The 288,358-nt window shown below is 39.7% G+C and overlaps 8 protein-coding genes and 2 long non-coding RNA genes across 21 annotated transcripts; 3 read left to right on the forward strand and 7 right to left on the reverse strand.

The window, feature by feature from the left end:
* Positions 1 to 10,699: 10,699 nt before the first annotated feature.
* raver1 (ribonucleoprotein, PTB-binding 1) lies at positions 10,700 to 64,415 on the reverse strand. 3 transcript variants are annotated; one of them, XM_022667182.2, is made up of 15 exons: positions 64,053 to 64,415; positions 60,979 to 61,045; positions 57,925 to 58,394; positions 48,173 to 48,364; positions 47,579 to 47,699; positions 24,622 to 24,716; positions 24,450 to 24,521; positions 21,700 to 21,823; positions 20,599 to 20,786; positions 19,987 to 20,071; positions 18,947 to 19,089; positions 17,075 to 17,146; positions 15,627 to 15,749; positions 15,268 to 15,333; positions 10,700 to 14,218 (listed from the first exon to the last, which is right to left on the reverse strand). In XM_022667182.2, the coding sequence occupies exons 1-15, from the start codon at positions 64,323 to 64,325 to the stop codon at positions 14,072 to 14,074; spliced, it is 2,238 nt and encodes a 745-aa protein (XP_022522903.2). In that variant the 5' UTR covers positions 64,326 to 64,415; the 3' UTR covers positions 10,700 to 14,071. The 3 variants fall into 3 exon arrangements, with proteins under 3 accessions (XP_022522903.2, XP_022522902.2, XP_022522901.2); XM_022667181.2 differs by lacking the exon at positions 24,450 to 24,521 and having other exon boundaries at positions 64,053 to 64,414; XM_022667180.2 differs by lacking the exon at positions 24,450 to 24,521 and having other exon boundaries at positions 18,947 to 19,092; positions 64,053 to 64,413.
* Positions 64,416 to 65,891: 1,476 nt separating this feature from the next.
* On the reverse strand, positions 65,892 to 113,780 carry tyk2 (tyrosine kinase 2). 2 transcript variants are annotated; one of them, XM_049475633.1, is made up of 24 exons: positions 113,633 to 113,780; positions 108,396 to 108,631; positions 107,032 to 107,155; positions 104,505 to 104,634; positions 103,744 to 103,907; positions 102,197 to 102,575; positions 98,947 to 99,120; positions 94,065 to 94,222; positions 92,994 to 93,111; positions 92,387 to 92,570; positions 91,248 to 91,366; positions 90,330 to 90,494; positions 87,035 to 87,122; positions 84,579 to 84,706; positions 84,340 to 84,475; positions 79,314 to 79,465; positions 76,571 to 76,721; positions 76,263 to 76,357; positions 74,193 to 74,385; positions 72,754 to 72,872; positions 71,720 to 71,892; positions 70,391 to 70,508; positions 68,652 to 68,762; positions 65,892 to 67,696 (listed from the first exon to the last, which is right to left on the reverse strand). In XM_049475633.1, the coding sequence occupies exons 2-24, from the start codon at positions 108,628 to 108,630 to the stop codon at positions 67,553 to 67,555; spliced, it is 3,558 nt and encodes a 1,185-aa protein (XP_049331590.1). In that variant the 5' UTR covers position 108,631; positions 113,633 to 113,780; the 3' UTR covers positions 65,892 to 67,552. The 2 variants fall into 2 exon arrangements, with proteins under 2 accessions (XP_049331590.1, XP_049331591.1); XM_049475634.1 differs by having other exon boundaries at positions 108,396 to 108,604; positions 113,633 to 113,767.
* Positions 67,703 to 68,645, reverse strand: LOC125799287 (uncharacterized). 8 transcript variants are annotated; one of them, XR_007438143.1, is made up of 4 exons: positions 68,286 to 68,645; positions 68,193 to 68,223; positions 67,976 to 68,099; positions 67,703 to 67,851 (listed from the first exon to the last, which is right to left on the reverse strand). It is a non-coding gene; the product is annotated as an uncharacterized LOC125799287 (long non-coding RNA). The 8 variants fall into 8 exon arrangements; XR_007438142.1 differs by having other exon boundaries at positions 67,703 to 67,913; XR_007438145.1 differs by lacking the exon at positions 67,976 to 68,099 and having other exon boundaries at positions 67,717 to 67,789; positions 67,821 to 67,882; positions 68,162 to 68,223.
* Positions 113,781 to 119,544: 5,764 nt separating the features above from the next.
* On the forward strand, positions 119,545 to 119,957 carry LOC125799290 (uncharacterized). The gene is made up of 3 exons (XR_007438154.1): positions 119,545 to 119,588; positions 119,765 to 119,796; positions 119,853 to 119,957. It is a non-coding gene; the product is annotated as an uncharacterized LOC125799290 (long non-coding RNA).
* Positions 119,958 to 122,121: 2,164 nt separating this feature from the next.
* On the reverse strand, positions 122,122 to 166,790 carry si:ch211-66e2.5 (hemicentin-2). The gene is made up of 11 exons (XM_049475931.1): positions 166,586 to 166,790; positions 161,966 to 162,226; positions 148,261 to 148,596; positions 143,172 to 143,411; positions 140,992 to 141,104; positions 131,945 to 132,074; positions 129,278 to 129,556; positions 127,275 to 127,607; positions 125,541 to 125,789; positions 122,458 to 122,507; positions 122,122 to 122,356 (listed from the first exon to the last, which is right to left on the reverse strand). Exons 1-10 carry the CDS (start codon positions 166,638 to 166,640, stop codon positions 122,500 to 122,502), a joined length of 2,004 nt encoding a protein of 667 aa, XP_049331888.1. The 5' UTR covers positions 166,641 to 166,790; the 3' UTR covers positions 122,122 to 122,356; positions 122,458 to 122,499.
* Positions 166,791 to 185,629: 18,839 nt separating this feature from the next.
* limd1b (LIM domains containing 1b) lies at positions 185,630 to 195,569 on the reverse strand. Its single transcript, XM_049475672.1, has 6 exons — positions 195,452 to 195,569; positions 195,210 to 195,277; positions 194,220 to 194,279; positions 187,761 to 187,891; positions 186,765 to 186,816; positions 185,630 to 186,649 (listed from the first exon to the last, which is right to left on the reverse strand). The coding sequence occupies exons 1-6, from the start codon at positions 195,495 to 195,497 to the stop codon at positions 186,551 to 186,553; spliced, it is 456 nt and encodes a 151-aa protein (XP_049331629.1). The 5' UTR covers positions 195,498 to 195,569; the 3' UTR covers positions 185,630 to 186,550.
* A 6,512-nt stretch (positions 195,570 to 202,081) lies between these two features.
* cdcp1b (CUB domain containing protein 1b) lies at positions 202,082 to 228,853 on the forward strand. The gene is made up of 11 exons (XM_022662216.2): positions 202,082 to 202,372; positions 214,116 to 214,337; positions 215,309 to 215,665; positions 215,929 to 216,138; positions 216,574 to 216,915; positions 218,841 to 219,200; positions 220,304 to 220,501; positions 222,586 to 222,972; positions 224,656 to 225,006; positions 225,656 to 225,743; positions 226,535 to 228,853. Exons 1-11 carry the CDS (start codon positions 202,291 to 202,293, stop codon positions 227,103 to 227,105), a joined length of 3,168 nt encoding a protein of 1,055 aa, XP_022517937.2. The 5' UTR covers positions 202,082 to 202,290; the 3' UTR covers positions 227,106 to 228,853.
* A 969-nt stretch (positions 228,854 to 229,822) lies between these two features.
* Positions 229,823 to 236,364, reverse strand: clec3bb (C-type lectin domain family 3, member Bb). Its single transcript, XM_022662212.2, has 3 exons — positions 236,128 to 236,364; positions 231,819 to 231,923; positions 229,823 to 231,102 (listed from the first exon to the last, which is right to left on the reverse strand). The coding sequence occupies exons 1-3, from the start codon at positions 236,231 to 236,233 to the stop codon at positions 230,699 to 230,701; spliced, it is 615 nt and encodes a 204-aa protein (XP_022517933.1). The 5' UTR covers positions 236,234 to 236,364; the 3' UTR covers positions 229,823 to 230,698.
* A 6,798-nt stretch (positions 236,365 to 243,162) lies between these two features.
* Positions 243,163 to 251,248, reverse strand: exosc7 (exosome component 7). 2 transcript variants are annotated; one of them, XM_049475670.1, is made up of 8 exons: positions 251,042 to 251,248; positions 249,612 to 249,743; positions 249,187 to 249,281; positions 248,669 to 248,834; positions 247,532 to 247,602; positions 246,487 to 246,610; positions 244,773 to 244,928; positions 243,163 to 243,343 (listed from the first exon to the last, which is right to left on the reverse strand). In XM_049475670.1, the coding sequence occupies exons 1-8, from the start codon at positions 251,096 to 251,098 to the stop codon at positions 243,239 to 243,241; spliced, it is 906 nt and encodes a 301-aa protein (XP_049331627.1). In that variant the 5' UTR covers positions 251,099 to 251,248; the 3' UTR covers positions 243,163 to 243,238. The 2 variants fall into 2 exon arrangements, with proteins under 2 accessions (XP_049331627.1, XP_049331628.1); XM_049475671.1 differs by having other exon boundaries at positions 249,612 to 249,713; positions 251,042 to 251,246.
* A 101-nt stretch (positions 251,249 to 251,349) lies between these two features.
* hgh1 (HGH1 homolog (S. cerevisiae)) lies at positions 251,350 to 262,699 on the forward strand. Its single transcript, XM_022662214.2, has 7 exons — positions 251,350 to 251,440; positions 252,005 to 253,031; positions 253,466 to 253,566; positions 255,420 to 255,518; positions 257,898 to 257,989; positions 259,963 to 260,085; positions 262,318 to 262,699. Exons 2-7 carry the CDS (start codon positions 252,490 to 252,492, stop codon positions 262,507 to 262,509), a joined length of 1,149 nt encoding a protein of 382 aa, XP_022517935.1. The 5' UTR covers positions 251,350 to 251,440; positions 252,005 to 252,489; the 3' UTR covers positions 262,510 to 262,699.
* Positions 262,700 to 288,358: the final 25,659 nt, after the last annotated feature.

The following is a 288,358-nucleotide window of genomic DNA, read 5'->3' on the forward strand; positions in this document are numbered from 1 at the left end:
GCGGGTAAGAGGGGTAAAATACGGTAGTTTTTTCAGCCAAAACGGGAGACTTGAGAGGTATGTGGTTTTTAGACATTAATGGCTGTATATTTACAGTTATTTATATATGAGGGAAGAATAAATTTACACTGTTACATAATAAGCTATTTACATTGTGTTAAAGTGTGTTAAAGTGTCATATTGTCAGTGTTTCCCATGAAAAGATAAAAAGATAAACTTACATATCTGCAGGAATGTGAGAGGTGTACTCACTATTGTGATACACTGTATATATATATATATATATATATATTCGTACAAACTCCAGCGTTTGTATGAAGGTGACGCAGCGCGGCGTTCGGGGACTGTTTTTCCGTTCTCATTACTGCTCTGTATTATTGAGTGCTCTCCAGATCCCAGCCCTCCCCAAAACACAACCACCAACATGAAAGCTAATCTGCCAAGAAAAGCCCTGAGAGCGTGCACTCATCCATCCCAAACTGTAGCTCAGCGGCAGGGAATGCTGGGAACTGGATCCTGGAACTGGAGGAGGAGGGGAAGAGGAAGAGGAAGGGGGGATGAAATATTAATCTTTACCTCTCTGCTGACGGTGAAGAATGGTCGCTGTGTGAGAGGGCAAGTGTCGGTGCGTGGCTCACGTCGGGGTCACGCACCCGCGTGTCTACCCAGCAGGAACTGGCAATCATATCAGATTTTCTACATCAGAAAGATGTTAGACTCTAACGTTGAACAGACGCTGAATTCCATCAAACCTTACACTGTTTTTACACTAAATTTAAATATTAAATCAATTAAAGTCACATCAACACTAATTTGACATTACCGCATGTCTACCCAACAGGAACCCACAGTCATACTGACATCAGATAGACATTAAACTCTAACGCTAAACAGACGATAGAATCAATCGAACCTTACACTGTGTTTACACTGTGTTTACCCAGCAAGAACCCACCATCAAACCAACATCAGACAGACATTAAACTCTAACGTTGGACAGATATTGAATTATATCAAATTAGTTAAAACTAAGTTCAAACATTAGACAGATGTTTGAAATAAAAGCCACACCAACACTGATTTGACATCAAGGTTCTACATTAGATAGATGTTAAATTTTATGTTGGAAATCAAGGTTACATATCTGTCAAAAACAAACGTTCAACAGATACATTTATTCAGTTATTTATCTAAATGTAACACTGGGTTTACATTATGCTCGAATGCTGGATAGACTTTGAATCACTGAGTTCACATAAGTTCCAACTTTAGACAGATGTTGGAGCTAAAAGTCCCATTCATAAAAAAACGATGGATTTGACATCAAGCAACAAGTTAGATAGACGTTGAATTTTTGGTTGGAAATCAAGATTGCATATTTGTCAAAAACAAATGTTGGGTTGACAGAGCTTTAATGTTGAACAGACGTTGAATATTGGTTGGAAATCAACATCAGTTATTTATCTAAAAGTAACATTGGATTGACCTTATACTCAATTGTACCACGGTTAGTTCTGACCCTGCGATGTGATTGGCTGAGAGGCGTTCTATGAGTTCTACCGTTATCAGCCGGTAATGCACTGTAACTAACCAAAGCTCTTCTTGTATTACTCCGCCCACATACAGGTAACGTAGCAACGATGCAGCGCTTACAAACCAAACAGTGCAGCTACAAACAGAGCAGCAATGGAACTATTTTAACTGGTGGAGTTTTTATAACCAAACAGATCCTATTTTCTCCTCCTGTTTAACTCTTTAAAATCTTTCAGTGAACAGTGATAATGGAACTGTGGTATAATAATCTCAATAATACACTCAAGGTTCGTGCTATAACCTGTAATATTGACACTATTACATGTCATAGCACTCCCTCTTGTGTATCATTGCTTAAATGTTGAAAAGATTTTGTAATTGCAATTTTGGTTGCAATCAAAGTTACAGACCCCTCAGAAACCAACACCGGGTTGACATCAAGCTCCAACGTTGGATATAAATTGAATTAAATGTAAATACCATTAGAATTGTACAGATATTTAAAATCTGCTGATGTTTGTGTGCGGCTGGATGAGTCTGTAAGCGATAACAGCGTCAGTGTAACGTGTTCTCGGCTCTGAGAGCAACGCATTAACGGATCTCAGGCAGGTTCTGCTCTGTAGTTACTGAGCTTCCAGAAAAAAAGGAGACCAAAAATAGCGTGAGATGGAGTGAGTCTGCATTTAGCAGATCTGCTTTAGCTCCAAGGCTGCATCAGAGACTGGAACACTTAGTTCATCTTGGTTGCCAGTCCATTAACTACTCCCCCTCCCTCCCTCCTCCTGTTCCCGGACGGGTGGTGTACCGGCGGTGCTGGTGTGAAGCGTGGTGCTGATGGATGGGTCCGGCGGGCCGGCTGCGGTCTCCAGCGGTGGCCAGAGGAGCACTCTGAGCTCTCGCGGCCGGCCTGATCGCTCTTTAATTGGATTGGAGAAGTTGTGAGAGCCTGAGTGTCAGATGTTGAGGAGACGGTATCCGGTGGAGACGGTATCTGATGGAGACGGTATCTGATGGACATGGAGACGGGGTCGAGTGTCGGTGCGACCGCAGGCCCGGCCCAATTCCCCACAGCTGCTCGTTCACCCAAACCCATTAACATCCACTCAGAGTGCTAATAGTCCGTCATCAGGCTCTCAGCACCGCGACCTCACTCTGCATTAACCACGTATTCACCATCAGCCCCCCACGGGTACCACAGGAACCAGCCTCTAAAACAAACATTTATCGATTTTAACATAAGGCTCCAGTTTTACACAGTAGACATTCTTTGAAGTTTGGTTGGAGATGATAGTCAAATGTCCAAATGAACATAAGACTCCTCCGATACATGTGAAGTCAGACTCCGCCTCTTTTTGAACCTTTTTGCCAAGTAGCATCACAGCGCTAACGCTCGGAGGAAAGCGCAGCAGCTCTGTTCTGATACATCAGCTCACAGATGCAGCCTTGTGCTGATCCACATCACCCTAGGAGTGATGAGGGGAAAGAGAGAGCGCCATCTACTGTACTGTACCCACCCAGAGAGAGCAAGACCAACTGTGCTCTCTCAGACAGACATCCAACAAAAACAACATAGGGATCACATGGACTCATATCATACAGATATCATACAGATGCTTAATGTTGATTAGACATGGTTAACGTCAAGCTCTATCAAACGAACTCTGATATCATATATACTCCTTTTATTTGAGTTAAACTGCTGATAAGGCACAGTTTAATCTGATATATATTAGCCAGATAACACTTAATAATTACCACAGCTATGAACAAGCACTGTCTCTGCTGCTCCACGCTGTTTACACACTGAGCACAGCCTGTGCAACGTTCACTGCTCACAGCCGTGCAACTCTTTTAATTGAAACTCTTTTCAATTAAAACATTGTGAACTGTGAAAAACTTACTAAACAGAGTCGTGCGGCTGTGAGCAGTGAATGTAGCACATACCGCGCTCAGTGTGTAAACAGCATGGAGCAGCAGCAGAGACAGCATTGGTTAAAACTGTGATAATCAGCTATTTAGTATTAAAGCAGCTTCACACTGCACAGATATACAGATATACAGATATAAACGCTGGAACACAGAATCTTCTTACTTTATTTACTTTCTTGCCAATCAGAGGAGACTCTGATGTGCTGGCGTGGTTTATTGGTGCACGTTTGTGTGTGTTTAGGTTTTTATACCTGTGTGAAACCAAACCAAACAGAGGGAGAAACGCTGCAAATAAACAAACTCATCAACTGATCCGGATCATAAAAACTAACTACAGAGGTGAAAACGCCCGAAAAGTCAGATGTCCAAATGAACATCAGACTGAGCATTAGACAGACATCCTTCAAAAACAATATTGGGTTAACATCAGGCTCCGACATCATACAGACATTGAACTTTTGTTTAGATGGGGTTAATATCAAGCACCGTGAATATTTCCAATGGTTTTTACTATGGATTTAGTAATGTAGGAATTGTGGGCTGGTGTTGTTTAGAAGATGCTGGTGTTGGTTATGATTAGATAACATCAGATGTTGAACTTTGTTTGGATATCATACTCAAATGTCCATTAATAAACAACACTGGGTTCAGGTCAAGCTCCACCGATATTTCAACAGTATTTATGTAGAAAAGCAGCGATGTGGGAATTCTACGCTTGAGTTGTTTGGAAGACGCTGGTGTTGATTATGATTAGATAATCTCAGATGTTGAACTTTGGTTGGACATTAAAGAAAATTATCCATCAACACTGGGATTACATTGAGCTTTAACATTATTTCCAGTGTTATTTATGTCAGTATAATGTTGGCTTGACATCCGATGTTGAGTTCTGGTTGGAGATCATCCTCAAATTCCCATCAATAAAAAACACCGGGTTCATGTCAAGCTCCATTGATATTTCCAGCGTTACTCTGGATGCAGCGATGTGGGAATTCTGTTGATTATGTTGATTATGATTAGAAAACATCAGATGTTGAACTTTGGTTGAAGATCATCCTCAAATGTTCATCAATAAAGCGACCCGGCCCGATTCCCCACAGCTGCCCGTTCACCCAAACCCATTAACATCCACTCAGAGAGCTAATAGTCCGTCATCAGGCTCTCAGCACCGCGACCTCACTCTGCATTAACCACGTATTCACCATCAGACCCCCGCGGCCTCGGCTGCACATGATTCACACAAAGCAGCGCCGTTTCTATAAGTATAGTGATGCAGATGATGGTGATGATGGTGAGAGAGTAGCGTGGTTTCTATAAGTATAGTGATGGTGATGATGGTGCAGATGATGGTGCGAGGCTCGGTGACGCTCTCTCTCCGGTGGGTTTGTGTAGAATCACAGGTTCTGCAGGTTAGTGAGTGAACAGCGGCGGTGCGGTGGTGGGGGGGGGGGGTCTGAGTGGGCCGAGAGAGAAAGCAGGGGATCTGAAAGGCAGGAATCTAAATCTGTCTGAGGAATGGGTCGACCGCGCCGCTCCGGTTCCCCTGCGGGAGCCCCGGGGTTACACCACACCGCGCCGCGCCGCTCCGGCAACAACCAGACACTTATAGCGCCGGCATCCTCCACACCTAATAACCCCCACTTTACACAGAGCAGCATCTAAACCTGATTCTCCTCCATTTAACCATCTCCATCTGCTCTCTACACTATTAACCCCCCCAACCATAACTCATCTATTCCACTGCTTTACCCATATAAACCACCCTTTACTCATTAACCCTTTATTTACATCAGTCTAAAAGAACACGCACTCGTATACAATCTAAACCGGTTTAAGTTTTGTTGCTTTGTTAAAAGATAAGTCAAAAGATCTTACTCAGTCTTTTTATTGTGATCGTTTTTGGTGCAGTTTGGCACCATTGGCTTTAAATGGGGTTTAGAGGTGGGACTGTGGGACTGAATTTGGTGGGGCTGGGTTTAATTGGGTAGAATTTAGAAGGGGTTGAGTTTGGAAGTGGGATTAAGTTTGGAGGGGCTGAGTTAGTTGGTGTTAAAATTAGTAGGTTTGAGTTTTGTGGGATTGAGTTTGGTGGGGCTGAGTTCGGAGGGGTTAAATTTGTGGGATTAAGTTTGGAGGGGCAGAGTTTGGTGGTGTTAAATTAAGTAGGGTTGAGTTTGGTGGTGTAAATTTAGAAGAGTTGAGTTTCTAAGGGCTAAGTATGGTGGGATTGAGTTTGGAGGGGATGACTTTGGTGGTAAATTTAGAAGGATTAAGTCTGGAAGGGTTGAGTTTGAAGAGGCAGAGTTTGGTGGTGTAAATTTAGTAGGATTGAGTCTAGAGGGGCTGAGTCTGAAGGGACTGAGTCTGAAGGGGCTGAGTTTGGTGGTGTTAAATTTAGTAAATTTGAGTTGGGTGGTGTTAAATTTAGAAGGATTGAGTTTGGAGGGGCTACGTATGGTGGGGTTGAGTTTGGTGGGGATTGAGTTTGGTGGGAATTGAGTTTGTTGGGGATTGAGTTTGGTGATGAGTTTAATGAATATGGTGGGGTTGAATTTTATTAAATTTTATTATAATTACTGATAGTTTACAGTCACAGGGTGGACTAAAGGTTAAACTTTACCTCTTTAAGCTCAGTGTGGAGACTATATGAGATTAACAATTAATAATCTAGTAATAATTAAACTAATATTTAAACTTGCAGCAGCAGGTCTCTTCACTTTGATGTTTTATTTCTTAAAAATTCGATTGCTACAAAGATCCTGTATGAAATCTGAACAGCTCTGCTGCTGCACAAAATACCCGTTATATTAATACTGAGCAGCCGTTTCCTCAGCTAGTGTGATTAGCATTAGCGTTTAGCTAGTGTGATTAGCGTTTAGCCTGTTCTTAGCCTGATTTCTATAAGCTGCAGGTGGCTCTTTGCCCTTTGCGATGTCCTTTAATTTCTATACGTATTAATCTGTTTATTTTTCTCCAGAAACGTGACTCTTCTCCATCAGCAGCTTCATCAACAACCGGCCTGGCCCTGCTCCACCAATCACTGCAGCTAATTAACCTCATTAGCTGAAGCTCCGTAAGTGGTCCTCGTCCCCCGCGGTGGGGTGGACGGATGAGAGCCTCGGGGGACGAGGGGGGAAGGTCACGGCAGAAGTCACGGCACGGTAAACACGGGTCCAGCAGCTCCGTCCTCGACCCCCAGCGTCCAAAACTCTTATCGTCCGTTTATGAACAGCGGAGGTGAAGACACCAGAGACACCAGCTCACCTCACCACAGAACAGAGGTGTGAGGTATTTCTGAGAGGAGACCTTCAGGGGATCTCTATATAAATATATATTTATATTTCAGTGCCTACAGTCAAATATAGTGGAGGTTGAACAATCTTTTGCTGCCTCTGGTAATGGGTGGATTTACTGTGTGTAAGCAATCATGAAATCTGAAGATTATTAAAGGATTCTGGTTCGTGATGTAGATCCTAGAGTGAGAAAGATGGGTTTAAGTCATAGCTAATGGGTCTTGCAGCAGGACAATGACCCCAAATATAGTTCAGAAAGCACCCAGAGGTGGATGGAAACAAAACGCTGAAGAGAATCCTGAAACAGAAACGGTCACGCCAAATTAAATAAAAAAAAATAATAATGTGTACCTTGGTATAACAAATCTCAGCTGAAATTCTATTATAAATGTATAGAATAAAAAGGTATATGGTATTAAATGGTATGCCGGTCATACCTTACAGAAAAACTTGGATAAGAAAAATAGATTTTCCACCTTTTCTCAAGCAAAACCATGATATTGAACTATGATATTATCCCATCAGTGTTTCGTGATTACATGGGTGCAAGCAGCTAACAGACAAGCTTCAAGCAGCGCATATATTTGAGTCCGTTGGAGTTGAGTTTGGTGGGGTTGAGTTTAGTTGGGTTTGATGTGGTTTTGTTGGGTGGGGTTTAGTTGGTTTGACTAGGATTGGATTTATTTTGTTGGGCTAAGTTTGGGGGGGTTGAATTTGGTAGAGTTGAGTTTTGTTGGATTTAGAATGGTGGGGTTTAGTTTGGCAGGATTGGATTTTACAAAATGTGTCGTGCAGTTCAGCCACTGACCTAGAGTCTTAGAGTCTCTGTAAAACACCAAATCCACCGGAGATCCTATTTAAACCTATAGTTACCTACACACAGAGGTGGGTAGAGTCCAGGTCCAGAAGTAAAAATCCACCCTGGGCTGAGTTTTCTTGGCTGAGCTGCAGCAGAGCCGCCCAGGCACTTGGAACAAACAAAACTCCGGGGTGGATTTTAACTTTTAACTAGTGTAAACAGAACTGTTCTAAACATCTAAACACCTACCTATCTAAATAGTACTTGGCTGCTGGTGTTTTTCCTCCATAGACTAATTCTAACCATTTGTTTCTTAGCTCTGAATTACTGGGTAAAGTATATAAACACTGATGTGTTATTCACACAAATAACACAGGAATGAACTGCATGCTGTTTCTAGCGCTGTTAGTTATCTCCTATCTGATGAGACGGCGTCGCCGCCCGGCTTCAGCTCTGCCTGTGGGCGGTCCGGAGCCGAGGTGGGAGGGGTCATGAATACTAATTGACGGGTTGATGTAGACACGGTGGTTTTCCTGATCGACTCGTTTCAAAATATTTTTTTTACTAGATGCTGCAGAGAATGAGGAAGAGGTTGAGGAAGAGTTTCATCATGTGCAGCAACTCAGAGACCTGCTGTATTTTACTAATAACAAGAACAAGAGGATTTTAGAGGAAGGAGAACTTTAAAAGCCTTTTCGAGAGAGATTTAGATTCAATCGTGAACAAAATTTGAAAGAAAGGGGACTTTTGTGAACATAAGGGAGCAAAACTAAAAGTGTATTTTTTATATTTTTGTTCAGTGCACTATTAGAGTTAGTGATGGGAATCACAGGGCACCTCACAGCAAGCCTCCGATAAATTAGGGCTACTTCCTGTCCCCCGGCGGCTGTGGACGCCTCCGTCTCCCAAGAGTCCAATCTGTTGGGAAATGTAGTGATGAACATCTCTGAGAACAGGATGACATTTCTCCTCGTCGTCGTCTCTGAAAGCGTGAAGTGGTCCGTCTCCTCTCCACCGAGTCCGGACTCCGCTAAAGGCCTCGGCGCGCTTCGGTTTAACGAGCCGCCGCTGGCATTTCGCCGCCGTGCTCCGCGGAGGAGACGGGAATCTGCTTTATCGATGAGGAACATCAGTCTGCGGATCGGGAGCTTGGGTGATGACAGCATGGGAGAGCCCTGACTTTTCCGAGCCGCCAGGTCTCGCTGAGATGGCCTTTTCTCAGCAGCCAAACCCGGCACCCGCCCGCCTCGTCCTCCCGGCACCCGGCGCTCACTGCTGTCTGTTCCACACAATAAACCCCCTCACTTACTCTCCACAGAGACACTTTAACATCCCTCACATCATAAAAACACACTAAAACCACCTTAAACTAAAGGTCACTCCCATCATCAACCACCACCTACTCACTTACCTCAACTCAACTACATTAACCCCTTACCTACCAATCACCACACACCACTCTCTGCTTATTTTATACATTTAAACCAAATTAAATCTAAAGCAGATCTTATATCTAAAGCAGATTGGGTGGTAGGGGTATAGGAGTGTTAATAGAGCGTCCAATAGAAACACATCCCACACATTTTCTATAATCAGGGATTATATATCTGGAGATACAGCAGCTGGATACATTTACAGCTAAAATAGCACACTGTGGTGATCAGTAAGAAGATTAGAAAGCACTATCTTAGAAAAGCACTACTGAGGTAAGTTTACGATTAGAAGTATCAAGGTTAATATATTGTAAATATATTGTGCTTTGTTGATTCGTCTGCTGGAATATTAAAAAAAAGTTTGCTTGTTCAAGAAATATTTTCAAAATTAAACTGGTTTTATTAATGCTTTAAATAATGTTTTAATGGTGAAAAAACCTTATAAAAACCTATTCTGTTTCATTTAGGCTACATTCACATTGAGCAAACAAATCTGATGGGAGTCACTTCAGCCTGGCAGTGTGGCTCAGATCTGATTTTTTCATGTCTGTGTGTAAACATGCTAAATCTGTTTCAAATCAGATTTGAGTCACTTTCATACGTGGTTCTAAATCGGATACGTATCCAATCCACGGACATGTGACATGAATGTGAACGGTCAAATCTGAATTTATGAGATTTTTTTTTTTATTTAACGCATTAGCATTAGCGTTACGTGCTTCTCTCTCGTACCCACACTGTATCTCTTGGTGCAGCTGTGCAGCTATAGCTGCTAAAAAAAACAGCAAAAGCAAACCCCCTGTCCTTTTTTCACCTCCTGGATCTGAGCATGAACTTCAGAGCAGCTGTTTACTCTCCACTCCAGCAAAAGATGCTCCACATATGAGCTGCTAACTCATCCATTTCCCTTTATAAAGCTACGAGTCTCTCCTCTCTCTAATATGAGGGTTTTTGTTGGTGGTGAAGAAGGAGGCGTTTATACAGGTATCAATGTGCAGCATGTGAGACGATTCAGGAACAGATTCTGTGTTCACATTACACACAGATACAGATCACTTACATTTACACTGAATGTGAACCGTCAAGATACACTAATCTGATCTGAGCAACGTGGTTTCTTGTGAAGTATTGCTCTCCGACATGACGATAAATACCCTATCGTTTCTAAACTAATTTCATCAATTATTCATGTAAATATATAAAGTAGGCTAAGATGAAATGTATTGGCGTGGTCACTTTGCATAAACTCAGTTTATATAAGTGATAATAAAGTAATCTTCACAAAAAAGCTTCATAATGTGGTTGCTTTACGTGAAGCTGCTTTACGGTATTTGAGGGTCACGCGCGGTCACGCTGGTTTGAGACGTGCTTTACGTTATTAAACTCATAAGAGCTGAACAATGGAGACGCATTGTTCTTTAGAAAAAATGAGCTACTGCATCTACCTCATCTGTTTTTATTTGATATATAGCTGCACTAAAAGGTAGTAATTCTGATTTATGAAAGTTGGGTTTAAATGTCAAAAAGTAAGTAATGATGGTTTATCATGATATATTTTGAAAAAAATTCCATATCGTGATGTATGATTTTCCCCATATCGCCCACCACTAATGTGAACGTAGCCACAGAAGTTTGGTTTTGGACTAAAACCTTAAATTTAAAGCATCTCTATGAAGTTCAGTATGAGAGAAAAGAGCAGACGGAGACGTGAATCAACTTAAATAACATTTACTTGCTGAAACACAGATGACAGGAAGGAGCAGATTAATAACAGAAGAGAGAAATGATGAATAACCTCACTGTACACCTCCCATACATAACTCATTACCACCAGATCAGATACTGCACTGCGTTATAGATCACTCAAACACACACACATACACTCACACACTCAACAACACACACTCAACACACAGAGCAGTGATTTTAAATCTCTGTACAGAATCAGAGAGAAAAAGAGACGAGATCAGAAGAGTAAATCACCACGCAGAGTATTTACACAGCAATTACACACACATTAAATACAGCTCCACCTTCATCATCACCATCATCACGAGCTGCAGCACCAGCCAGAGGTATCGTGTTCACAATCAAAATGTCAAATCAAATTATATTAGAATCATAAAAATAAAAAAAGGAAAATCAAAAAACAGATCTGGTACTCAAACTATACACCAATCACAGTATATTCCAGTCAGTGACGGCTCCGCCTCCACCGAGCTCCAACAGGAAGAGGAGGAGGATTTACATTACAGCTATAAGAAAAAGAAATTAAATAAAAATAAAATTATAATAAAATAAACATCAGGTTAAAGCCAGAGTTCAGTCCTGCTCCGGAACTGAGCTGCAGATAAACTGCTCCCTCTGCTGACCTGCAGGGAAACAGCACCAACTCCACTGAGGGGTGTACTGTGTTAGGTGGCAGCACAGGTGGCAGGCACCCGGCACAGCCGCCCAGGCACCTTAAAAAAAAAACAAAAAAACCCAGATACCACCATCATTACTACTACTACTACTGGACATATTAATATGATAGAAGTGAGTGACTGGTTGGATGGCAGGTTTGAAACAATGGTTTGACCAGGCACAACCAGAAATGACCAGGCAACCCGGCACCATGAGGCGCCCAGGCAACCCGGCACGACCGGCACAACCAGACGATCAGGCGTGACCGGGGGACCACCAGGCACAGCTCTCTGAACGGAAGTGAGTGAGTGGTTGAACGGCACCCGGCACAACCAGACCACCAGGCAACCTGGCACAGTACAACTTGACCAGGCACCTGGAGTGGCACTTCCAGGCACAGCTCTCTGAACATCAGCATCGTCACTACTGTTAGCCAGTTAATAGTTAGGATTAATCTGGGCTCCCGGCACCACTGTTGGATATATTAACTATAATAGAAGTGAGTGACTGGTTGGGTGGCAGGTTTGAAACAAAACAGGGCTTGTCCAATACCCGGCACACCTAAACAGGCACACGGCACACACGCCCAGCCACCCTCATTACTACTGCTGGGGATATAGATCTATATATAATAAGTGAGTGAGTGATTGAAGGATGACCAGGCAATCCAGCACAGAAGGGAGTGACTGGTTGGATGGCACCCGGCACAACCCGGCGCGGCCAGGAGACCCGGCACAGCTCCCAGAGCATTAGCATAAGCGCTACTGCTGAATAGAATACATATACAAAAAAGAGAAAGTTAGCCAGTGACTAGTTTAGATTATCTGGGCACCCGGCACTACTGCTGGGTACATTTTATATAATAGAAGTAAGTGACTGGTTGGATGGCAGGTTTGAAATTGACAGGGCTTTTCCAATACCCGGCTCACCTAAACAGGCACCAGGCACACATGCTCAGGCACCCACATTACTACTGGATATATTGAGTGAGCGGGTGGATGGCACCCGGCACGGCATTACCAGAAATTACCCGGCACGAACCGCCGCAACAAGGCGGGCTGAGCAAATCCAGGCACGAGCCGGCACGACCCAGCATCACTACTACTGCTGCACAGAATATGTATACAAAAAGGAAGCCACTAAATAGTTAGGATTAAACTGGGCACCCGGCACTACTGCTGGATATATTATTTATAACAGAAGTAAGTGACTCATTAGGTGGCAGGTTAGAAATGGACAGGGCTTGTCCAATACCTGGCTCACCTAAACAGGCACCAGGCACACATGCTCAGGCACCCTCAATACTGCTGGATATATTGAGTGAGCGGGTGGATGGCACCCGGCACGGCATGATCAGGCACCTGGCTTGACCAGAAATGACCCGGCACAAGCCACGGTGACAACCAGGCACGACCCAGCATCACTACTGCTGCTGGATAGAATATATACACCAAAAAGGACGTTAGCCAGTGAATAGTTTGGATTACCTGGGTGCTACTGCAAGATAGGTTATATATAACAGAAGTGAGTGACTGGTTAGATGGCAGGTTTGAAATGGACAGGGCTCATCCACCACCCGGCACAACTTCCTAAATATCAGCACCCTCACTACTGCTAAATAAAATATGTATAAGAAGGAAATTATCCAGTGAATATTTGTATGGCACTCGGGGCTCGATCATTAAACAGCATCATCCCTCCACATAAACAAACGCAAAGAGGCCAAGCATTTTGCAACAGCAAAAAACTGCAGACTGAACAAACAGGGAATAAACAGAGCATGAGGAAGAAGAGGAGGAGGAGGAGGAAGAGACAGATCTGACAGGTGAGGAAAGAGGAAGAGGCTGAGGAAGCTCATTTTAAACTGAATCACATCCCTCAAGTGCAACACAAACAAAAACTAAACCAGTGCAGAAAAACCCGGGACGCGGGGGGGTGGGAGGGGCACGGGACGAGTGGAGGGATGCGGGACACTGGATGGAGGGATGCGGGACCCGTTGCCATGGTGACAGGGGGGCAGGGAGGCGGAGCAGGACGTCTGATGTAAAAAAACAAACAAAAAAAACACTGATATATAAATGCAGATATGCAAACCAAAACACTGCGACAACATGAATCACCTTTACTCTGTTCCTGCAGGTCTGAGATCAGCTTTAAACCACTTTAAACAGGCTGAGCTGAGACTGCCTCGCTTTCCTAAACCCATATAAACACAATATATATATATAGAGGAAAGCAGAGCAGGGAGGAGTCTGATCAAGAAAAAAAGTTACGCAACTATTTACACAAAAAACGAGCCAACAGAGTAAGAGAAAAGAGAGAAAAGAGGAAAAAATAATAAATAATAATAAAAAACAAATCTGTAAAACAAAAACTGAGACCAACAGAGAAAAGGGATCATCTTTCCTGTGTGAGGTACCTGCTGTCATCGCAAATAACGGAAAAAAAATTCAACTTAAAAATGCAAATTAAAACGAAAAGCTAATTTAAAAAAAAAGGAAAAAAGGAATAATTTACAGACACACTGAAAATCATCATATTCACAAACAGAACTCCCATTGACTGGCATGCAAAAAACACAGGCTGGCTGAGCTCCAGGACTCCTCCCAGCCCAGGGCAGGCTCCGCCCCTCCGGGGGTGCTGTGGCGGGTCCTGAGGGGGGCGCCGCTGAGCCGGGGTTAAAAGATGCGCTTGCGTTTCAGGTAGGAGTCGGCGTAGTGACCCCCCAGACCCTGAGAGTGCTGCCCCACGTACCCTCCCTCTGGACTGGGCTCTGGAGACGGGATCAACCGCGAAAACAGCCGCTTCTGCCCCCCCACCGGAGTCTGAAACACAACCGGGAGAGAGGGAGGAGTCAGAGAGGGGCAAAGTAGCATTCGAACAGTGAAACTAATACATCAGCTCACAGACGCAGCCTTGTGCTGATCCACATCACCCTAGGAGTGATCAGGGGAAAGAGAGAGCGCCATCTACTGTACTGTACCCACCCAGAGAGAGCAAGACCAACTGTTAACAAGCTGCATGACCAGGATTCTAACTAGCAATCTCCTGATCATAGTGGCAGCACTTTAGCTGAACTGCTTGAATTATTTTTGCACCAGGAGTAAAGCAGCATAAAGTTATCCAAAAGCAGTGTGTAAGACTGGTGGAGGAGGAGAACATGATGCCAAGATGCATGAAAAAAAAACTGTGATTAAAAACCAGGATTATTCCACCAAATATTGATTATTTCTGAACTCTTAAAACTTTATGAATATGAACTTGTTTTCTTTGCATTATTTGAGGTCTGAAAGCTCTGCATCTTTTTTGTTATTTCAGTCATTTCTCATTTTCTGTAAATAAATGCTCTAAATGAGAATATTTTTATTTGTAATTTGGGAGAAATGTTGTCTGTAGTTTATAGAATAAAACAACAATGTTCATTTTATCTGATTTTACCAATTAAAGGTAAACGTTTTTTTTTCTGGAACTGTATGTTACAGCACTATAAGCAAGAAGACGTCAATTTAATAAATACTTAGTCGTCTTAAAATTTAAAATAAGTATATGCATCTGAGCACTTTATATTCAATCACAGCTGGGAATCTGAAGTGGTTCATTTACTGTTCTGTATTGATTACATATAAACTGGTCATTAAATAAAGCGGAAATGTTTAATTTACTGCTCAAGTAAAAGTGCAATGGCCAACCACACTTATGCGCATATATTTTAATGGATTAAGAAATAAAATAATAAATACATTAACTGTTATTCTTTTAGGTATAGGGATATTACTGGTATTTTAAAAGCAGTTTAAGAATTAGACACTACTGAAACTTAGTGTGTTAATTTTACTATAACACCACTCCTAATAATGAGAAATATATATCTTACCTTCAGCCCGGTGCCGGGAGCAGCGGAGAACAGACTGGAGTGGGTCACTGGAGGCATTCCCACAGCCTGACCGAACAAAACCAAAAAACACCAAACCTGCTCATCAGATTAACCGCACACATCCTTTACTACATTTATTTTAATTACTGTACCTAACCCCTGTAATAAAAAAAAACAAAACACAGGTAATTTTTTTTCTTCAGCAGATATGGCAAAATTACAGCGAGGTAAATGTACAAGTGAAATAGCACTGCTGAGGTAAATGCACGATTCGAATAGCACTGCTGAGGTTAAGGTATGAGTAAAATAGTACTGCTGAGTTAATCTATTTTTTGATGTTGGATGTTGGGGTTCAGTACCTTGTTCAGGTGGGCGGAGGGAACGCTGCCGGGAGCGCCGAAGCTGAAGTAGGAGGAGCCTGGGGGACTGGGCGGGTAGCTGAAGGGCGACGCCCTCTCGCTGAAGCTGGAGAGTCCAGAGTGCTGGAGACAAATAAAACAGAACTTTAGATATAATTATAGTGATTCAGGATTAGTTTCTCAGGGGGTTCTGGGTAATTTTCTCTTTTATGTTTTTTTTATCCTCTGTGATTTTATTCCCGTCCAGAACGATCATGTAGGTGTTTTTCTCAGACGTCCTCTGAGAAAATTACAGGCTGAATTATCTACTGTTTTTCTCTGAACTCCGTGCTCCTCCGGTAATTTTAGTCCCGTCCGGACGCACACCTCTGAGTTTCGTCTCCTCGCCTTTAATAAAATAGATATTTGTCCACTGCCGCGCACTGTAATTACATTTTGGACGCGCCACGGTTTCCACAGAGATCCAATTAAAAGAAACAGAGTGGAAATGGAGGAGCTACTGAACGCCGTGATGTCATGTGACCGAGAAAAAAAGTCTAAAAACTCACTGATCCTTCTGTTTTTACAATTGCAGTCCGGATACCAAGTTTTATCACTAAAGAGTAGAAGTGTGAAATATTTTATTTTTATTAAAACATAAGTGCGATAATTAATAATTAATAACATCTAAATTTATGAAAAAATAAAATAAAAATATCATTCTACAATATATCGTCCCACCCCCTAATTATAAGTGGCTGACGCAGGCCCCACACTTAACTAAATGAATTGGAGCAGCACTGCTGAGGTAAATGTACTGGGCTTTATTGGCACGTCTGCTGGGGTATTAAAATGGATAAACTATTTTTTTTATTATGGATAAACTATTTTTTTATTTAAAAGGGAAAAAAGGGAAAATTAAAACAGAAAAATATTTCTTAATACAAATATTACAATTATTAAAACCAAAAAAAAAAAAAGGCCATTTAATTTTTCATTATTCAAAAAATAAAGGGTTAAATTTAAACTAATTTTTTAGAAATTAATATGTATCTTATGTTTACATTATTGCTGAAAATAGTCTACAATAAAAAAAAAAAATAAATAAAAACCACACATTCAGGCAATTTTATTTTTCATTATTCAAGAGATAAAAAAGGGAAACATTTCATGAAACTAATCGACTTGCTAATCAGCTCTGATAATTACGGGTAAATTCAGAGACTGTTAGCAGATCCAGATAAGTTCTAAACCAAATGCACAAAAATAATAATAATAATAATAATAAATAAAAACAATAATAATAATAATAACAATAACAATAATTATAATAATAATAATAATAATAAATAATAATAATAATAATAATAAATAAAAACAATAATTATAATAATAACAATAATAATAAAAACAATAACAACAACAACAACAACAATAATTATTATTATTATTCTGTATTTTTGCAGTACCTGAACTCCATAGACTGAGAGTCCTGCGCTGTCCAGACTGTCCTGCTGCTCATACAGCTGAGAGAGAGGGTCCTGCAGAAATATAGGATAAATCAGTATTAAAATACCTGTACAGGTGTGTGATAAACAATATAGCATACAGGAGATCATGTACCCAAACCTTTGCACTCCACTGGATCATATTAAACCACATTATATATGATTAGTGATTCTTTAAAAAAAACAAACTTAAATTTTATAGAGTTTACTTGCCTTTTTCTCTTTTGCAAAAGGTTTAGTTTTAGTGAAGCAGGAGTGAATTCTGTATATGATTTTTTTTTTCTCAGAGGGAAGCAAAGAAATAAAAAATAAAATAGATAGATAAATAAATAAATAAAGGTTTGTGAGTGTAAAAGTAAAGCTGGTTTCTACAGTTCTGAGTTTCTGGAAGCAGCAGGAGAGAGTTCTCTACACTGTTCAGTATAAATCCCAGCAGCCCTTTCTTCCTGCAGTATAAACACTATAAAACCGTCTGCATCCATATAAAACACATCAAAAATCAGCAGATAAAAACCCTCACATCCTGAACATTACCTACAGAACCCTCACACACACACACACACACACTCAATAACACTGCTGTTCTGAGACTGAAGAGAAATACTGAGCAGATAAAGGGTTATAAATCTGTCTGGCAATTTAATACAAGAAAAATTAACTTAAAATATTTACGTTTTAATAAAAGTGGATTAAATTCTGCTTGACTATAAAAATTAGTTTAAATTTGAACACCCATTTTCTTTATCTTTTCTATTTATATTATTTTTAGCACTTGCTAATTTAGCACTCCTGTTAGAAGAGTGTAATGTGTAAAACCCTGTACACACTGCTGCTGTAGCTCAATAAATACCAATCAATTAACTTTGATTTAAACTCTGTGGTAAATAAGAGCAACCCTCAGTGTACTCACTGTCGATCAAATATGGAGAATTTACATAGATAAGAAAAAGAAAGTAAGAAAAGAACGACAAAAAAGAAAAGAGAAATAATTTTAATATAAAAGCTAAGAATGATTTATACCTAATTATAAAAGACAACAGTAGGAACCCAACTTAAGCAATCAAACAATACAAAAATATAAAATCGAACAGATAAATAGTGAAACTTAAAACATTTAAGTTAGATACCTAAAAATAATAATAAAGGACAGTCATATGAATAAATACATGAAAGGGTTCATTGAAATTGAATTACAATTTCAAAACTGGACAGTCAAACAGAAATGAGTCACAATAGTGGTTGGTGTAGTGCAGTGGATAACACCACCGCCTGCCAGTGAGCTACAATGTGGGAGACTGGGGTTCAATTCTAGTTCTGAGTGACTGAATGCTGCTCTACACTAATAAAAGTCCTTGGGTAAGACTCCTAACACTACACTGACCTCCTCTGTAACGGTAATGACCTTGTAAAATCACTCTGAATAAGAACCTCAGCTCATTTCTGGGGTTCTGAGTGGTCCAGCAGCCTAAAGCGCCATCACTATGAGAAACTCGAGTTTCATGCAGCTTGCCATCAGCTGCCAGAGTCCTGAGAGAGCACAGTAGGTCTTGCTCTCTCTGGGTGGGTACAGTACAGTAGATCTGATGAGCAGTACAGTAGCGTCTGTGAGCTGATGTATCAGAACCACCAGAGTCGCTGCGCTTTCCTCCGAGTGTTAGCGCTGTGATGCTACTCGGCAATGCTACAGCATCAGCAGAAGCTTAAAAAGAGGCGGAGTCTGACTTCACACGCATCGGAGGTGGTGACTGGTCGTGTAAATTGGAGAAAATGGGATAAAATCACCACACCTCAGCTATAAAAAGGTATAACAAGGGTCTTTAATTCATGCTGTACCTGGTGCAGGGCGGGGAACTCAGGTGTGTAGGAGTCCTGGCAGCGCAGGCTGTAACTGGAGTGGATGCTCTGGATTGGCCGCTGGTTTGAAGCTCCGCCCATCGTCTGTCTCTTCCTGTAGGGGTGTGGCCTGGAGCTGGCAGCTGCTACAGCACAGAGGCATTTATTCAGATTAGAGCGGAACAGTGGGGATTAAATGCAGCAGATAATGATAAAATTATTCAGTAATCTGGTTTACATTAACATTTTATTATTAAATTGGTGAAAATTGTTCTTCTTAATTTGTGTGTCCGGTTGGTCAGTGCACTTAATTCTGCAGCACATTTTTAATAGTTTGACGTATCAATACTATCGTGTTTCACACTATAAAGGTGCATCTAAATCCCTTATAATCCTCATCCTTAAAGGCTTTATAATCCGGAGCTCCTTATGTATGAATTCTACCAGTCAGGTATTAAGGAGCAGTAAAGACAGTCCACTGAAGTACAGAGTTATACAGGAGTTTTAGTAAAGTTTCTCCAGCAGTAAGGCTGGAGCAGCATTAGCATTAGCCGCTAGCCACAGTGCTAGCTCTTTCTCCATTCAGAGGTGAGTATATCAGACTACTAGGTTCCTGTAAATAATCTGAAGCGCTTTATTCACCTAAATAAACAGTTTTTAGGAGAGAAATCTGTGTAGATTAACATCCAGCACTCGAATAACTTAAATATATCTATATATTTTTAGGAACTGCAGTTTTATTTACCTAGGCCCTTAAACCAGCTTCCCCTTCAGAAGGGAAATACAGAGACACCTCTGTTCCTTACTAGTGTTGCCTAAAATGCACCTTTTAATCCAGTGCACCTTATTTATAAAAATAATACACCAGAAAATAAACGATAATTAATAGTGCACTTTAATACTCCGCAAAATTCCTAAATAACATTACAAAGTATACATTATTAACACATCTTATTACTTATCAGTTTTTTTCGTATTTTAGTTTTATGTTTTTTCTACATATTGTTTTTGAATCAGTGTGGAAATTGCAGGTGAGTTACCTGAGGAGGGGAATATACTGGGCGCGCTCAGAAACGGGTTTGAGGACACTCCCATCTCTTTGGGTGGATCTCCCAGTAAAGACGCCTTTAAAAAAGAATGAGAGAGAGACAGAGCATTAAAATCACAAACAGGGTTACAGGGTTAGCAAAAAGGATTTAAAGGAGAACTCCTGTATTTACATAAATGTTTAAACCATGGAAAATAAACTGATTACTTTTACTAAATTAAAAAAAAAAAAAAAAAAAAAATTATATATATATATGCTTTTAGATCCCCTGCTAGACACTGCACTGATAGAAAATCTTACAGCACTTTTATAGAGATGTGGATTTCATTTTCCAGCAGGACTTGGCACACTGCCCACACTGCTTACCAAAAGTACCAATTGGTCTTATTATATAATATTCTAATTTTCTGAGACACTGATTTTTGGGTTTTTATTGGCTGTAAGCTTCATAAATCAATAATAAAAGAAAAATGAACACTTAAAATAGATAACTCTGGGTTTAATACATCTATATAATATAGGAGTTTCACATTTTTACCTGAATTACTGAAATAAAATAACGTTTCTATGATATTCAAATTTTTTGAGATGCACTAATACTCACCACGTCTCCTCCCAGCAGGTTCCCCAGTAGAGGCATGCTGAGACCCTGCAGAGCAGGGGACTGGTTTGGGGGGAAGGGGACCGGGGTGGTCGGGGACTCTGGGTCCCTCCCCAGCGTCCGGCTCAGAGACGAGGACTTTATGGGTCCCAGAGCTTCAGCCTGCAGGTTCAGACCTGGAGCCAGACCACCTGCAGGACATACACAGCAAAAATCAGCGTCCAAGCAAGACAAATTACCCAGTTTAAAAGCAATTAATCGTATTTTTTCCTCTGATAAGAATAATTGCCTTACTAAGCATTGTGTAAATGTACCAGTGTTTTGCTTATTGTTTTAATTAATTGATCTTAAAATCAGTCTTACTTTCCTTTTTTTTTTTTAATTGGAATCAAAATAAGCACAAATAAGTAACTGAATTAAGTCAGTCTTGTGCTCAAACATATATATATATATAAATAAAATTATTAAAAAATATATATATATATATAACTTATCAACTTATTTAAGAAATTTTGTTTAACAGCTCTGTAAAAATAAAGAGATCACTTCAGTTTCTGAATCAGTTTCTCTGATTCTGCTATTTATAGGTTTATGTTTGAGTAAAATGAACATTGTTGTTTTATTCTATAAACTACAGACAACATTTCTCCCAAATTCCAAATAAAAATATTCTCATTTAGAGCATTTATTTACAGAAAATGAGAAATGACTGAAATAACAAAAAAGATGCAGAGCTTTCAGACCTCAAATAATGCAAAGAAAACAAGTTCATATTCATAAAGTTTTAAGAGTTCAGAAATAATCAATATTTGGTGGAATAATCCTGGTTGGTTTTTAATCACAGTTTAATTTCATGCATCTTGGCATCATGTTCTCCTCCACCAGTCTTACACACTGCTTTTGGATAACTTTATGCTGCTTTACTCCTGGTGTAAAAATTCAAGCAGTTCAGTTTGGTGGTTTGATGGTTTGTGATCATCCATCTTCCTCTTGATTATATTCCAGAGGTTTTTAATTTGCTAAAGTGAAATGTTATTTTTTCAGAGCTGTATTTTGTGTAGTTTTTGCTAATAGATGTTTAGAGTGCAGTGGTGAATCCTGTACCCTGCTGTAGAAGGTTCTGCACGGTGTGAGGTAGATCTCCCAGTACGTTCAGGCTCTGCTGCTGCTGCTGTTGTTGTTGTTGTAATGGTAGAGCAGTCAGTGGATTCTCCCCCAGCAGTCCAGCCTGCAGAACACAACACACACTGTTCACAAACACAGCTTTAATATACAAACATCACAAAACCAGAGGAGAATCAGATTCACACAAACACAAGCCGCTCTTTCACACGTACAGATTCAGATTAGGGGTGGGCAATATTATATGGTATACAATATATCGTGACACAGAAATATCATGATATTAAAAATCCATATCGTGATAATAGGGCTGTTCTGTCTTTAAAGTAGTCTATTATTTACTGTGAAGCTTTAGGTGTATTTATTGTATAATTGTTTTAGTTTGCAGTTTATATGCATGCACTAAATATTCTGCAATATTATTTGCTGCATTATATTATTTTATGCTATATTATTTATTTTGCCACATTATGATTATACTGTTATACTATTATACTATATTCCTGAAATGAATTAATCATTTCAGTTTTCCTTTATCGCCAAGTATATCGTTATCACAAAAATACCCTGAAATATCGTGATATTAGTTTAGAGCCATATCGCCCATCCCTAATTCAGATTTGTTCTCCCTACAGGAGCCACATGGTTCAGATTTCAAATTATCAAACAATACATAAATAAATGATTAAATTACTACTCTTTTTAATAGGGAAGCAATGAGAATTTGGCAGTGGGTGTGTACCAGATCGTATTGTACACTATATTACAAACATAATATTCTTTAAGGAAACCTTTAGTTTTTGTTTTGCTATTTATTGTTTTTACTTTAAATTACTTGTTTGCCGTTTATATGCTAAATATGCTGCGATTTAGCTTTTGGTTGTTCCACTACTTTACTTCTTTCATTTGTTATACAATTATATTATACACTATTGCTTTGGTTTATGCAAAAGAAACATTTATAGATTGTGTATGAAGTCACATCTATATTAAATAAAACTAATTTGTTTGAATGTCGCATTTTCTTGAAATTAACAAAAAAAATCATATTAAGAATATTAATATGAAATATTATGCATTCAATTATTTGAAAACCTAAATAATGTGTGAAACAGTGACTAATTACTTATAAATCATATTGTAGTGTTACCTCTATGAAACGTAGCACAGCACATCAGTATTTATTTATCAAAAATACTTATATTGTCCTAAAAATGAAGATAAAATACATTCAGACCATTTAATTTACGCAATAATACAAACTTATAATAATAATAATAATTATTATTATTATTATTCAAAACATTCTGTATTGAGGCAACTTTTTCCAGTTGAGACATTTCAGTCCATCTCTTTTAATCACAAATAGACAAATAGGCTAACCCCGACCTCACTCAGACTCTGATAAAGTCTGAGTAAAGTCCAGATCAGTACTGAACACTGGCATGCACTCACAGCTCCTCCACGTAGAGTTCAGAAAGTTCAGGGTTATTTAAAATATGTTAAATAGACTTTAGCAAAATAATAAGAACAGCAACACTTCAGCAGCACAGCACAAACAAAAACACCACTTTAATAGGTATTAATGGGTATTCAGCGTTCTGCAGAACCACACACACACACACACACACGGAAAAACTACCAGAACCCAAATAAAACACCCAAAGAGTTAAAAAAAAAACAGATGAGTTAAAACTTATACAGATTGTTTACCTTCTTTAAACCTCCAACATACCATAAAGCACGGCAGTCCCCATGAGGACGTATATTCACTCAGTGACTAGATTATACAGTATTAAGTAGGTATTTTTTTAAAAAGAGAAGAAACGGCAACTAATGATTTAACCTGTCCAATTCTGCACACCTGTGAATGAGACTCTGTTCTCCAGACTCTACCTTAACATAACATTTATCATGTAATACTTGATCCAGCTAATCAAACATAACATGTAACCATAATACAAATAAAATAAAACGATTTATTAATACAAATTAAGAGCAAGTAATCCTTGAAATGAAGATAACAAACTAATATAACTCGTACAATACAAACTAGACTCTGGCTGCTGAAGGAGAAAAAGCATGGCCTACTGTACTCCCTCTCTCTGACTCCGGCTGCTGATGCAGAAGCAGCATAACCCTGGATTTACACTGCCAATCCTTAGGCCAAATATTTGGCTTTTTAGACTAAACTGCACAGCTGTGTATCAGATATATCCACTTAATAATGCCCAATTTATAAAAAGGGTGATCAGGATTTTGCAGATCATGCTCCCAGACTGTAGAATAAATCCCTACCGACAGACTAGGCATCAGTTTTATGTTTTTAAGAGACGATAAGACTTACTTTTATTCTTTTGCTTTTAGTAGAGTCTAAAGCACGTCTCTTTCATTCTTACAACTGAAAGGATCAGACACTCAGCACAGCAAACCACACCAAACCCTCACACTACCGCACTCACACCAAACCCTCACACTACCGCACTCACACCAAACCCTCACACTACCGCACTCACACCAAACCCTCACACTACCGCACTCACACCAAACCCTCACACTACCGCACTCACACCAAACCCTCACACTACCGCACTCACACCAAACCCTCACACTACCGCACTCACACCAAACCCTCACACTACCGCACTCACACCAAACCCTCACACTACCGCACTCACACCAAACCCTCACACTACCGCACTCACACCAAACCCTCACACTACCGCACTCACACAGGGCAGCAGCCGACTTTCTTTACTGTGCAGAACCTGAGCCCAGAGCAGAGGGTTTCCTAGAAGAGCGTGCTGAAGAGGCAGAACAGGAGGTGAAGGTGAGAGAATACTGAAGAGAGAACACTGTTTACAGGAGGAGGAAATAAAGAGATAAGAGGACGCCGGTCCGTACCTGCTGAACCTGATTCTGAACCAGCATCTGAACCAGAGCCGCCGAGAGAGCCGGGTTAGCCAGGAGCGGCATCGTCGGAGCCACACCCAGCAGACCTGCACACATAAAAACATCTCCATTTATTACTCTGTAGGTAGAAGTACAGATACTCTGGTTTAAAATACCTCTACAGAACTCTAAGTAAAACTAGATTGCAGTTCCTGCAGAAACTGCGAGTGTGATTGCAGTGCTGGCTGGTATCTGCTAAGGTGTTGCTAGGTGGTTGCTAAGGTGTTGCTAGGTGGTTGCTAAGGTGTTGCTATGGTATCCGGGGTGGTTGCTAAGATGTTGCTAGGTGGTTGCTAAGGTATTGCTAGGCGGTTGCTAAGGTGTTGCTATGGTATCCGGGGTGGTTGCTAAGGTGTTGCTAGGTGGTTGCTAGGTGGTTGCTAGGCGGTTGCTAAGGTGTTGCTATGGTATCCGGGGTGGTTGCTAAGGTGTTGCTAGGTGGTTGCTAGGTGGTTGCTAGGCGGTTGCTAAGGTGTTGCTATGGTATCCAGGGTGGTTGCTAAGTTGTTGCTAAGTGGTTGCTAGGTGGTTGCTAAGGTGTTGCTACGGTATCCAGGGTGGTTGCTAAGGTGTTGCTAGGTGGTTGCTAGGGTGTTGCTAGGCGGTTGCTAAGGTGTTGCTATGGTATCCGGGGTGGTTGCTAAGGTGTTGCTAGGTGGTTGCTAGGTGGTTGCTAGAGTGTTGCTAGGCGGTTGCTAAGGTGTTGCTATGGTATCCAGGGTGGTTGCTAAGGTGTTGCTAGGTGGTTGCTAGGTGGTTGCTAGGGTGTTGCTAGGCGGTTGCTAAGGTGTTGCTATGGTATCCGGGGTGGTTGCTAAGGTGTTGCTAAGTGGTTGCTAGGTGGTTGCTAAGGTGTTGCTAGGCAGTTGCTAAGGTGTTGCTATGGTATCCGGGGTGGTTGCTAAGGTGTTGCTAGGTGGTTGCTACGTGGTTGCTAGAGTGTTGCTAGGCGGTTGCTAAGGTGTTGCTATGGTATCCGGGGTGGTTGCTAAGGTGTTGCTAGGTGGTTGCTAGGTGGTTGCTAAGGTGTTGCTAGGCGGTTGCTAAGGTGTTGCTATGGTATCCGGGGTGGTTGCTAAGGTGTTGCTAGGTGGTTGCTAGGTGGTTGCTAGGGTGTTGCTAGGCGGTTGCTAAGGTGTTGCTATGGTATCCGGGGTGGTTGCTAAGGTGTTGCTATGGTATCCGGGGTGGTTGCTAAGGTGTTGCTAGGTGGTTGCTATGTGGTTGCTAAGGTGTTGCTAGGCGGTTGCTAAGGTGTTGCTATGGTATCCGGGGTGGTTGCTAAGGTGTTGCTATGGTATCCGGGGTGGTTGCTAAGGTGTTGCTAGGTGGTTGCTAGGTGGTTGCTAAGGTGTTGCTAGGCGGTTGCTAAGGTGTTGCTATGGTATCCGGGGTGGTTGCTAAGGTGTTGCTAGGTGGTTGCTAGGTGGTTGCTAAGGTGTTGCTAGGCGGTTGCTAAGGTGTTGCTATGGTATCCGCGGTGGTTGCTAAGGTGTTGCTAGGTGGTTGCTAGGTGGTTGCCAGGGTGTTGCTAGGCGGTTGCTAAGGTGTTGCTATGGTATCCGGGGTGGTTGCTAAGGTGTTGCTAGGTGGTTGCTAAGGTGTTGCTAGGCGGTTGATAAGGTGTTGCTATGGTACCCGGGGTGGTTGCTAAGGTGTTGCTAGGTGGTTGCTAGGCAGTTGCTAAGGTGTTGCTATGGTATCCGGGGTGGTTGCTAAGGTGTTGCTAGGTGGTTGCTAGGTGGTTGCTAGGGTGTTGCTAGGCGGTTGCTAAGGTGTTGCTATGGTATCCGGGGAGGTTGCTAAGGTGTTGCTAGGTGGTTGCTAAGGTGTTGCTAGGCGGTTGCTAAGGTGTTGCTATGGTATCCGGGGTGGTTGCTAAGGTGTTGCTAGGTGGTTGCTAGGGTGTTGCTAGGCGGTTGCTAAGGTGTTGCTATGGTATCCAGGGTGGTTGCTAAGGTGTTGCTAGGTGGTTGCTAGGTGGTTGCTAGGGTGTTGCTAGGCGGTTGCTAAGGTGTTGCTATGGTATCCGGGGTGGTTGCTAAGGTGTTGCTAGGTGGTTGCTAGGTGGTTGCTAAGGTGTTGCTAGGCGGTTGCTAAGGTGTTGCTATGGTATCCACGGTGGTTGCTAGGGTGTTGCTAGGTGGTTGCTAGGTGGTTTCTAGGGTGTTGCTAGGCGGTTGCTAAGGTGTTGCTATGGTATCCGGGGTGGTTGCTAAGGTGTTGCTAGGTGGTTGCTAAGGTGTTGCTAGGCGGTTGCTAAGGTGTTGCTATGGTATCCGGGGTGGTTGCTAAGGTGTTGCTAGGTGGTTGCTAGGTGGTTGCTAGGGTGTTGCTAGGCGGTTGCTAAGGTGTTGCTATGGTATCCGGGGTGGTTGCTAAGGTGTTGCTAGGTGGTTGCTAGGTGGTTGCTAGGGTGTTGCTAGGCGGTTGCTAAGGTGTTGCTATGGTATCCGGGGTGGTTGCTAAGGTGTTGCTAGGTGGTTGCTAGGGTGTTGCTAGGCGGTTGCTAAGGTGTTGCTATGGTATCCGGGGTGGTTGCTAAGGTGTTGCTAGGTGGTTGCTAGGTGGTTGCTAGGGTGTTGCTAGGCGGTTGCTAAGGTGTTGCTATGGTATCCGGGGTGGTTGCTAAGGTGTTGCTAGGTGGTTGCTAGGTGGTTGCTAAGGTGTTGCTATGGTATCTGGGGTGGTTGCTAAGGTGTTGCTAGATGGTTGCTAGGTGGTTGCTATGGTGTTGCTAGGCGGTTGCTAAGGTGTTGCTATGGTATCCAGGGTGGTTGCTATGGTGTTTCTAGGTGGTTGCTAGGTGATGTATATGCATAAATTTGATTAAATGGTGTTTGCACGTTGCTACGCAACGTGCAAATACATCAATCAGCTATGCACGCTAGGTTGCTCTGGCCGTTCGGGGGTGTCCAAACTTTTGACCCGTGGCTCCATTACACACAGTACTGGGGGGCCGGGGTGTCCAAACTTTTGACCCGTGGCTCCATTACACACAGTACTGGGGGGCCGGGGTGTCCAAACTTTTGACCTAATGCTGTTTTATCCCATAGCTGCTCCATACACTCACAGTACTGGAGTTCTAGCTACCTGTCCTTCGATCTAGCTGCCGTCCTCCGATTGACCCCATTCATTCCAATGGGGCCACTTCGTACGACAATCGTACGAAATCCGTACGTCGTAACTTTTCGTAACGCATATTTTCGGAAAGAGCTCAATAAGTTCTACAGGTCCTCAATTGGTTTCATCTTAGTATTTCAAAAATTGCGACGTCCACGGACGTGCAAAGTTCTGCCCATTCATTTTCTATGGGCAAAAAAACGCGTACTTACGAAGTTTTTACGAAAAACGTAAGTCCGATCGGAAAGCTGTATACAAGCCCACCATTCCCGATATGGACGCACGTTTTCTCTTTTGAACGAAGTCGATATTTCGAAAACTGCGGCACTAGTTAACCGGACAAAAAACAGGTGGAATAATAATAATAACTAGATTGCAGTTCCTGCAGAAACTGCGAGTGTGATTGCAGTGCTGGCTGGTATCTGCTAAGGTGTTGCTAGGTGGTTGCTAAGGTGTTGCTAGGTGGTTGCTAAGGTGTTGCTATGGTATCCGGGGTGGTTGCTAAGATGTTGCTAGGTGGTTGCTAGGTGGTTGCTAAGGTATTGCTAGGCGGTTGCTAAGGTGTTGCTATGGTATCCGGGGTGGTTGCTAAGGTGTTGCTAGGTGGTTGCTAGGTGGTTGCTAGGCGGTTGCTAAGGTGTTGCTATGGTATCCGGGGTGGTTGCTAAGGTGTTGCTAGGTGGTTGCTAGGTGGTTGCTAAGGTGTTGCTATGGTATCCGGGGTGGTTGCTAAGGTGTTGCTAAGTGGTTGCTAGGTGGTTGCTAAGGTGTTGCTAGGCGGTTGCTAAGGTGTTGCTATGGTATCCAGGGTGGTTGCTAAGGTGTTGCTAGGTGGTTGCTAGGGTGTTGCTAGGCGGTTGCTAAGGTGTTGCTATGGTATCCGGGGTGGTTGCTAAGGTGTTGCTAGGTGGTTGCTAGGGTGTTGCTCGGCGGTTGCTAAGGTGTTGCTATGGTATCCGGGGTGGTTGCTAAGGTGTTGCTAAGTGGTTGCTAGGTGGTTGCTAAGGTGTTGCTAGGCGGTTGCTAAGGTGTTGCTATGGTATCCGGGGTGGTTGCTAAGGTGTTGCTAGGTGGTTGCTAAGGTGTTGCTAGGCGGTTGATAAGGTGTTGCTATGGTATCCGGGGTGGTTGCTAAGGTGTTGCTAGGTGGTTGCTAAGGTGTTGCTAGGCGGTTGCTAAGGTGTTGCTATGGTATCCGGGGTGGTTGCTAAGGTGTTGCTAGGTGGTTGCTAGGGTGTTGCTAGGCGGTTGCTAAAGTGTTGATATGGTATCTGGGGTGGTTGCTAAGGTGTTGCTAGGTGGTTGCTAGGTGGTTGCTAGGGTGTTGCTAGGCGGTTGCTAAGATGTTGCTATGGTATCCGGGGTGGTTGCTAAGGTGTTGCTAGGTGGTTGCTAAGGTGTTGCTAGGCGGTTGCTAAGGTGTTGCTATGGTATCCGGGGTGGTTGCTAAGGTGTTGCTAGGTGGTTGCTAGGTGGTTGCTAAGGTGTTGCTAGGCGGTTGCTAAGGTGTTGCTATGGTATCCGGGGTGGTTGCTAAGGTGTTCCTAGGTGGTTGCTAGGTGGTTGCTAGGGTGTTGCTAGGCGGTTGCTAAGGTGTTGCTATGGTATCCGGGGTGGTTGCTAAGGTGTTGCTAGGTGGTTGCTAGGGTGTTTCTAGGCGGTTGCTAAGGTGTTGCTATGGTATCCGGGGTGGTTGCTAAGGTGTTGCTAGGTGGTTGCTAGGTGGTTGCTAGGGTGTTGCTAGGCGGTTGCTAAGGTGTTGCTATGGTATCCGGGGTGGTTGCTAAGGTGTTGCTAGGTGGTTGCTAGGTGGTTGCAAAGGTGTTTCTAGGCGGTTGCTAAGGTGTTGCTATGGTATCCGGGGTGGTTGCTAAGGTGTTGCTAGGTGGTTGCTAGGGTGTTGCTAGGCGGTTGCTAAGGTGTTGCTATGGTATCCGGGGTGGTTGCTAAGGTGTTGTTAGGTGGTTGCTAGGTGGTTGCTAGGGTGTTGCTAGGCGGTTGCTAAGGTGTTGCTATGGTATCCGGGGTGGTTGCTAAGGTGTTGCTAGGTGGTTGCTAGGGTGTTGCTAGGCGGTTGCTAAGGTGTTGCTATGGTATCCGGGGTGGTTGCTAAGGTGTTGCTAGGTGGTTGCTAGGTGGTTGCTAGGGTGTTGCTAGGCGGTTGCTAAGGTGTTGCTATGGTATCCGGGGTGGTTGCTAAGGTGTTGCTAGATGGTTGCTAGGTGGTTGCTATGGTGTTGCTAGGCAGTTGCTAAGGTGTTGCTATGGTATCCAGGGTGGTTGCTTTGGTGTTGCTAAGTGGTTGGTAGGTCACTACTAAGCAGTTGCTAGGTGGTTGCTAAGGTGTTGCTATGGTATCCAGGGTGGTTGCTATGGTGTTTCTAAGTGGTTGCTAGGTGATGTATATGCATAAATTTGATTAAATGGTGTTTGCACGTTGCTACGCAACGTGCAAATACATCAATCAGCTATGCACGCTAGGTTGCTCTGGCCGTTCGGGGGTGTCCAAACTTTTGACCCGTGGCTCCATTACACACAGTACTGGGGGGCCGGGGTGTCCAAACTTTTGACCCGTGGCTCCATTACACACAGTACTGGGGGGCCGGGGTGTCCAAACTTTTGACCTAATGCTGTTTTATCCCATAGCTGCTCCATTACACAGAGTACTGGAGTTCTAGCTACCTGTCCTTCGATCTAGCTGCCGTCCTCCGATTGGCCCCATTCATGCCAATGGGGCCACTTCGTACGACAATCGTACGAAATCCGTACGACGTAACTTTTCGTAACGCATATTTTCGGAAAGAGCTCAATAAGTTCTACAGGTCCTCAATTGGTTTCATCTTCGTATTTCAAAAATTGCGACGTCCACGGGCGTGCAAAGTTCTGCCCATTCATTTTCAATGGTCAAAAAAACGCGTACTTACGAAGTTTTTACGAAAAACGTAAGTCCGATCGGAAAGCTGTATACAAGCCCACCATTCCCGATATGGACGCACGTTTTCTCTTTTGAACGAAGTCGATATTTCGAAAACTGCGGCACTAGTTAACCGGACAAAAAACAGGTGGAATAATAATAATAATAATAATAATAATAATAATAATAATAATAACTAGATTGCAGTTCCTGCAGAAACTGCGAGTGTGATTGCAGTGCTGGCTGGTATCTGCTAAGGTGTTGCTAGGTGGTTGCTAAGGTGTTGCTAGGTGGTTGCTAAGGTGTTGCTGTGGTATCCGGGGTGGTTGCTAAGATGTTGCTAGGTGGTTGCTAAGGTATTGCTAGGCGGTTGCTAAGGTGTTGCTATGGTATCCAGGATGGTTGCTAAGGTGTTGCTAGGTGGTTGCTAGGGTGTTGCTAGGCGGTTGCTAAGGTGTTGCTATGGTATCCGGGGTGGTTGCTAAGGTGTTGCTAGGTGGTTGCTAGGGTGTTGCTAGACGGTTGCTAAGGTGTTGCTATGGTATCCGGGGTGGTTGCTAAGGTGTTGCTAGGTGGTTGCTAGGGTGTTGCTAGGCGGTTGCTAAGGTGTTGCTATGGTATCCGGGGTGGTTGCTAAGGTGTTGCTATGGTATCCGGGGTGGTTGCTAAGGTGTTGCTAGGTGGTTGCTAAGGTGTTGCTAGGCGGTTGCTAAGGTGTTGCTATGGTATCTGGGGTGGTTGCTAAGGTGTTGCTAGGTGGTTGCTAGGTGGTTGCTAGGGTGTTGCTAGGCGGTTGCTAAGGTGTTGCTATGGTATCCGGGGTGGTTGCTAAGGTGTTGCTAGGTGGTTGCTAGGTGGTTGCTAGGGTGTTGCTAGGCGGTTACTAAGGTGTTGCTATGGTATCCGGGGTGGTTGCTAAGGTGTTGCTAGGTGGTTGCTAGGTGGTTGCTAGGGTGTTGCTAGGCGGTTGCTAGGTGGTTGCTAAGGTGTTGCTATGGTATCCGGGGTGGTTGCTAAGGTGTTGCTAGGTGGTTGCTAGGTGGTTGCTAGGGTGTTGCTAGGCGGTTGCTAAGGTGTTGCTATGGTATCCGGGGTGGTTGCTAAGGTGTTGCTAAGTGGTTGGTAGGTGGTTGCTAAGGTGTTGCTAGGCGGTTGCTAAGGTGTTGCTATGGTATCCGGGGTGGTTGCTAAGGTGTTGCTAGGTGGTTGCTAGGGTGTTGCTAGGCGGTTGCTAAGGTGTTGCTATGGTATCCGGGGTGGTTGCTAAGGTGTTGCTATGGTATCCGGGGTGGTTGCTAAGGTGTTGCTAGGTGGTTGCTAAGGTGTTGCTAGGCGGTTGCTAAGGTGTTGCTATGGTATCTGGGGTGGTTGCTAAGGTGTTGCTAGGTGGTTGCTAGGTGGTTGCTAGGGTGTTGCTAGGCGGTTGCTAAGGTGTTGCTATGGTATCCGGGGTGGTTGCTAAGGTGTTGCTAGGTGGTTGCTAGGTGGTTGCTAGGGTGTTGCTAGGCGGTTGCTAAGGTGTTGCTATGGTATCCGGGGTGGTTGCTAAGGTGTTGCTAGGCGGTTGCTAAGGTGTTGCTAGGCGGTTGCTAAGGTGTTGCTATGGTATTTGGGGTGGTTGCTAAGGTGTTGCTAGGTGGTTGCTAGGTGGTTGCTAAGGTGTTGCTAGGCGGTTGCTAAGGTGTTGCTATGGTATCCGGGGTGGTTGCTAAGGTGTTGCTAGGTGGTTGCTAGGGTGTTGCTAGGCGGCTGCTAAGGTGTTGCTATTGTATCTTGGGTGGTTGCTAAGGTGTTGCTAGGTGGTTGCTAGGGTGTTGCTAGGCGGTTGCTAAGGTGTTGCTATGGTATCCGGGGTGGTTGCTAAGGTGTTGCTAGGTGGTTGCTAGGTGGTTGCTAAGGTGTTGCTAGGTGGTTGCTAGGTGGTTGCTAAGGCGTTGCTAGGCGGTTGCTAAGGTGTTGCTATGGTATCCGGGGTGGTTGCTAAGGTGTTGCTAGGTGGTTGCTAGGGTGTTGCTAGGCGGCTGCTAAGGTGTTGCTATTGTATCTTGGGTGGTTGCTAAGGTGTTGCTAGGTGGTTGCTAGGGTGTTGCTAGGCGGTTGCTAAGGTGTTGCTATGGTATCCGGGGTGGTTGCTAAGGTGTTGCTAGGTGGTTGCTAGGTGGTTGCTAAGGTGTTGCTAGGTGGTTGCTAGGTGGTTGCTAAGGCGTTGCTAGGCGGTTGCTAAGGTGTTGCTATGGTATCCGGGGTGGTTGCTAAGGTGTTGCTAGGTGGTTGCTAGGCGGTTGCTAAGGTGTTGCTATGGTATCCGGGGTGGTTGCTAAGGTGTTGCTAGGTGGTTGCTAGGTGGTTGCTAGGGTGTTGCTAGGCGGTTGCTAAGGTGTTGCTATGGTATCCGGGGTGGTTGCTAAGGTGTTGCCAGGTGGTTGCTAGGTGGTTGCTAGGGTGTTGCTAGGCGGTTGCTAAGGTGTTGCTATGGTATCCGGGGTGGTTGCTAAGGTGTTGCTAGGTGGTTGCTAGGGTGTTGCTAGGCGGTTGCTATGGTATCCGGGGTGGTTGCTAAGGTGTTGCTAAGTGGTTGGTAGGTGGTTGCTAAGGTGTTGCTAGGCGGTTGCTAAGGTGTTGCTATGGTATCTGTGGTGGTTGCTATGGTGTTTCTAGGTGGTTGCTAGGTGATTTACATGCATAAATTAGATTAAATGGTGTTTGCACGTTGCTACGCAACGTGCAAATACATCAATCAGCTATGCACGCTAGGTTGCTCTGGCCGTTCGGGGGTGTCCAAACTTTTGACCCGTGGCTCCATTACACACAGTACTGGGGGGCCGGGGTGTCCAAACTTTTGACCCATGGCTCCATTACACACAGTACTGGGGGGGGCCGGGGTGTCCAAACTTTTGACCCGTGGCTCCATTACACACAGTACTGGGGGGGGCCGGGGTGTCCAAACTTTTGACCTAACGCTGATTTATCCCATAGCTGCTCCATACACTCACAGTACTGGAGTTCTAGCTACCTGTCCTTCGATCTAGCTGCCGTCCTCCGATTGGCCCCATTCATTCCAATGGGGCCACTTCGTACGACATTCGTACGAAATCCGTACGTCGTAACTTTTCGTAACGCATATTTTCGGAAAGAGCTCAATAAGTTCTACAGGTCCTCAATTGGTTTCATCTTCGTATTTCAAAAATTGCGACGTCCACGGACGTGCAAAGTTCTGCCCATTCATTTTCAATGGGCAAAAAAACGCGTACTTACGAAGTTTTTACGAAAAACGTAAGTCCGATCGGAAAGCTGTATACAAGCCCACCATTCCCGATATGGACGCACGTTTTCTCTTTTGAACGAAGTCGATATTTCGAAAACTGCGGCACTAGTTAACCGGACAAAAAACAGGTGGAATAATAATAATAATAATAATAATAATAATAATAACTAGATTGCAGTTCCTGCAGAAACTGCGAGTGTGATTGCAGTGCTGGCTGGTATCTGCTAAGGTGTTGCTAGGTGGTTGCTAAGGTGTTGCTAGGTGGTTGCTAAGGTGTTGCTATGGTATCCGGGGTGGTTGCTAAGATGTTGCTAGGTGGTTGCTAGGTGGTTGCTAAGGTATTGCTAGGCGGTTGCTAAGGTGTTGCTATGGTATCCGGGGTGGTTGCTAAGGTGTTGCTAGGTGGTTGCTAGGTGGTTGCTAGGCGGTTGCTAAGGTGTTGCTATGGTATCCGGGGTGGTTGCTAAGGTGTTGCTAGGTGGTTGCTAGGTGGTTGCTAAGGTGTTGCTAGGCGGTTGCTAAGGTGTTGCTATGGTATCCGGGGTGGTTGCTAAGGTGTTGCTAGGTGGTTGCTAGGGCGTTGCTAGGGCGTTGCTAGGCGGTTGCTAAGGTGTTGCTATGGTATCCGGGGTGGTTGCTAAGGTGTTGCTAGGTGGTTGCTAGGTGGTTGCTAGGCGGTTGCTAAGGTGTTGCTATGGTATCCGGGGTGGTTGCTAAGGTGTTGCTAAGTGGTTGCTAGGTGGTTGCTAAGGTGTTGCTAGGCAGTTGCTAAGGTGTTGCTATGGTATCCAGGGTGGTTGCTAAGGTGTTGCTAGGTGGTTGCTAGGTGGTTGCTAGGGTGTTGCTAGGCGGTTGCTAAGGTGTTGCTATGGTATCCGGGGTGGTTGCTAAGGTGTTGCTAGGTGGTTGCTAGGGTGTTGCTAGGCGGTTGCTAAGGTGTTGCTATGGTATCCGGGGTGGTTGCTAAGGTGTTGCTAGGTGGTTGCTAGGTGGTTGCTAGGGTGTTGCTAGGCGGTTGCTAAGGTGTTGCTATGGTATCCAGGGTGGTTGCTAAGGTGTTGCTAGGTGGTTGCTAGGTGGTTGCTAGGGTGTTGCTAGGCGGTTGCTAAGGTGTTGCTATGGTATCCGGGGTGGTTGCTAAGGTGTTGCTAGGTGGTTGCTAGGGTGTTGCTAGGCGGTTGCTAAGGTGTTGCTATGGTATCCGGGGTGGTTGCTAAGGTGTTGCTAGGTGGTTGCTAGGTGGTTGCTAGGGTGTTGCTAGGCGGTTGCTAAGGTGTTGCTATGGTATCCGGGGTGGTTGCTAAGGTGTTGCTAGGTGGTTGCTAGGTGGTTGCTAGGGTGTTGCTAGGCGGTTGCTAAGGTGTTGCTATGGTATCCGGGGTGGTTGCTAAGGTGTTGCTAGGTGGTTGCTAGGTGGTTGCTAGCGTGTTGCTAGGCGGTTGCTAAGGTGTTGCTATGTATCCGGGGTGGTTGCTAAGGTGTTGCTAGGTGGTTGCTAGGTGGTTGCTAAGGTGTTGCTAGGCGGTTGCTAAGGTGTTGCTATGGTATCCGGGGTGGTTGCTAAGGTGTTGCTAGGTGGTTGCTAGGTGGTTGCTAAGGTGTTGCTAGGCGGTTGCTAAGGTGTTGCTATGGTATCCGGGGTGGTTGCTAAGGTGTTGCTAGGTGGTTGCTAGGTGGTTGCTAGGGTGTTGCTAGGCGGTTGCTAAGGTGTTGCTATGGTATCCGGGGTGGTTGCTAAGGTGTTGCTAGGTGGTTGCTAAGGTGTTGCTAGGCGGTTGCTAAGGTGTTGCTATGGTATCCGGGGTGGTTGCTAAGGTGTTGCTAGGTGGTTGCTAGGTGGTTGCTAAGGTGTTGCTAGGCGGTTGCTAAGGTGTTGCTATGGTATCCGGGGTGGTTGCTAAGGTGTTGCTAGGTGGTTGCTAGGTGGTTGCTAAGGTGTTGCTAGGCGGTTGCTAAGGTGTTGCTATGGTATCCGGGGTGGTTGCTAAGGTGTTGCTAGGTGGTTGCTAGGTGGTTGCTAGGGTGTTGCTAGGCGGTTGCTAAGGTGTTGCTATGGTATCCGGGGTGGTTGCTAAGGTGTTGCTAGGTGGTTGCTAGGTGGTTGCTAAGGTGTTGCTAGGCGGTTGCTAAGGTGTTGCTAGGCGGTTGCTAAGGTGTTGCTATGGTATTTGGGGTGGTTGCTAAGGTGTTGCTAGGTGGTTGCTAGGTGGTTGCTAGGGTGTTGCTAGGCGGTTGCTAAGGTGTTGCTATGGTATCCGGGGTGGTTGCTAAGGTGTTGCTAGGTGGTTGCTAGGTGGTTGCTAGGGTGTTGCTAGGCGGTTGCTAAGGTGTTGCTATGGTATCCGGGGTGGTTGCTAAGGTGTTGCTAAGTGGTTGGTAGGTGGTTGCTAAGGTGTTGCTAGGCGGTTGCTAAGGTGTTGCTATGGTATCCGGGGTGGTTGCTAAGGTGTTGCTAGGTTGTTGCTAGGTGGTTGCTAAGGTGTTGCCAGGCGGTTGCTAAGGTGTTGCTATGGTATCCGGGGTGGTTGCTAAGGTGTTGCTAGGTGGTTGCTAGGGTGTTGCTAGGCGGTTGCTAAGGTGTTGCTATGGTATCCGGGATGGTTGCTAAGGTGTTGCTAGGTGGTTGCTAGGTGGTTGCTAGGGTGTTGCTAGGCGGTTGCTAAGGTGTTGCTATGGTATCCGGGGTGGTTGCTATGGTGTTTCTAGGTGGTTGCTAGGTGATTTATATGCATAAATTAGATTAAATGGTGTTTGCACGTTGCTACGCAACGTGCAAATACATCAATCAGCTATGCACGCTAGGTTGCTCTGGCCGTTCGGGGGTGTCCAAACTTTTGACCCGTGGCTCCATTACACACAGTACTGGGGGGCCGGGGTGTCCAAACTTTTGACCCGTGGCTCCATTACACACAGTACTGGGGGGCCGGGGTGTCCAAACTTTTGACCTAATGCTGTTTTATCCCATAGCTGCTCCATACACTCACAGTACTGGAGTTCTAGCTACCTGTCCTTCGATCTAGCTGCCGTCCTCCGATTGGCCCCATTCATTCCAATGGGGCCACTTCGTACGACATTCGTACGAAATTCGTACGTCGTAACGTTTCGTAACGCATATTTTCGGAAAGAGCTCAATAAGTTCTACAGGTCCTCAATTGGTTTCATCTTCGTATTTCAAAAATTGCGACGTCCACGGGCGTGCAAAGTTCTGCCAATTCATTTTCAATGGTCAAAAAAACGCGTACTTACGAAGTTTTTACGAAAAACGTAAGTCCGATCGGAAAGCTGTATACAAGCCCACCATTCCCGATATGGACGCACGTTTTCTCTTTTGAACGAAGTCGATATTTCGAAAACTGCGGCACTAGTTAACCGGACAAAAAACAGGTGGAATAATAATAATAATAATAATAATAATAATAATAATAACTAGATTGCAGTTCCTACAGAAACTGCGAGTGTGATTGCAGAGCTGGCTGGTATCTGCTATGGTGTTGCTAAGGTGTTGCTAAGTGGTTGCTAAGGTGTTGCTATCGTATCCAGGGTGGTTGCTAAGGTGTTGCTAAGTGGTTGCTAGGTGGTTGCTAAGGTGTTGCTAGGTGGTTGCTAAGGTGTTGCAATGGTATCCGGGGTGGTTGCTAAGGTGTTGCTAGATGGTTGCTAGGCGGTTGCTAAGGTGTTGCTATGGTATCCGGGGTGGTTGCTAAGGTGTTGCTAGGTGGTTGCTAAGGTGTTGCTATGGTATCCGGGGTGGTTGCTAAGGTGTTGCTAGGTGGTTGCTAGGGTGTTGCTAGGCGGTTGCTAAGGTGTTGCTATGGTATCCGGGGTGGTTGCTAAGGTGTTGCTAGGTGGTTGCTAAGGTGTTGCTATGGTATCCGGGGTGGTTGCTAAGGTGTTGCTAGGTGGTTGCTAGGGTGTTGCTAGGCGGTTGCTAAGGTGTTGCTATGGTATCCGGGGTGGTTGCTAAGGTGTCGCTAGGTGGTTGCTAGGGTGTTGCTAGGCGGTTGCTAAGGTGTTGCTATGGTATCCGGGGTGGTTGCTAAGGTGTTGCTAAGTGGTTGCTAGGTGGTTGCTAAGGTGTTGCTAGGCGGTTGCTAAGGTGTTGCTATGGTATCCGGGGTGGTTGCTAAGGTGTTGCTAGGTGGTTGCTAGGTGGTTGCTAGAGTGTTGCTAGGCGGTTGCTAAGGTGTTGCTATGGTATCCGGGGTGGTTGCTAAGGTGTTGCTAGGTGGTTGCTAGGTGGTTGCTAGGGTGTTGCTAGGCGGTTGCTAAGGTGTTGCTATGGTATCCGGGGTGGTTGCTAAGGTGTTGCTAGGTGGTTGCTAGGTGGTTGCTAGGGTGTTGCTAGGTGGTTGCTAAGGTGTTGCTATGGTATCCAGGGTGGTTGCTAAGGTGTTGCTAGGTGGTTGCTAGGTGGTTGCTAAGGTGTTGCTAGGCGGTTGCTAAGGTGTTGCTATGGTATCCGGGGTGGTTGCTAAGGTGTTGCTAGGTGGTTGCTAGGTGGTTGCTAGGGTGTTGCTAGGCGGTTGCTAAGGTGTTGCTATGGTATCCGGGGTGGTTGCTAAGGTGTTGCTAGGTGGTTGCTAAGGTGTTGCTAGGCGGTTGCTAAGGTGTTGCTATGGTATCCGGGGTGGTTGCTAAGGTGTTGCTAGGTGGTTGCTAGGCGGTTGCTAAGGTGTTGCTATGGTATCCGGGGTGGTTGCTAAGGTGTTGCTAAGTGGTTGCTATGCGGTTGCTAAGGTGTTGCTAGGCGGTTGCTAAGGTGTTGCTATGGTATCCGGGGAGGTTGCTAAGGTGTTGCTAGGTGGTTGCTAGGTGGTTGCTAAGGTGTTGTTAGGCGGTTGCTAAGGTGTTGCTATGGTATCTGTGGTGGTTGCTATGGTGTTTCTAGGTGGTTGCTAGGTGATTTATATGCATAAATTAGATTAAATGGTGTTTGCACGTTGCTACGCAACGTGCAAATACATCAATCAGCTATGCACGCTAGGTTGCTCTGGCCGTTCGGGGGTGTCCAAACTTTTGACCCGTGGCTCCAGTACACACAGTACTGGGGGGCCGGGGTGTCCAAACTTTTGACCCATGGCTCCATTACACACAGTACTGGGGGGCCGGGGTGTCCAAACTTTTGACCTAACGCTGATTTATCCCATAGCTGCTCCATTACACACAGTACTGGAGTTCTAGCTACCTGTCCTTCGATCTAGCTGCCGTCCTCCGATTGGCCCCATTCATTCCAATGGGGCCACTTCGTACGACATTCGTACGAAATCCGTACGTCGTAACTTTTCGTAACGCATATTTTCGGAAAGAGCTCAATAAGTTCTACAGGTCCTCAATTGGTTTCATCTTAGTATTTCAAAAATTGCGACGTCCACGGGCGTGCAAAGTTCTGCCCATTCATTTTCAATGGGCAAAAAAACGCGTACTTACGAAGTTTTTACGAAAAACGTAAGTCCGATCGGAAAGCTGTATACAAGCCCACCATTCCCGATAAGGACGCACGTTTTCTCTTTTGAACGAAGTCGATATTTCGAAAACTGCGGCACTAGTTAACCGGACAAAAAACAGGTGGAATAATAATAATAATAATAACTAGATTGCAGTTCCTACAGAAACTGCGAGTGTGATTGCAGAGCTGGCTGGTATCTGCTATGGTGTTGCTAAGGTGTTGCTAAGTGGTTGCTAAGGTGTTGCTATCGTATCCAGGGTGGTTGCTAAGGTGTTGCTAAGTGGTTGCTAGGTGGTTGCTAAGGTGTTGCTAGGTGGTTGCTAAGGTGTTGCAATGGTATCCGGGGTGGTTGCTAAGGTGTTGCTAGATGGTTGCTAGGCGGTTGCTAAGGTGTTGCTATGGTATCCGGGGTGGTTGCTAAGGTGTTGCTAGGTGGTTGCTAAGGTGTTGCTATGGTATCCGGGGTGGTTGCTAAGGTGTTGCTAGGTGGTTGCTAGGGTGTTGCTAGGCGGTTGCTAAGGTGTTGCTATGGTATCCGGGGTGGTTGCTAAGGTGTTGCTAGGTGGTTGCTAGGGTGTTGCTAGGCGGTTGCTAAGGTGTTGCTATGGTATCCGGGGTGGTTGCTAAGGTGTTGCTAAGTGGTTGCTACGTGGTTGCTAAGGTGTTGCTAGGCTGTTGCTAAGGTGTTGCTATGGTATCCGGGGTGGTTGCTAAGGTGTTGCTAGGTGGTTGCTAGGTGGTTGCTAGAGTGTTGCTAGGCGGTTGCTAAGGTGTTGCTATGGTATCCGGGGTGGTTGCTAAGGTGTTGCTAGGTGGTTGCTAGGTGGTTGCTAGGGTGTTGCTAGGCGGTTGCTAAGGTGTTGCTATGGTATCCGGGGTGGTTGCTAAGGTGTTGCTAGGTGGTTGCTAGGTGGTTGCTAGGGTGTTGCTAGGCGGTTGCTAAGGTGTTGCTATGGTATCCAGGGTGGTTGCTAAGGTGTTGCTAGGTGGTTGCTAGGTGGTTGCTAAGGTGTTGCTAGGCGGTTGCTAAGGTGTTGCTATGGTATCCGGGGTGGTTGCTAAGGTGTTGCTAGGTGGTTGCTAGGTGGTTGCTAGGGTGTTGCTAGGCGGTTGCTAAGGTGTTGCTATGGTATCCGGGGTGGTTGCTAAGGTGTTGCTAGGTGGTTGCTAAGGTGTTGCTAGGCGGTTGCTAAGGTGTTGCTATGGTATCCGGGGTGGTTGCTAAGGTGTTGCTAGGTGGTTGCTAGGCGGTTGCTAAGGTGTTGCTATGGTATCCGGGGTGGTTGCTAAGGTGTTGCTAAGTGGTTGCTATGCGGTTGCTAAGGTGTTGCTAGGCGGTTGCTAAGGTGTTGCTATGGTATCCGGGGAGGTTGCTAAGGTGTTGCTAGGTGGTTGCTAGGTGGTTGCTAAGGTGTTGTTAGGCGGTTGCTAAGGTGTTGCTATGGTATCTGTGGTGGTTGCTATGGTGTTTCTAGGTGGTTGCTAGGTGATTTATATGCATAAATTAGATTAAATGGTGTTTGCACGTTGCTACGCAACGTGCAAATACATCAATCAGCTATGCACGCTAGGTTGCTCTGGCCGTTCGGGGGTGTCCAAACTTTTGACCCGTGGCTCCAGTACACACAGTACTGGGGGGCCGGGGTGTCCAAACTTTTGACCCATGGCTCCATTACACACAGTACTGGGGGGCCGGGGTGTCCAAACTTTTGACCTAACGCTGATTTATCCCATAGCTGCTCCATTACACACAGTACTGGAGTTCTAGCTACCTGTCCTTCGATCTAGCTGCCGTCCTCCGATTGGCCCCATTCATTCCAATGGGGCCACTTCGTACGACATTCGTACGAAATCCGTACGTCGTAACTTTTCGTAACGCATATTTTCGGAAAGAGCTCAATAAGTTCTACAGGTCTTCAATTGGTTTCATCTTAGTATTTCAAAAATTGCGACGTCCACGGGCGTGCAAAGTTCTGCCCATTCATTTTCAATGGTCAAAAAAACGCGTACTTACGAAGTTTTTACGAAAAACGTAAGTCCGATCGGAAAGCTGTATACAAGCCCACCATTCCCGATAAGGACGCACGTTTTCTCTTTTGAACGAAGTCGATATTTCGAAAACTGCGGCACTAGTTAACCGGACAAAAAACAGGTGGAATAATAATAATAACTAGATTGCAGTTCCTGCAGAAACTGCGAGTGTGATTGCAGTGCTGGCTGGTATCTGCTAAGGTGTTGCTAAGGTGTTGCTATGGTATCCGGGGTGGTTGCTAAGATGTTGCTAGGTGGTTGCTAAGCTGTTGCTAGGCGGTTGCTAAGGTGTTGCTATGGTATCTGGGGTGGTTGCTAAGGTGTTGCTAGGTGGTTACTAGGTGGTTGCGAAGATGTTGCTAGGTGGTTGCTAAGGTGTTGCTAGGCGGTTGCTAAGGTGTTGCTATGGTATCCGGGGTGGTTGCTAAGGTATTGCTAGTTGGTTGCTAGGCGGTTGCTAGGGTGTTGCTAGGCGGTTGCTAAGGTGTTGCTATGGTATCCGGGGTGGTTGCTAAGGTGTTGCTAGGTGGTTGCTAGGTGGTTGCTAGGGTGTTGCTAGGCGGTTGCTAAGGTGTTGCTATGGTATCCGGGGTGGTTGCTAAGGTGTTGCTAGGTGGTTGCTAGGTGGTTGCTAAGGTGTTGCTAGGCGGTTGCTAAGGTGTTGCTATGGTATCCGGGGTGGTTGCTAAGGTGTTGCTAGGTGGTTGCTAGGTGGTTGCTAGGGTGTTGCTAGGCGGTTGCTAAGGTGTTGCTATGGTATTTTGGGTGGTTGCTAAGGTGTTGCTAGGTGGTTGCTAGGTGGTTGCTAGGGTGTTGCTAGGCAGTTGCTAAGGTGTTGCTATGGTATCCGGGGTGGTTGCTAAGGTGTTGCTAGGTGGTTGCTAGGGTGTTGCTAGGGTGTTGCTATGGTATCCGGGGTGGTTGCTAAGGTGTTGCTAGGTGGTTGCTAGGTGGTTGCTAGGGTGTTGCTAGGCGGTTGCTAAGGTGTTGCTATGGTATCCGGGGTGGTTGCTAAGGTGTTGCTAGTTGGTTGCTAGGCGGTTGCTAGGGTGTTGCTAGGCGGTTGCTAAGGTGTTGCTATGGTATCCGGGGTGGTTGCTAAGGTGTTGCTAGGTGGTTGCTAGGTGGTTGCTAGGGTGTTGCTAGGCGGTTGCTAAGGTGTTGCTATGGTATCCGGGGTGGTTGCTAAGGTGTTGCTAGGTGGTTGCTAGGTGGTTGCTAAGGTGTTGCTAGGCGGTTGCTAAGGTGTTGCTATGGTATCCGGGGTGGTTGCTAAGGTGTTGCTAGGTGGTTGCTAGGGTGTTGCTAGGCGGTTGCTAAGGTGTTGCTATGGTATCCGGGGTGGTTGCTAAGGTGTTGCTAGGTGGTTGCTAGGTGGTTGCTAGGGTGTTGCTAGGCGGTTGCTAAGGTGTTGCTATGGTATCCGGGGTGGTTGCTAAGGTGTTGCTAGGTGGTTGCTAGGTGGTTGCTAGGGTGTTGCTAGGTGGTTGCTAAGGTGTTGCTATGGTATCCGGGGTGGTTGCTAAGGTGTTGCTAGGTGGTTGCTAGGTGGTTGCTAGGGTGTTGCTAGGCGGTTGCTAAGGTGTTGCTATGGTATCCGGGGTGGTTGCTAAGGTGTTGCTAGGTGGTTGCTAGGTGGTTGCTAGGGTGTTGCTAGGCGGTTGCTAAGGTGTTGCTATGGTATCCGGGGTGTTTGCTAAGGTGTTGCTAGGTGGTTGCTAGGTGGTTGCTAGGGTGTTGCTAGGCGGTTGCTAAGGTGTTGCTATGGTATCCAGGGTGGTTGCTAAGGTGTTGCTAGGTGGTTGCTAGGTGGTTGCTAGGGTGTTGCTAGGGGGTTGCTAAGGTGTTGCTATGGTATCTGGGGTGGTTGCTAAGGTGTTGCTAGATGGTTGCTAGGTGGTTGCTATGGTGTTGCTAGGCGGTTGCTAAGGTGTTGCTATGGTATCCGGGGTGGTTGCTATGGTGTTTCTAGGTGGTTGCTAGGTGATGTATATGCATAAATTTGATTAAATGGTGTTTGCACGTTGCTACGCAACGTGCAAATACATCAATCAGCTATGCACGCTAGGTTGCTCTGGCCGTTCGGGGGTGTCCAAACTTTTGACCCGTGGCTCCATTACACACAGTACTGGGGGGCCGGGGTGTCCAAACTTTTGACCCGTGGCTCCATTACACACAGTACTGGGGGGCCGGGGTGTCCAAACTTTTGACCTAACGCTGATTTATCCCATAGCTGCTCCATTACACACAGTACTGGAGTTCTAGCTACCTGTCCTTCGATCTAGCTGCCGTCCTCCGATTGGCCCCATTCATTCCAATGGGGCCACTTCGTACGACATTCGTACGAAATCCGTACGTCGTAACTTTTCGTAACGCATATTTTCGGAAAGAGCTCAATAAGTTCTACAGGTCCTCAATTGGTTTCATCTTAGTATTTCAAAAATTGCGACGTCCACGGGCGTGCAAAGTTCTGCCCATTCATTTTCAATGGGCAAAAAAACGCGTACTTACGAAGTTTTTACGAAAAACGTAAGTCCGATCGGAAAGCTGTATACAAGCCCACCATTCCCGATATGGACGCACGTTTTCTCTTTTGAACGAAGTCGATATTTCGAAAACTGCGGCACTAGTTAACCGGACAAAAAACAGGTGGAATAATAATAATAATAATAATAATAATAACTAGATTGCAGTTCCTGCAGAAACTGCGAGTGTGATTGCAGTGCTGGCTGGTATCTGCTAAGGTGTTGCTAGGTGGTTGCTAAGGTGTTGCTAGGCGGTTGCTAAGGTGTTGCTATGGTATCCGGGGTGGTTGCTAAGGTGTTGCTAGGTGGTTGCTAGGTGGTTGCTAGGGTGTTGCTAGGCGGTTGCTAAGGTGTTGCTATGGTATCCGGGGTGGTTGCTAAGGTGTTGCTAGGTGGTTGCTAGGCGGTTGCTAAGGTATTGCTATGGTATCCGGGGTGGTTGCTAAGGTGTTGCTAAGTGGTTGCTATACGGTTGCTAAGGTGTTGCTAGGCGGTTGCTAAGGTGTTGCTATGGTATCCGGGGAGGTTGCTAAGGTGTTGCTAGGTGGTTGCTAGGTGGTTGCTAAGGTGTTGCTAGGCGGTTGCTAAGGTGTTGCTATGGTATCTGTGGTGGTTGCTATGGTGTTGCTAGGTGGTTGCTAGGTGGTTGCTAAGGTGTTGCTATGCGGTTGCTAAGGTGTTGCTATGGTATCCGGGGTGGTTGCTAAGGTGTTGCTAGGTGGTTGCGAGGTGGTTGCTAGGTGGTTGCTAGGGTGTTGCTAGGCGGTTGCTAAGGTGTTGCTATGGTATCTTGGGTGGTTGCTAAGGTGTTGCTAGGTGGTTGCTAGGTGGTTGCTAGGGTGTTGCTAGGCGGTTGCTAAGGTGTTGCTATGGTATCCGGGGTGGTTGCTAAGGTGTTGCTAGGTGGTTGCTAGGTGGTTGCTAGGGTGTTGCTAGGCAGTTGCTAAGGTGTTGCTATGGTATCCGGGGTGGTTGCTAAGGTGTTGCTAGGTGGTTGCTAGGCGGTTGCTAAGGTGTTGCTATGGTATCCGGGGTGGTTGCTAAGGTGTTGCTAAGTGGTTGCTATGCGGTTGCTAAGGTGTTGCTAGGCGGTTGCTAAGGTGTTGCTATGGTATCCGGGGAGGTTGCTAAGGTGTTGCTAGGTGGTTGCTAGGCGGTTGCTAAGGTGTTGCTATGGTATCCGGGGTGGTTGCTAAGGTGGTTGCTAAGTGGTTGCTATGCGGTTGCTAAGGTGTTGCTAGGCGGTTGCTAAGGTGTTGCTACGGTATCCGGGGAGGTTGCTAAGGTGTTGCTAGGTGGTTGCTAGGTGGTTGCTAAGGTGTTGCTAGGCGGTTGCTAAGGTGTTGCTATGGTATCTGTGGTGGTTGCTAAGGTGTTGCTAGGTGGTTGCTAGGTGGTTGCTAAGTTGTTGCTAGGCGGTTGCTAAGGTGTTGCTATGGTATCCGGGGTGGTTGCTAGGTGGTTGCTAAGGTGTTGCTAGGCGGTTGCTAAGGTGTTGCTATGGTATCTGTGGTGGTTGCTAAGGTGTTGCTAGGTGGTTGCTAGGTGGTTGCTAAGGTGTTGCTAGGCGGTTGCTAAGGTGTTGCTATGGTATCTGTGGTGGTTGCTAAGGTGTTGCTAGGTGGTTGCTAGGCGGTTGCTAAGGTGTTGCTAGGCGGTTGCTAAGGTGTTGCTATGGTATCCGGGGAGGTTGCTAAGGTGTTGCTAGGTGGTTGCTAGGTGGTTGCTAAGGTGTTGCTAGGTGGTTGCTAAGGTGTTGCTATGGTATCTGTGGTGGTTGCTATGGTGTTTCTAGGTGGTTGCTAGGTGATTTATATGCATAAATTAGATTAAATGGTGTTTGCACGTTGCTACGCAACGTGCAAATACATCAATCAGCTATGCACGCTAGGTTGCTCTGGCCGTTCGGGGGTGTCCAAACTTTTGACCCGTGGCTCCATTACACACAGTACTGGGGGGCCGGGGTGTCCAAACTTTTGACCCATGGCTCCATTACACACAGTACTGGGGGGGGCCGGGGTGTCCAAACTTTTGACCTAACGCTGATTTATCCCATAGCTGCTCCATTACACACAGTACTGGAGTTCTAGCTACCTGTCCTTCGATCTAGCTGCCGTCCTCCGATTGGCCCCATTCATTCCAATGGGGCCATTTCGTACGACATTCGTACGAAATCCGTACGACGTAACTTTTCGTAACGCATATTTTCGGAAAGAGCTCAATAAGTTCTACAGGTCCTCAATTGGTTTCATCTTCGTATTTCAAAAATTGCGACGTCCACGGGCGTGCAAAGTTCTGCCCATTCATTTTCAATGGTCAAAAAAACGCGTACTTACGAAGTTTTTACGAAAAACGTAAGTCCGATCGGAAAGCTGTATACAAGCCCACCATTCCCGATATGGACGCACGTTTTCTCTTTTGAACGAAGTCGATATTTCGAAAACTGCGGCACTAGTTAACCGGACAAAAAACAGGTGGAATAATAATAATAATAAGAAGAAGAAGAAGAAGAAGAATAAGACTTAAGAAGAACAATACTGTGATTGCATTACTGCAATCACACTAATAATAAGAAGAAGAAGAAGAATAAGACTTAAGAAGAACAATACTGTGATTGCATTACTGCAATCACACTAATAATAAGAAGAAGAAGAAGAAGAAGAAGAAGAAGAATAAGACTTAAGAAGATCAATACTGTGATTGCATTACTGCAATCACACTAATAATAATAAGAAGAAGAAGAAGAAGAATAAGACTTAAGAAGATCAATACTGTGATTGCATTACTGCAATCACACTAATAAGACTTAAGAAGAACAATACTGTGATTGCATTACTGCAATCACACTAATAATAAGAATAAGACTTAAGAAGAACAATACTGTGATTGCATTACTGCAATCACACTAATAATAATAAGAATAAGACTTAAGAAGAACAATACTGTGATTGCATTACTGCAATCACACTAATAATAATAATAAGAAGAAGAAGAAGAAGAAGAAGAATAAGACTTAAGAAGAACAATACTGTGATTGCATTACTGCAATCACACTAATAAGACTTAAGAAGATCAATACTGTGATTGCATTACTGCAATCACACTAATAATAATAATAATAAGAATAAGACTTAAGAAGAACAATACTGTGATTGCATTACTGCAATCACACTAATTAAAAGTACTGGTTTCAAAACTACTTAAAAACATAAAAGTAAATGTAAGGAGAAAAAATTAAGCAATTAAGAACAAAAGCTTAGGCCACGCCCACAGAGTCCTATAGTGCACTAATAAAGCAGCAGCAATCTGTCACTCACACAGACACAGAGACAGCACTGTGTATCTATTTGTGTCAAGAATCTAAACATTACATGACATGTTTAATTTAATGGCCTTAAGTGACACATTGCAATGACTATGCATAAACAATATATTGTGCAGCCCTAATCTGGATGGAGACATTTATTTGGATAGGGATTTTTATTGAAAGATGAGAAGCTGGAAATAAATAAAAAATAATTACTCCAGGAAATAGAGAACCTATTAACTTCACTCCGAACAACCCTAATGTTTCCAATGCCGCAGGAGGCAGGGGGAGGTGGTACCTTGTTTGTGTCCCTGGTTGAGAGATGCCAGCAGCATCTTCAGGGTGGCCGGATTATTCAGACCAGAGAGGATCTGCATCGCACTCGGCTCAGGCAGGAGACCCTTCCCCCTGTTCAACGCCTGAGAGAGGAGAGAAGAGAGAGAGAGAGTAATAAGACAGAAATAAAGACAGTGAGAGAGAGAAAGAAGTAGACAATTAGGGAGAGTGAATAAAAGATAGCAAGAGAGAAAGAGAGAATGACCGTGAGAGAAAGGAGGAAAAAGACAGCAAGAGATAGTGAGACAGCAAAAGAGACCGTGAGAGACATTTAGAGAAAGAGAAACAGAGTGAAGAGTTATTATTAATTATTCGAATTACTCTATTATTATTCATTATTATTGCTTGTTTAATTGATGTTCCTGTTAATATTTTCATTAATGTCAGTTTTGATATTTGTGCGTTTTGGCAACTTTATTAACAGTCATGCTAATAAAGCCAACTTGAATTGAATTGACAGCAAAAGAGAGAAACAGGGACAGAAAGAAAGAGTAGAAATCTGCCGGATAGACTATATGACTGTAGAGTCTCGGTGTAGGGGACTGGTTTGGTGTACCATGGTCTGGGCGGCGATGAGAGCTGCCAGCATGCTCCGTCCCGGTGGTCCTGGTGCGCAGAAGGAGACACGGATGTGAGCGCCACCTAGAGGCCTTCCATCAGTTAACCGCTGCACCTCCTCAGCCATCTCCGGCGTGGAGTACTCCAGAACAGCAAAACGCCTGAAGCTGCCGTCCTGTCCCTGAGCCAGCTGAGGAAACACCACAGTAAGCAGAGACAAGAAAATAACATTAGTGTTAATGAGTCAAGTTAAACAGTTAAAGTTAGTCTTGATTATTTCTGCCATGTCCTCCATCCCTAAAAACAATAGAAACAGCTTACAAATTAACGATTAGTCGACAAATTTAAATAGACAATAGACATTGTCGATTATATCTACTTGTTGTTGCAGCCCTAACTTGGACGAGTCCATCGTCCTCTAAAGCCTCTTTAGGAGAACAGCAGCAGTTCTGAAAGCTCAGGAGATGAATGTGGAACATCTGTTCCATTGTTAAACAAAACCCCAGCAGAACCGGCGTACCTGAGAACAGGTGTGTTCAGTGTTTTAACAGGGTGTAAATAGGGAGCTGCTCTTCCCGGTTCCAGAAAGACCCGCGGGTCAGAGGCCCGCTGACCGACAGCACCTGGCCGGGTCAGGTGATCCACCATACAAACCATCAGAGCCCCGTCTATAGAACTCAGAACCGCCTGAGGGAAAGCAGGGCAAAGGTCAGGGGCCTAAAACCCACCACTGACCTGCAGCCAGAGCATAAACGTGAGGAACGGTTCACCGGGTCGAGCGCTAAAGCAGCACAATCCAGATCACGCCCAGAACTTTTATTATAGAGGGGGAAAGGTTAAGAGATAGTTTAGAGGTCTATTTAAGTATCAGAAACACAAACATTTACCACAAAATCAATACTAACAATTTATATAACAAAAAAAAAGAAGAAAAAAAAAAAAAGCAGCAAATCCATTAAGACGGCATTGAGTTGTATAAAAGCTCCAACTGAACATATCCGCAATTAACAACTAACCAAACATTAACTTCAGATATTTACAATTGAATCCTTACAAGTGTGAACTAATTGCAAATTATCTTTACCACTAGTAATATTTACAATTCCACATCATTAATACACTCATTATTTAGAGCAGTTCTTAAGATTTTTATTTTAAACTGAAAGCAGTAATGAGAGCAAAATATTATAATAAACAGCATTAATGTGCTTTTGCTACCTTTCTTACAAAGCCCCCTTCAATGACTCCTAAAAGCAGAGGTGTCTGGTAGGCCCCAGGACCTTTTTTCTGGCTGTAACAGCTTTTACCAACATGATAACTAAAGATAACAGAATCCTCACTAAAATCTAGGGCTGGACCCGAATATTCGGGTATTCGAATATTCTTTCGTTGAGTAGGTATTCGGTTTTTAATTTTGGTATTCGGATATTCGTTTTTTTTCTCCTTTCCAGAGTTCCACCTCACTCTAACCACTTCTGTTCTCGCGGGTCCCGTCAGAATATCTTGCGCGCGGACAGAACTGGGGTGGGTTTCCCGAAAGCTTCGTAACGCTAAGAACTTCGTTAACTCGTACTTAAGATTGATCGTTAATTAAAGAGTGTTTCCCAAACCCGTGCGTAACTAAAGTACAACGTAAACTCGCTCGCAGATTAACGAGTGCTCTCACCCAGTCGTTATTCTTAAAGAGCTTCTTTAGGGGATCTCGACTTGCAGTTCAGCACCTTAAACACCAGGGACCGCCAATTTTGAAGAAGAAAAAATATTATTTCCGTGGTTGAACAATTATATTATATTACTATTAATTATAATCAATTATATTATTATATAATTATCAATATTGTTATGTTATGTTATGTTATGTTATGTTATGTTATGTTATGTTATGTTATGTTATGTTATGTTATGTTATGTTATGTTATGTTATGTTATGTTATGTTATGTTATGTTATGTTATGTTATGATGCCAACTTTGTCTGTGGCTTGTAGTATAACTGGGCATATTGGAATTGACCAATGAAACCCACGAATAAATCATTAAAATCCAGATTAGCGATGCTGGAGTTCTTGACATTAATGCTGCAAGAAATGCAATCAGTGAATTCCTGCAGATGATGCTCACGGTTTAAGCAAAGCTGCAAAGTAGGTCCGGTGCAGGGGACGCCTGCGGTGTCTTTAATCCCACCTATAGGTATTGTAAAGGGTATCGGTGAATGTGCAGGTAATATTTAATAATATTCCTTATTCAGGTGCTTCTAACCAACATTGTGGCCGTTCATCTGGGCAAACTCTGGGGTGTGTCAACTCGCAAATATATAAGTACCAGTCAAAAGTTGGACACGTCTCATTTAATTATTTAATTTTTTATTTTTTTACATTGGCGATTAATATTAAAACCATGAAAACGATTAATTGACGCATATGGAATTGTCTAGTAAACAAAAAGGTGCATGGCCTTCACAATCCCCTGACCTAAACTCAACTGAGTGATTTAGGATGAGCAGGAGCCTCATAGAGTGAATATAAAACATATTTTGGTTGGTTTAAAAAAAACAGGTACATACGTATTATTATATTATATTATTTTTATATAATTTATTTTTTATATATTTTATATTATTTTTATATAATTATTCATAATAATAATAATAATAATAATAATAATAATAATAATACATTAATATTACTATCAATATTAATACTATTAGTATAATATCTATTAATATAATATATATTAACTATAATAATTTTAAAAAAGTAAGAAAAGTTTAATGTTTTAAAATAGATTAGATTTTTTATTATTTATTTAGTCATATGTATCTTTAGGAGTATTTTATTAATGCCAAAGTACATCCTTTTGTAATTTAAATTTCAGAATATGTATAATGTTGATGATTACAACACATTTCTACGTTTTTAGGGTGTAATAGTGAATAAATACTGCATATATGCAGTGTTGAATCGATATTTGTGGATCGATTGAGTGCGCTGTTTTTGGGAGGAGTCAACAAAGACGTTCTTTAACCTCCTTCGTTAATTTTCACGTTGCGAAGCTCTTTGGGAAACACTCGCAGAACTGGCTCGTTCTTTACTCACGTCATTCGTTAGTTCGTTCGTTATTCGCTAAGATTGATCGTTTTCGGGAAACCCACCCCTGAACTGTTATTGGCTGGAGCGGGAGTTTAATCCAGAGGATGCGGGAGCAAATTAATAAATAGTTAAGAAAACTAATAATTGTAAAAAAAAAAAAAAAAAAAAAAAAACCTAAAGAAAACTCTCAACGCGCAGGATGGACCGACACACACGCACACACCGATGGTGTTTGGACTGGGGTAAGGAACGGCGCTGCTGTTTTAATAAATATATAAGTAAATTTGAAGCATTAAATGTAGTTTATTTAATTTATATTAGGAACGTGGGGCGGGAGCGGCAGAAATGTGTATGTGGCGGGCGGGCGCGGGATTAAAAGAAGCTATTTTTTGCGGAGCGGTAACGAGACAGAAACGCGGGAGCGTGGAAGAGTGGGTTTAAAAATCAGTCTCGCGCAGACCTCTATTATACATGATAAAAAAAAATGCAGGCTCTTCGAAACTGATTTATATAATAAAACGTAAGGGGTAATGTGGCAACAGTAGGGGCTAAATCGGTTACAAAAGCCTGGCCTACAAAAATGATGTCTGAACGAATTTCCTCTTATCTAATATAATTTAAAATGGTTTAAAAACATAAAATAATTTCTAAGCAAACGAAATATTTAATATTGAGCTTATAGCCCAAGTGCAAAAATACAAAATCAGTAATACGGCTATGCCCTGCACAATCCTTTAACCGAAATAGACCAAGTACAATAACGTCATTAACAATGACTTTCCTCTACTCTAATATAATTTAACATGGTTTAAAAATATAAAATAATTTCTAAACAAACGAAATATTTAATATTGAGCTTATAGCCCAAGTGCAAAAATACAAAATCAGTAATATGCCCTGCACAATCCTTTAACCGAAATAGACCAAGTACAGTTTACAATGACTGTCCTCTAATATAATCAACAATGTTTAAGAATATAAAATACTTCCTGAACAAACGTTTTTTTTGTTTGTTTTTTTAAGCAAATAGCCTAAGTGTGAAAACACAAACAGCAATTTACTGGGCTGGCTTGCGCAGCGGAGAAACCGTGCAGCAGCAGCCTCCTAGCCTGCTTACGCAGCGGATAAGCCGCGGTGTAGGGCAGCAGAAATTCCGGGATGAAAACACAAAGAAATCTGGGCTAAAAACACAGAAAAAATATGGGGTGAAAACACAAAAATCCGGGATAAAAACACCAAAAATCCGGGGTGAATATGTCTCGTCGGTCAGAGCAAATTTTTCAGTGGATTAAAGGGGCCGTGATTTTTTATTTTTTTTTTGTACCTCTTTTTTTAAAAACGAATATTCGAATATTCGCTTCGAATCAGTGCCGAATATCCGGAGCTCAAAAAACGCTATTCGGGCCAGCCCTACTAGACAGATTGTAAACACATCCATCCTAAATGGTCATTATGAAAAGTAAATGTAATTTATTTAAAACTCAATTGTAGATCTCTTATTTATTTATAGACAGACGAAATTAAAAAGGTTACCCATACAAAGAATTTACTATTTCTACCTTCACAAACTCAAGGTAGCTCCACACTTCACTGGTAGGTTAGGGTTTAAATGAATTGTGTAAATGCATGAGATCCAGCTATTGCTAAAATATCTTTAAAATATTCATGCTTTCCACTGCATGAATACAGTTTATTTAGCAGTCTGTTGTGTGTGTATATAGAGTGTTCTACTTACACATCAACAGGTCTTCAGTGGCCAAAACATGCTTTTCTTTTATTATAAAAAACAAAAAACAGGGTGGTCGAAACTTAATGCAATAATATTAATCTGAATATTTTAACTATTCTTTTTTTAACACAAGTTAAATCAAGACGTTCCACATTTTGCTTCAGATTTCTCCTGTAATTCACTCTTTACAGAGTATGGCGACATTAGTGGATTTATATATTTTACACAGTGATGTAAACACAGTATAGCTACTGCAGCATTAAGAAGGTTTAAAAATATGTTCTATTTTTAAGACTGTGCAATACTTTTTAAACAGAGTGCAGTAATATGCAATACCTCTCCAGCTGGACTTTTCGGATTAGTGTATATTGCAATTTATTTTTTATTAATTTATTCCCCTCGGTTCTTTGTGTTTATTCCTTGTTTACAGTAATTATGTTGGTGGAATCTTAATTTCCCTGAGGGAACCCTCCCATAGGGATCAATAAAGACTTATCTAATGCTAAATATATCTATTAATCTGTCATTATTATTAACAAACTAGGCTCAGAAAAATACAGGGAAACAGCAGCATTTAAATGTTAATTGTTTAAGCAGCTACTAATAAAATACTTAAATAAACCATTATGTGCAAAAAGACAAAATCATGTCTTGCAGTATTAACTGTTATAAAACAGACAAATTAATATTATATCCTCCAGCCCCACACACAGATACTCAACATTTCCAGGATATCAGGCATTTATATAACATTTTCCACCGTTAAATGTAAGTATATGTTTACGTGTTCACATGCAGTGTATATATATATATGTTAAAGAACAGTAGTGAACTGCAGAGTGTTCTGAGGTTCTGCACTGTAAACATTTGTGTATTTATGCAGCAGCAGCAGCGTCATCGTCCCTCACCGGCTTCATGCACCACTGCTGCCTGTCAGCTCCGATTCCCTGATCCACCACCTCCCCCTTTCAGACCTTTCAGCCCAACAGCGAGCAACCCCCGCCATATACCCGCTGTACCGCCACGTACACCAACCCCAGAGAACACACAGCTACCGATACAGGAGCTCGTCCAAACAGGACAACCACCCCAGCAGAGCACCGCCCGGACCAGAGAAGAGGAGCGTAATTACCCCAGCTGGGGATAGGAGGGGAAATAAATAGAAATATAAATAAAATGTATAAAAACTGCAGACAGTAAGACTTCTTCTGGGATCTTCCAGATGGTGACTGAGATTTGACACGACCAAACCCAGCAACTCTTAAAAACAGCAGCAGCAAAGTGGAGTTTTATGGAAAAAACGAAATATTAAACACCAAGTTCTACGTGCATTTGCACATCTTGTAATGCATTCGTTACAAGGGGTCTCCACTAGGCGTCACAATAATTACATTATCAACTTATCATTCAATAAATTGACGTGATCTCAATCATTTTAATAAACGTGCTTTTGTTCATTGTGTTTGCACTAACAAAATGAGGCAGGGTCTTTATCCCAGTCCAATGCGGGCCAGCTGGGACAGACTGAGGCCGCACGTCATGGTGTGGGGCAGACCCACGATTCCCCCCGTTTTACTGTCTTTAAAAGGGTGTAATTCCTTTATGATATTAGGTTAGTGTTATATTAGTGATATTTAATGGTCTTAAAATGGCAACAATACCGTTTATCGCAATAATTTCTGGGACAACATGTTATGAATGTTAAAAACTTATCGTGACAGGCCTAGTCTCCACAAATATTTTAATAGCACAGTATCAGTAAAAGTTTGGACACCTCAAATTTAAAATAGTGGTTTATTTAAAAATATGTTTTATGTTGTAGATTAATACTAAACTCAACCAAACTATGAAGAAAAACAAATAATAAAAAAATAAAAAAAAAAGTGTTAAACCAGAATGTTTTATATTTTAGATTATTTCAGTTTTGAACATCTCTGCTGGATTTTCTCAGTCAGTTTTATGAGGTAGAGTCTCCTGGAATTCAGGCTTTCAGTTAACAGCTGTGCTGAACTCATCAAGAGTTAATTACTTGAATTTCTTGTCTCTTAATAAAGTGTTTGAGAGCATCAGTTAAAGTAAAGTAGTGAAGAGGTAGAGTTACAGGTATACAGTGAATAGTGAATATTTGATTAATTAATAATCGATTCGTTGTTAAGACTCGCTGAAAACCTGGATCTTTACACAACACTGTCAAAGATAGACAAACTAATAGGGGTGGGAATCGTTTACTATCTCACGATTCGATTCGATTCCGATTTTGGGGGCCACGATTTGATTCAAAATCGATTTTTGATTCAAAACGATTTGAATTATAAAAATTTCTGCTTCTGGCTTATGAATCTTATTGAAAAAAAACCCTCCATAATATACACTGGTCCTGGAGCAAGTAATGTGTTACAAAAACAATAAAATGTGCAGGAACGTGGGTCCTCAGTGACAGAGGAATCACTGGGATATCACAATGACGTTAATGAACAATAAATAAATAATAAATAACACTGATTTATTACCAGGCTACTAGCGGTGGTGTGTAGGTGACGCTGCTGGGCTGATGTGATGATAGCAGTGGAGCGCTAAAGTTCAGGAGCAGCTGCTGATTAACTAGTTAATTTAAGGTCGTTGTATTTCTTCAGAAAGGGGGCAGGAGGTGGAGAAATTAATTCATATGGTCCATTCCTTAATTCCTCTGTGATGAGGAGCTGAAATTAGCTCTGATTAGCTTATTGTATTTTTCCGTTCCGCCTTAAATGCTGCAGCCCGCTGCCACCTGTAGCGTTATTTAAGGTGGAACTGGAAAGTTAGCTAGTTAGCTAGCTAACAGTTACTGAAACTAACTACTAGCGATCTTTTTTATGCTTGTTATGAAGCATTCTGCCATAAAACATTGAAACTACACGTTAATCTAATGTAATATAGTGCTTGTTCTGCCATCTTACCGGTGATTCTCAAACACCTACGCTCTGTGTGTGTCTGGAAGATCTCCGTTTGAAAGGACAAGCGCTATCCCCAGGGTTGCCAGGTCCAACAAAAATACCCAGCCCAAAATCAGTCTAAAACCCGCCCCTCAGAATCGATTTTGGGACATTTTAAATCGATTCTGAATCGTAGTAAATGAGAATCAAGATTCTTATGTGAATCGATTTTTTGGCACACCTCTACAAACTAAGATTTTTAAAATTGAGATTTCGTTAATAATGCCTATTAATATTAATACTCATTCATTACGGCAACTGATTCCTGACAAATTAAACATTACATAAATAAATAAATAAATCTGCATTCACTGTCCATTTTACGTTTCTTTGATGTTTCTGAGCTTTTAAGAAAAGATGTCAGCTTCAATGTAGTCATAGTGAAGGAAGGAAAGGAGATGAGCAGTGTTTTAAGTGTTTTAAATTGGGTTTATGTGATGGCGAGCAACAACCTAGCATTCAAACTTTGAATCTCTCATTATAAAAACCTGCTTAACAGCGAGCTAACTTTCATTCTATTTCTAAAATACCTCGCAGGCCGCTCAAAAAAGGAAATGAGCTACAAATGGCCTAAAGGCCGTAGTTTGGACACCCCCCCGAGTTATGTCCTTACTAATTGGCTATTAAATTATGTCGCCAGCCATTTTATTAATTGATTAGTTGTTGACGCCCTAGCTATATCGAACAACTGCTTGCCAATAAAAAATCCTACCAGGTAGAACTGCAACGATTATATAACGATATAAAAAAATTGTCGACACGGAATTCCATTGTCGACGTGTCGTTAATGTGTGCTGGAGCGCAAGAGTGAAGAGAGAAAGCGCGAGAAAGCATCCTGATTGGCCTCAACTTATGCTTACTCAGCCAGTGAGGTTTCAGTGTGGGCGGGACTTGCAGCGGGAGAGATAAAAGGTGATTTAGTGAAAACAAACAAATTACATCTGACTCCGCAATTCTATAGTCTGAATCTGGTTAAATAAGGACGGTTCTGCTCACTGCAGAGTTTAAACACTGACTTCTATAAATTACCTGTGGTGGTTAAACTACTGCAGAAAGCTTGATCAGGTTCAGGTTTAAACAGGATTAACTCCTTCATTAACATTACTAACACTAGATAGAGTAGCTGGATAAGTGTGAAGGAAAAACTGTATTCTGCACACTATATTAAATGATATAGTAACTATATAAACACAGCTCTGGTAAAAAAAAACAACAACAATGAGACCATGATTCGTTTCTTTGATTTGTTCTTTGAAAAGCTCTGGAATATAATCAAGAGGAAGATGGATGATCACAAACCATCAAACCACCAAACTGAACTGTTGAACCAAACTGAAAGTTATCCAAAATGTACTGAACAGCAGGGGTGCGTCATATCGTATCGTACGCGATAATATCGCCAACATTTTAAAATATCGTAAACGATATTTTAACCTAAAATATCGTGACATTTCACCCACTTCTAATTATTATATCAAAGTACTATTTTTTTCTGTTTTTAGTCAAAAAAAACAAACAAACCCTGTTCTCCTTTCCTATTATATATCTACTAGAGACAGATTATATCTGTCCACTATCATTTATTTTACTTTAATCCTGGATATATGGAGATATTTAGATTCATTATAAGTATCTTGACATTCTGGATCACTGACTTCTGTTACAAATCTGATAAAATTCTTGTTTTGTTTAATATCTTAGTTAGGGGTGTGCCGTATCGTATCGTATGTAATAATACAACTGAATTTTCATTTTGTTGCAGTAGTGTATTCACGGAATATTGTGATGTTATTTTAGGGCCATATCACTCAGCCCTACTGCACAGTGAAAGTGCAGTAAAATCTGCATTGAATGTGTGAGGAGCAAAAAGAGGGAGTGGCAAAAAAAAAAATCAATACTAATCTAAAAAATTGTCAGATTAGTCGACTACAAAAATATTTGTGTACACTTGTGAAGACGTACCTGGCAGAAGGCGGGCGCGGGGGTGTGGCTGAGGGCAGTGCGGAGGTCCTGGGCGGTGAGCAGGTTCTGAGGCAGGCGGTCGATGCAGAGGCAGCGCGAGTGCAGCATGGGGAAAGTGAGAGAGCCGACCTCGGTCCAGTGAACGTACAGCATCCTGGAGCCCAGCTGCTTCCCCAGCAGCTCAGATTTAGCTCTGGCGGCAGAGTCTTTCTTCATGTACTCCACGAAGCCGTAGCCCTTGGAGTGTCCTGTGGCGGCGCTGTGCACCAGGAAGCAGCGCTCCAGGTTCCCGAAGGGCCGGACCAGCTCCTCGAACTGCTGCTGGGTGAAGGCCCGGGGCAAGTTGGCGATGCACAGCAGGGCGTCGGTGGGCTGGAGCTGAACGGAGATCTCCCGGTCCCGGAGGACGTACTGGTGGAACTCCTGGATGGCGGACTGGGCCTGCTCGCCGTTCAGGAGCGTCACAAAGGCTGAAAGATAGCAATAGCAGCAGGTGAACAACATTATATCAAACGGATACTGTATATAAAACTAACCCCAGTCAACCAACAAACAGGCAGGGCACATCAGCTGAAAAGCACTACAGGAACCCCTGATGCAGTAAGTATCAAAATCATGGTACATCAGACAAACGGCAGGTTTAAGTTCATTTTTACACTCTACTCACCAGGGGCCCTAGAATAATTATAATACTGGGCTATATATGTGGCAATATAAAAACATTTATAGACGTGTGTTTTTTGTAAACAGTAACTTAACCAAGACCCCAATTTTGCATAAAATAAAAAAAAAGTAAGAAGAATAAAGTAAAGTAACAATTAAAATATACCACGAAACTAAGGTGTACAATAGAGGTGTGCCAAAAAATCGATTCACATAAGAATCTTGATTCTCATTTACTACGATTCAGAATCGATTTAAAATGTCCCAAAATCGATTCTGAGGGGCGGGTTTTAGACTGATTTTGGGCTGGGTATTTTTGTTGGACCTGGCAACCCTGGGGATAGCGCTTGTCCTTTCAAACGGAGATCTTCCAGACACACACAGAGCGTAGGTGTTTGAGAATCACCGGTAAGATGGCAGAACAAGCACTATATTACCTTAGATTAACGTGTAGTTTCAATGTTTTATGGCAGAATGCTTCATAACAAGCATAAAAAAGATCGCTAGTAGTTAGTTTCAGTAACTGTTAGCTAGCTAACTAGCTAACTTTCCAGTTCCACCTTAAATAACGCTACAGGTGGCAGCGGGCTGCAGCATTTAAGGCGGAACGGAAAAATAACAATAAGCTAATCAGAGCTAATTTCAGCTCCTCATCACAGAGGAATTAAGGAATGGACAATATGAATTAATTTCTCCACCTCCTGCCCCCTTTCTGAAGAAATACAACGACCTTAAATTAACTAGTTAATCAGCAGCTGCTCCTGAACTTTAGCGCTTCACTGCTATCATCACATCAGCCCAGCAGCGTCACCTACACACCACCGCTAGTAGCCTGGTAATAAATCAGTGTTATTTATTATTTATTTATTGTTCATTAACGTCATTGTGATATCCCAGTGATTCCTCTGTCACTGAGGACCCACATTCCTGCACATTTTATTGTTTTTGTAACACATTACCTGCTCCAGGACCAGTGTATATTATGGAGGGTTTTTTTTCAATAAGATTCATAAGCCAGAAGCAGAAATTTTTATAATTCAAATCGTTTTGAATCAAAAATCGATTTTGAATCGAATCGTGGCCCCCAAAATCGGAATCGAATCGAATCGTGAGATAGTAAACGATTCCCACCCCTAGTGTACAATATGGAATGCCTGCAAATAAACTGCAAACGAAGAATTAAAAGTAAACACAGTAAACAGACATACAAAACGCTGCTATTTTTTTTTTTATCACGTCAGAAATGTTTGTGTACAATATAATATGCACACCACTACTACTTACATAAATTAAACTTATTAAATGTGCTCAGTTTTACTTGTTGTACATCCTCACACAGTGGCTGTTGTCCAGCTATGATAGCAGATTTAGCTAAGCCAACTTAGCCATACATAGTTTACAAAGACCTGCTGCTCTACTCCAAACGTAGCACTGCTGAGGTAAATTTATGATTCAATTAGAAATCTGTATTATTTTGTTTGTTTTCTGCCCAAAATTTTTATTTTGGTGCATTTCTAGTACTTGTATGTCCTCTTTAGGCCGACTGATCATGCAGAGTCAGAGTCAGTAATCAGGTACAAAAGAATTACCAATCACACAAGAAAAACGAGAGGAACAAATATTTTAAATACAGGTTGAGGAAAGTCAGAAGAAAGAGAAAAGAAATGAAAAGGAAAATGAGATCTGAACACCCAGCAAATATCGGGTGAGTCCGGTCATCTATAGACAATCCCAATCCATTTCTCTCATTTAAAAGTGGAAGATAAAAGAACTGGTAAAATCGTTTTTCACCCGATACAGATGCATCTGTAACAGTGGAGCTTCAAAGTTCAGCAACCTAACTGCTGCTGCTGGTTAACTAGTTAACTTTAGTGTTTATTTTATTGTACGTCTTCAGAAATATGGTTACTTAATTCCTGTGATGGGGAGCTAAAATTAGCCTTCATCTGCATTTTATTTTAATTTTTCCATTCCACCTTAAATGCTGCAGCCTCTGTTGTAGCATTTAAGGTGGAAAGGGAAAATTAAAATCGCTAGCTACTGAAACAGCTACTAGCATATTTTTATTTTATGTTTGTTAAAAAGAAAATGGCCATAAAACATTGAACCTACACATTAACCTACGCAGTATAATGGATATCGAAAATACTCAGTTTCTTTGGCTGCTTGTGCTGCTCTTGCCAGCAATTCTAATAGTCCTCTGTTTGGAGTTTTCCGCTGAAAAATCTCAGTTTAAAAGACCATGTATGGGACCATGAGGGAAAGAACAAATGGTAAAATGGGACTGGTTCTTTATTCCTGAAATAAAAAAAAAATGGAGATCCTGCAACATCTGTCTCACTCTGTATTCAGGCTGTTAAGGCATATGGTGTTTGTGAGTGATGGACGTACCTGTTCCTTTATATTTGTCCACAAAGCAGTACTTCAGATCATAGCTGCTCAACAGCTCGTGCACTTCCTGAAAACAAACACCACAAGAGAATATATTACATTAAAATTAATTATTTAAAGCAATATGACAAGATTAATAACATACCAAACCCTTTCAGCTCAGTGCTTAAATAACACTGACCAACCGCACACTTCATTACAGAGAGAGAGAGATTACAGCTGTGCAGCAGATTTACACTATAAATCACTGTACTGAGATCAGAGACAGAGAGAGTATCTGAACAGCAGCACTTTAATCCACCGCTACAGGTCCATTCAGGCTAGATGATAAAAATACCAGGTACTGTGAGCAATGCTGCATCGATAGGGAAAATAAAAAATAAAAAAAATAAATAAATACAATTCAATATATACTGGAATAGGGGAAAAAAGAGAACATTTTACCAGAAGTCAAAGAAACAACATTAAATGATGATAATGCGCTCTGTGTATCCAGTACTGAACTAAAACAAACAAACAGGTTGGACAGATAATCAGTTAATGACTGGATTGAAAACATGGATGTTATAGAAAATGTTTTCTAAAGTAACCACAAATCTAGAGATATTGGATGTTTCCAATAAAGTGTCCAATGACAAAAGGCTAATGAGTAAGCACAAATGTAGATGTCGTAATTTTTTTAATAAAGTGACAAAAGTGGAAACAAAACTGATTTTCTCTAGCCAGAAGCACAAGGAAGGTGTTTCCAATAAAGTGGCCAATGACCGAATTAAAATTATAAATAAATGTTAGAAAACGTTTTCTAAAGTAAGCACAAATGTAGATGTCTCAAATGTTTAATAAAGTGTCCAGTGAGGAAACTAAATTGAACTACTGTTCCCTGTCTAGTTTTAAAATGTACGTTTCCAATAAAGTGTCCAATGAGAGAAAAGAAATTCTAATGTTTTCCTAAAAATTAAAAAGGGCATCAAAGATTAATCACAAATATGAAGGTTTCTAATAAAATGGCCAGCGAGGTGTTTCCAATAAATTGGAAAGTGAATAAGCACAATTAGAATTAGAATATTTTTTTCCTAATAAAATTACCTGCCTAGAACCACATGGCAGGTGTTTCCAATAAAGTGGCCAATGTCTGTTTTGAAAATCTAGTTAGTTGTTTTAGAAAACCTTATATGAATAAAACAAACGATTGTTTATAAGTAAGCACAAATTTGTTTGTTTCCAATAAAGTGTCTAATGACTGAAAATCTAAATGTTTTCCTAAAAATAAAAAAGCCTCAATTATTAAGACCAATTCTGGAGGTTTCTAATAAAGTGTATAGCAAAGCATTTCCAATAAACTGGAAAGTGAACTAAAACCACAAGCTGGATGTTTCCAATAAAATGGCCAATGCCCGTTCTAAAAATCGTTAGTTGTTTTAGAAAAAACTTCCATGAATAATATAAAAAAAATTATAATAAGTTAGCACAAATGTGGACGCTGTCAACAAAAATCTCTTAAGTAAATGGAAAAAATAAGGCTGGACGTTTCCAATAAAGTGGCCAATGAGTAGTTAATAAGTTGCTCCTTAAACAAAGTGGCCACAAAGTATGGTGTTTTCAATAAATTGGCCAATAAACACTATGTATCTTTTGCTTATAATGTGGAATAGAACCACACTGTGTGCGTGTTTCCAATAAAGTGGCCAATGACTCTTAAACACTAGTTATTTGTTTTAAAAAAAAAAATAAAAACGATTGATAAGTAAGCACAAATATGGACGTTGCCAACACAAATACAAGTAAAATGGAAAAACAAAGTATGGTGCTTCCAATAAATTGGCCAATAAGTGGTTAATAAGTTGCTACTAAAAAAAAGTGGCCACTTAGCGGAAGCACAAGATATGGTGTTTCCAATAAAATGACCAATTAGATCAATGTATCTTTCCCTAATAATGTGGAATACAATCACAATGTGTGCGGGTTTCCAATAAAGTGGCCAATGCCTGTATTAGAAATCTAGTTCGTAGTTTTAGAAAAACATTCCTAGATAATATAAAAGGTTCATGAGTAAGCACAAATTTAAATTGAATGGAAAAACAAGGTAGGGTGTTTCCAATAAAGTGGTCACTTAGTGGAAACACAAGGTACACTGTTTTCAATGAACTGACCAATGAGAAGCACAATGTATTTTTTGCTTATAATGTGGAATATAACCACAAAGTGTGCGTTTCCAATAAAGTGGCCAGTGACTGTTTAGAAAGACTAGTTAGCGGTCACAGAAAAACTCATATGAATAATATAAAACAATTGATAATATAGTGGAAAAACAAGGTATGGTGTTTCCAATAAAGTGGCCAATGAGTTGCTACTAAAAAAAAGCATGAGGTATGGTGTTTCCAATAAAGTGGCCAATAACAATGCATCTTTTCCTGATAATGTGGAATATAACCACATATGTGTGTGTTTCCAATAAAGTGGCCAATTGGTGGATTAAAAATATAACTAGATTTTTATTTTAGAAAATTAAAAATACCAAATCTATAAAAGAGGCCAGTGAGTGGAGGAAGCACAAGGCAAGTTGTTTTAACTGGTTTATTAACAAATTAGGGTGTTTCTAATAAATTGGCCAGTGTTTATCTAGTTAATGTGTGTTTTTCACTGGTTGTATTGAGAGTTAAAATTATCTAGAATTTCTTTTAGAGTTAAAACTGTAAACTCTGCTGTGAAAGGGGCTGGATTATTCGAGTTTTAGCGAGCTGCAGGTTGAAATGGCTTACCCCAGCAACTTTACCCCCCCCCCCCCCCCCCATCCATCCATCCATCCATCCATCCATCCCTCTATCTATCCATCCATGCATCCCTCCATTCATTCATTCATCTGCTTGTTCTATTGTGGAAGGATCTGCTACAAACCACCGGAATGTAAAAATCCACCCCGGGATTTTGTTCCAACCGCCTGGGCAGCGACGCCGCAGCTGTGGCGGCGCTGCCCAGGCGGTTGGAACAAAATCCCGGGGTGGATTTTTTACATTCCCAGTGGTTTTTAACTATAAAACAAACATTTTAAAAATAAAAAACATTTAAAATCTCACCTGATTTGTCACATCAGCCGGTAAACTCTTAATAATGATCTTCCGCCGATTATAAAACTCTCTGCGAGTTCTTTCCAATCGATTATGGATCTCCTCCGGGCTCAGCGGGGCCAGCTCGTCGCTGCTGGCGGCGGGGGAGTCCTCCGCCCCGGCCTCCCTGCCCGCCTCCTCCGCCGGGTCGGGCTGCTGGGGCAGCGGGCGGCTGGTGAAGGCGGCCCCGGGAAAGGGCTCGGGGTCTCGGGCTGCTCTGCTAACGGACACGGCGGCCGCCATGGCTCTCTGTATGGAAGTCTGCTGGCGGAGTTGGTTCGGCAGCTTTGGGCAGTTTAAACAATACACACGCGGCCCCAACTCGCCCTCTGATTGGCTGAGAGCAGAATGCGCAGATACGAAAAGCGTTAGGGGGCGGGGCCAGCGTGTCACGTGGTCGGTTTAAATCGCTAACAAGCGAGAAAAGGGGCGGAGTCAGCGAGAAAACGCATGGATAAGGAAACGTTCAAAATACAAAATAAACATAAAAAAATGTATATATATCTAAATAAATAATTAGAAAAAGATATAAAAATAAAATATAAATGTACGTTTATTTTGAAGAATTAAATATAATTAAATATAATTAATTTACCTTTTTATTTATTTTGTTTTTATTTATCTAATTTTATGTTTTAGCTTTAAGCCCTTTCATTTTATTTATTTTATTACTTGTTATAATTTAGGCCTTTTACCTTTCTATTTCATTTATTTCGTCCTTTTATTTTTTTTTTACTTTTTAAATTATTATTATTATTATTATTATTATTATTATTATTATTATTATTATTATATATTTTAGTTCCATTTTAGTCTCACTTTTTTATAATTGTGGTGATATTTTTAGATATTTTAGAATATATTTTATTATTCTTATAATTTATCCTTTTACAGCTTGTCTGTATATCCTTTTATTCTCAATTATTTAATTTCTTCTTAATTAAATATGATATTGTTTGCTTGTTTTTATAATTTAAACTTAATTTTAAAGACCTCGGTTGCATTGAAAATGAGGGTTACCCTCAATGTTTTACCGAGTGGAAATAAAGGTTGATTGATTCACTGATATATATATATAACTAACATCTCGATGATCTCCAGAACTTTGGTAAATATGCTTTACAGGACTGACGAGACAAAAGTGGTGCGTTTACAGCTTTCTGAACGTAGTAAAACATGGTGGTGGTAGTGTGTGTGTGTTGGTCTGGAGCTGCTGGATAACCTGCTGTAACAGATGGAAGCAGGAATTCTGCTGTTTTTATCAGAAAATCCTGAAGGAGAATCAGAATCCATCCATCTGTTCCCTAGTGATCCTCAAGCTCAGGTGTACTTTACTTGGGTTCTGCAGCAGGACAATGACCCAAAACAACAAGTTCACTGTATCTGAATGGATTAATAAACTAAAACTAAAGTAAGGTTTTTTAGGGTCTAGTTAAAGACTGATTGAGATGCTGTGGATGATCTTAAACAGTTTTAGACGTTTATGCTGGAAAATCCTCCAGTGTGTCTGAATTAAAACTGTAATTCTGTAAAGAAGAATTAGGAACTAAATGAGAACAGAGATGAGAAAGACCCAGTTATCAGTTATCAGTAAAGATTGATTACAGAGTGGAACAACCAAGTTATTAGAATTAGGGGGTAAATACTTTTTCACACAGGGCTAGATTAGTTTTGATATATTATTTTTTGTCTTAATAAATGAAATTATTATTTAAAAACAGTATATATAAACTATTAGAAAGCTCTATATAAGGCCATACTTTTACTTCACACACTTTTCCCACATAAAATAATAAATTAATACAGCAATTACTGATTGAACATGTACGTTTATTTAAGGCATATTCGTATACTGAGCTTTGGATACAGAGTATTTCAGTAAACTCACAACAGGATATAAAGGCAATAGTAGGCAATGCCAGTACAGTAAGAGCATGCTCAATCATCCCAGACATGAGTAGAGAGAGTAAGGGTGTGATTACAGGATTCACAGAGCTCATATACAACATTTACCACTCTTTCACTATCGATACAAACATATCGTACATATAAAACAAACTAATAGGGATTAATTGTGTCATTTAAAGCAGCAGTCCTTAAGATTTTTTTCTTTTATATTGTAAAGAGTGGTTTTCCTGAGCGGGGAGGGGACAAAATATTCATATTAATTATATCAATGTTCCTCTTTCATCATTCCCCGGTCATGGCTTAAAGGTTTCTATTTCATACTGAACACAGAGTGGTCTGGTAGGTTTTATCGAGAGTTTTTCTGGCTACATCATGCGTCAATCCAACAGATTTCACTGGTTACCTGAGTCAGAAGGTACTGCAAACATGGAGATATCACAATAGCAATAGGTGAGGTGCAGTTACCCACCCTCACCAGAGAGGTCTCCAAATCCCCAAATCACCAAACCTCACAGACTGTCGCTTTAATATGAATTTCAGCATTCAACATTTTGACTGTTGAATTTAATGTATTTTAATCTATTCCTGCAAAATAACTAAATACACCCTTAACAAATCACATGTCTGAGCTGATTCTGTGGATACGCCACCGCAGCTAAATACGGGTTAATTCGTAAGAATTTTAGAACAGATTATATATATATATATATCTATGTTTTGTACAAAAGAGAGAAAAAAAGAAAATAAATACAGATTTAAAACACATAAGGCACAGCCAGACCAAACAGTCCCAACTATTATTACCATTCAGAAAAAAGCCTCTGATACTGTTTATCATTTAATAATCTTTCATTATCATCAATAATCAGATCTGATAATAAGTGCTAATAACACAATAAACAACAGAAAACATAGAAAAACATAAAATAAAGAAAAGAAAGAAAACTAATTCAGTGTGAGTTTTAAGGCAAATCCAGAGAATAAAGGATTACGCTTATTAACATAAAACACAAACTCTATTTACAGCATGTTTACTCACAGTGACAAACACATAAACAAACAAACAAACAAACAAAGTTCATATTCATAAAGTTTTAAAAAAGGTAAGAAATCAAAAAAATTGGTGGAATAACCCTGGTTGGTTTTAATCACAGTTTTTTGTTTTCATGCATCTTGGCATCATGTTCTCCTCCACCAGTCTTACACACTGCTTTTGGATAACTTTATGCTGCTTTACTCCTGGTGCAAAAATTCAAGCAGTTCAGTTTGGTGGTTTGATGGTTTGTGATCATCTATCTTCCTCTTGATTATATTCCAGAGGATTTTAATTTGATAAAATCAAAGAAACTCATCACTTTAAGTGGAATCTTATTTTTTTACACAGCTGTATAGTTCTGGCCCGGATGAAAAAGCTACTTCAGTTTTTACTTTAGTAAATAAAATTCTGGATATAAAAGCCGATTTAAAAGTGATTAAGTGTGAATTATGGTGAACTTCTCCTTTAAAAGCACTTTAGTTGCATAACCTGTGAAGTGTCCTCTGTTCGGTAGGTAATAAATTTATTAGCGATGGTTGATCTGGGCGAGCCGGACGGTCGGCTGCTGTTCGTACGACCGCCGGATTTCCTCCAGAGACTCGGCGAGACCGCGGAACTCCGGCCGCTGCGCCGGAGAGAAATCCCAGCACTGCTCCATCAACATATACACCTGTAATCACACAGTTTAATCACACATTTACCTCAGCAGTGCTATTCTAATCACACATTTACCTCAGCAGCGCTGTTCTAATCACACATTTACCTCAGCAGTGCTATTCTAATCACACATTTACCTCAGCAGTGCTGTTCTAATCACACATTTACCTCAGCAGTGCTATTCTAATCAAACATTTACCTCAGCAGCGCTGTTATAATCACATATTTACCTCAGCAATGCTGTTCTTATCACACATTTACCTCAGAGGTGCTGTTCTAATCATACATTTACCTCAGCAGTGCTGTTCTTATCACACATTTACCTCAGCAGCACTGTTATAATCACACATTTACCTCAGAGGTGCTGTTCTAATCATACATTTACCTCAGCAGTGCTATTCTAATCACACATTTACCTCAGCAGTTCTGTTCTAATCACACATTTGCCTCAGCAGTGCTGTTCTTATCACACATTTACCTCAGCAGCACTGTTATAATCACACATTTACCTCAGCAGTGCTGTTCTAATCACACATTTACCTCAGCAGTGCTGTTCTTATCACACATTTACCTCAGCAGCACTGTTCTAATCATACATTTACCTCAGCAGTGCTGTTCTAATCACACATTTACCTCAGCAGTGCTATTCTAATCACACATTTACCTCAGCAGTGCTGTTCTAATCACACATTTACCTCAGCTGTGCTGTTCTAATCATACATTTACCTCAGCAGTGCTATTCTAATCACACATTTACCTCAGCAGTGCTGTTCTAATCACACATTTACCTCAGCAGTGCTATTCTAATCATACATTTACCTCAGCAGTGCTGTTCTAATGATGAATCTACCTCAGCAGCACTACTGTCATAATTGTAATTAGAGTGTAAACAAACAGAGTGAGGGGTGGGGGAAGAGGTGAAGGTGGTACTGAGGGTGTTCTCGGTGGTTAATAAGGGTTTACAGTACCTCGTGTGGGCAGTCCCGTGGGCACGGCAGCCTCCTGTGTTTCTCCAGGAGGTTAATGAGCTTCATCACAGTCATCTGACCCTGAACCACGCCCATCATCTCCACATATTTCTGCACAACACAGACAGACATACACATTCATCACCATCACCATCATCATTACCATAATCATCATCATCATCACCATCACCATCATCATTACCATAATCATCATCATCATCACCATCACCATCACTATCATCATTACCATAATCATCATCATCATCACCATCACTATCATCATCACCATCATCATCATCATCATCACCACCATCATCAACACCATCACCATCATCACCACCATCATCACCATCATCACTATCATTACCATCATCATCACCATCATCATCACCATCATCATTACCATCATCATCATCATCATCATCATCATCATCATTACCATCATCATCATCATCATCACCATCATCAACACCATCACCATCATCATCACCATCATCGTAATCATCATCATCATCATCATTACCATCACCATCACCATCATCATTACCATCATCATCATCATCATCATCATCATCATCACCACAATCAACACCATAGTCATCATCATTACCATCACTATCACTATCAAATTCACCGTCATCACCATCATCATTACCATCATCATCATCATCATCAACACCATCACCATCATCATCATCATCATTCCCATCATCATTACCATCATCATCACCATCATCAACACCATAGTCACAATCACCATCATCATTACCATCATCATCACATCACTATCACTATCAAATTCACCGTCATCACCATCACAATCAGCATCATCATTCTAATCATTATCAACACAATCCCCATCATCACAATTATCCTTGTCAAAATCACCGTCACAATCACCATCACCACCATCATCATACATCATAATCACCATCACAATCCCCATCATCACCACACAATCACCACCGCCATTATTATCATCACAATCACCATCATAATCCTTACCATCAGCCTCACCATTATGAAAATCACCATTATAATTCCCCTTACCATTATCACAATCACCATCATCACAATTATCATCACAATCATCATTATCCTCACCATTATCAAAATACCATTATTATTACCCTCACCCTTATCACAGTCACCATCATCATCACAATTATCATTATCACAATCACCATCATCACTATCACCATCATTATCACAATCACCATCATCACTATCACTATCATCATCACAATCATCACTATCATCATCACAATCACCATAACAATCACCATCACCATCATCACCATCATCACTATCACTATCATCATCACAATCACCCTCATCACCATCACTATCATCATCACAATCACCATCACCATCATCACCATCATCACTATCACTATCATCATCACAATCACCATCACCATCATCACCATCATCACTATCATCATCACAATCACCATCATCACCATCATCTTCACTAATCTACTCAGTGCACTTGTTTTCTTTATAAATGGTTCAGCCAAAACATTAAACACATTTAAACAGAATTAACAGTGTTATTGTGATTTGTTGTTTATGTTTCTCATTATTATTATAATCCACCTATATTTAACATGATAACAGAGAAGAGTCAGGGCTCAGCTTTATTTATAATTCTTTAAATAAGTGAATAAATAAAGTAATAAATAATAAATATCACAGTGCTCAGTAGAGTAAAGGGGCGGAGCCTGGGCGGAGCTCACCGTAGGCGGACTCTGGCGATGATCACAGCGAGTCAGAATCTCGTACAGCGTCACACCGAACGACCAAACGTCCGAGGAGAAGGAGAACTTACTTTCCTTCAGACACTCTATAGCATACCTAAACACCAGCACACAAAATAACAATAATATTATTAATATTAAATAATTACAACATTTATATCTCTAACACAGCAAACAAAAAAATAACTACATTCAATTTAGTGCCTGTGTGAATTTTTAAGAATTTTGAGAGATAAATTTAAGACTTTTTAACACAAATTAAAGCTTTATTTTTCGATAAATAAATGTTAGGATCTGTGGACACCCTGATTTAAGGTATTATGATGATTCCCCTTTCAAAATCTCATTTGTTTGGAACACATAGGTCTGTCACGATAAGAATATTTTGTGGGCGATACACGATATTTTTGTCATTTTAAGACTATTAAACGCCACTGACATAATTATAACAGAATAGCATAAAAAAGTAATTATACACTTTTTTAAAGACAGCAAAAATTTAAATAATCATTTATTATAATTAGTTTGTGAATTATATACTTATTTCTTCACCTACTTTAGTCCACACTGTGTGTGTGTGTGTTATGGAGTCACAGTTATTGAAGCATGACTGGCTAAAATACTGTTCACTGTTAAAACAATAGACAAAAAATATCACGATTATCAAAAATTATTGAGGTCATGTTCATTTATTGTAGGATAAATCACTATTGCAATTATTGTGACAGACCTGGCAACACACCGATCAATTAGAGATTGCTAAGAGCAATATTAAGGGGAAAAACAAGCAAGATACGCCACGATACTTTACTTATTGCTACCTTACACCCCATTAACATTATATTTTCACACATGAACTCAACTTTTACATCAACAATAAACAGAATAGTAAATAAAATAACATTGCTGTTCCCGTAAATGAGCTGCTGGAGCTCCTTCACAGCGTCAACCAGCAGCTCAGTTTCCTCTGCTGAGAAGAGTTTGTTGAACACGTCCAGGTAGCTGCACCGTTACAATAGCAATCCACCAAAGACAGAGCTCACCTGATCTACTCTTAAAGAGAATGATGAGCTCTAAAAGAGACGCTCTGATTGGTTTATTTCACGTTACGCCCAAAATTAACCACACCCATCATTAATTAAGAGAATTAGTACAGGCCTTTTGCATGTCGAGCTGCACACAGTGTACTTTCCCCATCGTTACGATAGCAAAGACACACTGACAAACCCTAAATCAAGCTAGCTTTTAAAATCAATAAAATAGGGCCCTAGGTGTTTTAGTTAACTCAATGATATATCCAGAACTAACCAGAACACGGGGCTGTCTCCATCCTCCCGGACCCGGTAGTAGATCTCCCCCTCAGGAATGTACTTGGTCAGTCCGAAGTCGCCGATCTTCACCACGCCCTCATTCTCCACCAGAACGTTCCTCGCCGCCAGGTCCCGGTGAATATACCGCTTAGAGTGCAGGTAATCCATCCCCTACAGGAGGAAACACAGCCCAGTACACTTTCATTACAGTCATAATACACTCTTAAAGCCTAACATATATACATACAGCTCTGTACAAAAAATAAGATCCCATTTAAAAATGATGCGTTTCTTTGATTTTACCAAATTAAAAACCTCTGGAATATAATCAAGAGGAAGATGGATGATCACAAACCATCAAACCACCAAACTGAACTGCTTGAATTTTTACACCAGGAGTAAAGCAGCATAAAGTTATCCAAAAGCAGTGTGTAAGACTGGTGGAGGAGAACATGATGCCAAGATGCATGAAAAAAAACTGTGATTAAAAAAACAACCAGGTTTATTCCACCAAATATTGATTATTTCTGAACTCTTAAAACTTTATGAATATGAACTTGTTTTCTTTGTATTATTTGAGGTCTGAAAGCTCTGCATCTTTTTTGTTATTTCAGTCATTTCTCATTTTCTGTAAATAAATGCTCTAAATGAGAATATTTTTATTTGTAATTTGGGAGAAATGTTGTCTGTAGTTTATAGAATAAAACAACAATGTTCATTTTACTCAAACATAAACCTATAAATAGTAAAATCAGAGAAACTGATTCAGAAACTGAAGTTCTCTCTTCATTTTTACAGAGCTGTATACTCAACTGGAATGCTAAAAACTCAGTAGATCTAACATTTTTAATGTCTAAACAAATTTTTGTTGGTTCAGTTTGTGGAAAAAGTGTTGTTTAACTTTAATAGTTATTAGTTATTGTTTTATTGTTATTTAAGAAACTTTAAGAGACGTTTGATCCAGATGTTTGCATGCTCCTGTGTGTATTATAAACTGATGTTATTTTATGTTTGGAGATGAATAATAATGACCTGGCAGATCTGCTGGGCGAAGAGCAGGTTCTGGGCGATTCCCAGTCGGTGTTTAGGGAGATATTCTCTGAGACTCCCCAGAGGAAGATACTCCATGATCAGCTGAACCACCTGACCACCTGCGATACCACATAAACACATACCACATAAACACACACCACATAAACACACACCACATAAACACACACCACAATCTTTTATCATAACATTAACAGCGAGGATTAAACAAATCTGCAAAACCACCAGGTTAAAGAACAGGTTCTTCCCCACTGCTACCAGACTCTTGAACCTACCTCAGAAATAACCTGCACCTTACTCTCTACGTGTTTACATGTTAAGGACATTTTACAGAGGCACATGCTCACTTTACTGCAATTTTATCATTGCAATACTGAACTTTTTGCACTTTTTCATATTCCACTGCTAGATAACATGTACTTACTTGTAAATAATATCCATAACACACTACTGTTTTCATGTATATATTTCCATCCTGGATGTAAATTTAATATTTATATTTAGTTAGTTTATTTCTTTCTTTATCGTATATATATTTTTATTGTATATATCATTATGCGCTATACTCGGCGAGGAGCAAAGAAAGAATTTCATTGTACGAGGAAACTTGTTTCTTACTGTGCACATGACAATAAACTCTTTAAATCTTATACATGCTTTATTAACAAAAATATTAAACACACAATACACAGTACCAGTCAAATTTTGGACATTTTGGTATTTTCAGTGGGTCTTTTTTCTTTATTTTAAAAAGTTCTGCATTGCAGATTAATACTAAACTCACCCAAACTATGAAGAAAAACAAACAAAAATGTTTAATATTTAAGATTCCGTAAATTCTTGTTTAGATGATGAGTTTTGAACATCTCTGCTGGATTTTCTCAGTCAGTTTTATGAGGTAGAGTCTCCTGGAATTCAGGCTTTCAGTTAACAGCTGTGCTGAACTCATCAAGAGTTAATTACTTGAATTTCTTGTCTCTTAATAAAGTGTTTGAGAGCATCAGTTAAAGTAAAGTAGTGAAGAGGTAGAGTTACAGGTATACAGTGAATAGTGAAGATTTGAGTAATGTTCGAATCCAGATTATACCACAGTTGGTTCCGACCCTGCAATGTGATTGGCTGAGAGGTGTTCTATGAGTGCCGTTATCAGCTGGTAATGCACTGTAATCGAAGCTCTCCATGTATTACTCCACACAAATACAGGTAACCTAGCAACGATGCAGCGCTTACAAACCAAACAGCGCAGCTACAAACAGAGCAGTAATGGAACAATTTGAACTGGTGGAGTTTTTATAACAAAACTGATTAACAAGGTGTGTCTACACTTTTGATTGATGTTTGATTGGTCTGGTAAAGTGTATCTGATGGTATAAGATGAAGGTGATGAAGAATCAGTGGAGCTCCTCCTCCTCCTCACTCACCCAGTTCAGTGCAGCAGCCCTTGTATTTGACGATGTTAATGTGGTAAAGTGATTTCAGGATCTCGATCTCCTTCATCCAGGAGTCGTGCAGGTGATTCCCTCCCTCCTGCTTCAGCGTCTTCACCGCCACGCACTCCCCCGTCCCGTCATTCGCCGGGTCATACACGTACAGCATCACCTTCCCAAAGTGCCCCTGAACACCGGCACAACACAGAGTTAACACCATAAACACCACCGCCCCCAACACCATCAAACACCATCCAACACCATCAAACACCATCCACACCAGCACACACAGAGTTAATTCTATAAACACCACAAAACAACACCATCAAACACCAGCACACACAGAGTTAACACCATAAACACCCAAACACAACACCGTCCAACACCATCAAACACCATCCAACACCAGCACACACACAGAGTTAACACCATAAACACCACCATCCAACACCATCCAACACCATCCAACACCATCAAACACCATCAAACACCATCCAACACCAGCACACACAGAGTTAACACTATAAACACCACAAAACAACACCATCAAACACCAGCACACACAGAGTTAACACCATAAACACCCAAACACAACACCGTCCAACACCATCAAACACCATCCAACACCAGCACACACACAGAGTTAACACCATAAACACCACCATCCAACACCATCCAACACCATCCAACACCATCAAACACCATCCAACACCAGCACACACAGAGTTAACACTATAAACACCACAAAACAACACCATCAAACACCAGCACACACAGAGTTAACACCATAAACACCCAAACACAACACCGTCCAACACCATCAAACACCATCCAACACCAGCACACACACAGAGTTAACACCATAAACACCCAAACACAACACCATCCAACACCAGCACACACACAGAGTTAACACCATATACACCCAAACACAACACCATCCAACACCATCAAACACCATCCAACACCATCCAACACCAGCACACACAGAGTTAACACCATATACACCCAAACACAACACCATCCAACACCATCAAACACCATCCAACACCAGCACACACAGAGTTAACACCATATACACCCAAACACAACACCATCCAACACCATCAAACACCATCCAACACCAGCACACACAGAGTTAACACCATATACACCACAAAACAACACCATCCAACACCAGCACACACAGAGTAAACACCATATACACCACAAAACAACACCATCCAACACTAGCACACACAGAGTAAACACCATATACACCACAAAACAACACCATCCAACACCATCCAACACCAGCACACACAGAGTTAACACCATATACACCACAAAACAACACCGTCCAACACCATCCAACACCAGCACACGCAGAGTTAACACCATATACACCACAAAACAACACCATCCAACACTAGCACACACAGAGTAAACACCATATACACCACAAAACAACACCATCCAACACCAGCACACACAGAGTTAACACCATATACACCACAAAACAACACCATCAAACACCATCCAACACCAGCACACGCAGAGTTAACACCATATACACCCAAAAACAACACCATCCAACACCAGCACACACAGAGTTAACACTATATACACCACAAAACAACACCGTCCAACACCATCCAACACCAGCACACACAGAGTTAACACTATATACACCATAAAAAAAAACACCATCCAACACCAACACACACAGAGTTAACACTATATACACCCAAAAACAACACCATCCAACACCAGCACACACAGAGTTAACACTATATACACCACAAAACAACACCGTCCAACACCATCCAACACCAGCACACACAGAGTTAACACTATATACACCATAAAAAAAAACACCATCCAACACCAACACACACAGAGTTAACACTATATACACCCAAAAACAACACCATCCAACACCAGCACACACAGAGTTAACACTATATACACCCAAACACAACACCATCCAACACCATCAAACACCATCCAACACCAGCACACACAGAGTTAACACCATATACAATAAACACCAAAAAACAGCCCCATCTCTCAGCAGTAGCTCACCTCCCCCAGGTCTCGGATTTTCTTCAGGTGGCGTTTAAGGAAAATACTGGGATCTCGATCTGGAAGAGCCTCACAGTCTGAAGAAATATCCGGATCTGTTGTTGGAAGCAAAAATATAATTACAATATAATTACAATATAATTACAACATAATTACAAAATAATTACAACATAATTACAACATAATTACAATATAATTACAACATAATTACAACATACACCCTTAGTCCGGGTGTCCACAATCCTCAGGTTATATAGTGTATAGAGTATTATAATGAGGGTGAAGGTGATTGGCTGAGGGAGACTCACTCTTGATCTGGATCTCGGTCAGTTCTCTGAGGATGGTTCTGAAGGACGGGCGAGCCGCCGGGTCGTAGGTTAAACACATGCTGATAAAACTGCCCAAATCCTGAGAGGAGGGAACCGCCAGCCGACTCTGAGTCTCATAGAAACGCTCTTTCTGTAATAAACACCACAGATCCCAGATCAGACTTTATATTATATCATATATTATATATCAAAGAAACGCTCCTTCTGTAATAAACACCAGGTAGAAACAGATCAGCTACAGCCAATCAATCTTTATGTTATATAAGACCAATTACCAGTTACTTTTGGCAGTGTGGGCAGTGTGCCAAGTCCTGCTGGAAAATGAAATCCGCATCTCTATAAAAGTTGTCAGTAGCAGAGGGAAGCTGTAAGATATGAAGTGCTGTAAGATTTTGAGGGAAAACAAAACTGCACTGACTTTAGACCATACCTGTCAAGTCTCCCGTTTTGGCCGGGAAACTACCGTATTTTACTCCTCTTTCCCGCCGTCCTCCCGTATTAGTATTTTCCCGTAAATTTCCTGTATTATATTAAGATTAAAAAATATATATTATTGAGGAGACAGGGCACTGACCGCGCTGTGTCTCTTAACCAATCGTGGAGCCGGTTCAAGGAGAAAGTCCCGCCTTTCAGGAGAAACAGCCAATCAGCTTGCAAAGGAGGGTCAGTGTGGGGAAGCCCCGCCCTCCTCGCTGTGAGTTCAGGCAGCTAGTCGGAGCAGCTGATGTTAAAACAGATCTGGATATTCAGCGATTTTTCTAAAAGAAAGGTAACGGTAGGCTAATCATGGAAACTGTGATGAGATTTTTCTGATAGCTGCTTAAAAATACTCCGAAATAAAACACACAGATTAAACCTTTAAAAAAAAAAAATTACAGCTTGTGACTCAGTTTAACTAGAAATGTGGAGAGGACCGACATTAACTGAACTGATCAGGGGTGGAGTGATCAAAAGAAAGAAGTATTAATTAAAAATTATTGTGTAGGTCCCTTAGGACTAATTTTTACTGATGGAATATATCTGGTCCTTGTCCTTTTAGTAAAAGCTCATGATACTATTTTTAGGTCACCAACAGTCATTTTGCAGAATTTGTGCACCCTTTGTTCAATTTTAAATCTATTATATAAATAAAAAATATATCATATAAAAGAGTGCATTTATGGCAAAAAAGACATGAAATCTTAACTTTTTTTAATATCTAGAAAAGGATTTTTAATTTGGCTGTATTAAAAGAATGACATATGTAGGAATGTCCACAACATGTTCAGATTCTGGTAATCTAATTGTAGTGTGTAAGTGGTTCACATGTGGTTATTTTAGATTTTTTGTAAACTTGTCTTAAAATGTAAGAGATACTGAACCTTCGTTGGGCTGGTGGGACGGATTTAAGCGGACAGAGGAAAATATCCCTTATTTTTAAATCTAAAACTTGACAGGTATGCTTTAGACTTGATAATAAAACACAGTGGATCAACACCAGCAGATGACAGACATGTCTCTCCAAACCATCACTGATCATCAGTAAATTTTAAATTTCATTTAAAGTAAATCAAGGGATCAGAGTCTGGAGGAAGAGTGGAGAGACACAGTCCAAACTGCTCGAGGTCTAGTGTGAAGTTTCCACCAATCAGTGACGGTTTAGAGAGTCATGTGATCTGCTGGTGTTGATCCACTGTGTTTTATTATCAAGTCTAAAGTCAGTGCAGTTTTGTTTTCCCACAAAATCTTACAGCACTTCATATCTTACAGCTTCCCTCTGCTGAAAACAACTTTTATGGAGATGAGGATTTCATTTTCCAGCAGGACTTGGCACACTGCCCACACTGCTACAAAAGTACCAATTGGTCTTATTATATAATATTATAATTTTCTGACACACTGAGTTTTGAGTTATGATTGGCTGTAAGTCATAATCAATAATCAACAACAAAATAAATTAACGCTTAAAATAGATCACTCTGTGTTTAATATTACTGAAATAAAGTAAATAAAATAAAGTTTTTAAAATGCACATGTATACCATATATACCATGTTACAGGAGCCACTGGAACCAGATTAGTGTTATTCACTTCACCTGTGTGTGGTTTTAATGTTATGGCTGGGTGGGTACAGGTGGGTGGTTTTAATGCTATGGCTGGTTGTGTACAGGTGTGTGGTTTTAATGTTATGGCTGGTTGTGTACAGGTGTGTGGTTTTAATGTTATGGCTGGTTGTGTACAGGTGTGTGGTTTTAATGTTATGGCTGGTTGTGTACAGGTGTGTGGTTTTAATGTTATAGCTGGTTGTGTACAGGTGTGTGGTTTTAATGTTATGGCTGGTTGTGTACAGGTGTGTGGTTTTAATGTTATGGCTGGTTGTGTACAGGTGTGTGGTTTTAATGTTATGGCTGGTTGTGTACAGGTGTGTGGTTTTAATGTTATGGCTGGTTGTGTACAGGTGTGTCTTTTTAATGCTATGGCTGGGTGGGTACAGGTGGGTGGTTTTAATTTTATGGCTGGGTGGGTACAGGTGGGTGGTTTTAATGTTATGGCTGGTTGTGTACAGGTGTGTTGGTTTAATGTTATGGCTGGTTGTGTACAGGTGTGTGGTTTTAATGCTATGGCTGGTTGTGTACAGGTGTGTGGTTTTAATGTTATGGCTGGTTGTGTACAGGTGTGTGGTTTTAATGTTATGGCTGGTTGTGTACAGGTGTGTGGTTTTAATGTTATGGCTGGTTGGTACCTCAGGTAAGGTGCTGCCGCTCATGGCCAGATCTCCGTTGTTGCAGATCTCCAGCAGCGTGGCTCCAAAACTCCACTTATCTGCAGCGCTGCCAATCACTGCACCACCCAGCACACACTCCGGCGCTATCCACGGGATACGCTCCACCCGCTCTACAGCACAGACAGACAGGTATTACACACATTAAGGTACGTCATTCATCACTATCTTACCCCCCAGAGCTTCTGAATATATCTACACTGATGGGCGTGGTGTTCTGGAAATGAGGTGTGTTCAGGTACATTTCTGGAGTTTTATCTTGTTTATCTTGGTAACAGAAAACACAGGAGCTCCACTGATTGAATACAACCTAGACAGAAGCCAACAGTCAGACGTTCATCGCTATCTTGGCGATTTGGAGAGTTCTGAAGTGGCAGCAATGAGATCAGATCTAAATCCGATTGAATTGCTTTTAAGAGAAGAAACCCTCAGATATAAGAGAATTCCAGAATTTCAGTTTAAAGATTGTTGAAAAAGAAACTTGTTGATGTTTATAGGAAGATATTTAGTTTAGTTATTTTTCCTAAGGGCTTGCAAACAAATATTACTGTACAAGTATTTTACAAACTATAAGGTGCACCAGATGATAAGCCACATATCAAGCGACACCAGTAAGGAATAGGGTTGTCGCCATGTTTCTCTTCTAATTTCAGTAAAGTAAAGTACAGCTAAGTAAACAAAACTGAAATTTTTAATAAAAAAAACATTTTCTTTTAAAGTAAAATGAGTGCTGGATGTTAATCTACACAGATTTATATGCTGAGAACTGTAAAGCGTTTCTGTTTATTTACAGTAAGCTTAAATTCTCAGTATTTTCAACAGTGCAGTTAACAGCAGCACTAGCCGTGATTAGCAGAAGTGTTTAGCGCTAGTAAACGCCGCCTGATAGTGCTACACTGAGGAACCCTGAGTGTTCCAGTAACCCAGGGTGATATCAGCTAGCGGTTTCATATAGTTTGTTTTAACACAGTAAACACTCAGACTACAGTCTGATATACTCTCCTCTGAATGATGAAAGAACTAGCGCTTAGCGTGGTTAGCAGCTAATGCTCATACTGCTCCAGTCTGGGTGCTGGAGAACTAAACTGAATCTCCTGTATAACTCTGTACTTCAGTGGAGTGTCTTTACTGCTCCTTAATACCTGACTGATAGAATTCATACATAAGAAGCACCGGATTATAAGCAGCTCTGATTATTTTTGGGAAAATTAAAGGATTTTAAATGCAGCTTGTAGTGTAATAAGTTGTACGATAAGTTAAGGGAGCCTTAACTAATTTTAAATAAAGATTAAATAATATTAATTTTAGTTTTTTTTCCTCAGTTTCTTTGTGTTGTTTCAATACAAACTAAATAAATAAACATGTTTATAACAAAACCTATGTCTCTGCATTAATTTTCTGTGAGAAAAACTTAATTTTCTGGTTAGAGAGAGAGAGAAACACTCGCTTGACCCTTTAACACAACAGACCAGTCCTCTCCCACACTGCACCACTCTCACTCTCTCAGCACCTCACTGACAACTCAACACCACCAACAGGAAGTGGTTAGAGTCTGGCTTCCTGTTCCACCATTGACTATGAAAAATAAAAAGCAATCTGATGAAGTAAACACAGACTCAGCTCTAGAGAAGCTACAGAGAGGAGCAGTTTATGTAGGTGACGCTGAACCTGTTTTACACCAGTTCAAATAGGTCTGTGTTCTATAAAAAACATAATAAAGTTCTTTACACATAAAGATAAAGATCTCACAGCTCTACTCTCACCACTTTTAGTCCTTTTCAGAATAAGCCGTTTCAGAGCTCTGACACTTTTATGCAAATAAGCTGTTGCATTTAGCTTGTGTTTAAAGCTGATGTAAGTTTTGGGATTTGGGGGATTTAGCGCCTCTCTGGTGAGAATGGGTAATTGCACAGAGCATGTGGAAGAATCATTTTAAACTGGGCGGGTGTGATGCGGTCTCCTTTTAGAGTGGATGAATCCGATTCCAGGTTATGTTCAGTGAAAGAGAGAGAGAGAGAGAGAGAGAGAGGTTCTTTGGTTTTACTATGAGTGAATGATCTACTGATATCTGAGTTTCCTCTTCTGAAGTCTCCATTGCTCCACCAGCCGCTCACATTCAGTAAAACTGAGCCGGAACATCTTTTAGAGGCTGTTCGTGTGATGTAAGTACGTAAAGACGCGTGACACCCCAGTTTTTAGAATGAATATATTATTAGGATTAGCAGGGATGGTGGTTCAGCACAATGCTGTTCATCGACTTCAGTTCAGCATTCAACACCATCATCCCTCAGCATCTGATCGGAAAACTGAGCTTGCTGGGCCTGAACTCCTCCCTCTGCAACTGGGTTTTAGACTTCCTGACTGAGAGACCACAATCAGTCAGGATTGGAAACAACACCTCCAGCACCACCATACTGAGCACTGGCGCCCCCCAGGGCTGAGTGCTCAGCCCACTGCTGTTCACTCTGCTGACTCATGACTGTACTGCAAAGTACAGCTCAAACCACATCATCAAGTTCGCTGATGACACAACTGTAGTTGGCCTCATCAGCAAGAACGACGAGTCAGCATACAGAGAGGAGGTGCAGTGGCTGACGGACTGGTGCAGAACCAACAACCTATCTCTTAACGTGGATAAAACCAAGGAGATGGTTGTTGACTTCAGGAGAGCTCCAGGTGTCCACCACCCGCTGAACATCAACGGCTCTGCTGTGGAAATTGTGGATAACACCAAGTTCCTCGGTGTTCACATTGCAGAGAACCTCACCTGGTCCCTCAACACCAGCTCCATAACCAAGAAAGCCCAGCAGCGCCTCTACTTCCTGCGGAGACTGAGGAAAGCACATCTCCCACCCCCCATCCTCACCATGTTCTACAGAGGCACTGTAGAAAGCATCCTGAGCACCTGCATTACCGTCTGGTTTGGGAATTGCAACACCTCAGACCGCAAGACCCTACAGCGGATAGTGCGGACAGCTGAGAAAATCATCGGAGTCTCTCTTCCCTCCATCACTGAGATCTACACCACACGCTGCATCCGCAAAGCCACCAGCATTGTGGACGACCCCACCCATCCCTCACACGGACTCTTCGCTCTGATGCCGTCCGGCAGAAGATACAGGAGCATCCGAGCCTCCACTACTAGACTCTGCAACAGCTTCATCCACCAGGCAGTCAGACTTCTCAACGCACAGAGACAGAACTGAACCCCCACCCCACCCACCACTCACCCAACACACTCACACAAAACTAAACTGTACACCCCCCCCCCCTTTACACAAAACTAAACTGTACACCCCCCCCCCCTTTACACTCACAAGAACTGAACTTCACCCACACACACACACTCAGCACACAGAGGCTGACATGACTTTATTTGCTGCACTCTTAAAAACTATAAACTCTACCTCAGTAACTGCTGTGATTATATATGTTCTATATGTTACAGTATGTCACACATCTCTGCACCTTATCCCCACTATACACTTTATTATACCGTATCGGTACTGCACTGTCCTGTCTTTAAATTGACTCGTCCTTTGTATTTATTGTATTTATTGTTATTTAGTGTTATAATTTTATAATTTTATGTTGCACTGTCGTCACTCCTGCACTTTATGTTGTCTATTGCTTGTGGTTCTATGTTGCACCATGGTTCCGGAGGAACGTAATTTCATCACACTGTGTACCTGTACTCAGATGTAATGACAATAAAAGCCTCTTGACTTGACTTGACTTGGTACCATTAAACACAATATTTTATCCATATACTTCTCCACTCAGAAATGCTTCTGCTTTCAGTTTAGAAACTAAATAATACAGACTGATACTTTAATGGCACAAAACACAAAAAAGCTAGTTCATGCTAAACTGTGATAGAAGCACAAAACCTTATAATCATTATTTGAAAGTTCTTACATCTCCCTCATCTGCTGACTCGCATCGGACAGTAGGTACAGATCCCTCCCTCAGAAGAAGTCTGCTGCCTAATCCTAAAGCTATGTACTGTCTGACATTCTCAACTAGCAGAAAGAAATGGAAACATTTTTTAAGTAATCTAGTTTGTGGAGCTCTAGTGGGGGTGGAGCCAGCGTGGTTCTATGCATGGTTCCTTATTGTGACTCTTGAGAATTTTGCATAATATGTCCCCTTTAAAGGGTGTTGAATGGTGTTGGTTGGTAGGTCCACACACTGGGGAATCATGTTTTCTCTAATCTTAGTATTTTTTAAATCTATATTTTTTAATATTGTTATTTTGTATATTTTGTGTATATATATATATTATTTTCTGACACTTCTGTTCTGTCCTCTGCACTGCTGTAACATTGCAAATTTCTCCACTGTGGGATTAAAAAAGGCATATCGGTCTTGTCTTATCATTTTTAGCTTCTTTTTTTTTTTTTAGTCTGAATGCCCCATATCGTTCATATTTAATGACTGTGTGCTCCACTGCCTTTTACCTTCTGTAAAACGAGCCCTAACATTACGCAAACATTACATTATATTTCATTATATTAAACATTATATAACTGTAAAGGTTTTTCTGAAGTACAACCTTCCATCTGTTTGAATGGGAAAGAGACCAAAATACTGGAAACAAACGTACGATTACCATTTCAAAAACATATTTAAATATTTAAAATCACTGATAAAATCTGATTTAAAAAACTTTTTCAGTTTATAACGTTATAGCTACATAACCAGCAAGCTGATTGGCTGTTTCTCCTGAAAGGCGGAACTTTATCCTTGAACTGTGCAGCACTGTGATTAGCGTTAGGAGATTTACCATTCACACAGCGCTCAGTGGTCTGTCTCCTCATTAATAGTAGAGCTAAGCTGAGTGCAACGTTTCGGGGCTACTGGATAATCATTCGAGGCTTAAGCCCGGAAAGCCCAGGCCAGGCATCGTTTCTGGTGAATGATACAGATCCAGATATCTATGAAATCCTGTATTATTAAATCTAGAGTAGTGATGGTGAGCGTGTACCTCCTCGTGAGAGAGCGGTGAGGGATATCCCCGGGTCACTGAGCTTCACGAACGGAGACGTGCCCTCCTCCAGACCGGCCCGCGCCACCAGGATGTTCTTAGCACAGACGTTCCCATGAACCAGGCGCTTCATTTCCTACAGGAGAGAAAAGTTCAGAAACGAGCTTTATAATATATGGTACAGAATCAGGCCTGATCCAGAGTGATCCAGCGGCTCTGATCATCACTGCAGATCTTACCAGGTAACACAGAGCGCTGGCCAGCTGCTTCGCCACCGTGAACTTCCACTGCGGCGTCACTCGACCTTTCTCCCTGTGCAGAAACACGTCTAACGGCCCCAACTCCACAAACTCCTCCACCATGATATCTGAGATTCACCACAAACACAACACGCACTTTATTAACTCACTACATAATAACCTGTAGTTACACAACTATTACACTACTATTACAAACCTTTATAAACAGAGCACACACTTCATTAATGCACTATATAATAACCTGTAGTTACACAACTATTACACTACTATTACAAACCTTTATAAACAGAGCACACACTTCATTAATGCACTATATAATAACCTGTAGTTACACACCTTAATAAACACACCACAGACTTCATTAACTCACACTGTGCTGGTCTGCTGCTGAAAGCTTGCTTTAATCTTCAGCTTCTACACTTTTCTCAGTTTTCTTCTCTTTTACTCTCTTCACACTTACTAATCCACTTTTAGTCTGCTTCCTCTTTGCTCTACACACCTATTAATCCACTCTGTCTACTTTTATAGACTTTTTCCTCAGGTTTGCTGGATTAGCTGTTTGCTGCTGCAGTTTGTTTGTGTAAGTTTCTAATTTCAACTGAAACAAGGTGAGTGCTTTTTTCTCCATGGCTTCTGCTCAGGTTTACACCTGTTTAGAGTGTGGCATGTATAGCTTAGATCCCTTATCCACCGATACTGGTAACAATAGTGGTATTTGTACTAAGTGTGAGATAGTTAGCACCTTGGTGGATAAGGTGAATAAGTTAGAGCTGCACGTCCGGGGTTTAATAAGGGATAGACAGCAGGATTCACTGTTAGCAGCCCCGGGTGTCTCAGGGAGAGTTAGTACCCCCTCGACTCCGGCCTTAGAGCCCTCACAGCGGGGCGAATGGGTAACGTCTCGGCGGCATAGTCGAAAGGCTAAGGCTAATGCTACCGCAAAGGCCACAGCCAGCCCACCTGAACACCACGCTCCCCCAGTTCACGTGTCAAACAGGTTTGCCCCGCTCAGTGAAGCGCCAACTGAGGAGCCTGTTAAAGGTACTCTGGTGATAGGAGACTCTATCGTCCGACACGTGAAATTAGCTACTCCTTTAGGGGCACCAGCGGCAACAGTTACTTGTTTACCGGGAGCCAGAGCACCGGACATTAGTGGCAACCTCAGGTTAGGGAATAGGAGATATTCGAGGGTAGTAATTCATGTAGGGGCCAATGATATTCGTCTGCGGCAGTCTGAAATAACTAAGGCTAATATTAAAGAGGTGATTAAACAGGCCCAGACGCTGTCCGAGGAGGTAATCTGCTCTGGCCCCATCCCAATGAGGCGTGGTGATGAAGCTTACAGCAGGCTTTCTTTGCTGAACCGCTGGATGTCCAAGTGGTGTGCAGAAAATCATGTGGGCTTTATAGATAACTGGCTACACTTTGAGGGCAAGCCTGGTCTTTTAGGTAGGGATGGTGTCCACCCCACGCGGGAGGGTGCTGCCTTACTTTCATGCAGCATAGCTCATAGTCTTTTAGCTAGTCGGCAGAGTAGTATTAGAAGCTGCTGACAATCCAGAGCCGGGACCAGGCCGCAGACAGAGAGGCTTAACCGACCGTCTGCGAGCTGCAAAGAGACGTTACCTAGATACCAATGTATTCAGACTGTGTCTGTCCCCCGAGTCAAACAAAAACATCAAAAAACTAAAACAGTAAATCTAAATAACTTAACTTATATTAAACAATCATATCCAGACTGTACTACTAACATTTCAAGCCTAAAGATTAATAAACACACCACAGACGTTATTAACTCACTTTATAATAACCTATATTAACAGTACTATTATAAACCTTAATAAGCACAGCACACACTTCATTAACTCACTTTATAATGACCTGTATTTACACTACTATTACACACCTTATTAAACACAGCACAGACTTCATTAACTCACTATATAATAACCTGTAGTTACAGTACTATTACAAACCTAGTAAACACAACACACACTTTACTAACTCACTTTATATTAACCTGCATTTACAGTATAAACCAATAGGGAGTGGGAATGGTATTTATTGGTGTTTATACTTTTCTACATCCAATCACAATCAGATTCACTCTATCTGGATGGAGAGATTTATCTGGATAGGGGTTTTATTGAACGATGAGAAGCCGGAATTAAAAATCAGCTGAAATAAAACAGGAGTAACGAGACTGATTTTATTCAAACGTAAGGAGGAGAAAGTTCAGATAACTGTGTGAAAATGTAAAATAATTACTACAGTAAAGTACAGATAAAATACATTTATACTTAAGTAACATAATGAAGTATTTGTACTCCATTACTTCACACCTTCACTTTGACTGAGATTAAGGGGAATAAAAGCAGTGAGTTTTGGGTTTTGGTGGGAAAGTAAAGAGGAAGTGTGTAAAGAGGATCACTCACTCTCAGATCCTTTAACTGAAACTCCGTGAACGAAAACCAGGTGACTGTGAGACACCTGACTCATCAGACTCGCCGTCTCGAAGAACGCCTGCAGAAATAACACATAACATTATCATATATTAATCACAGTGATGTACAGGAGCGTCACGCAACAGTACGGGTACAATAGATTACAGTGCTGGTGATTCTGTATCTACTGTAACTGTAGATTAATTACAGAGCAGTACGGGTACAACAGATTACAGTGCTGGTGATTCTGTATCTACTGTAACTGTAGATTAATTACAGAGCAGTACGGGTACAACAGATTACGGTGATGGTGATTCTGTATCTACTGTAACTGTAGATTAATTACAGAGCAGTACGGGTACAACAGATTACGGTGATGGTGATTCTGTATCTACTGTAACTGTAGATTAATTACAGAGCAGTACGGGTACAACAGATTACGGTGCTGGTGATTCTGTATCTACTGTAACTGTAGATTAATTACAGAGCAGTACGGGTACAATAGATTACAGTGCTGGTGATTCTGTATCTACTGTAACTGTAGATTAATTACAGAGCAGTACGGGTACAACAGATTACAGTGCTGGTGATTCTGTATCTACTGTAACTGTAGATTAATTACAGAGCAGTACGGGTACAACAGATTACGGTGATGGTGATTCTGTATCTACTGTAACTGTAGATTAATTACAGAGCAGTACGGGTACAACAGATTACGGTGATGGTGATTCTGTATCTACTGTAACTGTAGATTAATTACAGAGCAGTACGGGTACAACAGATTACGGTGCTGGTGATTCTGTATCTACTGTAACTGTAGATTAATTACAGAGCAGTACGGGTACAACAGATTACAGTGCTGGTGATTCTGTATCTACTGTAACTGTAGATTAATTACAGAGCAGTACGGATACAACAGATTACGGTGCTGGTGATTCTGTATCTACTGTAACTGTAGATTAATTACAGAGCAGTACGGGTACAACAGATTACAGTGCTGGTGATTCTGTATCTACTGTAACTGTAGATTAATTACAGAGCAGTACGGGTGCAACAGATTACAGTGCTGGTGATTCTGTATCTACTGTAACTGTAGATTAATTACAGAGCAGTACGGGTACAACAGATTACAGTGCTGGTGATTCTGTATCTACTGTAACTGTAGATTAATTACAGAGCAGTACGGGTGCAACAGATTACAGTGCTGGTGATTCTGTATCTACTGTAACTGTAGATTAATTACAGAGCAGTACGGGTACAACAGATTACAGTGCTGGTGATTCTGTATCTACTGTAACTGTAGATTAATTACAGAGCAGTACGGGTGCAACAGATTACAGTGCTGGTGATTCTGTATCTACTGTAACTGTAGATTAATTACAGAGCAGTACGGGTACAATAGATTACAGTGCTGGTGATTCTGTATCTACTGTAACTGTAGATTAATTACAGAGCAGTACGGGTACAATAGATTACAGTGCTGGTGATTCTATATCTACTGTAACTGTAGATTAATTACAGAGCAGTACAGGTACAACAGATTACAGTGCTGGTGATTCTGTATCTACTGTAACTGTAGATTAATTACAGAGCAGTACGGGTACAACAGATTACAGTGCTGGTGATTCTGTATCTACTGTAACTGTAGATTAATTACAGAGCAGTACGGGTACAATAGATTACAGTGCTGGTGATTCTGTATCTACTATAACTGTAGATTAATTACAGAGCAGTACGGGTACAATAGATTACAGTGCTGGTGATTCTGTATCTACTGTAACTGTAGATTAATTACAGAGCAGTACGGGTACAACAGATTACGGTGCTGGTGATTCTGTATCTACTGTAACTGTAGATTAATTACAGAGCAGTATGGTACAACAGATTACAGTGCTGGTGATTCTGTATCTACTGTAACTGTAGATTAATTACAGAGCAGTACGGGTACAATAGATTACAGTGCTGGTGATTCTGTATCTACTGTAACTGTAGATTAATTACAGAGCAGTACGGGTACAATAGATTACAGTGCTGGTGATTCTATATCTACTGTAACTGTAGATTAATTACAGAGCAGTACAGGTACAATAGATTACAGTGCTGGTGATTCTATATCTACTGTAACTGTAGATTAATTACAGAGCAGTACGGGTACAACAGATTACAGTGCTGGTGATTCTGTATCTACTGTAACTGTAGATTAATTACAGAGCAGTACCGGTACAACAGATTACGGTGATGGTGATTCTGTATCTACTGTAACTGTAGATTAATTACAGAGCAGTACGGGTACAATAGATTACAGTGCTGGTGATTCTGTATCTACTGTAACTGTAGATTAATTACAGAGCAGTACGGGTACAACAGATTACAGTGCTGGTGATTCTGTATCTACTGTAACTGTAGATTAATTACAGAGCAGTACGGGTACAACAGATTACAGTGCTGGTGATTCTGTATCTACTGTAACTGTAGATTAATTACAGAGCAGTTCGGGTACAACAGATTACAGTGCTGGTGATTCTGTATCTACTGTAACTGTAGATTAATTACAGAGCAGTACGGGTGCAACAGATTACGGTGCTGGTGATTCTGTATCTACTGTAACTGTAGATTAATCAAAGAGCAGTACAGGTACAACAGATTACAGTGCTGGTGATTCTGTATCTACTGTAACAGTAGATTAATTACAGAGCAGTACGGGTACAACAGATTAGAGTGCTGGTGATTCTGTATCTACTGTAACTGTAGATTAATTACAGAGCAGTATGGGTACAACAGATTACAGTGCTGGTGATTCTGTATCTACTGTAACTGTAGATTAATTACAGAGCAGTATGGGTACAACAGATTACGATGCTGGTGATTCTGTATCTACTGTAACTGTAGATTAATTACAGAGCAGTATGGGTACAACAGATTACAGTGCTGGTTATTCTGTATCTACTGTAACTGTAGATTAATTACAGAGCAGTACGGGTACAACAGATTACAGTGCTGGTGATTCTGTATCTACTGTAACTGTAGATTAATTACAGAGCAGTACGGGTACAACAGATTACAGTGCTGGTGATTCTGTATCTACTGTAACTGTAGATTAATTACAGAGCAGTACGGGTACAACAGATTACGGTGCTGGTGATTCTGTATCTACTGTAACTGTAGATTAATTACAGAGCAGTACGGGTACAACAGATTACAGTGCTGGTGATTCTGTATCTACTGTAACTGTAGATTAATCAAAGAGCAGTACAGGTACAACAGATTACGGTTCTCAGGATCTCACCAGGGCTATGTCCTTGTGGCTCTGGTCCAGAATCTTCAGAACTACTCGGATGCCTTTGCCGTTTGTGTGGTTATTGTTGGATTCGTCCTCGTCTTCAGTTCCACCGCGTACCATCAAACATCCTGAGTAGATGTTGGTTCTGGTGCCGCGGCCCAAGTGCTGCTTCTGAACAGGAAAAAAGAAAAACAAAAGTTTAATAGATGATCAATAGCCTGAGCTACGATTATAATTGATTAAATCTATTAGTTGTTGCAGCCCTACTTTATTATTAGGTCAGTAAGTTAGCTTATTAGCTGATTGCTAACATGCACAGCTCTGTAAAAAATTATAGGTCACTTCAGTTTCTGAATCAGTTTCTCTGATTTTGCTATTTATAGGTTTATGTTTGAGTAAAATGAACATTGTTGTTTTATTCTATAAACTACAGACAACATTTCTCCCAAATTCCAAATAAAACTATTCTCATTTAGAGCATTTATTTACAGAAAATGAGAAATGACTGAAATAATAAAAAAGATGCAGAACTTTCAGACCTCAAATAATGCAAAGAAAACAAGTTCATATTCATAAAGCTTTAAGAGTTCAGAAATATTAGGTGGAATAATCCTGGTTTGCATCTTGGCATCATGTTCTCCTCCACCAGTCTTACACACTGCTTTTAGATAACTTTATGCCACTCAAGCAGCTTGTGATCATCCATCTCCCTCTTGATTATATTCTAGATGTTTTTATTTTGGTAAAATCAAAGAAACTCATCATTTTTCAGTTTTCTTATAATTTTTTTACAGAGCTGTGTTTTTTCTAATCATTAAAATAAATTAAAACCAAAAGCATACGACACAAATAAATCATACACTGATATACACTGATGTGTAAGAGTGTGATGAAGGTGTGTGATGCTCTGAGTGATGATCTAACCTGTGTTATCTCTTTGTCTTTGATCTGGTGGAATCTGAGCTGGGACAGGTTGAGGGTTTCAGACACGGGTTTAGTGCTGCTGTTCCTGCCCTGTCTCACCACCAGGAGGTTAGACAGCTCTGTAACACACAGACACATATACAGATACAGATACAGGAGGATTATCATCAGCAGGACCCTGATCACCATCATATACCAACACAACTCCCCTATAAACCCAGATAAACCAAGATAAACCCCAATAAACGCCAGATAAACCCCAAAAAAACAAATAAACCCCAATAAACCCCAGATAAACCCTGATAAACCCCCCCAATAAATAAACCCCAGATAAACCCCAGATAAACCAAGATAAACCCCAATAAACCCCAGATAAACCCCGAAAAAAAAAACAATAAACCCCAGATAAACCCCAGATAAACCTCCCAAAAAACAATAAACCCCAGATAAACCAAGATAAATCAAGATAAACCCCAATAAACCCCAGATAAACCCCAAAAAACCCCAATAAACCCCAAATAAACCCTGTTAAACCCCCCAAAAAACAATAAACCCAGATAAACCCCAGATAAACCTCCCAAAAAACAATAAACCCCAGATAAACCAAGATAAATCAAGATAAACCCCAATAAACCCCAGATAAACCCCGAAAAAAAACAATAAACCCCAGATAAACCCCAGATAAACCTCCCAAAAAACAATAAACCCCAGATAAACCAAGATAAATCAAGATAAACCCCAATAAACCCCAGATAAACCCCAAAAAAACCCAATAAACCCCAATAAACCCCAAATAAACCCTGTTAAACCCCCCAAAAAACAATAAGCCCAGATCAACCCAGATAAACCCCAATAAACCCCAGATAAACCCTGATAAACCACCCAAAAAACAATAAACCCCAGATAAACCCAGAAAAAAAAACAATAAACCCCAGATAAACCCTGATAAACCACCGAAAAAACAATAAACCCCAGATAAACCAAGATAAATCAAGATAAACCCCAATAAACCCCAGATAACCCCAGAAAAAACCCAATAAACCCCAATAAACCCCAGATAAACCCCCCAAAAAACAATAAACCCAGATAAACCAAGATAGACCCAGATAAATCCAGAACCGGCAGTGGCGGCGCTGTACCTGCAGGTCGGGGCAGGCAGCACTTTTTGATGGTGAAACAGTCCTGTCCTGATTTCAGGACGAAGGTCTTCAGGGCGTCGGTCAGATCCTTCACACTGCTGAACTCTCTCTCCCAGCCCTCCAGCATAAACCCAGAACCCCCCCGCAGGATCCGGAACTGCTTATGGGTCGGGTTCTGTCCGTTCTGCAGAAGAAGAAGCAGAAATACGGACATTAACCCTAAACACACAATATAAACATATATTTAAATATATATATTTACTTAAAATACTTGTAGAATCTTTACTTTCTCAACTTTTTTCAATTAACATCAATATAAATATATTAATTTAATATTATTTTGGAGCATTTCTTTTGATCCATCCAACATTAATTCCAGAAAAATAATGTAAAACTATATCATTTCTGTATGTATAAGGTCTGCTGATTTTTAAGTTTTAAGAGAAAAATGTTTCTAAGATTTTTCAAATAACCAAATAAAAATATAAAAAACATTAAAAACAGTTTTTTAATAATTATCATGGTGAACTTCCCCTATTTAATATATTTTTTTCATCTGCTGTACTTCATATATGAGCAGTAATATATTAAAGTGTAGAATCAGTACCTGGGCTCGGTTCAGGACGGCGAGGATGATCCGATGATAATCTAGAACACTCCAGCGTACGATATACGCCCCGTCCTCCACCGCCTCCTTCTTCAGCTTCCGCAGCACAAACTCATCCCTGAAAATATCACCAAACACACCCTTTACCCCGTTACCCTGTTACACCGTTACCCTGTTACCCCATCTACCACCTTAAACCGTTTACCCCGTTACCCTGTTACACCGTTACCCTGTTACCCCATCTACCACCTTAAACCGTTTACCCCGTTACCCTGTTACACCGTTACCCTGTTACCCCATCTACCACCTTAAACCGTTTACCCTGTTACCCTGTTACCCCGTTACCCTGTTACACCGTTACACCATCTACCACCTTAAACCGTTTACCCCGTTACCCTGTTACACCGTTACCCTGTTACATCTTTACCATGTTACCCCGTTACCCTGTTACATCTTTACCATGTTACCCCGTTACACCATTACCCTGTTACATCTTTACCATGTTACCCCGTTACACCGTTACCCTGTTACATCTTTACCATGTTACCCTGTTACACCGTTACCCTGTTACCCCGTTTACCACCTTAAACCGTTTACCCTGTTACACCGTTGCCCTGTTACACTGTTACACGTTTACCACCTTACAGTAGTGCCCTGTTACCCCGTTACATAGTTACCCCCATTACACAGTTACTCCTTACATCCTGTTAATTAACCACCCCGTTAATTAACCATCCTATTATTTAATCTCCCCATTAATTAATCATCCCGTTAATTAACAACCCCATTAATTTCCCATTCCATTATTTAATCACCCCATTATTTAATCACCCCATTAATTAACCACGCCTTTAATTAGCCATCCTGTTAATTATTCACCCTGTTAATTAACCATCCCATTATTTAATTAGCCTGTTATTTAATCACCCTGTTAATTAACCACCTCTTTAATTAATAACCCCTTAGTATATAAGTGGTTAATTAACAGGGTGGTTACTCACACACTTATTATTTACTATCTATTCTCTTTAAGAACTCAGATACTCAGTGTACGGTAGCGTGGATACGTACAGGATGGGGCCGTGGAGTCCGTTGGCTTCGCTGAGCACCACTCTCGGCGGCGCCACCTCATGGCAGAGATAGTGATGAGCGTCTGCTGTCAGCCTGAAATACCCGTCCAGCAGAGAGACCAGAGAACGAGCCTCCTGACTGGACCTCAGACGCAGGTCCTGCAATACACCACGCATTAATATCAAACTCTCATTAACATATCCTGTACAACAGTGGAAACTCTCACTCCTCTTTTACTGGAGCGGTCCTGATGAGTGCCAGTTTCATCATTATAATGTTTTTGATGGTCTTTGTGGTGACTGCACTTATAAAGATACTTTCAAAGTTCTTGAAATGTTTTGGATTGACTGATCTTAGTTGAGTAGTTCTTACAATAATTACTTACCGTATTTTTCACACTATAAATTTCACTTAAAATCCTTTAATTTTCCCAAAAATCATCAGAGCTGCTTATAATCCGGTGCTCCTTATGTATGAATTCTATCAGTCAGGTATTAAGGAGCAGTAAAGCCACTCTGCTGAAGTACAGAGTTATACAGGAGATTCAATTTAGTTCTCCAGCACCCAGACTGGAGCAGCATTAGCATTAGCTGCTAACTGTGCTAAGCGTTATTTCCATGTTCAGAGGTGAATATTATCGGCCTGTTTCTTGCTTCTAACCCTGGCTAGCTCTGCTGGAGCAGCATTAGCAAAGTGCCTTATAATGCGCCTAATGTATAAAAATAAACCAGAAAATAGACGTTTATTGATAGTGCACCTTATAGTGAGAAAAATATGATGTGTTCAGTGGTGCTCAGCAAGTGTACAGTGTGTGTACAGTGTGTATGGTGTGTATATGGTGTGAACAGTGTGCTCAGTGTGTTCGGTGAGTGCACAGTGTGTATGGTGAGAGTATGGTGAGTGTATGGTGTGTATATGGTGTGTATGGTGTGTATGCTTTGTGTATGGTGTGTATATGGTGTGTATGGTGTGTGTATGGTGTGTATGGTGAGAGTAAGGTGAGTGTATGGTGTGTGTATGGTGTGTATATGGTGTGTATGGTGAGTGTATGGTGTGTGTATGGTGTGTGTGTATGGTGTGTATAGTTTGTGTATGGTGTGTGTATGGTGTGTGTATGGTGTGTATGGTGTGTATGGTGAGTGTATGGTGTGTGTATATGGTGTGTATGGTGAGAGTATGGTGTGTGTATGGTGAGAGTATGGTGTGTATATGGTGTGTATGGTGTGTATGGTGAGTATATGGTGTGTGTATGGTGTGTATGGTGTGTATATGGTGTGTATGGTATGTATATGGTGTGTATGGTGTGTGTATGGTGTGTATGGTGTGTATATGGTGTGTATGGTGTGTATATGGTGTGTATGGTGTGTATATGGTGTGTATATGGTGTGTATATGGTGTGTATATGGTGTGTATGGTGTGTACGGTGTGTACGGTGTGTATATGGTGTGTATGGTGAGTGTATGGTGTGTATGGTGAGTGTATGGTGTGTACGGTGAGTGTATGGTGTGTGTATATGGTGTGTATGGTGTGTATATGGTGTGTATGGTGTGTATATGGTGTGTATGGTGTGTATATGGTGTGTATGGTGTGTATATGGTGAGTGTATGGTGTGTATGGTGAGTGTATGGTGTGTGTATGGTGTGTGTATGGTGTGTATATGGTGTGTGTATGGTGTGTATGGTGAGTGTATGGTGTGTGTATGGTGAGTGTATGGTGTGTATGGTGTGTATATGGTGTGTGTATGGTGTGTATGGTGAGTGTATGGTGTGTGTATGGTGTGTGTATGGTGTGTATGGTGAGTGTATGGTGTGTGTATGGTGAGTGTATGGTGTGTATGGTGTGTATATGGTGTGTGTATGGTGAGTGTATGGTGTGTATATGGTGTGTGTATGGTGTGTGTATGGTGTGTATGGTGTGTGTATGGTGTGTATGGTGAGTGTATGGTGTGTATATGGTGAGTGTATGGTGTGTGTATGGTGTGTATGGTGTGTATATGGTGAGTGTATGGTGTGTGTATGGTGTGTATATGGTGTGTGTATGGTGTGTGTATGGTGTGTATGGTGAGTGTATGGTGTGTATGGTGTGTGTATGGTGTGTATATGGTGTGTGTATGGTGTGTATGGTGAGTGTATGGTGTGTGTATGGTGTGTATGGTGTGTATATGGTGAGTGTATGGTGTGTGTATGGTGTGTATGGTGTGTATGGTGTGTGTATGGTGTGTATATGGTGTGTGTATGGTGTGTATGGTGAGTGTATGGTGTGTGTATGGTGTGTATGGTGTGTATGGTGTGTATATGGTGTGTATATGGTGAGTATGGTGTGTGTATGGTGTGTGTATGGTGTGTATATGGTGTGTATATGGTGTGTGTATGGTGTGTATATGGTGTGTATGGTGTGTGTATGGTGTGTGTATGGTGTGTATGGTGTGTATATGGTGTGTATATGGTGAGTATGGTGAGTGTATGGTGTGTGTATGGTGTGTATGGTGTGTATGGTGTGTGTATGGTGTGTATGGTGAGTGTATGGTGTGTATGGTGTGTATATGGTGTGTGTATGGTGTGTATGGTGAGTGTATGGTGTGTGTATGGTGTGTATGGTGAGTGTATGGTGTGTGTATGGTGTGTGTATGGTGTGTATATGGTGTGTATATGGTGTGTGTATGGTGAGTGTATGGTGTGTATGGTGAGTGTATGGTGTGTGTATGGTGTGTATGGTGAGTGTATGGTGTGTGTATGGTGTGTGTATGGTGAGTGTATGGTGTGTGTATGGTGTGTATGGTGAGTGTATGGTGAGTGTATGGTGTGTGTATGGTGTGTATGGTGTGTATATGGTGAGTGTATGGTGTGTGTATGGTGTGTATGGTGTGTATATGGTGTGTATATGGTGTGTGTATGGTGTGTATATGGTGTGTGTATGGTGTGTATGGTGAGTGTATGGTGTGTGTATGGTGTGTATGGTGAGTGTATGGTGTGTGTATGGTGTGTGTATGGTGAGTGTATGGTGTGTGTATGGTGTGTATATGGTGTGTGTATGGTGTGTGTATGGTGTGTATGGTGAGTGTATGGTGTGTGTATGGTGTGTGTATGGTGAGTGTATGGTGTGTGTATGGTGAGTGTATGGTGTGTATATGGTGAGTGTATGGTGTGTGTATGGTGTGTATGGTGTGTATATGGTGAGTGTATGGTGTGTGTATGGTGTGTATATGGTGTGTGTATGGTGTGTGTATGGTGTGTATGGTGAGTGTATGGTGTGTATGGTGTGTGTATGGTGTGTATATGGTGTGTGTATGGTGTGTATGGTGAGTGTATGGTGTGTGTATGGTGTGTATGGTGTGTATATGGTGAGTGTATGGTGTGTGTATGGTGTGTATGGTGTGTATGGTGTGTGTATGGTGTGTATATGGTGTGTGTATGGTGTGTGTATGGTGTGTATGGTGAGTGTATGGTGTGTATGGTGTGTGTATGGTGTGTATATGGTGTGTGTATGGTGTGTATGGTGAGTGTATGGTGTGTGTATGGTGTGTATGGTGTGTATATGGTGTGTATATGGTGAGTGTATGGTGTGTATGGTGTGTATATGGTGAGTGTATGGTGTGTGTATGGTGTGTATGGTGTGTATGGTGTGTATATGGTGAGTGTATGGTGTGTGTATGGTGTGTATGGTGTGTATGGTGTGTGTATGGTGTGTATATGGTGTGTGTATGGTGTGTGTATGGTGTGTATGGTGAGTGTATGGTGTGTATGGTGTGTGTATGGTGTGTATGGTGTGTATATGGTGAGTGTATGGTGTGTGTATGGTGTGTATGGTGTGTATGGTGTGTATATGGTGAGTGTATGGTGTGTGTATGGTGTGTATGGTGTGTATATGGTGTGTATATGGTGTGTGTATGGTGTGTATATGGTGTGTGTATGGTGTGTATGGTGAGTGTATGGTGTGTGTATGGTGTGTATAGTGAGTGTATGGTGTGTGTATGGTGTGTGTATGGTGAGTGTATGGTGTGTGTATGGTGTGTATATGGTGTGTGTATGGTGTGTATGGTGAGTGTATGGTGTGTGTATGGTGTGTGTATGGTGTGTATGGTGAGTGTATGGTGTGAGTATGGTGAGTGTATGGTGTGTATGGTGTGTATATGGTGTGTGTATGGTGAGTGTATGGTGTGTATATGGTGTGTGTATGGTGTGTGTATGGTGTGTATGGTGTGTGTATGGTGTGTGTATGGTGTGTATGGTGAGTGTATGGTGTGTATATGGTGAGTGTATGGTGTGTGTATGGTGTGTATGGTGTGTATATGGTGAGTGTATGGTGTGTGTATGGTGTGTATATGGTGTGTGTATGGTGTGTGTATGGTGTGTATGGTGAGTGTATGGTGTGTATGGTGTGTGTATGGTGTGTATATGGTGTGTGTATGGTGTGTATGGTGAGTGTATGGTGTGTGTATGGTGTGTGTATGGTGTGTGTATGGTGTGTATGGTGTGTGTATGGTGTGTATGGTGTGTGTATGGTGTGTATGGTGAGTGTATGGTGTGTATGGTGTGTGTATGGTGTGTATGGTGAGTGTATGGTGTGTATGGTGTGTATGGTGTGTATGGTGAGTGTATGGTGTGTGTGTGTGTATATGGTGTGTGTATGGTGTGTATATGGTGTGTGTATGGTGTGTATGGTGTGTATGGTGTGTGTATGGTGTGTGTATGGTGTGTATATGGTGTGTGTATGGTGTGTATGGTGAGTGTATGGTGTGTGTATGGTGTGTGTATGGTGTGTGTATGGTGTGTATGGTGTGTGTATGGTGTGTATGGTGTGTGTATGGTGTGTATGGTGAGTGTATGGTGTGTGTATGGTGTGTATGGTGAGTGTATGGTGTGTGTGTGTACGGTGATCTCACCATGGTGGAGTTGTCCTGGCGGCAGATGCAGACGTTCGCTCCCATGATGGCGATGTGAGAGATTTCAGGAAAATCACAAAACGACTCCAGAGTTTCTCCTTCCTGCCGAGACTGAGATCCCTCCTCCCTCCTCTCCGCCAGGTAATCATTCTCCATATAACTGTTCTCCTGAGCCTGAGACCCAAAACACCATCAGAACCAGAACCACAATCAGAACCAGAACCACAATCAGAACTAGAGGCCGACCGATCGATCGGCCAGCCGATTTAATCGGCCGATTTTTGTTATTTTTTTATTAATCGGCATCGGCCGATTTTCTTATTTGGCCGCGCCGATTTTAATCCGGCACATCTGCGGGCAGCTACTTGGAACGCAGCGCAAGGTTTCAAGAGTGAGCAAGACTTTCAACGGGTAAGGCATCCATTTTTACAATCCAGTGTCCCAAAGTCTATATTTTCTCTCATGATTAGTAATCTGTGATGTTGCTTCATTTACTGAAAAAGAATAGAATTTCAACTGCATCGGTGTTGTAGCATTTCTCTCCAAACGAAACTATGCTTAGCGTTGATGGCAGGAGTGCATTTGGAATGCGCCCTGACTATGCAAGGCAAGCCCTATCTATAAGCTCTAGTATAAAATAACTGACGTCTCTTCTTCAGAAACGAAAATCTAAGTAAATAAAATCAAATTAACACTTGATATTTTCAGTATTTAAATTATTTTTAGACGAAATGAAAAAGGGCAGGACTAAAACTGTTTAAGGATATTCGCAGCATCAGCTGCGCTTAAATAATAATTACTGGTTTGTCAGGATTATTAGAGGACTGTACTTCTCCTTATATATAAATAAGCTTTATTGTAAACGAATTAATAAAACAAATAGTTTCTAAAATAATGGAGTTAAAATAAAACATCTCTTTTTCCTTCACTACAAACAGACATTAAATCATGCCGCCTCCTGCTGTTCTGCTGTAAAACTCACCCGTTTAAAGCGGTTTGCGCTGTTAGATATTAAATGAAACGATGAGCAGAATTTTCTGTTTTGTCGGGTTCTACTTTAGAACCCCCTCCAGACTTTTCTGATAAAAGCTCATTTTATCCTGAACCTATAAAGTCCGCGCTCTTCAGCTTTCTCAACTCATTTTCCGCTCACGCACCGAACCTCCAGTACAGCTGATGAGACGCGTTTCTCTGGCTAAGGAGCTCATTTGAAGAAGAAAAAAAAAACAGATAAAGCTATATTTAAATTACAGCACCTGTCTGTTTTTGCATTATTTATAATTTTATTCTTAATTTAAACGTCACCCATTTTTGTAAAATAATAGCTGCAGCCCTAATGTGAACATTTTATAACATTGTCCTCCCATGTCCATTCGTTTTCAACTGCATGGAGTTGAAGAAGAAATGAGCTTTGCTGTTTTGGAGTATCTATCTAAAGTTGTCACATTATGGAAGTCTTCTTGCACTCTGTTAAACATATTAAAATGAATAATTAATAGACTAACAGACTGCAACAAGTCATACATTTGTTAATTAGTAGGCCCCTACAGTAAATTTTATATAATAGCCAACATAATATTTCTACTATAAACATGAATATATAGTGTATATAGAACATATGTTATATAATGAATAAAATAAAATGTTATGGATAATACAATCTAAATAAAATTAATATTTTTTTATTAACATATAGTGATATAGTAACATTAAAGTCACTATAAAATGCTAACCTTATTTTCAATAAATTGTGTGAAGTTTACAACTGTTGTTCCTCCTCTTACTAGTATGATTTTAAGCATGCCAAATAAATATAATACGATAGCATATCGGCCCTAAAAATCGGCAGGTCACATCGGCCATCGGCTGACTCTGACCACTAATGATCGGTATCGGCATCGGCCTTAGAAAAACCCATATCGGTCGGTCTCTAATCAGAACCAGAACCACCATCAGAACCAGAACCACCATCAGAACCAGAACCACCATCAGAACCAGAACCACCATCAGAACCAGAACCACAATCAGAACCAGAACCACCATCAGAACCAGAACCACAATCAGAACCAGAACCACCATCAGAACCAGAACCACCATCAGAACCAGAACCACCATCAGAACCACCATCAGAACCAGAACCACCATCAGAACCAGAACCACAATCAGAACCAGAACCACCATCAGAACCAGAACCACAATCAGAACCAGAACCACCATCAGAACCAGAACCACAATCAGAACCAGAACCACCATCAGAACCAGAACCACCATCAGAACCAGAACCACAATCAGAACCAGAACCACCATCAGAACCAGAACCACAATCAGAACCAGAACCACCATCAGAACCAGAACCACAATCAGAACCAGAACCACCATCAGAACCAGAACCACCATCAGAACCAGAACCAGGTAATCATTCTCCATATAACTGTTCTCCTGAGCCTGATACACACAAACACCATCAGAACCACCATCAGAACCAGAACCACAATCAGAACCAGAACCAGAACCACAATCAGAACCAGAACCACCCTCACCGAGATTATCAGCAGCAACAGCTGAACTGGATCTACATTGTATAGCAGCACTTTAAAACAGGCTCTTTCCAAAACTCCAAAACTGTCACAGTCTTGACTAGGGCCATAAGAAAATGTTAATGTATTAATAAGTTTTAATAAATTAATAAATGTGACACTATATAAAAAAAAAATATATATAGACTAGAAAAGGTATGTGAAACCTTTGGAATTTCATGATTTTCTGCAAAAATGTGTCATAAAACGGACATTAGGGTGAAGACTAGCACACGCCTCCTCCGATGCATGTGTAGTCAAACTCCGCCTCTTTTTGAACTGCTGCTGATGCTGTAGCATTACCGAGTAGCATCACAGCGCTAACGCTCGGAGGAAAGCGCAGCAACTCGGTTCTGATACATCAGCTCACAGACGCAGCCTTGTGCTGATCCACATCACCCTAGGAGTGATGAGGGGAAAGAGACAGCACCATCTACTGTACTGTACCCACCCAGAGAGAGCAAGGAAAACTGTGTGTGTGCTCTCTCAGGGCTCTGGCAGCTGATGGCAAGCTGCATGACCGGGATTGGAACCAGCGATCTCCTGATCATAGTGGCAGCCCCCGAAATATAGAAAGTTCTGAAGTTTTCACAAACTTTTAGCACAACTGTATAATCTCATTAGTTTTTATTAGATAAACAGATTTAAGATATTTTAAGACTGTTTAAACTCACCCTCCGGCACGAGATCTTTCTCCACTTGATGCCCGCGGTGCCCGATACCATGACCTCGTGGGTGGGCTGCCCACACAGCATCTCCTGCGAGGGGTCGTGAGCTCGGGAAGCGTTGAGGTAGGACCCGCTGCCGTCCCCGTCCGACCGGACCTCCAGGTGGAACAGGGGGAAGGTCTCCGTGCCGAAGCGCGGCGCCAGGCGCTCCAGCGTGGACAGGTACTTATACATCACTTCCTGTGCCCCCAGGTGACCCTGCCCCACCGTGTGCTGCTGGAAACTGCGGACGAACTCCGAGAAGACCCGGCGGATCCGGAACTTGGTGAGGAAGTTGTCCCGGGCGATGTGTCGAGCGAAGGAGCGAGGGATGCAGCGCAGGAAGCTGGAGGAGATTAATACACCACATTAACACAGGATAACTGCATTCATTACAGCTATCATCACCATAATCATCATCACCATCATCATCATCACCATCATCATCATCATTTGCTCATAATGCCCTTCCTTCTGACCCTCTTTAAACCAATTCAGGATTCAGGCTATGTTCAACAGCATGTAAATATAGCAGAAATAGGATTTCTCACCAAATCTGATGTTTATTTTACCCTGTTTACACTCTAATCTGTTTAATATGATCTATATGCAACATTAGTCTTAACTAAAGCGCAGAGCTTCACGTGAAGTTTCAGTTTCATCTTCTCCAAGATCACAGACAGCATCTATCAAGCAGATCCAGTGTCTGAAGCAGGACTTATCACAGAAAAATATACAAAAAATAACATGATTTAGCCACGCCCACTTCTTTAGTTTACGCCCTTAGTTTCTTGAAAGTTTCGATTTTCCCAGAATTCTACAGCAGAGTCCTCCTTTGTCTGCATTCAGATATTTATTTACTTAGAAACACTAGAAGCGGTTGCAACAAAAGCCTTCTAATATTTTTAAAACAGACACACGTGGGATGATATTTTAGTGATCTATAGGCAAGCTAAGCACCGTGCAGCTTGATTTAGGGCATGTCAGCATGTCTTTGCTTTCATAATGACAGGAAAAGTACACCTTGAGTGGATCCAAATGCACAAAAGGCACATACTAATTCTAATACTAGCTCAGAGAGTAGATCAGGTGAGCTCTGACTTTGGTGGATTGCTATTGTAACGGTGCAGCTACCTGGACGTGTTCAACAAACTCTTCTCAGCAGAGGAAACTGAGCTGCTGGTTGACGCTGTGAAGGAGCTCCAGCAGCTCATTTACGGGAACAGCAATGTTATTTTATTTACTATTCTGTTTATTGTTGATGTAAAAGTTGGGTTTGTGCTGCTGTGTGTTCATGTGTGTGTAATAAGTGGGGGTGTACGCTCGGCTCGGCACGGCGCCTGTGTTACCGAGATAGCGATGAACGTCTGACTGTTAGCGTCTGTCTAGGTTGTATTCAGTCAGTGGAGCTCCTGTGTTTTCTGTTACCAAGATAGCAAAATCACGTAGATCTCTCTCTCTCTCCCTCTCTCTATCTGTCACTTCCTCTCTGAACTACAGATCCCAAAATGCACCTGGTGTGCTTGGCGACGTCCTGTAGGGTGGACTGGTTCTGCAGGGCTCTGTGGGAGAGGTGCAGGACGGCCATGCCCAGACTCTCGTTCTTAAAGCAGGTTTGCTGCGCCTCGTCCACCAGCTCGTCCAGCGACACCACGTCATTCACGAAGTCACACTTCGCCTGTGAACAGCCAAACACAATCAATCAATCAATCAATCAATTAATTAATCAATTTATCAATTAAACTTTTATGAAAACTCTGAGAACATTCACAAAATCACACTTCACCTGGAAATGGCTAAACACAATCAATCAATCAACCAACAGCAGCCACTTAAGAACACCATAGCAACCACCTAAAAAAAACCCTAGCCACCCCAAAGCAACCATGTAGCAACAGCACAGCAACCACTTTGCATGCCATAGCGACCACATAGCAACACTAAAACTGCCACCTAGTAATCACTTGGCAACACCACTTTGGATACTAAAGTGAACACCTAGCCACATAAAAACAGGTAGTTTGTAATCACTTAGCAACACCACAGCAACAAAACTGAAACTAATATAGCACCGGGGATACCACAGCGACAGCATGCACAGCAACCGCCTGCATGAATATGAAATCCATATTAAATACAGACCCCATGTCCAGTGTTTAAACATGATAATTAACAGACTAAAGTTTAGAGCTGGATCTCTTACAGCCCCTAAAATCAATTTTAAATAAAAACGTAAGTAGATTTAGTAGATTTAGTAGATTTTTATTGAATGTACCTGAGCGAAGAGATACTCCAGAGAGGACATCTCCAGCAGAGGAGCGCCCGCCGGCTCGGTGCCCGTCCTGTGGGCATAGCGGCTCACTGTGGGCTCCTCAGTCAGCCCGTGCCAGTTCCTAAAATAAAACCTGAACAACAACAATTACATTATATTAAACCACATATTAATAATAACTCTTATTATTATTATTTCTAAAATATATAATATAATATGTAAATATGTATTATATAAGGAGAGGCAGTAGTGATGTATATATATATATATATATATATATATATATATATGTAATATATGAGGAGAGACAGTAGTGATGTATATTGAGAGAGAGAGAGACAGCAGTGATATATATATATATATGTAATATATGAGGAGGGACAGTAGTGATGTTTATATGTATATACAGTATATATATATATATATATATATATATATATATATATATATATATATATATATATATATATATATATATATATATATATATAATATATGAAGAGAGACAGTAGTGATGTATATTGAGAGAGAGAGAGACAGTAGTGATGTATATTGAGAGAGAGAGAGACAGTAGTGATATATATATATATATGTAATATATGAGGAGGGACAGTAGTGATGTTTATATGTATATATATATATATATATATATATATATATATATATATATATATATATAATATATGAAGAGAGACAGTAGTGATGTATATTGAGAGAGAGAGAGACAGTAGTGATATATATATATATATATATATATATGTTATATATGAGGAGAGAAAGTAGTGATGTATATTGAGAGAGAGATACAGTAGTGATATATATGTGTAATTTATGAGGAGAGAAAGTAGTGATGTATATATGTATTACATTGGCTACCAGTTGATTCTCGCATCAAATTCAAAGCTCTTACAATCGTCTACAAGGTGATACAGAACAGCTCCTTCCTACCTGCACTCACTCCTGAAGGCTTACGCTACCTCCCGGCCGCTGCGCTCCTCCAATGAACGTCGCCTCGCTTTACCAAACATTCACACAAAGCAATCCAGACTGTTCTCATACAGAGTTCCCCAATGGTGGAACTAACTACCTTCCACTACCAGATCAGGAGAATCTCTCACTATCTTTAATAAACTCCTGAAGACAGAGCTCTTCAAAGAGCACTTACTCTCCTAACACCTCTAACTAACTACCTTCTACTACCAGATCAGGAGAATCTCTCACTATCTTTAATAAACTCCTGAAGACAGAGCTCTTCAAAGAGCACTTACTCTCCTAACACCTCTAACTAACTACCTTCCACTACCAGATCAGGAGAATCTCTCACTATCTTTAATAAACTCCTGAAGACTGAGCTCTTCAAAGAGTACTTACTCTCCTAACACCTCTAACTAACTACCTTCCACTACCAGATCAGGAGAGTCTCTCACTATCTTTAATAAACTCCTGAAGACAGAGCTCTTCAAAGAGCACTTACTCTCCTAACACCTCTAACTAACTACCTTCTACTACCAGATCAGGAGAATCTCTCACTATCTTTAATAAACTCCTGAAGACAGAGCTCTTCAAAGAGCTCTTACTCTCCTAACACCTCTAACTAACTACCTTCCACTACCAGATCAGGAGAATCTCTCACTATATTTAATAAACTCCTGAAGACAGAGCTCTTCAAAGAGCACTTACTCTCCTAACACCTCTAACTAACTACCTTCTACTACCAGATCAGGAGAATCTCTCACTATCTTTAATAAACTCCTGAAGACTGAGCTCTTCAAAGAGCACTTACTCTCCTAACACCTCTAACACACTAACTACTTCTAACCTCATTTCCTCCTTCCCCTCCTTCACTTCTCTATCCCTTTATTTCCCTTCGACCTCCTTTAAGCCCTATCTAAAAATTGGTTATCTAAATTCCTATTACTTTTGTACTTCATTATTGTAAGTCGCTTTGGACAAAAGCGTCTGCCAAATGTAATGTAATGTAATGTAATGTAATGTAATGTATTATATGAGGAGAGACAGTAGTGATGTATTTTGAGAGAGAGACAGTAGTGATGTATATTGAGAGAGAGAGAGACAGTAGTGATATATATGTGTAATATATGAGGAGAGACAGTAGTTATATATATATATGTATTATATGAGGAGCGACAGTAGTGATGTATATTGAGAGAGAGAGACAGTAGTGATGTATATTGAGAGAGAGAGACAGTAGTGATGTATATTGAGAGAGAGAGACAGTAGTGATGTATATTGAGAGAGAGAGACAGTAGTGATGTATATTGAGAGAGAGAGACAGTAGTGATGTAAATTGAGAGAGAGAGAGACAGTAGTGATATATATATGTATTATATGAGGAGCGACAGTAGTGATGTATATTGAGAGAGAGAGACAGTAGTGATGTATATTGAGAGAGAGAGACAGTAGTGATGTATATTGAGAGAGAGAGACAGTAGTGATGTATATTGAGAGAGAGAGAGAGTAGTGATGTATATATATATATATGTAATATATGAGGAGAGACAGGACAGACCTCATGCGTAGGTGCAGGATCAGGCTGGACTGGTTCTGTGAGTTGAAGCTGTGGTTAGGGCTGTACCAGCAGCAGGACGACGGGTCGTACAGCGCAAACAGCGCATGACAGACAGGCGTGATCCCTGTGAACCACCCACAACACCATCACAACACTGATCATTCACTTTAGAATAGAACAACAATAGAGAATTGGAGAAAAACAACAAAAGCCATATTCCCCCATATTGGTTTATTTTTTAAATTATTTTTTTGGGGAAAATTGTTATCATGCTATTAGCAAAGTCGCCATTTAGCTATTTTTCATGTTTTTTTGCTAATTTTATGCTAAAAACTCATTGCTGTTACTCAAAACATAAAAAGTAACAGGAGTGTTTTTTTGTCATTAATGTCAATTATTTGAACATGCAGTCTAAAACCATTTCTTTAAAATAAAGACTTAATTGTCTTAATAGAAAATTAAAGGAATTAGTGGATTTGCTTTTTTAAACATGCTTTTTAAATGAGTTTTATAAACATCTTTAGATTAGAAACCTTGTAAAAAATGAAGTAAAGCTGCCTGAGATTGAGCAGCACATGTTTTGAATAGTTAAAGTCTTACACACTGCTTTTGGATAACTTTATGCTGCTTTACTCCTGGTGTAAAAATTCAAGCAGTTCAGTTTGGTGGTTTGATGGTTTGTGATCATCCATCTTCCTCTTGATTATATTCCAGAGGTTTTTAATTTGGTAAAATCAAAGAAACTCATAATTTTTAAATAAAATCTTATTTTTCTCCAGAGCTGTATATATGCAGTTATATTTCAGGCAGGTATGTGAATGGTTACAGGTGTGCTTCAGCTCTCCACTGCACTATAAAAAGGCTCATAGAGGAAGCTTCTTCTGGGTAGTGCACCTCCTGGTGAGAGATCACCGACTGCTAAACACGCCTCCACGATGCTCTCTACTAGAGTTGCAACTAATTATTCATTTGTTAGTCGACTAATCTGACGATTATTTTTTCTGATTAGTCGATTAGTCAATGATTATGCCATCTCTAAAAATGATAGAAACAGCAGAACATGAGATTTAAACTACTATATTATTATGTACTATACTGCTATATATACTTTACTGTATTATATACTATACTACTATATGCAATATAATTTGTAGTCGACAAATTTAAAGAATCGACCTTGTCGATTATATCGACTAATCGTTGCAGCCCTACTCTCTATGAGATATTTTCCTAGTTAACACTTTCAGACATTAAAAGAAGGAACATCGCTGGACTGCTGTTAGTTTAAATGATATTTTAAAATATATAAAATATTTTATCTCAGTGTGTAAAATATAAAATGTAAAAGCGTAAATCACTCTTACCCACGATCTGGGCGGCTCTGATGGACAGGTCCTCGGCAGTCACCTCCCCGTCCTCCAGGTGTGTGAAGTAGGTGTCTCCAGTTTTGGTCCAGAACAGGTAAACGTGGATGCCGGGACCCTGCGGCGGGGCGCACTGCTCGGGGGACGTCCCGTGCTTTGAGCTCTTGAAGCACCCGCGCCGAGACATCGTCCTGCGTCCACCCCGGTCACTGCGGAGAGACGGGACGTCCGGCATCCTGTAAACCGACACTGCAGTGATGCTACAGATAAAAGCTGCTGTTTGAGGTTTTGTTGTGTAAAGTGCTTTAATGGGAAGCAGAGCAGAATCACATTTCCCTCGATTATCTCTCAGCTACGCTAAAGTGAGGAAATTAACCTCGCCTGAGCCACACGGAGACACTCCCAGCCAATCAGAGCATTCCTCCTCACCAGATAATGGACCAAACACACACTGTACACACACACTGTACACACACACACACATCGTTATTCAATTACAGGAACTTGTATGACCCCAGCTAAGAAATAATTCAGCACTAAATAAACACATTACATTATATTATTATTATTATTATTATTAAAAAATATAATACTTAAATAATCCAATAATCCAAGCCAGGTTTCACATATTTGTCTGCTTTAATAAGATAATTAAAAATAAGCCTGCAATATAATATAAATATATTCCATATCAGCATCATCATTGCAAATATGTGTTGTTCCATATAATAAAACAATTAAAATCTCACAGTGTTATCATTTTTAATATAATTTATTATAGAGACAGATTATATCTGCTCATCAGTTTATTATGACTTGCTGCAACATTAATTTCTGAGAAATGTTGTTCTATTTTTTATAACTAGTCAATAGTTGTAGGTAAGTGTTTAGACTAGTGTTTAGTAGTCCAGTATCTGCAGTGCTGTACGATCCAGACAAGCTGTTAGCATCACAGCTAACCCACTCCAACAGCTGCTACGTCTGTTAGCATTTTAGCTCAAACCATGCTAAACCCTTATGTTAGCATTTTGGCTAATATACTCCAAACCTGTTGAGTCAGCTGTTAGAACTGCGTATATTACAGTTAGGAAAAACTGTTAGCATCACAGCTAACCCACTGTTGCTCTGCTGAGGCTGGTTGATATATCTGTTAGCATTGTGGCTAAACCACTCTTACTCTCCTGAGCTTAGTATAGCTGTTAGCACTGTGGCTATTCCTTCTGAGCAAAACAGTTAGCATCAAAGCTAACCCGCTGTAAAAAATCTTTGAAGCTGGCTGATATCTTTGTTAGCACTGTAGCTGTTAGAACTGTGGCGAATCCAGTCCAAACCCTGCAAGCCAGCTGTTAGCATTGCAGCTAATAATGTTAGGTAAAACAGTTAGCATCACAGCTAACCCACTGTAAACTTGCTGAGGGAGGCTGTTATGTTTGTTAGCATTGCGGCTTAAATCATGTTGAGCTTAGCTGTTAGCACTGTGGCTAATCCAGCTGAGGGAAAGAGTTAGCATCACAGCTAACCCACTGTAAACTGATATGTATATGTGAGGGAGGCTGCTATGTCTGTTAGCACTGCGGCTAAAACCCTGCTGAAGCTAAACCAGACTACTATTGTTTTATTTAGCCAGTTAATTTAATAAAAGAGGAATTAAACCAGTGAACATTTATACAAATAACGGTAAAATCCAAAAAAATATATATGTTTAAACTAATTTCTCAGGAGAAACTATACACCTAGTTTTTAAGCTAAAGTGTAAGGTTTCTAAATCACAGATTCTTGAGAATTTGGATAAAACAGGTTTTAATTTATTTTAAGTTAAAAAATAATAAGATTTCTTTACAAAAAAAATGATCCAGCAAATCACAATAAACTGATGATTATTTACACACAGTTTCTATCTAGTGTTGGAGTAAAATTAATGATTTTGAGCAGATATGGTCTGTTTCTATAATATATATTATATAAAAATATATAAAACTCTGATTTTATTTGTTTTATTATATCAAACAACAAATAATTGCGATAATGATGCTGATATGTTATATATATTTTTTGCAGCCCTGTTTTTAATTATCTTATTAACCCTCCTGTTATGTTCGTCAGAAAGAGCAATGTTGACCTGGTGCATGTTTAATTATCTAAAATATGTCTGAAACAAATAGAGGGATTAAACCAGTGAACATTTATACAAATAAATGTAAAAATCAAAAACATTTCTCAGGAGAAACATTACATTTTATTGACTGTATACACCTGGTTTTTAAGCTAAAGTGTAACTTTTATAAATCACAGATTCTTGAGAATTTGGATAAAACAGGTTTTAATTTTGAAAATAAAAAGTTCTTCTTATATTTTTTCATAAAATAGATGATTTTCCAGACAGAAATCCTGACAGTGAACAGAGAAATCTCCTCTTTCAAATGATCGACAGTGGTTCTTCATATTATCCATCTTGTTTTTCTTCTTTGTTTAAAAGCTACTTCAGATGTCTTCTTAAAAATTATACTATATTAAATAAAAAAATAATAAAAATAAAATCTAATATTTTTATATTAAACTGACGGTGGTGATATTTGTGGTTTAAGAGTAAATGGTAAAGGTACAGAGCGTAAATGAACTTAAACATGCAGTAGAGCTGAAGGTCCTCAGGAATGTAGCTAATAACTGCACTCTAAGAAAAGTAAGTACAGATTTGTACTTAAAAGGGTATAAAGCTTGTCTCTGGGGCTGTACCTTATATTGAGGCACAAAAAACTACCTTTCAGTGAAAGTCCTTTTTTGTACCCATGGTTTTGTGGCAGTAAAGATCATAAAGATTATAAACATTATCATCAACTAAATATGGCTCAAAAACTTGATGATCCAAAATTGTCTGGCTTTCAAATAAAAAATGTGCAATTAAAATATATATAGTTTATTAGTGCAGTGATGCAGAATACTGAATGTACCCTTTGGCTGGTTAAATGGTACAAATCTGTACTTATTGCTGTTAGAAATTACTTTGTACTTCAGAGGGAACAAATCTGACCCCGTAAAGACCAATATTGTACCTTTGAGGGTACAATTATAAAGAGTGTACCTTTGAGTACAAAAAAGTACTCATATCGTACCTCTGTTTTTTAGAGTGTGTAGTTTTACGATATTACTGATTATTATAAATATCTGTGAGCAATTATAAATATGTGGGACACAATTTGGAGACCAAAATAAAATAGTAATAAAATAATAATAAGCATTGTTCTAAACTCAATGTTTGTAGTTTTTAATCCATATATACATATTATAATACACTCTCTCATGTGGTCAATATACTATTCAATTCAGTTTATATATTCTATCTGAGGACTGATTTTGTGTAGTTAATAGACCCGGATATAATCATTAAATTAATATAAATTGAAATAAAGCTATAAAAGAACCTTACATGTTTGCAAATGACCCCCTGTTTATAACAGTGATTCTTTTTATTCATGAAAATGTTATTAATTTCCAATATAATTCTAACTTATCCATGTGGGACATGTTTTATCCAAATTCTAAAAAAATCTGTGAAATGTTATAAATATATAATATCATATATCAGCATCGGCACATAATTACCATTTATTGTACAATTTCTATTTAAACAACAACCCTCTAACCCAGCTCAGCCTGACCCGCACACACACAACTCACACTCAATAATATCACCTTTCAAACACAATCAAACACCAATTAAACTAATCTCAGCATCAGAAACTCAAGCATTAAATCCCCTAAAAACATTATTATTATCATTATTATTCCAGGTACAAAAAAACATATCCAGCATTAATATATTAATATAATAAGTTATAAGTTTTACTAAATATATCTTTACAAAAACAGAGCTCACAGAACATACAAACACATGTAATAAGTAAGGAGCTGTTTGGAATAAGATCTGTTTGAATTAATCCTTTGGATTAAAAGGATTAAAATAATGGTTTGTTGGGTTTATTTTATATTGTTGTGATATTTTAATCAGAACTTCCTACTATATTCACCAAACCTCCTCTGTCTCAATTTTTTAAATTAGGTCTAAAAACTCACTTATACAAACTGGTTTTGAACAGTGAATTACTGAAGTGTTTTAGTGGTCAATTTATTTTATACTGATTTTATCTTATTCGTGTTTTAGCATTTTAATTAATCTTATCTGTGTTTTATGTCTTGTTATTTGTTTTATTATGGTATTGAAGTGATTTCTTTCACCTGTGTTTTACCTCTGTTTTTGTTTGGTTTGGTATTTACAGGTAGTCCTTAGACTTTTTACGTACAGCACTTTTGGTCAGTGTAGGCTGTATAAAGACTGCTTTATAAATAAAGCTTATTTACGTACTTCCTATACATTAGGAAACACTAGAAATTGATGAGTTAAACTTTACATTTTCACATGGAGTAATGTGTGAATTATATATGCTTGTGTAGAATTCTGTAGAGTTCTGTAGGTTAGCCCATGCCCTTCTCAGCACTGTAAACAAGCCCATAATAAAGCTCACACTGACCCACAGAGATTAATATCAATATTATTATTATTAATGTTTTAATTCAACGGTGAAATTATGTGTTTATTCTATATTCTATACTATATTTTATTTCAACTTGTGTTTATTGTGTTTCTGTTGCTGTGAGAGAGATAGCACATCAGTTCTACACTCACCTGGACTCCTGTGATACTGTGATATTATAATACATTTATAAAAATATGAAATTATAAAATTATGATGTCATTTTGATGTGATTTGGGTCTATATTAGATATGATGGCCTGTATATCTGACCATGCTCTACTCAGCACTGTAAACACCCCCTAATACACTGCTCTACAGAGATACACACACACACTACTATTGTCTTACTGTTTTATTACAAAACAGTTATTAAAAACATAATATTATTAAATGATGTCATTTTAATGTGATTTGGGTCTATATTAGATAATTATGGCCTGTAGCTCATGCTGTAATCAGCACTGTAAACACCCTGTAATACAGCTCCCCCATAATAAACACAGCTCAGCCTGAATATAAAGATTATAATACAGATATAATTATAATAATAATAAACTGATCATTATTATAAGATTATTAATATCAAACACAGTAAACAGGTAAACAGACACTTCCGGATCCAGGATCAGATCAGCTACACTCTGGACCGGAAGTTGGTGTATAAGAGTGAATATAAGAGTATAACTCGGTCTAAAGCCGGACTCACCCTGTGATTATCCCGGGTCAGAGTGCGGTTAGTCCGGGTTCGGTTCTGCTGCTGCTGCAGGTTCTGATCCAGATCCCCGCGCTGCGCTGCGCTCAGAACCGCAGGAGGACCTGTACCGCCCCGCAGATCTCCACACAATCCCCCCGCACCGAAACCCGCACACGGGTTCTATAGATCAGCGCTGCTCTGTACCCGCCGCTTACTGCTTCACAATAAGAGTCCCCCCACACTAAAAAACACCGCCGTAAACAGGTAAAAAAACGAAACTTCAAAATTAATCTCTAAACAAAGAACATCTTCTTCATTAAAGAAAATGTTCCTATCATTTATTAAACCGTTCCTTTCATTTAATAAATTAGACCAAAAAAATAATCCTTTTATTTTTTAATTATCCACATAATTTAAAAATCCAATTTTCTCAATTGAATAAACTTTTCAATTTAATTTAATAAACTATATCCTTCATTTAATAAACTGTTCCTTCAATAAAAAAAATATTTTAATTTAATTAATTGTTCCTCTGATTAAAAAAAATATTTTTTCTTAATTTAATAAACTATCAACATAATTTAATCATCGGGTTTATTCATTTAAAAACCGGTTACCTTTATTTGATATATGAAGTTCTTTTAATTTATTTATTATTATTATTAATATAGTAAACTTTTCCCTTTATTTAATAAACCGTTTCCTTCGTTTAATAAACGGTTTCTTTCATTTAAAAACCCGTTCTTTTTTCAATTAAGTAAACTGTTCAGTTAAGTAACTTTATTTAATAAACGGTTCCCTTCATTTAATTATTAAAAAGCAGCTCCTTTTATTTAATAAACTGCTCCTTCGATTTAATAAATTAGAAAAATAATTTAATAAATATTCCTGTTACTTCTTAAATGATCCACATAATTTAATATATCATTTAATAAATAATTTAATAAAAAATTAATAAAATAAACTTTTCTTCTCAGTTAATAAACTGTTCCTTTAATTTATTAAATTGTTCACATAATTTAATAATCGGTGTTCTCCATTTAATAGAGTTCTCTTAATTAAAAAAAAAGTTTTATAAATTGATTGAATTATCGGCATAGTTTAAAAATCTATATTTTAATTTCAGTCAAATCTTCCCTGAGTTTAACAGCCTGTAAACAGTAAATAAACCCTCCTTCTCTTCAGGTGCAGCAGATAGGAGTTTACAGTATTACATATTATATATATATATATTATATATATTACAGTATTATATATTATTTATATGGAGTGAAGTGGATTTGTGTGACACCAGGAGGCGCTTCTGAGTGAGTCCAAAATCACTGGGTTCATACGCGCGAGATCAGCAGGGGGCGCCAAAAGAGCATAAACCAGTATACCTAAAAAGACTTTTATTTTGTAGTGTGGAAAAGAGAAAATCAGTAATTATACATAAAAGTGGCAGATATAAGAAAAACTGCAGTACTTTAAATTAAGTCTCTTTTATAAAGAGTTAATAGATAAGAATTAAAAAAAGGAGTTCATTAACAAATGTTAATCAGGTTGTAAAAACAGACATAAATAAAATAAGCAGTATAGAGCTGTAGTTTAGTAAACAGTGATTCCACATTCATTTCTATTCGATATTACTGGATTGATATATCTGTTAATAAGTTTTTAATTTAACTTCCTAAACTTTTCGATTAATGTGATTTAACTGCATGTTAGTTTTTCGCTAATTATTTAGAGCCTAATTAAAAAGTATTAAAATTCATTACTTTATACTTTAAATTCATGACTATTTATAAAGGACTCTTATTTTAAAGTGGTACACAAAATTAATAATCTTTATTTTTACTGTAAGAGTTTATTAATATTAAAAATCTTTTTTATCATTTAATAAAAATAATAAGAAGGAAACTGACGTGTTATAATGCAACAATGATTTATGCAAAAATGTATTTGAAATGTATAGTATAGTTTCTTAATACATTACTGGTCAAAAGTTTTAGAACACCCAATTTTTTTCCTTTATTTTTGCCATTTAAAATCTTCAGGTTCAGTTAATAACTGGAACTGGTACAAAATCCAAAATACAGTGTATTAAATTTAAAACAAACAAATGATCTAAAAACTGAAAAAAAAAGTCATTTACAGTTTTAAAAAAGGGGGAGGTTTTTAGATATTAAATAGTTAATTGGTTAATAGCTCACAGTTGGTCTGTATAAATGGAAATAAACTATACTTAGTTTTCAAATGGATTTTATTCTGTAGTAAAGCAGTGGTAAAACAGATGGGGTTATTCCACCAAATATTGATTATTTCTGAACTCTTAAAACTTTATGAATATGAACTTGTTTTCTTTGCATTATTTGAGGTCTGAAAGTTCTGCATCTTTTTTGTTATTTCAGTCATTTCTCATTTTCTGTAAATAAATGCTCTAAATGAGAATATTTTTTTTGGATTTTTATTTGGAATTTGGGAGAAATGTTGTCTGTAGTTTATAGAATAAATGTATTTACAGTGTTAGAGATTACTCTCTATAAAATATTAATAATGTGTCTCTCTATAAATATAATAACCCAAACGTTTGATTGGTCCTGAATGTGGTTTAGATAGAAACGCATAATTAATATTTGATAGAGAGTGACACTTTAAATACAGGAATAATATTTACACAGTCGCCTCCAAATCAAACACAAAGAAAAGAAACAAAGAAAGAACAGAGTTGTGTGGGCGTGATGAAATCGGTTACCTAGCAACACGTCAACAGTGTGATTTGTTGCGGATTAGTTTGTTCACATGAATTTGATCCAACATAATGAGATCAGCTTTACAGCCATAACATTATAACCACCTGTTTTTTTTGTTTAAGCACATTAGTTTGGAGGGTTTTTGTAACAATATAAAAAAAAATTTAATTAAATTAATTGTGTAATAGAAATAATTTAATTCTTAATTCTCACTGTAGCACTATGAAATAATCAAATCTGTCAACATCATCCATCAAAGTCGTCCGTGACTGGGTCTCTGGAGCTCTCTGGATTTCTCAAGAGCTTTTAGCAGTCTTTGGCGAGCAGTAAATAGTGTAACATGCAGTTTGATTTAGGGCGTGTCAGTGTGTCTTTGCTATCGTAACGACAGGAAAAGTAAACCTTGCGCATCTCAAAGCGTGTGGTTAATTTTAATTTTGGGTGTAACGTGAAATAAACCAATCAGAGTGTCTGTTGCTCATCATTCTCTTTAAGAGTAAAACCAGGTGAGCTCTGACGGATTTGGTGGATTGCTATTGTAACGGTGCAGCTACCTGGACGTGTTCAACAAACTCTTCTCAGCAGAGGAAACTGAGCTGCTGGTTGACGCTGTGAAGGAGCTCCAGCAGCTCATTTACGGGAACAGCAATGTTATTTTATTTACTATTCTGTTTATTGTTGATGTAAAAGTTGGGTTTGTGCTGCTGTGTGTTCATGTGTGTGTAATAAGTGGGGGTGTACGCTCGGCTCGGCACGGCGCCTGTGTTACCGAGATAGAGATGAACGTCTGACTGTTGGCGTCTGTCTAGGTTGTATTCAGTCAGTGGAGCTCCTGTGTTTTCTGTTACCAAGATAAACAAGATAAAACTCCAGAAATGTACCTGAACACACCTCATTTCCAGAACACCACGCCCATCAGTGTAGATATATTCAGAAGCTCTGCTGCTGTTTAAAGCAGACAGGAGGAAGGAGTGAATATAGAAGGTGTAAGATAGCGATGAGCATCATGACGCACCTTGTGCATTGTGTAAGATTTAGTTTTTTTAGTATCTTGTTTAGAGGGATTGGAGTTATCTGCAACTTTCTCACAGAACTGTCCCTCAAACCTACTAACCTCTAACTCTCACATTTCACTTCCTGTGAGGAGATTCTGAAGTTACAGTTTCAGTGTCGTTTTCTGTCTCTTCAGTCTGATTAACTCTAGATTTTTAGTCTGGAACTGATTAGTGCAGCTGACTGTGATCACACCGACTCACACCCTAATAAAACCAATCCTCTCCCTCATATATACACCCTGTATTCTGCCACGCATCCTGCATGTGTTAGAATATACTCTCAGTTCATAATAAAGTTCTCCAGTCGTATCAGATATTATAATAAATACAGTCTGAAGCAGCTGCTGCTCTGATCACCGATCATAAAGAGCGTATAGTGACCCAGCGTTCCCAGCGTTCCCAGCGTTCCCATTACAACAGCACATTAAACATAGTTTAAAGCTATTTACAGCATATATGTGGACACTACATACCTAACTAGCTAATTATATACACTGTCTTCCAGACAAGAAGAGCTGCGTCTGTGATTTAATATTTACTGTGTCTATGCACATATTTACTATATATATATATATATATATATAAATAAACAGTCTGTCTGTCTGCCTTTTTCTTTCTGTCTGTGTTTGATTTATCTATCTCTGTATGCCTGTCTGTCTGTTTATCTATCTATCTGCATGTCTGCGTGTCTGTGTGTCTGTGTGTCTGTCTGTCTATTTTGACTCTTTGATTTTAAAACTATTTCTAAAACCCATTTCTATTCTTTAGCTTTTGACCCTAAATGAGATTTGCTCTTGTTTTTGGAGTTTTTTTTACTTTTCTATTTGTTTTCTTAATTACTTGTTACTGTTTTATTTTTACTGTTTCTTATAGTTTTAGTGTTTGTTTGTTTGTTTGTTTGTTTTATGTTGTATAATTAACTATGTTCAGCACTTTGTTTTAGCTGTTGTTGTTTTGAAAGTGCTTTATAAATAAAGTTGAGTTGAGTTGGTTTCCCTTCCTTTAAATGGTGAGAGAGGGGATGTTTAGATGTTTAGATGTTTAGATGTTTAGATGTTTAGGTGTTAAGATGTTTAGATGTTTAGGTGTTTAGGTGTTAAGATGTTTAGATGTTTAGGTGTTTAGGTGTTTAGATGTTTAGATGTTTAGATGTTTAGGTGTTAAGATGTTTAGGTGTTTAGGTGTTTAGATGTTTAGATGTTTAGGTGTTTAGGTGTTTAGATGTTTAGATGTTTAGGTGTTTAGGTGTTTAGATGTTTAGATGTTTAGATGTTTAGGTGTTTAGATGTTTAGATGTTTAGGTGTTTAGGTGTTTAGATGTTTAGATGTTTAGGTGTTAAGATGTTTAGATGTTTAGGTGTTTAGGTGTTTAGATGTTTAGATGTTTAGATGTTTAGGTGTTAAGATGTTTAGGTGTTTAGGTGTTTAGATGTTTAGGTGTTTACATATTTAGGTGTTTAGGTGTTTAGGTGTTTAGATGTTTAGATGTTTAGGTGTTTAGGTGTTTAGATATTTAGATGTTTAGATGTTTAGGTGTTTAGATGTTTAGATGTTTAGATGTTTAGGTGTTAAGATGTTTAGGTGTTAAGATGTTTAGATGTTTAGGTGTTTAGGTGTTTAGATGTTTAGATGTTTAGGTGTTTAGGTGTTTAGATGTTTAGATGTTTAGATGTTTAGGTGTTAAGATGTTTAGATGTTTAGGTGTTTAGGTGTTTAGATGTTTAGATGTTTAGATGTTTAGGTGTTAAGATGTTTAGGTGTTTAGGTGTTTAGATGTTTAGGTGTTTACATATTTAGGTGTTTAGGTGTTTAGATGTTTAGGTGTTTAGGTGTTTAGATATTTAGATGTTTAGATGTTTAGGTGTTTAGATGTTTAGGTGTTTATGTGTTTAGGTGTTTATATATTTAGATATTTAGATGTTTAGATATTTAGATGTTTAGATGTTTAGGTGTTTAGGTGTTTAGGTGTTTATATATTTAGATATTTAGATGTTTAGATGTTTAGGTGTTTAGACATTTAAACATTTAGATGTTTAGTTGTTTAGATGTTTAGATGTTTAGGTGTTTAGATATTTAGATATTTAGATGTTTAGATCTTTAGATGTTTAGGTGTTTAGATGTTTAGGTGTTTATATATTTAGATATTTAGATGTTTAGATGTTTAGACCTTTAGATGTTTAGGTGTTAAGGTGTTTAGGTGTTTCAGTTTTTAGATGTTTAAGTGTTTAGATGTTTAGATGTTTAGGTGTTTAGATATTTAGATGCTTAGGTGTTTAGATGTTTAGGTGTTAAGGTGTTTAGACCTTTAGATGTTTAGACCTTTAGATGTTTAGGTGTTTAGATGTTTAGATGTTTAGGTGTTTAGATGTTTAGGTGTTAAGGTGTTTAGGTGTTTAGATGTTTAGGTGTTTAGGTGTTTAGATGTTAAGGTGTTTAGACCTTTAGATGTTTAGACCTTTAGATGTTTAGGTGTTTAGATGTTTAGATGTTTAGGTGTTTAGATGTTTAGGTGTTTAGATGTTTAGGTGTTTAGGTGTTTAGATGTTTAGATGTTTAGATGTTTAGGTGTTAAGATGTTTAGTTGTTTAGATGTTTAGGTGTTTAGGTGTTTAGGTGTTTAGATGTTTAGGTGTTTAGATGTTTAGATGTTTAGGTGTTTAGGTGTTTAGATGTTTAGGTGTTTAGGTGTTTAGATGTTTAGATGTTTAGATGTTTAGGTGGGTCTTTAAAATATATCTCTTGAACCACAGACGCAGCTCCTCTCTGTAGAAGGTGGTGGATGGAAGTTTAATGGAGCTCTGAGATCTTTCTGTGTTGTGTTTAAAACACCACTACTCAAACTAAATTCTCCTTTTCTTATTCCTGTAATTACTGACTCCGGAGGTTTATTATCATATCATTATCATATTATTATCATATCATTATCATATTATTATCATATCATTATCATATTATTATCACATCATTATCATATTATTATCATATTATTATCATATTATTATCATATTATTATCATATTATTAGCGTTATTATAAAGGGAAGTTTTTAAACCTGACTCTTACACAGACTTACTGACTTACTGGAAAACACAAGTTCTGCCAAATTTGCCCAAAAACAGAACTGAATCATGGGGTTTATTTTTATTTAAAGGATCTGTATCTGTATCTGTTGTAATCATGCTAACTCTTATTCAGAGTCGAGCTGCTGAAGCCTCGAGCCGAGGCCAGTAATCTGATCTGCTCCAACAACACTGAAACTCTGCTTCTATTCTATTCTATAGAAATAAACCCAGAAATGCCCAACATGAGCCAACCAGAGTCAAAAGAGCAGTAGAGCCCAGAGCTATTAAATAAATTTAAACATTATTTTATTACCAAACTACTCACATTTCCATCAAATTACATTACCAGAGCTCAACTGAAGCTAATTCACTCCGGTTTAATACCCAAAGCTGCTGCCTAAGAGTCAGCCCGCACACTCCCGTCATCATTAAAATGAGATAAATAATATTTTTTTATAGTTAGAAGCTCTCAGGTGTGAATGGCGAATCATGGCTGTTAAATATGGTGTTTTTGGTTTAATGCTCTTATACTGGCCACTGGATATTTAACATGCCACCTCATGTTAAAGAACTCTCTAAGAATGTGAGAAACAGAAATGTTTATTTATATAAAGAACTAGTCTATAAAGATCTAATAGTCTATATAGTATATATGACTAAGATCATACAGCAGTTGGGATGAAAATAGGATAAAAGTTAAAGGAAAAACATTAAATAAATCATGGAGGACTGGAAGACGATCGTTAAGGCAGTGTTAAATAAGGATAACCATTTAGAATATTGAAACTTTGGGCACAATTTGTGCAAGTTCACTGGTGTACGAGGTGTACGATTTTTTATTGTAAATAGATTATAGATAAGATAATAATGTCTGTATGTTGAGTTATAAAAGAGAACAGTTAATCTATACTGATATACAAGCTCTAAATTATAATCACATTTTCATTTCTATAGTGTTTCCTATGAAAAAGATATAATAAATTATACAGCTCTGGAAGAGATCCCACTTAAAAATGATGAGTTTCTTTGATTTTAGCAAATTAAAAATCTCTGGAATATAATCAAGAGGAAGATGGATGATCACAAACCATCAAACCACCAAACTGAACTGCTTGAATTTTTACACCAGGAGTAAAGCAGCATAAAGATATCCAAAAGCAGTGTGTAAGACTGGTGGAGGAGAACATGATGCCAAAACGAAACCAGGTTTATTCCACCAAATATTGATTTCTGATCTCTTAAAACTTGAATTATGAATATTACCTTTTTTTTTTTTTTTTTTTGCATTATTTGAGGTCTGAAAGTTCTGCATCTTTTTTTGTTATTTCAGTCATTTCTCATTTTCTGTAAATAAATGCTCTAAATGAGAATATTTTTATTAGGAATTTGGGAGAAATGTTGTCTGTAGTTTATAGAATAAAACAACAATGTTCATTTTACTCAAACATAAACCTATAAATAGCAAAATCTGAGAAACTGATTCAGAAACTGAAGTGATCTCTTCATTTTTTACAGAGACGTATCAGTATTGGATGGAAAGTCCCTGAAAAGGATAATGCCCACTTTATTCTTAATTCAGTTACGGGGAAGTGAATTCTCAGTGGTTTGACTCACTGCTCTATTCAACAGGAAACAAAACACTGTAACCATGAGGACAAGACACGCCTTTATTATATTATATTAATGTGATTTATTTATGAATATACTCGGTTAATATCAAAATATCTTAAAAATAAAATAAAAACAGCCAGTTAGACATCCAGATCTCAGCTAACACAGACCTCACACACAGTATATATACTGTTAGATTCACTCATACACACGACTGTTAGAACAGGTAACGTGAGCAGCGGTGTGATTGGGTGTCGTCATAGTGAAGATATCACACCTGAAACATCAAAGACAAGATTAATAACACACCTATAACACACTCAGAACATCAGAACAGCAGCAGATACTGATTTATTTTGTAAGAGAGGATCGCACTACCTGGAAGTATATCCCAGTCAAACGTAAGAAACGTCTCTGAATTTAAACACCTGCAAAAACAAGTACAATTATATTAAAATAAAATAATATATATTATAATAAAATAGTTTATCTCTACTTCGATACATGTGAATTCAGACTCCGCCCCTTTTCCAGCTGCAGCCAATCAGTGCAGCATTACTAGGCAGAATGACTCAGCTAGGCAGCTGCACTCAGAGGGAGGGAACATAAACTGTACTGTTCAAACTGAGATCTTTGAGTTGAACCAACTTATAATAACTGAGTTTAGTCTGTTTTGTCATTAACAGCTTCTTTTCTATTGGCTTCTGTCACAATCTATTTGCATACTGGGCGTGTCCAACAGTTTCTGACAGACACTCACTATTATTGTGTAGTGATTCTACACTTCATGTGATTTAGTGTAAAGAACTTAAGGAACATGTTTTTTAAAGCCTTATAAGCGTACAGTGGTTAGTGTAAAGTGCACAGTTGTGATGCAGCTGGTGAAACTTCTCACAGTTATGTGTAAAGTAGTGGCAGTTTATTAAACCTACAACCCTGTGAACAAGAACACAGTGCTCCAACCACTAAAACCACGACTTCCTTTACAAACAAACGTGTGAAGCAGCTGAGAGAGACTGAAACAACTGCAATCATTACAGAACCAGCTACAGCTACAGCTAAAGCTAAAAGTCATTTTCCTCTAAAATATCTAAAAAGTCTTAAAGTACGCAACTTCCTGCAGTGCCTCAGTATTTGCTGTGTGAATTTCAGTAAAACAACGCAAAGAGACAGAGCAAATGCATCACAGTGACATCAGCAATGACATCACTTCCTTTAAACCTCTCTGGTTAAGGTCTGTTTGTGGTTGGCTAGCATTAGTTAGCTCTGGATCTGCAGTGTTACTGTGTGGAAATCAGATTAGCGCTCTGTAAGTTCCTCTCTCAGAGCGACTTCCTCTCAGACAGAGCTCACACTGCGGCTCTCGCTTTACCCACCAGCAGATCTGATCTACACCTCTCTACAGCTGCACAACACACAACAACACACAACACTTACAGTTTCAGGAAAAAGTGTGTGAACTCTTTGGGATTATACTTGGATTTCTGCATAAATTGGTGATTAAATGTTCTGATCTTCATCTAAATCACAACAAAAGACAAACACAGTCTGCTTAAAGTAAAACCACACAAAATAAATATATTAAATTATGTGTTTGCATGATTTTATGAAACACAGCATGTTAATATTCACAGTGAGAGGAAATAAAAGTATGTGAATCTTTGGATTTAATAACTGGTTGATCCTCTTTTAGCAGCAAAAACCTCAACCAATGGTTTCCTGTAGCTGCAGATCAGACCTGCAGAACGGTCAGGAGGAATTCTGGATCATTCCTCTTCACTAAACTGTTTCAGTTCAGCTATAATATTATGGGATATCTGGTGTGAATCTCTCTCTTGAGCTCATGATGCCGCAGCATCTCAGTTGGGTTCAGGAGGTCAGGACTCTCCAGAAGGAGGATTTATTTATTTTCTTCTGTTGAAGTCGTTCGGATGTTGATTTATTTCTATGTTTTGGGTCGTTGTTCTGTTGCATCATCCGTCCTCTGTTGAGCTTCAGTTGGAGGACAGATGGTCTTCAGTTTTCCTGATATCTATAAAATGTCTTGGTAAACTTGGGAATTAATTTTTCCGCTGATGACGGCAAAATCCGTTCAGACCCTGAGACAGCAAAGCAAAGCAGCCCCAAACCATGATGACCCCTCCACCATGTTTCACAGTTGGGAAGAGGTTTTGATGATGGTGTGCTGTGCCTTTTTTTTCCACACATAGTGTTGTGTGTTTTCCTTCCAAACAACTCAATTTCAGTTTCATCTGTCCACAGTATATTTAGTCAGTACTGCTGTTGAACATCCAGGTGCTCTTTTGCAAACTTCAAACGTGCAGCAAAAAATGTTTTTTTGGACAGCAGTGTCTTCCTCCGTGGTGTCCTCCCATCAACTCCATTCATGTTTAATGTTTTTCTTATGTCCCAGAGATTTCTGTATTCAGTCTTCAGCTGACACTCTAGGATTCTTCCTCACCTCATTGATCATTCTGCGCTGTGCTCTTACAGTCATCTTTACAGGACTTTACCACGCCTAGAGAGTAGCAGCAACAGTGCTGAACTTTCTCCATTTGTGGAGATCGTCTGTCTTACTGTGGACACATGAACATCAAGGCTTTTAGAGACACTTTTGAGATTTGTAACCCTTTCCAGCTTCATGCTTTAAGTCAACAGTTCTTCAATGTAGGTCTTCTGAGAGCTTGATATTTTTTGCGAGGCATGATTCACATCAAGCAATGCTTCTTAAGAAGATGCTTCTTAAGTGTTGATGTTTTTTATAGAGCAGGGCAGCTTTTACCAACACATCCAATCACATCTCATCACATCCTGCTTCAGTTAGCTCTAAGAAAAGTAATTAGTCTAGAGTTCCAAATACTTTTCCTCCCCTCACTGTGAATGTTAACATTTTGTGTTTAATAAAAGCATGCAAACATATAATTATTTGTGTGGTTTTAGTTTAATCAGACTGTGTTTGTCTATTGTTGTGACTTACTGTAGATGAAGATCAGAACATACTTAATCACCAATTTATGCAGAAATCCAAGTATAATCCCAAAGAGTTCACATATTTTCTTGCAACTGTATCATAAAAACACTTAAAATATATTAGAATTTAAGGAAATTAACAGTCCATGGTATTACATCGATGCACTGGTTAAACAATGTGGAGTATGTTTACACAATCACGAGTACAGTCGTGCAGCAGCTGGAGTCTGAGAGAGAGAGAGTACAGTAGATCATGCTGCTTCTCCATCAGCAGCCGGAGTCTGAGAGAGAGTCTCTCTGGGTGGGTACAGTAGGTGATACTCTCCTAGTGATGCTGCCTAATGATACACTGATTGGTTGCAGTTGAAAAAGAGGCGGAGTCTAATTTCACATGTATGAGAGGAGGTGTACTTGTAGTAAGAACGTAGTATAAATGAGTTCTACTCTGATCAGAGCTGGATTATACCTGTCGCTCTGTCTCAGTGTCTCACCTTTGGATTTGGTCTTGATGGTGAAGGTCTTGCTTGCTTTTCCCAGCAGGTTGGAGGCGGTACAGGTGTATGTACCTGAGGATGGCGCTGTGAGGACGGGCTGGTTCTCATCACTAAACTCTTCCAGGTTTGGAGAACTCCAGCTGTATGAAGGAGGCGGATTTCCTCCTGCTGAACAATTCAGCACGACACCCTCCCCTCCAACCAGCTCCACCACCTCCTGCTCCGGACTGAACGGGTCGGGGGGGTCTGATATATAAATCAAACAAACAAACAAAATTATTACACACAAATTAAACATAATATTAGGACCACCTCCCTGTTTCATCTATTTTATCCATCTTATCAGCTCCACTTATCATATTTTTCACTCTGTAGTTCTATAATAATTCCAGACTGTAGTTCTGTATCTGTTTCTCTATATACTTTATAAACAATGGCCGTAGAAATAAAGATTTGTGCTTGATTGGTGTTTTTATGAGTATTTTTATAAGGTAAGGAGATTTTATTATAATTAAATAAACAAACAAAAAAACAAACCAAAACAAACGTGAGACTAGGAGAACAGATGGGCAGGATAAATAAGTAAAAAAAACAAGGAACTAAAACAAGACTAAATAAACAAAACAGGAAGAGGAAATAAGAACAAGAATTAAACAAGGAAATAAACAAGTGAAACAAGGAAAGCAAACTCGGGATACACAAACAACAGAGGTTAATGCAATGACTGACAAAGACACACTTAAACACAGGACTATATATACAGAGGGAAAACACACACGAAACTATGAACAACTGGGCAGGTAACGAGGGGGGCGGAGTAACAAATGAGACAAGAGGAGAGTGCACATGAATGGAAAAGTACAGGGAGAACACTGGGAGATAAGGAAATTACACCTTTATTAAAACAGGTTTTTATTTTTAAAAAAGAGTTAACACATACAGTCATGGTTGAAAGGATGTCTCCCAGATAATTACTGCAGTTACATGTGTTGTTAGACATATTTATTTATGTTTATACAGCTTAGTAAAAATGAAGAGAGCACTACAGTTTCTGAATCAGTTTCTCTGATTTTGCTATTTATAGGTTTATGTTTGAGTAAAATGAACATTGTTGTTTTATTCTATAAACTACAGACAACATTTCTCCCAAATTACAAATAAAAATATTCTCATTTAGAGCATTTATTTACAGAAAATGAGAAATGGCTGAAATAACAAAAAAGATGCAGAACTTTCAGACCTCAAATAATGCAAAGAAAACAAGTTCATATTCATAAAGTTTTAAGAGTTCAGAAATAATCAATATTTGGTGGAATAACCCTGATTTTTAATCACAGTTTTTTTCATGCATCTTGGCATCATGTCATCCTCCACCAGTCTTACACACTGCTTTTGGATAACTTTATGCTGCTTTACTCCTGGTGTAAAAATTCAAGCAATTCAGTTTGGTGGTTTGATGGTTTGTGATCATCCATCTTCCTCTTGATTATATTCCAGAGGTTTTTAATTTGGTAACATTTTTTCCTGAGCTGTATATGGTCTCTGGCACTGCATGACATAATTGTGGAAACACTCTGTAATGAACGTATCCAGCTACTTTAAATGAACAGAATGGTACTGATTGCTGAAACAGATGTGTAAATGCACACACACAGCTTGATCTAGTTCTATAAAACAGGACTAAAATATGGAGCAGATCGTGATCTCTAAACGTGATTGGCTGTTACTCACAGTGAACAGTGATGGTGATTGGTTGGGACTTCACTCTGGGTGGAGGTTGAGGTCCTTCAGGTCCCAGTTCTAGCGCCGCCTCGCACCGGTACGGCGCTCCGTCCTCCGCCCGGCCGGGGTTGATCAGCAGGGTGGAGGACACCTGGACGGGGGTGGTGGGAGACAGCTCAGAGAAGGTGTGGTTATACACCTCCACCTGTCCGCGGTACCAGCGCAGCGTCAGGTACTGCACCGGCGCCACGTTCTGCACCTCACACAGCAGCTGGTACTCCCGGCCCTCCACCACCGCACCGGTGTGATTCACCAGACTGATGGAGATGCTGTCCGGAGTCTCTGCAGGAGGAACAGATAACAGATACCAATCATCAAGGTTCCTAGGGTTCTAAACATGATTAAGCTCTATGTATCTCTTGATCCTAGTCTACAAACTAGCTTTGGATATCTTAAGTAACTTTGAAGCACTGCTGTAAGTCGCTCTGGATAAGGGCGTCTGCTACATACCATAAATGTAAAAATGTAAATGATACAGGGGTAAGAAAAAGTGGACAAATATAATCTATAATCTTAAATAACCTTAAATAACCTTAAATAATAACATAATAAAAGATATTAACGGCCATTCATGTCCTCAGTGAGAAGAACTGTAAAAATCTCAATAGTGCAAGGAAGTGAGAAAAAAAGTATGTAAACCCTTAAAAAGGTTAATGACCTCAAAAAAAGCTAACTACAGACAGGTGTTAGCATAGCTGGAGTCTTTCTAGTTCGGAGAAGTGGACTAGAGCTGATTAGACTGATTAAAAACACTAAACCACACTGTGAACCCGTACGATTTCTTTAATTCAAATTTGTTCTTCATAAAATCTGTTCTACATAAAATTGTATGTTTTTTTTTATTTTTCCTATTTTCTCCCCAATTTTACACGGCCAATTACCCAACCCACTAGCACACGCCTCCTCCGATACATGTGAAGTCAGACTCTGCCTCTTTTTGAGCTGCTGCTGTTGCAGTAGATGTAGCATTGCCGAGCAGCATCACAGCGCTAACGCTCAGAGGAAAGCGCAGCGACTCGGTTCTGATACATCAGCTCACAGACGCAGAACTGAGCTTCTGATCGTAGTGACAGTACTTTAGCCCTTAGCAAGACAATGCTAAACCACATGCTGCACACATTACAAGGGCATGGCTGTTGTGAGGGGTGTTGAGGGGTGAGAGGGTGGATGTACTGTAAGTGCAGGTATAACAATTTACACAGACAAAGACAAGACTAAATGTAAAAACTACACTGATTTAGCAATACTATAAAACAAGAAATAACATACAAAAAGAACGAGAACAAGCAAGGACACTGATAGGACAACAGAGCACACAATAAAACAAAGGGACACTGAAACTAAGGGGCACTATATACACAGGGAGATTGTGTCCCAACTTTTTTTAAAGTGTGTATCAGAGCTGAAATCAATATTATATTGAAGATATTGGTATCAGATCCGTGGTGTTGTAGGAATTGACTGTACTGTAGAGAACCAGGTTGAGCAATATGTGCAGCCCCTGTCTGTCCCAGCTGGTTCGCATTGGACTGATTGAGAATCCGGCTGGGACCAAAGACCTTGCCTCAGCTTTCCCTCAAGAGAGACACTTTCCTAAACTACTGGGTCACGGTTGTTTTTCGAACTACCAGGTCACGGTGGCCACGCCCCTATCCCCAGGGGCACCATCAATGCTTTACCATCCCAACTTTTTCTTAAGGGTTAGAAATCGATATCATATTGTTGATATTGTTATCAGATCAGTGGTGTTGTAAGTATTGAACATACTGTAGAGAACCAGGTTGAGCAGTACAAGCAGCCCCTGTCTGTCCCAGCTGGCTCACATTGGACTGATTGAGCAGTCATCAATGCTTTACTATCGCAACTTTAGTTAGAAATTTATATGTTACTGTAGATATTGGCATCAGATCTGTGGTGTTGAAGGTGTTGAAGTGTTGAAGTGTTGAACGTACTGTACAGAACCAGGTTGAGTTTCTCTTCACACTGTCTGGGTGCGGTGAAGAAAACTCCGTAACAGATCGGCTCCTCAATCCAGTCGATCAGACTGTCCACCTGCCACTGGACGCTGGTGTCCCGCTGAGTGTGGGACGCCCCGATGGCCGACTCCCATCCCAGCACTCGCACCGGCCTGGAGGCCACACAGCTGACCGTCACCGGCTCCCCAAACGCCACCACCACCCTCGCCGGCGTTATCTCCAGAGAACAGCTATCACTCCAGACTGAGGAGACATCTATTATCATTATTATCATAATTACTATTATTTACATCTATATACAGAACCAATCAAAAGCTTGGACAGAAAACCTACATAGTGAAGTGACCTATCAGATTATGAAGGAACACATAGTGAATCATGTAGTAACTTAAAAACAGTGTTAAACAAACTAAAATACTCTGTGAAGTATTTAGATGCTCCTAGGTTGGTCCTGATGAGAGCCAGTTCCATCATCATAATATTGTTGATGGTCTTTGCGGTGACTGCACTCAAGGATATTTTCAAAGTTCTTGAAATTCTTTTATTCTTGACTGGTTCTAATTTTTTTCTTATTTTTTTTCTTTATTTAGTTGAGTAGTTGTTTCTTCTCATAACCTGGATTCGAACATTAATCAAATATTCACTATTCACTGTATACCTGTAACTCTACCTCTTCACTACTTTACTTTAACTGATGCTCTCAAACACTTTATTAAGAGACAAGAAATTCAAGTAATTAACTCTTGATGAGTTCAGCACAGCTGTTAACTGAAAGAGATGTGCAAAACTGAAAGAATCTAAAATATAAAACATATTCTGGTTTGTTTAACACTTTTTTCTTAATTAAATCCTTCCACACATTTTTCTTCATAGTTTAGATGAGTTTAGTATTTATCTTCATTACAGAACATTTTATATAAAAAAATAATAAAATAAAATTTGTCCAAACTTTTGACTGGTACTGTGTGTACACATATTTATTCATTATTCATTTGTGAACAAGCATGACCCCTCCTTATCCTCACGCAGAATTAGGTGGATACTCCGTTAACAGAGGTGGTAAATCCGCTCCAGGATTGTGTTCCAGCTGTGTGTACTGAGGCCTATAGCTGAGCTGTAGCACATTAACCCAGCCAGTCACAACAAAACCCTGCAGCGGATTTTACACTTTCTGCACCTGGATTCGCCTGAATATTCTCTCTGAAGTTATTCTACAGTGTTTTTACACACTGTATTCTCTTCTGTATTTAATCCGTATTTAATTTCACACTGCAGTTACAACTTTACTACATCCTGTCATCATGTTATGTTATGTTAGTATTCATCCAGCTGGAAATGTTATGTGGGAACATTCTAATAACATTCTAGTAACATCCTTAGAACTGTCAATAAATCAAGTTTTTTTGGATGTTTTTAAAGTTTAGTGTTTATTTAATGTTTTTTTAAATGTTCTGCTATTGTCACTGCAACTTACACCAGCCTTTTTTTAATGTAATATTTAACGTTTCTGTAATGTTTGTATTAGTCTATCTGGGAACGTTTGTGAGAAACATTCTAATAACATTCTAATAATATTCTTAGAATTTTCAATCTGTCAAGTTTTTTGGATGTTTTTAGAGTTCAGTATTTAACGTTTTTAAACATTTTGGTAACGTCAATGCAACATTTTTGACAATGTTTTTATTTTATGTTAGTATTTGTCGAGTTAGAAATGTTAATAACGTTTCATTTTAATAACGTTTTAGTAACACTCTTAGAACTTTCAATCTGTCAAGGTTTTTGGATGTTTTTAGAGTTTAGTGTTTATTTAACATTTTTAAACATTTTGGTAACATTACTGAAACTTCACTTCTGTCAATGTTTTAATGTTACTAGTTTTTGTAATATTAGTATTCGTCTTGCTGAAAATGACATTTGAGAAACATTTTAGTAGCGTTTTAATAACATTCTTAGAACTTTTTAATCTGTAAATTCTTTGGATGTTATTAGAGTTTAACATTTTTAAATGTTTTGTAATGTCGATACATAACTTTTGACAATGTTTTTGTTTTATGTTAGTATTTGTCGAGTTTGGAATCTTATGAGAGAAACATTCTAATCCCATTCTTAAAACATTTAGTCTGACAGGTTTTGGGGATTTTTTTTTATTTAGAGTTTATTTACCACGTTTTCAAATGTTCTGGTAACATCACTGCAACGTGACTTTAGTTTTAGTAATCTTACTGATTTTAACATTTACATAATGTTAGTATTCATCTAGCTGGGAACATTGTTTTTACATATATTTAAGTAACCTTGTGATACAAACTATTATTACATCACATTTTCAGAATGTTACAGGCTGACTGCTGTGCACAGATTCTGGTATATTTTACAATACAGAGTTTCCACACAAAAATTCGTTACAGAAGTATACAGAATTTCAATTGGTGATTTTCCATTGAAGGCTAAACTAATTAAGTTAATCCAGCACCAGGCTTAATGCCTGAGCCTGCAGGCTCCACATGACTCTACACAGTCTATTATCTCAGAAATCACATCCAGACTGATGAACTCAGGCCTGTTGATCAGTTTTAAAGGATTTAAAGACAGAACTCCGCTAATCTTCTGCACTAAAAGCTTGTGGACGGTGGAGAGACGTACCTGTGTGCAGGGCGATCAGCAGCAGGACGTATCTCAGCGAGTTCTGCATCATTTTTAAGGTGGTGTTGATATGGAATAAAGTCCTGGCGGAGAGGCGAGAGGGATTCCGGCCGGGTTCTGCCTGGCAACCCTAAAACTGAGCCGAGGCTACGAACAAAAGCCCTGCTTTGCATCGCCGCTCTTGTCCTCGCCATAGTTGGACTGAAAGGGATGACGGGGGACCAGAAAGGACTTGGGGCCCCAGAACAGCGAAGCCTCTCTCCCCCGAGAACAATCCCGGCTGCCCCCCTCCTGCCCACCTCCCCTGACGTCACGCCGGATACACGGCCAGACCGGCAGGTCCTGAATCCTAATCAGGACAATTGTGAGTCCGGACCGAGGTTCTGCAGGGGTTCCTGAATTCCCACACAGGACAGGTCCACCCGGCTTCACTCTGCAATAACATCCAGTTTAAGATTATTAAAGAAAACACACATCTAATAAATCTACAGTTACAGTAGATACAGAATCACCAGCACTGTAATCTGTTGTACCCATACTGCTCTGTAATTAATCTACAGTTACAGTAGATACAGAATCACCAGCACTGTAATCTGTTGTACCCATACTGCTCTGTAATTAATCTACAGTTACAGTAGATACAGAATCACCAGCATCATAATCTGTTGCACCCGTACTGCTCTGTAATTAATCTACAGTTACAGTAGATACAGAATCACCAGCACTGTAATCTGTTGTACCCGTACTGCTCTGTAATTAATCTACAGTTACAGTAGATACAGAATCACCAGCACTGTAATCTGTTGTTCCCGTACTGCTCTGTAATTAATCTACAGTTACAGTAGATACAGAATCACCAGCACCGTAATCTGTTGCACCCGTACTGCTCTGTAATTAATCTACAGTTACAGTAGATACAGAATCACCAGCACCGTAATCTGTTGTACCCATACTGCTCTGTAATTAATCTACAGTTACAGTAGATACAGAATCACCAGCATCATAATCTGTTGCACCCGTACTGCTCTGTAATTAATCTACAGTTACAGTAGATACAGAATCACCAGCACCGTAATCTGTTGTACCCATACTGCTCTGTAATTAATCTACAGTTACAGTAGATACAGAATCACCAGCACTGTAATCTGTTGTACCCATACTGCTCTGTAATTAATCTACAGTTACAGTAGATACAGAATCACCAGCATCATAATCTGTTGCACCCGTACTGCTCTGTAATTAATCTACAGTTACAGTAGATACAGAATCACCAGCACCGTAATCTGTTGTACCCATACTGCTCTGTAATTAATCTACAGTTACAGTAGATACAGAATCACCAGCACCGTAATCTGTTGTACCCGTACTGCTCTGTAATTAATCTACAGTTACAGTAGATACAGAATCACCAGCACTGTAATCTGTTGTACCCGTACTGCTCTGTAATTAATCTACAGTTACAGTAGATACAGAATCACCAGCACTGTAATCTGTTGTACCCGTACTGCTCTGTAATTAATCTACAGTTACAGTAGATACAGAATCACCAGCACCGTAATCTGTTGTACCCGTACTGCTCTGTAATTAATCTACAGTTACAGTAGATACAGAATCACCAGCACCGTAATCTGTTGTACCCGTACTGCTCTGTAATTAATCTACAGTTACAGTAGATACAGAATCACCAGCACTGTAATCTGTTGTACCCATACTGCTCTGTAATTAATCTACAGTTACAGTAGATACAGAATCACCATCACTGTAATCTGTTGCACCCATACTGCTCTGTAATTAATCTACAGTTACAGTAGATACAGAATCACCAGCATCATAATCTGTTGCACCCGTACTGCTCTGTAATTAATCTACAGTTACAGTAGATACAGAATCACCAGCACCGTAATCTGTTGTACCCATACTGCTCTGTAATTAATCTACAGTTACAGTAGATACAGAATCACCAGCACCGTAATCTGTTGTACCCGTACTGCTCTGTAATTAATCTACAGTTACAGTAGATACAGAATCACCAGCACTGTAATCTGTTGTACCCGTACTGCTCTGTAATTAATCTACAGTTACAGTAGATACAGAATCACCAGCACTGTAATCTGTTGTACCCGTACTGCTCTGTAATTAATCTACAGTTACAGTAGATACAGAATCACCAGCACTGTAATCTGTTGTACCCGTACTGCTCTGTAATTAATCTACAGTTACAGTAGATACAGAATCACCAGCACCGTAATCTGTTGTACCCGTACTGCTCTGTAATTAATCTACAGTTACAGTAGATACAGAATCACCAGCACTGTAATCTGTTGTACCCATACTGCTCTGTAATTAATCTACAGTTACAGTAGATACAGAATCACCATCACTGTAATCTGTTGCACCCATACTGCTCTGTAATTAATCTACAGTTACAGTAGATACAGAATCACCAGCATCATAATCTGTTGCACCCGTACTGCTCTGTAATTAATCTACAGTTACAGTAGATACAGAATCACCAGCACCGTAATCTGTTGTACCCATACTGCTCTGTAATTAATCTACAGTTACAGTAGATACAGAATCACCAGCACCGTAATCTGTTGTACCCGTACTGCTCTGTAATTAATCTACAGTTACAGTAGATACAGAATCACCAGCACTGTAATCTGTTGTACCCGTACTGCTCTGTAATTAATCTACAGTTACAGTAGATACAGAATCACCAGCACTGTAATCTGTTGTACCCGTACTGCTCTGTAATTAATCTACAGTTACAGTAGATACAGAATCACCAGCACTGTAATCTGTTGTACCCGTACTGCTCTGTAATTAATCTACAGTTACAGTAGATACAGAATCACCAGCACCGTAATCTGTTGTACCCGTACTGCTCTGTAATTAATCTACAGTTACAGTAGATACAGAATCACCAGCACTGTAATCTGTTGTACCCGTACTGCTCTGTAATTAATCTACAGTTACAGTAGATACAGAATCACCAGCACTGTAATCTGTTGTACCCATACTGCTCTGTAATTAATCTACAGTTACAGTAGATACAGAATCACCAGCACCGTAATCTGTTGTACCCGTACTGCTCTGTAATTAATCTACAGTTACAGTAGATACAGAATCACCAGCACTGTAATCTGTTGTACCCATACTGCTCTGTAATTAATCTACAGTTACAGTAGATACAGAATCACCAGCACTGTAATCTGTTGTACCCGTACTGCTCTGTAATTAATCTACAGAACTTCTGTAGAACTTCAGACTGAACTTCACGAGATAAGAAGACGAGTCTTGCTGCTGATTCTGTATCAGTTACAGGGTTCTGATAACTCGCAGTGGAAGACCAGCCTAAGATGAAACCTTGTATCTCCCACCCCTCGGACGCACTGCATCAAGAACTGTCATCCAACAACAGCTGATAGAACCACATAAACAAGAGATTAAATTGTGATAAATATGATTCTGTACTGTTACGCTTAGTTTACTATTTTAGTACTTCATGCAAAACTTATATACTCCTCAGTATAGCTGTAATGCTTACTGTGTGCAATATTCATCTCACTACATGTACTGTGATCCACTCATCACCATTTGTGCAATATGTTTAATGTGCAATATTTTCTCACCTTTTTGTGTAGAATTTATTTGATATTTAGTCACTGTTACTCTTTGTGCAATAAAACTGGTCACACCCTACCATAATCATATCTATATGCACTAGATGTATATGTATATTTTCCTACACTATATATAATTTTTTAAGTTTCTTTATATATTTCCTGTTTTTGTATACATAGTTTTATTATTTTGTTTATATATTTTCCTGACCTGTTTCTCTGTCCTTTCCTCTGTGCTGCTGGAAAAGGAAAAGGGGATGTGGTTATATATTTTATATATTTACTTCATAACTGTCCAGCACAGCTGAGTGATGTTATTCTGAAATGTTCCTTAAATAATAATAGAAACATAGCAACCCGCCCACGTACTGGCCGGAGTTCCTGATTGGGTGGTTTGAACAGCAGTGATGTGCTGGATCAGTTACAGCAGATTTAATGCATCACAGCTGCTGCAGTACTGCGTGAACACAGTCGCATTACAGTCGCCACAGCAGGAAGTGCAGTAATACACTAATTTACACTAGAGTATACGCCTTTATACAGATTTATATGTCTGTAAACGTCTGTAACAGTGCTGATAGTGAATCGGTGTACAGTGGATTAATGGCGCTGGTTTATAGTTCAGGGACGCTGGGCAGTGGCGCTGGGTTTCAGGCCGGTGGTTCCTGTATGCAGGGGATTATGGGAGCTGGCAGGGCGCCGGGGAAAAGGCCTCAGAGGAGTGGAGGTTGCTATGCACCAAAACTCGCTGCTAAAACAGCCTGAGCTTCTTGTTTGGCAGGATCGCTTCAATCCACGTTCCTCATCAACGGTTAACAAAGAAGACATGGAAAAAAAAACACCACCGAAAACCTTCAAAAAACTCACAAAACACCCAAAAACTACTAAACTCCAAAAAACTCAGAACCCACAAAAACCTCAAAACACCACCAAAAATCTTTAAAAAATAAAAAAACACCAAAAACTACTAAACTTCAAAAAACTCTGAACCCACAAAAAAACACAAAACACCACAAAAAACTACAGAACACAAAAAAACTAAAAACACCAAAACCACCAATCACACCAAAAACACCAAACACCAACACCATTAAAAACCATAAAAAAACACCAAGCACAGCAAAAAACACCAAACACCACCAAAAACACCCAACCACTGAAACACCACTGAAGAAAACACCCAAAAACCAACACCACTAAATACCACCAAACACCACTGAAAACACCAAACAAACCAAAAGCCACCAAAAAAACATAAAAAACACCAGAAAACTCAAGACCCACCAAAAACCACCAATCACACAAAAAGCCACCAAAAAACACAAAAAAATCTCAAAAACCACCACTCAATCCAAAAGCCACTAAACACCACCAAGAGCTACTGAAGAAAAAACAAAAACCCAACACCACTAAAGACCATAAAAATGTACCAAAAGCCATGAAATACCACCAAACGCCAAACACCAATAAAAGCTATGTAACCACCAAACACCAAAGAAGTGCAAAAACACCCAAACTCCACTTCAGAATTAAGCTAAATTAAGTTAAAACAATCTCCATTTTACATAAAGAGAAAAACAGACTGTAAGATTCACACTGAGCTGCTGCAGAGCGATACAGGACGAGACGAGACGGGGGACGAGAAGGGGGCGGTGGAGACGAGACGCTGGAGCATGTCTATGAGAAATCCAGATGTTTTTTCCAGTTCAGGCAGATGTAAACAGAGCGAATGATCTGCTGTTTAAACCTCACAGTGTTGTCCTTCTGTTGTAGAGCTTATAACCATGGATACATAATAAACAATAAACCCGGGGATTATCTCCAACTGTACACGACTACTAACACATCTAATAACACCTCTAATAACAACGTATAACACCTCTAATAACAACTCTAATAACACGTCTAATAATTCCTCTAATAACAACTTATAACACCTCTAATATCACCTCTAATAACAACTTATAACACCTTTAATAACACCTCTAATAACACCTCTAAAAACACCTCTAATAACACGTCTAATAACACATCTAATAACAAATCTAATAACACCTCTAATAACAACGTATAACACCTCTAATAACAACTCTAATAACACGTCTAATAATTCCTCTAATAACAACTTATAACACCTCTAATATCACCTCTAATAACAACTTATAACACCTTTAATAACACCTCTAATAACACCTCTAAAAACACCTCTAATAACACGTCTAATAACACATCTAATAACAAATCTAATAACACCTCTAACAACACGTCTAATAACACATCTAATAACACCTCTAATAACACGTCTAACAACACGTCTAATAACACCTCTAACAACACCTCTAACAACACGTCTAATAACACGTCTAATAACACGTCTAACAACACATCTAATAACACATCTAATAACATGTCTAATAACACCTCTAATAACACCTCTAACAACACGTCTAACAACACGTCTAATAACACCTCTAACAACACCTCTAACAACACGTCTAATAACACGTCTAATAACACGTCTAACAACACATCTAATAACACATCTAATAACACCTCTAACAACACGTCTAATAACACGTCTAATAACACGTCTAACAACACATCTAATAACACATCTAAGAACACGTCTAATAACACCTCTAACAACACCTCTAACAACACCTCTAACAACACGTCTAATAACACGTCTAATAACACATCTAATAACATGTCTAATAACACCTCTAAAAACACGTCTAATAACACCTCTAAAAACACGTCTAATAACACCTCTAAAAACACGTCTAATAACACGTCTAATAACATGTCTAATAACACTCTAATAACATGTCTAATAACACCTCTAAAAACACGTCTAATAACACCTCTAATAACACCTCTAATAACACGTCTAATAACATGTCTAATAACACTCTAATAACACCTCTAACAACACCTCTAATAACACCTCTAATAACACATCTAATAACATGTCTAATAACACCTCTAAAAACACGTCTAATAACACCTCTAATAACACCTCTAATAACACGTCTAATAACACATCTAATAACATGTCTAATAACACTCTAATAACATGTCTAATAACACTCTAATAACACCTCTAATAACACCTCTAATAACACCTCTAATAACACATCTAATAACATGTCTAATAACATGTCTAATAACAACTTATAACACCTCTAACAACACGTCTAATAACACATCTAACAACACCTCTAATAACACCTCTAATAACACATCTAATAACATGTCTAATAACATGTCTAATAACAACTTATAACACCTCTAACAACACGTCTAATAACACCTCTAATAACACTCTAATAACACCTCTAATAACACATCAGTAACAGCACAGTACACTTAGCTCTTAGTCTGTTATTTCTCAGGCTGATGGTAAGAATTCACTCACACTCTGCAGGATTAATGTATTTAATATTTTATTAGAACTCAATCAAAACCAATTCTTAGGAACTCGGCAGCATTTAGCATCCAAAAAAAAACAGACAAACTTATCTCATCTTATTTTACAAAAGGCTGATGGTCAATAGCTTATTTTTATTTTTGGTTTTGTTCACAACACTCTTCTTGTTTCACTCAGTCCTGTTACTGTAACACATAACCCATTACAAAACACCTGGAACATTCTACGACAGGAAGTCACATGTACAACAGGAAGTGACATCAGCTGGAATGAGTTCCAGTAACAGGAGTGAATTTTTCATCATAAATATCAATTATTTGAAGATACAGTCAATCCTGTCGTTAAAATAAAGACTTTCTTGAGAGAAAATCGAAGGAATTCATGGACTTGCTTTTAAACATGCTTTTAAAAAAACAAAAAAGCATTAATTTAAGCTGTTTTCACTTAAAAAAAATAAGTAGAGCTGTCTAAGATTGAGCAGAACATTGCATTGTTGAATAGTTAAATATATGTGTGTTATTAGATTCAGAATTGAAAAAAGATCAAATAGAAGTGACACCCATTCGGTGGAATAACCCAGATACAGTAAGAGTTGAGTTCATGGGAAATCCAGTCATCAGTCTGATCACAGATCTTCTGAATAGAGGGAGATTAGTCCGAGTCTGGGCTTGAGCTCTGAATAAAAGCTTCATACCTGCAGAGAATCTGAACAAGCTGAGACAGGCTACAGGAATCCCCTCAGAAACGAGAGAATAGAGCTGCAGACAATCAGAATCAGAATCAGACGCTCTACTGAAGGAGTATTAAACTCAGACAGTGTGCAGAAAATAAGGCAGTTTGTGTTTTAAACAGAATATTTACCAATAAAAGCACAATAAAAATTAGAGCTGCACCAGATACCGTTATATATCTGTACCGTTATTACAATGTAAGCATGCACAATATCACATTTACAAACTAAATTAAATTATACACTAAACAAACCTTTATTATTTCCCTAATGACATTTATTTTCCTCCAATTGATTACTGAAATTATATATACTAAAAAATCAGTTCATAATCTGATTACTGCAGTTTTCTGATCGTTCAAGTAATCATGTAAACAGCATACTGAGATTTCTTAGATCAGAGTAAAGTGTATAAATCTGATTAATAATCTGATAAAGAGAGCTGCATTCAATTTGAGTTTAATAATCAGATTAATCAGTGCGTGTATACTCTTAACCGGAGTATTCTCCGACTTCTCAGAGTAAGATGTGTTTTTCAAATCTACAGACCTACCTACCTACCTAGCTACTAAGCAAACACATTAGTGCCCATTCCATCAGTACAACTCAGGCTTTTCATTAAAACCACTTGTTGTATGAGTATATGACTTATCTTAGCTGCCCAACTCACAAAAGTGTGCCCTTTACACCAGTAGAGAACACACAAACTGCTTATCAGTTAGCTGGGTAGCTAAGCTATATTAAGACAACAGTCTAGATGGGATTTTAGCAAACCAAGAACATAGAGCACCCTGCAAAACACACATAATACACATTACAGCTTTCGACTGGTGAAATGGGCACTAATCGGTTAGTTGAGTAGCTAAGCTATGGTAAGATAACAGTCTAGATGGGATTTTAGCGAACCAAGAAAAGAGAGAGCACCCTGCAAAAACATATAATACACATTATAGCGCAATAATATTGTATGTAAACTCATTTTTTAATATTGCAATGAGTACACAAACATACAAAGAAAACATATTGTAATGTCATTTTTTCCAGTATCGTGTAGATCTACTGAAAACCTTTGGTTGAGTTTCATTAAGTGCACATTCCCCCCTCGTTCCCTGAAGAACATTCCATGATAACAAGATAATAAAGTCCGTAAAGACGGTAAAGTTCCCCCCTGCTGAGGACGGGTCTCTGAATCCTGCTGGTCCTGATGTGTCCTGATGTGTCCTGACAGTTATGGTCAGAGTGTCTCTCTGCAGGATCTTCAGACGACTGGTAGTGAGCTCATCCTCTTTTTAACCAAATATCCTACAACCAGCGCCCCTGCCACGACCAGTCCCACCCCCAGAATAGCCCAGAACGTAGTGCGGTCCTGCAGTCCTGCAGAAAACAGCAGTGTTACAACATATTCTATAAACATAATCAATCAAACACAACATTATAACCACCTACACTCATCGCTATCTTACACCCCACCAACAGTGTATTTACTCCTGTTTTCCTCCTGCCTGGTTTAAACAGCAGCAGATCTTCTGAATACATCTACACTGATGGGCGTGGTGTTCTGGAAATGAGGTGTGTTCAGGTACATTTCTGGAGTTTTATCTTGTTTATCTTGGTAACAGAAAACACAGGAGCTCCACTGACTGAATACAACCTAGACAGACGCCAACAGTCAGACGTTCATCGCTATCTCGGTAACACAGGCGCTGTGCCGAGCCGAGCGTACACCCCCACTTATTACACACACATGAACACACAGCAGCACAAACCCAACTTTTACATCAACAATAAACAGAATAGTAAATAAAATAACATTGCTGTTCCCGTAAATGAGCTGCTGGAGCTCCTTCACAGCATCAACCAGCAGCTCAGTTTCCTCTGCTGAGAAGAGTTTGTTGGACACGTCCAGGTAGCTGCACCGTTACAATAGCAACTGATCTTAGTCTTTTCATTTATATTTTTCCCCTGGGGCTTTTATTATGAATCCTAAAATGGCAGATAAGTGAGAATGGCTAACAGCCGACTGCTGATGCTAACTGTTTTCTGAGCTAAAGTAATGGCTGGTGTTTGATAACTGAATGATATGATTATGTTTATAATATCTGTATATCACTGTTGCGCCGAGGTAAAGAGCACCACTAATCAGACAATCATAATATATATATATATATATATATATATATATATATATATATAGAGCTCTGTAAAAAGAGAGAGCACTTAAAAATAATGATTTTCTTTGATTTTACCAAATTAAAAACCTCTGGAATATAATCAAGAGGAAGATGGATGATCACAAACCATCAAACCACCAAACTGAACTGCTTGAATTTTTACACCAGGAGTAAAGCAGCATAAAGTTATCCAAAAGCAGTGTGTAAGACTGGTGGAGGAGAACATGATGCCAAGATTACGGTGGCCGAGAAAGCCCAACGCAGTGCAAATTGAAAAGCGCTGCAAAAGCACAAAACACATCCATCAAAATTACAACACAGGCGCAGCAAATAGAAAAACGCGCTGCAAATACAACCACAACACAACGGAAGTGAGTCACAACACAACGGAATTTTCCCGGGGGACCTTAAAAGATACTGTACCAGCTAAGCTGCGTCTTCAGTAACGTCTCGGACTTCACTATGTGTACAAAGGACAATAAGTGGCAAACAAGGCGTTTTGTGAAGCAGAACTTTTAATAATATGCACACAATCGTGGTAATCACAGGTAATAAACATAACTTACTTTTCAGAAGCTTGTTTGCCACTTATTGTCCTTTGTACACATAGTGAAGTCCGAGACGTTACTGAAGACGCAGCTTAGCTGGTACAGTATCTTTTAAGGTCCCCCGGGAAAATTCCGTTGTGTTGTGACTCACTTCCGTTGTGTTGTGGTTCTATTTGCAGCGCGTTTTTCTATTTGCTGCACCTGTGTTGTAATTTTGATGGATGTGTTTTGTGCTTTTGCAGCGCTTTTCAATTTGCACTGCGTTGGGCTTTCTCGGCCACCGTACAAGATGCATGAAAAAAAAACTGTGATTAAAAACCAGGATTATTCCACCAAATATTGATTATTTCTGAACTCTTAAAACTTTATTAATATGAACTTGTTTGTTTTCTTTGCATTATTTGAGGTCTGAAAGCTCTGCATCTTTTTTGTTATTTCAGACATTTCTCATTTTCTGTAAATAAATGCTCTAAATGAGAATATTTTTATTTGGAATTTGGGAGAAATGTTGTCTGTAGTTTATAGAATAAAACAACAATGTTCATTTTACTCAAACATAAACCTATAAATAGCAAAATCAGAGAAACTGATTCAGAAACTGTAGTGCTCTCTTTATTTTTTTTAGAGCTGTGTATATATATATTCTGTTATTGAGTGTGATTTGTGCTGATGATCAGGTATTGATGAACTGATTGAGGATCAGTAGAAGTTGAGGGACTCACTAATAGGTGCTGGTGAGATGATGAAGAGTTTCTGGTGAGATCCGTGGTCGTTGGATACTCTGCAGGTGTAGTTTCCCGCCGTCTTTACCGTCACCACTGGCCTGGTGTTCTGGCCCTCTATAGGGGGGGTCCAGGAGTACGAGGGGGGAGGGTTTCCCTCCACAGTGCAGTTCAGAACCATCCCTTCCTCCTCCTTCATCTGCTGAAACATCTCCACTTCTGTCAGGAACTTTGGAGCATCTGGAGGAAACAGACATACACCTCAATATATATCACTTACTGCTCTAGAATAGTCTCTTCCAATAACACACTACTCTAAAGTGTTCTCCTCCATTCACTCACAGTTCAAAAATGTTCTATAACTCACTGCTCTACAATCTTCTCCTCTATTCATACACTGCTCTACAATCTTCTCCTCTATTCATTCACTGCTCTACAATCTTCACCTCTATTCATTCACTGCTCTACAATCTTCTCCTCTATTCATTCACTGCTCTACAATCTTCTCCTCTATTCATACACTGCTCTACAATCTTCTCCTCTATTCATACACTGCTCTACAATCTTCTCCTCTATTCATACACTGCTCTACAATCTTCTCCTCTATTCATACACTGCTCTACAATCTTCTCCTCTATTCATTCACTGCTCTACAATCTTCTCCTCTATTCATACACTGCTCTACAATCTTCTCCTCTATTCATACACTGCTCTACAATCTTCTCCTCTATTCATACACTGCTCTACAATCTTCTCCTCTATTCATTCACTGCTCTACAATCTTCTCCTCTATTCATACACTGCTCTACAATCTTCTCCTCTATTCATTCACTGCTCTACAATCTTCTCCTCTATTCATACACTGCTCTACAATCTTCTCCTCTATTCATACACTGCTCTACAATCTTCTCCTCTATTCATACACTGCTCTACAATCTTCTCCTCTATTCATACACTGCTCTACAATCTTCTCCTCTATTCATACACTGCTCTACAATCTTCTCCTCTATTCATTCACTGCTCTACAATCTTCTCCTCTATTCATACACTGCTCTACAATCTTCTCCTCTATTCATACACTGCTCTACAATCTTCTCCTCTATTCATACACTGCTCTACAATCTTCTCCTCTATTCATACACTGCTCTACAATCTTCTCCTCTATTCATACACTGCTCTACAATCTTCTCCTCTATTCATACACTGCTCTACAATCTTCTCCTCTATTCATCCACTGCTCTACAATCTTCTCCTCTATTCATACACTGCTCTACAATCTTCTCCTCTATTCATTCACTGCTCTACAATCTTCACCTCTATTCATTCACTGCTCTACAATCTTCTCCTCTATTCATTCACTGCTCTACAATCTTCTCCTCTATTCATCCACTGCTCTACAATCTTCTCCTCTATTCATTCACTGCTCTACAATCTTCACCTCTATTCATTCACTGCTCTACAATCTTCTCCTCTATTCATTCACTGCTCTACAATCTTCTCCTCTATTCATTCACTGCTCTACAATCTTCTCCTCTATTCATTCACTGCTCTACAATCTTCTCCTCTATTCATTCACTGCTCTACAATCTTCTCCTCTATTCATTCACTGCTCTACAATCTTCTCCTCTATTCATACACTGCTCTACAATCTTCTCCTCTATTCATTCACTGCTCTACAATCTTCTCCTCTATTCATTCACTGCTCTACAATCTTCTTCTCTATTCATACACTGCTCTACAATCTTCTCCTCTATTCATACACTGCTCTACAATCTTCTCCTCTATTCATACACTGCTCTACAATCTTCTCCTCTATTCATTCACTGCTCTACAATCTTCACCTCTATTCATACACTGCTCTACAATCTTCTCCTCTATTCATACACTGCTCTACAATCTTCTCCTCTATTCATCCACTGCTCTACAATCTTCTCCTCTATTCATACACTGCTCTACAATCTTCTCCTCTATTCATTCACTGCTCTACAATCTTCACCTCTATTCATTCACTGCTCTACAATCTTCTCCTCTATTCATTCACTGCTCTACAATCTTCTCCTCTATTCATCAGTGTTGGGAGTAACGGCGTTAAAACTAACGGCGTTACTAACGCCGTTACTTTTTTCAGTAACGAGTAATCTAACTAATTACTATGACTGTAACTATAACGCCGTTACCATTTCCGACACCCCGTTACTGCACGTTACTTTAGCAGCTCTATGAACTTTTTTTTTTATTTCGCTTTGCCCTGGTTAACCCCTCCTCTGTCCGGTGAACTTGAGCTTCTGGCCGCTGTGCCTGTGGTTTGGCGTGGTGAAGTGAGGCACAATTGTGACGATTTGCGTGCTCTAATCAATTCAGTGATTGCCGTGGACAACCCAAGTTCCGAATTAAGGACGTTAAGCTCTTTTTAGCTGCTCCGGTTTTTGTGGTGCTGCTGCTTTCTATTTTAGAGCTTAGATTCTCTGCCCGAATCCCACCTGACCTGAGGACCGACCCGAAATCAGGCTCCTATTTTTATTTTATATAAAGCTCTGGTGTGATAATCACAATGTTGCTAAGTAACCAATTATTATTGTTCACTAAAGCGAACGAAATAGCGAAAACTGAAAGTGAAAAACATTTGTGTTAACTGAATCTAATAAAAACGGTAATTAAAAGGAAAAACATAACTATCTCGAACTGTATTTTGTGTTTATAAAACTAACTAAAACGAACTGAAATTACTGATAGAATACCCTCATTTTTGTGTTTAATTTATTTATAAGCGCTGTTGTACAGCGGAGTTGTACAGCGGGAGTTGTTGTGCCGAGCGCGCGGCACTCGTGGTCCGTTAGTTCTTGTGTAAAGCGCTCGCGCTAGCAAGCCCACCCTAAAATGAACAGAAAAAATAAAAACAAAATAAAATTAAACTATAATAAAAATGAAAAATGTAATCACGTAGCTCTGGGCGCACGTGAACGCCTCCGCGTTTGACTTGCAGCATTGTGTGTAGCTGTTCTTAAAAATCATTTAAATTAAATAATAGTTCTATGCTTCTATGTTACAGTGTTAATTAACATAATTCTGATTATATTTCGCTCATTCAATCAGCCCGAAAACAGACAGTTTATGGGGCGGATCGGGTCAGGCTCATAATGACAGTTTATGGTTCGGGCTTGGGCAGAATGTGCACGGGCTCCGGCTGGGTCGGATTTTTTGGGCACGATCTAAGCTCTATTCTCTTTTGGTGAAGCTGTTATATTAATACCATTTTAACGGGCATTAAATTGTTGTTTTTGTCCATTATTTTGTTTTATATATACATATTTCTTTTGAGTGTGGCTTGGTTTGTTAAATTTCATCCCCAGACGCGTTTTTCCGCTTTTTTCAGTATTACAAGTTTTAGTAATTTTCTTTGGTTGTGTGGAGAATTTCGTTTTATTTTTTTGAAATTCGTTAGATTATATTTTTGTCAACATTTTGGGTTTATTTTCGTTTGTTATTTTTTGTTATTTTTCTAATAATAATAGTAAGTGCATAATTGATTTCCTTTTTTTGACGGGCGAATAATAAAAAGTAACGCGATAGTTACTTCTACTGGTAACTAATTACTTTTATAGTGGAGTAACTCCGTTAGTAACTCAGTTACTTTTTTGGAGAAGTAACGAGTAACTATAACTAATTACTTTTTCAAAGTAACGTGCCCAACACTGCTATTCATACACTGCTCTACAATCTTCTCCTCTATTCATACACTGCTCTACAATCTTCTCCTCTATTCATTCACTGCTCTACAATCTTCTCCTCTATTCATTCACTGCTCTACAATCTTCACCTCTATTCATTCACTGCTCTACAATCTTCTTCTCTATTCATACACTGCTCTACAATCTTCTTTTTCATCTGTTCGGTTCACACACAGCTCTAGAAAGCTTTTCTCAATTTATAGAGCTCTAGAATGTTCTCCTCATTTCACTCACTGCTCTAGAACACTCTCCATTATCTCATTGCTTTAGAATATCCATTTCCATTCAAATACTCCTCCAGAATGTCATCGTTCTTTCACTCACTGCTCTAGAACATTTCCCTCCATTCACTTGCTGCTCTAGAAAGCTTTTCTCCATTTATAGAGCTCTAGAATGTTCTGCTCCATTCATACACAGTTTACAATGTCCTTCTCCATTCATACTCAGTTCTAGAATGTTCTCCTCATTTCACTTGCTGCTCTAGAATGTTCTCCTCCATTCATACACAGTTCTAGAATGTTCATTTCCATTCTAGAATGTCCATTCAATCACTACTCTAGAGCAATCTCCTTTGTTCACAAACAGTTCTAAAATCTTCTCTTCCATTCACTCACTGCTCTAGAATGTTCTGCATTCACTCACTGCTCTACAATGTTCTGCATTCACTCACTGCTCTAGAATGGTCTCCTTTATTTACACACAGCTCTAAAATATTTCTCTCCATTCAGACACAGCTCTAGAAAGCTTTCCTACATTTATAGAGCTCTAGAATGTTCTCCTCCATTCATACTCAGCTCTAAAATATTCCTCTCCATTCAGACACTGCTCTAGAATGTTCTCTTCTTTTCACACACAGCTCTAGATAGATTTTCTCCATTTATAGAGCTCTAGAATGTTCCTCTACATTCAGACACAGCTCTAGAATGTTCTCTTCTTTTCACACACAGCTCTAGATAGATTTTCTCCATTTATAGAGCTCTAGAATATTCCTCTCGTTTCAGACACAGCTATAGAAAGTGTTATCCCATTTATAGAGCTCTAGAATGTTCTCCATTCACTCACTGCTCTAGAATGTTCTCTTCTATTTACACACAGTTCTAGAAAGCTGTCCTACATTTATAGCGCTCTGGAATGTGTCCTCTATACAGAGGAGAACATTCCTCTGTATAACATGTATGCTCTCCTCCATTCATACACAGCTCTAGAAAGCTTTCCTCTATTTATAGAACTCTAGAATATTCCTCTTTATTAACACACTGCTCTACATAGATAGATTTTCTTATTTTCAGAGCTCTAGAATGTTTGCTCAGTACTGTAAGAGCCTGTAACGCTCTAGAAGAGATCTGGAAATAATAACTTACAGTAAATATTTAGCCTCAGAGTTTCTGAAGTCTTTGTAGGAGGAGGCTGGGGTCCTTCTGGTCCCAGATGCAGCAGAGCTTCACACCTGTACTCCAATCCGTTAAGTGATCTTTTGGCGATAATTGTCATGTTTCTGGACTCGTTTTTTGGAGTGATGGTAGTGTCGCGAAAGAACTGATCAGTTTTCACTTTATCCTTCCCTTTAAACCAGGCAATCATCATATCTTTGACCGGCGCTGCGTTCTCGACTCTGCAGTGGAGCTCAATAATATTCCCCTCCACCAGCGGACCCGAGGATTTCTGCACCAAACTGAGGGAAACCTTATCTGGAACCTCTGTTAAAGGAGAATTATTCTTATTAAAACACATTTACTTAACAAAACAATAGCAGTTATAACACAAACACAGTTTTACAGTCGCTGACATGCTTTTCTCCAATCTGTATTCACATTTTTTTAAACTCTAAATACGCTGTTCAGTATACTGTTCATACAAATCATGATGCTATCAAACAAAATACATTCAATTAACATGTTTTAAACATGCTTACATTTTATTAACAAACAGGATTCCCCACTCTCACAAACCTTAAATACAGTATATAACTACTGCTTCTGCAACAGGAGCAGGTATAAAGCTATCATAACTAATACACAATTTAGAATTTACAGATTATTAATAATAAATAAGAGGCTATGATGAGAAACCACAGCTGGTTCTGGATCTTAGCATTAAATGAACCAGGTTCTGTCAGTGATATAGACGTATAAAAAAGAGGAGTGTGTAGACTGAGTGTAGCACAGAGACAGAGAGAGAGAAAATAAATATATCTGGATGGGGGTAAAGTAATAGTTAATCCAGGAAAAGATGACGTTAAATCAGGACAAGAGAGAGGAAGAGTTGAGTCAGGATAAAGGAGAGGAAGAAAAGTATCTCTATTTATTACTCTGTCGGTAGAAGTTTTGATGTTAGGGTTTAAAATACTTCTATAAAAGTTAAAGTATCAACTTTTACTCAAGTAAAATTGTAAAAGTAAACCAATAGGGAGAGGGAATGTTATATGTCTATACTTCCCTACATCCAAGATTCACTCTATCTGGATGGAGAGATTTATCTGGATAGGGGTTTTATTGATCGATGAGAAGCTGGAATTAAAAACCAGCTGAAATGAAACAGGAGTAACGAGACTGTTTTTATTAAAGTATAAGGAGGAGAAAGTTCAGATAACTGTGTAAAAAATGTAAAAATAATTACTCCAGTAAAGTGAAGATAAACTACATTTATACATAAATAACGTATCAAAGTATTTGTTCTTCATTATTTGACACCTTTGGTAAGAAATAGTTGTTCCAGGATCAGAGAGAGGGAGAGGAGTAAGAATGTTTGATGATGTTCAAATAAAAATAAGGATTATTTTTGCATTTGTGTATTTTAATTTTGCACATATGGAACTAAGGCATTTAAAATAACATTTTTGTAGAGTTTGACAACAATGTTTCTCCCTAGCATTTATTTTTACTGAATGAACGGCCACAGACTATTTTTACTCTACACTGTTTCTATATAATAAATCCCAATCAGTTACTTGTAGAAAACATGTTGCACATATTTAAACTCCAGTAATAATTTTTTATAAAGATTTATATAAAAAAACGAATGTAATGCTGTTTCTGTAATATCACTAGCTGTTATTATTTGGACAGTGATACACAGTGATGTGTGTTGGTGTGTGTGTTGGTGTGTGTTGGTGTGTGTGTTGGTGTGTGTTGGTGTGTGTTGGTGTGTGTGTGTGTTGGTGTGTGTGTTGGTGTGTGTGTTGGTGTGTGTTGGTGTGTGTGTTGGTGTGTGTTGGTGTGTGTGTTGGTGTGTGTGTTGGTGTGTGTTGGTGTGTGTTGGTGTGTGTGTTGGTGTGTGTGTTGGTGTGTGTGTTGGTGTGTGTTGGTGTGTGTGTTGGTGTGTGTGTTGGTGTGTGTGTTGGTGTGTGTTGGTGTGTGTTGGTGTGTGTTGGTGTGTGTGTTGGTGTGTGTTGGTGTGTGTGTTGGTGTGTGTTGGTGTGTGTTGGTGTGTGTGTTGGTGTGTGTGTGTGTTGGTGTGTGTTGGTGTGTGTTGGTGTGTGTGTTGGTGTGTGTTGGTGTGTGTGTTGGTGTGTGTGTTGGTGTGTGTGTTGGTGTGTGTTGGTGTGTGTTGGTGTGTGTGTTGGTGTGTGTTGGTGTGTGTTGGTGTGTGTGTTGGTGTGTGTTGGTGTGTGTTGGTGTGTGTGTTGGTGTGTGTGTTGGTGTGTGTTGGTGTGTGTGTTGGTGTGTGTGTGTGTTGGTGTGTGTTGGTGTGTGTTGGTGTGTGTGTTGGTGTGTGTTGGTGTGTGTTGGTGTGTGTGTTGGTGTGTGTTGGTGTGTGTTGGTGTGTGTTGGTGTGTGTTGGTGTGTGTGTTGGTGTGTGTGTTGGTGTGTGTTGGTGTGTGTTGGTGTGTGTTGGTGTGTGTTGGTGTGTGTGTTGGTGTGTGTGTTGGTGTGTGTTGGTGTGTGTTGGTGTGTGTGTTGGTGTGTGTTGGTGTGTGTGTTGGTGTGTGTGTTGGTGTGTGTTGGTGTGTGTGTTGGTGTGTGTGTGTGTTGGTGTGTGTTGGTGTGTGTGTTGGTGTGTGTTGGTGTGTGTTGGTGTGTGTGTTGGTGTGTGTTGGTGTGTGTTGGTGTGTGTGTTGGTGTGTGTTGGTGTGTGTGTTGGTGTGTGTGTTGGTGTGTGTGTTGGTGTGTGTTGGTGTGTGTTGGTGTGTGTTGGTGTGTGTGTTGGTGTGTGTTGGTGTGTGTTGGTGTGTGTGTTGGTGTGTGTGTTGGTGTGTGTTGGTGTGTGTGTTGGTGTGTGTGTTGGTGTGTGTTGGTGTGTGTATTGTGTGTGTGTGTTGGTGTGTGTTGGTGTGTGTGTTGGTGTGTGTTGGTGTGTGTTGGTGTGTGTGTTGGTGTGTGTGTTGGTGTGTGTTGGTGTGTGTGTTGGTGTGTGTGTGTGTTGGTGTGTGTTGGTGTGTGTTGGTGTGTGTGTTGGTGTGTGTTGGTGTGTGTGTTGGTGTGTGTTGGTGTGTGTTGGTGTGTGTGTTGGTGTGTGTTGGTGTGTGTTGGTGTGTGTGTTGGTGTGTGTGTTGGTGTGTGTTGGTGTGTGTGTTGGTGTGTGTTGGTGTGTGTTGGTGTGTGTTGGTGTGTGTTGGTGTGTGTTGGTGTGTGTGTTGGTGTGTGTGTTGGTGTGTGTGTTGGTGTGTGTTGGTGTGTGTTGGTGTGTGTTGGTGTGTGTGTTGGTGTGTGTTGGTGTGTGTTGGTGTGTGTGTTGGTGTGTGTGTTGGTGTGTGTTGGTGTGTGTGTTGGTGTGTGTGTTGGTGTGTGTTGGTGTGTGTGTTGGTGTGTGTGTTGGTGTGTGTTGGTGTGTGTGTTGGTGTGTGTTGGTGTGTGTTGGTGTGTGTGTTGGTGTGTGTGTTGGTGTGTGTTGGTGTGTGTGTTGGTGTGTGTGTGTGTTGGTGTGTGTTGGTGTGTGTTGGTGTGTGTGTTGGTGTGTGTTGGTGTGTGTGTTGGTGTGTGTTGGTGTGTGTTGGTGTGTGTGTTGGTGTGTGTTGGTGTGTGTTGGTGTGTGTGTTGGTGTGTGTGTTGGTGTGTGTTGGTGTGTGTGTTGGTGTGTGTTGGTGTGTGTTGGTGTGTGTGTTGGTGTGTGTTGGTGTGTGTTGGTGTGTGTTGGTGTGTGTGTTGGTGTGTGTGTGTGTTGGTGTGTGTTGGTGTGTGTTGGTGTGTGTGTTGGTGTGTGTTGGTGTGTGTGTTGGTGTGTGTGTTGGTGTGTGTTGGTGTGTGTGTTGGTGTGTGTTGGTGTGTGTGTTGGTGTGTGTTGGTGTGTGTTGGTGTGTGTGTTGGTGTGTGTGTGTTGGTGTGTGTGTGTGTGTGTTGGTGTGTGTGTTGGTGTGTGTGTGTGTGTTGGTGTGTGTTGGTGTGTGTGTTGGTGTGTGTGTGTTGGTGTGTGTGTTTGTGTTGGTGTGTGTGTTGGTGTGTGTTGGTGTGTGTGTGTTGGTGTGTGTGTGTGTTGGTGTGTGTGTGTGTTGGTGTGTGTGTTGGTGTGTGTTGGTGTGTGTGTTGGTGTGTGTGTTGGTGTGTGTGTTGGTGTGTGTTGGTGTGTGTGTTGGTGTGTGTGTGTTGGTGTGTGTGTGTTGATGTGTGTGTTGGTGTGTGTGTTGGTGTGTGTGTTGGTGTGTGTGTGTTGGTGTGTGTGTGTTGATGTGTGTGTTGGTGTGTGTGTTGGTGTGTGTGTTGGTGTGTGTGTGTTGGTGTGTGTGTGTGTGTGTTAGTGTGTGTTGGTGTGTGTGTTGGTGTGTGTGTTGGTGTGTGTGTTGGTGTGTGTGTTGGTTTGTGTGTTAGTGTGTGTTGGTGTGTTTTGTGTGTGTGTTGGTGTGTGTTGGTGTGTGTGTTGGTGTGTTTTGTGTGTGTGTTGGTGTGTGTGTTGGTGTGTGTGTTGGTGTGTGTTGGTGTGTGTGTTGGTGTGTGTGTTGGTGTGTGTGTTGGTGTGTGTTGGTGTGTGTATTGTGTGTGTGTTGGTGTGTGTTGGTGTGTGTGTTGGTGTGTATTGGTGTGTGTGTTGGTGTGTGTTGGTGTGTGTTGGTGTGTGTATTGTGTGTTGGTGTGTGTTGGTGTGTGTGTTGGTGTGTGTGTTGGTGTGTGTTGTGTGTTGGTGTGTGTGTTGGTGTGTGTTGGTGTGTGTTTGTGTGTGTGTTGGTGTGTGTTGGTGTGTGTGTTGGTGTGTGTGTTGGTGTGTGTGTTTGCGTGTGTTGGTGTGTGTGTTGGTGTGTGTGTTGGTGTGTGTATTGTGTGTTGGTGTGTGTTGGTGTGTGTTGGTGTGTGTATTGTGTGTTGGTGTGTGTTGGTGTGTGTGTTGGTGTGTGTGTTGGTGTGTGTTGTGTGTTGGTGTGTGTGTTGGTGTGTGTTGGTGTGTGTTTGTGTGTGTGTTGGTGTGTGTTGGTGTGTGTGTTGGTGTGTATTGTGTGTTGGTGTGTGTGTTGGTGTGTGTATTGTGTGTGTGTTGGTGTGTGTTGGTGTGTGTGTTGGTGTGTGTTGGTGTGTGTGTTGGTGTGTGTGTTGGTGTGTGTTGGTGTGTGTGTTGGTGTGTGTGTTGGTGTGTATTGGTGTGTGTGTTGGTGTGTGTTGGTGTGTGTTTGTGTGTGTTGGTGTGTGTGTTGGTGTGTGTTGTGTGTTGGTGTGTGTTGGTGCGTGTGTTGGTGCGTGTGTTGGTGCGTGTGTTGGTGCGTGTGTTGGTGTGTGTTGGTGTGTGTTTGTGTGTGTTGGTGTGTGTTGTGTGTTGGTGTGTGTTGGTGTGTGTTTGTGTGTGTTGGTGTGTGTGTTGGTGTGTGTTGTGTGTTGGTGTGTGTTTGTGTGTGTTGGTGTGTGTGTTGGTGTGTGTTGTGTGTTGGTGTGTGTTGGTGCGTGTGTTGGTGCGTGTGTTGGTGCGTGTGTTGGTGCGTGTGTTGGTGTGTGTGTTGGTGTGTGTTGGTGTGTGTGTTGGTGTGTGTGTTGGTGTGTGTGTTGGTGTGTGTTGGTGTGTGTGTTGGTGCGTGTGTTGGTGTGTGTGTTGGTGTGTGTATTGTGTGTGTGTTGGTGTGTGTTGGTGTGTGTTGGTGTGTGTGTTGGTGTGTGTGTTGGTGTGTGTTGTGTGTTGGTGTGTGTGTTGGTGTGTGTGTTGGTGTGTGTTGGTGTGTGTTGGTGTGTATTGGTGTGTGTATTGGTGTGTGTTGGTGTGTGTTTGTGTGTGTTGGTGTGTGTTGGTGTGTGTGTTGGTGTGTGTTGGTGTGTGTTGGTGTGTGTGTTGGTGTGTGTGTTGGTGTGTGTTGGTGTGTGTGTTGGTGTGTGTGTTGGTGTGTGTATTGTGTGTTGGTGTGTGTTGTGTGTTGGTGTGTGTGTTGGTGTGTGTGTTGGTGTGTGTTGGTGTGTGTTGGTGTGTATTGGTGTGTGTATTGGTGTGTGTTGGTGTGTGTTTGTGTGTGTTGGTGTGTGTTGGTGTGTGTGTTGGTGTGTGTTGGTGTGTGTTGGTGTGTGTGTTGGTGTGTGTGTTGGTGTGTGTTGGTGTGTGTGTTGGTGTGTGTGTTGGTGTGTGTATTGTGTGTTGGTGTGTGTTGGTGTGTGTTGGTGTGTGTTGGTGTGTGTGTTGGTGTGTATTGGTGTGTGTTGGTGTGTGTTTGTGTGTGTGTTGGTGTGTGTGTTGGTGTGTGTTGTGTGTTGGTGTGTGTGTTGGTGTGTGTTGGTGTGTGTTTGTGTGTGTGTTGGTGTGTGTGTTGGTGTGTGTGTTGGTGTGTATTGTGTGTTGGTGTGTGTGTTGGTGTGTGTATTGTGTGTGTGTTGGTGTGTGTTGGTGTGTGTGTTGGTGTGTGTGTTGGTGTGTATTGGTGTGTGTGTTGGTGTGTGTTGGTGTGTGTTTGTGTGTGTGTTGGTGTGTGTTGTGTGTTGGTGTTTGTGTTGGTGTGTGTGTTGGTGTGTGTTGGTGTGTGTTTGTGTGTGTGTTGGTGTGTGTTGGTGTGTGTGTTGGTGTGTGTATTGTGTGTGTGTTGGTGTGTGTGTTGGTGTGTGTGTTGGTGTGTATTGGTGTGTGTGTTGGTGTGTGTTGGTGTGTGTTTGTGTGTGTGTTGGTGTGAGTTGTGTGTTGGTGTGTGTTGGTGTGTGTGTTGTGTGTTGGTGCGTGTGTTGGTGCGTGTGTTGGTGTGTGTTGGTGTGTGTTGTGTGTTGGTGTGTGTGTTGGTGTGTGTGTTGTGTGTTGGTGTGTGTTGGTGTGTGTTGGTGTGTGTGTTGGTGTGTGTGTTGGTGTGTGTGTTGGTGTGTGTTGGTGTGTGTGTTGGTGTGTGTGTGTGTGTTGGTGTGTGTGTTGGTGCGTGTGTTGGTGTGTGTGTTGGTGTGTGTGTTGGTGCGTGTGTTGGTGTGTGTGTTGGTGTGTGTGTTGGTGTGTGTATTGTGTGTGTGTTGGTGTGTGTGTTGGTGTGTGTGTGTGTTGGTGTGTATTGGTGTGTGTATTGGTGTGTGTTGGTGTGTGTTTGTGTGTGTGTTGGTGTGTGTGTTGGTGTGTGTGTTGGTGTGTGTGTTGGTGTGTGTGTTGGTGTGTGTGTTGGTGTGTGTTGGTGTGTGTTGGTGTGTGTTTGTGTGTGTGTTGGTGTGTGTTGGTGTGTGTTGGTGTGTGTGTTTGTGTGTGTGTTGGTGTGTGTGTTGGTGTGTGTTGGTGTGTGTGTTGGTGTGTGTGTTGGTGTGTGTGTTGGTGTGTGTTGGTGTGTGTGTTGGTGTGTGTGTTGGTGTGTGTGTGTTGTGTTTTGGTGCGTGTGTTGGTGCGTGTGTTGGTGTGTGTGTTGGTGCGTGTGTTGGTGTGTGTGTTGGTGTGTGTGTATTGTGTGTGTATTGTGTGTTGGTGTGTGTGTTGGTGTGTGTTGGAGTGTGTTGTGTGTTGGTGTGTGTTGTGTGTTGGTGTGTGTTGGTGTGTGTTGGTGTGTGTGTATTGTGTGTTGGTGTGTGTTGTGTATTGGTGTGTGTTGGTGTGTGTTTGTGTGTGTGTTGGTGTGTGTGTTGGTGTGTGTTGTGTGTTGGTGTGTGTTGGTGTGTGTTGGTGTGTGTTGGTGTGTGTGTGTTGTATATTGGTGTGTGTTGGTGTGTGTTTGTGTGTGTGTTGGTGTGTGTGTTGGTGTGTGTTGTGTGTTGGTGTGTGTTGTGTGTGTATTGTGTGTTGGTGTGTGTGTTGGTGTGTGTTGGTGTGTGTGTATTGTGTGTTGGTGTGTGTGTTGTGTATTGGTGTGTGTTGGTGTGTGTTGTGTGTTGGTTTGTGTATTGTGTGTGTATTGTGTGTTGGTGTGTGTGTTGGTGTGTGTGTTGGTGTGTGTATTGTGTGTTGGTGTGTGTTGGTGTGTATTGTGTATTGTGTGTGTATTGTATGTGTGTTGGTGTGTGTATTGGTGTGTGTATTGTGTGTGTATTGTTTGTTGGTGTGTGTGTTGGTGTGTGTGTTGGTGTGTGTATTGTGTGTGTATTGTGTGTTGGTGTGTGTGTTGGTGTGTGTGTGTGTTGTGTGTTGGTGTGTGTATTGTGTGTGTATTGTGTGTTGGTGTGTGTGTTGGTGTGTGTTGGTGTGTGTGTGTTGTGTGTTGGTGTGTGTGTGTTGTGTGTTGGTGTGTGTATTGTGTATTGTGTGTTGGTGTGTGTATTGTGTGTATATTGTGTGTATATTGTGTGTGTATTGTGTGTGTATTGTGTGTGTATTGTGTGTATTGTGTGTTGGTGTGTGTGTTGGTGTGTGTACTGTGTGTTGGTGTGTGTTGGTGTGTGTTGGTGTGTGTATTGTGTGTGTAATGTGTGTTGATGTGTGTGTTGGTGTGTGTTGGTGTGTGTATTGTGTGTTGGTGTGTGTTGGTGTGTGTATTGTGTGTTGGTGTGTGTTGGTGTGTGTTGGTGTGTGTGTTGGTGTGTGTTGGTGTGTGTTGGTGTGTGTATTGTGTGTTGGTGTGTGTATTGTGTGTTGGTGTGTGTTGGTGTGTGTATTGTGTGTGTATTGTGTGTTGGTGTGTGTGTTGGTGTGTGTGTTGGTGTGTGTGTTGGTGTGTGTATTGTGTGTTGGTGTGTGTGTTGGTGTGTGTGTTGGTGTGTGTGTATTGTGTGTGTATTGTGTGTTGGTGTGTGTTGGTGTGTGTATTGTGTGTTTGTGTGTGTTGGTGTGTGTATTGTGTGTTGGTGTGTGTTGGTGTGTGTATTGTGTGTTGGTGTGTGTATTGTGTGTGTATTGTGTGTTGGTGTGTGTTGGTGTGTGTATTGTGTGTTGGTGTGTGTGTTGGTGTGTGTATTGTGTGTGTATTGTGTGTTGGTGTGTGTGTTGGTGTGTGTGTATTGTGTGTTGGTGTGTGTGTTGGTGTGTGTGTTGGTGTGTGTGTATTGTGTGTGTATTGTGTGTTGGTGTGTATTGTGTGTGCATTGTGTGTTGGTGTGTGTTGGTGTGTGTATTGTGTGTTGGTGTGTGTATTGTGTGTTGGTGTGTGTTGGTGTGTGTATTGTGTGTTGGTGTGTGTGTTGGTGTGTGTATTGTGTGTTGGTGTGTGTGTTGGTGTGTGTGTATTGTGTGTGTATTGTGTGTTGGTGTGTGTTGGTGTGTGTATTGTGTGTTGGTGTGTGTGTTGGTGTGTGTGTTGGTGTGTGTATTGTGTGTTGGTGTGTGTGTTGGTGTGTGTGTATTGTGTGTGTATTGTGTGTTGGTGTGTGTGTTGGTGTGTGTGTATTGTGTGTTGGTGTGTGTTGGTGTGTGTATTGTGTGTGTATTGTGTGTTGGTGTGTGTTGGTGTGTGTTGGTGTGTGTGTTGGTGTGTATTGTGTGTGTATTGTGTGTTGGTGTGTGTTGGTGTGTGTATTGTGTGTTGGTGTGTGTGTTGGTGTGTGTTGGTGTGTGTGTTGGTGTGTGTATTGTGTGTTGGTGTGTGTGTTGGTGTGTGTGTATTGTGTGTGTATTGTGTGTTGGTGTGTGTGTTGGTGTGTGTGTTGGTGTGTGTGTATTGTGTGTGTATTGTGTGTTGGTGTGTGTTGGTGTGTGTATTGTGTGTGTATTGTGTGTTGGTGTGTGTTGGTGTGTGTATTGTGTGTTGGTGTGTGTGTTGGTGTGTGTATTGTGTGGTGGTGTGTGTTGGTGTGTGTGTTGGTGTGTGTGTTGGTGTGTGTATTGTGTGGTGGTGTGTGTTGGTGTGTGTGTTGGTGTGTGTGTTGGTGTGTGTGTTGGTGTGTGTGTATTGTGTGTGTATTGTGTGTTGGTGTGTGTTGGTGTGTGTATTGTGTGTGTATTGTGTGTTGGTGTGTGTTGGTGTGTGTATTGTGTGTTGGTGTGTGTGTTGGTGTGTGTATTGTGTGGTGGTGTGTGTTGGTGTGTGTGTTGGTGTGTGTATTGTGTGTTGGTGTGTGTATTGTGTGTGTATTGTGTGTTGGTGTGTGTTGGTGTGTGTATTGTGTGTTGGTGTGTGTTGGTGTGTGTATTGTGTGTTGGTGTGTGTTGGTGTGTGTGTTGGTGTGTGTATTGTTTGTGTATTGTGTGTTGGTGTGTGTGTTGGTGTGTGTATTGTGTGTGTATTGTGTGTTGGTGTGTGTGTTGGTGTGTGTATTGTGTGTGTATTGTGTGTGTATTGTGTGTGTATTGTGTGTGTATTGTGTGTATATTGTGTGTGTATTGTGTGTGTATTGCAGTGGTCGAAAGTTCTGATTTAATTTTTGGGGCTTCGGCTTCACGCTTTAAAGCGAAGCTGCCCCGAACTCCACCCCAATACTCTGAGTTCGCCCCCCTCTTTTCTTCTTCTCCGCCCAGTAAAGGGCGTGGGTCAATACTAGCAAATTAAGCAATAAAATTTTCCTCTGGGCACAAACTTGCCTTTGAAGCCCTTCGGAGAATGCTGTGGCCAACTTTTCTGCAATGGGTGGATGACAATGATTGCACTATTGACAACAGTTGCACTCAGTTGGCAGAAGCAATCTCAGAACACATACGATGTGATGAAATTGAAACTGCTGCAGCATGCTATGAAGAGCTTGTGCTGAAAGCAGAAAAGGTTCAAGATCTCCTTGCAGAGTTTGACGAAGCAAACAAAGCCAAACCAATTTTTACCTTCTGGCACCAATACATGGTGGACCTTGTGTCTATTCTGCTGGCATTTACACGGGCACTGAGGTGTGGTGACTGGAACCTGTACATGTCAGCCTTCAAGAGCATGATGCCGTGGTTCGCTTATGACCACACCCACTACACAAGATGGGGTGCAGTTTTCGTAGCAGATATGGAACATCTGGCCTAGACAGCACCACAGGTCTATAAAGGCTTCCTGAATGGGGATTTTGAAGCAAAGGAAACAAACCACAGGTTCAACAATGTGCCTTTTGATCTGTGTCTTGAGCATATTAACAAAACTGGAAAGGCTGCCGGAGGATTGGTCGGTATCACTCGAAATGAGTCAGCAAGAAACCGGTGGTCTATCACCTACTGTTATGTGCCACAAGGGCACGTATATATCTTTTTTTGTGTTTTGTTTTCTTTCTATTTTGTTCTTCTTTCTACTCTACTCCTATCCTGCACTGTACAGAGTTCTGCCAGCCAATGGGAGACATGCTGAGGATCAGCTGACCACATCCAACAATGGGAGGAGTGGCTCTCCAGGAAGGGGTGGTGCTTCCTGTTTAAATACCTCCACCTGTGGACCAATGGAGGAGGCTTTGTGTTTGTGAGGGGCTTAATGGTACTTTGTAGTTTTTAATACTATCTGAGACTGGCTGTTAGAGTATACTGAAACTCTGTTGAGGATTATGCTGATTGCCTCTGTTTGTTTAGCCTGAGTTTTAGCCTCCAGTGTTCTTATCTGCAGCTGTAACTTTTTACTCAGTTCTGTTTCTTAACCACCCTGGCATGGACAGGCAAGAACAGGCGCCTATACATTCCATCACAGTAGGTAAAACCTTGTATAGACACACTAGATAAGGGGATGGGTGCCACACTTGTATATTTTGTTAGGTTATTTTGTTGGTTAAGCAGGTAAGTTGTTTTTCTTTATTTCTTTCCTTTGGCACCATCCATGGTCCACCCAGAAGGTCGGTTTTTGAGTTTTAACTTCCTTAAACAAATCCGTACTGTTACACATGTCTTTTAAACAACTGTCAACTTGTCTGTCTCCTCACTTCCATTTAACAACACACACTCATAATGTTACTGCCTAACTTGTACCTCTCATACCCCAGCCACCATCTTACAAGGGGCTTGTAACACCTACAATGAAAGAGCAACCTTGGCACAGGACACCAGATCCTTGTTTTGTCTCATACATGATGGAGAGGATGATGAAGACACCCACAAAGACTGCCCTCCATCAAGACTGAGGAGGGATAATGATGATGTCATTCAACTTGTGGAGCAGTTCTGAAGGTACAGTGTGTTTGCAGAGGAGAATATGCACAAGCTAGTGTCGTTGACAACTGGTGATGTGGTTTCAGAGGACATACTGGAAGACCTTATCAATGCTGTAGAGTCTGGGAAACAAGTAGCCTGACCAAGAGAAACCCCAAAACATTCTCAGATTGGTACTACAGCAAAAATAAGAAACGTGAAAAGTCCAAGTGTGTAAAGCCTGACAGGGATATTTTTCGTTGCATAATTGTATCCATGGACAGCGGTAGAGAGGTCAACATTGATGAGCTCCTTCAAAAAGAACTGTGTGCAGTACCTCTCTCACTTGTCACAGCAGATCTGTTGCTGAGACCAACCAGCAAAGCTGACCTTGCCACCATACTACAAGCTGGTGCAATGGTAACCGACCTCACTTCATCTCCTGTGAGCACGTGCACTATAATTGATGGGATGGCCCTGGTGAGAGCTTTAGGAAAACTTCCTGATGCATCAACATTTGGAGAGTACGCTGACATTTTCATGCATAAAGTCAGTGGTCATCTACATGGTGGGATCACAAGAGTTGACCTATTGTTCGATCAGTACAAACAAAACTCAATAAAGAATGGAGCTAGAGCAAAACGCAGCATGACAAAAGACTAAGACTAAATATTCGGACCATTGTCAGAAGCAATGTGAAGGTACCCGCTGACTGGAACACTTTTATTGACCTGGATGAAAACAAAGCAAACCTGACCCATTTCCTGTCAGAGGAGCTTGAAAGGTAAATTCATCAGTATGGTTGGGAAATTGTGATCAGTGGGGGATTTCCTGACCCTGAAAAAGTGGCATCTACAGCTGACTTTGGTGTTTCCCAACTGCAGGCTGTTCATGAGGAAGAGGATAAACGCATTCTGCTACATGCATCATGTATCCTGACATGTCCGCAAAAGTCTTAACGGAAGCACTTCTCAGAAATGCCCCCTGACAATTCATTTAAATAGAGAGAGCCACGGCACGAGCACAGCTGTGTGTGTTGGTGTGTGTGTTGGTGTGTGTGTTTAGTGTGTTGATGTGTGTATTGTGTGTGTGTGTTATATGTGTGGTGTGATCACGCCTCAGTCCTGCACAGTGTTTTTGCACTGAAACGTGAAACATATCACACTTTATTTTCACGCTGGTACAGGAAGTTCCCTCACCAGTAATAGTGTTACTGAGCACAGTTCACACTTACTAAAAATTAAAACTCTAAAACTCAGCTCACTGTGTCACTAAATCATTTCACACTTTTAGTCTCTAACCACTTTCAGACAGTCTGTACCTGTTTTAGTTTCTTTTAACTTTTTAATTTTTTTTTTTTTTACTTTTACACTCTTATTTCATTTATTTGATCCTTTTCATTTTTTATAGTTTTGGTGTTATTTTAGTCCTCTGTTTCTTGAATTGTGTTTATTTTTTATTACTCTAATGATTTATTTCTTTATTTTATTGCTGCATATCCTTTTATTCTAATTTATTTAATTTCTTCTTAATCACATTTATTTTTTGCTTGTTTTAATAACTTAATAATGATAATAATTTAATATATAAATAACAATACATTAGTATTGTGTAGTATTGAGTAATGTTCATAAATAGTAAAATATTAAATATAATATATATATATATATATATATATAATAGAATTATAGAGTATTATATATAAATAGGTAAATGTATAACTATACAGGATATAAAGGAAGCAGCAGTGTACAATAGTGAATGAATATATAATAAATATATATCTGTAATACTGTAATTAAAGTTGTAAAGGAATCAGATACGTACTGTAAACCAGGACTTGGAGTTTTTCTGTCTCCTGTTCGTTGTTGGTTTTGGTGAGATAGCAGTATGGAGAAATGTCCCACTCTGTGAGATTGTCCACCGTCCAGGTGAGGGATTGGACGTCAGCTTTCGCCTCCACCGGCCCCTGCGGCGCCTCCCAGCCCAGACCCATGTGCGTGAGGTTAGTGGTGCACACGGCCGAGGTGGGGCCTCCATACTCAACCACCACTTTAGGAGGAGTGATCACCACGGCAACGCTCACAACTACAACACAATATAAACACAAATATATATATACCACATTAATGTTCACGTCAACCTGGAGTTATATCTTCATCTTATTCTAAATACACAGGGTTACTGTCACGTCCTCCTCCTGTCCCTCATCAGCCTCCATCTTTTTCCCTTCCTTTTTTGTTTTCAGAGCCATGTGCTCAGAGCACCTGTTTCCACCTGTTTCACTCTATAACCACGCCCCCTCATTAGTGATCTCCGCTGTTTTCCGCTCCCCTTCTGTGAATTTAAGCTCAGGTATGTCAGGTATGCGCAGCAGGGAGGATTTCATTTTCCAGCAGGATTTGGCACACTGCCCACACTGCATATCAAAAGCACCAATTGGTCTTATTATATAATATTCTAATTTTCTGATACACTGATTTTTGGGCTTTTACTGGCTGTAAGTCATAATCAATAATCAACAATAAAATAAATAAATGCTTAAATAGATCACTCTGTGTGTTTAATACATCTGTATAATAATATGTGAGTTTCACATTTTTGGCTGAATTATTCTGATATTCTAATTTTTGTGATACACTAGTATATAAAGGAAGATTGTATTTATAGCTATAAGTTTAAATGTATACAAGCATGATGGTAAAGAGAGCTAGTCATTATCAGTAACACAATATATATCTGCCACAATATACTGTCCAAACTCTGTTACACTGACAGGCCTAACAGAGTGTATTGTTATTAATATTAGTATTATTACTATTATAACACATTGGATTATTGGATTCTGATCAAATCTGGGAATCTTAATGCTCACATGCACATCAACTCCAGTTACCTCTTAATCTTAATCTAAATACACAGGGTCACGTCCTTGTCAAATTTATTTTAAAAACTAAACAAACAATAAATAAAAACTAAACTTAAAACAAGAAACATGAACAGACAGAACTACAGGAAATAACAACTACAGGAAATAAAGTAAACTACAAAACTAAAAACAAAGAAACAGAAACCTGAGTGACGTGAAACACGAACAAGACCAGACAGAGTAACACTAAAGATTAAAGACTAAAGGAGCTTAAATACACAGAAGAGAAATGGAAAACACCGGAGATCACTGATGAGGGGGCGTGGTCACACATTAAAACAGGTGAGAGCACTGAAGACATGGGCGGAGATAAGCAGAGACAAACAGAGGAAGGGAAAAACATGGAGGCTGATGAGGGACGGGAAGAGGACGTGACAGTTATAACAGCTATAACGGCTTCAGCTATTCTGCAAAGGCTTTCCACGAGGTTTAGGAGTGTGTTTAAGGGAATTTTTCACCATTCTTTCAAAAGTGCATTTATGAGGTCAGACGCTGATGTTTGACAAGAAGCAAAACAGAACTTTTATCGTCACTGATTGGTGGAAACTTCACACTAGACCTCGAGCAGTTTGGACTGTGTCTCTCCACTCTTCCTCCAGACTCTGATCCTTTAATTTACTTTAAATGAAATGTAAAATGTACTGATGATCAGTGATGGTTTGGAGAGTCATGTCTGTCATCTGCTGGTGTTGATCCACTGTGTTTTATTATCAAGTCTAAAGTCAGTGCAGTTTAGTTTTCCCACAAAATCTTACAGCACTTCATATCTTACAGCTTCCCTCTGCTGATAACTACTTTTAAGGAGATGCAGATTTGCCCACAAAAGCACCAATTGGTCTTATTATATAATATTCTAATTTTCTGAGACACTGATTTATGGGTTTTCATTGGCTGTAAGGCATAATATTCAACATTACAATAAATAAACGCTTAAATAGATCTATATGTATATAATATGAGTTTCACATTTTTAACTGAATTACTGAAATAAAGTAACTTTTCAATGATATTCAAATTTTTTGAGATACACTAGTATATAAAGGTAAGATAAGATCTCTAAATAACAACTAAACTGTATACATGTATAAAAGAGAACTAGTCATGGTAAGTACCTGAAAGACTCAGTCTAACTAGACTAGACTGATAAACGTTTTTATTAGGGCAATAATATTATTTCTCACAAATATTTTCTTATTGTTCAAACCATGTTACATTGATAGGCCTATCAGAGTGTATTATTAATATTATTCTGATATAATCTGAAAAGTCCTGTATTTTAAAATATTGCAATAATGCATTAAATGCAATAATGTCATGTTCAGTATCAGTATTGTGAAGCTCTACTCTGTGTGTTGGAGGTACCTGATTATTTACATAAAGGTGTGTCACTGGGTTCCCTCCAGGCCTTAAGCTTTAAGGGAAATTACCTGAACTGAAGAACTGCGCTGTGAGAACGCTGACGTCTGCAGAGCTAAACCCAGTTTAACAACCACACACCTAATCCTTTTTCCTATTCCTTCTGAAATAAACTCCCTGAGAGTTCAGATTAGTGCTGGATGATACCGCCAACATTTCTATCACAGTAAATTTCTTGTTTCAGTCGATGAAATAACAAAAAACAGATGCTGTAAATACTGTAGGGTTCCTATTTTAGTGATCTGTAGTCAAGCTGTCAACCATGCACCGTGCAGCATGATTTAGGGCGTGGTGTCAGTGTGTCTTTGCTATTATAACGACGGGAAAAGTATACCTTGCACAGTTCGAAACGTGGGGGTGGTTAATTAATTTTGGGCGTAATGTAAACCAATCAGAGTGTCTCTTTGTCACTCATCATTCTCTTTAAGAGTAGATCAGGTGAGCTCTGTCTTTGGTGGATTGCTATTGTAACGGTGCAGCTACCTGGACGTGTTCAACAAACTCTTCTCAGCAGAGGAAACTGAGCTGCTGGTTGACGCTGTGAAGGAGCTCCAGCAGCTCATTTACGGGAACAGCAATGTTATTTTATTTACTATTCTGTTTATTGTTGATGTAAAAGTTGGGTTTGTGCTGCTGTGTGTTCATGTGTGTGTAATAAGTGGGGGTGTACGCTCGGCTCGGCACGGCGCCTGTGTTACAGAGATAGCGATGAACGTCTTACTGAGTAGTGAAAATATAAGGTGTAAGTAGAGCTGGGCGATTAATCTATTTTATCGATTAATTCGAATTTACAGTTAAGGACGATGTGTTTTTATGAAAATCTATTTTCTCTGAGTTTTAATTTTCACCACCGAAGCTCCCCTGAGCTTAGCCCCGCCCCTCTCTCCCTCCCTCCCTAAACTCACACAGCCTGTCACTCACCTCGTCCACAGTGTCTCCCTCTTTGTAAAAAGCTATTCAACAATTTGTCTATAATAGGTTTGAAAATAAAGAAAACTTAAGAAAGCTAAAAAAAAAATTTATAAAATAAAGAACTGCTCTCATAATAACATTTAACAACACAGCAAAAAACTGATTAATGTAATTTACGTAAAAATAAAGTTATTTTGAGACGTGACTGCCTATTTAAAAAGCAACAGAAGTTGTTCATTTGTTGGAGTTCATTTGTATCATTTCTAACATATTTAGAGTGTTTTTTACTCACTTTTTTCTCTCTCACAATGTTAATCCTTTACAGCTTCAAAAACATGTATTATGCAAATTAGTCGATGACGTCATTTAGCGACTTCTAGCGACTTTTAGGAGATTTTAGTAGGGGAAAAATTTTTTTTTGGGCCATATCACCCAGCTCTAGGTGTAAGATAGTGATGAGCATCATGACACGCCTTACACAGGGAGTAATATAGGGGTCGTTATCTCTTACAACACTGGAGCAATTTATTATAATTTAATGTACCTTCAATTACCTAAAAAATACAAAAGAAACTGTATTAGATTTTAAAAGTTTTTTTGTTGATGAAACTCGAAGACTAGTATAACCACGCCCAACCATGCTAATCAACCAGCACAACCATCAAAACCACTATCGACAAACTGATTGGCCAGAAGGCCAAGATAATTAACCAACAAGACTAGTAAGAACAAGCTGGTTAACCTGCTTCATCATGCTGGTCATACTGGTTGTGTTGCTTGGTATGATGGACCATGCTTGTAAACCAGTTAAACCATCAACCAACTCAAAATAAGACTCTTCACTGAACAAAATCGAAGCTCGTCTACCAGTTTAACCAGCAGAAACCAGTAACCAGAGGAAATTAAAATTTAAACTGAATTTTCCAAGTGGTAATTTTAGTTTTATGTTTTTTTATCATATTATCTCGTTGTTATAAATCGATTTAAATATGAGATATAAAAGAAAAGTGCTTCGTCATACCCCGCCCTATACTATTCTATAGAGAGAGATCTCACCGAAAGCAAAACCTCGCATCTCCACTCCGTTTCCCTGTATAGAGCAGTGCGCTCATTCAATAACTAACACTCCAGCAGAGTGAGCTACTGTATCACTCCAGCACGAGCTCACAGATCACTCCTCTCACTCCTACCTGAGAGCAGAGCACCCGTCCACAGCACCCGCAGACCCAGATCCATCAGAACCATGGCAGAACCAGCGGAACCCAGTCAGATACCAGTAGAACCCAGTCAGATACCAGCGGAACCCAGTCAGATACCAGCAGAACCCAGTCAGATACCAGCAGAACCCAGTCAGACGCACGAGAGCGGAAAGCGAAAGAACAGCGCAGTTCTCTCAATCTAAATCCCCTAGAGTACTAACCACGCCCACAATATCACATTACCCAATAATACTCCTACAAAAATAGAGACACGCCCAACCAAGTTTTATTCTCAGCTACACTGACCTCAACCCAGTTCATCATTAACCAGTAAACAAACTCCCAGCACTTCATACTGGATCAGCTTTCACTTTCTACTGCTCAACATATAGTTCTTAACTTATTTAAAATATACATAAAAAACATATGGAGCTATTAAATAAACAAAAAACCATATTAAACGAATCAGAATATGCTTTATATTTTAGGTTCTTAGATGATCAGTTTTGAACATCTCTGCTGGATTTTCTCAGTCAGTTTTATGAGGTAGAGTCTCCTGGAATTCAGGCTTTCAGTTAACAGCTGTGCTGAACTCATCAAGAGTTAATTACTTGAATTTCTTGTCTCTTAATAAAGTGTTTGAGAGCATCAGTTAAAGTAAAGTAGTGAAGAGGTAGAGTTACAGGTATACAGTGAATAATAGTGAATATTTGAGTTAGAGTTTAGATTCTCTGCTTGAGAAAATAGTCTTTAAATGGTTTTAATGCTATTTTTATATTATAAGCTAAATCGCACGTGAGCTCCTTTACATTGCAGCTCCTGCATTATGCTCTTAAGTTGCAGCGCTGTGTGTAGCTGCTCTTATTAAACATGTTTATTAAATAATAGGTCTATACTTCTTCAGTGTTGCAATGTTAATCAACATCATTCTGAACAGATTTTGCAAGATTTCAAACAGCCTGAAAATGCACTACTTACTAAAACATTCCATAATAATGACAGTCCATGGGGGGGTCGGGCTGAATTTTTTGGGGTCGATCTAAGCTCTAATAATAGGTAATGTTCTAATCCATATTATGGCAAGAACTACTCAACTAAGTAAAGATAAATAACTTAAAAAAAATTAATGTCAGTTAATCTGTAAAAAAGAGAAGAATTTTAAGTATCCTCAAGAACAGCCACTGCAACGACCATCAAAAACATAATAAAATGATAATGGAACTGGCACTCATCAGGACCGCCCCAGGAAAGGAAGAGCGAAAGTATGTAGGATCTGTTTGGTTATAAAAACTCCGCCAATTAAAGTACTTCCATTGCTGCTCTGTTTGTTTGTAGCTGCACTGTTTGGTTTGTAAGCGCTGCAGCCTTGCTAAGTTACCTGTATGTGGGCGAAGTAATACATGGAGAGCTTCAGTTACAGTGCATTACCGGCTGATAGCGGTACTCATAGAACAGCTCTCAGCCAATCACTTTGCATGGTTGGAACTAACTGTGGTATAATTTACATTATAATATAGTCAAAATGTATATTACTGTTTTTATATGGCTTTATTAATAAACTCAACATGGAACAGTTCAACAGACACTGTTTTGGTTCAATACAAGATGCAACATTTAATTGCCAAATAAAGGACTTTTATTTTTTTTATTGTATGGGTTTAAATAGTTATTTATTTAGTTAGATCACTGCCTATACACGGTTGTTTTGATAATAGCTAAATTACTAAAATGTTGTTTCATCGCTAGCTATTGATAGTCCCCTAAAAATAAGTAGCCGGTATATGAAAACAATGCATGTGGTTATATTTTATTATTATAATTATTTATCTCTTTATTATATTACTTTATATTTTAGCCTGTCCACTTATCCTTGTATTCTAATTTATTGTATTTCTTTTTAGTTAAATTTTATATTGTTTGCTTGTATTTCTAATGCTCTTACCCCATTCATTTTTTATTGTTTTGTTTAAAACGTTTCTTATTTTAGCTCATTTAAGTAAATACTTGATATAAATTACAATTTTAAGTTATTTTTTAGTCCCTTTAAGTTGTAAATTTTGGCTGCATTAAAATAAGGGTTAATGTACTACTGCCAAGTGAAAATAAAGGTTGACTGATTGATTCATTTATTGATTGATTGATTGATTTGAAGCCTGTTTGCCTTGTTCTTGTTTTCCACTAGATCAGGGCATTTAGAGGCCAAAGCAAAATGAACCCACCACATATCACCCCCTCACGACCCAACACCTCTAAACCACAGTAACAATCACCTCGACTAAAAACTACAGGAACTACTGCGCACACATACTGAGCAAAACCTCACCCACACTTTATATCACTAAAATAATGTTCCATTTGAACACTTGCAAAAAAAATGCCACATCCCATAACAACTAACATATAAAAAAGTGCAATTTGCATAGTAACTATAAAATAATATATATCAAATATATGCACAGTAACTATTAGTTACTATAAGTTATACTTTTCTGATATTTATAATAATTTATATTTGTGTTTAGTACACAGACTTACTACTTGTAGCTCAATATACCAGATATACAGCTCTGGAAAAAAATAAGATTTCACTTCATTTGCATTTGCTTCCTGCTTCTGTGCCGTTCAGACGCTTCTCTGCTTAGCTCTGCTATCTCTGCTATCTTTCATACTTTTCTTTATTTTCAGATATTTTCGAGCTACAGTGTCTGAGCTCATTATTTAGATTAGCACTAGCACTACCATATTTTGTTTCTTATTTTATTTTTTTCTAGTTTCTTTTGGACATTTTATAGTAGAGCCATAGGCACAGGAATCAGAAAAGTTCCTGTAGAGTACTTAAGAAGAAATCTGCAAGATGCCTCCTTGTGTGGGTTCAGAGCACCAGTGCTGCCAGAACTGCTACAATCTTCTACAAAGAATGACTGTTTTGGAAACAAATTTTCGGTCCTTGTTATCAGAGTTTAAGGACTGGCATTTCTGCGCTAGCGGACAACGGGCAGGGATTTTAATGGAGCAGCGAGCAGTGGAGACGAACAGAACTGGACCAGCAGATCATGTGGACATCCCTAATGTGAGTACAGCTGAAAGATATGGGCAAAACCAGCAATGGGTTCGCATTGGAGCTAAACCCAAACGCCATGCCACATACAGCTCTGTAGTATCCTCCACTCCTGCTAACATAGCACATCTGGCTAATGCTAATGCTAAAGCTATTGCTCGGAGATCAGAGCACAGAGCCAGAGGAAATCAGTTCCAGTCACTTAGTTTGCAAAATAGATTTGAGCCACTGAAAGACCTCAATGACTTTCCTAATACCAGCCAGTATGATACAGAAAGAACCAGAAGATTCAGCCATTCAAAACACCCCAGGAGAGCCACAGGGCTCCAGGCTGGGGCCACAGCAGACACCCTTGTTTTGGGGGATGACTCTGTTCATGGCATGAAAAATAATCAGAAACTCATCGTTCGATGTGAGCCAAACATCACAGTTTCTGAACTGAATGAGAAGCTTCCAACACTACTGGCTGAATACAGAACAGTGAAACGGATCATTGTTCATGTTGGAAAGAACGATACAAGGAAAGAGGAGTCTGAGGTGTTAAAAAGGGAATGATCTTTTTACCACACTGCGCAAGTTCAACATCCAGACATTCATCAGTGGTCCTCTACCTGCAAGAGGCTGCAATATGTTCTCTAGGCTGCTGGCTTTAAACATATGGCTTCAGAAAACCTGCAGGTCAAACGGACTGAACTTCATTGACAATTTCAATCTGTTTTTTGGGAAGAGAGAGTTTTTCAGGAGAGATGGACTGCACACCAACAAGAGGGGAGTCAAATTCCTGTCAGAGAACTTCATTTTTTCTCTGTGCAACTTCTCTGTTCCCACTGGTGAAGACACGTCAGCTTTAACACCCAAGGACACTGTCTGCACTACAGAGACACAACATCCTCCCCCACAGAGACTGCGGAGTTATCGGACGGGAGCCATGTTCTGCTGTATCAGCTGCCGGAAACACCGCAACTGCATGAACACTCCACACCATCCTCCATCTCCACCTCATCATCATCATCCTCCATCTCCACCCCATCATCACCCCACCTGAACTTCCCAGCAACCATGGAGAAGCTGGTATCTGCAGGGACAAGACTGACGCTTTCTCTGTCAGCGAGTCCTCAGGTACAGCGGAAAATCAGCACAACTTCTCCTCCACAGTCACCTACTGCCTCACGGACCCAGCAACCCCCATCCTCACCACCACTACACTCCCCAATCAAGGAGTTAGAAAAGGGGACCAAAATGAAGCCCAGTGAACATGAACATGAGGAAGTATTAAACAAACTCCCCCCACAACCCAAAAAGAAGAGACAAGCTCCTAAACCACCGGACAGACTGCTCCGCTCTCCACTTCTTCACCAGCAGGAGCCCCTCCCACCTCCCTCCACCATAAGGGAAGAGGCCGCCACAAGTAATCCAGCAAACTGATATCTTTTGGGTCCGTGCTGCTACAGTGGTGAAGTCAGCAGTACATGTTTTCAAAACAAGTACGGACCCTGTGTGCCAGTTATCTCCCCCATTCCAGTTCTTATCAGAAGCAGAAAGAACAGAGAGTATAGGTCACATAATGTGAATATATCCAACTTGCAGTATATAAATTGTAACCCACAGGCTTTGGAACAAAACACACAGGTTATTAAGTTAGCTCTGCTAAATATCAGATCTCTTACAAACAAGTCCTATCTAATTAATGATTTTATTACAAATTATGGGCTTGATTTTCTGTTTTTAACAGAGACATGGTTAAATTCTTGTAGTGCTGAAAGTGTATTAATTGAGTCGGCTCCACCAAACTTTAACTTTTTAAATGTCTCACGTACCGGCAAGAAAGGTGGAGGTGTAGCTATGCTGTTTGATGATACTTTCCAATGCAAGCAGTTATCACTTGGTGATTTCACATCTTTTGAATATTTAGGTGCAGTTTTAAAAGGGACACCAAGAATATTACTAATAATTGTCTACAGGCCTCCAAGGTACAATGCTGATTTTATTGATGATTTTACAGATATGCTGTCTTTTATTTCTACTGAATTTGATCATTTTATTATTGCTGGTGATTTTAACATTCATATTGATAATTCCAAGGATAATTATGCCAGAGAACTCTATGATGTATTTGACTCTTTTGAACTCTCTCAGCATGTGACTGGAAGCACACACTGCCATGGTCACACCCTGGATTTGGTTATTTCGAAGGGTCTCAACATATCAGCCTCTATTAAGGATGTTGCACTGTCAGATCACTACTGTGTCTTCTTTGAAATGTGGACTTCAATACACAGTGAAACCAGACAGATTAGGTACAAGAAAAGGCAGATAAATGACATGACAGCTGAACTTTTTGTGAGCAAAGTGTGCTCTGCACCATGCAAACCATCAGACTCTGTAGATACTCTGCTGGATAGTTTTAACTCAAAAACTGCTAGAGTTTTAGATGAGATTGCACCAGTTAGAGTTAAAACCATGCCATGCAAGCAGAAAGCACCATGGAGAAATGATGCTGCAGTTCAGCTCCAAAAGAGAGAATGCAGAAAGGCTGAGCGCAGATGGCGTAAAACCAAGCTTCACATTCACAAAGAAATTTTTTAAAGATAGATTGCGTGATTACAATAAAATAATGTGCACATGTAGACAAACCTACTTCTCCAGCATTATTAACAATAATATTAACAATAGCAAAGTTCTTTTCACTGTGGTTGACAGACTAACTAACTCACCTATATATATGACCCCTGAGCTAGTTTCAACTGAGAGATGTAATGAGTTTGCTAAATTTTTTAATACTAAAATCCACAATATCAGACAAGCCATCAGTACATCTCTATTCACCAAGGAGCCCATGTGCTCTCCAAAACCATGCAAAAGCATCATAGTCAACATGTGCCAGTTTAGCACTATTAATGAAGAAGTTTTAATTGATACAGTGAGTCACCTCAAATCATCCACCTGCAGTCTTGATACATTACCAACCAAGTTTTTAAAGAATGTTTTTTACTCAATATCAGCAGACATTCTTCAAATTGTAAATACCTCACTCATGTCAGGTGTTTTCCCAAATGCATTAAAAACAGCCGTTGTGAAGCCTCTCTTAAAAAAGAAAAATTTAGATACAAACTTATTGAACAATTACAGACCAATCTCTAATCTACCATTCATTGGAAAAATAATTGAAAAAATTGTCTTCAAGCAAGTTATGCACTTCCTGTCCATAAATAACTGTCTAGATCAATTTCAGTCAGGTTTCCGGCCCAATCATAGTACTGAGACTGCGCTTATTAAGGTTATCAATGACATTCGCTTAAACACAGACTCAGGAAAAATGTCTATTCTACTACTGCTGGATCTCAGTGCTGCTTTTGACACCATTGACCACAACATTCTCATAGATAGACTTGAGAACCGGGTTGGAATTTCTGGAACTGTCCTAAAATGGTTCAGTTCATACCTTCAAGGAAGGAAATACTTTGTGGAAATGGAAAATAATGTTTCTGAGACTGCGCCAGTGACCTGTGGTGTACCCCAGGGTTCAATTCTTGGGCCACTCTTATTTAATTTATATATGATTCCTCTGGGTGAAATCATGCGTGACTATGGGATATCTTACCACAGCTATGCAGATGACACTCAGATCTACATGGCCCTCTGCCCAAACAACTATGGTCCCATTGACTCACTGTGTAAATGCCTTGAGCAGATAAATAAATGGATGGGACAGAACTTTCTGCAGTTAAATAAAGATAAAACAGAGATTATTTTATTTGGGAATAGTAATGAGAGGCACAGACTAGCTGCCTATCTGGATTCAAAAAGTCTAAAATCTAAAGAACTAGTGCGTAATCTTGGTGTACAAATGGACTCTGATCTCACTTTTAACAGTCACGTCAAAGCCGTCACCAAATCAGCATTTTATCACCTAAAGAACATCAATAAGATCAGAGATTTTCTGTCTAAATCAGATCTGGAGAAATTCATCCACGCCTTCATTTCTAGTAGGATTGATTACTGTAATGGACTCCTAACTGGACTCCCAAAAAAGACCATCAAACAGCTTCAGCTGATTCAGAATTCAGCAGCAGAGTTCATCACGCCCATCCTTACATCCCTACACTGGATACCAGTGTGTTACAGAATAGACTTTAAGGTTCTGTTACTGGTGTATAAATGTGTTAATGGTGAATGACCAGCATATTTATCTGATGTGCTCCAGCAGTATGAGCCGAGCAGAACTCTCAGATCATCAGGAACTGCTCAGCTAGAGCCGCCTAAAGTAAAAACTAAACACGGAGAGGCAGCGTTTAGCGGTTAGCTGCTACGCTGCTCTTAAATGGAACCAGTTAACAGAGAGCATTAGAAGAGCTCCAACACTAAACATGTTTAAATCCAGACTGAAAACCTACATGTTTGATCAGGCCTTCAGCTCAGCTTAAAACACTGCAGCTCCGCCCACTTTTATTCTGTAACGGCACTTTTATATCATGTTTTATTCATGCTTTATTCTTATTAATTCCTTGTTGTTCTTTTACATGTTTTTAATTTAATCCTCTTTGTTTTAATCATGTTTTAATCAATCATGCTTTATTCTTATTTTAGTTTTTATTTCCATTTTTACTGTTAATCTTTTACATGTTTTTTTTTATTTGATTTCTCTGTGTATTTTCTAACTTGTAAAGCACTTTGAATGACCGTGTATGAAAGGTGCTATATAAATAAACTTGCCTTGCCTTGCCTTAAAAATGATGCGTTTCTTTGATTTTACCAAATTAAAAACCTCTGGAATATAATCAAGAGGAAGATGGATGATCACAAACCATCAAACCACCAAACTGAACTGCTTGAATTTTTACACCAGGAGTAAAGCAGCATAAAGTTATCCAAAAGCAGTGTGTAAGACTGGTGGAGGAGAACATGATGACAAGATGCATGAAAAAAAACTGTGATTAAGAATCAGGGTTATTCCACCAAATATTGATTATTTCTGAACTCTTAAAACTTTATGAATATGAACTTGTTTTCTTTGCATTATTTGAGGTCTGAAAGTTCTGCATCTTTTTTGTTATTTCAGTCATTTCTCATTTTCTGTAAATAAATGCTCTAAATGAGAATATTTTTATTTGGAATTTGGGAGAAATGTTGTCTGTAGTTTATAGAATAAAACAACAATGTTCATTTTACTCAAATATAAACCTATAAATAGCAAAATCAGAGAAACTGATTCAGAAACTGAAGTGGTCTCTTATTTTCTCCAGAACTGTATAGATAGATAGCTCTTTTGTGATTTAAATAACAGCATATACAAGATCACCAGTAAAACATAACACTGACTTATAGTCTGGTAAGCCAGTGTGAGCTTATTGGGTGACCAGATAAACCATATATACAGTATATATATATATATATATATATATATACATTTCTAAATGTTAGAAGTGGTTTTTATGACTCTTTGAGCACAGGCCTCATTCAGAAAGTGTATGAAGATGAAAGTGGAAGTGAGCAGATCCCTCATGGTGGCGGATGCTGTATCAGTTTCTCTTTACTCTGATACAGTTCTGAGGAATATCAGAGAAGATCAGAGAGATTAAAGAGATTAAAGAGTTCTGAAAGAACCTCAGCTGATCTGAATCCTCTGTATATCTGTGTTTGCTGTTGTTAAAAACTAAAACCTATTTTTATTTTAGGCTGAATATTCTGGTGTAGTCACGTGACCTCTTGTCCCCATCACCACCCGTCACCAATCACATCAGCTTCCAGTCACAGTGAGTCGACCCATTGTTCACAGTTTTACACTGAATACTGCTTCTGTTCACAAACAACAACCAATTACACTGCATTTAATACCTTATTACACCTATCACCACCATCACATTCATCATTATCACATTTATCACCATTATTATAACATTTATCATCACTATCACATTTATCATCATTATTATCACATTCATCACATTATTATCACATTTATCACCATTATTATCACATTCATCACATTATTATCACATTTATCACCATTATTATCACATTTATCATCATTATTATCACATTCATCACATTATTATCCCATTTTTCACCATTATTATCACATGTATCACCATTATTATCCCATTTATCACCATTATTATCCCATTTATCACCATTATCACATTTATCACAGTTATTATCACATGTATCACCTTGATCACATGTAGCGTCATTATCGCATTTATCACCATTATCACATGTATCATCATTATCACATTTATCACAGTTATTATCACATGTATCACCATTATTATCCCATTTATCACCATTATCACATGTATCATCGTTATCACATTTATCACAGTTATTATCACATGTATCACCTTTATCACATGTATCGTCATTATCGCATTTATCACCATTATCACTTTTATTATCATTATCACCCATTTCATCATTACATTTACAGCATCAAAAAAACATGGCAAACCAGGAGAGCGAGTGAGGTTTGGCAGTGTGATGGTTGGTGGTGTGGTAGTGTGATACTCTGGTGGTAGTTGTTGTGTTAGTTTCTTAGCATGGTAGTTAGTTAGTGTAGGGGTTTAGTAGCTGTTGTAGTGGTTCTGGCAAAGTGATAGTATGGCAGTGTGGTAGCTCATTGGTGTGGTAGTTTGGCAGTGTAGCATTTTGGTAGTGTAATAGTTTGTTGTTGTGGTAGTTTGCTAGTTGGTGTAGTGGTTTGGTAGTTGTTGTAGTGTTTCTGGCAATGTGGTAGGTTACAGGTGTGGTAGTTTTTGTAGTAGTTTGGTAGTTGTAGTGTTTCCGGCAGTGTGGGTGTCGTAGTTTGGTTGTTGTTGTGGTGTTTCTGGCAGTGCTGTAGGTTTGTAGTTGTGGTGTTTCTGGCAGTGTTGTAGGTTTGTAGCTGTGGTGTTTCTGGCAGTGCTGTAGGTTTGTAGTTGTGGTGTTTCTGGCAGTGCTGTAGGTTTGTAGTTGTGGTGTTTCTGGCAGTGTTGTAGGTTTGTAGTTGTGGTGTTTCTGGCAGTGCTGTAGGTTTGTAGTTGTGGTGTTTCTGGCAGTGTTGTAGGTTTGTAGCTGTGGTGTTTCTGGCAGTGCTGTAGGTTTGTAGTTGTGGTGTTTCTGGCAGTGCTGTAGGTTTGTAGTTGTGGTGTTTCTGGCAGTGCTGTAGGTTTGTAGTTGTGGTGTTTCTGGCAGTGTTGTAGGTTTGTAGTTGTGGTGTTTCTGGCAGTGCTGTAGGTTTGTAGTTGTGGTGTTTCTGGCAGTGTTGTAGGTTTGTAGCTGTGGTGTTTCTGGCAGTGCTGTAGGTTTGTAGTTGTGGTGTTTCTGGCAGTGCTGTAGGTTTGTAGTTGTGGTGTTTCTGGCAGTGCTGTAGGTTTGTAGTTGTGGTGTTTCTGGCAGTGTTGTAGGTTTGTAGTTGTGGTGTTTCTGGCAGTGCTGTAGGTTTGTAGTTGTGGTGTTTCTGGCAGTGTTGTAGGTTTGTAGTTGTGGTGTTTCTGGCAGTGCTGTAGGTTTGTAGTTGTGGTGTTTCTGGCAGTGTTGTAGGTTTGTAGTTGTGGTGTTTCTGGCAGTGTTGTAGGTTTGTAGTTGTGGTGTTTCTGGCAGTGCTGTAGGTTTGTAGTTGTGGTGTTTCTGGCAGTGTTGTAGGTTTGTAGTTGTGGTGTTTCTGGCAGTGTTGTAGGTTTGTAGTTGTGGTGTTTCTGGCAGTGTTGTAGGTTTGTAGTTGTGGTGTTTCTGGCAGTGCTGTAGGTTTGTAATTGTGGTGTTTCTGGCAGTGTTGTAGGTTTGTAGTTGTGGTGTTTCTGGCAGTGCTGTAGGTTTGTAGTTGTGGTGTTTCTGGCAGTGCTGTAGGTTTGTAATTGTGGTGTTTCTGGTGGTGTGGTAGGTTGCAGGTGGGGTAGTTTAGTAGTTGTAGTAGTTTGGTATTTGTCGTAGTGTTTCTGGCAATGTGATAGTTTGGTAGATTTTGTAGTAGTTTGGTAGTTGTAGTGTTTCTGGCAGTGCGGTAATTTGTAGCCGTGGTAGTTTGCTAGTTGTTTTAGTGTTTTTGGCCAGTGTAGTAATCTGTTGGCATAGTAGTTTGTTGGTGTGGTATTTTGTTGGTGTGGTATTTTGTTGGTGTGGTAGTCTGTTGGTGTGGTATTTTGTTGGTGTGGTAGTTTGTTGGTGTGGTAGTGTGTTGGTGTGGTATTTTGTTGGTGTGGTAGTTTGTTGGTGTGGTAGTCTGTTGGTGTGGTATTTTGTTGGTGTGGTAGTTTGTTGGTGTGGTAGTCTGTTGGTGTGGTAGTTTGTTGGTGTGGTAGTTTGTTGGTGTGGTGGTTTGTTGGCGTGGTATTTTGTTGGTGTGGTAGTTTGTTCGTGTGGTTGTTTGTCGTTGTGGTAGTTTGTTGGTGTGGTAGTCTGTTGGTGTGGTAGTTTGTTGGTGTGGTAGTTTGTTGGTGTGGTAGTTTGTTGATGTGGCAGTTTGTTGGTGTGGTAGTTTGTTGGCGTGGTATTTTGTTGGTGTGGTAGTTTGTTGGTGTGGTAGTTTGTTCGTGTGGTTGTTTGTCGTTGTGGTAGTTTGTTTGTGTGGTAGTCTGTTGGTGTGGTAGTTTGTTGGTGTGGTAGTCTGTTGGTGTGGTAGTTTGTTGGTGTGGTAGTTTGTTGGTGTGGTATTTTGTTGGTGTGGTAGTTTGTTGGTGTGGTAGTCTGTTGGTGTGGTAGTTTGTTGGTGTGGTAGTCTGTTGGTGTGGTAGTTTGTTGGTGTGGTAGTTTGTTGGTGTGGTATTTTGTTGGTGTGGTAGTTTGTTGGTGTGGTAGTCTGTTGGTGTGGTAGTTTGTTGGTGTGGTAGTTTGTTGGTGTGGTAGTCTGTTGGTGTGGTAGTTTGTTGGTGTGGTAGTTTGTTGGTGTGGTATTTTGTTGGTGTGGTAGTTTGTTGGTGTGGTAGTCTGTTGGTGTGGTAGTTTGTTGGTGTGGTAGTCTGTTGGTGTGGTAGTTTGTTGGTGTGGTAGTTTGTTGGTGTGGTAGTCTGTTGGTGTGGTAGTTTGTTGGTGTGGTAGTTTGTTGGTCTGGTATTTTGTTGGTGTGGTAGTTTGTTGGTGTGGTAGTCTGTTGGTGTGGTAGTTTGTTGGTGTGGTAGTCTGTTGGTGTGGTAGTTTGTTGGTGTGGTATTTTGTTGGTGTGGTAGTTTGTTGGTGTGGTAGTCTGTTGGTGTGGTAGTTTGTTCGTGTGGTTGTTTGTCGTTGTGGTAGTTTGTTTGTGTGGTAGTCTGTTGGTGTGGTAGTTTGTTGGTGTGGTAGTTTGTTGGTGTGGTAGTCTGTTGGTGTGGTAGTTTGTTGGTGTGGTAGTTTGTTGGTGTGGTATTTTGGCAGTAGTGAGCAGTGCGGTACAGTTGGAGCGGCTGCCACTGTGGTTGTGTAACGGTGTTGAACTCTGGCCGCACCCTGCGGTTAGACGGGGTTCCTTAATTGGTGAAATGCTGATTAAACTCTGAATGATGAGTTTTACGGCTCTTCCAGAGAACAGTTCAGTTAAATAAACTGATCAAGAAAAGTAAATAAAAACTTTATTGTATTTAAAACATAAAGGCAGTTCTAGAGGCTGGTTGGTGTGTAGCGCTGTAGCGGCTAGGCTAACCGTCTGGAAGTTAGAAGGACAAAAGTCCAAATCAGCGTCTGTTTGTTTACCATAATCCAACCTGCTTCCATCATCTGTTACAGAAATCATATCACCAACAACAGCACTGAACCCGTATACAATCATTCACTACAAATTCACTAAAGTATTTTAGCTTAGCGGTCGTATGCTAGTGGTGCTCAGTGTGCTAACGCTAAGCTAGTGTTTTATAGCTGGTGTGTTTCAGGTGGTAAACAGTCAGTCTGTGTGGGTGAAGATGTAACTGAGGGGAAAAGTGGAGTTAAAAGCTTCATTTATTCAGTTTATTACAGTAGAGTTTATTAATAAACTTTAACTTGGTGTTTATTGTGTTTCTGCTCTGTTAGCTACACTGCTAATGCTAGCTACACTGCTAACGATAACTACACAGCTAATGCTAACTACACTACACTGAGAGGAGAAACTTCCTTACTTACTAAACAAATCACCACCTAAATACTCTATTTATACATTACAGTTATATGGATTAATTTATGTGGAGATATTTAGTATGAGTTTGGTAAAGAGTATCATTAAGCGGGTTAGTTCTCTATGAGTGTTTAACAGATTATTATTAATATTCTTTATGTATTGATTTTTTTTTATGATGATCTTTTTTATGTTCAGGGCAGTGGTGTTGTTGTTTTACTAAATATAAGTTATACAAAAATAATCAAATAAAATGTATTTGTCACCCGTGTACTTAATAAAAGTTTTAAAATGTTGACAATAAATTCAACTATAAATTAAATATATGGCAAAAACAGCTCCTTCATTGTTTATAATTATTTTACACTTTATGATTTTAACACTATGTCAGGTTTGGGGTGCAGGGAGGACGCGGAGGCGGACGCATATGCAAACAAAAAGGGATTTATTTAACAACAGGACTGAGGAAACTGGGGAAAACATGGAGCACTGACAGACGATAAACGTACATGGATCGACACCGGGGAAATGGAACACGGACCTTAAATAGAGGTGCACACACACAGGAAACAGGAAACACCTGGGACGAAGGGGCGGAGCTACGAATGAACACAGGTCAGTGGAAAAACACTGGGAAAGAAACACAGCCCTGAGAATAACACAGACATGAGAACCAGACAGACAAAAGACCTGACACACTATATGGCACTAAAATTTTTGGTGAGAAAAATATATAATTTTTGAAAGCTTTGTAGTCCCTGTGGATATATCACATATAACTTTCTATTTTGACTTTTGGTAACAAGCTGATTATTTGAATCAAAATTGAATCATAATTTTAGAGCAAAGAAGCTTTTAAAACAATGTTGTATAACATCCAAATAGGTACTTTTGCACATATACATGTATTTATTTATGACCCACCTGCACGTCTCAATGTAATTGGTGTAGATATGCTTTGTAACTTTATATTAAAAATAAATAAACAAATAAATAGATGAAAATAAGGTACAGTATGTTACTGAAATATGTAATAATAAAACATTTGGTTTGTTGCTTGAAAGCAGAGGAAGATTAATGCAGTTCTGTATTTTAAAGCTGTGTATTACTGTGTTAATTGTATTATTTTGTATAAATGTATGATTGGTATGAATAATAAAATGCATAATGTAAAATTATCTACTGGCTAGTTGTTTCCAGCTCGTTACTATTTCACATATCAGAGTGTTCTTTACAGTGTAATGTAGTGAGAATATCTTCTCTGAACAGTAGAAACAGTTACTCCAACAAAATCAGATAAAGTGATTATAAAAGCTTTGAATGATCAGTGTGTTTCAGCAGAGGAGGTCTGTGAGCAGTTTTACAGTCAGTGGAAATTCATCAGTGTGTAAATTTTCACGTGGTGGTGAAATCGTGTCGGTGTGACTCAGAAACTGTTGGATTTGATTTACGGGAAAAAACCGTCATCAGAAAGCAGGAGTGGAAAACATGACTGGACTGGAGTAAAAACATCATTATTCTGTATTATCATTATCCCCCCCCCTCTATAGACATCCATTCACTAATATTCTAATTACGAAACTTCCTTCATCAGTAATCATTCAGAAACATCCTGACCTACATTTACATAAATAGCAATCATTAATCAATCAATCAATCAATAAACCTTTATTTTCACTCAGTAATACACTGAGGTTACTCTCATTTACATGCCCTGCATTTACAACTTAAAGGCACTAAAACTAAAATTAAAATAATATCTATACCTATACCTATAACTTATTATATGTCAACAAAACTATATATATAACAACAAAGCAATAAAAATAAAATATAAAAGCATAAAAAAAACAATGTAAGATTGAATTAAGAAGAAATAACTTCATAACTAATTCAGAAGAAAAGTTCAGGCTAACATTTTGAAATCATTTTTTTTATGGGGCTTCAAATGATCTAGTGGACTAAAGCGCTGCCACTATGATCGAGAGACCATTGGTTCGAATCCCGATCATGCAGCTTGCCATTAGCTGCCGGAGTCCTGGGAGAGGACAGTTGGCTCTCTCTTGCTCTCTCTGGGTGGGTACAGTACAGTAGATGGTGCTCTCTCTTTCCCCTCATCACTCCTAGGGTGATGTGGATCAGCACAAGGCTGCGTCTGTGAGCTGATGTATCAGAACCGAGTCGCTGTGCTTTCCTCCGAGCGTTAGCGCTGTGATGCTACTCGACAAAAGAGGTTCAAAAAGAGGCGGAGTCTGACTTCACATGTATTGGAGGAGGCATGTGCTTGTCTTCAATTGGTCGTGTAAATTAGGGAGAAAAAATGGGAAAAATGTTTAAAATAAAATGATAAAAAAACTATTTTAAGCAGTCAAATGAAGAGAATAATATTTAGAATAACAAAAATAACAAACACAAATAGAAAATAGACAAGACAAAAATATTAAGTAGCTTATATTAAAAAGATTATAAAGAAAGTAAATGGTAAAAAAAATCATAATAAAAAGGTAAAACAGAAAATAACAGTTTCCTCTGCTGAGAAGAGTTTGTTGGACACGTCCAGGTAGCTGCACCGTTACAATAGCAATCCACCAAAGACAGAGCTCACCTGATCTACTCTTAAAGAGAATGATGACTCTGATTGGTTTATTATTTCATGCTACGCACAAATTTAATTAACCACAACCATCATTAATTAAGAGAATTAGTACATGCTTTGCTCTTAGGCTCACACAAGGTGTACTTTTCCCGATGTTACGATAGCAAAGACACACTGACATGCCCTGAATAAAGCTGCATGAAAATGAACGTCAAACCACTTGTGGAGTTTTTTAGAAACAGCGTAAAATGATGGGAATGTTTTTCTGGAACACTGTTGACTCAGGTGTTTCATCACTTCCTGCTCCGACATCAGAGTTCTCAGGTAAATGTAAATCAGCCTGAGTCACAGACAGTAAAATAAGAGTCCTGATCCTCGCGGGGGAGTTTCTGCTGATACAGGAGGAGGAGAGTCGGGTTTGCATGAAGTTTAACAGCATTTCTGTAGAGGAGAAATAACTGGTGGCCTTAAATTAGAACTCTGGTGTGAAATGTACTCTGGTTGTATTTATTAAAACCTGATATAAAGTTGTTATCTGTGTTGAATATCTCTCCTCCGCTCTCCTGCAGTTTTCTAACATCCAGTATTTTCTGCTCTTTACCCAAACAGGCTTTAGAATGAGTGATATGGGGCATATTTTACCCTGCAGATAAATCACTTTTTACACCGTTATTCAGCTCAAAGTAGCTCCACACTTCACTGGTAGAATCTGGAGAGTCCTGATATTTAAAACCAGACATTTAGAGCTTTAAAACTGAACAAGAAGATTATTAAAAAACACTGTTTACATCCCATAGTGTAGATAAATCTCCAGCACCGCCATCTTTAATTTAATCACAATAAATAATATCACATTTAACAAAGTCCATTTCACACAGGAGTTCTCCTTTAAGCTGTCCTTTACCAAAAGAAACACACATTTATGTGTACAGTACAGTATGTGTACCTTTTGTATATGAAATTTTAAGTATTTTAAGTTATTTTTAATTATTATACAACTACAGTGTCCTATATGATCAGTAGAATTCTAAAGTAAGATTGATAATTTGATTAAAAGACAAAGTCATAATGTTATGCTTGTTCTGTGTTTAAAATGAAGAGATCACTTCAGTTTCTGAATCAGTTTCTCTGATTTTACTATTTATAGGTTTATGTTTGAGTAAAATGAACATTGTTGTTTTATTCTATAAACTACAGACAACATTTCTCCCAAATTACAAATAAAAATATTCTCATTTAGAGCATTTATTTACAGAAAATGAGAAATGACTGAAATAACAAAAAAAGATGCAGAGCTTTCAGACCTCAAATAATACAAAGAAAACAAGTTCATATTCATAAAGTTTTAAGAGTTCAGAAATAATCAATATTTGGTGGAATAACCCTGGTTTTTAATCACAGTTTTAATTTCATGCATCTTGGCATCATGTTCTCCTCCACCAGTCTTACACACTGCTTTTGGATAACTTTATGCTGCTTTACTCCTGGTGTAAAAATTCAAGCAGTTCAGTTTGGTGGTTTGATGGCTTGTGATCATCCATCTTCCTCTTGATTATATTCATCGTTTCATTTTTTTGATCTCTATTTTTTATTCAGATCTGTATAAATGTACTGTAGTTATATAAGTTATATGTGTGAGATATGAGGTGTTATTTTGAGTTATTATATTCGGTGATGACTCTGGAATGTCTCTGGGTGTTGACCTGGTTGGAGGCTCTCCAGGATCATGTTTCGGCTGCAGTCTGGGATCTCTGTGACGCTTTTCAGTAAAAAACAGTGAAAGAATGTAAAATCAGATGTGATCTGTTTACCGGTTGAACAGGAAACCTGTCTGCAGCTCAGAATGCAGTTCAGACAGTTCATCTGATACCTGCCGGCTTCACTTTACTGTTTAAACATGCGTGAGATAAATACGGGAGGGTGTGGAGAGCATGCAAAACACCAAACAGCACCGAAATAACCGAGAGGAGAGTGATCACTATACAGACTCATATAGACCTCACGCTAAAAAAAGCTCTCGCAAACATTCACACATATATATATGACATTTCTGTCCCCAGGAAATTACATGAATAAATGTGAACACAAAATAACTTTAAAACACATTTTATTATTAATCATAGTGTTTTGTATATTGACCTAATTGCAAAAGTAAAATATGTAATTAAAACATTAATAAAAACTACTTAAAACACTGAAAATATAGCATTTGTTACCCATTCTCTCCACTCTCTAACTATAAACTTTACCATCAAATATAAATATTAAAATCCTTCAGAGATGTATACATTTTTTTGCATTGTTGTGTAACTCCAAATCCCACTCATAATAAATCCATATATATAATATATATATAACATATAATACTATATATATTAGAATATTTAAGTTATAAAATACACATTTTAGTTGTGTCCCTGTTGTTGTTTCACTCAGTCCTGTTACTGTAACACATTACCCTGATCATCTGAAACATCTGGAACATTCTACAACAGGAAGTGACATCATCAGCTGGTTCTGGTTCTGAAGATCATGGGAAGATCAGAATTAAGTTCCTCATTAGTTTTTTTTTTCTGTATATTTGATCTTATTGTAACGATGACTGAGGAGCTCAATCTCAACACTCAGTCCTGTTACCTACATTCATTCTTACATCTTATTGGTTTATTTTTAAAATACAAACTTTTGGGAACAATCTCTAGAATGTGCTCAGTGTCCTCATGTTATTAGCATAGCATGCTATTACCATTTAGCTATTTTATTTAATGTGTTTGCTAATTCTATGCTAAAACCTAATTCCTGTTACTTTCAGTCCTGTTACTCGAAACATAAAAAGTAACAGGAATGAGTTCCAGTAACAGGAATGAGTATTGTCCCCTGGATTATTGATTTATTAATGTAAATATAAGTTGATGTAAACCACTTTTTCCAATTCTGTTTGATTCATCATTTATCCATTTGTTTAACACATTGCAGGATAATAATAATAATAATAATAATAATAATAATAATAATTTATTAATAATAATAAATTTGATCAATTTCAGGTTTGGGTTTTCTCTTGGTCGTGTGTTCTATTGCTTTTATACAACAGTTACTTTTTTAATAAATAAATACAGAAAATAAATCGAAGAACTTTAATAAATTCAGTTTGAATATGCTTTAATATGGACTGAGCCTTCCGCCAAAAAGTAGTTCCACAAAACTGTAACAGAACTGAAACTTAACTACAAAACAGTGTATGGTTCATACAGACTAACACCACGAACGTTAGCTTGAAATCAGAATAGGGAATAAGTGAAGATGGTAACATTAGGAGCGTGAAATAACGCTAATACTCTCCTCTCCTGCTCCGTGGAGTCGTCCTCAGGTGAAAACTGCGAAATAGCATTTCTGCTTATTTTTGCTGGGTGGTGTTAGTGGTTTTAGCTAGCCGGCTGGACTGTGGTTAGGTTAGCGTAGATTCCTTTAGCTCAGCATTAGCTTAGCTTAGCCTAGCCTGGCTGGTTAGCGTTCTGGCTGTAAGACGGTATTAACCGAGCGATTTTCGTTCCCTTTTTTCCACGAAAGACGAGCCAGCGCAGCGGGTGAGCGTGCCGCGGCTGAGCGCTAGTCTGTGCTAAGCTAACGCTGCTGCGGGTGTCCTGTGTATATACACCGTTACTCGGCAACGCGTCGGCGGAGTGATACAGGTTTAGTGTGAGAAGGCCGTGATGTTATCACGAATTTCATCACGGCTAGGTCACTTCTCAACCAATCAGATTGTGAGGTCGGAACTAACTGTTGTATAAATATCAGTTATTTGAACATGCAGTCAAACATTTCTTTAAAATAAAGACTTTCTTGAGAGAAAATCAAAGGAATTAATGGACTTGTTTTTAAACATGTTTTTTAAATGTTACATGAGTTTTGGTAACAGGACTGAGGGAAACGTTAACATCACCAGAAGTCTATCTTTACTGTATAATGTATATGTTTGTTATTTATTGTATTGTTATTAATTCATTATTGTCTGTGTTTGTTTGTTATGTGGATGTGTTTGTTATTTAATTGTCCATTTTACGATGAAACCAAGGAAAAATGTGTTGCTTTGGCGTAATATTAAAGCTTAATTCTATTCTATTCTATTCTATAAATAAAGGCACAGAACATCATTTAGTGCTGAAGAGAGTTAAATCAGAACAGGAATTTAACACAGAAAGATCTGATTTAATGTTGAAAACCTGTATAATATATCCCTATTATCTTTATTATATAATCTTAAATTCAGGATTTATTTACAGCACTTTGATTATAGATGAACTGAAAGCATTCTGGGTGATAGCTCTGATTCCTGGACTCCACTCGTACAGTTTCAGCACATCCCTAAACACAACAATCACACACAAACATACGCTTATTATTATACCTGATTCTGTACAGAATATGATTTATAATCATTTATTAATGATTTAATCAATAAAATTCAGATCAGAAATACCTCAGGGGGCAGGATCAGCATTCCACACGCATTACAGACTGCAGCAACAGACCTGAAATATATCATATATAATCATAATAATAATAATAATAATAATAATGCTCGCTATCACCTGAATTCTGATCACCTACAGCTGTAGCTAGTTATTGATTCCCCTCCCCTGTACCCGATGGTCTCTGTGTGTTTAGTTCTGATCTTCTGGACGTTTCTCTTCTCTCTGTTTGTTGGTTTTGTATTTTTACAGCAGGCAAGTTCAGACCAGCTCTGCAGCAAATCCATCAAACACAAACACATACCACTGTCTGGAGGTTCTGGGGGCGGGGCTACAGGGACACAGGCTACAGCTGAAATCTGATTGGCCCCCTGAAGTTCCCCTGTCCTGTCACTCATCTGTCTTACACTAACTGTAATGAGATAAATAGATATGTTCAGTGTGATTAAAGCTTATGTAAGCTCAGATGTTTTTAACTGATAGTATTTGTGAAAAAATAAAAATGGTTTAAAAATGAATAAAATGCTGAATTTTTGAGAAAGTTTTGTCTGTATACGGTAAAAATGCAGGTAAAATTGGGAAGGAGATATTTGTGTTTTATATTTTTGTGTAAAACTTATTTGGAACGAAATTAAACAATTTAAACAAGTTTTACACACAAAAATATAAGCTTTAATAAATTAACAAAAGTCCATAAATCATCCACTAAAATCCATTAAAAAATCCACGGAAAATATATAAAAAGATCCACACAAATCTAAACAAAATCCAGAAAATTCATAAAAATCTATAACAAATCCACATGAATCTATAATATATAAATAATTTTGTGGCCCCTTTAAAATCCTAGATCCTCTACTGATAACATTATGGATTATATTTTAATCTGGATTCAGGTTTTAAACCGTATCAGATCAGTTTAGATGGTGTGACTCCAGTTTGATTAATGTAATATTAAATAAATGTGTTCATTAATTAACTGTAGGTAATATAAAGGGTCTCACCTCTGGAAGTCTTTAATGCAGTATATCTGATTTTCAGCATCAACGCTGAATAGCGCCCCCTGCAGGCTGTGTTTACAGATTACACAGTGAAAACAGTCCGGGTGGAAGGATTTCCCCACAGCCTGAATCACCTGCACACAGATCACCATCACCACAGCATCACTATTACACACTAATCACACTCTACAACAGATCATCACCACAGCATCACTATTACACACTAATCACACTCTACAACAGATCATCACCACAGCATCACTATTACACACTAATCACACTCTACAACAGATCATCACCACAGCATCACTATTACACACTAATCACACTCTACAACAGATCATCACCACAGCATCACTATTACACACTAATCACACTCTACAACAGATCATCACCACAGCATCACTATTACACACTAATCACACTCTACAACAGATCATCACCACAGCATCACTATTACACACTTATTACACTCTACAACAGATCATCACCACAGCATCACTATTACACACTAATCACACTCTACAACAGATCATCACCACAGCATCACTATTACACACTTATTACACACTCTACAACAGATCATCACCACAGCATCACTATTACACACTAATCACACTCTACAACAGATCATCACCACAGCATCACTATTACACACTTATTACACACTCTACAACAGATCATCACCACAGCATCACTATTACACACTAATCACACTCTACAACAGATCATCACCACAGCATCACTATTACACACTAATCACACTCTACAACAGATCATCACCACAGCATCACTATTACACACTAATCACACTCTACAACAGATCATCACCACAGCATCACTATTACACACTAATCACACTCTACAACAGATCATCACCACAGCATCACTATTACACACTAATCACACTCTACAACAGATCATCACCACAGCATCACTATTACACACTAATCACACTCTACAACAGATCATCACCACAGCATCACTATTACACACTTATTACACTCTACAACAGATCATCACCACAGCATCACTATTACACACTAATCACACTCTACAACAGATCATCACCACAGCATCACTATTACACACTAATCACACTCTACAACAGATCATCACCACAGCATCACTATTACACACTTATTACACTCTACAACAGATCATCACCACAGCATCACTATTACACACTAATCACACTCTACAACAGATCATCACCACAGCATCACTATTACACACTAATCACACTCTACAACAGATCATCACCACAGCATCACTATTACACACTAATCACACTCTACAACAGATCATCACCACAGCATCACTATTACACACTTATTACACACTCTACAACAGATCATCACCACAGCATCACTATTACACACTAATCACACTCTACAACAGATCATCACCACAGCATCACTATTACACACTTATTACACACTCTACAACAGATCATCACCACAGCATCACTATTACACACTAATCACACTCTACAACAGATCATCACCACAGCATCACTATTACACACTTATTACACACTCTACAACAGATCATCACCACAGCATCACTATTACACACTAATCACACTCTACAACAGATCATCACCACAGCATCACTATTACACACTTATTACACACTCTACAACAGATCATCACCACAGCATCACTATTACACACTAATCACACTCTACAACAGATCATCACCACAGCATCACTATTACACACTAATCACACTCTACAACAGATCATCACCACAGCATCACTATTACACACTTATTACACACTCTACAACAGATCATCACCACAGCATCACTATTACACACTTATTACACTCTACAACAGATCATCACCACAGCATCACTATTACACACTTATTACACTCTACAACAGATCATCACCACAGCATCACTATTACACACTAATCACACTCTACAACAGATCATCACCACAGCATCACTATTACACACTTATTACACACTCTACAACAGATCATCACCACAGCATCACTATTACACACTTATTACACTCTACAACAGATCATCACCACAGCATCACTATTACACACTTATTACACTCTACAACAGATCATCACCACAGCATCACTATTACACACTTATTACACACTCTACAACAGATCATCACCACAGCATCACTATTACACACTTATTACACTCTACAACAGATCATCACCACAGCATCACTATTACACACTTATTACACTCTACAACAGATCATCACCACAGCATCACTATTACACACTTATTACACTCTACAACAGATCATCACCACAGCATCACTATTACACACTTATTACACTCTACAACAGATCATCACCACAGCATCACTATTACACACTTATTACACACTCTACAACAGATCATCACCACAGCATCACTATTACACACTAATCACACTCTACAACAGATCATCACCACAGCATCACTATTACACACTAATCACACTCTACAACAGATCATCACCACAGCATCACTATTACACACTAATCACACTCTACAACAGATCATCACCACAGCATCACTATTACACACTAATCACACTCTACAACAGATCATCACCACAGCATCACTATTACACACTTATTACACTCTACAACAGATCATCACCACAGCATCACTATTACACACTAATCACACTCTACAACAGATCATCACCACAGCATCACTATTACACACTAATCACACTCTACAACAGATCATCACCACAGCATCACTATTACACACTAATCACACTCTACAACAGATCATCACCACAGCATCACTATTACACACTAATCACACTCTACAACAGATCATCACCACAGCATCACTATTACACACTTATTACACACTCTACAACAGATCATCACCACAGCATCACTATTACACACTAATCACACTCTACAACAGATCATCACCACAGCATCACTATTACACACTAATCACACTCTACAACAGATCATCACCACAGCATCACTATTACACACTAATCACACTCTACAACAGATCATCACCACAGCATCACTATTACACACTAATCACACTCTACAACAGATCATCACCACAGCATCACTATTACACACTTATTACACTCTACAACAGATCATCACCACAGCATCACTATTACACACTAATCACACTCTACAACAGATCATCACCACAGCATCACTATTACACACTAATCACACTCTACAACAGATCATCACCACAGCATCACTATTACACACTAATCACACTCTACAACAGATCATCACCACAGCATCACTATTACACACTAATCACACTCTACAACAGATCATCACCACAGCATCACTATTACACACTAATCACACTCTACAACAGATCATCACCACAGCATCACTATTACACACTTATTACACTCTACAACAGATCATCACCACAGCATCACTATTACACACTAATCACACTCTACAACAGATCATCACCACAGCATCACTATTACACACTAATCACACTCTACAACAGATCATCACCACAGCATCACTATTACACACTAATCACACTCTACAACAGATCATCACCACAGCATCACTATTACACACTAATCACACTCTACAACAGATCATCACCACAGCATCACTATTACACACTTATTACACACTCTACAACAGATCATCACCACAGCATCACTATTACACACTAATCACACTCTACAACAGATCATCACCACAGCATCACTATTACACACTAATCACACTCTACAACAGATCATCACCACAGCATCACTATTACACACTTATTACACTCTACAACAGATCATCACCACAGCATCACTATTACACACTTATTACACACTCTACAACAGATCATCACCACAGCATCACTATTACACACTTATTACACTCTACAACAGATCATCACCACAGCATCACTATTACACACTTATTACACTCTACAACAGATCATCACCACAGCATCACTATTACACACTTATTACACTCTACAACAGATCATCACCACAGCATCACTATTACACACTTATTACACTCTACAACAGATCATCACCACAGCATCACTATTACACACTTATTACACACTCTACAACAGATCATCACCACAGCATCACTATTACACACTTATTACACACTCTACAACAGATCATCACCACAGCATCACTATTACACACTAATCACACTCTACAACAGATCATCACCACAGCATCACTATTACACACTAATCACACTCTACAACAGATCATCACCACAGCATCACTATTACACACTAATCACACTCTACAACAGATCATCACCACAGCATCACTATTACACACTAATCACACTCTACAACAGATCATCACCACAGCATCACTATTACACACTAATCACACTCTACAACAGATCATCACCACAGCATCACTATTACACACTAATCACACTCTACAACAGATCATCACCACAGCATCACTATTACACACTAATCACACTCTACAACAGATCATCACCACAGCATCACTATTACACACTTATTACACTCTACAACAGATCATCACCACAGCATCACTATTACACACTAATCACACTCTACAACAGATCATCACCACAGCATCACTATTACACACTAATCACACTCTACAACAGATCATCACCACAGCATCACTATTACACACTTATTACACTCTACAACAGATCATCACCACAGCATCACTATTACACACTTATTACACTCTACAACAGATCATCACCACAGCATCACTATTACACACTAATCACACTCTACAACAGATCATCACCACAGCATCACTATTACACACTTATTACACTCTACAACAGATCATCACCACATCATCACTATTACACACTTATTACACTCTACAACAGATCATCACCACAGCATCACTATTACACACTAATCACACTCTACAACAGATCATCACCACAGCATCACTATTACACACTTATTACACTCTACAACAGATCATCACCACAGCATCACTATTACACACTAATCACACTCTACAACAGATCATCACCACAGCATCACTATTACACACTAATCACACTCTACAACAGATCATCACCACAGCATCACTATTACACACTAATCACACTCTACAACAGATCATCACCACAGCATCACTATTACACACTAATCACACTCTACAACAGATCATCACCACAGCATCACTATTACACACTAATCACACTCTACAACAGATCATCACCACAGCATCACTATTACACACTTATTACACACTCTACAACAGATCATCACCACAGCATCACTATTACACACTAATCACACTCTACAACAGATCATCACCACAGCATCACTATTACACACTAATCACACTCTACAACAGATCATCACCACAGCATCACTATTACACACTTATTACACTCTACAACAGATCATCACCACAGCATCACTATTACACACTAATCACACTCTACAACAGATCATCACCACAGCATCACTATTACACACTAATCACACTCTACAACAGATCATCACCACAGCATCACTATTACACACTTATTACACACTCTACAACAGATCATCACCACAGCATCACTATTACACACTAATCACACTCTACAACAGATCATCACCACAGCATCACTATTACACACTTATTACACTCTACAACAGATCATCACCACAGCATCACTATTACACACTTATTACACACTCTACAACAGATCATCACCACAGCATCACTATTACACACTTATTACACTCTACAACAGATCATCACCACAGCATCACTATTACACACTTATTACACACTCTACAACAGATCATCACCACAGCATCACTATTACACACTTATTACACTCTACAACAGATCATCACCACAGCATCACTATTACACACTAATCACACTCTACAACAGATCATCACCACAGCATCACTATTACACACTAATCACACTCTACAACAGATCATCACCACAGCATCACTATTACACACTAATCACACTCTACAACAGATCATCACCACAGCATCACTATTACACACTAATCACACTCTACAACAGATCATCACCACAGCATCACTATTACACACTAATCACACTCTACAACAGATCATCACCACAGCTTAATAGTTCCTATTTTGATTAGTTTCGTTTATTATTATTATTATTATTATTATTATTATTATTATTATTATTATTATTATTATTATTATCATTATTATCATTATTATTATATTTTTATCTTTTATTTACTATTATTTTAAAATGATTAATTGTAGTTATTATTTTCTTTATCATGTTAATCTCTGTGTTTGTTACCCTCAATGTACTTCTCAGTCAAAATACAGGTTAGTTGATTGATTGAAATAAAAGAAGTGTCTGAAGCTCCTATATTGATTGATTAATAATAATGTGTATTGGGACTGACCGTGTCGGTGATGATAAATTGTGTGGGGACTGACCGTGTCGGTGATGATAAATTGTGTGGGGACTGACCGTGTCGGTGATGATAAATTGTGTGGGGACTGACCGTGTCGGTGATGATGAATCCACAGGAATCACAGCGTTCAGTAAAGCTGAGTCTGAAACGCTGAACAGCAGAAACTCTGTTAGAACAAGAAAATCTAAATCACATTCCTCACAACAACCCCTCATCAACACCGCCCGAGGCCACGGATACACTACACACACACACACACTCTACAACTACACAACAAATCTAATACAAAAAACTCATCATCTAAACAAGAGGAGATACTTTGAAGAATCTAAAATATATAAAACATATTCTGGCTTGTTTAATATGTTTTGTTTTGTTTATTAAATAATTCCATGTGTTTTTCTTCATAGTTGTGATGAGTTTAGTTTTAATCTACAATACAGAACATTTTAAAATAATGAAAAAACATTCATATAGATAGATAGATAGATACTTTATTGATCCCCGGGGGGAAATTCTTGGCATCCAGCAGCAGGTTACACAATACACAAAGTTAAAAAAGATAAAATATAAAGATACATATAAATACAATAAAATAAGAAATAGAATATACAGTGTAAATGTACAGTCTTCGTGTGTGTGTGTGTGTAATGGAGATGGAGAATGGAGGTAGTGCAGTTGAACACAATAGACAGTGAACACCAGTTGATGTGCATAAAGTGAGGATAACTGATGTCAGCCAAACAGAAAGTGCAAATACACAGTTATATAATAATTTAAATTAAATTAAGCAGTGCAAAAGATACGTAAACAGTAGATGAATTAACTAGTGAATGAACTACTAGTGCAAAATATGGTAGAACTATAAAAAGTGTTCTAGGCATCAGCAAGTCTGAGAGTGTGTCCATAGCTGGGGGTGTGTCCATGGTGTGGCCAGAGTGGCCGGAATGAAAAAGTTTCACAGAGTCTTTAGCTTGCTGTGCTGAGAGGAGTTGAACAGTCTTATGGCCTGAGGAACAAAAGACTTTCGGAGTCTGTCTGTGGAGCAGGATGTTGGAATGTGTGAGAAAACAGACCCACCTGAAAATCCTCCTCACAGTATACCTGCCCAGACACACTGTAGAAACTCCGCCCCCTCAGCTTCTCACCTGCAGAGAGTGAAAGATAGAGAGATAGAAAGAGAGAGAGGGATAGAGAGAGAGAGAGGGAGAGATGTGAAACTACAAGCAGAGGAATGCTGTATGTACGTAACTCTTCCTAAGCCCCGCCCCCTTCACCTAAGACAGGTGTGAGAGCTGCCCCTGCTGGTGGAGAGCACTTACTGCAGGTACAGCAGGTGAAGCAGGTGTCGTGGTAGAGCTGCCCCATCGCCCAGCAGGCCTGCCCCCTGCCCCGAACTGCCCCCCCGCACTTCACACATTCACCTGCAGGGGGAGAACTTCACATTAGAGACTGTCTTTACAATATAAAAATAAATAAAAAAATTTTTTAGTTTTACTCCATTTTTCTTTACAAACTGTAAAACCAATTTCCTCTATTACTGTAATACTACTAACAGTAAGAGGACTCCGCCTCTTCATGATCTACTGTACTCTCTCTCTCTCTCTCTCTCTCTCTCTCTCTCTCTCTCTCAGACTCGGACCAAAGAGTATATGTTACAGCATATAGAATAAAACTGGAATTAATATAGGTTATGTTTTTACCTGCATGTTTAACAAAGCAAATAAATATACAGCTCTGTTTAAAAAATGAAGAGAGTACTTCAGTTTCTGAATCAGTTTCTCTGATTTAGCTATTTATAGGTTTATGTTTGAGTAAAATGAACATTGTTGTTTTATTCTATAAACTACAGACAACATTTCTCCCAAATTCCAAATAAAAATATTCTCATTTAGAGCATTTATTTACAGAAAATGAGAAATGGCTGAAATAACAAAAAAGATGCAGAGCTTTCAGACCTCAAATAATGCAAAGAAAACAAGTTCATATTCATAAAGTTTTAAGAGTTCAGAAATAATCAATATTTGGTGGAATAATCCTGGTTGGTTTTTTATCACAGTTTTTTTATGCATCTTGGCATCATGTTCTCCTCCACCAGTCTTACACACTGCTTTTGGATAACTTTATGCTGCTTTACTCCTGGTGTAAAAATTCAAGCAGTTCAGTTTGGTGGTTTGATGGTTTGTGATCATCCATCTTCCTCTTGATTATATTCCAGAGGTTTTTAATTTGCTAAAATCAAAGAAACTCATCATTTTTAAGTGAAATCTTATTTTTACAGAGCTCCATGTTGTGCAGAAAATGTTTATAATAAAGTTTATTTACTGTAAAGATTTACTGGGCATATGAATGGAGTTCTGAATGAGACTGTATGGGCTGACCTAAACAAAGTTAACTCATACAGTAATTAACCAATTAACTAATTAGCCAATTAATTAACACATTAATGTATAAATGCTGAGATTATTATAAATAACAGATCTCACCAAAGCAGCAGCCGGGGTCTGACTGAGGGTCCATACTTACTGTCCTCCCAATACTAACGCTCTCTCTCTCTCTCTCTCACTCTCTCTCTCTCTCTCTCTCACTCTCTCTCTCTCTCTCTCTCTCTCTCTCTGTAGTGAGTCTATTTTAGCTGTGCAGTCAGACAGCTGTCTGTAACAGGAGAAGCTGGGGTTAGTGTGGGCCAGAGAGAGAGAGAGTAAAACTTGAGTAATACTATTTATTATATTTATACACTAAATGTATAAAAGTATTGGGACACTTTATTTTTTTGTTTTTTTATTTTTTTTATTAATTCTTATTATTTTTATTTATTTACTTAAACATGTTAAATGTAGTAAACAATAGTAAACAAAAAGCTCATACAGAATATTATATAGAAAAGAGAAAAACAGTCTTATGTAGTCCCTGTCAAAAGGAATTTCACAAAACAAAAGTGCAAAGGTCAATCATTAACAGGAGTGAGTTCCAGTAACAGGAGTGACTTTTTTTGTAATAAATATGAATTATTTGAACGTGCAGTCTAAAACCATTTCTTTAAAATAAAGAGTCAAAATTAAAGGAATTTGTGGATTTTACATGAAACATGAGTTCTGTAAACATCTTCAGATTAGAAACCATGTAGAAAATGAAATAAAGCAGCCTGAGTTCATCAGTACATGTTTTGAATAGTTAAATATGTGTGTTATTAGATTCAGAGTTTAGGTTTAATTTGTAAGAGTCACAACAAACAAATGACCCCCATTCGGTGGAATGGTCCAAATAGCTAATGCTAACACAGCTAAACACTTATACAGTGTGTACCATTGGGCTTGGTGTATATAGGATGTATATATTTGTCTTTTTAGTTTGGAAACAGAGACTGAATCACTATACTGCCTTGTTAGTGAGGTACTGTAGTATAGTGTAGTGTAGTGTAGTGTAGTATAGAGTAGTGTAGTGTAGTGTAGTGTAGTGTAGTGTAGTATAGTGTAGTGTAGTGTAGTGTAGTGTAGTATAGTGTAGTGTAGTTTAGTTTAGTGTAGTGTAGTGTAGTGTAGTATAGTGTAGTGTAGTGTAGTGTAGTGTAGTATAGTGTAGTGTAGTGTTGTGTAGTATAGTGTAGTGTTGTGTAGTTTAGTGTAGTGTAGTGTAGTGTTGTGTAGTATAGTGTAGTGTTGTGTAGTTTAGTGTAGTGTAGTGTGGTGTAGTGTAGTGTTGTGTGGTATATTGTAGTGTAGTGTAGTATAGTGTAGTGTTGTGTAGTTTAGTGTAGTGTAGTGTAGTATTGTGTAGTATAGTGTAGTGTTGTGTAGTTTAGTGTAGTGTAGTGTGGTATAGTGTAGTGTAGTATAGTGTAGTGTTGTGTAGTGTAGTGTAGTGTTGTGTAGTATAGTGTAGTGTTGTGTAGTGTAGTGTTGTGTAGTATAGTGTAGTGTTGTGTAGTGTAGTATAGTGTAGTGTTGTGTAGTGTAGTGTTGTGTAGTATAGTGTAGTGTTGTGTAGTTTAGTGTAGTGTAGTGTAGTGTTGTGTAGTATAGTGTAGTGTTGTGTAGTTTAGTGTAGTGTAGTGTGGTATAGTGTAGTGTTGTGTAGTTTAGTGTAGTGTAATGTGGTATAGTGTAGTGTAGTGTAGTGTAGTGTAGTGTAGTTTAGTGTAGTGTAGTGTAGTGTAGTGTAGTGTTGTGTAGTATAGTGTAGTGTTGTGTAGTTTAGTGTAGTGTAGTGTAGTGTAGTGTTGTGTAGTATAGTGTAGTGTTGTGTAGTTTAGTGTAGTGTAGTGTGGTATAGTGTAGTGTAGTGTAGTATAGTGTAGTGTTGTGTAGTTTAGTGTAGTGTAGTGTGGTATAGTGTAGTGTAGTGTAGTGTGGTGTAGTGTTGTGTAGTGTAGTGTTGTGTAGTTTAGTGTAGTGTAGTGTAGTGTAGTGTAGTGTGGTGTAGTGTAGTGTGGTATAGTGTAGTGTAGTATAGTGTAGTGTTGTGTAGTTTAGTGTAGTGTAGTGTGGTGTAGTGTAGTGTTGTGTGGTATAGTGTAGTGTAGTATAGTGTAGTGTAGTGTGGTATAGTGTAGTGTAGTGTAGTATAGTGTAGTGTTGTGTAGTTTAGTGTAGTGTAGTGTAGTGTGGTATAGTGTAGTGTAGTGTAGTGTGGTGTGGTGTAGTGTTGTGTAGTATAGTGTAGTGTAGTTTAGTGTAGTGTAGTTTAGTGTAGTATAGTGTTGTGTAGTGTTTTGTAGTGTAGTGTGGTGTGGTGTAGTGTTGTGTAGTGTAGTGTAGTATAGTGTAGTGTAGTGTAGTGTAGTGTAGGGTAGTGTAGTATAGTGTAGTGTAGTGTAGTATAGTGTAGGGTAGTGTAGTATAGTGTAATGTAGTGTAGTATAGTTTAGTACAGTGTAGTGTTGTGTACTGTGGTGTAGTGTAGTGTAGTATAGAGTAGTGTAGTGTAGTGTAGTGTAGTATAGAGTAGTGTAGTGTAGTTTAGTGTAGTTTAGGGTAGTGTAGTATAGTGTAATGTAGTGTTGTGTAGTGTAGTATAGTTTAGTACAGTGTAGTGTAGTGTAGTGTTGTGTACTGTGGTGTAGTGTAGTATAGAGTAGTGTAGTGTAGTGTAGTATAGAGTAGTGTAGTTTAGTGTAGTATAGTGTAGTGTAGTGTTGTGTAGTGTTTTGTAGTGTAGTGTGGTGTAGTGTTGTGTAGTGTTGTGTAGTGTAGTGTAGTGTAGTATAGTGTAGTGTAGTGTAGTGTACTATAGTATAGTGTAGGGTAGTGTAGTATAGTGTAATGTAGTGTAGTGTAGTGTAGTATAGTTTAGTACAGTGTAGTGTAGTGTAGTGTAGTATAGTTTAGTACAGTGTAGTGTAGTGTAGTGTTGTGTACTGTGGTGTAGTGTAGTGTAGTATAGTGTAGTGTAGTGTAGTATAGAGTAGTGTAGTGTAGTGTAGTATAGAGTAGTGTAGTGTAGTATAGAGTAGTGTAGTGTAGTATAGAGTAGTGTAGTGTAGTGTAGTATAGAGTAGTGTAGTGTAGTGTAGTATAGAAAAGTGTAGTGTAGTATAGAGTAGTGTAGTGTAGTGTAGTGTAGTATAGAGTAGTGTAGTGTAGTATAGAGTAGTGTAGTGTAGTATAGAGTAGTGTAGTGTAGTGTAGTGTAGTATAGAGTAGTGTAGTGTAGTGTAGTATAGAGTAGTGTAGTGTAGTGTAGTATAGAGTAGTGTAGTGTAGTATAGAGTGGTGTAGTGTAGTATAGAGTAGTGTAGTGTAGTGTAGTATAGAGTAGTGTAGTGTAGTGTAGTATAGAGTAGTGTAGTGTAGTATAGAGTAGTGTAGTGTAGTATAGAGTAGTGTAGTGTAGTGTAGTATAGAGTAGTGTAGTGTAGTGTAGTATAGAGTGGTGTAGTGTAGTATAGAGTAGTGTAGTGTAGTGTAGTATAGAGTAGTGTAGTGTAGTATAGAATAGTGTAGTGTAGTATAGAGTAGTGTAGTGTAGTATAGAGTAGTGTAGTGTAGTGTAGTGTAGTATAGAGTAGTGTAGTGTAGTGTAGTGTAGTATAGAGTAGTGTAGTGTAGTGCAGTGTAGTATAGAGTAGTGTAGTGTAGTGTAGTGTAGTATAGAGTAGTGTAGTGTAGTATAGAGTAGTGTAGTGTAGTGTAGTATAGAGTAGTGTAGTGTAGTGTAGTATAGAGTAGTGTAGTGTAGTGTAGTATAGAGTAGTGTAGTGTAGTATAGAGTAGTGTAGTGTAGTGTAGTGTAGTATAGAGTAGTGTAGTGTAGTGTAGTATAGAGTAGTGTAGTGTAGTATAGAGTAGTGTAGTGTAGTATAGAGTAGTGTAGTGTAGTGTAGTATAGAGTAGTGTAGTGTAGTATAGAGTAGTGTAGTGTAGTGTAGTATAGAGTAGTGTAGTGTAGTGTAGTGTAGTATAGAGTAGTGTAGTGTAGTGTAGTGTAGAGTAGTGTAGTGTAGTGTAGTGTAGTATAGAGTAGTGTAGTGTAGTATAGAGTAGTGTAGTGTAGTGTAGTGTAGTATAGAGTAGTGTAGTGTAGTGTAGTATAGAGTAGTGTAGTGTAGTATAGAGTAGTGTAGTGTAGTATAGAGTAGTGTAGTGTAGTGTAGTGTAGTATAGAGTAGTGTAGTGTAGTATAGAGTAGTGTAGTGTAGTATAGAGTAGTGTAGTGTAGTGTAGTATAGAGTAGTGTAGTGTAGTGTAGTGTAGTATAGAGTAGTGTAGTGTAGTGTAGTGTAGAGTAGTGTAGTATAGAGTAGTGTAGTGTAGTGTAGTGTAGTATAGAGTAGTGTAGTGTAGTATAGAGTAGTGTAGTGTAGTGTAGTATAGAGTAGTGTAGTGTAGTGTAGTGTAGTATAGAGTAGTGTAGTGTAGTGTAGTGTAGTGTAGAGTAGTGTAGTGTAGTGTAGTGTAGTATAGAGTAGTGTAGTGTAGTGTAGTGTAGTATAGAGTAGTGTAGTGTAGAGTAGTGTAGTGTAGTGTAGTATAGAGTAGTGTAGTGTAGGCAACAAGGCAGCATGTGTTGGTTTGAGACGCACCCGGTATCTGGGAGGAGGGTTAAGATGATTATGGCGCTGTGCTTCCCTCTAGTGGTCAGGTGATGTTACTGCATGAGCCATTTAGGATAGGTGTGTGTGTGTGTGTGTGTGTGTGTGTGTGTTAGGACCTGCTGTACCTGTTGTGTAAGTGGTGTAAGGGCTGAATGTTGAGTACAGACCCCGGAGGCGTTTACTTTCAGTAGGAATGCTCGCTGGTTGGGCGTGTAGAAACAGAACCCTGTAACTAATGCTTTTCTTTATTATTATTATTATTATTATTATTATTATTATTATTATTATTATTATTATTATTATTATTATTATTATTACTATCACCACAACACACATTTTAACAGTGCTCTTCTGCACAACTCACTACAGTTACACATTCTCACCACAGAGGTCGCTAAATCCCCCAAACTTTTGGAACCTCACTTTAAGTTATGCTATTTTAGAGTCATTAATTAATCAATACTAATAGACCACTCTTCTAATATCATTTAATTATTATAGCACCTTTTGTACACAGAGGAAAAATTAAAGTACTTTATTTATGATAGTAAAGATAAAAAAACATTGTAATAAAATATAATATAACAATGAAAAACGTTTAGCAAGTTGAAATAAATATATATATATATTTTTCCTGAATAAACAATAAACAATAAAGTGTAGCATGTTCAGCTGTTTACTGTTTGCGCGCGCGTGGGTGTGTGTGTGTGTGAGAGAGAGAGAGAGAGAGAGTGTGTGTGTATTAGTGTGTGTGTGTGTGTGCGTGTAAGAGAATAAGTGTGTGTGTGTGTGTGTGAGAGAGAGAGTGTGGGAATGTTTATTAGTGTGTGTGAGTGTTTTCAGTGTGTGTGTGTGCGTGTAAGAGAATAAGTGTGTGTGTGTAAGAGAGAGTGTGTGTATTAGTGTGTAAGTGTCTGAAAGCTGCAGTCAGTTCCCGCCTCGCGCTGTCAGGTTTGGACAGGTAGCTCAGAGCCACGCCCAGCACGTCACGCAGGTAAAGGTGAAGCCGGAAGTGGATCTGCTGCAGCTCTGAAACACACAGACCCGAATGACCGAACATGCAGCTCTGAACCAGAACCAGAACCAGCAGAGTGTGCAGATCAGCGCTCAGCAGAAGATCTGAGGAAGATGAAGATGATAAAGGTGATGAAGATAAAGATGGGTTGTTTGATCCCAGCTATGCTCCTCGCGCTGCTCCTCACAGCCTCAGGTGAGTCAAACCTCCGAGCTTTCATCATCCAGCTCTGATCACCAATCACCAATCAATACACCTGATCACACTGTCTTTATTAACCACAGATTCATCAGTTATTGATTGAGGATTTTGTCTTGTGATTATGTTTTTATTTCCTGATGAACAACTTAAATACAGCTTCATTTGTAGCTGTATTACCTTAAATTATTACTAATGCTTTTTAACCTTAGAGAACGTTATAAGAATCAATATTGCACTATTGTCTTCCGTCTTACGTATGCACTATTGTCTTACGTATGTTTATTGTGTCTTGTTGTATTGTACATATAGTGTCTCCCACTCTTTTATATTATATATCTATTTCTCCCCCACACCACTGCACCTTGTTTTTGTCTCATGTATGTCTATTTGTGTCCCTGCTGTATTGTACACATAGTATCTCCTATTCTTTCTTTTATTATATCTATTATCTGTACTTGCTGTAAAATTGGGAAGGAGAGTAACGTAATTTCAGTTCTCTGTATGTCCTGTACATATGCAGTACTCACAATAAAACTACTTGACTTGACTAAGAACGTTTAGCAACATTTTGGAAAGGGTTCAGGAACGTTAGTCTGTAACTTTACAGAAACAATGTTCCAGGAACGTTCTGAAAACGTTTCCCATAATAATGGTTTGCATCCCAGTGTTATTAAGAACGTTTCACACCTAACTAACGTTCCCAGCTAGATAAATACCAACATTATGGAAACGTTAAAAGGAACATTACCAAGACTAAACATTTAAAACACTGACACAAGTAACGTTTCTCAAATAACGTAATGTTTCAAGAACCTCTAGAATACTTGACAGATTTAACACTTTATGAACAAGAAATGAAACATTCATAAATGTTGTTCTACTAACCAGAAAATATTAGGTGGGCTTTATTTAATGTTGTCTAGAGGCGGTTAATAGTCAGATGTTTAAAGATTTTAAATGGGGAGTTGAGCTCCTCTACACTCAATAATAATAATAATAATAATAATAATAATAATAATAATAATAATAATAATAATAATAATAATAATAACAATAATAATAATAATAATTAATAGATTTCATTGTTTAAATGTCAGTTTTTACACTCCAGGAACACAGAGCAAGTTATATGAATAAAGTACAAATAATACATAGTTTCTGTCCAATGAAAACTTCACAGTAGAGAGATAAAACCTTCTTAACTTTTAATGAAAGTCAATGTAGAAAGAGTTTATTTCAGGTAGTTTTTGATCATTTCTATTGGTCCATTCATCAATAAATCTGTATATGGTGTAAGGGATACTTAATTGTGCGTTTAATATATGTAGTACACATATCAGTGGTTGTGAGTTTAGGAGTAAGAAGTGCTGAAATAAACACATTAGGGAAGTATTCTTTAATAACAAGAAGAAATCTAAGCCTCGAGGGATATCATACTGTACTTGTTTACCTAGTGTGTGTGTGTGTGTGTGTGTGTGTGTGGATATTTAAATACACACAGAATTGGTTATTAGTTTAGTGTAAAGATTGGTGTCAGAAGTGGTTCATTTAGTGTTGTTTAAACCCCGTCCACTAGATGGCAGTGTTGTTCTGTGGTTCTGTGGGATAATTGAGTTCTATGGGAGGAATTGAGCTATTTAGGTGCAGTTCATTGAGTTCTAGGGGGTAATTGAGTTCCATTGATGTGGTTAATTGTGTTCTGTTGGGGGTAATTAGTTTCTATCTGCGGTTAATTAGCACATTTGGGAGTAACTGAGTTCTATAGTGGGGGTTGAATGATTTCTATTGGGGGATTATTGATTTCTGTTTTATTGATGGGTGAGAATTGAAATTGATTTCTATGGTGGGGTAAATTAAGTTCTATGGGGGGTTAATTAGGTCCTTTTTAGTGGGTATGCTAATTGGCTATGCTAAATTGTAAAGAAATTGGGTAACATGGAAAAAAAACGTATTTTTGTTTACATTTAGTCTTAAATCTGGATTTTTTTTTTAAAACTGCCTTTTCCTGATGTTCAGCAAAAATCCCACACTGACCTAACAGATCTGTATTATTAGCATTATGCTAACAGGTGAGAGAGAGTGCTCGGAGTAAAGTTCTGTACTGTAAGAGGGTTTGGACTCGGTTCTGATGATCTGGGTTTTGGGAACAGTGGAAAGTTCTGAAGCCTGAGGGGTTGGTCCTGGATCAGGACTGGGAATCACTGCTGTATTCCAGTATAACCAGTACAGGAGAGTATCTGGAGTAGAGCTGGGTCTGGTTAATCAGTAATCTGCTTTTATAAAATCTGTTATTTCTGTTTTGCATAAATGTGTAACAGATGAAGGAGGTTCTCTCCTGCGGGGGGTCTGGCCCGCGGGTCCGTGTTCTGACCCAGTATCACAATACTGAGAGAAACCAGTCTGGAGCTCCATCAATCATTAACCACCAATCTGTTACTGAGGGAGATCAGGAGAACATTCTCCATTAGCATCACAATCCCGGCCATAACATTACAACCACCAGCAGGGATGAGGATTTCATCCTGTAACATATCTATGTGGGAGGGGTCTCCTGCACTGAATGTGGAGCTAGTCGCGTGGACAAGCTGCCGGTCACCATCATTACCCACAACTGCACTGCACTGCACTGTCCACTGGGGGCAGTAATATTAGCTTCTTTGGTCCCTCCACTGGCTGCCACTGGTGTTCCCTCCTGTCCACTGGCATTACCCTCACTGGTGATACTGGTGGTACTTCCCGTCCTTGGCATTCCCTCTACTGACATTTCTCTCTGTCATTGGCGTTTCTTGTCATCACTGGTACTTCTTGCTGTCGCTGGCGTTTCTTGCTGTCATTGGCATTTCTGGCTGTCATTGGCCTTCCTCTTATTGGCGTTTCTTGCTGTCATTGGCATTCCCTCCACTGGCGTTTCTTGCTGTCGCTGGCATTTCTGGCCGTCATTGGCGTTCCTCTTATTGGCGTTTCTTGCTGTCATTGGCGTTCCCTCCACTGGCGTTTCTTGCTGTCGCTGGCCTTTCCTCCACTAACTCTTTTCCCTGGTGTCTTGCTGTCCCTAGCGTTTCTTGCTGTCAGTGGCATTCCCTTCAGTGGCATTTCTTGTTATTGCTGGCACTTCTTTTATTTTAAATAAATGCACAAAAAAGGTAAAAACATTTAAGGCAATTATGAGTTGGGCATTTGTACAGTCAGTAAGTTATGTAATGTTTGTGAGTTAGTAAGTCTATGTTTGATTGTTAGTAAAAATATAATAAATTTAAAGACATGTAGACAATAATATAGTGGACATTGATATTAAGCGGTAGATTGAGCTGCTGGTGTTTGAAGGCAGTTCCTGCACTGGTCCGGAGCCCCGCCCAATCAGTAACTGTTCAAACAGAAGCACAGATACGCTCCGGCTGATGCAGGGAAAGGTACTGAACATACTGCAGTGCTGCTGATTCATACCGGGCGAGCGAGGGATCACTTTTATTTATTCACCTTGTCCTGTGTGGGTGTACGCTCTTATTTGCATATGTGATAGTAGTGTTGTAGTTTTCCATGTAAACCGTTCACTACTGTTCCACATCCCGACACACTACTCACACTGTTTACCTGTCCCTTACCCCTAAAACACCTGTAAACAGGGGCGGGGCTTCCTGCAGCTTCAGTATAATGCATGTGCTGATGTGTTCACTTTTTCATTTATTTTATTAATTTAAACTTTAATCTAAACAAGCACGTCGTTAAGATCAAGTTCTTACTTACAAAAACAGCCTGTCAACAAACAAACAAACTAACTGTTATTACGAAAATAAATAGTAAAACAGTAGATTTAAAACAGCCATTTTATAATAAAGCAGATGCATGTACAGTATCAGTAAAACGTAACTGAATGCTTTATGCTTTTAGAGAAGTGCTTTAATTTAAGCCACAGAGTGCAGTTTCTGCAGGAAATATGAGAATTCAGCAGTGTTGCCATAGTGATGTTGCTATTCTTTGGTGGTTGCTATAGTGTTGCTACGGTATCCAGGGTGATGTGTGGTGGTATCTCAAGGGGTAGCAATGGTGTTGCTCACTGATTGCTGTGGTATCTGGATTGGTTGATATGGTGTTTATTAAGTGATTGCTTACTTATGTTATTGTAATGTTTTATGCTAATTTGGCAGTGGTAGCTTGAAATAATGGTCTGTAGAGAAGTATTAATAATTACATTAATAATAAAAGTAACCTTCTTTACGGGCCTGGTCTCTGTTCATTGCTATCTCGGTAACACAGGTGCCGTGCCGAGCCGAGCGTACACCCCCACTTATTACACACACATGAACACACAGCAGCACAAACCCAACTTTTACATCAACAATAAACAGAATAGTAAATAAAATAACATTGCTGTTCCCGTAAATGAGCTGCTGGAGCTCCTTCACAGCGTCAACCAGCAGCTCAGTTTCCTCTGCTGAGAAGAGTTTGTTGAACACGTCCAGGTAGCTGCACCGTTACAATAGCAATCCACCAAAGTCAGAGCTCACCTGACTCTTAAAGGTAATTATTAGCAAATAGGAATAAAGACATGCTGATTGGTTTATTTCACATTACGCTCAAAATTAATCACACCCATGATCAAGAGAATTAGTACATAACTTTTGCTTGGTGTTTCGATGAGTGAAAGGTGTACTTTTCCTGTCATTACAATAACAAAGACACACTGACACACCTTAAATCAAACCACATGGTGCACGGCTCACCTATAGATCACTAAAATAGGGCTCAATATGTTCTCTGAGACATTGTTAAATTCAACAATTTAAAAGTTAATTTAATTCTGTCAGTATAAATGTGTATGATTTCTAGCCTTTATAAAAAATAGTTTATTTAGCAGGTCTTCCTGTTTATAGAGAATGTTCTATCTGTTTGCTGAAGCTGAAGGTCTACAGTTCTACCGTTCCTCAGAGCGTTTGTGAAATCGATATCCGTCAGGTTCAGACATGTGAGGAACTCAGGCTCTGACAGTGCAGAACTGACACTGCTGCATTCCTTTACCTCACACTTCAGAGCGTGGTGTGATGTCACACCTGAGTTAGTGGCATTTTTGTTCAACATTAGCATAACTTTAACATTAACATTTAACTGTTTATAGGAAATGTTTTGATGTTTAGTTTAGTTATATACACTAGAGTTTACCACAACTGGTTTAACAAAAAATGTTTTTATCTAGTGTTTAATGGCAAATCCAACCAAAATTATATCCCACTTTTTATGTCCCAGGTAATTGTTAGTGATACCTGTTGAAAACAATACATTTATACAGTGACAGTGCCTTTATGCAGACAATGCCCTGAATAAAGGGCACCAAAAAAATCACAATCATAGTGATCATTGTAATATCCTACGGTGGCGTGTAGCAATAATCACACTGGTGCCGTTTCTTTGGCTTCGTGCCCTTTATTCTCCAACGCTAACACAACAGCTTCTACACATGAACTCCCTCTGTAGCTTGTGTCTCTCTATTTATATCCCTGTAGATATATCACTATACTGAGAAGGTAGCTCCCCCTAGAGGCGTTAACCATAAATGTTAAGACATGTCATTCAGTCTACCACATCCCTCCCCTCTAGATTAAACTACTTGTATTACTCTTACTAGCCATTTACACTAGACATGCTGGAACTCCCAAGTAACCCGTAACTATCACAGCTACTTACTATAACTTCTTTAACACATATGCCATACATATGATTGATTTTTTTTGTTTGTTTGTTTGTTTGTTTTTTTTTTTTTTTCATACAACACACATAACATATTTAACTAGGGAATTGGGTTGACTACCGCATCCCAGTGAGGTTCCAGGACGCATTCTTGTCCTGTGGCTGGGGAACTCACTACTAACTATGTATAGTCCTTCAAGTACTCTGGAGCTTTCCTCGCTCTCTGAGATCTTCTCACAGCTGGTGAGTCAATTGCAGGTGAAGACTCAGACTGCTTCACAGTTGCATCTGCTGCCTTGCTGTCAGCAGAACCAGTGGATACGTCTGCCTCAGGTACTACCTGAAGTGGTGGTTCAGGAACGTCCTCCTCAGGCAAGATGTCAGGCAACTCCCCTGGTAACAACTCCTGTGTGGTGGAACTCCTAACACGTACTTGGTCGATGTGTCGTCTCACAACTTGTCCATTTCCTAAAGTAACTTGGAAAGACACAGGGCCTGTCTTCTCTGTTATTTCTCCTGGTACCCAGGCTGGACCTGAGCCAAAGTTGCGAGTGTAGACCAAGTCTCCCTCTCCAAGTATTCTCCCTCGAGCATGCATGTCATGATAACCTTTTTGTTTCTTTTGTTTGTCATGTATCCTGTTCCTGAAGTCTGGATGTATTAAGTCCAGTGTTGACCTCAACTTCCTACCACACAACAGCTCCGCTGGTGACTTGCCAGTTGTAGATTGGGGTGTTATGCGATAGCTGAACAGAGCTCGGGACATTCTAGCTTCAATAGAGTCTCCTGCCATCTTCTTCATGAGTGACTTAAACGTCTGCACGGCCCTCTCTGCTAAGCCATTAGAAGAAGGATGGTATGGTGCAGTTGTGATGTGACGTATACCATTCTTTTCAGCAAACTCTTGGAACTGTTCACTCGTAAAACAGGTACCATTATCTGACACTATGATTTCAGGTATGCCATGTTGACTGAAACTCTTTCTAAGACATTCAATGGTAACTGCAGATGTAGAGCTACTCACAGAATATGCGTCGATCCACTTTGAGTACGCATCCACGATGATCAGGAACATTCTTCCCATCCATGGACCCGCATAATCGATGTGGACTCTCCTCCATGGTTTATCAGGAACGTCCCAGGGATGTAATGGGGCCACTGGAGGACTGTTCCGGTTTTCCTGGCAGGTCACACACTCTTTTACCAGCGCCTCCACCTCTGCATCGATGTTTGGCCACCACATGTAACTTCTTGCCAACCCTTTCATTCGGGTGATGCCGGGGTGTGCTTGGTGTAATTGTTTCAGTAAGGCATTGCGTCCAGGTAGGGGAACAACAACACGTCCTCCCCACAGGATACATCCTTCCTGGGTGCTGAGCTCATCCTGGCGTCGGACGTATGGAATGAACTCAGGACTGTTCACCTTTGGCCAGCCTCGCAAGATGTATTCACGCACTCTTGCTAGCACAGGGTCTTTGTCCGTCCACTTCTTGATTTGCTGTGCGTTTACCAGTTGTACGCCAATGTCTTCAAACAACAGCACTCTCTCCTCCTCCTCAGGCGTGCTCTCTTTTTTTCCATCCAAGGGTAGTCTACTCAGTGCGTCAGCGTTCGTATGGTCCCGGCCAACCTTGTAGATGATGGTGTACTCATACGCTGCTAACGTGACTGCCCATCTCTGGATCCTAGAAGATGTCATCTGTGGTATGGCTCTCATTTCACTGAACAGTGAAATTAGTGGCTTGTGATCAGTCACTATAACGAACTGTCTCCCATACAGGTATTTATGGAACTTTTTCACTCCAAAAACTACTGCAAGTCCTTCCTTATCCAACTGGGAGTAGTTTTTCTCAGCTGCACTTAAAGTTCTTGAGACAAACCCTATGGGTCTCTCTGAGCCATCCACCATACGATGAGAGAGAACGGCTCCCACACCGTAGGGAGATGCATCACACGCTAAGATGAGTGGTTTGTTTGAGTCATAGTGTACTAACACACTACAGGACTGAAGTAGCAATTTGGACTCTTCAAATGCTTCCTTCTGCTTAGCCCCCCATGACCATTTCTCTTCTTTCTTCAGCAGGGTATGTAGCGGTGCCAGCAGTGTGGAGAGCTTTGGGAGAAACCTATGGTAGTAGTTCAACAAGCCCAGGTAAGCTTTTAACTCACTAACATTTTGTGGCTCCGGTGCCTCTGCGATAGCTTCCACTTTTTCTGTCAACGGGTGTAGACCACTGGCATCAATCTTGTGGCCTAGGAACTTCACCTCTTTTCCCATAAATTCACACTTGCTTCTTTTTAACCTCAAGCCGCTTTTCTCCAACCTTTGAAGTACTTCCTCCAGCGTTTTCAGGTGTTCTTGTTCATTTGGTCCTGTACAAAGTATGTCATCCAAATAAATGGCAACATTTGGAATTCCACCCAAGATACCTTCCATAGTTCTCTGGAATATAGCAGGACTGGAAGCTACTCCAAATGGTAAGCGTGTGTAGGTATACAAGCCTTTGTGTGTATTGATAGTTACATACTTTCGGGAATCTTCTTCCAGGACTACTTGTTGGTACGCATGACTCATGTCTAACTTTGTGAAGTGCTGCCCCCCGTTCAGCTGCGCAAAAAGGTCCTCCACTTTGGGAATTGGATACTGATCCACCCGCGATGCTCTATTTACCGTGAGTTTATAATCCCCACATATCCTCATGGATCCATCCGGTTTTCGCACTGGAACTATGGGCGCCGCCCACTCTGCAACTTGTACTGGTTCAATTATCTGGTCATCCAGGAGCCTCTGCAACTCGCTTTCAACCAGTGGCTTGACTGCATAGGGTACCGGTCTAGGTTTACAGAATCGTGGTTGGGCCTCCCGATCCACATTAATCTTCGCCGTGACACCCTTTAGCTGTCCTAACCCTTCTTTGAACACCTCAGCGTGTCTTTCGAGGATCCTCTCTAGCTGCCCTTTGGGCTGCAATTCCACCTTGTTCACTAACTGCTCCATCATGTCCAGCTCGTGTAGCCAACTTCGCCCTAGTAGGTTTGGTCCTTCACCTCCAACTACTACTACAGGTAAGTTCTTTTCTTTGTTTTCATATTGCACTTTCACTTGTGTCATGCCCAGCACTCCTAACTTCTCTCCTGTGTATGTTTTTAATTTCAGCGAGCAGGGCTTTAATTCTGCGGTGTCTGTTTTCTTCCACAGTCGTGTGTATTGCTGTTTGCTTAATATGGTTACTCCACAGCCAGTATCCATTTCAAATGTTACTTTCATTCCATTTACATTCATGGTGCGTGTGATGGGCGCTACCCTGGTCAGCTCTTCTGACATGCTGTAAATTGTGTGAAAACTCATGTCCTCTGTATCACTTTCTCCCTCCCCTCTAAGTTGATTCGCACGCTGCTCTTTTCCTGGGCCCTTGCATTCGCCTTTTTGCCCTTTGAACGTTGCCTTCCGCACATGTGAATTGCCCGCCATTGACCTACAAGCTTTCTTAATGTGCCCTCGCTTGCCACAATTATGACACAGCTCAGTGGCAAACTTGCATGCAGCGGCATTGTGCTGGCCTTTGCAGCGATAACAACTGGAGAATTTGCGATGAGTTTTGTCAGCAGACACTTTGTGGACACCTACTTGAGACTTCGACACACGTGCATGCAGTGCTGCGTCCTCAGCCAGCCTCCCTTGCATTTCTTGCACATCTTTTGACGCCGATTCCATAGCCTGGCATAAGTCCAAAGCCTTCTCAAAAGTCAGTTTCGTTTCAGATAAAAGTCGCCGTTGCATTCGGTCATCATTCACTCCACACACCAATCTGTCCCTTAACATTTCTGACAATGCATCTTTGTAGTCACAATGTACTGCTAACTTCCTCAATTCAGCCACATACTCAGCTATCGACTCGCTGCTCTTCCGTATGCGTGAATTAAATTTAAATCTTTGCACAATTTCACTCGGAGCGGGGCTGAAATGCTTCTTAAGCTCAGCAGTAAGCTGGTCATACGTTTTTGCTTTCGGCAATTCAGGACTGACTAAATTCCTCAGCAAGCTATAAGTAGTAGCCCCAACTCCACTTAACAGTACAGCCTTCCGTCTTTCTGGCTCTGTAATATCATTAGCTTCGAAGAAAAAGTCCAACATTTCACTATATTCCTCCCAAGACTGAGTAGCATTATCAAACGGGGTTACCGTCCCGATTACAGCCGCCATACTTGCTTGCCGCTGTGGTGGTGAAACTCCGTGCACCTCTTAAAAATTGGAACTGCTGGATTTACTGGAGCTCGCTCCTCCGTGACTCGTCTGAGAACTTTTTAAATCCGTTAAATCCTCGTCGCCAATTGTGTAATATCCTACGGTGGCGTGTAGCAATAATCACACTGGTGCCGTTTCTTTGGCTTCGTGCCCTTTATTCTCCAACGCTAACACAACAGCTTCTACACATGAACTCCCTCTGTAGCTTGTGTCTCTCTATTTATATCCCTGTAGATATATCACTATACTGAGAAGGTAGCTCCCCCTAGAGGCGTTAACCATAAATGTTAAGACATGTCATTCAGTCTACCACAATCATATTCGGGGGCGTTGCCTGGCCTGGGCTTCCAGCACCCTGAAAATATTTTTAACAAGCCCCGAGCGTAATGTTTGTAGCAAAGTCACCTATGTGTCTGACTGTTACTGTATGAGATGATCCTCAGGTCATTAATCACTCCTGCAGTTTACAGTGTGAACTCTTCAGTCCAGGTCAAAGACAGGATTAAAGTGCTAAAACCATGAGACTCTAAACTCAAACCTCCAGGATGAGGCTCAGGATTTGCTGCTGTAAACTGCTGCAGTTGAGCCTGATGGTTTTTGCTGATTAGCTGTTAAGTGAAGCTGTAGAAGCGAAAGTGACTCAGTCTATCTGTGAAAAAATCTACAACCTGATTAACCAGTAAAAAAAACCCTATCTCCCAGCCTGAAGCCTGTCTAAAAAAACACCCCTTCACTTACCATACTCCAGCCATATACACACAGATCTGGAAAAAATGAAGAGAGCACTTCAGTTTCTGAATCAGTTTCTCTGATTTTGCTATTTATAGGTTTATGTTTGAGTAAAATAAACATTGTTGTTTTATTAATTTAACATTAACATTCTTAATTCTAAATTAACATCATTTATTTGCAGAGAGAAATGGCTGAAATACCAAAAAAACCTGCAGAGCTTTCAGACCTCAAATAATGCAAAGAAAACAAGTTTATACTCATACTTTTTTAAGAGATCAGAAATCAATATTTGGTGGAATAACCCTGGTGTTTGATTACAGTTTTTATGCATCTTGGCATCATGTTCTCCTCCACCACTTTTGGATAACTTTATGCTGCATTACTCCTGGTGCAAAAATTCAATCTGTTCAGTTTGGTTTGATGGCTTGTGATCATCCATCTTCCTCTTGATTATATACTAATTTGGTAAAATCAAAGAAACTCATCATTTTTAAGTGATCTCTTTATTTTTTTCCAGAGCTGCATATATAGTCCTTGTAAGTTACTGTTTGTGAAATAGACAAACAGCCTCTTTTTGAGCTGCAGATGCTGTAGCATTGCCGATTAGCATCACAGCACTAACGCTTGGAGGAAAGCGCAGCCTTGTGCTGATCCACATCACCCTAGGAGTGATGAGGGGAAAGAGAGAGCACCATCTACTGTACTGTACCCACCCAGAGAGAGCAAGGACAACTGTGCTCTCTTAGGGCTCCGGCAGCTCATGGCAAGCTGCATTACCAGGATTCGAAATTCGATTAAAGTGGCACTGCTGGACTACTCTGAGCAGTAGTATATTCCTGTCGCAAGAATACCTTAAAATATTGTGATATAATTTTCAAGACAAATCGCTCAGCCAAAAAAAGACCAAAATTATCATATTTGACCCATAACTGTTTCCATAGGGCTGTTAGATTATAATCTGTTATTATAATTCCTGTAAAACAGGAAGCTGAGTTTATGATAGTGGCGTATCTCAGTATGTGCTGAATAATGATTCAGTGGTTTTAATAAAGCTGATATTGTGTTTTATTTGTACAGAGTGTCTCCAGATCAGCGTCCAGCTTGATAAAGACTCTACAGTAACGCTGTCCACCTTGCTGAGCCAGGATCAGTGCAGCATCTGTGTGATTAATGATCAGACTGGTCCAGACTGCTCTACCTCCCAGATCATCAGCCCCAGTGAGACCATTAACTCCACCCTGCTGCTGAACTGCTCCCAGCCCTACACCTCCGTCTCCGTCCTGATCCGGAGCAGAATCGGTGAGAATTTACCCAAAATACATTTACATACATATTACACTGTATTCTGTTCTGTGCTTAATCCGGTTAATTTCAGTTTGACACTATAGTTTAGTGACTGAGAGACTAACTTAAAAATGATGAGTTTCTTTGATTTTACCAAATTGAAAACCTCTGGAATATAATCAAGAGGAAGATGGATGATCACAAACCATCAAACCACCAAACTGAACTGCTTGAATTTTTACACCAGGAGTAAAGCAGCATAAAGTTATCCAAAAGCAGTGTGTAAGACTGGTGGAGGAGAACATGATGCTAAGATGCATAAAAAAACTGATTAAAAACCAGGGTTATTCCACCAAATATTGATTATTTCTGAACTCTTAAAACTTTATGAATATGAACTTGTTTTCTTTGCATTATTTGAGGTCTGAAAGCTCTGCATCTTTTTTGTTCTTTCAGTCATTTCTCATTTTCTGTAAATAAATGCTCTAAATGAGAATATTTTTATTTGGAATTTGGGAGAAATGTTGTCTGTAGTTTATAGAATAAAACAACAATGTTCATTTTAACAAACAGCTCAAATATAAACCTATAAATAGAAAAAATAGAGAAACTGATCAGAAATTGAAGTGCTAAAGTGAAAAACACCTTGAAATATCGTGATATTATTTTAGGGCCATATCGCCCAACCCTGGAGTGGACACGTGTTTGGTGGGAATAAAAAGTGGGAAACGTAATTTCTGTGTAAAGCTCTATAAATATTATGAGTAGATAAAATGATGATGAGTACAGTGATGAGTACAGTGTTGATGACTATAGTGTTGATGACTATAGTGTTGATGACTATAGTGTTGATGACTATAGTGTTGATGAGTATAGTGGTGATGAGTATAGTGGTGATGAGTATAGTGGTGATGAGTATAGTGGTGATGAGTATAGTGATGAGTATAGTGATGAGTATAGTGTATAAAGGTGATTTATTGTTGCAGTGTGCAGTAAGAGCTCCTGTTCTCCGGGGGTCGGTGGGGTTCTGGACCCGTTCCTCTTGGGGTTCAGCAGGACGCTGGTGTGGGATCTGAGGGCTCCGGTGGACGCGGCGCTGGTGGTGGAGTTCCCCGGCGGGGGGCTGCAGAAGGTGGGGGACGGGGGACGCTGTGAGGATGGGTACCAGTACTCTGTGGACACCAGCGGGTCGGGGGACGGGACCCAGCTCCAGAGGTTCTGCAGGAACGGTTCTGTAGATCATCTAGAACTCCGGAACCAGGCCAACGTCACCATTACCGTCTCACCACAGGAGCAGCTCAACCCCCCCCTGTTCACAGTCACACCAACCACCCTGCAGAAGAGTACGTACCTCATCATCATCATCATCATCTTCTTCTTCATTTTCATCATCCTTATCATCCTCCTCTTCCTCTTTATCTGCATCTTTTTTTAACTTCATCTTTATCTTTATCCTCCGCTTCATCTTCCAATTAGAAATTAATAAAAAAAAACTAAGTGATTTTATTGTTGTATAAAATCCTGAATAAATCATATATACTATAACGAGAGAGAGAGGGTGGTTTTTGGTGTTTATGTTATAAATGCGTTTATATTTTATTTTCAGAGGGTCGTACCATGGCGGTGGTTCCTGATCCGAACACCAGCGTCACCATAAAGAAAAGCCCTCAGGGTCCGGACTGCACCGTCTGTGTGGGCGAGGGAACGTCTCGGACCTGCGGCTCCACCCAAACCCTCAGTGATGCTCAGACCACTGTGGAGTTCAGCTGCTCCAGACCTCAGGACGCTTTCACCGTGGAGATCATCAGAGACCTCGGTAACAACCAGCCTTCTTACCCTGTGATGCACTGTGTTACATATCATACTGCTTCTCCATCAGCAGCCGGAGTCTGAGAGATAGATAGAGATAGATAGATAGATAGATAGAGAGAGAGAGAGAGAGAGAGAGAGAGAGAGAGAGAGAGAGAGAGAGTGAGAGAGTGAGAGAGTGAGAGAGTGAGAGAGTGAGAGAGTGAGAGAGTGAGAGTGAGAGAGAGAGTGAGTGTACAGTAGGTCATAGAAATGCTGCACTGATTGGCTGCAGTTGGAAAAGAGGTAGTCCTATAGCTGTACGCTAACACTTTAAAAACATGTTAAAATTAAGGCCGTTGCCAAAAGCTAACCCTGAACAACAGTTAAATTAATGTTAATTGTCTGTTTTAATGTTCTAATGTTCTGTTTTAATCATGTTTTTTGTTCTGTTCTGAATCAGATTGTACAAAGAGCTGCAGTTACGACTCCATCCACTCGGACGCTTCCTTCTTCCCGGACTTCAGTAAGACGTTTATCTGGGATCTGAAAGTTTCTTCTGTAAAGTCTTTTCAGCTGGATTTTCCAGAACCAGGAATGAGGCAGATTCCCTCAGGAGACCTGTGTCCTGATAAACACACCTACAGCGTGGTGATGTACCAGCGGGGGACGGTGGGCGTGGGCACCTTCTGCAGGAACGGCACCGTCACCCGCATGCAGATTCCCTATAAGGGACGAGTTACTCTGGCGGTTCCTAAAGACACGCCCCTGATCCAATCTGACTTTATTTACTCAGAGACAACCGGTGAGTTATTCATTTATTCACTTATTTATTTATTTCATTTAATAAATAAATAGATATGCTTTGTTTTGCCTTTATATGTTCTGTATAGTAAGTAAGTAATGTTTATTAAAAGCCTCTCCGCCTCCCAATTCTGTGATACTCCTCAAACTATTAAACACATCTTACTAGACTGTGCTGCACTTTTACCCACCAGAAATAACTTTTTATAGGGTTACAAATATGATAGAACTGAAAGGTTCCACCAGCTAAAATACTTAATAATTTTCTGAAAGTCCTTCATATAAAGAAACTGATTTAAGATTTCTACAATAATCTACAATACAAAAAAGCCAAGGGTTCCAAAATCAACCTAATTATCAAGGTTCAGAATCAACTAAAAGCAAGAGAATAAAAATAAGTCTTTAAACATTCCTTAAAAACATGAACCGATGCTGAGAGTCTGATGTCAGGAGACCAGTCTCCCTTTAACTTTACTTTAGTTTGTGGAACAATCAGTATCTCTGGGCTAAAGGACTTTAGACATATTACATTATTAAATGATATAAAAGTTCAGTAATATAAGCTGAAGTCTCGTTATGAGCAGCCTGGTAGACATGAGTATCTACTTCACAGAATCGGGATGTAAATTTGACTACATAGCAGACATTTCTGGCTTCGTTTCTATGTTTTTATACCATAATTAGTCATTTAGTCGTAAACTTGAGCCAAAAGTCAATTTTATCCAATAGGAGAAGAGCTGAGGGGCATTCTTATTGCACAGTCTTTAAAGTGTCAGTGTGTATTGTTTATTTTCTATACTGAAAGCAGAAGCATTTCTGAGTGGAGAAGAATATGGATAAAATATAGTATTTAATGGTGTTTAACCAGTGTGCTGAAACCACCATCCCTGCTAATCCTAATAATATATTAATTCTAAAAACTGGGGTGTTTGGGGGCGCTTTTTGCGTGAGTTCTTCTTCTTCTGGTCATGTAACGTGTTTTTACGTACTCACAACCTCTAAAAGAGGATCTGGCTCAGTTTTACAGAACATAACCTGGAATCGGAAGGAGACCGCATCACACCCGCCCAGTTTAAAATGATTTTTCAGCATGCTCGGTGCAATTACCCATTCTCACCAGAGAGGGAGCTCAATCCCCCAAATCACAAAACTTACAGACATCAGCTTTAACCTGTAGCTTAAGATATCTGTATTAGTGGTGGTAGTAGTACTAGTGAATAAGTGTGTAGTAAAACATCAGTATTGCAGTATATCACATTGTTTTCGTTTGCGTGGCGTCAAATCTGGACATTTTTGTTGAAACGTGGTTTCTAAATAAAACTTATTTCAGTTACTGCTTCGTTAGGGTTAATAAACCTGCGGTGAAGAATATCGGTTGTTAAATTGTGTAAAACTGAAACACCAATAAATCCATAATAATTGCTGGTATTTGATTATTTAAGAGTATTTGATTCTCTTCAGAAACACAGATGCTGTGAAGGATCGTATAGCGCTTTTTTACAGATATGGAACCAGCACTGTTCTGGTTTGTAAACCTAATTTTTAACTGGTTTGCCACATTTCAACCAACAAAAGTAGGTTCCAGAACCAGTAACACTTGTTCATGGTGGGAACCGAAGAATACTAGTTTCTTAAGAGTGAATCATGACTGGTTCCGTTCACTTCCACTGTGTAGCGCCCTCTGTTGGTGACGTATCATGTGATGTTTTAGGGTTCCCCTAAAACGGGCGGAAAAATGGGCTGGTTCCCTAAGAAAACCACTACGGTTCTTATAAGCATGAACAGAACTGGTTCAAGAACCAGAAGTCTTTTGGTGGAAAAGCGCCAATAAAGAGTTGTGTTGTGATTATATCGAGTATCACAGAATCAGTATAAAAATTTGAGTGTGAGTGTTGGTGATGTTTTGAGTGTGATGTTCTCGTGCAGGTTCCGTATGGCCCGTGGTGGTCGCTACGCTTCCTCGAGGACAGTCCAGTACAGAGTTCTACAGCGCCAGCGGGATCCCCAGTGATTACGGGATGAGCTGGAGCTTCGTGGTTCCGCCGCTGCACAACTTCAGCGTAGAGTTTGTGGATCCTCAGAAGCCGGAGTGTCAGAGTAAAGAGGTTAAAGTAACGTACCTGCAGGACAGGAAGCCCCCCCTCGACAAAACCCTGACCGACGCCCAGCCGAGCAACTACCAGGGGAACTTCAACCTGTCCCTCACCAACTGTGACCTGAAGAAGAACAGCGCCTCCAGCCTCCTCCTCAAATACAGAGTATCCGTGTTCCGGAGCGGCGTTCCCTGTACGTACTCATCACTTTATTACTACATATCATTACTGTATACAGACCATATTCATAATTCATACTAAAGTCTTCATAGATTAAAGTCAGTTCAGACAGCCAAAGAGAGACAGACAGACAAAGAGAGACAGAGAAATTAATAAACACAATTCCAAATTCTAAAGATCAAAACTTTGACAAGCATATCAAGCTTCAAACTACAGCCTGATTTGCTATTGATGAAGGTTGCATATGTAAATATTAAATTATTTTAATAGTAAAATAGGATTTCATTGAATGTAATAAAACACATAATAAATATAATGAAAATGGAACATTACTATCACACACAGCTAAATATTCCGATATTTTCCGAATTTCTCCGGCCAGTGAAGCTGGCAGCCCTGTCTGACCTCAGCCTTATGAGGATTTCAGTTCCCTCATCAGTCCCTAAGTAATAATAAAAAATAATAATAATAACTAAAAATTATATATATATATATATAAAATACACTGTATGTGTATATGTATGTATATGTACATGTATGTATATATACACTCCATTTTTGCGTGCTCTGTGGGCGTAAATGCAGTGATGTAATTTGAAAATCCTTAAAAGTCTTCCGGAGTAGGATGCTCTGATGTACCCTCAGTTTGAAGCCTATTCGAGGAGAATTTTAATTGGCTACGGTATTCGGACAGGCTTCAAGACGGCGTCATGAAATCAGTTTCCGGGTCACGGAGGAGAGGAGGATCAGTAGGAAAAAGGAGACAATTTTGGGGTTTCTGGACACAGCCAGAGAGAGAGACAAATAGAGAAACAGACAGAGACCGACAGAGCAAAATAGAGAGAGACAGAGAGAGAGACAGATGGACAGAGAAGGATATAGAGAGAGACAGACAAACAGAGACATACAGAGAGAGAAAGATATCACAATGTATGCAATAATAACATTTTTATTTTGTTGCAGTAGTGTACTCTTGAAATATATATTTTTTAATTCAGTGTTTTGTCATATCGACAAGAGTATCATTATCATGTTTCACTACAACCCAGTCCATTTCACACCAGATTTATATTTAATTTATTTAATGTGTGTGTGTGTGTGTGTGTGTGTGTTCAGACCACTGCACTGTAGATCTCTCTGCAGATGCAGGTCTGAGTGTTGAGGTTGGGAGCAGGACTCCGGGCTCGTTCTGTGAGCTCAGTCTGAACTCTGTGGTTCAGGAGAAGATCACGGTTCCGTCCGGATCCAGAGCCGAGCTCTCCTTCCTCGACTGTCCGAGTACCGATCTCCTCCTCACCGTCACCAAGACCCTCGGTAACCTCCAGCGGCCGGGCGCTCACTACTACACTACTACTCACTACTACACTACTACTCACTACTACTCTACTCACTACTACACTACTCACTACTACTCTACTCTACTCACTACTACACTACTACTACACTACACTACTCACTACTACTCTACTCTCTACTACACTACTACTCACTACTACTCTACTCACTACTACACTACTCACTACTACACTACTACTCACTACTACTCTACTCTACTCACTACTACACTACTACACTACACTACTCACTACTACTCTACTCACTACTACACTACTCTACTACACTACTACTCACTACTACTCTACTCTACTCACTACTACACTACTACTACACTACACTACTCACTACTACTCTACTACTACTCACTACTACACTACTCTACTCTCTACTACACTACTACTCACTACAACACTACTACTCACTACAACACTACTACTCACTACTACACTACTCTACTCATTACTACATTATTCACTACTACACTACTACTCACTACTACTCTACTCTACTCACTACTACACTACTCACTACTACACAACTACTCACTACTACACAACTACTACACTACACTACTACACTACTCACTACTACACTACTCTACTCTCTACTACACTACCACTCACTACTTCACTACTACTCACTACTTCACTACTCTACTCATTACTACATTATTCACTACTACACTACTACTACACTACTACACTACAACTACACTACTATTCACTACTACATTACTCTACTCACTACTACACTACTCTACTCTCTACTACACTACTACTCACTACTACACTACTCTACTCTCTACTACACTACTACTCACTAATACACTACTACTCACTACTTCACTACTCTACTCATTACTACATTATTCACTACTACACTACTACTCACTACTACACTACACTACTCACTACTACACTACTACTCACTACTACATTACTCTACTCACTACTACACTACTCTACTCTCTACTACACTACTATTATTCACTACTACACTACTACTCACTGCTACACTACTCATTACTACATTACTCACTACTACACTACACTACTCACTACTACACTACTCTACTTACTACTACATTACTCTACTCACTACTCTACTCACTGCTACACTACTCACTACTTCACTACTCACTACTACACTACTCTACTCACTACTACACTACTCTACTCACTACTACACTATTCACTACTTCACTACTCTACTCACTACTACACTACTACACTACTCACTGCTACACTACTCTACTCACTACTACACTACACTACTCACTACTACACTACTACTCACTACTACACTACACTACTCACTACTACACTACACTACTCACTACTACATTACTCTACTCACTACTACATTACTCTACTCACTACTACACTACTCTACTCACTACTACACTACTACTACACTACTACTACACTACTACTCACTACTACACTACTCTACTCATTACTACATTATTCACTACTACACTACTACACTAGAGCTCTTAGAGCTTCCAGTACGGCTCGGCTCGAACCTCCATCACTCAAAACACACAGAAAACAGACATCCAGACTCTTCTCTGTGCTGCAGCAAGGTGGTGGAATGAACTTCCACTGGATGTCAGAACAGCAGAGTCACTCACGGTCTTCAAACGTCGACTGAAGACACATCTTTTCAAAGAGTTCCTAAACTAATAAAAAAAAAAAGGTTCCTAGGGTTCTAAACATGATTAAGTTCTGTGTATCTCTTGATCCTAGTCTACAAACTAGCTTTGGGTATCTTAAGTAACTTTGAAGCACTGTTGTAAGTCGCTCTGGATAAGGGCGTCTGCTAAATACCATAAATGTAAATGTAAATGTAAATGTACTACTCACTACTACATTACTCTACTCACTACTCTATATACTGCTGACCCCTGACTAACTGTATAAAAGGGATTGAAAAAAAGGAAACCATAAGAAAATTCTAAAAGACCATAAAGACAAATTGACTCAAAGTAAAGAAAGAGAAGAATTTATAAAATTCAAAATAAAGAAGAATATAATGCTCCTTGCTCTGTGTTTTTTCAGAGTGTAAGAGTTTATCCTCGTGTTTGAGGAGTGGGAATCTCCTCACCGTCCCGGCGCTGGACCCCTGCCTCCCCGTCCCCCTGCAGCAGGTCCGGTGGGACGTCCAGGTTCCTCATCAGGGTTCTGTGGAGCTGAGTTCTCCTCAGGGGACTCTGCTCCAGTCTGTTCTGGGTCAGGACTGCACTGGTTCTGTCTCTCTGCTGGTCTCTCAGAGCGACGGGTCCGGTCTCGGGCGGTTCTGTCCTCTCGGGGGACAGGGCGCCATCCAGAAGGTTCAGGTCCGCTCCAGCATCTCCATCACCACCACGACCGATCCAACAACCAGAGATCTCAGCAAGTACCTGAGAGAACCTCTGCTCAACGTCTCCTTCATCCCAGAGATCACAGGTAGGGTTTCAGAGAGTTACAATAGATTAGGAACCAGGGGCGTCGCCTGGCCTGGGCTTCCGTGGCTTTAGTACCGAATGATTATCCAGTAGCCCCGAATCATTTCATTCAGCTCAGCTGTATTATTACTGAGGAGACAGACCACTGAGCGCTGTGTGAATGCGAAATCTCTTAACGCCAATCACAGAGCCAGTTCAAGGATAAAGTTCCGCCTTTCAGGAGAAACAGCCAATCAGCTTGCTGCTGGTTTTGCACAGCGCGGTGGGATAGTAGGAAAGAGCCACCAATGAGAATGAGATATTTATGAATGTAGTGGTGTATTATAATAACGCTTTGATTTTTATGTTTTATACGATTCCAAACTCTGGTCTATATACAACCACTTTTCCTACATTCGCTCTACCATTTAATTAAACTTCTTACTGTATTTTTACCTGAAACCTAAATAATGAATTTTATTGCTTATTCTACAGGGCTTCAGTGGTATTCTTGGATAATCCTTTGATTTTCTCTTTTTATATGAATACATCCAAATATATGATTTTTTTTTTTTTTTTTCAATTTTTGCCATGCCATTAGTCCAAATTCTTTCAGTAGTCTAATTCCATGATTTTTTCATTCATTTTAAAATGTCTAGTTGTGTCTCTAGTATGAATGAATGCCATGTGAGCTGTTTTTTAGTGAAAAAAAAAGTGCTCCAGTGATCCGGTATAACACTGCTTTAGTCCAGTGGAGGAGTGGAGGATTTCAGCTCTTGTGCATGAATATTCATACAAGCAAACATGTTGCCTCTGATTGGCTTACAGCACTGCAGCAGAGAACGCATACCTACAAAATCCGCTCTATATCATAAAATCTGACGTGAACGGTGTCAATTTGACCGGTGTTCTATCGAGTTGTGCTACCTTGTCTAATCATGCTTCCCTAGTGTTTATTTAAGGTCTCTGTAAAATGCAGAATCAACCGGAGATCCGGTTTAAACCTATAGTTACTTACACGATAGCTAACGATAACTAGCTCTGTAAACTGAAGCTGTAAGCTCCTCCTTGGTTAACCAGACATATCTGTTGCTGCCCAGATTCCGCTCTCCCTGTGGGCGGTCCCGAGTCGAGGTGGGCGGGCCCATGAATACTAATTGACGGGTTGATGTAGACGCGGTGCTTTTCCTGATCGATTCGTTTTGTTTTTCTGAAAATTTTCTTTTACTAACTGCTGCAGAGAATGAGGAAGAGTTTCATCATGTGCAGCATCATAAACAACTCAGAGAGACCTGCTGTATTTCACAAACAACAAGAAAAAGTGGATTTTAGTAGAAGAAATTAATTAATTAAAATTAATTTTGTTTAATGGCTTATACTTTATAACATAGTTTATATTATCTTGATTTCTGCTTTAATAAGACTTTAAATTGTGGTCAATACATAATAAAAATGTTCAAATATAGTGGGCAAATTTTTATTCAAGTCTTTGTGTGCAGCTTAGAGGCTCTCACAGTCTCTCACCAGGAGGTACACTACCAGGAGTAGCATCTGAGAGGCTTTTAAAGGGCTGAAGGCGAAGCACTTTTACGCCCTCTTGTGGTGAAAGACTATAGTGAATAGCGTATAATCAGACCACACCTGTAATCGTTTATATATCTGCCATATCTGAGACATAATATCTCTCTCTCTCTCTTTCCTCCAGATGAAGTGATCTACACTACATCTCCACTCGTTTCCTCCCCCATCGTTCTCGCCACGCCCAACTGGCCGGCGGGGATGAAGCCGGACTCCACCGTGTCGTGGCTCATCAGCGTTCCTGAGGAACACAGCGCCGAGCTGCTCTTCATCAACATCTCCCAGCCCAGCTGCCGGCAGAGCCACGCCACCGTCACCATCCAGGAGCTGGACTCCACCCGCAAGTGGAGCTTCAGAGAGGACGAGAAGATGGAGAAATACGACGCTCAGAGCAGCTTCTACCTCAACATGTCCAACTGTGAACCAGAGCAGGGAAACTTCGCTTTCCTCACCAAGATCTCCCTGCAGAAGAAGTCCCGTAAGAACCCTTACTTACCGTCTCTTTAAATAGAACACATGTTCTCTACTGTATATTTAATTACTTGAATTTCTTGTCTCTTAATGTGTTTGAGAGCATCACTTAAAGTAAAGTAGTGAAGAGGTAGAGTTACAGGTATACAGTGCATAGTGAATATTTCAGTAATGTTCGAATCCAGATTATGAGAAGCAACAACTACTCAACTAAATAAAGATAAAAAATACTTTAAAAAGGTCAGTCTGATGAGAAAGATTTTAATATCCTGATCGTCACTGCAAAGACGATCAAAAACATTATAATGATGAAACTGGCAGTCATCAGGACCACGCCAGGAAAGGAAGAGCGAGAGTTTCCTCTGTTGTACAGGATAAATTTATCAGTTTCCAGCCTCAGAAACCACAAGTTAACAAACAGCTCCTCAGATAAGAGTATCTAAATACTTCACAGAGTATTTTAGTTTGTTTAACACTGTTTTTAAGTTACTACATGATTCATTATGTGTTCCTTCATAATCTGATAGATCACTAAGCTATTCACTGTAGTTTTACTCTGTAGGAAAACAAATAACAAAAATATTTAATGAGAAGATGTGTCCAATCTTTTGACTGGTGCTGTTTATGTCTGTGTTTATTGGTTTGTTCTGCTGTAGGGAAGCTGCTGAGCATCATTCTGGCTGTAGTTGGCGCTCTGCTGGCAGTGATGATGATTATTCTTGCAGTAGTGTGTGTGGTGGTGAGGTGAGTAATGGGTTAATCGGTGCTCTGGGGATTCGGCACTTTCCTCTGAGAGCTCTGTGATAATGCTAAGTGATGCAGCTGCAGTAACTGGCTGCAGTTGTTGAAAGAGGCGGAGTTTGGCTTCAAATGTATTGGAGGAAGCGTGCTCTGGTTCTCATAACAAAGAGAAAATGAGAAACAAGTGCTACTTTTAAAAAAGACCCTTAAATATTGTTGTATTACTAGAGTTTCTGAATCAGTTTCTCTGATTTTGCTATTTATAGGTTTATGTTTGAGTAAAATGAACATTTTTTTTATTTTATTCTATAAACTACAGACAACATTTCTCCCAAATTCCAAATAAAAATATTCTCATTTAGAGCATTTATTTACAGAAAATGAGAAATGACTGAAATAACAAAAAAGATGCAGAACTTTCAGACTTCAAATAATGCAAAGAAAACAAGTTCATATTCATAAAGTTTTAAGAGTTCAGAAATAATCAATATTTGGTGGAATAACCCTGGTGGTTTTTAATCACAGTTTTAGTTTTCATGCATCTTGGCATCATGTTCTCCTCCACCAGTCTTACACACTGCTTTTGGATAACTTTATGCTGCTTTACTCCTGGTGCAAAAATTCAAGCAGTTCAGTTTGGTGGTTTGATGGTTTGTGATCATCCATCTTCCTCTTGATTATATATATATATATATATATATATATATATATATATATATATAATATTAAGTATATAAGTTGTATATTAGGATATATAAAAGTTGTTAATATAATGTCTTTTTTTGCTTCAATAGGAAGAAGAAGCGACAGGTGAACAGGTCGTCTATCTACATTCCTAAAGGTGCGGTCTCTTTACCTGGCGACGCCACCTTCTCCACCTCCTTCCCCAAATCCCGAGTGGATAACGAGTCCCACGTTTACGACTCCATCGACGACACCATGATCTACGGTCACCTGCTAGCGGCCGACGGACAGACGGACCGGGGACCCGGACATTATAACGGACACCAGGTGGGCACCTACCACACCTTCACCGGTCCAGCGGACTCTGCGGTAGCCGAGCCCGGGTCCGAGCCAGACGGGGGGCCGGGGCACGAGAAGGACTCCTACCGTCCGTTCCTGGCGCCGTCCGATACCTTCATCCCGTCCAGACCCCGCACCCCGCTGGGCCCGCTGGACAGCATGGGCTACGAGGACCGGCGGATGGTGGATAACGAGCTCTACACCTTTAAAAACCCGGCCGACCCAAACACTATCCGCCTGTCCGCCGCAGAACCCATACGCCTACCAGAACCCGACACCGGGTCCTGGACTGGATCTGACGACGAGCCTGATCCCGAGACTCACTACGACATGGCCATGTAGGACCGGATAGAATACACACACATATAAACGGTGGAGTTCTGATCTGGGATGGGTTGGATTGCACCTTTAGAAAAATGTAAATTTTATAGATCTGACTTTTAAGACGTTTTTAAACTAAAGCAGATCCTCATCTCTACAGGTTCTGTTTGGTTTTATTTCTGTTTGATGGGTCCAGATTTTAGGCTGCGTTCACACAGAGCTGGTAAAATAGAACCCAAATCTGATTTATTTGTTCAGGTGTGATACAGGTGAACGATAAAAAACAGTGAATATGATGTTTTCAGTTCTGATTTGGGACACTTTGGTCAGTGTAACTTGAGTGAACATTTCAAAGTAGAAAATTTTATGTAAAAATGTGAGTTTTTAATCTATTTTCTCATTTCTAGTTTTTAAATTTCTGCCTCGGTATAATCCAACCTACTTTTGTTACAATAGGCAAAAAATTCTGACTGTGATGCGCAAAAATGAAAAACTAGAAATTGAAAGATGAATTTCAAAAACCCATTTATTCTTCACTATACTAAACGAAAATAAAATAAAAATTCTACACCCAAATATTTATTACACGTTGTTACACTGACCCATTCTAATACGTGGTGTTAAAATCTGATTTATATACATCACAACATCACTCTGAACAGTCTTTAAACAGCTTTAACAGAATTCATGCAAATTTTTTTTTTAAAGAAGAATAAAAAGACGAGTAGCATCACAGTGCTAACGCTCGGAGGAAAGCGCAGCGACTCGGTTTTGATACATCAGCTCACAGACGCAGCCTTGTGCTGATCCACATCACCCTAGGAGTGATGAGGGGAAAGAGAGAGCGCCATCTACTGTACTGTACCCACCCAGAGAGAGTAAGACCAACTGTGCTCTCTCAGGGCTCTGGCAGCTGATGACAAAGTCTGAAGTGGGCGTGGCTGAATAACCTGCTGTTTTTAAGGTACAGTGTTGAGCTGGAACTGAGTGATAGCTCCTGTGATGCTGAAGAAGATGAAACTGAAACTTCATGTGAAGCTCTGCTGCTCTTCAGAGAATGAGTTTCGTCAGTTTAGGATCGTGAATTTGATTAAACTAATGTCTGATGCAGATTATATTAAACAGATTACGTTATAAACAGTCTAAAATAAACATCAGATTTTGGTCATTTTTATCTGCTGTGTGAACAAAGCGTTTATCTCCTGACTTGAACGTTTTATAGACTCTTAATGTGTTTGTATATAAATTTCACACAACGTAAGGAGAACATTTGGAGAACTTTGTTAGGTGTTAACTTTGCTTTCCAAAAGTCTCACAGTGATCTGATCATCATGTTGGTAAATGTTTTTTATATTTGTAAATAATAATAATAATTATGACAGAAAATTCCAGCTGGAGCTTTTGCTGATAACTGGGTTCAGATCGATGGTCGAGGTGGTTTAAACTGGTCATTCAGGTGAATATATTGTATACTGTTAAACTAGCTGGTTATAGGATGGTTGAGCAGGTGGTTAAACTGGTTAAACTGGTAAACTGAATAGTTTAGTATTAGACCAGCTAAACCAATCAGCTCCACTCAGGAGAAAAGCTCTATAGAGTCGAGCTGCTCGGCTTTATTAAACCAGTATAATGAACTTCTGAATATTGTGTTTCTCAGAGGTATAAATATTTGATTTACTATATTTTTGACTTTTTATTTTATTTATCGTTTGAAATTCCTCATGTATATTTTCCCTTCCTTTTTACGTAATAAATGTTTAGATATTTAAGCCTCTGTGAGTATTTCTGCTGTTTTTATAGACGTTACCCTCACAGTCTTTTATGTCTTTTGCTTTTAGGGGTGTAAGAAAATATTGAGATGATCTCAAACTATCATGATGTATTGCTTTGCAACGCTGTATTGATCGTTCATGATTTAGTTAGAAGTAAAGATTGATGTCTGAAGGTTATTTTGGTGTTGTGTTTAAAGGAGCAGTAAAGCCACTCTGCTAAAGAACAGAGTTATAAGGGTGAGTTTTCAGTTAAGTTTCTCCAGCACTAAGGCTTGGTGCAGCAGCATTAGCATTAGCTGCTAACCACATCGCTAGTTCCTTTGCAGTTCAGAGGTGAGTATATTTTGGATTGCAGTCTGCGTGTTTGCCTTATTAAAACAAGCTACGTGAGATGAAGCGCTAGCTAATATCACCCTGGATTACCAGAGCACTCAGGGTTCCTCAGTATAGCGCTATCGAGTGGCATTTACGCCCCGTTAGCGCTGCGGTTAGCAGCTAATGCCAATGCTAATGCTGCTGCACCAAGCCTTAGTGCTGGAGAAACTTCACTGAAAACTCACCCTTATACAAAATATTCTAAGGAAATCTAATCTTACTGTAAATAAACAGAAGCACTTAACTCACCCAAATAAACAGTGTTTAGGAGAGAAATCTGTGTAGATTAACATCCAGCACTCGAAAATGCTTTTTTTTTAAGCATTTCAGAAACATGGAGACCCCTTGCTCGCTTTAATGTAGGTATCCTCACTAGTGTCACTTAAAATGCACCTTATAATCCGGTGCTCCTTACAGTCTGAACAACATGGTTCCCTTACATCTTAAGAAACCTCACTCACAAGTTATCACCTCACCTCTTATACATCAGTTTACATACTGATGTATCATGACTTTTGATATGTCAGTGTTTTTGTCGAACATTGATTGATTGATTGATTGATTGATTGTGAAATGAAGAGGCAGTGTAACTCCAGCGCTCGTAAATCATCTTTATTGATCAATAGCTGAAGAGCTGAAGAGGAAAAGCCTGTAGCGTTTAATCCAGCAGGTGGAGGAACATCTGAACTACTGTATAACAGAGAATATCTGATAAATATTCATAATCTAAACTAATTTAACACTAACTTTAGACAGAATCCAGAACAGATCTCTGAGGAGTTTTTCTATATGGGGAAAATTAAACACCAAGCTCTAATGTATTTACAGATATGTAATACTGAATAATTTTCCTCAATTTATTAAAGAGCAAATCTAATTTTTTTTTTTCATTTGTTAAATTTGGTTTCCATTATCTATTTTTTAAATATATGGAGTATACAGTATTTATGGGTCACAATCTTGGAAAAAAAAACATTGTATAATTAAACACTTAAACATATTACAGAGCAAAAATGTATAAATATAAACTCTCAGTTCTGGCCAAAAGCTCCACAGAGTGAGGGTCTGTGATTGGCCGAGGCGGCAGGCTGCTGGAAGGCCTGTGCTGAGCAGTGATAGGACTAGGGCTGCAACGATAAGTCGATATAATCGACAATGTCGATTATTTAAATTTGACGACTACAAATTTAACACAACATATTACATATTTATTCACTAATTATCAGCACTTTAAACATTTAAACTACATGTGGACATTTAAATGCCTTCATGTTTCATGTTCAGCTGTTTTTCTGTTGTTTTTAGAGGTGGAGGACATGGCAGAAATAATAGTTGACTAATCGACTAATCGGAAAAATAATTATCAGATTAGTCGACTACCAAAATAATCATTAGTTGAAGCCCTAGATAGGACAGTAGGACAGTAAAGGACGGCAGGAGGATCGGGGGGAGGTGAATCTCCGACTCTCAGACGATCTTAAACTCGCAGACGGACGCTCTCTCCAGCCGGCAGCTCTCATCCGACCACTTCCCCCCGGCCGAGGCCGACAGGGCGGCGCAGTTCTCCGCTGTCCCCCCGTCCGGCTGCGGGGGACGGGACGAGGCCTCCCAGTTCCTGTAGGTCACTGCGGTGCCGGCCAGGTCCACCCACGCCCCCTCCGACCGCATGTCGTTCAGGCCGAGCCAGACCCGTGTGTCCGGACCCAGACTCTCCCGAACGTACTGGGTCAGCTGCTCGTTCTCCAGGCCACTGAGGGGCGCACTCAGGGTCCCGCCCTTAGCGATGCAGTCCTCGCTGGCCGTGTGGTAGCTCTTCTGCTGCGGGTCGGCCAGGAGACACTTCCCCTGGATCTTCTTCCCCCGCAGACACACTGAGGAACATTTAAACATAAAACATTATTTAAAACGTTTCAGTACGATTAGTGGATTACATTCCTCGTTAAGATGTTATTCTGCTATAGCTGTGACTAAAGCTCTATCCGGATGGGATAAAACTCCTGCACCAGGACTGCAACTGAACAAACAGGAGGACCAGTGAGTTTTTAGGCTTTCTCGGTCACATGACATCACGTTCAGTAGCTTCTCCATTTCCACTCGCTGTTGTGTTTTTTTTACATGGATCTCCATAGAAACCATGGTGCGCCCAAAGTGTAATTACGGTGTGCAGCAGTGGACAAATATCTATTTTATTAAACGCGAGGAGAAGAAACTCAGAGATGTGCGTCCGGACGGGACTAAAATTACCGGAGGAGCACGGAGTTCAGAGAAAAACAGTAGATAATTCAGCCTGTAATTTTCTCAGAGGACGTCTGAGAAATAAAACACCTACATGATCGTTCTGGACGGGAATAAAATCACAGAGGATAAAAAAAACCCATAAAAGATAAAATTACCCCAGAACGCCCTGAGAAAATAATACTGTCCAGATAGAGATTAAGATACTGCTATGCTACAGGGGTTGTATGCTATGGTATGTGGTTGCTGTGGTGTAGGTATTTGTTGCTATAGTATAGATGTGGATTGAACACTTAATAATAATAATTTAGTTATTTTATTTATATTGTTTTTTATTGGTCGAGGTTCTGACCTGTCTGCAGGGCCTGCTTCTCCTTCAGCAGATTCATCTCCGCCACGATATCATTAATCTGCTTCTGCAGCTCCTCTACCACACTGCTGCTCACCCCCTCCAACACTGAGAGACAGACAGAGAGAGAGAGACAGAGAGAGAGACAGAGAGAAAGAGAGAGGTTTAGATGGTTCTAGAAGAAACCGGCAGGAACATTTAATGAAGCAATAATAAACTCGAGGTTTGTGCTATAATGTGTAATATTGGCACTGCTGGGCACGAGGCCAATATTACACATTGTAGCACGAACCTCGAGTGTATCATTGTGATTGTACCACAGATCCATTATCACTGTTTATTAAAAGATTTTAAAGAGTTAAAGAGGAGGAGAAAATAGGATCTGTTTGGTTATAAAAACTCCACCAGTTAAAATAGTTCCATTGCTGCTCTGTTTGTAGCTGCGCTGTTTGGTTTGTAAGCGCTCCATGGTTGCTAGGTTACCTGTATGTGGGCGAAGTAATACATGGAGAGCTTCGGTTACAGTGCATTACCGGCTGATAATGACACTCATAGAACGCCACTTAGCCAATTACACTGCAGGGTCGGAACTAATTGTGGTATAATGTTTTGCATCTGTAGATGATGCAGGTTTGACGGTGTAACAGTCTGAGATCAGTTATCCTGCAATTACCTTATTTATCTTATTTATACTGCACAATAGCCACACACAGCATTAACATGCACCAATATTTGAAATATGCAGTATTTTAGGTATTAAAAATAAAGTGTTTTTTAATACTAATATAGGGCGGACTGGATAAAGTCATATTTTTCAGATTTCATGAATTTAACCAATTGTCAGGTTTCCTTTTTTATTGTATTTAGCTAATAACAATACTATGAATGCATCAACTCATTTCTGATAGAAATTAGCTTCAAATTAGAGTTTGCTATATGAATTATAAAGTTTAAAAAATAAAATGAATAAACGTTTGAATAAACTTGTTTTTGGTTGCATTACATCTTTTAATTTGAATACAGACAAACAACATTATAACATGTTTTTACATTGGCTAATAGACCTCAGTTAATGTTAAATTATGACATTGAATCAACGTTTTGAATGATTGGAGCTCTGAATTTTCTCTCACAGTGCCTTTAGGTGCTTTATTATAGTATAGTATATTATATTATTAAATATCCCTTTCTACAAGACCAACACTACAGCTAGAAGAATAAAATATAAAAAAAGACGTACACACTAATTTGAAGTACAGTTTAATAGTGCTCTCAGTACTGAGGATAAACCTGCTGTGAATTAAAAAGTTAGCTAACTAGCTACATGGCTAACTAACTAGCACTAGCTACCTGCTTCTTCAGCATTAGCATTAAGAGCTAGCCGCTAACATTATTAACTGATGTTAGTATGTAAGTAGTTAACTTGTTTTTTCCTGAGGTTTACAGTTTTACTGCAGTAAAAGGATTAGTTTACTGTTTGTTGGTTATTATTTTGAAGTGTTAATTAATTTATCTTTACATTACTGTGGTAAAAAAAAAAACTGCTATGAATTAAAATGTTAACTAGCACTAGCTAGCTAACTAACTAGCTTACTAGGTAACTAACTAACTAGATATCTAACAAACCAATTAACTGGCTAACTAAATAACTAGCTTGCTAAACCCCAGCGAATCTTGAGCACTAACACGTAACACCATGCATGCTGACAGGAGATGATTTTAGCAACGCCTCATCGGCAGATATCACGTCATTTTGGGTATATACATGGAGTCAGATCATTAGGGGGGTCAGAGCGTATGCTGGACGGTTGCTAACCGTACTTTGTATGTTCTCCTGGATCCAGTCCTTTGTAATAAATACTTGGCTTGCTTTCAACTTCACTCCACCTGTCTTGACTCTCTATTCAACGAATACGTAGGGGAGTTGTACCCCAGGCGAGAGGTGGGTGCGGACCCACCTTTCATTTTCATTTCTACAACAGTAACTAACTAGGTATTTAGCTAGCTAGCTTGCTAACTAACTAACTAGCGCTAGCTAACTGCTTCTTCAGCATTAGCATGGGGAGCTAGCTGCTAACATTATATAGTAAGTGATGTTAGTTTGGGCTTATTTTATTCTGAGGTTTATGTTTGTACTGCAGTAAAAAGAATAGGTTTACTCTTGGTTGGTACTTATTTGAAGTGTTAATTAATTTATCTTTACATTACTGTGGTAAAAACCTGCTGTTAACTAGCACTAGCTAGCTAACTAACTAGCTTAATAGGTAACTAACTAACTAGCTATCTAACTCACTAACTAACTGGCTAACTAACTAATTAGTTGACTAAATAACTAGTTAGATAACTGGCTAACTCATTAACTATGTTACTAGGTAACTAACTAGGCAGTTGACTAGCTTGATAACTAACTAAGTAACTAACAAACTAACTAACTAACTTACTAGGTAACTAACTAGATAGCTAGCTTGCTAACTAACTAGCTAACTAATCAACTAACTAACTAACTAGGTAGCTACTTGCTAGCCTGCTAAATAACTGGCTAACTAACTGCTTCTTCAGCATTAGCATGGGGAGCTAGCTGCTAACATTGTGTAGTAATTGATGTTAGTTTGGGCTTATTTTATTCTGAGGTTTACATTTGTACTGCAGTAAAATGATTAGTTTACTGTTGGTTGGTAATTATTTTTAAGTGTTAATTAATTTATTTTGCTGTGAATTAAAATGTAACCTAGCTCTAGCTAACTAACTACCTTACTAACTAATGTACAAACTGGCTAGCAAACTAACTTCTTGGCTAACTAAATAACTAGCTTGCTAACTGGTCAACTAAATAGCGTACTAACTACCTAACTATTACTAACTACTAACTACCGCTAACTAGGTAACTGACTGACTAGCTTGCTAACTAATTTTAAAAAGGAAAAAATAACAGAGAGGGGGAAATATTCACAGAGAGTGTTCATTTATTTAGTAATGATATTATTTATTCATTTGTTTTTGTGTTGATGTTTACTGATATTTTGTTTCTGAAGTTTGTTTAAAAGTAGAAAATTCCCTTTTCCCTTTTATTTTCCATAACACTGATTCTTGCTGTACATAATTGTACTTGATTTAGCATATTTTACTACAGTAATATGATTAAATATGATTTGAAGTTTGTTGGTATTTATTGTGAAGGGTTAACTAATTTACCTTTACATTACTGTGGTAAAAACCCGGCTGTGAATTAAAATGTTAGCTCTCTAGGACTGTAGATTTTTTGTTGAAAAATATTGAAAATATAAATTTTATTTTTATTTAAAAATCAATTTAAAATGTTAATCTGCTGTAAATAATAATTATACATGTAATCATCTTGATTTAGGACATCAGTAAACAGTCACACACCAGAGGATCCCGTTCTAAGGTTTGTAAGAACCTGGTGTATTACTGTACCAAGCTAATTACATTTCACAGTAAAATAACAGGCAAAATAATAATTAATTTAAAACTAAATTTTAAAACTGACAAGAAAACTGCATGAATAGTTTCAGTATTGACAACAAAGTTTGGAAACACCATTCACTGTTTTTATTGTTTCCTACATTTCCATACTGTAAATAGTGAAGGGATCCAGACTATGAAGAAACACATAAGGAATCATGAGCCTGATGAGTGCCAGATTCACCAATGTAATGTTTTTGATTGTCTTTTCTTCTTTTCGAAATGACTGACCTTCATTTCTTCTTAAAGTATTTTTTATCTTTACTTAGTTGAGTATTTCTTCTCATAATCTGGATTAGAACATTACTCAAATATTCACTATTCACTGTATACCTGTAACTCTACCTCTTCACTACTTTACTTTAACTGATGCTCTCAAACACTTTATTAAGAGACAAGAAATTCAAGTAATTAACTCTTGATGAGTTCAGCACAGCTGTTAACTGAAAGCCTGAATTCCAGGAGACTCTACCTCATAAAGCTGACTGAGAAAATCCAGCAGAGATGTTCAAAACTGATCATCTAAACAAGAGGAGCTACTTTGTAGAATCTAAATAATTCCATATGTTTTCTTCATATTTTGGATGAGTTTAGTAATAATCGACAATAGCAGAACATTTTTAAATGATAAAAAACACTGGATTTAGGGTTTGTCTTAATATTTGACTGGTACTGTGTGTTTAATTTTTATATTCTGAATATTTACAATACTGAGGTTTATGAGAACTATGTGTATCATTTTAACAAAAAAAAAGCATTACTTAAATTACTGAATTAATGTTTAAAAACTTTTATATGACCTAAAGTTTTATAAGTGAAGTTTTCCTACCTTTTTTAATGATGGGTTTCTTTTTAGGAGCGCTCTGCTGCTCCGAGACCTGGATCAGGATCATTCCGATCAGGAGACACACCGTCCTGAACTCCATCCTGAACATCCTGCAGAGTTCTGGAGCTGATCTACACTGCTGCACTAAACCTGCTGCTGCCTCACAGCACCAGGAGGTGTGGTGCTCATACACACATAACACACACACACACACACACACACACACACACACTCATACACACCCACCCACTCATACACACCCACACACACACACCCACACCCACCACACACACACACACACACACACACACACACACACACACACACACACACACACACACACACACACCCACCCACTCATACACACCCACACCCACCACACACACACACACACACACACACACACACACACACACACACACACACACACACACACTCATACACACACACACACACACACCCACACCCACCACACACACACACCACATTCATACACACATAACACATTCATACACACATAACACACACACACACACACACTCATACACACCCACACACACACACCCACACCCACCACACACACACACCACATTCATACACACACACACACACACACACACACACTCATACACACACTCATACACACCCACACACACACACCCACACCCACCACACACACACACCACATTCATACACACACACACACACACACACACTCATACACACACTCATACACACACTCATACACACACTCATACACACCCACACCCACCACACACACACACACCACATTCATACACACACACACACACACACACACACATACCACACACACACACACACACATTTTTACATTTTAACACAGTTATCTGAACTTTCTCCTCCTTATATTTTAATAAAAACAGTCTCGTTACTCCTGTTTCATTTCAGCTGGTTTTCATTCCGGCTTCTCATCGTTCTATAAAACCCCTATCCAGATAAATCTCTCCATCCAGATAGAGTGAATCTGATTGTGATTGGATGTAGAGAAGTATAAACATATACCATTCCCTCTCCCTATTGGTTTATACTGTGATCCATCACACCTGCACACGTCAACCCCCCCCCCCCAAGCCCCCCCCCACCACTCCAGCAAGAATATAGCAGATGTATGTAGCCTAGTATGTGAAAAAATATATACTTAATCGTACTTAAACAAACAAAACATTCTAAGGATGCTGTACATATACTTTACAGATGTATGTACTTACTTAAAATACATTAAAAGTACACTAATATTATGTTTTCATCAAATGTTTAAAAGTAAACTTTGATCATACTTTTTAAAAAGTACAATATTGCAGTTTTTTTTTAACTATGGAGTGCTCTTTCGGTTTAATGCATAGACTGTTTATAGCTGGACAGAGCATCGTCTCTCAGAAGTGAAGTCACCACAGGTCGGGCGCCCCCTGCTGTTCGGTTTCAGAAAGCTGTGTAACTCCACCCATCCCCATAGGTTTCAATGGCAAAACAGAACAACTTTCAATCACGTTTTTTTCTAATATACTGTAATTCTACCTCCATTATTTAAATGCAGCAGCTAGTGTAACCTCTGCTTATATTGTTAAATATTTATATCCCCACAGAATTCGGTTTTCGGTTTGCATTAATATCTCGGTTATTTAAATGAGTGGGCGGTCTCTCCACAGTCTTTCTCCCTCCTCTGGGCTCTACTGCGCAGAATCCGGTGTCAGGATCGCCAACATGGAGGAAGATTTTAGCTTCATTTTCATTGAATGAATGGGAACGGCGACACGGCGTCCATCTTTTTTTTTTACAGTCTCTGGTTTAATGTAATCCAATATACTTCTAAAATAATTTATTTTTACAATTTCCAAATACTTTTGTACATTTTTAGCGAAATCTGTTAAAAACAGTTGTTACAGTAGTTCACTTACAATGTATCATGTAACTTGTTAGAGAGAAAATTAAATTATTACATTTACAAAATTCTAAAGTAAATTAGTAACACACTAAAAATTGTATAGTATTGTACAGTATATTAAAATATATTTTTTAATACACTAGGCATGTGCTACTTACAAAATACTCATTAAATATATTCAAATTTACTGTAAGCATATTTAAAATATAAGGTTACATACAGGAAGTAGTAGGTACAAAGCCCCTAAGGTGACATCATGTAAAAACATATATATCTCGTTAATGATCTCATTCCTACACATTTGTATCTCGTTCCCATGCATTAATATCTCGTTCCCACGCCTTAGTATCTCATATATTACTTAAATAGTGGTAACTGTACTTAACTGTACTAAAATGGAATTATTTTAAATATACTAAAGTAACATTTAAACAAACTTACGGAGCCCCTAAGGTGACATCAGGTTAAAAAAAATGTATGAGTGGCCACGCCTTATTAAGGCTTGGGAACGAGATCCTAAGGCGTGGCCACTCATTAATTTTTTTTTTTTTACATGATGTTACCTTAGGGGCTCCGTAAGTTTGTTTAAATGTTACTTTATTATATTTAAAATAGTCCCATTTTAGTACAGTTTATTACACTTACCACTATTTAAATAAGACTTTTGTACTATTTTAAACAATTAAAGTATAATAAGTACAAAAAAAGTTGTATCACTCTTTAAATATACTGATTAATAAAAATGTGGCTACAAGAACACTTTAGTACTTTAGTGCACTATAGTATAATAATGCTTAGTATACTTTAATCTACTGTTTTTGTCATCGTTTTATTCACACGTATAAGGATTTATTACATTAAAACTAGCAGATTCTTTCTGATTTTAACTGCTGAGCACTATCAGAGCTCTGTCCTCCGTCCCTCTGCTCTCATTGATCGTCTCGTCCTCTCAGATCTCCTCAGATGTCCTCAGCAGCTCTTTAGTGACGGTGTTTGTTTTGGATTGGTCTCGTCTCGAGCTGGACGGAGGGAACAGTGGCTGAGCTCCAGCTCTTCAGCAGCAGCAGGATCTGGATCTGGAGGCTCTTCAGACGACACGTGGCAGAGGACAGACCCGAGAGACGCCCATCATCATCCTCCTCAACCCCTCCCGCCCTAAACCCAGAACTATTCTCCTCAGTCCCTCATCCACAGCTACAGTGTAATTGTGGTTAACCTGTTCTCAGCTGGATTACGCTTCTTCAAAGGCATTTCTATTGTTTTTCAGATTTTATATGTAGTAAAATCATACAGAAGATTTAAACAGTTGTTCAGTGGGGGTTCGGTGTGAAAATGACCTTTTTTAAAACATACGACAGTCTGAAGATGAATAACAGCTTTCTAAAAGTTAGATAATGATCAAAATAGCACATGAGACTGGAATAAAGCTTTTTCAATTGTGTGTTAAAAACAGTTATAAGTAGTTTATGAGGAAATTCTCATTAAATTTACTATTATTTTTCTCCTCAGTTTGCATGGCCAATTACCCAACCCACTCATTAGGACTCCTCCCCTCTATCACTAGTGATGTAAATAATACTCTAAACAAAAAACAAGAAAATACATACATACAGCTCTATAAACAAAAAAATAAGATTTCACTTAAAAATGATGAGTTTCTTTGATTTTATCAAATTGAAAACCTCTGGAATATAATCAAGAGGAAGATGGATGATCACAAACCATCAAACCACCAAACTGAACTGCTTGAATTTTTACACCAGGAGTAAAGCAGCATAAAGTTATCCAAAAGCAGTGTGTAAGACTGGTGGAGGAGGAGAACATGATGCCAAGATGCATAAAAAAAACTGTGATTAAAAACCAACCAGGATTATTCCACCAAATATTGATTATTTCTGAACTCTTAAAACTTTATGAATATGAACTTGTTTTCTTTGCATTATTTGAGGTCTGAAAGCTCTGCATCTTTTTTGTTATTTCAGTCATTTCTCATTTTCTGTAAATAAATGCTCAAACATAAACCTATAAATAGCAAAATCAGAGAAACTGATTCAGAATCTGAAGTGATCTCTACATTTTTTCCAGGGCTGTATATATAAATGCATCTGTAATGTTTAAAAAATATATTTAAAAAACTTTAGGACAGCTGTGGGAAAGCCCTGGTAAGGTTGTAAATAAAGTTAGTCCTTCATCAGGGCCCACAGGATGCTGAAACAATCAGGAATAGGTGTAGAAACATGGAGGTGGTTATAATGTTCTGCTTGATGGTTGTTTGAAGGTTTGAATCACTGACAGGTTTTTATAATACTGTTCTCTGTCTGAAAGCTGGAGGAAGTTCTGCTGCAGACTCTCATTTCCTGAGCTCAGGATTAAAGGACACCAGTGGAAAGATGTCGTTTCTGCTCGGAAAAACACTGGAACCACCCGAATAAACCACAGCAGCCTCCAGCTGTCCTGCAGAAACACCAGCTCTGAAGCGTCTATCCTCATTTATCCCTAAACCAGCTTTTACAACATCTCTTCAATCCTGAGCAGCATCCCAACATCAGCTCTGAGATCAGAGACTGTAAACCTACAAAGCTTCATTCCTAAAGCTCAGATCAAATATTTATACATCCCTACTGTGTAATATCTAATAATTTACATCAAATAACAACTCGTTTCTTTTAAAACATACAGTAATGTTTCCTCTAATATTAGGATTTTTAACAGCAGTGGCCTCCCACACCCCCCTCCCTCTGGTGAAGCTTCCAGACCTGCAAACCTTACAAATCCCCCCCACTTAATATTTCATCATAAATCATATTTTATATCGCTAATAAAATTCCATTTGCTGCATTTATTTATTTCCCAATTTATTTATTTCTGTTTTTCCTTGTCCTTATATGGTAATGAAGGGGCTGTCCAGCAATGATGTCACAGTGTTTTAGCATTCCTATTGGTTGATCAATGTCAGATACCCTGGATTGATTGTACAGGTCTTGCTCCTCTCTCACTCTGGGCTCGATTACTAACCTGTATATAAAAGAACACGCCCCCTCATTATCATATAGGGACAAGGAAAAACAGAAATAAATAGTTATGTAAATAAATTAATTAATCAAAAGAACAATAAAACAATCTTAATAAAGAAACCCATAAAAAACAATTATTAACATATTTATTTTTATGTACCGTATTTTTCGGACTATAAGGCGCACTTAAAAACTTTTAATTTTCACAAAAATTGACAGTGCGTCTTATAATACGGTGCGCCTTTTGTATGGATTTTACTCGTCAGGTTGTAAGGAGCAGTAAACACACACTCCGTGCAGCGTTATACAGAGTTTCAGTGCTATACAGAGTCCAGAGCCGTGCAGCTCCGAGGCTGAGCAGCAATAGCATTAGCTAGATGCTAACCGCTAAGCTAGCTAGCTTATTCACTGAGATCAGTATTATCTAAATTTTACTCGTCAGGTTGTAAGGAGCAGTAAACACACACTCCGTGCAGCGTTATACAGAGTTTCAGTGCTATACAGAGTCCAGAGCCGTGCAGCTCCGAGGCTGGAGCAGCAAATAGCATTAGCTAGATGCTAACCGCTAAGCTAGCTAGCTTATTCACTGAGATCAGTATTATCTAAATTTTACTCGTCAGGTTGTAAGGAGCAGTAAACACACACTCCGTGCAGCGTTATACAGAGTTTCAGTGCTATACAGAGTCCAGAGCCGTGCAGCTCCGAGGCTGAGCAGCAAATAGCATTAGCTAGCTTATTCACTGTTCAGAGATCAGTATTATCTAAATTTTACTCGTCAGGTGTAAGGAGCAGTAAACACACACTCCGAGGCTGGAGCAGCAATAGCATTAGCTAGCTTATTCACTGTTCAGAGATCAGTATTATCTAAATTTTACCCGTCAGGTGTAAGGAGCAGTAAACACACACTCCGTGCAGAGCCGTGCCGCTCCGAGGCTGGAGCAGCAATAGCATTAGCTAGATGCTAACCACTTAGCTAGCTAGCTTTTTCACTGTTCAGAGATCAGTATTTTCTAAATTTAGCACTTTTAATACTGCTGGAGCAGTATTATTAGAGTTAGATGCTAATCGCTAAGCGTTCACCGTTCAGAGGTGAGTTATCGGCCTGTAAGTCTGTGCTGCTTTGCCTGGCTAGCATTAGCTAGATGCTAAGCGCTAACTCTCTCAGAGGTGAGTTTTATCAGCCTGTAATCTGCTTGTTTACCGTGTTAAAACAAGCTACGGGGGACGAATCGCTAGCTAATATCTCACTGTCTTACCAGAACACGCAGGATTACTCAGTGTAACGCTGTCATTTAAGTTTGGGTTAACTTTACTAGTTTAGGTGACTAGCTAGCGTGCTAGCGGATAGCTATGCTAACGCTGGTGCAGCAAGCCTTAGTGGACATCTGGAAATCTAAGCTTACTGTAAATAAACTGAAGCACGTTACTCACCCAAATAAACAGTTTTCAGGAGAGGAATCTGTGTAGATTAATATCCAGCACTCGTTTGACTTTGAAAGAGCTAGATTTATATATACTGAGACGCTCCACCGGCAAGCGACCACCCCCGGTGTGGGAAGGGAAACATGGCGCCACCCCTGTTCACTTTGATATAGGCACCCTTTCTAGTGTCACTTAACGCGCCTTATAATGCGATGCGCCCTATGTATGGAAAAATAGCAGAAAATAGGCGTTCTTTGATAGTGCGTCTTATAATACGGTGCGCCTTATAGTCCGAAAAATACGGTATATGTATTAATTGTATATTAATTATTTTAATTAATGATAATTATTCTTTACCATTTTAATTACCATATTACTTTTATTGTGTGAATTATTTATTTTTAGTTTATTTAGTTTTGGTCCTCCATATTGTTCATGTTTTCATATTTTTAAATCGTAGTTTTGGAATCGCTTTTAATGACATCCTGCAAAAACCATAATCAGAAATGTTCTATTAAATTCAGAGAGTTTCATTTCAGTGCACCTCTGTTTTAAAGCTCAGAGTCTCCAGAGGAAAAAGGTTATATAACATTAAACGGAAAAATTTAACAGCAGGTTTTATTTCCCGAGTCGAGCCGAGCCGTTCCACTGATGCCCAAATAAAAACAGATGAGCGGCTGAAGAGGAAACTCAGCTTTATTCAGAGAAGAAAACAGAAATAAAAAACAGTACAAAAGAGGAGGAGATACGAGGTTTACGCCAGGAAGCCCACTTTCTGTCTTTTCTTCCCCAAACTCTCGTCTTTCTGCAGCAACTCCATCAGAGGAGCATGAAGAGCCTTCCCCACACGCTTCCCCGTCTGCAGTAAATACACACATATAACACACACACACATATTACACACACACAATACACACACACACACACATATAACACACACACAATACACACACACACACATATAACACACACACACACATATAACACACACACACACACATATAACACACACACACACACATATTACACACACACAATACACACACACACACATATAACACACACACACACATATAACACACACACACACATATAACACACACACAATACACACACACACACACATATAACACACACACACACATATAACACACACACACACATATAACACACACACACACATATTACACACAGACAATACACACACACACACACACACACACACGGAAAGAAAAGAGAGCAGAGTTAAGGTAATGACTGAATTACTGAAACCTCTTTAGTGAGTTTAAACAAACAGATAAAAGTTTGTTCAGAAGTTTATATATAAAAGTATGAGTGTAAGAAAATAATATATTGTATCATTTTGAGATAATTTGTTTTGCAAAACTGTATTTATTCTCAAAAACACTGTACTGATTTTTAATTATTACTGTAGTTTAGATGTAAATATTGGTGTCAGAAGTGCTTTGTGTTTAGTGTTGTTTTTAAACCCCGACCACTAGAGGGCAGTGTTGTACTCTATTGTAAAATATAAAATAAATATATCAGGAAATAAATTAATGCAGAAATAAATAGTTATGTAAATAAATAAATGAATCAAAAGAACAATAAACAATCGTAATAAAGAAACCCATAAATAACAAATTATTTGTATGTATATGTATTCATTTTTCTATTAATTATTTTAATTAATGATAATTATTCTTTACCATTTTAATTACCATATTACTAATTTAAATCCCACTGTTCTGATTAGATCTTTTATTCAGATTTTATAAATGTGATAGTGTTTTATTCTGACAGTTTTTCCCCAATTTCATTTTCATCCATCACATTGTATCTGCTTGATTACAGTATTGCAATATATTTAGATTTATCGAATCATAAGCCCTGTATTGTGATATGTATTGTATATACACAACCCTGCTTTAAAGAGATGGAAAAAGTCCAAAACTTTGTGGACACCCCCAGTAACAACTGCATTTAATTTAAGTTGCATGAATTTAGATCATCACTTCTTAACAGTCTGCGATGGATTGGCGGCCTGTCCAGGGTGTATCCTGCCTTCCGCCCGATGCCGGCTGGGATAGGCTCCAGCACCCCCCCGCGACCCTTAATGGATGAAGCGGTTGATAATGACTTGACTTGACTTCTTAACAGTCCACTTTAAATAAAAAAATATGAATAATGTTCTGATATATATATATATGTGTGTGTGTGTGTGTGTGTGTGTGTGTGTGTGTGTGTGTGTGTGTTTGAACAGGATGTTCAGTTCCGGTGTTTCTGACCTCGGTCATCTCGAAGATGCTGTCGGGGTCCAGACTCCCCACCCCCAGCTTCCGGACGCAGGTCACCAGCCCTTTATGAGTGATGGAGATCAGCAGACTGGCCACCGAACACGCCTTCTCCTGCAGCGTGGCGTCCACCACGTGCCTGTGACCAATCTGTGGTACAATTACACACACTTTAATTTATTTAATATTAAAAGATTAAAAAAACGAGTTTAAAATGAAATCTCTACTCTCTACGCTGTACTTCAGTGTTCAGGTACATTCTGTAATAACTGAGAGCGAGCGTGTGAAACAGTTACAGCAGTCCAATTACAAAACATCACAGAGAGTATTCGGCTCCGCCCACCCCTCCCCAGACACAGCGCTAACTCGGGTTGCCAAGTTGGGCCAGGCTGAATCTACACAATCCAGTGAAAGACGCGTTCAGTAACTTCTACCATGGCAAGAAACAACGAGTCATATTATAAACTGGATCATGTGAACTTCATCTGTAGTTAGCTAAACTAGCCTCATGCACCGCTAGCTGCGTTAGCCTAAACCAAGCCTGTTATACCTGAAAAACTGGGAGGAGAGACAGAGAACAGAAAGAGACTCTTCTAAAACCTGTATCTAGCGTTATACTGACTGATAAACAGCTAAACAGCTAAACAGCTAGATAGTTGCTAGAGATGGCCATAAGTAACGTTTACCACTGAGTCACTATAGAGACTAACTATGGGTTTGTGGCGTATATTTTGGAGTAGTTACTCATCACTGCCGAGGTATTAATCAGATGTGACACGGCTGCTCTGATTGCAGCTCAGGTTAGAATGTGTAGCATGACTGTGTTATACAGCACATTCAGATCACTGTAGCTAACCATGCTAACCGATCTCTCTCTCTCAGATGCCATCTGCATTTTAATCCCAGCTGCAATCAGATCACTGATATGAATGTGAACACTCACTTTTTAAATAAATTTAAACACCAGTCCCTAGTGAGCACATCTAATGTTGGTGATAAATTACCTGACTGAATTAGCTATAGCCAGTTAGCTTAACGTTACATGTTCAGGAGAAAAGTAGCAGCTCTGGGTCGGTCTTGTGTCTTTTTGAGCTTTAATCTTCTCCAACTTTCAAACTCACTGCTAATATTCACTCTTGTTTTATTCCTTCTTCGGTCACTGAGCTTTTTTGAGACATGCTGGGGCTTTTTAAGCTGTGTAGCAGCTGAGCTTTAACTGAAGCAGCTCTGCTAGCTTCCATGCTGCAGCACCGATTGCCTAGCTGTTGTGTATCGTACTGGCCACCTCGGGGGTGGAGTTAGTAGTTAAGTGTTGGGAAACGAGCAGCAGGAGGAGACAGAGGACAAAACAAACATAAAACGTACTGCTGAAGCCATGCTGACAAGAGCTGCCAGTGCTTTCACTCAACATGTTTCCTTAATATCTGATGATACATCCTGATCATTTTATCATTTACTACTGAAAATTAGTTACATATTGGTCCTTAATACCTGACTGATAGAATTTATACATAAGGAGCACCGGATTATAAGGAGCTCTGATGATTTCTGGGAAAATTAAAGGATTTTAGGAGCAGCTGATACACTGTTATACTGTAGCTGTGCACTGACTGCTTCACACTGTATCACAGCATCATATCTTCAGGGCTGCTCCATTATAATAATATATATTTACAGGTGTGTGTAGGGTGGGATGTGGGAGGTGTACCTTGGACAGGGTGACGATGCAGGGAACGTTAGTAACGTCGAGGCGCATGCAGTCGTACGGATCATCAGATAACTCGATCTCCTTCCCCCCCTCCTCATCCTCAGATACCTGCACTTTAGGAATCCTGTAAAAAACACCAACCAAAAAAAACAGTTCATCACTAAACCCTGAGATTTTACCAGTAGCAGATTATAAAAACTCTATTTCAGATTATCAGAGCGCATTCAGGCCACACCAATCAATCAATAAATCAATCAATCAATCAATCAACCTTTATTTTGACTCAGAAGTACATTTTCAATGTAGCCGAGCATTTACAAAAACCGAGATTGACATGATAAAGAAAATAATAGTTAAATTAAATTTTTCTAAAATAACAGTAAATGAATTCTAAAAATAGATTAAATAAATAAAAAATTCTATTGGAATTAGAATATATATATAATTAGAATAAAACTTGCTTTATTTGATAAGAAATTAATACCAAAATAAGATAAGATTAATACAACAAAAATTATCTAAAATTAAGCTGAAATAAAATTTTACATAATACAATAAAAATACAAATAAACAAATGAACTAAAAAAATAAAAGCAATAATAAAATTAATAATAGTAATAATAATAAAAGAAAATCTAAATAAGTTAAAAATAAATGATACAAAACTATTAAAAAAACAATAATAATAATACAAAAACAAATTAGGAATGAAATAAAAAAAAATAAAGAACTATCAGAAGAACTAAAAAAAAAAAAAGAAATTACAGGTACAGACTGTCTGAAGGTGGGTAGATATTAATATAGATATTAGATATTGGGTAGATATTAAATGTTCAAAATGAGTTAAAGTTTATTGACTCCAGTGAGTTTCACCTGAGAACTAGTAAACAAATCAGATTCTGTCCTTTTATTACAGATTTATAACAAATGCATTAAAACTATCAATATCAACATGAGAGCAGGGGGCGTGGCCTAAACACGCTCTGTATATATACTCTATACTCTACCACATCATAACACCTTACTCAGGTGTACTGAATCTTACCGTGTGTTAAATAGAGCTGCTTTAATAGCGACAGACATCGCATCAAACAGATTCCCATCACACTGCAGGAGCTGCAACACACACACACACACACACACACAGGCTTTCAGTTAACAGCTGTGCTGAACTCATCAAGAGTTAATTACTTGAATTTCTTGTCTCTTAATAAAGTGTTTGAGAGCATCAGTTAAAGTAAAGTAGTGAAGAGGTAGAGTTGCAGGTATACAGTGAATAGTGAATATTTCAGTAATGTTTGAATCCAGGTTATGAGAAGAAACAACTACTCAACTAAATAAAGATAAAAATACTTTAAGAAGAAATGAAGATCAGTCAATCTGAAAAGAAGAAGCATTTCAAAAAAGTTGCAAAAAAGACCATCAAAAACATTATAATGATGAAACTGGCACTCATCAGGGCCGCCCCAGGAAAGAATAGAAGAGCGAGAGTTTCCTCTGTTGTACAGGATACCCTTGTAAAAAATGAAGTATACTTAAGAGCGTTAAAAGTATGTTCAAATTAGGTAAAGAAAAATAAAAGTGCATTTTCATTTTAACACACATTAAATATACTTTCTCAGTTTTTCCATAAAATGTATTTTTAAGTAATATGCTTTAAATTAAATGTTGTGTTGATATGATTAAAAAATATATGTATAATGATATTAAATACTGCTTAAAGTGCACTTTAGTGTAGTTTTTATTCTAGTAGAAATAAGGTGTACACAATATGAGCATCAATATGTAAAGTACTACATTTACAATGTATTTCAAGTGTGTTAAAAATATGTTTAAAAATATAATCTTAAATCCACTTAATTCCGCAGAAGTTATACGAAAAAAGCTCTCAAAAGTACAATTTAATACTTTTATGTTAAAATATAACTCAATTACAACTGAAATATACTTAAGTTGCCATAAACTGTTTACAAATACTACATTTTAATTTTAAAAAGCATGATTTTTTCCATGATAAGTATACTTTTAAAAAATAAGGGAAATAAGGAAATATAATTAAAAAAAGCTTTGGACTGGTATTGTATATTTATATAACCGTGTCACTTTATAGTAACAGTATAATAAGTGTATAATAGTGAATAATACTTTGTTTCACTATTGTTGGTGTAGTAGTGTTTCTCACCAGGACGTCGATGTACAGGACCCAGCAGTGTTCTCCAGGACAGATGCACAGAGAGCGCAGGTCCAGACTGTGTCTGTTATTAAATACTTTATACAGAGTGTTACTCAGCTCCACCCCCAACTCCTCCCCGCCACGCCCCTCAAACTCCGGCGTCGCATTCGCCGAGCTAACACAGAGAAATTTACACAGAGAAATCAGACAATTACACAGAGAAATTTACACAGAGAAATCAGACATTTACACAGAGAGAAATTCAATAATTTCTCATTTTCTGTAAATAAATGCTCTAAATTACAATATTTGTAACTTGGGAACCATGTTGTCCGTAGTTTATAGAATCTTATCTTTTTCTAGAGCTGTATATATGCGTTACAAACAACAGCTATATACGTATAAACAACAGCTGTGTTTATTAGAAGTATTTATTAGCTTTATTTATTAGTTATATTTAGTAGGTGTATTTATTAGTTACATGTATTAAATATATTTATTAGCTGTAGGAGTTAAATCACACTCACCAGTCTACGAAGAACTCCACATATCCCTCGTTTGGAACTGCAGGCTTCGGCTTCCCAATCTCAGCTTTTATTCCCACCAGAACGTCTGTGTGTCCCTGTTACACAACATTAACCCATTAACCCCGTAATAAACCTGTAAACACACACTCAGCACAGCCCAGCGTCACTACAGCTCCTCTACTGAACACTGATTTCATGCTTTTATGGTGAAGTTTTCGGTGGTCTCTGGTATGAATAAATGTTCTGTGAGCTGGAGAACCGTTTCAGGTTCTACCTCTAAAGGAGAAGGAGAATATAATATCAGAGCTAGAGGAGATATTCTAAAATCTCAAATATAAAATATATTCTGGATTATTTAACACTGATAGTTCTGATGTCTTTATTATTAAGAATATCTGGATATGAAAGCAGAATATATGATTTACCAGGCTGACTTTAGCAGATCCGTCAGTGTTAGAGACCACGTCCGTCTCCACCTCCATGTGTCTGTAGTCCTCACAGCCTCGCCCGTCCACCCTCAGATCATCCTGTACCAAACACAGCGCTGTTTCCTCACACTATTACCTCACACACACAGCACGGGTAATATTAATACAACTACTGAACCACTTACAGCACACTATTACCTCACAGCCTCGCCCGTGCACCCGTCCCTTTTACCTCACACTTTTACCTCACACAGTGACTACTAAACCAAATACAGCACACTATTACCTCACAGCCTCGCCCGTGCACCCGTCCCCATTACCTCACACTTTTACCTCACACAGTGACTACTAAACCAAATACAGCACACTATTACCTCACAGCCTCGCCCGTGCACCCATCCCTTTTACCTCACACTTTTACCTCACACAGTGACTACTAAACCAAATACAGCACACTATTACCTCACAGCCTCGTCTGTGCACCCGTCCCCATTACCTCACACTTTTACCTCACACAGTAACTACTAAACCAAATACAGCACACTATTACCTCACAGCCTCGCCCGTGCACCCATCCCTTTTACCTCACACTTTTACCTCACACAGTAACTACTAAACCAATTACAGCACACTATTACCTTACACTATGACAACACGCAGCACTGGTCAGGTAATATTAATATAACTGCTGAACCACTTACGTCACACTATTACCTCACACTGCGTAATATATTTATATAATGTATATAGTGCTGTATATAAACCTGTATATAATGCAGCTTCATTACTCCACATGGTGGCGCTATAGTTAATGAATAGGATAAATATGTGGTGAAGAATATCGGTTGTTAAATTCTGTAAAACTGAAACAATAAACAATAAATCAATAATTCTTGGTATTTGGTTATTTGCTGTTATCATAATGCATGGCCACAACTTAATAAAGTGTGGGAACAACTTATTATAGCATGGCCATGGCTTATTAAAGCGTGGGAACGAGATCATTACGTTTTGGGGACAATATGGACAGGACACATGCCTTAATTTTTTGTGACCATGCATTAGAATCTTGTTCCGACACTTTAATAAGTCATGGCCATGCATTATTTTTCTTTTACATGATGTCACATTAGAGGCTCCGTAATATTATATAATATATACAGCATTTTACTTTACAACAAGAAACACGTGACAACATTTAGACCACTGATAACACTAATCTGATATATTTATAAAGTGTTTGATGTGTAATCACGAGCTTAATTAACTAACCAATGCAGTGTTTAATCTGCAGTTAGCACGAGCAGGCTATATACAGGTTATATACTGTTCAATACTGTTATTTACGGTTATATTCTGCTAAATACAATTATATATACGTTATATAACGTTATATATAATAATAATAGTGAAGTGTGTATACTCACCCTCACTCCGTGCATTATATACACCTTCTCAGCCTCGCTCACCTGCACTGTGGCCATGCTGTACACTCTACTGTTATATACTCTACTGTTATACACTCTACTATAGTAGTAAATATACTCTTATATACTCCTATATTTACTTATACACTCTAATACACACTCACACACAGCACCACGTTATTCAGTGACGCGCGCGCTCTCATCATCAAAACGCGCCGAGCAAACCCAGAGGGGGCGGAGTCCTCCCCGTTCTGCACCAATCACATACGAGTAGAATGAAGATGTGCTGGGATCTGTGCTGTGATTGGCTCAGAGCAGTGTCCATCACTTCTTGCTGAGGACGAAGCCCCGCCCCCTCCACAACCCATGTGTTCAGGGAGAGGAGAGAGTGAGCGCGCGGTAAACTCTTTATTATTACTGATTTTTACTGATAATAACCCGGATTTATCGTGTTATTAGTGTTATTATAGATTATATAATATTACTATTACAGGTGCTGGAGTTATTTTATATTAAAATAATATGGATCTGTTGTACTGATACTAAACACTAAACACACAGTCAGGTGAGTTAGTGGTGAATATAGTGTTATTGGTAAATATTGTGTTTTTGGTGTGTATAGTGTTGGTGAGTATAGTGTTAGTGGAGAGTATAGTGTTGAGTGTAGTGTTCTTGATGTGAATAGTGTTGATTATGGTGAGTATAGTGCTTTAGTAAGTATTGTGTTCTTGGTGATGATAGTGTTATTGGTGAGTGTAATATTTGTGGTGAGTATAATGTTAAGTTTGGTGAGTATAATGTTATTGGTAAATATTGTATTTTTGGTGAGTATAGTGTAGAGTATGGTGATAGTGTAGATTAATGTGTAAAGTCATATTTAAACTTTAATGTTAATTTGTGTGCAGATAATTTAATTTAATTTGTGTTATCGGTGACCTGAACCTCTTTTCTCTGTGTTTTCAGGTTAAGAATTGGATTATCGGAATCCTCTGGGCTGTACACTGACAGTAATCGGATATTAACCAAACTGTAACCAGTAATCAGACTGCGATCAAATAGTAATCAGACGGTGATCAGTAATCAGACTGTAATCAGACAGTAGTCAGACTGTAATCAGACAGTAATCAGACTGTAATCAGACAATAATCAGACAGTAATCAGACTGTAGTCAGTAATCAGACTGTAATCAGACTGTAATCAGACTGTAATCAGACTGTAATCGGACAGTAATCAGACAATAATCAGTAATCAGACAGTAATCAGACTGTAGTCAGTAATCAGACTGTAATCAGACTGTAATCAGACTGTAATCGGACAGTAGTCAGACAGTAATCAGTAATCAGACAGTAATCAGACTGTAGTCAGTAATCAGACTGTAATCAGACTGTAATCAGACTGTAATCGGACAGTAGTCAGACAGTAATCAGTAATCAGACAGTAATCAGACGATGCTGAGTGAGGGCGAGGCCGCGGAGCTGCTGTCGTTTCTGCAGTCGGACACGCGGCCGGACGTTAAGGGCGGGGCTACAGAGTACCTGCTGGGTCTGACGGGGACGCGGGACGGCTGCCGGTACCTCAGAACCAAACCGGACTTCCTGCGAGCCCTGCTGACCCTGACCTCTGACCCCTCCATCGCCATCGTTAAAGACTGTTACCACGCCCTCATCAACCTATCCGCCGACGAGACCCTGCACAAGCCCCTCCTCCAGGAGGCGGAGTTCCTGCCCACGCTGTTCCGGAACCTGCTGGACCCGGAGTACCCGTTCTCCGACCGCGTCTGCACCATCCTCACCAACCTGTCCCGCCACCAGCCCACCTGCAGACAGGTGTTCCTCTCGCTGCAGCAGCAGGACGTCAGCCTGGCCAAAATAGTGGAAATATTCTGCACCGAGGGAGCCAATCAGAGCGCCTCGCTGCACTACCTCGGACCCCTGCTGTCCAATCTCACGCAGCTCCCCGAGACCCGCCAATTCATACTGGATAAAGAGAGGTCAGTCACCACGTCTACTGTACAGATAATTAAAACATTCCTACATCATCAATACTGATTAATACTCATCAATACTGATCAATACTGATTAATGTTAATCAATACTGATTAATACTGATATCAGAATCGTATCACATATTTATTTTACACACTGAATGTGTTAATTAATGGAGATGTTTGTGCTGCTCGTTTAGAAGTTCAGTATTTGGGTTCTGATGTTCTGTGTTTGGTTCTGATGTTCTGTGTTCTGTGTTTGGTTCTGATGTTCTGTGTTTGGTTCTGGTGTTCTGTGTTTGGTTCTGGTGTTCTGGGTTCTGGGATTAGTTCTGGTGTTCTGATGTTTTGTGTTTGGTTCTGATGTTCTGTGTTCTGTGTTTGGTTCTGATGTTCTGTGTTCTGTGTTTGGTTCTGATGTTCTGTGTTTGGTTCTGTAGGTGTGTGATACAGAGACTCCTCCCCTACACTCAGTACGAGGCGTCAGTCACCCGGCGAGGGGGTGTGATCGGCACTCTCAGAAACTGCTGCTTTGAACACGGTACCGCACACCACCTCACACTGTACCACACACTATACCTCACACTGTACCTCACACTGTACCTCACACTGTACCACACACTATACCTCACACTGTACCACACACTGTACCACACACTGTACCTCACACTGTACCACACACTGTACCTCACACTGTACCACACACTTTACCTCACACTGTATCACACACTGTACCTCACACTGTACCTCACACTGTACCACACACTGTACCTCACACTGTACCACACACTTTACCTCACACTGTACCTCACACTGTACCACACACTTTACCTCACACTGTATCACACACTGTACCTCACACTGTACCTCACACTGTATCACACACTGTACCACACACTGTACCTCACACTGTACCTCACACTGTACCACACACTTTACCTCACACTGTATCACACACTGTACCTCACACTGTACCACACACTTTACCTCACACTGTATCACACACTGTACCACACACTTTACCTCACACTGTACCACACACTTTACCTCACACTGTACCACACACTGTACCACACACTTTACCTCACACTGTACCACACACTGTACCACACACCACCTCATACTGTACCTCACACTGTACCACACACCACCTCACGCTGTATATTTATATTCAATATTTAAAATAATATTAAATACTAAATAATACTTAAAGAGTAATAATTTATTTATTGTTTTGTGGCAGTAATATACTTACTAATTTAAAAATGTTGTCATACTGCCAAGAATTTCATTATTGAAAAAATATTGTGATATTATTTTAGGGCCATATTGCCCAGCTCTGCTGTTGTGTGTAAATAGTGTAAATAGTTGTGTGTGGAACGTGATTATAAAACTTTTATAGTTTTAATAAAGCTGTATATAAGTGTGAATTCATTAATTTATTCAGAAGTGAACAGGTTACAGGCTGTGGTGTGTGGTGTGTGGTGTTTGGTGTGTGAGTGTAGATCCAGAGTGTGATGGATGAGTCGGGGTGTGTGATGCTCTAATCTCATAGACGCCTGTATCACATTACTGTAGCGTATCGTAGCACAGCATAGCGTAGTGTAGCTCCATAATAAAACTGAAATAAACCACAGGACTCATCACTGATCACATGCTGTGGGTAATGAGAGGATTGTGCTGCAGTAATCACATATCTGATACAGACATTACAGGAAATGAAAAGTGATTAAGCTGAAAAATGCAGTAGTACTGTAAAAATGAAGAGATCACTTCCGTTTCTGAATCAGTTTCTCTGATTTTGCTATTTATAGGTTTATGTTTGAGTAAAATGAACATTGTTGTTTTATTCTATAAACTACAGACAACATTTCTCCCAAATTACAAATAAAAATATTCTCATTTAGAGCATTTATTTACAGAAAATGAGAAATGACTGAAATAACAAAAAAGATGCAGAACTTTCAGACCTCAAATAATACAAAGAAAACAAGTTCATATTCATAAAGTTTTAAGAGTTCAGAAATAATCAATATTTGATTAAATAATCCTGGTTTTTAATCACAGTTTTTAATTTCATGCATCTTGGCATCATGTTCTCCTCCACCAGTCTTACACACTGCTTTTGGATAACTTTATGCTGCTTTACTCCTGGTGTAAAAATTCAAGCAGTTCAGTTTGGTGGTTTGATGGTTTGTGATCATCCATCTTCCTCTTGATTATATTCCAGAGGTTTTTAATTTGCTAAAATCAAAGAAACTCATCATTTTTAAGTGAAATCTTATTTTCTCCCAAGCTGTATGATATACAGAATCTTTAGCGTGTAAATATTTATTGGTCTTATTGATTTTATGGATCTTAATGATCTTATTGTTTTGGCTCCTCCCCCCTCAGCTTATCATGAGTGGTTGCTAAGCGACGCTGTTGACATCCTGCCGTTCCTGCTGCTGCCCCTCGCCGGACCTGAGGAGCTCTCAGACGAGGAGAATGAAGGTAAATCACTATTATTAATATAATCACATCTTCACAAATAAAATGTATGTAATTATTTATTTTAAATAATGTTGTGTTATTTAATAAATTGATTTTAAGTGATTTAAGTGATTTTATCCACTAAATTGAACTTCTTCTATTGATAAATAATTTTTCTAATTCAGGAAATTATAAATAATGTAGTTTTTGTGAATGAATAAAGCTTAAAGAGAGCCGAGTAGTGTAAAACACTTTCAGCATTTATACAGCTGATCTAAACTCTCAGGATCATTCGATCTGTTACTCCTGACTAAGATCAAGACTAAACACTGATCAGTTTATCACAATTCAATATATCACTATATACTGCAGTACTGTAATAAAAATAAAAAAAAAACTTTTACAGTACAAAACACTATCATATTAAGTATATTAGTAATGCATATTAATATTCTAAATAAGTGTACTTTTATATTTTATGTTAAAACCAAAGTACTGCAGTAGTTCATTGTAAAATATAGAAGGCAAGTACTAAAATTAAAATTATAGTTCTGTGTTCTGTTTGTTTCCTCAGTATTTTATTATTTTTAAAAACAATTGGATCAGAAATGATTATAAACATAAGCTGAGCTTATGAAATGTGTTATAGCTGCAGGGTGGTGTGTGTGTAATTAGTGTGTGTGTGTGTGTGTATACTGTGTATTTAGTGTGTGCAGTGGTGTGGTGTGGTCAGTAGAGGGCAGTGTGAGGTAATTAAAGGTACTGGAGGCTGTACTGGTTCTGTATAGAGCTCAGGATCTGTCTCTGGTTCTGGTGATGATAAATTGTGAGCGTGATGAATTTGTGAGCTTGATGATAAATTGTGAGTGTGATGAATTTGTGAGCGTGATTAATTTGTGAGCTTGATGATAAATTGTGAGTGTGATGAATTTGTGAGCGTGATTAATTTGTGAGCTTGATGATAAATTGTGAGTGTGATGAATTTGTGAGCGTGATGAATTTGTGAGCGTGATTAATTTGTGAGCGTGATGATAAATTGTGAGCGTGATGAATTTGTGAGCGTGATGAATTTGTGAGCGTGATGAATTTGTGAGCGTGATGAATTTGTGAGCGTGATTAATTTGTGAGCGTGATGATAAATTGTGAGCGTGATGAATTTGTGAGCGTGATTCATTTGTGAGCTTGATGATAAATTGTGAGCATGATGAATTTGTGAGCGTGTTTCATTTGTGAGCTTGATGATAAATTGTGAGCATGATGAATTTGTGAGCGTGATTAATTTGTGAGCGTGATGATACATTGTGAGCGTGATGAATTTGTGAGCGTGATTAATTTGTGAGCTTGATGATAAATTGTGAGCGTGATGAATTTGTGAGTGTGATTAATTTGTGAGCGTGATTAATTTGTGAGCTTGATGATAAATTGTGAGAGTGATGAATTTGTGAGCGTGATTAATTTGTGAGCGTGATTAATTTGTGAGCTTGATGATAAATTGTGAGCGTGATGAATTTGTGAGCGTGATTAATTTGTGAGCGTGATTATTTGTGAGCTTGATGATAAATTGTGTGCGTGATTCATTTGTGAGCGTGATTAATTTGTGAGTGTGATTAATTTGTGAGCGTGATTAATTTGTGAGCGTGATGAATTTGTGAGCGTAATGAATTTGTGAGCGTGTTGAGGTTTGATTTATTTCAGGGTCTGCAGTTTTATAAGAGCGTATAAAAATATCTGTATTAAAACAGTGTGAGAGTTTAATGAGTGCCCGACTGTAATTATAGCAGGTTGATGAAGAGCACAGCGGCTGGGATTAAAGTGGAAAAATTAAGCTTAATCTTAAGATTTTATATTTCTATTTTTGTCTCTGAGCCTATAAACACTATAAACACCAAACAAAATCAGTCCATCTGTTTTCTGTGAATCAGGTGAAAGAGTTTAGTCTCAGGAATCATTTGCTTCTAAGCTGCATAGAATGACTCTGGCTCCGCCCCTCACCCGTCAACCCCCACCAGGGCCCCGCCCACTAGATCAGTTGAAGAAATGTTTTCATTTGGGTCTGCTGGTTAAGAACCTCAGACAGTACATACACAGTACACACTAATCAGCAGACTTCTTCTGAGGGAGGGATCTGTGACTACTGACAGTGACAAAACAGCAGATGATGGAGATTTCAAATAATACGTTTTCTGCTTTCATCACAGTTAAGTATGGACTAGCTAACACTAACGTGTGGTAAACGCTCAGCAATTAACATGGGGCGTGGCCATCCACAGCTTATTTGCATAAAATGACAGAGCTCTTAAATAGCTCATTCTGAAAGGGCCTGAAAAGAACTTTTGTGTGTAAAGAACTTTTGAAAAGTGTGTGTGTGTGTGTGTGTGTGTGTTTATGGTGTGTGTGCAGGTTTGCCGGTGGACCTGCAGTATCTGCCAGAGGACAAGAAAAGAGAGGAAGATCCCGACATCCGCAAGATGCTCATTGAGACACTCCTGCTGGTAAGATCTAGTTTTGGTAGAGAAGTGGGCGGAGCTTCTTCTGGTCATGGTGAACATAAGGCTTGTGTTGAGTACAGTAGTAAAGTTGTAGTAAAGTGGTATTAGTGAATATAGTAACTCTGTATTGTAGTAGAGAAGTGGGCGGAGCTTCTTCTGGTCATGGTGAACATAAGGCTTGTGTTGTGTACAGTAGTAAAGTTGTAGTAAAGTGGTATTAGTGAATATAGTGACTCTGTATTGTAGTAGAGAAGTGGGCGGAGCTTCTTCTGGTCATGGTGAACATAAGGCTTGTGTTGTGTACAGTAGTAAAGTTGTAGTAAAGTGGTATTAGTGAATATAGTAACTCTGTATTGTAGTAGAGAAGTGGGCGGAGCTTCTTCTGGTCATGGTGAACATAAGGCTTGTGTTGTGTACAGTAGTAAAGTTGTAGTAAAGTGGTATTAGTGAATATAGTAACTCTGTATTGTAGTAGAGAAGTGGGCGGAGCTTCTTCTGGTCATGGTGAACATAAGGCTTGTGTTGTGTACAGTAGTAAAGTTGTAGTAAAGTGGTATTAGTGAATATAGTAACTCTGTATTGTAGTAGAGAAGTGGGCGGAGCTTCTTCTGGTCATGGTGAACATAAGGCTTGTGTTGTGTTCAGTAGTAAAGTTGTAGTAAAGTGGTATTAGTGAATATAGTAACTCTGTATTGTAGTAGAGAAGTGGGCGGAGCTTCTTCTGGTCATGGTGAACATAAGGCTTGTGTTGTGTACAGTAGTAAAGTTGTAGTAAAGTGGTATTAGTGAATATAGTAACTCTGTATTGTATAGAGAAGTGGGCGGAGCTTCTTCTGGTCATGGTGAACATAAGGCTTGAGTTGTGTACAGTAGTAAAGTTGTAGTAAAGTGGTATTAGTGAATATAGTAACTCTGTATTGTAGTAGAGAAGTGGGCGGAGCTTCTTCTGGTCATGGTGAACATAAGGCTTGTGTTGTGTACAGTAGTAAAGTTGTAGTAAAGTGGTATTAGGGAATATAGTAACTCTGTATTGTAGTAGAGAAGTGGGCGGAGCTTCTTCTGGTCATGGTGAACATAAGGCTTGTGTTGTGTACAGTAGTAAAGTTGTAGTAAAGTGGTATTAGTGAATATAGTAACTGTATTGTAGTAGAGAAGTGGGCGGGGCTTCTTCTGGTCATGGTGAACATAAGGCTTGTGTTGTGTACAGTAGTAAAGTTGTAGTAAAGTGGTATTAGTGAATATAGTAACTCTGTATTGTAGTAGAGAAGTGGGCGGAGCTTCTTCTGGTCATGGTGAACATAAGGCTTGAGTTGTGTACAGTAGTAAAGTTGTAGTAAAGTGGTATTAGGGAATATAGTAACTCTGTATTGTAGTAGAGAAGTGGGCGGAGCTTCTTCTGGTCATGGTGAACATAAGGCTTGAGTTGTGTACAGTAGTAAAGTTGTAGTAAAGTGGTATTAGTGAATATAGTAACTCTGTATTGTAGTAGAGAAGTGGGCGGAGCTTCTTCTGGACATGGTGAACATAAGGCTTGTGTTGTGTACAGTAGTAAAGTTGTAGTAAAGTGGTATTAGTGAATATAGTAACTCTGTATTGTAGTAGAGAAGTGGGCGGAGCTTCTTCTGGTCATGGTGAACATAAGGCTTGTGTTGTGTACAGTAGTAAAGTTGTAGTAAAGTGGTATTAGTGAATATAGTAACTGTATTGTAGTAGAGAAGTGGGTGGAGCTTCTTCTGGTGATGGTGAACATAAGGCTTGTGTTGTGTACAGTAGTAAAGTTGTAGTAAAGTGGTATTAGTGTATATAATAACTCTGTATTGTAGGGAAGTGGATGTATATTAAATAAAGTTGAGCAGATTAAATATAAAGTCTTGTGTTTAGTTTAGGCTATATAATGTAATATACAGTATATACTGGTTTGGTGTTATGAATATACGCTGATAATAATCTGATTGGTGTATTTATATCGTCTCCAGCTTACAGCCACTAAAGCCGGACGTCAGATAATGAAGCAGAAGAACGTTTATCCCATCATGAGGGAGTTCCATAAATGGGAGAAGGAGCCGCAAGTGATTTCTGCCTGTGAAAAACTGGTTCAGGTACAGTTCTCACCTGTTAATTACTTGTTTTCAGCTGTAGCCAATCACAATTGATTTATTTTTTTCACACTATAGGGTGCACTCGATTATAAGGTGCATTTTAAGAGACACTATAAGGAAGTTCTAATTCAGCAGGTCTCACCGCTGGGTTGTGGGGGGTTAGGGGTAACTAAGTTAAGTAAAGTTAAGCTAAGTAAACAAAACTGTAATAAAAATACTTTCTTTTAAAGTTAAACGAGTGCTGGATGTTAATCGACACATCAGATTTCTCTCCTGATTTATTTGGGTGATTAAAGTGCTTCCGTTTATTTACAGTAAGGTTAGATTCCAAGATTTCTCCAGCACTAAGGTTGGAGCATTAGCATTGCTAGCATGCTACACTGAGAAACCCTAAGTGCTCCGGTAATCCAGGGTGATATTAGCTAGTAGTTTTTCTCACATTTAAACACAGTAAACATGCAGACTACAGTCCAATATACTCACCTCTGAACTATAAAAGAGCCAGCGCTTAGTGACGCTAATGCTGCTCCAGCAGTGCTAGCCAGGGTTAGCAGAACCACTGCTCTAAATTTTTTGAGAGTAATGTTTGTAGTTAATGAGCTTCCAGACACTATAGGAAAAAAAAATCAGTAAAGTGATGGAGCATCACGACCCAAACAGCCCAAACCCGGTACAGGTCCGGCACCGTCTCTGAGCTTCGGGCTGGTGGTTGTGTTCGGTTTCTCCCCAGACAGCAGTCAGACGGACTCCAGCACCAAACAGGACCTTTTTACGAGAGGAAAAAGAGCAGGATGCTGTAATTGGGTGGAAAAGTCTCGGCTGTGGCGCAGTGTGACGGAACCGTGAGGAACCAACCGGCTCACGGAAAGACCTGACGAGTCTCGCTGTAAACCCTGTAAACCCCTCTAAACCCCGCCTCCTTCAGAACATGTGGGAGATCCCGTCCTCAGGCAGGACTTCAGTCAGCCGGCGAGTTTAATCACCATCATAAAGCCTCTCGCACACTCGCCTCACCATTACCCCAATATTTACCCTGCATTAACCGCCTGTTCCTGTAATACAGCGCTAATATAACTCTGATCACAAACCTGCAGCACGGAGGATATCTTACTCTGCTGTCTAACGACCAGTGGAGCTATCTATCTACAGCTCTGTAAACAAAAAATAAGAGAGCTCTTTAAAATAATGAGTTTCTACCAAACTGAACTGCTTGAATTTCTGCACCAGGAGTAAAGCAGCATAAAGTTATCCAAAAGCAGTGTGTAAGACTGGTGGAGGAGAGCAAGAAAAAAACTGTGATTAAAAAACAGGATTATTCCACCAAATATTGATTATTTCTGAACTAGTGAGTAAATATATAATCTGTTGAGTTTGGGCACTTTAGGAGACACAGATTAAGTTGTGTGTAAACTGTGTGAGTGAGATATTTACCCATCTCCCATTGCACTTCTGTCCGCAGCACTGTGTGTAATGTGGTACTGTTACAGATTAACGAATAGTCGACAAATTAAAATAATCAACGTTGTTGATTATATCGACAGTTCTCTGAAATCCAGCTAAAGGGGGATTAGTTTAATTGGTGATTTGGCTAACCTGCTAAGCTAACGGTGGATTCAGCTGGTCATGTCTTACTTTAAATTAAGTACAGGCTTACATGCTACTCGGTAATGCTGCATCATCAGCAGCAGCTCGAAAAGAGGCGGAGTCTGACTTCACATGTATCGGAGGAAGCATGTGTTAGTCTTCACCCTCCTGGTGTGTTGGGGCATCACTAGTGATAGGGGGAGGAGTCCTAATGAGTGGGACGGGTAATTGGCCGTGTAAAATGGGGAGAAAATAGGAAAAATTCTGAATAAAATTATATTAAAAAAACAGTGTTAAATGTAGTAGTTTGATAAACACAGGCAGCAGTGAGTGAAAATACAGAAGAAAATACCCAACATTTGTACAGAAACTCCGCAGTGCGACTCCTGTGCTCCAGCTCCAGCTTAACTGATCACTCAGCCAGAGGGCGGTGCTCAAAAAAAGGATGTTTTTTTGAGATAAAACACAAGATGTTAAAATGTTCGCATTTACAGGGAAAAGCTAATTCTAAGAATCGATTTTGGGTTTATATAAATCAATATCAGATAAATCAAATGAAGATCGATTTGAGTTGAAAAATCTAGTTCAGGTGGAGTGTGTGATGTCTGTGTGTGTGTGTGTGTGATGTATTGTATTATGTACGTGCAGGTACTGATCGGGGATGAGCCGGAGGCTGGGATGGAGAACCTGATGGAGGTGGAGATCCCGGAGGAGGTGGAGCAGAAGCTGAAGGATCAGGACGATAAAGAGAAGGAACAGATAGAGAAGGAGGAGCAGGAGCTTCTGAAGGAGGAGAAGAAGAAACACCAGAGTGAATCTCCTGAAGGACTGGAACGATAATCACAGCTCCCAAACATCACAATACAAACAGACTTTCTTTACCTTTAATTAGAGCTCCACAATATATCAATACTTTATTAAATCAGGATACAATTTATCAAATCAACAGAGAAGATTATTACGGCCTGAAGATCACTGACCCAACTGTACATTTCATTACAGAGAAATAAATAAATCATGTTAAACTGAAGGATGTGTAGCAAAATTTTATATAAATCACTGTACTTTACAGCTCTGGAAAAAAATAAGATTTCACTTAAAAATGATGATTTTCTTTAATTTTACCAAATTAAAAACCTCTGGAATATAATCAAGAGGAAGATGGATGATCACAAACCATCAAACCACCAAACTGAACTGCTTGAATTTTTGCACCAGGAGTAAAGCAGCATAAAGTTATCCAAAAGCAGTGTGTAAGACTGGTGGAGGAGAACATGATGCCAAGATGCATGAAAAAAACTGTGATTAAAAACCAGGGTTATTCCACCAAATATTGATTATTTCTGAACTCTTAAAACTTTATGAATATGAACTTGTTTTCTTTGCATTATTTGAGGTCTGAAAGCTCTGCATCTTTTTTGTTATTTCAGTCATTTCTCATTTTCTGTAAATAAATGCTCTAAATGAGAATATTTTTATTTGTAATTTGGGAGAAATGTTGTCTGTAGTTTATAGAATAAAACAACAATGTTCATTTTACTCAAACATAAACCTATAAATAGCAAAATCAGAGAAACTGATTCAGAAACTGAAGCGCTCTCTTTATTGTTTACAGAGCTGTATAGACGTGCAGATCATCTCGTAGCAGCAGGAGCAGATAAAACACTCTCAGCTTTAGAGAGAGAGAGTAATAATAATGATAATGTAATAAAATAATGAATTTAGTAAATATCTGAGGTTAAGGAGACGGACCGGGGTTATTAATGCTTGGTGAGATTTGTGGGGAGGAGGAGGTTCACTGCCAGGTCCTGTGGTCTGCAGTCCTGCGGTGGTGAGCGCTGAGGTCTCGGGCGTAGTGTAGTTTAGACAGATCTTATTAGGAGTTCTGAAGGCGAGGTAGACTCTGGATGAAGAGGCCGTTCTGATTTTTCTGGCTGAAAGCAGATCTCCATGTTTCCTGCGTTCTATCACCTCCTCAGACTCCTCCACCCACACAGCTCTCCACAACCACTTCCTGAGGAAATGCTGCAGGATCAGGTTCTCCTGTGGTATCTCTCAGTTTTTACTGGATGATGTAGAAATGTTCTCTTTGATCACGCTGACACCAGCAGCACAGCCTTCACTGTAGAATTTAAAGTGTTTTAATGTTGGGTTTGAGCTGCAGTATAAAAAAACTTTACCAGTGTTATAAATGAATTATGTCCACTTACCAAACCCAGCTCTCTGTCTGTGCAGCAAACCATACCCTCTATATGTCTATATAATCATCCAATCAACCATCCGTCTATCTTATCCATCTATCTAACCAACTGATCAGCCTTCGAACCAACCATCCATTTATCCACCCCTCCAATTATCCATCTAACTAACCAAACAGCCATCCATCCATCATCCATCTGTGCATGCATCCCTCCAAGTATCCATCCATCTTACCAACCATCCAATCACCCAAGCCTTCAATTATCCATCCAACCAGCCAATCAGCCTTCCATCCATCCATGCATGCATTCCTCCAATTTTCCATCCAACTAACTAACTATCCATCCATTCAAACAATCAACCATTCATCCAACCATCCAATTATCCATCCATCCCTCCATCTCTCCAATTATTCATCATCCATCTAACCAACTAACCATTCATTCAACCCTCCAGTTATCCATCCAACCAACCAACCGATCATCCAACCAACCTAGTCCTAAACTAAATGTTTCTTTCAAAAGAAAATCTCAGTTTAAAATGTGGTGAAAGTCTAAGACTGGGCCTAATCCCTGTCTGGAGAATGTCCCTCTTATGAATCAGAATTAGACTTTCTGTTAGATCTTTACTCAACAACTATTATAAGAAACTTCTTGTGAAGAGGGAATATTAAGGCCTGACATTTCCAAGCTCTTGTGGAATCAACGCTACAAAAATGAGGCCCAACTCCAACATCTCCAACATCTCTAACTTCATGTGGAGGTTTAAATGGTTGTCCTGATGTCTGATGGAGATCATGTTGAGTGTTGAATGTGCTTCTTAAACCCTCCTGAAGCACAGAGAGGAGGTTACAGGATTGTTATGTCTGAAAGAACTCTTGTTCGGTTCTGTAAGAAACCGCTGTACTTTTATCCTGCCATCTTCCTGTGGAAAGAACTGGAGGAAACACGTCTTCCAGTGGGCTGAATGAAAGATCTACTCCCCCATAATCAGATATATGGGGTAATTAGACGTGATTACATTAGCCTAACGGTGAGACGGTGTTTGGTCTGTCCTGCGGGTTGACGTGATGTATAACGCAGCACTTCCTGTGAGGTCGAGACTAGGCTTCAGTAAAGCACAAATACTGGTAGTAACGCTCTCCTGAACCGATACCGGAACCGCTGACCCGGGCGTACGGGGAGGAAGCGTGGGAGGCGGGGTTTATAGAGTACGGGACGTCACCTCGCCGCTTTAAACCCACTGTTTTCTTTGCCGTTAGCCTGAGTGAAAGTGACAGTGTGTTTAGGTACAGCGGTGAACGCTAACTCTGCGCCACTTAAACGTCTAACTGACAGGCGTACTTAATCTTCTGCTGCTTTCAACAAAGCCTGAGGAACCTCAGGGGCCGAGTTTCAGCCGCCGAGGAGAAAATTACCTTAAACTGAGCCGAGGTGACGGCCTAATATATTCTCTCCACAGCTGCTGAGCAGAGGGGGTTTAGAGCTGTCCAAAAACCAATTATCACCGGCCCTCAGGAACGCCGTCTGGACCAGCAGCCGGGACAGGTAGTTCCTCTCAAGGACTCACCGTGACCTCTGAGAAGAAGAACCGTTCAGAACAGTTTAGAACACAGGAGAACCGAGCTGTTTGTTGAACTTAGTAAAACAGAGTTTGGTCAGTAAATGAATTGTGCTGAGATGTCCTCGCTGTGTTCCTCGCTCCCGTCTCCTCCAGACGGCAGTAATTAGCAGAGCGTCTTCCTGAAGTTGATAGATGAGGCTGTTGCTCTTGGCCGTCATCCGATTCCAAAGAGCGAGCCTCTCCAGTATCGGGTTAAACCTCAGATAAAAGCATTTAAACACGTCCAAGACCTCTAATTCCTCCCTTCACTGCTGAAACTGACTGAGACCAAGACAAATCTCTCACCAAGAGGAACACTACCCAAAAGCAGCTTTTTATGCCCTCTTTTTTTGGTGTTTAATTAGTCTTGTGAATAAAAATCCAAACAAGCAACAGCAAAATAAATAAATGAAAAAATAAATTAATGAATTAAAAAAAAAAAAAACTAAAAAAGAGTGCTGCAATATACTGTACATATCTTTATATATATATATATATATATATATATATATATATATATATATATATATATATATATATATATACGTATATATATATATACGCATGTAACAGGAGACAGGTATTTGTCGTATCTGCCGATTCCTGCTATCTCATATTTTATTCTGTATTACTGCACTACATCATATCTACAGCTGGTTACTTTCACACTTTGTATAGTTTTTATATCTATATATTTATGCATTTCATTGCTGTCCTATTAAAAACACTTATCTTCATTTTTGTAGATTTTCAGTTTACTGCAAAATTAGAACAGACACACTGTCCCTTTACACTGTGCCAAAATTTCTTAGGGTTTTTCTCTCTCCTGTAAAATTGCTGTTTTGGAGATAAGTGTTTTTCATTGGACAGCAACGATATATTCATCTATCTATCTATCTATCTATCTATCTATCTATCTATCTATCTGTCTGTCTGTCTGTCTGTCTGTCTGTCTGTCTGTCTGTCTGTCTGTCTGTCTGTCTGTCTGTCTGTCTGGATAAAATAAAAGAGCATTTAGGCCTCCTCTACCAGAGACAAATTATAAATTATAGTTTCTGTAAACAAGAATGCAATGTTCCAAGACCGCCCAGAATTTGTCTGAATTGTGATTAAGGTCATAAATGAATCTCTTAAAACAGGGATAAGAGCAGAAATCTGTGTTATCTACATGTCAACCGTGGGGAACTAGGGAGTTAACCATCTCAGCAAGATGCATTTTTTTGTTTATTTTGCAAGAAATAGAAGAATAATCAACAAAGACTATTTGGTGTCTGTGTCAAAGAGGTTGTCTGAATGAGTGAGATTGACTTCCAGAAAGTCTGGATATGATTAAAAAAAACGTATTTTTAATTGAATGATAGTTTTTTATTACTATTTCATTGAACTGTTTATTTAAATACTTGTCCTGCTATTGATTGTAATTTAATTGTTTATGCTATCATATTATTTTATTACTGTTTATTCTTTGTATTGTGCAGCATGCTGAGTTGCATTTTAATGTATGAATGCTGCTCTATAAGTAAAGCTTCTTCTCATCAGTATTATTACTATTAATAATATTATTATCACAATTATAACAATTACCACAAAATTGGGAGGAGGAGGTAAATATCTAAATCAAGCAGCTTCATAGTTTTTTTAATAAACATCAAAACATAATAATTCACTCATTTACAAATACTAATAGGAGACCACTTAAAAAAGTTTATTTGATTTTATCAAATTAAAATCCTCTGGAATATAATCAAGAGGAAGATGGATGATCACAAACCATCAAACCACCAAACTGAACTGCTTGAATTTTTACACCAGGAGTAAAGCAGCATAAAGTTATCCAAAAGCAGTGTGTAAGACTGGTGGAGGAGAACATGATGCCAAGATGCATGAAAAAAAACTGTGATTAAAAACCAACCAGGGTTATTCTACCAAATATTGATTATTTCTGAACTCTTAAAACTTTATGAATATAAACTTGTTTTCTTTGCATTATTTGAGGTCTGAAAGTTCTGCATCTTTTTTGTTATTTCAGCCATTTCTCATTTTCTGTAAATAAATGCTCTAAATGAGAATATTTTTATTTGGAATTTGGGAGAAATGTTGTCTGTAGTTTATAGAATAAAACAACAATGTTCATTTTACTCAAACATAAACCTATAAATAGCAAAATCTGAGAAACTGATTCAGAAACTGTAGTGCTCTCTTCACTTTTTACAGCGCTGTTTATATATATGGCCTGTATGGACACATCTACTGCTTTCATTTTATCTCTTAATGCAAAACTTTTATTTAACATAATCCCAGAATTGTATATTAATAAATAATAAAATAAAAGTGAGAACAGGTTAAATACTGGTTTGTGTTTATTATATTTCAGGTAATTAAAGGCTGTGGCCAATCAGCTGTAACGTGTAGCAGTTTGACCAATAGCTGATTGAAGTAGAAACAGGTCCATGGTACAGGTAGACCAATAGAGGCAGGAGCGGGCGGGGCTTCAGCAGACCTGTGTGAGGTGTGGTCAATTAGAGCAGAAGGGGAGCTGCGTGTAAAACTGACGGTAAAAGCGGGATATTTGCGGTAAAACGCGGCGGAGATTCAGGAGAATGCGGGTTTTTACGGAAGCACGGAGCTCCGGGAACCAGGCCTCAACACCGCGGAGTTTCCTGCGCCCGTGTCCGGAAGAGGGGAGCCCAGACTCGGCAGGCTGAGCAGAGAACAGCAGGTCAGTGTGCGGATATCTATGCTAAGCTAAAACCTCCTCTTTACTAAACTCCAGGGTTTACTCCCGCCAAAACTAAGCTACCTCAGAATTACCTCAAAACTACCCTAGATTTACCTCATAATTAAGATCTACCTCGAAATACCTCAATAACCTCAGAATTGCCTCATAATTGCTTCAAAACGACTTAATAATTACCTCATAATTACTATAAAACTACCTTGGAATTACCTCAGGGAGTATCACAAGACAAGACATGATTTTAGGTGATACCTTTGTATGTAAAAAAATAAAAATAAAGTAACGTTAGTAGTAAAAATCATTGTATCTTTTTCATTAAAAACCAAGAAAACTATTATACTTTTATTGAAAGAGTCACAGTGTTTAACTGTAAAGTAAAATATTTATTGGAAAAGGTTTAATGGAATGTGTGTGCTTTTAATTCTTTTAAATAATATACTTTGAAATTTGGAACGAGGCAGTTGAATATTTAAATCTGATTAATTTTCAGCTGTCTAACATTTATTTTTAATATTCTTCATGGTGTGCTTAACCTATGTGCTATTTTGCAATTCAATTAATTTAAAACCAATGGAACATTAAATAATAAAATATTTATCTCAGGGAAAACACCACAAAACAGAACTGAACTTTTTTTTTAACTGTATCCGTACTGGCCATGTTTTGGTCATGTTAATGTACTTTTCAGACTAATCAGTGTGCAAAGCATATAGTAGTAGTGATTTACGATATGTAAAAGCAATGTGATATGCAATAGCACTGTTGGATATCCTGATATCGATGTTAAAACAATAAATTAAGATTATAAATTATGTCTCCATGCTTGTTTTGTCATGTGAGCACAGTCTGCAGTGTGAAGAGCTCCCTCTGTTGCTGCAGGAGGGCAGTGCAGTTTCAGTTTGCTGTTTTTTTACAATGTTATTACAACTGTTACGATGTATCATTAAAATTCTTATTACCATAATGATGATCTATTGCACAGCCTTAAAAGAGGAACTGAACCCCCTGATTTTAGATGACCCCACCCATTTAAAAATGCAAAAAAATGGGAGTAGTTTAGGAGCACTGTGTGATGTATGGGTTTAGGGGTGGGGTAGAAGAGAGAGCTGATTGGCTGAGCTGCAGCTGCAGCAGTGTGCCTCTGATAGCCGTGAGACGCAGATGACTGGACATCAGCAAGGGTGCGGTACTATTAATTATTGGATAATTTGCATATTGTGAGTGTCTGTGTACACAGACAATGTGGAAGGACTGGTATTTCATTAATTCAGAGAATCACATTTCAGCTATTAATAAAGAAAAGATGATTTAAGGTTTTGGTTGCTCTTTAATTTTTGTAATATTGGTCACATCTGATACACGTGTATTTACTGTTTAGTCAGTTTAATTATGAGCTGTGTTTTTGGCTGTAGTCTGAACACCTGGCAGTACCTGTGCTGCCCAGTAGGGGTGCTGTGCCCCACAGGTTAGAGGCTGATGTTTATGAATTTAGCAGACAGGAAGTGGAAAATGTAGAGGAAGTGGTTTTAAGAGGCTGAGTGGTAATTTAATGAGTTGTTTATGTGTGTGATGTTAACTCATTCCTGTCAGGTGGGTCAGGTGGGCGGGTCGGCTCTGTTCCACACTTTATTCTCTTTATTTTGGCTGAAGCCGCCGCCCCCGTCTGTTTACTTCCTTTACCCAGTGATGAATGTCTTTCCTCGGAAAGAGGAACGGAACAGGGGAATCGCTGGGGGAGATGCTGGGAAAATGGAGGATATTTGGGGGAGATTCTGGGGGAGATTGTTGGGAGAGATGTTGGGTTGGGAGGGATTGTTGGCAGCATTGTTAGGGGGGGGATTATTGGCTGGATTGTTGGTGGTATTGTTGGGAGATTGTTGATTGTTGGGTAGATTGTTTGGGGAAGATGTTGGGTTATGGGGGGATTGTTGGCGTGATTGTTGTTGGGGGTGTCTGAGACGTCAGGGTGTTTTTAAAGCTGGTTGGTCAGTAAACCCACGCTGTCTGATGTTTTGGGTCTGACGGACGGTGTTGAGTAATCCGAGTTCAGGGCTGCAGGTCTGATTGTTGGGGGGGGGGATGTCGGCGTGATTGTTAGGGAAGATGTTGAGGAGATTGTTGAGTGTTGGGGGGAGATTGTTTGGGGAAGATGTTGGGTTATGGGGGGGATTATTGGCTGGATTGTTGGTGGTATTGTTGGGGGAGATGTTGGAGATGTTTGGGGGATTATTGACTGTATTGTTGGTGGTATTGTTGGGAGATTGTTGAGTGTTGGGTAGATTGTTTGGGGAAGATGTTGGGTTATGGGGGGATTGTTGGCGTGATTGTTGTTGGGGGTGTCTGAGACGTCATGGTGTTTTACAGCTGGTTGGTCAGTAAACCCACGCTGTCTGATGTTCCAGATCTGACAGACGGTGTTGAGTAATCTGAGTTCAGGGCTGCAGGTCTGATTGGTTCCTCTGGAGCGCTGTGTGGGCAGCGCTGAGGAAACGCCACGTCCAACAGGTGGTAAACATATTAACCAGAACGCTCAGAGAAACCAGATGTAGCTCCGTCTCCACGCTCCGCCTGCCGAGTAAACCAGGAAGAATAACACATTACACACAATCACTCACAGTCCAGCTACCGCTAAATAAACGTCCAGCCAGATTACCCTCACTCAGTAACGGGTCACGCTCACCCCAAAACCCGCTTCAGATCTACAGCTACAGGGTTAATCAACAGACTGACCATCAGCTGAGTCTTAATTATTATAAAAACGTAATACTACTACTTACTACTTTTGTGTAGTATAAATGTAGCTGCTTTATACATTCAGAAGAAATAAAACAAATGTAAACTGTTGTTTGTTTCCTAAAAAAAATTCTCGTTATTTGAAATAATAAGTGTAACAAAATGAAGAAAATGTATAAAAATAAAATAATGTGACAACAAATATCAAACACAAATCTAAAGTGCAGCATATTTAGTGTGTGTATATTACCTGCAAGCAAACAATTAAACTTAATACAGTAGATAGCAAAATTTCAACAATAGCTCAATATGGAGTGTTTTATTGAGTTTAAGAATTTGCCCACAGGCACTAGTTATTATTGTGTCCTGTGATGTTTGCCATGTCTAAGTAGTCCATGATTTAGGTGCAAAGTTTTGCATGTGTGTTTAGTATTTAATTTGAAAACCAGTCTGGTTTACTAAACATATATCATTTGTATTAAATTAATAAATCTGATTATAGATAAGAGGCTGTTAAAAACTGTTATGCAAAACCAGTCAGTGTAGTTCTTGCAGAAACCAGAAGTCTGTTGAACTTATTTTATTTTTATTTACTAAAATTAACACATTGTAGCTTCTGTGAACAATTATGTATAAATAATGGGGCTGGGCGATATGGCCCAAAACTAATATTACAATATTTCAGGGTTATTTTTGCAAAAATGATTCTTGCTGGTATGACAAAACATTTCATTTTTGCAACCAAATTGAATATATATTTTTATTTTGAATAAATATAGCAGCTCTTTACATTGAGTGGGAAAAAAATGGTAAATAAATTCCACAAACTATAATCTATAAGCTTATATTACTCGTATTTTAACACATTAAATAATTAATACTGATGTACAAATTTCTAATAATAAATAACAAGTCATTAAAGCCTGTAAATAATTCACATTAATTTATTCACTCAGATTTTTATCTGTCCTGTCCTGCCTATCTTGGTTTCATGTGAGTTCAGTCAAATCTAACCGACTCAAATAATTTCTATAGTATTTTAACATCTGATCTCACAGCAGCTTTACAGGAATCCAGTAAAGATCAACAGAATATAAATACTGAAAGTGTAAATACCTGGTGAGCAAACTAAAGGTGACTGTGATGAGGAAGAACTTGCCTGGATAGCTAGCTGGGGTCTTGGGTTCAAGTCTCTATCTGGGTGAAGTTTCTATCTTCTCTCCGGTTTCCTCCCACAGTCCAAAGAAAAATGGAAAACTCTAAATTGATCTTGTGTGTGTGTGTGTGTGTGTGTGTGTGTATGACTGTGCCTAGATATAGATAGGCACTCTGTCCTGGGTAAATGCTGTAGTGCTGTATTCAGTCCTCCTCCAGGTGGATGGTTGTTTCCGGTTGAGAGTACGCTGTGTGCTATTGGCTGCCGCTTCTTACCGGTGTGTGGATCAGTGCTGAGTATAAATGGTTGTATGTAAAAAGTGTAAATAATAAAGTATCTTTGGGTTTCTAGAAAGGTGCTACTGTATATAAGTGTAACTTCATTAATTCGTTCATTCATTGATATAAATAACACTATATACTCAACTGGTAAGCGGAGATCCGAGGGGAGGAATAGCGTTTTAGAGGTTCTGGACAGAAGGAAACTGAGGTGTTGTTGGTAAAGCAGTCGTACGTCACCCTGCATCGTGCAGGAGATCCGTTGTGTCTGAACTGAGGGATTAAGATGTATGAGAAGATGACTGAGGAGCACGTTCAGCCTGTACCTGGTTAACCGCTGAAGGAACCCCGTTAGCCACCTCTGTGCTGCTCTGTCTGATTCCTGAAGAACAGAGGAGCTGAACCCCCGGAGACGTGACCAGGACTGACCCGCTGCCCTCAGCGTACTGAAGCTCGTCCCTGAGGAAACTCCAGCTGCTGTTTACAGCCGATCTGCTGCTGGACCCACTGAAACCAGTAACAGTCAGCGGGAGGAGTTTCCCAGTAACCTCCAGCTCCAGCAGCACAGTTCCTGAATTTGGCTCCTCGTCCGGTGAAACCAATCCCGACACCGCAACTGGTGATATATTTCTGAATTAAAGTTCACCTTCTCATGAGTTCTGAGTTCTGACCCAACTCCGACATATCCCCTATCATAAACTCTGCTGCTTATAAATCACCAGTAACACCAGTTACCACCAGTACAGCTCCTGTTTCTCCCAGTTCCACCCAGTAGCTTCTGCCAACTGGCTGCACTTCAGGGTTCCCTCTGGAAATCGTACCGGAGTATCGATTTGGATCTCACGTTTTGACCCTCATGATCTGGACCCACTTCAGAACCTAATTGGGATTTTCTCTTTAGAGAGCACAGTGACGCTGTATCAGTGTTTAAAGGGGACATGAAACACTTCAAGTATTTAGTATAATTCACAAGATGTATTTTCACTCTAACTAATTTTAGAAGTTTAACAGTTGTCAGTGAAGCGGAATTAAAATAATAAGCAATCTAAATGTCATTTTTTTAAGTAAGGGCAGCGCCATCTTGTCCCAGCGCTGAACGTGACGTCACGAGGTTGGTTCTCGAACGCCTCACTACTATAATCTATGAGAATACCGTAATTTAGATCCTCAATAGATCATAAAATCCAAACCAAAACTCAATGCAGAGCGGGGGTGCACTTTTGTATTGTCCCTGTGTGTAGTAATACTGGGAGTAGTGAAATTTAATAGCGTGAGGAATGAGAAATATTCACTTTCACTTTCATACCTTCAGCGGGGGCTCGCAGCGCTGAAGCGTGAGAATCCTCCGGTTAGCCGCAATGCTAGGGGTTAGTGGCGAGCACTTTCTAGACCAGGACTATGTGAAGGAGAGGGGTTTGAGTCAGGAGCATTAGCGCAGGATAAATAAGCTGCAGTCCGAGGCTTTTTTCCTCCGTTTTTTATTTTTCCTCAGCTGATCAGCTGGGATGTACAGACCGTCCGAATGGGTAACGTTACTATGAGAGCAGCAGCTGTACGAGCCGCACGGAACGAGAACACCGCGCTCACCCAGCAGAGCAGCGAGAGGTACCGTTACCGAAAGTCTAGATAAAATGACAATTTAAAGAGAACATAGCTAGCGTTAGCGACTTAGCTAGCTATCTTATTATAGCTAGCCAACGCTAGCTAACACTAACTAGATGAAGCTAAGTACCCAGTAAGCTTTCTAACTTCTAAACTGAACGGTTTATCAACCAAACAGTGCCTTGGTGTTTCAATATCCACTTAAATCATGTTCGTTTCATTCAGTCTTAATAGACTCTGGACTTTACATGTTAAATAGCTAAATGTTTATAAAATAGCTGGTTAACGGGACGGCAGTACCTGCTGTGGACGCGCTGCAGGGTTCTGCACGGCTCCACGTAGAGAGAGAATAAACACTCCCAAAACCCCTCGCTCTCAGAAAAGCATCTGAAAAGTCCTGCTCAGGTTTATACAGGAAAGATCTCTGAGTAAATGCTCCATGTTAGCCTAGTTCAGATTCATCTTCATCCATAACCTCCACAAACAATAAGCGCTTTTCCTCTAGCTATATGCCTGGGATCTTAAACCAACCAACCTCGTGACGTCACAAGCGCTGCACGGGCAACATGGCGGCGCCCTAGCTCAAACGTAACAAAAATAAATATATTATAATTTAGTGTGTAAACATTTTATATAAAAAAATCCCCCAAATAAATTCCATTATATATAATCCCTTAGAAAACTTGTACAAACTGAAATGTTTCATGTCCCCTTTAACTACTATTAAAATCATATTACTTCAATCAACACCCTGGAAATGAAGACAAAAGTAGGGTCTTCTGACTGAAATGGTTCATAAATCTTTGAAATATTAGGGTTTAATTTGTTAGGTTAATTTTCTTTATCTGATGTTTCTACAATGAGGCTTTATCAGATCCATCCATCCGTTAGACCATCCAACCATCCAGCTGTTTAGCCATCCATCCAAACATCAATCCATTTAACCAACCATCCATCACTTTACCCAACCAACCATCCATCCGTTTTAGCAACCGTCCATCCATCAGTTTAACCAACCAACCATCTTTCCGTTTAACTAACCTTCCAACCAACGAACCATCCTTTTAACCATCCTATTAAATTGAAGACTCGATTTTTTTAAACACATCCCTACAAACAACTGTCCCAAAGCTTAGTCAGCCATCTCAAACTAATCATTTTCCACCCCATTATTATATAGAAAAATAATTTTATGTTGCCTTTGTATTTATTTGTGTATTTTTTTTTTTTAAAGCGCAGTTCTGCTGTCAGCCAGCAAAGGGTGCAGTTTCACTGATTTACTATTGCCACTTTTGACGATCCACAGATAACTGACATGTGGATCCACCAACCACAAGTTTTTTTTGTTTTTTGTTTTATATAAAGGACCTTTCCCCACTAGTGCCACATTCACACTCCGCTTGCTCTGTTATCAACAAGCTGCTCTGTCATAACATCTGTTGAACGATGGAAATTTATCTATAAACAGACTCTGTGTTAAGCACTAGGAAAACTGCCAGTCATATTGAATTTGTTCTCAAATACTGCTTATAACTGGTTTCACCTCATGTAGAAGCGTTAATCCTGTCCTGGGTCCTGTTTTTGTCCCTTCTTGTGTCTCAGAAGAAGCACCCTAGTCTTCATCCACCAGATAAACGTAACTTCTGTTATTGTGTGGGTATTAGTGGTGGATTAGTTTGAAGGAAAAAACATTTTAAAACTATTAAAAAATAAAACACCATTGTTTATAAACAAGGCTTTTCTTTATCAGCTACTGCACAGGCCTCTAGGTCTCTATTCTCTGTCAGAACAGAGTTTAATTTTATTGTAGAAGTGTATTATTTACACCAGACTGCTGCGTTCAGGCAAATGAGCTCAATTCCTATTGGTTAATGTGTGAGCTGGGCTCTTGCTTCTGAAATTGAGCTAGAAATGAGAAGCAGATGTGTAATAACTCCCGTCTCAGATCCGTCCCGCCGTCCTGAACCCTGTCTCTCCTCCTGAGCGCCGGTGACAGTGTGCTACCTGTGTGCCGGCTGTGGTTCGGTGGGTCGGGGGGGGAGGTGGGGGTGGGGGGTGTGTTGAGTTTCACGGGTTGATAAAGATGGATTGCGGGTCAGATTTGCTGTGAGGGTCAGCGGGAGGCCGAACACCAGAGTAATTGAGGTTATTGAGCCCAGTAGTGCTGTAGCAGAACCGAGCCGGAGAACCGGCCGCCGGACCCTGAGGACCCGCTCTTCCGCTCTTAGCCTCTATCTGATCCTGCGGCGGGGAGCGGCGGCGGCCCGGTATCCCTTACAGCCCGACACCAGTGAGCCAGAACCGGACCCGGCCAAACGCTCTAGACAGACCCTAAACCTGGACCCACAGCGTCTGGCTCCGGCTGGCTCTGGCCGGGACTCGGACGCCACTGTCGGCTGACGCTCGCCCGAGAGCCGGTCTGAGAAACGCTTGATTTAGAGATTGAGACGAGAGTTACGCTTTATTTAATAAAACCGTGTCCAATAACTTCCAGCAGAACTGAAATAAACAACATTTACCAGCTGATTTACAGAGTGAGAAACACTCTCACATCATTTAACCACTTAAAGCATCAGCGTCTCTTATAATTCCAGTATTTTTATTACTAAACAAGTCGTTTCACGTCCAATTCTGTGATAAAGAGATAGAGAACGTCTGGTCGGGACAAACTAATGTCTCCAGCATGGACACAGTAATCTCTCTGTTTATTTAAATAATAGAACTTTATCCTGGACAAAAGTATTGGGACAGTTTATACATTCCTCTCTGAGCATATTGGATACTCTATTAATAAAAGTATTGGGACAGCTCCTCATTCATAGTTTGATTCTGAAATCAGTGTTATTAAAGAGTTTATCCTGCTTTTGTTGGAGTAACTGTCTCTACTGTCCAGAGAAGACTTTACTCTCCTCCAAAAAATTCAAAATAGTTCTTCAACTTATTTCTTTAACTTATTCTATCCTCATGTATTAGAATAAGCACCTTCTGATGCTCCGCAGTTGAGTCTGTCTCAATAATTATGTTATAGATTTATTAAACTATTAGTTTTATCTGATCTCTTTGCTGTTCAGAGTAGGAACGCAGTGATGTGGGAATTCTGGGCTCATGCTGGAATCAGATAGAGATATATACACGTGTGTAGTGTCTATGGATGTTGATGTCGATACCGATATATGCTTGGATATAATCTTTCTATAGAAGTTATAAAATTTAATTTAACTTTTAAAACTAATAAAACAAAAAAATGCTTGAAACAATCAGTGGATTTTAAAGTAATGTGGCCAGTTCCAGCAGAACCAGGATTGCTTTTCCAGCATACAATAAATACATCCACAAGTATTGATTTGAAATATTGACCATAATGGCAGATACTGATGTTTGTTAGTTTCATTAAAAAAAAAAAATAGTGCAGTCACACCATTATCAACACTAACATTACAATTTGGAATCAACAATTTTTTTGTAAATAACAATTCCATCATTCCTTTCTAATTTTAGTGTCTGAATATTTGTGATGATTATTATTAAAAAAATTCAATAAAAAATGTATTTGCTGTTTAAAAGATCATATTTTTCATATGATAATCATATCATTATATCATGGGGGGGCTAAATAGGTCAAAATTTTCACAAACGTTTTTCACAGTTATAATTGGGACATTAAAGGTCCAGACTAAAAAAAGGCCTTCATGTTGATCTGATCTTGACTTCCTTATATAAATATATATATATATAAATATATATATAAATAGCAGGTGTCCCGTTACTTTTGTCCTGAGTGTGTTGTTGTGCTGGGAGGTGGTAAAACCTGATCTGTGGTTGAGGATGGGAGGACCGGGTCGGGGCGTCGGCTGCACAGCGAGGGGGCGGGGGTGACGGATCAGAACCGTGCGGGACGGTGACGGGTTTAGCGGGACGGTCGTATCTGAGCACGCTCAGTGGGAGGGGGGTCCAGCATCTGCCTCCCATTTAGCGCTCGGCCTTGAACCCGGACCACCCCGGCGTGCTGCAGCGTGCTGGCGGGTTTAAGGGCCGCCGGAGCCCCGCAGGCCGGCCCGGTTTCAGCGCCGGGTCGCTCTGAAGGTGGCGGATTGATTGCGGTGGATATAAACTGTATTTGGTTCAGTCGTACATCAGGTGTTAGATTTCAGTAAAGGTTTATGAGCGCTGTAAATTTCTGTAATTGTTGAGATTGCTCTCCTCGGCTCTCCTGCGCTCTTATTCCTTCTAAAAGTGTGGAGAATTTATCGTTCTGTGATTTTCTATTAGCCTGAGTATGGATGGAGGGAGTGAGGGAGAGATGGAGAGAGTGAAGGGAGGTAGAGTAGAGTTTAGACACTCTTTTAGATTACACTAAACCTCCCGGTGCTGTGAGACAGCCTGTGATTAAATAAAGACGTGTTACTGCAGACTGTAAACTAGCAGCGTAAGACCGTATCGATAGATATTAAAGTATTTCGATATTTTGTTTAGGGCTAATGAGTGTTTTAGTTGTCAACTAATCTGCTGGTTTAATTCCATTTGTGTTTCGTATTGCATGATTTATGATTTACTGCGTCTTCACAGCTAAACTTGTAGTGCTCTTTTAGATTCTGCAGGATGTATTGATGGTTGTTGTACTGATATAAAATTACAAATCATATTGTAGGAGACCTTAACACAGCCGGATGTTATTTAAAAAAAAAAAACTGAAATAAAAATATTAATATTATTAATTAATATTAATCTAAAGTTAATCTGTCTCTTCTATTGTGAGGAAGTATTTTGTAATTATTTTACTGAGAGGGTAATGTGTAAGTACTTATTTACTTTTAAAAAATACTTCATTGCAAACCGTGACTAATAACGTGCGCACAATTGTTTACACAATTTCTATAGTTTTTCCTGTTCGTGTTTACCCCCCTGTTCTGTTTAATTTGTCCTCTAGCGCCCCCTCCCTGACAGCAGCAGGACTGCATGTTTGCAGAGCACTGGCTGGGTGTTGGCATGTGGGTTTGTGTAGTCGTGTGTACTTGTGTAGTTTTAAGTATTTGAATATGAGCATTCTCACTGTATAAGTAATCACAAGTATATTTAATCATGTTGAGGACTGGACTTTCAGTAAATACTGACTCTTCTCAGTTGTATGGATGTTGGATGGGATGTATGAATACAGATATCAGTATCAGGCTAATTAAACTCATACTCTTTAACGAGGCACCGATACCAACATCCGATACCGAGTGCTGCACTAACAACCAACTACTTCATCACTCAAATACCAAATATATAGAATAATTCCAGTGAGACTCGCTCTACTGAACAGATGACCGTCTGCCTCAAAGTGTTTACTTCCTGTTTTTCCTTAAAAGTCTCATCCGATTGGTTGATGTATTTCTGACATTACGTAATGATGCTGCAGAAATGAACATGCGCCCTTAGAGTACAACTAACCTTCATTTCTTTTAAATCTGCTTGTTTGGAAAAGTTATAAAATGTTTAAGTAAAGTGATTTTACAACAAAACATAAAATGGACAAATGAACTGCTGCCTTGCACTACTTTACACAAATAGATCACACTATTATATAATGCATAAATAATGAATAAATCAGCTCTTTCTGACTTTAGCACAGCGTTTTTTACATATTTCTGTTCTGTTTTCCTGATTGTCTGTAATACTACTGCAGGTTAATGCTGCGTGGGTTTACGGGAGGAAAGGGTTAAATGGGATTGATTAGGGATGGATTATTGGGAAGGATTGAGGAAGCTGGAATCAGGCAGTAATTGCAGTGTGAGGTAAAGTAATGGAGTAATGAGGGGTTATCAGTTCTGTTATTAGGAGTTTAAATAGGAGATTATCAGTAATCCTCTCTCTCGGGTTTCAGCTCTTCCTGACCTGATGTTACCTTCAGTCCTGATGCACGAGACTGATTCACAACTGCTCACGTGATCTCTCCGTCCCGTCCCGGCGTGAGGGATCACCTCTGACTGGTGCACTTTAATCGGGACGGGACGGGGAGGGGTCCCGCTCTGAGCCGGGTCTGTAATTACAGGCAGTCAGAAATTAAACTGTTATTTCTCTCCACTCAGAGCTAATGTGCTCCAGATGATCGGGCCGGTCCTGCAGAACGTGCTCCTGCCGATTACACCGAGAGGGGGTGCGGAGCGGGGCGGGGCGGGACGTGGGTGAGCAGTAGGGATGTGTATGGTCTCTGATTCCCCAGTTCAATTTGATTCCGATTCACAAGATCCTGATTTCAATTAAAAATCAATTAATTTTGGTAAATTTCAATTACAATAAAAATTGAATATGAAATGTTGTAATTATAAAAAACTTCCATTATTAAAATATTAGTGTTTATATTATATAGATTTAAACCACAGGTCTTTTAATATAATTTAATATAGTTTATTAAATTGCGACACCGTGCTTCACATCTCTGTACATGTTTGGAATACAGGCCACTTTACTCACTTTTGTTAAATGCAGTAGTTTAATAAACACAGGCAGCAGTGAGGTGAAATACAGAATAATTTTTTTACAGAAACTCCTTGCAGTGCTGAATCCTCTGCTCCAGATCACCCCGACCAGAGAGCGCTGCTCGTGAGAACGGTCTCGCAAGATAAACTGGAAAAATGGGCTTTTTCTAAAGATCGATTCGGGTTTATATGAATCGATTTCGGATCATTCAAATCGATTTTTTAAACACACCCGTAGTGAGCGGGACGTCTCAGAGCTCCCGTTACTTTATTTTCTTACTGTGCAGAAACGTCAGAATCCAGCAAACACACACTCCGTTCTCTGTGATCCACGGCCGGCCCCCGGGGGCCCGAACCCCGTGATTGACGGGCCGCTGCCTCGGGCCGTGCCAGAGCTGGACCTGCGCCCAAGGACGAGCTCAGGAGCAAAACAAACAAACAGAACCAGAACAGAACCGGCCCGTCATAAACCTGCTTCCCTTCCTTCAGCCCCCCCCCCCCCACACACACATTAACATTAACCCTCCCCTCCCCGAGAGCTCACCAAAACCACCATTTATCACTAATTTACACCATCATCACAATAACAACACAGCGCTGATCCAATCATATAAACACATACATAGAATTCTACACACTTTAATTCAGAGAAAACAAGAAATAAAATGATGTGCAGAAACTGATGCTGTACGATTAATCAGATTTTTATTGTTGTGATAAAAGTTTTTTTTTTTAATCACTTTAAAGAAGCTGCATTTACACTGTTTGTGTAAATAGTTTGTATAAAATACCCCTCTCTCTCTTTCTCTCAACTTTTTCTCCCTTTCTCTCTCTCTGTTCTCCTCCTGCTCTCTCTTTCTCTCTCTCTGTCTCCCTCTCTCTCTCTCTCTGTCTCCCTCTCTCTCTCTCTCTCTCTCTCTCTCTCTCGTTCTCTCTGTTCTCCTCCTGCTGTCTGTCTCTTCTCTCTGATAGGCTGTGTGTGATTTATCCCCTCAGAACCGTTCTGGCCCGGCCCGGTTCTAATCCCTGGCCCAGCTGTGGGGTCCGGTTCCCTCGCCGCCCGTAAATCTGAACCTGGACGCTGTTCAGAAAGTGCAGCCCTGGCAGGAAGCGGGGGGAGGGGCCGCTGGGAGTCCGCGGGGGGTGTGTGGATGTTTTTTTGGGGGGGGGGGGGGGGCGGGTAACAGGATCCAAAATGTAACCTCTTAGATAATCACTCCACCTGAACCGCCTCAATACACCCGCTACACCACCCGATCCTCCTCATTACACCGCTACACCACCCGTACATCACTCACCCGACGTTAAGGTATTCAAGCTGAGTAAAAAGGGCAGAACCCTATACACTACTGTAGTGTACAGGTGTGTTTGTGTGTGTGTTTGTGTGTGTGTTTGTGTGTGTGTTTGTGTGTGTGTTTGTGTGTGTGTTTGTGTGTGTGTTTGTGTGTGTGTGTGTACAGCACATGCATTTTGGGAATTATATTGTATTGCATGAAATTAACAAATATATCTCAGGGCTCTAGACTAACTTTATGCACTAGTTGCACTTTTTTCACAAATGTTCATCTGAATTTTTGCCTGCACTGCCTTTATCACTGCAGTTTTATAGGTAGACTTTTTTTTTTTTTAGTAATGTCCATCTAGACTATATTGACTAACAGTCTGATCAGCACAAAGTTCTTTATTTGAAGCACAATTCTAGAAGAAAGGTAATATACGGAAAATGTGTTTGTGTTTAAAGTGCTTTTTCTGATCTTAAATTTAAGCTTAAATCTCTCAAGATAAAAGAAATATAAATAAAATATAATATAAAAGTGCTTTAGTGTTTTAAGGGCTTCAAACCGAACATCTAAAAGCTCAGTATCTTATGAATTATCCTCAGTGACCCAACACCAATTTTATATAGTTTGATGCACCTTTATTTACTTAAATTACAAAGGATTTTTAAGGAAAAAGTCACACGTCAGCGGTTACTCAAATACGTCTTAAAAGACATTTTTACATTAATATATAAAATAATATATAAAATACAGCACATGCTTATTTAAGGTTATGTTGTAATGCATGAAATCTCCAATATAAATTTTGGATGTATTGTTAAACACTAATATAAAAAAAGGCTAAATAAAGTAAAAACTTTAATAAAGTAAAGTAGCAGCAGGAGCAGGAGGAGGATTGGGGATCGATCGTCCCCGCGCTCCCTCTCTCTCCCCACATCCTGTTTTCTCTGAGATTCTGATGTTTCCAGAGTAATGGGTGCTGAAACCGGGCGCGTGTGCCCAGACCGCGTGTGCCCAGACCCCGGGCACCACGGCATCACCATCACCGCCCGGCCCAGCGCCCAGAACTTCCTCAGAAACCCACACCTTCCTCATCATATCCTCACTGCTCAACATCCCCACGACCTGAACCTGGATATTCCTCTCAATAACCCCCCCCCACACACACACACACGGCTCCTCTGCAGCTGAGGATGCTGGGTAATGTGTTTCTGCTCACTCTGTGGATTGGACAGTGTGTAATTAGTAAATAATCAGTAGTTATTGAGATTTTAACAGGTGTATAATATTGTAAATGTGGTGTATTGAGCAGATTGGGAATTTCCTGAGTTCTGATTGGTTCTTTAGGCTGTGATGTGGAGGAGAGCATGTGCAGATGGTTACTCAATTTCCCTGCAGCTCACGGAAAAAACACAACCAGAGCGTTTCTCTCAACTTACACCCCAATACACAACACAGAAGTGTTGGGACACCTACACGTTAATTCTACAGGAGATGTTCCCTCTCCTATTTGGAAACCGGATTTCCGTTTCTCAGTCTGTGTCTGATCTGCACTAGGGCTGTGAGATGTTGGAGAAAAAAATATATTAATATATATATGTTCTTACTCAGTGATTTATTTTTATATTGTCCAATTTTTCATGAGTATTCAACTGAAACAGAATAAACAAGGATTTAGTCATTTATTCTAGAAAGATGGATGATCATAAGCCATCAAACCAAACTGAACTGCTTGAATTTTTGCACCAGGAGTAAAGCAGCATAAAGTTATCTAAAAGCAGTGTGTAAGACTGGTGGAGGAGAACATGATGCCAAGATGCATGAAAAAAAACTGTGATTAAAAACCAGGTTTACTCCACCAAATATTGATTGATTATTTCTGAACTCTTAAAACTCTATAAATATGAACTTGTTTTCTCTGAACCCTGAACCCTCATCAGCTTCAGTCTGAGGCTGACTGAGTAACTTTAGCTGTTTAGCTACAGAAAAATATCAATTATCTGGAGATTTTTCACTGTGGAAACGCCGAACAGCTTCATGTAATATTTATAAATTTAGCATCCAAAGGGGTGAACAGATTTACACCAGCAGTCTGTTAGCCTAGCTAGCATTAGCATTAGCACCCACAGCTGCTGCATTCTGGTGTTGTAAAGGTATTAAACTACAGACTGGAGTAAACTATAGTCATAATCCACATATCCTATAAAACCACAGAATCTACCAACACTAACCAGCACTGAACTGACAGCTGTAATCCGGCATTGTGAAATTAATAACTCAAATAATCTAAAACCATAATCCACATCTAATATTAAACCACAGATCCTCCTCTCTCTAACCAGCTTTAATAAATCAATCTGTTATTAAAAAACACAACACTCTGGTTAATTCAGCTCGGTAATACAGTTAGTGTTGCCGGTTAGCCGTTAACTATTGCAGCTAATCCACTACGCTATGTGTCAAAATAAAAGTCTTCTGCTCAACCAGTGCGAAAAATTAGTCTAGAGCCCTGTATTTAATATTTAACTTTTACTTACATATTTAATAAGTAAAATATTTTATTTGAAAGAAAACTATTGTACGTTTGTATATAAAGTGTTGCAAATAAATGACTTTGAACTTTGGAATGCATTTACATTAAATGGACTTTAATGTAACTAACGTTACTCTTCAAAGAGCTGTGTGATCTGTTTCAGCCTCATTATATAACCTTAATCATAGTACTAATAATAAACTAAAAGAGTCCTTTTTGCTCTATTTGTATCGGTATTGACAGTTTTATATCAGTGTTATATCAAAATCGGATTGGAGCTGAAAAAAGTGCATCGTCTCATCATTATTAATAATGTTATTATTATATAACTAAAGATTTTAATATTATAGTAATACTGTTATACATGATGGGGAGTGTGTTTCTCTCTGGGCTCTTTTAGAGAGAAACCGGATCAGCAGCTGTTTCTGGACGAGCCGTCAGAATCATTCTAGAGCAGATCAGCAGCAGCAGGAAGCCCAGCAGCACTTCCTTACAATCACAGAAAAACAAACCCGATCCCACAGGAAACCGGGCGGCGCGTGCTGGGTAGCGGCTCGGTGCGACGGGCTGCTGGAGCTCCGGTTAAAGCGCCGGCGCTCGGACCGGGCCGCATGTGTGTGTGTGTCCGAATGATAATAATGAAAGGCTGCCGGTGGTGCTGCCGCCGGTGCTGCCAGCGCTCGTTACCGGGTTCTGGAGGGCAGCAGTCCTGCCGCTCGGCCTGGCCCGGCCTTCAAAGCCTCTCCTCCGTATCGAGTCGCCGCTTAAAGTAACCAGAGCGCAGGCTTTTACTCTCCTCTAAATGAGCTCAGGCAACTCAATTTCACTGCGGTTTCTCCTCCACCACCGTCTGCACGGCTGCAGGACCCATGATGTCATGGCGGCGGGGTTGCAGCACATGTGGAGGAAAATAAAAAAGGTTCCCCTATTTAGTGGTAATTTGTAACAGATCTGAATTAAGCCGCTGCCAGCAGTTCACAGGGCTGTTTTCCCTCCAATTAAAAGACTGTAAACTCCCAGAGTTTAGATTTTTTGCAGGTGCTGCGAAATTGGGGTCAAGGAGTGTCGTCAGAGCGCTGCGCCGCCTCCTCATCCCGGTTCTAACCGTAGAACCGAACTCCACGTTCCTGCAGGACCTGCGGGGGCTTGGGCTCCTCCCGCTCGCCGTAACCTGAACGAAGGACAGGATAAAAAAACAGAAGGACGCTGCAGGAATGTGTTTTTCTGGGCGACATCTGCCAAAGTCTTCAAAGCTGAAGAAGGGCTCCATTGTCCGCGAGGGACAGAGAGACGGACGAAAGGACGGAGGGAAGGACGGTCAGACAGGCGGAGGGAGATTGAGGACGTGTGAGCGAGCGTTTGGCCCGATTCGGTCTCTGGTGCTTTGGGCCGGTTTTGATCCGGCTACTGCGTCTCTCTCTAAGCCCCGGCGTGTGATCGGACTCCCTGTACGTGATCTTCATACTGTCCGATAAAGAGACACTCGAGGACGAGACGCGTCTCACGTCTCATCCACACAAATCAAATCTCAATTTCATTTAATCCGGTCAGATTTATACCATCTCAACAACAACCCAGCAAACACAGTTCTATTGTGTTAAACTATTGATTTAGTTTCCACCACCTTAACTTTACTAAATTAACTGCTGTTTTATACACTTAGTCCACTTCAGTTTCTGAATCAGTTTCTCTGATTTTGCTATTTATAGGTTTATGTTTGAGTAAAATGAACATTGTTGTTTTATTCTATAAACTACAGACAACATTTCTCCCAAATTACAAATAAAAATATTCTCATTTAGAGCATTTATTTACAGAAAATGAGAAATGTCTGAAATAACAAAAAAGATGCAGAGCTTTCAGACCTCAAATAATGCAAAGAAAACAAGTTCATATTCATAAAGTTTTGGTGAAATAATCCTGTTTTTTAATCACAGTTTTTTTTCATGCATCTTGGCATCATGTTCTCCTCCACCAGTCTTACACACTGCTTTTGGATAACTTTATGCTGCTTTACTCCTGGTGCAAAAATTCAAGCAGTTCAGTTTGGTGTGATGGCTTGTGCCACAGAAAAGCCAGGCTGGTACAGATTTGCCTAATTATTTCTTGTCTAGCTAAATATTGGGAATCTTAAGTTGACTGTAAATAAATGAAGAGCTTTACTAAACAAAAATAATGGATTTTAGGAGAGATGTGTAAATATATTTATTTTTTATAATTTTTGGTTTATTTAGACACCAATTCCACATCGTTTCATACGCGTTTTCCTAACCTACCAGCGGCCAGCTTATAGCGCAGCGACTCGGTTCTGATACATCAGCTCACAGACACAGCCTTGTGCTGATCCACATCACCCTAGGAGTGATAAGAGAAAGAGACCGCCATCTACTGTACTGTACCCACCCAGAGAGAACAAACCAGCGATCTCCCAATCATAGTGGCAGCACTTCATTGGTATGTTTGCTGGGAAGTTAACAATGAATGAAAATAGAAAATAAAACAAATCACATTTGGCCAATTAAAATTGTAAATCTGAACAAACAGAGTGAGAATTGAAAATGGTCTACAGTGTAAGTAAAGCTTAAGATTGGCTCTGATTAGTCCTGTCTCGATAATTACATTATGGATTTCTCATACAGTAATGTTATAATGGTGATGTTGGCCTATGTTGTGTTTATTTGTGTGCTTGTTCACATTTATAACAGTGAACAGATGCACAGTGTGGAATTAGCTCAAGAAAAAAGTTTATATTTCACAAACTGTCATTAAATGCAATTTGTTGTCTTTAAAAGGTTATAAATGCTTTGTTATGCTGTTAAGTCGTTATCATTATATCAGTGGGAATTAATGATCTTAAAGTGAGAATAATATAATCTATCATGATAATCTCTGAAGCGGTATATCGTCTGTAAACTTGTCTGATTGTGATCGTCCCGCTGCCGAGAAATAAACAGCCGCTCGGGGGAATTTTACTATCAGCCGAAGTTTTATCACCGTCTGAAGGCTGTGATTTTATACAGCAGTGTTTATTCAGACATTACTCTGAGCTTAAACCGAGCCTGCTCACTACCAGCCACCGCTTCTGACCCACAGTATAAAAACAGTATAAAACCAGTATGAAAGCACCGGTCGGCTCAGCCGTGTGGTGGAGTATCGGTACGCTGTGGTTTTGGGAGATTTGTGTTGGTTTGTTTCTACATTAACACTGGAGGCATAACCGAATCTAATCCTCAATAAACCTGCTTTTATTTCTGCCTCAGGACCAGAACCATTCAGACCCGTAATGGGCCTGGACCCGCCGTCCTCCAGACCCCTCACACCGCTGCCCGGCTGCGGTTCGGTGATGCACCGCGTGAGCTCCTGCGTCGGGCTGAACGTGACGCTGTAGGAAAATAACGTTAATGTTACTCACAGTGTCAATAATGAGTTTGGCTGCTACTGTTTATAATGACTCAACCAAACACAGCAGCGAGAAAAAGCCTCAGTCAGACTCTGGTGGTGGAGTTCTGGGTTCTGGGCTCTGGGTTCTGGCCCGCAGAGCTCCAATCAGATCCAGATCCACGCTGAGAGTTCTCATATTTCTCCACCGAGCTCAGAGTTACAGCGGCGCTGCAGGACGGATCAGAGCCTGACACTCCAGACATCAACACCACCACCCCCACCAACCCCAGCACGGTTCTGAGACCCGAGCCAGGTCCAGTTTAAAGTGGAAAACCCATTGTTTCAAAAAATCCCTCAGTCAGCAAAAAACACTGTATACAGATCAAATACAGATTAAAAAAACGTAGGTAAATGTGAACTGCTAAATACTATCTAACATTCCGCTTAATAATAATAATAATAATAATAATAATCAAAACATGTTATAAGAAAATCTCATTGTTATAAATAGTACCAGTCAAAAGTTTGGACGCATCATAAATTCAGTGTTTTTTCATTATTATAAAATGTTCTGTATTGTAGACTCATCCAACATATGTAATTATTCAGTTAAACACCTCTTTCCTAGATGATCAGTTTTGAACATCTCTGCTGGATTTTCTCAGTCAGTTTTACAAGGTAGAGTCACCTGGAATTCAGGCTTTCAGTTAACAGCTGTGCTGAACTC

This window comes from Astyanax mexicanus, chromosome 3 (genome assembly GCF_023375975.1).
Source record: "Astyanax mexicanus isolate ESR-SI-001 chromosome 3, AstMex3_surface, whole genome shotgun sequence".
Taxonomy (NCBI): domain Eukaryota; kingdom Metazoa; phylum Chordata; class Actinopteri; order Characiformes; family Acestrorhamphidae; genus Astyanax; species Astyanax mexicanus.

What these genes read in the sequence shown, in the direction of transcription:
- raver1 (XM_022667182.2), bottom strand. Translation starts at nt 64,325, where the DNA reads ATGGCGGCCGCCGTGTCCGTTAGCAGAGCAGCCCGAGACCCCGAGCCC. An exon ending in CCGCGCCCGCCTTCTGCCAG is followed by an intron (nt 48,365 to 57,924) that starts GTACGTCTTCAC and finishes GTGTTTCCTCAG; the next exon opens with CTGGCTCAGGGACAGGACGG. An exon ending in TCTCAGTCTATGGAGTTCAG is followed by an intron (nt 15,750 to 17,074) that starts GTACTGCAAAAA and finishes ATTTGTCTCCAG; the next exon opens with CACTCTGGACTCTCCAGCTT.
- tyk2 (XM_049475633.1), bottom strand. Translation starts at nt 108,630, where the DNA reads ATGCCGGACGTCCCGTCTCTCCGCAGTGACCGGGGTGGACGCAGGACG. An exon ending in GGACTCCACGGCCCCATCCT is followed by an intron (nt 93,112 to 94,064) that starts GTACGTATCCAC and finishes TGATATTTTCAG; the next exon opens with GGATGAGTTTGTGCTGCGGA. An exon ending in TTCAGTTAAAGGATCTGAGA is followed by an intron (nt 84,707 to 87,034) that starts GTGAGTGATCCT and finishes GGTGAATCTCAG; the next exon opens with ATATCATGGTGGAGGAGTTT.
- si:ch211-66e2.5 (XM_049475931.1), bottom strand. Translation starts at nt 166,640, where the DNA reads ATGGTTCTGATGGATCTGGGTCTGCGGGTGCTGTGGACGGGTGCTCTG. An exon ending in CATCTCACCAGCACCTATTA is followed by an intron (nt 141,105 to 143,171) that starts GTGAGTCCCTCA and finishes TGTTTTCTGCAG; the next exon opens with GACTGCAGGACCGCACTACG. An exon ending in GCTGATCGCCCTGCACACAG is followed by an intron (nt 129,557 to 131,944) that starts GTACGTCTCTCC and finishes TAATGATAATAG; the next exon opens with ATGTCTCCTCAGTCTGGAGT.
- limd1b (XM_049475672.1), bottom strand. Translation starts at nt 195,497, where the DNA reads ATGGGGCAGCTCTACCACGACACCTGCTTCACCTGCTGTACCTGCA. An exon ending in CTTCACCTGCTGTACCTGCA is followed by an intron (nt 195,278 to 195,451) that starts GTAAGTGCTCTC and finishes CACTCTCTGCAG; the next exon opens with GTGAGAAGCTGAGGGGGCGG. An exon ending in ACTGTGAGGAGGATTTTCAG is followed by an intron (nt 194,280 to 195,209) that starts GTGGGTCTGTTT and finishes TCTGCTGTTCAG; the next exon opens with CGTTTCAGACTCAGCTTTAC.
- cdcp1b (XM_022662216.2), top strand. Translation starts at nt 202,291, where the DNA reads ATGAAGATGATAAAGGTGATGAAGATAAAGATGGGTTGTTTGATCCCA. An exon ending in GCTGCTCCTCACAGCCTCAG is followed by an intron (nt 202,373 to 214,115) that starts GTGAGTCAAACC and finishes TTATTTGTACAG; the next exon opens with AGTGTCTCCAGATCAGCGTC. An exon ending in ACCAACCACCCTGCAGAAGA is followed by an intron (nt 215,666 to 215,928) that starts GTACGTACCTCA and finishes TTTTATTTTCAG; the next exon opens with AGGGTCGTACCATGGCGGTG.
- clec3bb (XM_022662212.2), bottom strand. Translation starts at nt 236,233, where the DNA reads ATGTTCAGGATGGAGTTCAGGACGGTGTGTCTCCTGATCGGAATGATC. An exon ending in GAAACCCATCATTAAAAAAG is followed by an intron (nt 231,924 to 236,127) that starts GTAGGAAAACTT and finishes TCTGTCTCTCAG; the next exon opens with TGTTGGAGGGGGTGAGCAGC. An exon ending in GAAGCAGGCCCTGCAGACAG is followed by an intron (nt 231,103 to 231,818) that starts GTCAGAACCTCG and finishes AATGTTCCTCAG; the next exon opens with TGTGTCTGCGGGGGAAGAAG.
- exosc7 (XM_049475670.1), bottom strand. Translation starts at nt 251,098, where the DNA reads ATGGCCACAGTGCAGGTGAGCGAGGCTGAGAAGGTGTATATAATGCAC. An exon ending in TCCTGTACATCGACGTCCTG is followed by an intron (nt 247,603 to 248,668) that starts GTGAGAAACACT and finishes TGTGTGTTGCAG; the next exon opens with CTCCTGCAGTGTGATGGGAA. An exon ending in GCATCGTCACCCTGTCCAAG is followed by an intron (nt 244,929 to 246,486) that starts GTACACCTCCCA and finishes ATTGTACCACAG; the next exon opens with ATTGGTCACAGGCACGTGGT.
- hgh1 (XM_022662214.2), top strand. Translation starts at nt 252,490, where the DNA reads ATGCTGAGTGAGGGCGAGGCCGCGGAGCTGCTGTCGTTTCTGCAGTCG. An exon ending in TTCATACTGGATAAAGAGAG is followed by an intron (nt 253,032 to 253,465) that starts GTCAGTCACCAC and finishes TTGGTTCTGTAG; the next exon opens with GTGTGTGATACAGAGACTCC. An exon ending in TCATTGAGACACTCCTGCTG is followed by an intron (nt 257,990 to 259,962) that starts GTAAGATCTAGT and finishes TATCGTCTCCAG; the next exon opens with CTTACAGCCACTAAAGCCGG.